At 43.6% G+C, this 260,313-nt stretch overlaps 8 protein-coding genes across 8 annotated transcripts; all 8 read left to right on the forward strand.

Moving 5' to 3' along the window:
- Positions 1-3,371: 3,371 nt before the first annotated feature.
- On the forward strand, positions 3,372-21,001 carry MED6 (mediator complex subunit 6). Its single transcript, XM_056851319.1, has 8 exons — positions 3,372-3,402; positions 9,988-10,147; positions 13,522-13,613; positions 17,989-18,071; positions 18,596-18,704; positions 19,292-19,407; positions 20,311-20,338; positions 20,855-21,001. The coding sequence occupies exons 1-8, from the start codon at positions 3,381-3,383 to the stop codon at positions 20,983-20,985; spliced, it is 741 nt and encodes a 246-aa protein (XP_056707297.1). The 5' UTR covers positions 3,372-3,380; the 3' UTR covers positions 20,986-21,001.
- A 7,370-nt stretch (positions 21,002-28,371) lies between these two features.
- LOC130479247 (disintegrin and metalloproteinase domain-containing protein 20-like) lies at positions 28,372-30,486 on the forward strand. The gene has a single exon (XM_056851614.1). The coding sequence runs from the start codon at positions 28,372-28,374 to the stop codon at positions 30,484-30,486; it is 2,115 nt and encodes a 704-aa protein (XP_056707592.1).
- A 6,307-nt stretch (positions 30,487-36,793) lies between these two features.
- Positions 36,794-38,971, forward strand: LOC130479503 (disintegrin and metalloproteinase domain-containing protein 20-like). Its single transcript, XM_056851902.1, has one exon. The coding sequence runs from the start codon at positions 36,809-36,811 to the stop codon at positions 38,969-38,971; it is 2,163 nt and encodes a 720-aa protein (XP_056707880.1). The 5' UTR covers positions 36,794-36,808.
- Positions 38,972-45,058: 6,087 nt separating this feature from the next.
- On the forward strand, positions 45,059-47,212 carry LOC130479504 (disintegrin and metalloproteinase domain-containing protein 20-like). Its single transcript, XM_056851903.1, has one exon. It carries the CDS (start codon positions 45,059-45,061, stop codon positions 47,210-47,212), a length of 2,154 nt encoding a protein of 717 aa, XP_056707881.1.
- A 4,131-nt stretch (positions 47,213-51,343) lies between these two features.
- LOC130479505 (disintegrin and metalloproteinase domain-containing protein 20-like) lies at positions 51,344-53,518 on the forward strand. The gene has a single exon (XM_056851904.1). The coding sequence runs from the start codon at positions 51,344-51,346 to the stop codon at positions 53,516-53,518; it is 2,175 nt and encodes a 724-aa protein (XP_056707882.1).
- Positions 53,519-57,102: 3,584 nt separating this feature from the next.
- SYNJ2BP (synaptojanin 2 binding protein) lies at positions 57,103-67,613 on the forward strand. The gene is made up of 4 exons (XM_056850919.1): positions 57,103-57,183; positions 64,771-64,907; positions 65,195-65,290; positions 67,185-67,613. Exons 1-4 carry the CDS (start codon positions 57,120-57,122, stop codon positions 67,323-67,325), a joined length of 438 nt encoding a protein of 145 aa, XP_056706897.1. The 5' UTR covers positions 57,103-57,119; the 3' UTR covers positions 67,326-67,613.
- Positions 67,614-91,040: 23,427 nt separating this feature from the next.
- LOC130478729 (deubiquitinase DESI2-like) lies at positions 91,041-144,900 on the forward strand. The gene is made up of 5 exons (XM_056850918.1): positions 91,041-91,157; positions 126,393-126,465; positions 129,830-129,923; positions 133,608-133,749; positions 144,664-144,900. The coding sequence occupies exons 1-5, from the start codon at positions 91,119-91,121 to the stop codon at positions 144,898-144,900; spliced, it is 585 nt and encodes a 194-aa protein (XP_056706896.1). The 5' UTR covers positions 91,041-91,118.
- Positions 144,901-154,854: 9,954 nt separating this feature from the next.
- Positions 154,855-209,691, forward strand: LOC130478731 (cytochrome c oxidase assembly protein COX16 homolog, mitochondrial). Its single transcript, XM_056850920.1, has 4 exons — positions 154,855-154,924; positions 178,017-178,094; positions 198,370-198,432; positions 209,564-209,691. The coding sequence occupies exons 1-4, from the start codon at positions 154,865-154,867 to the stop codon at positions 209,654-209,656; spliced, it is 294 nt and encodes a 97-aa protein (XP_056706898.1). The 5' UTR covers positions 154,855-154,864; the 3' UTR covers positions 209,657-209,691.
- Positions 209,692-260,313: the final 50,622 nt, after the last annotated feature.

Raw genomic sequence — 260,313 nt, forward strand, 5'->3', positions numbered from 1 at the left:
TCGAACTGCATTAAAAGGACAGAAGAAGGGCAGACTTTTTTTCTAATTGGTCAGCAACACTAATTTTGTCCTAAACAGTATCCAGGCTAGAACCATGTGTTTCCAGCTGGGGCAGAAGCATTTCAGGAACAAACCAAGCCCCCACTGGTTTCTGCCAGGTTCCTCTCCTGCCTTGAAAATCGGAGAGATGAGCACAGCACAGTCTAAGATGTCTCCAGATTTAATTCTGTGCCAGCTACCATGCACAGAACTGCCTACTTAAGTGATTCATGAGCCCACTGGGGATTTTTAAATGTTACATACTGATGGCACACCCCCGTACTGTCTCACACTGCTGTGAGTTTCAAAAGTAATTTGTGGTGGGCTGCTGTTCAAGGAGTGCTATTCCAAAGTTAATGCTATATGAGCAGAATGAAACACAAAGATGTCTGAACTGTGGTCTCATGCACCAGTCCTGCAACATTTGCACAAATGTGTCCATTATAATTTAAGTACTTCCCCTAGTTGCCTGTGATGTATATTTTATGTTGGCTGAAATGCTGTGACTATCACATGCTTCTTGGCAGCAAAGGATTATGAAGGATGCTGCATTTGAAAAGTATTACTCCACCCAACTACGCGTGTTCATAAAGACAAGTGCTTTCACACATGCAGAATAATGCATTTTCAATCCACTTTCAGTACACTTTGCAGATAGATTTTACTGTGTGAAACGGCAAAATCCACTTACAGATGATTGTTAAAGTGGATTATTCAGGATGTGTGAAAGCAAAGTCAGTTATTATCATTCCCAGAACTTTCATTTCCCTTCTGTTGGGTTCCTTGCCATGCTGGTAACTACGGCTGCAATCCTGTATGCACCTATTTGACAGTAACTCAGTGGAGCTTATTTACTCTTGAACATGAATAGAATTGTGTGTAAATATTATCTTCCTGCCACTTAATGTCTTTTGATTAAGTATGGATGTAACTATTCCTGGGGATAATTCCAGCTGCTATGTAGATAGCCCAATGACTAGCTGATAATACAGTCCATAGTTAATATTCCCATACAACAGAAGCTGACAGAGAATAGCTTGTAATGCAGCCAAGTGTTAGCCGGGGGGGGGGGGGGGGAGAAGGGCAGGCTGGGATAGAGGCCGAACGACAATCCTGCTTCAACAACTTGTTTGCAGAACTCTTGTGGTTATTACCATGCGAATGAGTTCTCATTCAGTAAGGGGGGGGGTCTGTGGCTTCATGGCAGAGCATCTGCTTGGCACACAGAAGGAGCCAGTTTCAGACCCTGACATCTCCAGTTAAAAGGCTCCGGTAGTAGGTGATGTGAAAGATGCTGGAGAGCTGCTGCTGGTAGATAATACTGACCTTGATGGACCAATGGTATGACAGCATAAGGCAGCTTAATGTGAACATATGACAAAGGAACAAGAAGCATGTGTTAGTATTTTCTCTGAAGAAGAGTTGGTTTTTATACGCTTTTCTGTCTTTAAGGAAACACAAAGCAGCTGACAATTGCCTTCCCTTCCACTCCCCACAACAGACACCTTGTGAGGTAGGTGAGGCTGAGAGAGTCCTCAGAGAACTGTGACTAGCCCAAGGTCACACAGCAGGCTTCATGTGGAGGAGTAGGGAGTCAAACCCGGTTCTCCAAATTAGAGTCCACTGCTTTTAACCACTATGCCACACTAGCTCTCTCTGCCATTGTAACTGGTTAAGAAGTCTATGGGATGTAGATATGGCTCGTTCCTGACATTTTTTCTTTCCACTTCCTATCAGTGTTAGCAGGTGCTAGAGAAATTCACCCAAAACTGTGGGTAAATATTATGTAAGACATAAAAAGTATTGTTGCCCATGATGATGATGCATGATTGCTATTTTCTCATGCTGCAACTGGTACTTTTGTGGCTTTCTAAACCTGTAATTTAAAGTTTGTTAGCACAGCACTTTGAAAGCATAAACAGCAACATGGGGATTAAATAGGATTTATCTGTATCCACCCAAAATATGTACTGCAAAATATAATTGCAGTTCTGAGGAGGAAAAAATATGTTTCGATCCTTGGATCAAAGGCATGCACAGTTTCATCATTAACTTAGTCTAGTGACTAACAGCCCATTTTGTTTTCCTACGGACACAAACCAGAATAAGATTATTTGATATTCTGCTTTTAAGGACAGGTGTATGTCAGAAAAAATACTTTTAAAATACATTTTTTCATGGAAATGCTTTAAAAAATCCTTCATGATTTCCTTCTTTATTGACAAAAATTTTGTGGGTGTGTTTGTGTGTGTGTGGGGGAGGTTATATTATTTCTTTCCTAAACACCTTTAAAGGACACAGTCCTAAACATACTTCAGATTAGAACACCTGAAACTGTGTCATGAGAGAACTACTAAAGTGCTAGAATAGCCACTTGCGGAGGAAGCTGCCCTTTGTATCTCCGCATAATGAAGGGCTTTGCTTTCAATCAGCCTTCACTGGGAGTAGGCAGTCCTCCTTGTCTCTGCATCGGGTGTAATTGAAGCACTGAATCCTCCTGAGCGAGCCCAGGAACAACATTTCCTGCTTCAGAGGAAGTTGCTGTCGCATCTCTGCATGATACGGATTTTGTCCTTTCAGTCAGAAGGCACATCTAAAATAGTGATTCATGTAAAAAAAAAGAGGGGGGCTCCTCTAAAGGCAGTAAATTTTTTATTCTTTCATAACCCAAAAGTAATATTTTGAAGTGTAAATAGAGGGTGTCTTCAGTTTTAATTCAGAATTTTAAAAAATGTTCCTGTTCTTAAGAGAGATGAGAATTTTTTGGAATTGGGGTTACCGAGATTTTCGTTTACTGTTCCCTGCTCCATCTGCCTTTAAAAGCAGCTTGAGCTGTTGATTTAAAACATTTATGTCCTAAACACTCCACCACCTGATTTCGGCAGCTCAGAGCTGGAAAAACGACAAGAGTACTTTCTTGTTCTTTGTTCATTGGCAGCCCTATTCACAACCCCATACGAATTTAGGGAAATCTATTGGTTTTGCATTGTCGATATTTCTCACGTTATTATTTGAATTCCTTAGATCTGTCCAGATCTGTATAGCTCTAAATCCCATCGCATGCACCCCTATTATTTAGTTTCCCTCCCTTTCCCCCCGCTGATTTCCCAGGATGTGTATAGTAAAGCTCTGTACAGTTAGAAGCAATTGGAGTTTCTATAGCAACCAAGAATCGGGCCAACAAACCAGCCGCAGATTGCAGGGACACCCGAAGAAGCAACTGCGCATGCCCTATGTCGCTTCTTTCGCAGCTGTGGTTATTGTCGCTCTAGCCGTCGCCTTCTCCGTGTTCTTATGAGGTCATAGCTTCGCGACGGGAGCGACGTTTCGTCTTGAAGATCATGGCGGCGGTGGATATACGAGGTATTTGAAAAGGGGTGTATGCGTCGTTGCTTAGATTTGAAGGTTTGGTATATAGCAGCATGGGTTAGAAAGGGACTAGCGGACACAGCTTCGTCCACCCTACCATGATATTTTTGTTTTAATGCTAAAATTCCTCAGGAGCCCCGAGGTAGAGCCAGGAGCAGGGAAATGTGGTGCCCTCCGGCTTGACGGGGTGGTTGTGGAGAGCAGGAACACGGTCATGGTCCTCAAAACATCTCTACTTCTAAAACGCAGCGGAACAAGTAGAACGCGTTCACCGGAGCAGGGACAGGTTGGCTGTTATGGCCACTGGGAAAAATCCCAGCAGGCAGATAGCCTGCCTTTTTTTTTAAAATTTTTTAATTGTTTTTTCATGCATTCGATACAATCAATTAACATTGCCTTTCAATCTTTTCTAATTCTCAATTAAAACTAACATATATATAACAATTATCTTCCCCTACTTTGACTTCCCCCCTTTCTTCTTCTATCTCTAACTTATCTTCGTAATCCTCTTAGCAATTATTTTCTAATTTTTTATAAAAACAATTTTTTATAAAACCTTCTACAGTTATTAAAAAAGAAAGGAAAGTAGAAACAAGAAAATTAACCTAGTCTAAGTTATAACCTTTAACATTTTGCACATTAAGTTCATTTTTGCAATAAACAATCCACGCCTCCCACTCCTTAACAAATTCATCATTATCTTTTTGATTTACTAACTCAGTCAATTTTGCCATTTCTGCTAGTTCAAACATTTTATAAATCCAATCAGTTTTGTCCGGTATTTCAGTCATTTTCCATTTAGCTGTATAGACCATTCTCGCAGCTGTGGTGGCATGAAAAGGTCCGTTGTGTTATAATATAGTCTGGTATAATGCTTAACAACATCATCTCTGAAGTTTTAGGGATATTTTGTTGTAGAATTAACCTTAGCTATTTGTATATCGTATCCCAAAAGTTTTTAGCTTTATCACAAAGCCACCAAACATAATGAAAAGAGCCAACTTTATCCTGACATTTCCAGCAGTTTGGTGACATTGTACTGTACATTGCAGACAATTTTTTCAGTGTCAGGTACCATCTGTAAATCATTTTGTAGATATTTTCTCTTATCGATTGGGAAATAATCTTTTTCATGTCTCTTGACCAAAGTCTTTCCCAACTTTTCAAGGAAATAGAATGACCAATTGTTTGTGCCCAGGTAATCATTGCTGGCAGATAGCCTGCCTTTTTTGACGCTCTCCCGCCTGGCCCGGGAGGCAAGCAGGCCGGTTTGGCTGGGTTGGTGGTGAGGGTGCTGTCACTGGACACAGGTGGAGGCAAGGTGCCAGCCCTCACTACTCTCTACCATATCACTCCTGGGCCAGATGGGTGGTGAGTGGAGGCAGGAGCCTGGCCTCACTGCCCCCTGTCTGGATCTGCTGCTCTTGGCTCATCCTTGCCTGACTGTCCCTGATTGGCTATGCTGCTCGAGGATGATTGCCCATGGAGCGAGTTGGGCAAAGATGAGCTGAGGAAAGTAGGCAGATGCACCTTTGCATGATTAGTCCCAGTCTTGATGTTATCCTGGCGTGGATTCAGATGGCCAGATTGTCCGTATCAAGGTAGGGGACCATCTTCCAGGTTAGGCTGAGTTGGAAGAAAGATTTTTTCACAGCTACATTGATTTATTTCTCTAGCAGTAATGTTGGATCCAGTATAACCCCAAGGCTCTTAACTGAATCAGCAAGGTTTAGCTGAACCCCATTGAAAGGGTGGAGCACAGTGTCCTTCAAGATCTCTGTCTTACCAAACAGCATTACCTCTGTCTTTCCAGGGTTTAGTGTCAATTTATTCACTCTTAGCCATTTAACCAGAGCAGCCAGCAGTAATTCAGAACCTCTACCACATCACCAGGAGATTTGGATAAGGATATGTGTAGCCCTCTCCAAAACTATGGAAGATTTGGTCATAGAGATTGAAGGGTGTGAGGGATAGGATTGTGTCCTGTGAAATCCCACAGGATAGGTCCCATGCTGATGATAACAAATCTCCAATGGCATTTCTTTGAGTCTGGTCTGTGAAGAATGATTTGAACCAGTTCAATGCACAACCCCTGATGCCTACTTATGCCTTCAAGCACCTTAACAAGATGGCATGGTCCACTGTATCAAAGGCTGCAGATAAATCCAGTAGGAGCACCGCGGAGGCCTGACCTTTGTTTACATTTAGACAGATGTCATCAACTAAAGGATGTTTCTTTTTTTAGTGGCAAATGGATGAGAGCCTGAGGGAAGGTGCCCTGAGTTAGTGATTGATTTCTAATAGATACTAAAGATTCCTTGATGTGGTCTTTACATGATTTTAGAAGCTAGTTTGAGCAAGGATCCAGGGCACATGTAGTGGCATTCACGGATCCCAGGAGCTTGTCACGATCCGTTACGGAAACTGGGTCAAAGTAGTTGACAAATAGAACAACCAGTATATTAGGCACTTTTGCCAGTGGACCTGTGTTACAATTGGCATCTAAATCAGAGTGTGTTCTTGATATTTTATCAGTGAAAAACTTTGCAAAAGTATTACAGCCAATTGTCTGTTCCTGATACAATGAAGGCTCAACTTTAGGAGTCAGCCGATGCTGTGCAACCTTGAACAACTGGGATGGTCATGAACTAGCTGATGCAATAGTAGCAGAGAAGTAACAATTCTTTGCCACCATCACTGCAGCTTAATAATCGCATATTTAATCACAACAAGATCAGATATTCCATCTTTACATCACCTTGCCCTTGTATTTTGGCATTTTAAGGCCAAGTACATTTGGATCTTTCTGTCACAGCCAATTCATTTTACTGTGATAATTTTGCCTGCTGAGTAACTTCTTGTATTCCAAAAGTTATGCCAAGTAGTTTAACATGAGTTAAACTAAGTTGGACTCAGAACTTGGGGTGTAGAACTATCTTATTTTTATCCTATCCTGCCTCAAAGAAAACTACGATACTGTACATTGTTCTCCCACCCCATATTCTCTTCACAGCAATCCTGTGAGGGAGAGTAGGCTGAGAGAGAGAGAGTGACTGACCCAATCTTACCCAGAAATCTGAATGAGCAAGTGGTAGGTGTGAATCAGGACCTCCTCTAATCTCTATCCACTAGATCTCACTGACTCACTTTTAGCCTGATCCATTTATACCAATCAATTCAACTGCCCTTACCAAGTAGTCAGTCCAGACAAGTATACTTAATTGGTATTTGGCAGCTCTTGTGACTTAAAGAGTGTGAATGTTTGTCCCTGATGGGTTGTCATCATTGGCCTGGTCATCAAGACTTACAAATGTGTGCTGTGCTTCTCCAAGCATAACAGTGGTGGTTTGGAGGGCTTTGTATCATCACCAGGTTTCCTCTTATTTGAAATGGCCACCTTCAAATGAGCTCTTCCAAATTATATAGCTTGAATGCTTCTCTTGAAGATAGTTCAACATTATATATGTTCAGAATGTGGCTCACAACCTTTTAGGTCATGGTTAGTGGGGCCATGTTATACTGGTTCTCAGAGGCTCTATTAATAACTTGCAAGTTTTATTAATACAGCTTAGGGTGCTACAGTTTTGACCTATGAAGACCGGAGTAGCTTGAGCCACTTTCTCGTGTTCTCTTGGAACCATTTGTAAATCGAGCAATGCCCTCTTAACTATGCCATCCACGCACCATGATGAGATAACAAAGACAACTATAAAGGTATTATCAGTGAGCATGCTCTACAGCTATTAAACTTCCTTTCTCTAGCATAGAGACTCATCAAAACCTAGACCTCTTCTGTTAGCACTGGGGTCAACTTTAAATGGGTTGTTTGCCATGAGCCTTTGGGGAAGTATGAGGTATAAGTAAACTGTGGAACCTTTCTTAAATCTTGACTTCAGCGAGTATGAAAAGAAAGCAGTGAAGAAGTAAGCAGGTGTTTAAAATACTTTTCAATCAGCATGGGTTCAGAATGCTGCATGTTTGCTGCTGCCCAGTGTTAAGCTGAATTGGATTTAGATTGCAGCTAACTGAAAATACTTGGGATTGTTTGCAAGTGCTAGTAGATGAGACCGTTCAAGTTAAAACACTCTGAAGAAGGGCAAGTTTTGCTGCTGCTGGAGAGTTCAAAATCCAATGTGGATCAAAATCCAGAACTATACTGTACTGCTTGCCTATAAGCATTGCCACATGGTGACTTGAGTTAGTCTGTCTTTCTGTTTTCCTTCCTGCTACTTTAGTTTATTCTGATGAGCACAAAAGGCGGGCAGCTGATCAAGTGAGCCATTTGGCACTTGGTTTGGGCTTTTGGGTTTGCTTTTGTTCTCACAAAATTATATAAGAGGTTGTGTGTGTTCCATTGCTTCTGTGTATTGGAAACACTATGTTCTGTGTTTCTTCATGAAGTTAAAAATTATTTTGAATGGGAAAATCTTTGAAAGCAGCAGAGAAGCACAACTGTTCCACTGAGAGCAACAGCAGAACACCATATTCACAAAGTCTGGGCAGGTATTTTAGACGTTGGCATATCCTATAACAAGCACAGATATTTATATTATTTATTTAAATGTTAAACATGGGCTTGGCTTCTAATCTGTTTTTAGTAAGATTTTTTGGTCATATTGCCCATAGCTACTCATGAAAATAGTGACCAGAATTAATAGTCACAAGAAATTATACTGACATTGGTCTCTGTTACTGTGCGTATATCCATTCCTTGCTGAAACAGCCTATGGCAATGTTCTATGTTGCTTGCTGTACATGTGGATATTTCCCACTGCTTCAGATCCCATGTGTTGTTTTGCTTTATGCATATGCCTTTTCACCGGGCTTCCTTATATATATAAAACACTAAACTGTGTGTATACGCTTATTGAGCCTGTGCTCTTTATATGTTCTTGTTTCAACAACACACATTTTTGTTCTAGCCAATAGTAAAAAATGATTGGTAAACTGCTACATTGAACAAAACTAGCTTTAACAGAGGAAGAACATAACAGAAGTATTTGCATAATAATTTGAATAGCTCTTTGCCTGCTTCTATTTTATGCAAGAGTTAGACCAGCATATTAGAGACTGGTGCGGTATATACATTATTCATAGACCTATTTATGCTGCATTAATCATGGCTTCCCAAGCATCTAGGTATGCTTTCTAAAAGATTTCTGAAACAGCATATTCATATTTTATGCAGCTGTATATATTGTGGCTGAGCTTGCATTATTTGTTTGCTCAAAACTTCCTCTCAGACATCCATCTTAGAATACTTACAATGTGATTTCTGGGTTTGTAAGTAATGTTCATGCAAATTCATTATGGTTCTGTATTCTTTTTCACACTTGTGCGATATCCTTTTACCCTGTAAGGCAGATGTTTTATTTCCTTTGTTGGAGGACTTTGGAGAGTTGTATGATTTCTACTGTGGTATATAATGGCCCTTTAATTTTGCTGGGAGTATTGCTGCAGTTTGCTTTGCTTCATGTCCTTTATGATTTGTGCTCTCTGGATGTAGAGTATGTTCTATGTATGAGATAATTCAGTGATTTTATGACTTACCTGCTACACAATTCTGTTTATAAATATTCTGTTATTTGAAGCATCCATGAAGCCTGATGGAACTTGAATAGAAAATTCTCATAACAAAGATTTGCGGGAGAGCAAGAGACTCTGCTTATTAATGATATAATCCCTGAGCCCATCTGAAACTGATTAGATAGCTCTAATCAAACCACTTCATCTTTTACTGTTCATACATACACAGTTTCCCCTATAATTGGTTAGCCATCACTCTAGGTTTAGGAACATAAGAAAAGCCATGCTGGATCAGACCAAGGCCAATCAAGTCCAGCAGTCTGTTCACACAGTGGCCAACCAGGTGCCTCTAGGAAGCTCGCAAACAACACAACTGCAGCAGCATGATCCTGCCTGTGTTCCACAGCACCAAATTTAATAGGCGTGCTCCTCTGATACTGGAAAGAAAAGGTTTGCATCAAGACTAATATTTATTTTTGACTAGTAGCCATGGATGGTCAGCCCTGGTTAGTATTTGGATGGGAGACCACCAAGGAATACCAGGGTTGCTGTGCAGAGGAAGGCACTGGCAAACCACCTCTGTTAGTCTCTTGCCATGAAAACCCCAAAAGGGGTCACCATAAGTCGGCTGCGACTTGATGGCACTTTACACACACATACAGCCATGGATAGCCCTATCCTCCATGAACATGTCCACTCTCCTCTTAAAGCCTTCCAAGTTGGCAGCCATCATCACATTCTGGGGCAGGGAGTTCTATAATTTAACTATGCATTGTGTGAAGAAATACTTCCTTTTATCTGTTTTGAATCTCTCACCCTCCAGCTTCAGCAGTATCATTCAGGGTGGTCAGGCCTGATGTATTGTTAAGATGTATTTATATGTGATTGTCATATTTTAGGCTGGTAGAATCTTAACGAAGTGACCTAGCAGCAGTTAGTTTTTAAATCCCAATAGATATTGTATGGACATGGAAAAGCCTTTTAATTTGTGGGAATATGTCACCATTGTACTCTACTTGTATTAACTCTGGGTTTTTCTTTCCTTCTGCCCAGATAATCTCCTGGGAATTTCCTGGGTTGATAGCGCCTGGATTCCGATATTAAACAGTGGAAGTGTATTGGACTACTTCTCAGAACGTAGTAACCCATTTTACGATAGAACATGCAACAACGAAATGGTCAAAATGCAACGGGTAACCTTGGACCATTTGAAGTGAGTTACTTTAAGGCATGTATAATAGTGATCTATTACACTGTTTTCAGGATGGTGGGTGTTGGCTTCTGTGAAGAGTGCACACCTCCAGTAACTACAACAGAGATATTTGGGTCTTTTCCTTTTGTCATTAGCAATGTCAAATAATGAAGCTATGCTATGCTTTTTAAAATTATTCATCATTTTCCAAATAAACAATAAACCAAGACATTTCTTGGAAAATAATATACTAATGAGGCTAGAGAAATATTATGACTTTTTGCATTGAAAAGGATACTCTCCAGAGAGTAATTTCAGTGATCTCATTAGTAAGCAGTTACCCAGAAACTTCCCAGGGGCTTTATTTCTGCTTATTCTCGCTCTGGATAGGAGGGCATCTTCATCACGTTATTTCCGTTCACATGACAAGGGATGCAGGAACAAAAATAGATTGACACTTCCTTTCCCTCAGGGGAAATGACCCCTCCTTCTCCTTTATTGCCATTCTGTTTCCTGCCTTGATAGGGTGAGCAGTGTTTTTTCTTGCAGCTCTCTGCTGCCTTAGACCCTTAGGAGAAATTTATTAGAAGAACTAATTGTCTTTGTCTTGTTTAATACCTTCCCCCCCACCCCTCCTGTTCGTCTTCCCCGGTGTTTTTTGTGGGCTCCTCGCCTCAAGCTTAGGCTAGGCGCATTTTCCCGCCAAAACAAAATGGCAGCGATCCGAAAAGACGAGTACATCTCTAATGAGGACCTAGACCCAGGCTTACTGGTCGCAACCGTCCAAAGCCAGGAAGAACCCTCTTTCTGCCGCAGCGGCGGCAAGTCACAAACCAAGGAGTCGGGGGGGGGGAGAGAAAAAAGACTGCGGTGCCCGATTCAGACGCGAGCCTGGTGGGCTGGGGAGCGACCTTTCAGGGGCAGCCGGCCCAGGGTCTCTGGGACTCCTCCGAAAAGAGGATGAACATCAACGCCCTGGAAATCAGGGCCATCTACAAGGCCCTCCTCCACTTCGAGCCCCAACTCCTGAACAGACACCTATTGATTCAAACGGACAATGTGGCAGCAAAAGCTCACATCAGCAAACAGGGCGGCTCCCATTCATCCATCCTTCACAGGGAGGCCATGTTGATACTTACCTGGGCAGAGAAAAACCTGGCCTCCATCGCAGCAGAGCACTTTCAGGGGATCTTAAATGTGCAAGCAGATTGGCTGAGTTGCCAACACCTAGACGAAGCGGAGTGGCAACTCAATCCAGACATTTTTTGTCAGATGACACAGGTCCTTGGCTCCCCGGAGGTGGACCTCTTTGCCTTGTCGGGAAACCAGCAAGTCGAGAGGTTCTTCTCCCGTTACATTCAACACAACGCAGAGAAGACAGACGCGCTCCTGGCCCCTTGGCCACCCGGATTACTATATGCCTTCCCGCCTCTTCCGCTACTCCCGAGGGTGATTCGACGCATTCGGCTCCAAAAAGCCACAGTCCTGCTGATAGCTCTGGACTGGCCCAGGAGGCCATAGTACTCGGCCCTCCTTCAGATGTCCTTCCGGGACCCCTGGAAACTACCAAAAAGACAAGATCTTCTGCTCCAGGGGCCTATTTGCCACCTGGGCTGGTACAGACTGACCGTATGGTCATTGAGAGGGGAAGGCTACTAGCCTTGGGCTACCAATCAGATGTCGCTGAGACTATCATAGCTTTGCGAAGACCATCTACTCACCTACTGTCCACTAGTTCCCTTCTTGGAAGCTCCAGACGGTCCTGAAGGCACTTACTAAATCCCCCTTTGAGCCTTTGCGGGTAGTGGACCTAAAGTGGCTCAGGATGAAGGTTCTCTTCCTGTCGGCCATCGCTTCGGCGCGCAGAGTGTCCGAACTAGGGGCTCTCTCAATCCGACCAGGCTTGTGCGTGATCTATAGGGACAAAGTTGTTCTTAGGACGGACCCTACATTTATCCCTAAGATAAACTCTTCTTTCCACCGACAACAGGAGATCGTCCTCCCTACCTTCTCTCCCAACTCCAGCTCAGAGCGGGAGTTGAGGTGGCGTACATTGGATCTCAAAAGCCATCCGCATCTACATTAGACGCACTCAGCCTTTGCGCTTGTCACTCCCTATTAATCACCCTGACGGCGCCCAATAAAGGAAAACCCTTTCTCAGGTCACTGAAAGCGAATAGGCTCTGGGAAGGAGATATTCCAGATACAGGGGTTTCTTAAGGGATTACTGCCACAAAAGTGGAATAGATCTATAGAGAGAACTGGAAGAGAAATTTGAGGAACAATCTCCATACAATCTCCATGGTCTGTGGGGGAGAGAGATTGTATAATCTCCATACTTCCCTGTTATATATGCAGTAGAGTCTGAATAGGAACATCTGTAAGTTATGTGAACTGAAATTGGGTTCTTAATTTAAGAATTGTAATTCTATACTAACTAAGCCATCTAAGATCTATACCTTCTCTGTAGAAAAACGTATAAACTAGCTCTGGTTCTATGCCTTACCTACCTACTGTTTTCCCTCCAAGTCAATCCTTTGTACAGTGTTTAATAAATCTCTGTTACTTGGTTGTTAACTTGAAAGAGCCTCCGGTGTCTCATTTTTACTGAGGTAAAATAAGTAAAGGAGCCCCGTGGCGCAGAGTGTTAAGCTGCAGTACTGCAGTCAAAAGCTCTGCTCACTACCTGAGTTCGATCCTGATGGAAGTCGGTTTCAGGTAGCCGGCTCAAGGTTGACTCAGCCTTCCATCCTTCCGAGGTCGGTCAAATGAGTACCCAGCTTGCTGGGGTAAAGGGAAGATGACTGGGGAAGGCACTGGCAAACCACCCCGCAAAGTCTGCCTAGAAAACGTCGGGATGTGACGTCTCCCCATGGGTCAGGAATGACCCGGTGCTTGCACAGGGGACCTTTATCTTTTTTTAAATAAGTAAAAGGGGCTAAGGAGAAAAATTAAAGCCCCAATCAAACATTTTGGAAAGCAGTCTCTCTCTCTAAATATTGTCGAAGGCTTTCACGGTCAGAGTTCATTGGTTCTTGTAGGTTATCCGGGCTGTGTGACCGTGGTCTTGGTATTTTCTTTCCTGACGTTTCGCCAGCAGCTGAGTCTCTCTCTCGCTCGGTACGCACAGATCATGATAGTGTGACTTGCCCAAAGTCATCCAGCAGGCTTCCATGGCAGAGTTGCGTTTTTGAACCTGGTTCTTCCAGAGCCTATTCTGACACTCTTAACAGCTATGCCACACTTAAACTAATTAAACCTTTGTTAAAGCGACAGGACATTTTTCTCAAGGCCTGTTGTCAGTGCCAGTGACAGGTCTTAGTTGGTTTCTCTGTTGCCTGTAATAAGATTGTAATCCTTGGCTCTTCTGAGTTAATCTTTTTTTCTCCTTTCAGCCAAATGGTTGGCATAGAATATATCCTTCTCCATGCACAAGAGCCTATTTTGTTCATCATTCGTAAGCAGCAAAGACAATCCCCAACTCAAGGTAAGGATTTCCACCATGTTCCTTCTAATATTCCTATCTTTTAAAAATAAGGTACAGTCCTGTGCGTAAGTATATTGTCATACAAGAGGGATCACCATAGCATTTAACACAGCTCTTTATCCCTCCCAACCACCTGAACACAGGAAGGGCATATTCCTGGTGGACTTCAACATCCACGCTGAGGCTTCTTGTGTGATTAAGCTCAGGATTTCATGGCTGTCTTAACAACCATGACTGTGTCCCACTTTGTATCTAGAGCATTGACCAGATGGGTAGGGTTGCCAACAGGCCTGGAGAAAAATGCCTTGTTCCTTTAATAGAGGATTAATATAGTAAATACCATCCCATTAAGCCTCTATTAAAAGGATGGGACACTTTTCCTCCAAGCAGTTGGCAACCCTACAGGTGATGGTTTCATTTGGGCTTTCTACTTTGGTTCAAAGGAGGTTCTCCGAATGGCGGAACCTGCTGTAATTACTTTGCCCTGGTAGATCATTTCTTGAATGGGTTTAGACTTGCTGTTCCTTATAGCCTCTGCAGGCTTAGGGGCCTGTTAGAAATATCTGCCCTGTTGATTGCTGGATCGAAATAGTTTCCTGTTAACTTTTAGGAATTTTTCAGTGGATGTGACTGGCAATCCTGTTGAAGGAGTAGATCTCTGGAATGGAATAATAACCTTTGTCTAATGTTTGGGCTTCTCTTCAGCAGAATAGAACCCAGTCATCTCTGTTGTTTACTAAGAAGCTTGGGGAAAATAAATTGCTTGAATTGTGGCCAGAGTGTTGGTGGCAAAAGACCTACAACTAGTGTGCTTTACACTTCTCCTTCTTGGGTCTTTTCTATATATATATATACACACCTATATATATATACCTATACATATATATATATATATACACACACACACACACACACAAACACATACACACACACACACACACACACATATATACACCTATATATATATACACACACACACACATATATATTGTTTTTCAGAAATTACTATACATCTCATTTGACAATACATCCTATATATCAATCTTTGAATCAATAAACAATTAAAAAGTTATTAGGTGTATGCCATATTAAATACAATTAGTTATAATTGACTTCCCCAGTGACTTCCTCCCTCCCTACATTAATCTGGTATCTACTTTGTATTAATATTTTCTAATCCTAATAGGTTATTATTTTAATGTTATATTTTCCCCTTATTTAATACATTTTGATAAGTAATATTAATAATATAAGGAGAAAAAAGAAGAAATTATTAAAGAAATAAAAAACAGAGACAGAACAAAACACATTGACATAATTTTCTCCAGTCACTCATCTCTGCCAAATTATAATGGATTAGATCTTAAGGAACGTTATTTACCCCAAAATTAAAAATTAGTTTAATATTGTTATTCCTCTACTCCCCCCCCCTTTCCCATATTAAGAGTCAAATTGGTATTCTTCCGGCTTTCCTAGCCCTTCTTTTTGAACTTTTTCTTCTGTCTGGAGTTTCTGTTGCCATCTGTATGCTTTCTTGAAGTGGCCTCTTGTCTGTAACAATCTTCACCCATTGCTCCTTGGGCTGTTGATACTTCTTTTTGTATTCCTGTAGTAGGGTCTGTCAGCTCATTATTTGACAAAAAGTTTTTAATATCTTCCAAGAAGCTGACAGCATGTTTAACCTGTTGTAGGTGAAGGTAAGTCCTTGTGGTAGTAACCAGCTGTATTTTATTCCCTTGTTTCTTAATATCTCAGTAAGGTCTTTATAGATGTTTCTCTTTGCAATCAAGTGACGAGGGATGTCTTTGAGAATTATTAACGGTGTATCATCTACACTTAGATGGTTCTCCAAGTGTATTTTCATAATGATGTTTTTCATCCTGATGTAAAAGAAGGAGATCAAGATCTCTCTGGCTGTTGTTTTCTGTACTCGAGTTGGCAAGGGGATTCTGTATATTTTATTTATTGCATGGTTTAATTCTTGTTCATTTAAATGAAATATATCAGCAAGTGATTTTATGATGGTCTGTCTGGTGTCCCCTAGTCTTTCAGGCAGATTACGTATACGCAGGTTGGATTCTCTCAGTTTCAGATCCAAAACAGCTAGTTGGTCCTTTACTCGTTCTTCCTGAAGTCGTATTGCTTCAGTTTGTTGTGCTTGAGATTTCATGTCCATTTTAACTTCTTTCAATTCTCCAGTGATGTTTTTAACTGAGTTCCAACTTGTTCATGCCATTTTTTATTACTGTAATTTGATCTTTTATTTCCTTGATCTTGTTTATTATGCCATCAGATTTTTGAGTGATAACTAAAGTCATTTGTATAGCTGATTGTTCTTGTTGTATAGAAACCTGTTCAAACTTCTTCTTTAATAATTCCGTTTGCGTGGCCAACATTTCTTGTATCTTTTGATGATTACTTTCCATGATTGTCTGTGGCTTTTGTATTTTCCAGACTAGTAAGTTTAATATAAGCAGGCAGCTCCGTGCAAGAAAGCTACTAAGTTGTTAAAAGGCTCTGGCTCGGCTTTAAAACTTATTCCAGGAAGTGTACAAGGAGTTGTAAGGCAGTGGACTTTCCGTTGCTCCCACTCTATGGTTAAAGAGGTTAGGATTTATTTTGCTGCTACACTGAGTGGGGCATATCCGGCCCCACTATGATTTCCTGTCTTCTTAGAAAGACCACTTCCTTAATGAAAATGTGGCTGGAGGACTCTCCTAAGGTAAAGGAATGGAGTATCGAAAGTGAAGGATTTCTCCTCCCCCCTTCTACGCCGCAGCTGCCGATTGGTAGCTATTTATGCCACTCAGTTCTTTCCGATTGTTTTGTTTGCCTGCTAGTTCAGTTTATAGTTTAATTAAGTAGCCTTTTTAGTCGGAAGGTCACTTAAAATCCTGGGCGAAGGGGTATAGAGTCTTTAGCTGATTTTGAGAAATTCCAGTCGTTCAAAATCGGATTAGTAGACAAAGGGTGTTCATGTAATTTACTCGGATGTTGGAAGTCGGGGTTCTCTGTTGTTAGATTGTTCAATGTTCAGTTAAAGATAGAGGAGATTGGAGCCTATTTCCATGAGACGTTTGTGGCGATGGAATTCCTCCTCAGCCGGCGGGACTTCGTCCGACCCTCCTCCGCAACAAGTTGCTCTTGTGGGAGGGGGGTGGGAGTCATACCGCTCTTCTTTGGCAGCAGGGGGTTGCCTGCTTTCCGATCCACCATTTAGGATCGGAATCGGGGCTTTTAAAGGGCCCCCCGGCTCAGAACGCCTCTTGGTTCCCTCGAGAGATCTCGGGGGACATGGCACTCGGATCAGCTCACTACCGGAAGTCTTCCTTCTTGGGTCTTGATAGTGGGGAGTGGGTGCGCTGGCCAACTTGAGGACAAAGGTAGCAAATGCCTTTGTAGGGAGGGCATGGTCCCTATCCCACTTCAAGATGCTATAAAACAGCTACTGCTGAAAAAAATTCCCCTTTGATTCCTCTGATCTAACAACTATCAGCCAGTGTTAAAAATTCTGTTCTTGGACAAGGTGACATTTGGTGGCTTCTCATCTCCCAGGTTTTTTGTTTTTGGAGTGAAAGATTTATCTATATCCTTTTTCAGTTCAGTTGCAGACTTGGTTTGGGTATTGGGTATTGAAGCAGTCTTGGTCACCTTAGTTGATGACTGCATCAGCGAATAAACATGGGTAGCTCTCTTGAATGACTTGGCAGCTTACGGTACCATTACTCTGGGGTCCTTCTGCACTGCTACTCCTCGTCTTTTGCAGCTTGGCCAGGGAAAGACTGCCGGGGGAGGGAAGGAAGGAAATTAGAGTCAGCGTGGTGTTGTGGTTAGAGAGTTGGCCTAGGATCTGGGAGACCCAGGTTCAAATCCCTACTCTGGCATGGAAGCTTGCTGGGTGACCTTGAGCCACTCTCTCTCTCTCAGCCTACTTCACAGTGTTGTTGTGAGGATAAAAGGGAGTAGAGGAGAATGATGTTGCTTTGGGTACCCATTGGGAAGAGGGCAGGATATAAATCTAATCAATAAATCCATGAAAGAAATAATAAATTAAGCTGAAGAGTGAGGGGGACAGGTAGAAGAAAGTTTGGTTGGTGAGTGGGAAGATAGAAGCAGAGAAAGAGGGAGGGTATATGTGTGCTTCCAGGAGGAAAGGGGATACTGGGGAAATGAAATGGCCCTCATGAGTTCTTGTGGTTTTCCGCTTGTCTATATACAAAACATAAAGAGAACACATTGTCTGTATTTTGCTCTGTTTGGAAGATGGACTTGAAAACACCATGAAAGATGAATAAACTTGCAGCTACTGATCTTTGAATTGTAAGTTTAACCACCACCCATTTTATATCCAGTGCTCTGGGCTTCTCTTTTACAGTTATTCCATTGGCTGATTATTACATTATTGCTGGAGTGATTTATCAGGCACCTGACTTGGGATCAGTTGTAAACTCTAGAGTGGTGAGTTTCTGTCATCTTTTTAATGATATTAAGAGTTGTCTGAGCAGTACTTGGTTTGTTCCCTGGTTGCTTAATCCCCCCTCAAGGCTATCCTTCTTTAATCTTTTCTGGAAAATGTACAAGCACCAGTGAGCAAGAGAGAAAAAGGAGATTAAGCTGATCTTTGAATTATTAACTGTTACATAGTATATTATTTTTATATTAAAGGTGAGATTGACCTGAATGGTGCTTAATATTTGCCAAGACTCAGTCCTAGCACGCCTAAAATGCAGCATTTAAATATGTGTACTAACAAGTAGTATTTCCCTCATCTTTTATGTCTCCATCCCTTTTGCTTCATTGATTGGCAGGGCTTCTGGCATAGTTTTGGTATAAGAAGCCAAAGGAAGATTCTACAATCTGAACTAGCCCAACATATTGTGCTGAATATATGTGGGATTTTATGTTGTGTGCTTTATTTTGTATGGCTAACATATGGTAGTGCAAGTGAGATGATACATTTTTTTACCTATATTTTATAAAAGCTCACTGCAGTACATGGAATCCAGTCAGCTTTTGAGGAAGCCTTGTCCTACTGTCGCTATCACCCGTCCAAAGGCTATTGGTGGCATTTCAAAGATCAAGAAGAAAGAGGTAGGGTTTCTAAGGAGTTTGGGCTTTAAAATCACTCTCCCCTTTTTCATCAGCATGCATTCTAAGGTAAGGCTTGGTTTGTGCTGAAATGTGTTTATTCTGTTGTTTTTTTAAACAGCCAAGAAGAGGTAAAGTATTCCGTACGTGTTCTGAGTCAACATAGAGTTGGAGTGGGCTCCTGGTTTTGATTAGTGGGATTGTTTTCAGACCTTAAGCTTGTGGGTAGGGACAGCAAGGGCAAAACAATCTTTCTTCATTCCACACTATGAAATGGGTTGATACCAAAGAGAAGCCAAATGATGGTTTTGATTTAGCATCCCTGTATGTTTAATCAGTGGGAAGTTGGGAGTATATTTGAATGGGGGGGGTCTTATCTCCATAGAAAACCTAAAGTTATTAGTGGAAAATTGGTAGAAAAATGTGAAAATAAAAGCTAACTACTGTAAAAAATATTAAGGAAAAACACTGCACAGTTAAAAGTGGGGAATATGAGAAGCTGAATCCATGAGTGAGTTAAGGATGGATGAAAGAAAAAAAAAGTATGATTTGATGGGATGCTTCATTATTACCTCAGTTTCCATTTTCAGATAAAACCAAACCCAAAGCCAAGAAGAAAGAAGAACCAAGCTCTATTTTCCAGAAGCAACGTGTGGATGCATTACTTCTTGATCTAAGACAAAAGTTTCCTCCTAAATTTGTGCAGGTATTAGGTTAAATTGTATTCATTTTCAGGTGGGTGTGCGGGGGGGGGGTCTTAATAAAGGTGGTAGAGCTTAATAAAGGTAGCCTCACAGTTCACCCCTGCTTCCCTCCTTCCTGCCGTGGAGGGAAGACTCATCAAGGCATGGGCCAGAAGTACCCATGTTCTAAAGGGTAGAACATTCAGCTAAGATTACACTTGTTCTCTAAGAATATATTTTAACCTTGGTAAATTATGATGGTAAATCACTTAGTTGCGATTTTTTTTATTGTGAATATGGACAATGGATTAACTTTCCACTATTAAAAAATGGGAAGCCTTACTGGAAACATCTCCTATGTGAGTTCAGTGGAAGTGAAAACATTTGCATAAGCCTATAGCTATGCAGTAGCTTTTCCCATTCATCTTTCTGAGTGTCGTGATGCAGACCTGTGAATTATACTGTATCTTCAATCCTGGCCTTAACATGCTACTGTTGGTCTGTGCTGTGGTTGATTTATGACAGAACCCTCAACTCCTTTGTGGGAGAGAAAGACTATGTGATCATGAAGACACTGGCATTAATCAAGTAGCAGTTCCTACCTATGCATTCATTAATGGCTTCATTTAATATCGTATATGTAAAGGGAAAGAGAATTTTGCCTAACAAGGATGCAGTGGCTAGTTTCTTCTCAGCTGTGATGGAACAGTAGGAAGCTTTTCTGTCTGTGACTACAATGGTATTCCTGTTTGAGTAGTTATTAGAGAGGTGGCACACATCACAGAGGTGTGAGAGCCCATTCCCAGTTTTGTCCGGGTTCTCTGTACAGGGCATTTGTAAATATAAAGATCGGTTTACAAAGAGTATGTCAAAGCCAGGTCATGTTGTTCTGATTCATGACTCCCCCCCCCCATTTTTTCCCACAGCAAAAGCCTGGAGAAAAACCCGTCCCAGGTGAGAATTTGGTCGTGTTTTTTTTTTTTTTAAGGGGCCAGATCCAGAGATCGTGTTTTTGCTGGGAAGGTTGCCACTACTAGCATCAAGCTCACGCCTAACCAAAGTCTTTCTATGTACATATTCCCTAAAGTAGGATTTCAAAGAATTCCCAAAGGGAAAACAAAAAACAACAACCCAGAATTGTGAATTCTTACAAATGTCCTGGTTGCAAGAAGTCATGATTCATTGGTAGGGCAACTGAATAATAGCAGTTCATGGGACTTTTGAGTCATGGAAGTCTTGTATTGTTTCACTGACCTTTCGAGTGACGCCAGGGTGCATGCAAATTTGGGAAACTCAGAGTTGCTTTCCCTGGGGTAGGGGCATCCCTTGTAGTGTTTGATTGGGTAATTGTCCTGTTCCTGCAAAAGTGGAACAAGAAGCAATGTGGTCCTGGGAGCTTCCTGCTGCAGTTCAACGTCGTTCTTTCATTTAAGTGTTTTGGATTAAATTGTGCATATTTTATTTCACCAGTGGATCAGATCAAAAAGGAGCCTGAGCCAGCCCCTGAGGCTGTCAAGCAAGAGGAGAAAGAGACTGCCAAGATCACTCAGCAGAGCACCAGCACCAAAGGTCCGCCGGAGAAAAGGATGAGGTTGCAATGAGGGGTGGTACAGTGACACTCCAACGTACAAGGAAGAAACAAGTAAACGATATTTCTTCCCTCTGCAGTCTGAACACTGCCTTGAGGACTGCAACATTTAAAGGTTTAAACATGTGAAACTGTGTTTTCTCTTTTGAATGAAAGTGTTTACCCTGAACTAAATATTCAGAAAACTGATATCAAACAGTTTGCAGCATACAGGAGTAAAGGGCACATCCTCTTGCAATTTTTAATGTTCAGAGCTAATTATTTACCTTTTCCATTTTCAAAGTCCATTATTTTCTAAGCCAGGGATAGGTGGCTTTTCTTTGACTAAAAAATTCTCCTTTTTCATAAAGCATAGATCTTGGTATAAGATGAAGAAGAAAAAATGCTTCTACTAGATGTGCCATTAAAACGAGAAGAGCAACCTTACCTGTTGCGCTTATATGGAGAAAGGTGCAAACTGTATTTTGATACTGAAGGAAGATGTCATCTGTAGATAAGAAAGTTTTCATAACTGCTTTGTAAAATCACTATATTTGGATTTCAAACTCAGGCTAAAATTTCATATTCCCATTTACCTTTCTGTAATATGCAATATATATACCTTGAACATTCACTCTTCTTTCTAATAATACTGGGTTATGAGTCCATGATGTCAAATAAAAAGCTTTGTATTCATTTTTTAATAACGAGGGGTGGCTGAAGCAACCTGAGTACATTTTTCTGAACTTGAAATTTTGTTTTCTTCCTGATTTTGCCACCCCCCTCAAATTAGACTCATAAAAGAGGCAAAATTAGGAAGGAGGAGGTATTATGCTACTCTTATTGTTCATCTAATGGATAGTATTTATATTGGTGAATAGAAGTCAGTAACCAGTGGATGAACTCAGTTGGGTTGCTGTAGTATTCTGGGGACTTCAGATATTTTCTGTTTATCAGCAAAATATTATGTTTCAGGTATGGAAGAGATTGTGTCCAGAACATAGTTTAAATTTAACTGCTTTCAGCAGCCATTAACTATTTAGCTGCGGTGCCTGGTAATAAAAAGTAAACCATCTGCCATCATTTTATAAATGTTGTGCTGTTTGGAGCTCTTTCTGTTTTTCCCCTTCTGAAATGCTGTATAACTGAGGAATCAACATGTCATATCATAGCTCTAGTGGCAACTGCCAGCCCTGAAAACATTCACTTTGTACAGTATCTCCAGTTTGTAAATGGTATCTTGTTTAATTGTTAGAAGGAGCGGGAATAAATTATTTTTGTGAAAATGTATTTCCTGCCTTGTCCTTTTGCCTACCTGTTTAGCTGTACTAAATACCTAGATTTATTTTTGGTGGCAGGGGTATCATCAAGGGTTGGCATGGCTGGGCATCTGATGAGTCCCATGCCCACCCACAGAAGTCTCACGGTTGGGAACAGACTTCTCATCTGCTCCCTCCAGGAATGGGAAATTGCCATAAAAGACCCCTGAAATGTCTCTAAAATTTCCCACAGACAAAAGTTTTTGGAGGCAACAGAATGTAGCTGTCGTGTCAGAGCAATGATCCACTGCCTTCTGTGGTGCTTCTCTGACCAGGAAATGAAAAATTTCCCAGACTCCTATGATATTACAGAGGCCTCTAGAGTGAGTGCCTGTCCTTGTGGGAAGGGATCCAAGAAAGGCAGCCAGGCACAGCTCTTTTGCACCGCCAGCAGGACTTAAAGGAGAGCAAAACTGTCTGTGTCTTAGTGGACCATGCCCAGCTAGTTACCCTGTATCGACTTATTTCCTAAAAACAAGCTTAATTAACCCCCTAAGTATCAGTGGTTGGGGAAGGCACTGGCAAACCACCCAGCAAACAAAGTCTGCCTTGGAAATGTCAGGATGTGACGTCACCCAATGGGTCAGGAATGACTCGGTGCTTGCACAGGGGACCTTTACCTTTTTAAGTATCAGTGGATAAGGTATCTTTAGCAGAAGCCAGTTTGCAATTTCCATTTAATAGTTATCAGTTAGATTCTTTGTGAAAAGACATCTCAGAAGAGCACGGACTCTTGAGAGTTTAAAACAAAATGTCTTAAACGAGATTCCAGTGTCTTTTGCCATCTGTGCACTATGAAATCTGTATTGTACAAGTTCGAAATGAAATAATTGCAATCATTTTTTTTTACCAGTAGCCAGTTTTTAATCCAAGCTCAATAAGAATTTTATTATAGAGATTTATATATTTTTTTAAAAATGATACTTGGTTTCCTACTTGGATATTTCAGAATTGCCCAGTGTCATCTTTCTGTGCCTACAGCAACATGAGTCATTTTTTCCAAATAAGCTACAAAGGCATTTGAAGAAACTTTTGCGTTATTCTTACCTCTAACATTTGAGAACATCAAATTGTTAGCTGAAATAGAAAATTCTCAACTCATTCTAGCATTCATACTCAAGTGTAATGGGATAAGAGGACTGAGATGAAGTAGTTACATTGCAATTTCAGAAATATAATCCATAAAACAGTGGCGCCTGTTCTGTTTCTCAGATGGCTGTACATTTTGTGAATTGCTGTTACAGAATGGAGATCATTTTTCTTCATTACACAAATTTTCATTGCCAAACCTACACCACATGCCCCCAGTTCTGTTTTATAGTTACCCTTCAGTTCCGTTTTATAGTTACTCTTGTATTGTACTGGGAGTTCTCTCTAGATGCTGACACAGTTGCCCTGCCCTGTTTGGCTGGGCTAGGGGGTGACGCCATGTCATTTAATTACTAAAAGTGCGGTCTGAAGTCAAATAAATACTGTCTGTCTTTTAAAAGTAAATGCTGCCTGATGTGAAATAATTTGCTGCATGGTATCTATGGTCCTATGCATGTGATCAGCAGATAATCATGCATGGAAGAAAGGCTTTGCGTACATGGGGCATGAAAAGTATGATGTGCCTAGTTTTGCAGGAAACAAAGAAGTCTGACTTCTGTAAAAGAGACAGCAGAACCTTTCTGCCTCCCTGAGGAAAAAAGATTACATATTCATTAATAGCTTACCTATTAAGCAGAGGCTGGACAAGTGCTCGTCGGGGATGCTTTAGGCTGATCCTGCATTAAACAGGGGGTTTGACTAGATGGCCTGTATGGCCCTTTCCAACTCTGATTCTATGATTTTTCTATTGTGATCAACACTAGAACAATATTTTAAATAAAATGTAATAATCATTTTTACAATTGATTACAATGGAATATTTAATCATGTTTTAAAATCTCATTGAAACAGAGATTACTTACAGTGCAATCCTGTGCCGACTTACTCTAGTCTAAGCCTATTGATTTCAGTGGGCATAGACTGGAGTAACTCGGTATAGGATTGCACTGTAAATGTTTAACTATATAGCTGGTTCATGACTGTGATGTTTGTATTTTCAAACAATTTTTTAGTGCCGATTAATTTTAATATTCAGGAACTTTGGGGTTTCTCTTCCCCCACCCATTCTCGCTTGTCCTGCCCTCATCCAAGAGAAGCCATTTTTGCCAGTGGTGTAAAGATCTCAGGAAAGGAGCCGGCTTCCCTCCCACTCCCCAATAGCCAGCCTCTCTGGTCAGTTTCAGCACCAGGAATGATCAAATGAAAGAATCCCGCTGGTGGGTGGTGGGAGAGGGCTGGTAACATATGGGCAGGCTGGTGAGGCAGCGGCCATGGGGCAGGAAGTCTCCAGCGGGGAGCCGCAGCGGGTTTTTTTGTTTTATCATTCTATTTTAATTGTATAACGTTTGATTTATTAATATTTAGTGATAAAACGCCACCACTGTCTCATAGGCAACCTCTCTGATGTTTATGGGGCAGACAAGGGGCACTGAGCTCACAAACTGCCGGCAGTCAGCGCCTCTTGGCACGGTCTCTGACGGTCCACATTTTTGCTAGGTTTCTTCATTGATGTAATTTACTCCTCCTACACCTGGGATTTCTTTGGGGCAATAAGCCCCCACACATGGGGTTTTTAAGATTTGGATCAGAAAACTGCATTTGCAGAGCGGCAAACCCTTCAAAGCATAAATGGCCCATGGGGCTACTTATTTGGTCAGGTTCACAGCGAATGTGGGTCAGTTTCAGTCCTTGGCAGGATGGAACAGAGCTGGCAGGATGGAACAGATATGAAAACCTTTTGTGTGTGTGAGTGTAAGACTAGATGGGATGGTGAATATCACATATGGCCTTGCAGTGAATTGAGTTACACAGAAACTGGGTTGTCCAGACCTTTCTCTGTTTGGCTGTAAAATGGCCACTCAGTTCAGATCAAACAAAAGAATCTTGCAGGGTTGGTGACATATTTTTAAATACCCAACAGCCAATTACAAAACCTACTGGGGGCTGGGGGCCTGGTGACGAATTTAAAAAACAACAACACTACAGCCAATTACAAAGCAGTGTTTTCAGAGGGGAGGGACTCACGTGTGCTTCAAAAGTTCTGCATTTTCACTGTGGATGCATAATTGATGACCAGGTACTCCTGGAATTTCTTCAGGGCAAAAAGCCCCTGTCCATAGTGTTTTGAGAATTCGACTGCAAATACTGTGCAGTTATAGAGCATTAAATCTAGCAGAGACAAACCGTGCATAAAAGGCCCATGTTTTCTAAAATTCAGGAAAATTGATATTAATTCCAAACTTACATAAATCTAAATTCAATTAGTCTCTGTCCTATTGCTCAAAAACATAATGACCCTCTAAGCTTGGTTATTCCTTGCATGTTTGTCCATGCTGTGTGATATCCTGGTCGGACTGGTTTTTTTATTTAAACATCTTTGAACATATTGTCCAAGGAGGGAGGATCCGGGACCGTTGCACGTTTTTCAGTAGGCTAGCTAACAGGATTGAAAGTCACTGCCAAAGCCAATGAATTTATTCATTACAGCGCAGAAAAGTCTTTGGAGAGCAGCCACTTAAGATAAATCCGCCTTTTGTCTTCTCATGGGACCAATCTCCCATCCATTGAAATTGCCATGGCTTTCCCACCAGTTCTAGCCTTCGGCGTGCCACGTAGTCCTGATAGGACTGCTGGGCGCTGGAGAAGGAGGCCACTTCGGATCTGTAGGAACTGCACCATACAAGTGGTGTCACTGAAGCCGCACCTGCTAAATTTCCCACTGGGGTGGGCATTCCGAATGGCAAACAAAAGCAGACATAGGTAATTTATGCAGGGGTACAGTCCCTGCTGAACTGCGTCGAGGCTTCCTTTGCATTATTCGTGATTTTACCGACCTTCAGACATGACTTCGCTATGGCCTCATTCTTCCCTCGCAGGATCCTGTTTTAGAATGAATTTAAATTCTGCTTCGAGGCAAGAGCAACGCAAATTCATCCCATTTCCATGCATATCGTTTCTCTCCCCACGCCCATTTCGGCTTCTCTCTCACACGTGTCTGTCCCTGCCATCCAACCCCTTCCCTCAAAGCAAAGCACAAAAGAGGGAGTTAAACCGTCATGAAATGTGCAGGAAGACACCGAAGAGAGGCTGCAAAGGTTGGAAGGCAGCTCCCGGCAGGGAGCTGTTGAAGAAAGGTGGGTAGGAATACCCAGCAAAAGCATACGTAGTCCCTTTAAGAGCTGACCCACCCCCTCCAAGTAATGTGCAACAAGGCTGCATTTTCAGGGGGACGGAATCAGAAGCTCCATGATTCACTGGGGATGCCTAATTAATCACAAGGTACTCCTGGAATTGGGGGGATCCCTCATGCATATGTTTGAGAATTCTGAGTAGAAAACTGTGCAGCAAACCAAACACAAATTTCCCCTGCATAAATGACTATAGTGTTTGAGTGAGAGATGGAGCAAAGGAGAGCTCTAGGTATGCACGCAGGGGTGGAGGGTTAAATGTGCATCCTTTTTGTTCTGTGGGGTCCCTGTGCCTCTAAAATAAGTTTGCCACTTTAACTTCCTCTTTTATCTGCCTATCTCAATCCTGCGCTGGGTTGGGAGTGCCTCCTATCCACTGCGATTGAACTGATTGCTGTTTGGGGACGGGCTGTGGCTCAGTGGTAGAGCATCTGCTTGGCATGCAGAAGGTCCCAAGTTCAACCCCCGGCATCTCCAGTTAAAGGAACCAGGCAAGTAGGTGAGGGGAAGGACCCCAGCCTGAGAACCTGGAGAGCCGCTGCCCGTCTGAGTAGACAATACTGACTTCGATGGACCAAAGGGTCTGATTCAGTATGAGGCAGCTTCATGTGTTCAAGTGTTTGAACGGGACCTCGCTTTGTAGTGTCCCCCCCACAAAACACACACACACACTTTCTATTGTAAATACACATTCAGGGCCGGTGCCAGTCTTTTTTGCGCCCTAGGCAAGGCTAACTACTTGTGCCCCGCCCATAGCTAACCCATTTCCAAAAACAGATGTCTTGTATAAAATAAAATAAAATCCTGATGCATTCCTACAAAACTCTTTATAAGATGTTATAATTATTTATATTCCATAGCACTGTTGTGGTACTTACCTTAAAATCTATCTATCTATCTATCTATCTATCTATTGATAAAGAGATCTATCTATCTATCTATCTATCTATCTATCTATTGATAAAGAGATCTATCTATCTATCTATCTATCTATCTATCTATCTATCTATTGATAAATAGAGATCTATCTATCTATCTATCTATCTATTGATAAATAGAGATCTATCTATCTATCTATTGATAAATAGAGATAGATAGATAGATAGATAGATAGATATAAAAATGGTCAGTTTATATTTATATATTTAGTTTAATTTATAATTTATATATATAATTTATATATAAATAGATATAAATAGATTTTTTATATATATAAGATAGATAGATAGATAGATAGATAGATAGATAGATAGATAGATAGATAGATATAAATGGTCAGTTGAAATATTTTCAAGAAACTAATCTGTTTAAAGCTGTGCCAGTTCTTCGCCCCTCTGAGGCCTGCGCCCTAGGCGGCCGCCTCGTTCGCCTAATGGCAGCGCCGGCCCTGTCTACATGGGTCTGACGGATTTACACTTCAGCGCATCTCATGAGGTAGGAAAATTTATGCTGCAGTGACTTTTGCTAGTCGTCAAGGTGCCCCTGGACGGATGGGGCATAACGGTCGGCGTCTCCGCTCCGTTTCAAACCCGCCGCCCTCCTCCTCCCCCCCCCCCGACTACTCCCAGCGCAGCTCAGCGCGCCCAGCTCTTCGCCCCTTCTCGCCTGGGGGAGGGGGCGGGTTTCCAGTCCCTCTAAGCCCCGCCCCCGCGGCTTTCCCGCGTCGCTCCGTTGCCCCCCCCCCCCGTTCCACGGGAGAAAAGCCGGTTATTGGCGGCGCGAGCGGGCACCGCCCCGTCCTGGTCGGCGGCTGGCGTGGCGGCTGCTGTGGCCGCCTCCCGCCGTGAGGCGGCGCCCTTGTGCCCCTGGGCCCCTGGGGGAGCCATGGGGGCGGAGGGGGCGGGCGGAGGCTGGCCGTGGCTGGCGCTGGCTTGGGGGCTCTTCCTGAGCCAGGCCGCTTGCCAGACGCCTCTGCAGGGCTTCCGGTTGGTCTCCTACGAAGTGGTGGTCCCCAAGAGGGTGGCGCTGCGGCGGGGGCGGGCGGCCCAGGACCTGACCTACCTGCTGGAGCTCGAGGGGAAGAGCCTGCTGGTGCACCTCCGGCAGAAGAGGGGCTTCATCCCTAAGCACTTCCCGGTCTTCACCTACAGCCAGGAGGGGGGCCTGCAGGTGGACTACCCTTTCGTCCGGGCGGACTGCTTCTACCATGGCCTGGTCCAAGGCAGGCCTTCCTCGCTGGTCGCCCTCAGCTCTTGCTCCGGGGGACTGCGGGGTCTCCTGCAGGTGGGCAGGGAGATCTACGAAATTGAACCTGTCCCGGCGTCGTCCACCTTTCAGCACGTGGTGTATCGCTGGGAAGAAAAGGAGAGCGCCCTGCTCATGGGGTGCGGGCTGACGGAAGAAGAGCAAAATCGCCCCGTGTCTGGGACCCAAAACACAGAGGCGGTCGCAGCTAAAATCTCTCCTGGAGGAGTCTGGTGGTCGCACACCAGGTATGCCAAAGTGGCAGTTGTGGTGGAACATGAACGATACGTCCAGTTTGGCAGGAATGAAACGGTGGTTGTTACGCAGGTGCTGGATGCCGTTCATATTGCAGATTCATTATACAAGGCCCTCGGTGTTCGTGTGGCCGTGGTTGGACTGGAGATTTGGTCTCAAAGGAACCTCATAGAAATTCCTGAAAGTTTAGATGAATTGCTTGACGTTTTCAATACTTGGAGGAAAATGACACTCATTCAACATCTAAGGCATGATGTTGGCCACTTATTTGTATATAAGCATTTTGGAGTTGAACTCGGGTTATCGTTTGTAGGAACAGTGTGTGATCCCCTTTGGGCATCTGCTGTTGAGGCATTTATTACTCCTAGTTTGTTCTCATTCTCTATAACTTTTGCTCATCAGTTGGGCCATAATCTGGGTATGCAACACGATGAGAAATACTGTACTTGTAAGCAGCGTTCTTGCATTATGACTACATCACAGAGCATCACAAGTAAGTTTAGCAATTGCAGTTACAACAGTTATTCTCTTCTGATGAATAGTGGAAGGAAACAATGTCTGCTAATTCCACCGGAACATGAGAAACTGTTTGAACTCACAAACTGTGGGAACAAAGTGGTAGACAGTGGAGAACAATGCGACTGTGGCTCACCGCATCATTGTAAATCGGATGTGTGTTGCCAACCCAATTGCATGTTGCATTCAGGAGCCATTTGTGCTGTCGGAGCATGCTGTGCGAACTGTCAGTTTCTCCCAACTGGAACAGTCTGTAGGAAAAGGAGTAGCATCTGTGATCTTCCGGAGTACTGCACTGGAATTTCTGAGTGGTGTCCTGAAGATGTTTACTTACAGGATGGTGCTCCATGCCAGGACGATGCTTTCTGCTATCAGGGGGAATGCTCCACTCACAACAACCTGTGCAAAATGATCTTTGGCAAGCAAGCGACAGTTGCCCCATTAGGTTGCTTCAGAGAAGTCAATACTCGAGGCGACCGCTTTGGCAATTGTGGAATTGTTCGTTCTAATGTTTATAAGAAATGTGAAAATAGTAATATTTTGTGTGGCAAAATTCAGTGTATTAACATTAATGAAGTTCCTGATTTGAATGAGCGCAGCAGTGTAATTCAGACGCATCTGAATTCAAACGTGTGCTGGGGTACAGCTTACCACAGTGGCACGGCTGATATTGGAGCAGTGAAAGATGGCACACATTGCGGCAGTGACATGATATGTATTAACAGGGAATGTATCAAGGTGTCCCTCCTGAACTATGATTGTAATCAAACAAAATGCCACAACAGAGGAGTATGTAACTCTCTTAAAAACTGTCATTGTAACTATGGCTGGGCCCCTCCATATTGTCTAACTGAAGGCTATGGCGGCAGCATTGACAGCGGACCCCCTCCACCAAACAGTGGCGATGTAGGAATGACAAGTGCTGTAATAATCCTTTCTGTTTCTGCTGCTGCTGTTCTTGGTACTGGGACTGGTATCTTATGAGATACTTCACTGATGCAATTATTTAAATTACTTACTATAGTTTGCTTGTCAAAGTGGCACATGACAAACTCTCAGTCAGTGTTCACATAAGGACAACTCTTAAAGTGACATGCCTGACATAATGAAAGAGGAGATAATGAGCATGTAGAGAAGTTGTTCATTCAGTGTTAACTGTAACACAGATAATGCAAAGTTTTTGTACAGTAGATTGGTTTTCAGGCCTGTCAGTTTATGAAAAGGCTTGAGACACCCAGAAGGAAATGTATGAGGATTCTTTCATACAGCGCCTGTACTGCCACTACACAATCACTGTGGAGTGTCACACATACACACAGCAGTGCTCCTCTTTTATAACTTTTGGCTGACAGATTATTTACAGATCATTTGAAAGCAGCACAAACAGGTTCCATGGGTTACAAATGCGTATTCTAATTGGCTCCTGTATCTTTTTTTTAAAAGTTCTGTTCTCCGAAAGGAGAAACCCGAGTGACTTGTTCCTGATGCTGGCCAAGCATAGTGGCAGTTAACAAACAGTCTTTTTGGGCCTGATATTTTCAGTCCACGAGATAGCTCTTGAAATGAATCCCATTCATATACCTATTTCACTGCACGTTGTTGTAACTGGACATTTACAAGTTTGTTGGGTCAGATTCTTGGGTAGATTTGATTCTGTTTCATCTTCAAGCAAATTATGTTTATAACTCATTCTGATAAAATATTTTCACATGTTCACATCCACAAGAATCTTTCTACATTAATTTATGGGGGCAATGTTTTACATGAACCAACATTTTTTGACTGTAAGTGAAAAGGCCTGAAAAAGTTAAAGCAGTTAGGAAATTTTGTGGCAAACCTTAGAGGATGCATTTACACAGAATAATGAACAATTTTACTAACCACAATAATGACAATAACGTTGGACTCCTTGTGTACATAAAATTTCTTTAGAAAGGAGGTAAAACAGCTCAAAATTGCACATTCAGTACCCACATTCAAGATTTGTGTATGTACAATCAGCAGTTGGTTTTGTCAGAGGTTTTGATTCACAAAAGCAAATACTGCACAGAAACAATGCATAAATAATCCAGTGTACATCAGTCCTGGTAGATAGATTGCTAGGTTGTGTCTTTAATTAATCTGTGCAAATAGATTCCATCTAGTGGGGCTTTATATGTTTCTATGTACAGTATCATGTCTATGTGTTTTGGGAACTGCAGCCTTTATTGGTGGAACGACTGACAGACTGCTGCTCTGTACAAAACTTCAGTATGGCACATATATCCACAAACAGTTCTGCGACCAAGAGTAAACCCATAACTGGGACTTGAAATAGCACACTTATTCCAGTTCTGTCACATTTCTTGTATTTGTTTTGTTTTTTGCAGGACGCAGAAGTGCAAACCAAGGTGTTTTTGTGGTGTGAATGCTATAGTAGTTATGATCCTTGAACAACCAAAGCTCAGTGTAGTGTAAGAGAATTGCTCCAATGAAATTGGTTTAATGAAATAGCGCCATCTATAACAAAAATTGACTTTCTGTCCCACACAGTCTAATGTATTCTAATATAACCCAAAACTTTCACCTTTGAATTCCCTCTCAGAATCTGTACACTTGGGCTGCACTGTTTAGCACATGGACACGGTTTACTGTATTTTTAATTGTCTATTTTATTATTATCACCTTGTACAATATTGTAGCTACTTTAGAATGTGCTTTTGGTGATGTATAACCATGAAAACTATTTAGAAATGATTTTAGATTAGTTATTAAAAATAATCGTATTTACAAATAATTTTAGGTTGTTCCAGCCAGGGTTCTTATTCTGTGTTGGTAACAGCCATAGGAAAAAGGTGTATATTTCTATAAATAATTTGTGAGTGTCTCCTCTTTTGATATTTTCCAAATTAGTGTGAGGTTCCTTTTATCTAGATACCACACAGGATTTAAATATTGCTGGGAGCAAACTAGAGAGGCAATATATAAAAAAGGTGTTCTGAGGAGTGGGTAATACAGTCACTATTTGAATTGTTATATTTTTCTCCTACCAGTTCAGTTTTATGTGAGAATCCTCTTATTCAAAGCCTCTGTATGAAAACCATACCTCATCTCAAATTGTATAACCTCATAGAGGAGACTTATCAATTTGAGCTCTGTATCAGCTCAAGGAGTGAATGAATATTCTGTCTCTTCCTTACAGAGGAAGAGGAGAAAATTCTATAATTTGTGCTAAAATATTTTTTAAATCTTCTCCAAAGTACTTCAAATTTTGAACCTAGAATAGTTGAATTATTTGACCAATTGCTGCATAAATTTTGTAATGGAACCAATGATTATAAGAACTGCAGTCTCAGCAGCTACTTAGCTCCGGTACTTTCCAAGATGAAGCAGTCCAGCATTGTCAGCAGCTTCTCCTGCCTTTCTCTTCAATGGAGAAGGTAGAAAAGGGGATCAATGTTATATATTAGATCCGTCTTTATGTATTTCTTCCTTCTTGAATCCCCTGGCCTCCCTTCAACCCTCCTCTTGGTGTGTGTGTGTGTGTGTGTGTAAGTTAAAAGGAATCATATTGCCCTTGCAATACAGTAAGGAGTGATCAGAGGTACATTGTGGTCTCCCATGGCATCCCTGTTGCTGGTGGCCAGAACACTCAGTATTGGTTATTTCCTCCCACTTTCAGATTGTCCCAAAGCATAACGTTTTCTTTCCTTAACTGTTCACTGATACGGAAAAAGTAAAGACATGAACTAATAGAAACAATTGCGATAAGGGGCTAAATCTGCCCAATATGATATTAGTTTTTAGAAATTTTGCTTCTTAAATGTGTCCCCAATTGCAGCCCATTTACTTTCAGTGAAATCCTAAGACACTTTCCTGGGAGTAAGTCCCATTGAGTAGACTTGAGTAGGACTCTGAGTGGAGCTGTTTAGGATTACACTGCTAGTGCCATAGAATACACTGGGAATGTGCAAGAACCAAGTTACCCTAGTCCTGGGATGGTGGGTATTCTCTCAAGTTGAGATACCCTACTCTCCCCACTCCTATCTCTCGCAAATGCTCACCAAAGATCAGTAAGAGTGTGAAGGAGATTTCTTAGTGACTTATGGGAGAGATGTTAGCAGCAGGAATAGGGAAGAAAATGGCATTGTGGAAAGTAAAAGAAGACAGGCAACTATTTAAAACTCCCCCCCTATAGAATGAAAGCCTTCAGTCAAGAGCTTTGGGCAGTCATTTAAAGAAAAGAGGTCATGTGTGCCAGCAAGGACCTAGTCTCATCTCAGTGCTGGCCTTTTCAGACATTCTGAGAACTAGAATGAATGAAGAATTACTCTGTCCTTGACCTATTTGTGTTCTTTGGATTGCATGGACAGAGCCTGCATGGACACACAGGTGCATGACTTTCTGCACAACTGGGAATCCATGAATGTGCATAGGTTCTACATATGTATTCTAATGCATGCCTGTAGGTTGGGGTGGAGCTTGCTGTCATAATCCTGCTCCTTGCAGGTTAAATGTTGAACGGGCTGTCACCTGGTGCCACTTTTTGGGGAGAATACTGATGAGAGCCACCAGATTCACTACAAGACTAGGTTCCTAGGTCTACACGTTCTTCTATAATAGGTGAAGTCGCAAGAAAAGAGGAAACTTCAAGAATTATTTTCTCCTCTCAGGGCCAAATTAGCATTTTTTATTGGTAGATGTTAGGGGCATTCAGATTGGAACAATGGCAAAACCCTTTCCCTCTGTGCTGTTGATTCTGACTAGATAGACCCCCTTCCTGGAGCTGATATTTACTCTATTGGAGAAAACATTGATTAATCTCCTAGTGTCTCTAGTTTGACTCTAGCAATGAACATCGCTGCCACTTCAGTCTGGATGCATTTTCCTCCTTCGCAAGCTTGTAGGTTGGGGGTGGAGACTGCTGTCACTCCATCCCATTAATCTAGTGTAATAGAGGGCATTCATCCCCTCGCTCAGTTTAGAAACCTTCGGTGAGAATGATGGATGGAATTGTGGATTAGTTCTGTGAGTATACACAAATGAAACCAAAAGCATCATGGAATATGATTGTAAACCCAGCTTGCACAGATGCAGATCCCAACTGAATTAAAAATAGGATTTTTCTGCATTCAGAACAGTTAAAATAATTTACGCACGTGCACAAATATTACATCAGAGGCTGAAAAGCTCTTTTAGTGAGATGTTTGTGAAGGTTCTATGAGGTTAAAGTTTTCTTTGGCATTTTTCTTCCAACCCTTGAAAATGCGGGTGTTATTATTTAACTATTGTCTGTCAGGCATCATACGGAAGAGGATAATATGGACCAGAAATAAAAGTGGAACAGAGTAAACCAGAATAAATTAGGATCAAATCTAATATTTTACTGAGTATAATTTAAAAACCACTAAACACTGATGAATGAATCATCCACACATTCAGAGTTAATTGGAGAGAGAAAATAAAACAATGCAAAGTTTAATTCCAGTCCGAAATTGCATTTTAATTAGTTATTCTTTTTAATTAAACAGTATTTTGTATCTTATGTTACTTTTATATTACTTTATATTACTTTTGTGCGTGCGTGCATGAGTGTGCGTGAAGCTAAGCACCTCCTTTAGTCCAGTGATTTGGATCATGCTGGCATGTGTGAATTTGTGAATGCTGAAGATACTCATAGATATAACTACAGTGAGGCTGTCAGAGGAAGCCTCAACCACTAGGCCAATGCAATAAAACTGAACCAGTAAGAAACTAAGAATTAGCAATCTGAGCTGTACTTTGTTGATGGAAACTTCCAGATAGAGTTGTATTGCAAGTCCTGTGTCCTCTGAATAGCCTACTGGTAGGATTATAGCCACTGGAGATCCAATGAGGAGAGCCAGGTAGTCTTTTATTTTCTAAATTGTTAACTTTCTTTTATGCAAAAAGTCTTTGGATATGCTGAAACATCACAGAGACCGCCTTCCGTTATACATAGACTCAACTCCAACAGAGATTGCCCTCCCTCCATCATCTTTCAATGAGGCCTTTAGTGGGAAGGGTAGTGTCAACCTGACACCCTTTCATTATATCTGGACCCAGCTCTAGCTGAGGACTCCTTGTGAGATAGGTATGAGGACTCCTTGAGAGCCAGTGTGGTGTAGTGGTTAAGAGCAGCGGACTGTACTCTGGAGAACAGGGTTTGATTCCCCACTCCTCCACATGAGCGGGGGACTCTAATCTGGTGAATTGGGTTTGTTTCCCCACTCTTCCACATGATGCTTGCTGGGTGACTTTGGGCTAGTCACAGTTCGCTTAGAGCTCTCTCAGCCCCACCTACCTCACAGGGGGTCTGTTGTGGGGAGGGGAAGGGAAGGTGATTGTAAGCCAGTCTGATTCTTCCTTAAGTGGTACAGAAAGTCGGCATATAAAAAAACAACTCTTCTTCATGTGGCAATACTTATAGGCAAGCAGTACAGTAAAGTTCTGGATTTTGATCCACATCTGATTTTGAGCTCTCCAGCAGCAGCAAAATTTGTTTTAATTTAACAAAAGTGTTTTAATTTGAACAGTCTCATCTACTAGCACTTGCAAACAATCCCAAGTATTTTCAGTTAGCTGCAATCTAAATCCAATTCACCTCAACAATGGCTACAGCTCAACACTGGAAACAGAAATATCTGTCCTGAGCTGGATAACCCAGGATAACCTGATTTTGTCATTTCGCAGAAGTTAAGCAGGGTCAGCCTTGGTTAGCATTTGGATGGGAGACCACCAAGGAATGCCGGGGTTGCTACACAGAGACAGTCAATGACAAACCACCTCTGACCATATCCTGCCTTGAAAACCTTTGCAACTTGATGGAAAAAACAACAACAACAAAAAAGAACAACAACTACCTGCCTTGTGCTCAAAGGGGAAAACTTGATGTGTACCTCTTAGCACAACCAGGGTTGCCACTAGGACATTAATAATGAGCTTACAGTTGTTGCCTCTGAACTCCTTTCCCTCACTTCCTTTACCCACCTCCTCATTCTTGGGTTGTTTTCAATTTATCAGCCCTTCACTTCTTTCATTACTTTGGCAACCATCCCTTTCCCCAGCCCCTCCAAGCTTCCTCTGCCATTCTCCATCCCTTCTATTCTGTTCCTGATTCCAAGCTCCACCCCCATTCCAAGGCTAATCTCACTGGCAGTTACGATGGTCAGAATCCTCTTCTGCTGCGCCATATGGAGCTTTCTTCCCACTTTGGTTCTGGTCTACCAGCAGTTTCAGGGGAATTCTTTGTCCTGGATGAGAAGCAGGGTCAGGGTGTCCTACAGGATTCTTTCCCCCAGTCAGGAAAATGACTAGTGACCTAGCCTGGTTGCTGATGCTGGTCCTGAGAAACATCCTGATTGCTGATCAAATACCACCTCAAGGATACAGATATGCCTCTTATGAAGTGATCATCCCCTGGAGACAGACCTTCAGGTACAGAGAAGAAGATCCCCAGGAAGTCACCTATATGCTGAAGATTGAGGGGGAAAGCTACAAGGTGCAGCTCAGACAAAAGAGAGACTTGGTCTCTAAACACTTCCCTGTTTTCACTTACAGTAAGGAGGGGGACATCCTGGTGGACTATCCTTTCATCAGGGATGATTGTTTCTATGAGGGTTTAATACATGGTAGGCCTCTCTCTTTGGTTGTCCTCAGTACTTGCTCAATGGGCCTCAGAGGTCTGTTGCGAGTAGAAAATAAGACCTATGAAATTAAACCTGTCCAGGCATCTTCTACCTTTCAACATGTGGTGTACAGACTGGAAGAAGAAAAAGAGGCTACCCACATGAGGTGTGGGTTAACAATGGAAAAGCAACACCAAATGGCCATGATCAGAAATGTAGAAAATGTAGTAGCGAAAAGTTCCCTGAGAGGACCCTGGTGGGCACACACCAGATATGCAAAAATTGCAGTTGTAGTAGAACATGAACGATATGTCCAGTTTGGCAGAAATGAAACTGTTGTTGCTATGCAACTGTTGGATATCATCCATATTGCAAATACAGTTTATGCTCCACTTGGTGTGCAGGTGTCCCTGGTTGGGATGGAAATATGGTCGGAAAAAAACCTCATCCCAATTGCTGAAAAGTTGGCTACTGTCCTTAATGATTTCAATCTGTGGAGACAAGAGGTGCTTGCACCTCGCCTGGAGCATGATGCAAGTCATTTATTTATATATAAAAAGTTTGAGACCGATCTTGGATTAGCATATGTTGCAGGTATGTGTTCGACTGATTCTGCATCTGCTGTTGAATCATATGTCACTTCTATTTTGGCCTCATTTGCTACTATTTTTATCCATGAGTTGGGTCATAACCTTGGCATGAGGCATGATGAAACGGACTGTATTTGTGATCTACCAGACTGTATTATGGCCAGACGTCATACCCTCGCTTATAAATTTAGCAACTGCAGTTATAATGATTATTACACAGAAATAACATGGGGTAGAAAAGAATGTATGAAAATACCTCCAGATCCCGATAAACTGTATAAGCTCAAATACTGTGGAAATGGAATAGTGGAACATGGAGAACAATGTGACTGCGGCTCAAAATTTAAATGTGAATCAGATCTGTGCTGCCAGTCAAACTGCAAGTTGCATTCCGGTGTCACTTGTGCTTTTGGAGAGTGCTGCTCCAGATGCCAGTATCTTCCAGCTGGAACTGTTTGCAGGAAAAGTGCTAGTGTCTGTGACCTTCCAGAGTACTGCAATGGGTCTTCAGCATGGTGTCCTGAAGATGTTTACGTACAAGATGGTGCCCTATGCCATGAAGGTGCCTACTGTTATCATGGGGATTGCTCTACTCATGAAGAACAGTGCAAGGTGATCTTTGGCTCACAAGCAGAAGTTGCTGAAAAGAGCTGCTTCAGAGAACTGAACACTCGACGTGATCGTTTTGGCAACTGTGGCATTACTGCAGGCTCAGATTTTAAGGAGTGTAAAGCTCAAGACATCTTTTGTGGCAGGATCCAGTGTGAAAACATTCATTATTTACCTTCGATGGAGGAGCACCACACCATAATTCAAACTCGTGTTAAGAATAGGCTGTGCTGGGGAACAGATTACCATAATGGAATGGAGATAGCTGATATTGGAGCCGTTCAAGATGGAACACCTTGTGGCAAGGACATGATATGTATTAACAGGGAATGTGCCAGTGTTTCCCTCTTGAAGTATGATTGTAATATAACAAAGTGCCATAATCGGGGAATATGCAACAGCCAGAAACATTGCCATTGTGATTATGGCTCTGCTCCTCCATACTGTGTAAATGAAGGTTATGGTGGCAGTATTGACAGTGGTCCCCCTCCACCCCATAAGGCTATCAGTGCAGGAGCTACAGTAGGAATTAGTGTTGCAGTAGTCCTTTGTGTTACTACAATTATAGGACTGGGTATATATTCCAGGTCTATACTGATGCCATGGTTTAGAAGACAAAGTGGAAGACTTCATCCAATGGTGTGAAGAAAAGAAAGAAGCCCGCAATGTATCACCAAAACAACACATACCAGGACAACCTTACACAGGAAATAATGGACACTTGTTATTTTAAATTAGTATGTATACATATACACAGATATATGTATATGCATTTCAGGTAATATATTTGTAATGTTATGCAAAATATATTTAGACTGTGTCTTTAGACGCTTAAAAACTGGTTGGGATGGAATTTATCTCCTAGGAACATCAATATGAAAATGTTGGGGGCATATATGGAGGAGTAATCCCCCCCCACACACACACACAGAATGTTTACTAAATCCACAGCCATCACGGTACAGGCCAGTGTCACAGGAAGGGGTGAGGCTGTGCAGGGTTTTGTTTTGGACAGGGGATCTCTTCCAAGGATCCCTCCAGTCCATCACATCCCCGCCTTCCCTCCAGCCCCCTTCAGCTTTGGGGCAGGGAAGGCCTTAACTGGCTGCCACCACTCTAGTTTAGGGCTTGACTGGGGAGGGCCTGGAGCTCCCTCATCAGCAGAGACAGAATCTACTGTGAAACTAATGAAGCTGAAGCTTCAGGGCCCCTAATCCCGGAGGGGGGGGCCTGAAGCAACTTTTTTTTAATGAGTGAATTTCTCAACAAAATCGATGGAGTTTTTTAGTGATAGAATCATAAGCTAATGGGTTGCAGTACTTAATATTGACCTTAGAATATGCTCTAATACCCATTTCATATGGCTTCAAAATGTCCCTGTAATTGGTCAAATTTCAAAAACATTTTGGGGGCTTGCAGAGCCCGAACCCTCAGCTGTAAGGGCTGTCTGAGCTCAACAGAATCTATTCATAGCCTACATTTTGGCAGCTGGATCCTGAAATCTTTCGCTGGTGCACAGCTTAATAGTCCTATAGTTTTATTTCATCACTGTATGGCCCATTTTCAAGGATTCCACCCCACCACCCTGTTCTCCGCCATTTGGGCCTCGAGGTCCTTGCAAGGGCAGCAAGGCCCTTTGGACCTTGTTGGATGTTGCCCTGTTGTTGGTGGTTGTGAAGGGGCCCCCATAACAGTTCAAGCTTCAGGGCCCCAAAAATGTAGGTCCGCCACCTCTCATCGGTCAGAGCATGTCCTATTGTGTGCTGAAATATGAAGAATGGAGGACCCAGGCTAAGTAAATGGAAAAGTAATTTCTTAACCAAATTCTGTCAGAGTAAATTAAGTAAGAGAACAGTTATAAAAATGGAGCAGAATATGGGTTACACTACAAAGGAGGAGGAGGAAGAAGAAGAAGAGGAAGAGGACTTGGTTTTTATATGCCAACTTTCTCTACCACTTAAGGCAGAATCAAACCGGCTTACAATCACCTCCCCTTCCCCTCCCCACAACAGACACCCTGTGAGGTAGGTGGGGCTGAGAGAGCTCTAAGAGAACTGTGACTAGCCCAAAGTCACCCAGCAGGCTTCATGTGGAAGAGTGGGGAATCAAACCCAGTTCTCCAGATTAGAGTCCACCACTCCAAACCACCGCTCTTAACCACTACAACTCACACAGAAGAGAAGCCTGCTGGCAAACAATAAAGTTCCCTAACGCAACTGTCTTACTTGATCCCTAAATCTATCTCGGGGTCCTCAACGGTGGCCACTGACAACTTTTCTGGCACCTGCCAGGTGTTTTTAGAAAGTCAGTGGGACCAGGTGAGACTTTTGCCCAGCCAGGCTTCTAATCGGCCACTGGAGACTTGATTGGCTGTGCAGATTTTTTAAAAAGTTGCTTCAGCAGCAGCTGTCAACACAGCACAAGGATCTTCACTGGGTGACTGAAGGTAAGCAGGGGCAACCATTCTGTAGCTGACTCCACCTCATGCGGCAGCCGTTTTATGGCAGTCATTTTGTGGCTGCGCCCTCCAAGTTGGGCCAGAATTACAAAGATGCCCGCGGGGTCAAAAAGGTTGGGAGCCTCTTCTCTATATCAACACCTGATCCCGTTCACCCACATCTTGAGGTGAGAGATCAGCTCCTTTTAAAAGCAACACAGTTGCACAGCTTTAGGGAGTGAACACCCTCCCTCTATGTGCAGAATCCTATATGCTCTCCGTCAAAGCTCTCCCTCTTCAATAGTGGTTGGTTTCTTTCTGCATTTCCCTCCATTTCCCCCAATCCCATCTTGAGGCTTGGAGGGTGCCTGGGAAACCAGGCCTGCAGGATAAATGGCAGCAAGCCCGGAGGCTTCTGTGTGAGGAAAAAGGGAAGTCGTTGAGGCCTACAGGCTGCTCCATTCATCAGCCTCAGGCTAGGATAGGGCGGCCAGCTCTGGGTTGGGATATACCTGGAGGTTTTGGGGGTGGAGCCTGAGGAGGGTGGGATTTGGGAAGGACTTCAGTGGGGTAAAATGCCATAGAGCCCACCTTCCAAAGTGGCTATTTTCTCCAGGCAAACTGATCTCTGGCACTTGGAGATCAGTTGCAATCCCAGGAGATCTCCAGCCACCACCTGGAGGTTGGCAACCCTACGCTAGGATCATTACAGCAGATCAGAATAAGCTGACAAATTATGGTTAGCAAAAATGAATGCTTTTCTAGGAGAAAACTGGAGGGGGGGGGAGAATGGCTCTTGTAGAGTATAGCTAAATTCTAATGTGAACCAAGTTAGAAGCCCCCCAGCCAGCTCGCAGTCACACGTGCCATTCACCTGCCAAAATGTCCATTGCTTCCAGATGCTCATAAACGCTGCAAGAGGGGAGGAAGGGCTTCAGACTTCTCTCCTGCACTGTTTTCTTGAGCAGAAATACCAGTGGGAGGTGCTTTGCCCCTTTGGGGCCCACATTTCCTCAGACACATGATCTCAGGAGAAATCTAGGGCAGATGGAAAAGAGGGAAGGTCCAAATAATAGATTCTCTGGAGTCAGTAGCTAAAAAGATATATTTTTTAGCTTTGCCTCCCCACCCCACAGTTACCAGCCTGTGTCTGGCACCCAGCAAGAGACTAGTGGGCAGAACATGGTTGGGGGGCACCGTTGTGTCAATGGCATGATGTCATTTATGGGACGAACCTGGAAGTGACATGATTCTGCTCTAGGATTCAGCCATTGGGGCAATGGTGATTTGTTGTCTTATTTTTTTTCACCCACCAGCCTATCGAGTGGCAGCAGGGGTCGGGGGCTCAAAGCAGGGGATCTTCCACTGGGAGCAGGAAAATGGCAACCATTCCCCCAATTTCTCCTCCATGCCTATCTGTGGGCATGTGCCTGGTAGGGATGCCAGCCCCCAGTTGGCACTGGGAGGTCCTCCGGAATTATAGCTCATCTCCAAGCTACAGAGATCAGACCCCCTGGAGAAAATGGATGCTCTGAAGGGTGGACGCTATGGCATTGTACTCCACTGAGGTCCCTGGCCTTCATATGCTCCATCTCCAGATCTCCAGGAGTTTCTCAAACTGGATCTGGCAACCCTACCCTCCACATCCCCCACCGGTGGCCAGGGGGGAACTGGCAACCCTACTGCCTGGCTAAGGAGGGCAGTCCAGTGTGCAGCTCTGCACTACTTGCACTTCTATCCAGATCCATCCAGTTTATCTCTCTTCAGTCAGCTGCCTTCTTCCCTGTCTCTTTCTACCCACCGCTGGTGCTAGTTCAGGGAAGAAGAAGAGATGGTTTTTATATGCCGACTTTCTCTGCCACTTAAAGAAGAATCAAACCGGCTTACAATCACCACCTTCCCTTCCCCTCCCCACAACAGACACCCTGTGAAGTAGGTGGGGCCAAGAGAGCTCTAAGAGAGCTGTGACTAGCTCCCAAGGTCACCCAGCTGGCTTCATGTGGAGGAGCGGGGAATCAAATCAGGTTCTCCAGATCAGAGTCCAGCGCTCCAAACCACCGCTCTTAACCACTACACCACACTGGGGTGTCAAACTCATTTGTTACGAGGGCTGGAAATGACATAAATAAACTATTGGCCATTTTACAGACAAAGCAGAGAAGGGTCTGGACATCTTCACCCCCGACCAATTTGTTTCTGGCTATCTCAATGCAAGGGTCATAAGAACATGAAAACACTCGCACTGTGACTTGTGACATTCATTGTTCCATTGGTAGTCTTGCACTCACAAACAACAACAACAAAAGGCTTTCATGCCTGCAAGAGGATGCGTATAAGGGAAGGGAGGTAAATCAGCCTGGCTCTGTTCCATCATGCCGAGAATTGAAACTGACCTACACTCACTGTGAAATGGTCCAAATATGCAGCCACATAGGTGGTTTCTGATTATTTCAGCATTCTCTCAACTGTTCAATCTGAAACTGACCCACACTCACTGTGAAAATGAGCAGCCTCATGGTATCCCAGCATTATTCTCTTGCTAGTGCACTCAATAATGGCTTCAAGGGGAGGGGTTGGATGAGGGAGACAGACATGTGGGAGGGAGAAGTGAGAATGGACATGGGGAGAAAAACCCAAAGTGACAAGTATGCATAGGACCGGCTTTTGATTTGGGATTGAGACAGACTTTCAACTCGTGGTAAAACAGCATCCTGTAAACGCGGGGAAAATGTGAGAGGAGAGCGATGTAACTTCTGAAGGTTGGAAAATGCATGCATAATTAAAATGAAGCCCCAAAGTAGTCAGGGAACATGCAGGAACAACCCCTGCATAAAAGGCCACTAAGTTGGTCTCTTTGCTTAAGATCACAAATGGGAAATTAAAGCATGAGCAAATTTTGAAATTCCCTTCTAGAAGTGGAAGAAGAAGCCCAAAACAATATGAGGCCACTGTGTCAGTGTGCAGAGGAGACAGACTGGTGCAGAGATTTCACTGCAAAGGATATGTGAAAGCAACAATCCATTATGCATTATTGCCATGATGTGTCATCTGTCCTGTATTTAGGTAGATAGCCTTACTTTGCTGGACCATCTGAACTGTATTGAGACTCCAGTAAGTAGGATAGCTAGTCAGCTTTGTTATTTATTGCATTCTACTGCCACTGAACTGTGTGACTGTTTTAATACCTTCTTTTAAAAAACATTATTTAATAAAGCTTTATTTTGCTTTATTGTGTGAGTTACTCAAGGAGGTGAACTTAGTCATGTTACTTTCCCAAGACAAGCTTTGTCTTGACACACTCCCTGAGAAATTTCTCAGCATTCAGAGAAGTGAGGTGCACATAATAATGCTTATTTAAACATATAGCTGAAATTTTAAAAAGTAGAGATTTCCTTGGAGAGGTCATGTCAACATCATACCCACATCATCGCTTTCCTATTGCAAATTTGCTTCCAGATGACTCACCCATCAGCTCAGTGTTGTCATCTTTGACCTTGTTCTCATCGTGTAAAGTTTCCTATTAGTATTCCATTCCCTTGTCAAAGTGATCCCATCCCACTCCATTGCAAAAGCTGATTCCCCATCCTACAGACACCAATACAGAAGTGTTCTGTACAGGGAAGCATGAGGGGTTCTCCCTGGCAGCCTGCTTGAGCATCCAGTATGGTCAAAGGTAAAGAATGGATTCAGTGATGTCATCTTGATGTTCCTGTTATTCAGAAGTGTTGATTGGTGCCTAACATGCATGGCAAATGTGGGGATGTCATAAGTGAAACTCCACCACAGGCATTCTTCCTCCCAATCATGAACCCCCCCCAATATATTGGTTATTTGACAAGAGTTTACTGATCCTGACTCACACTCAATGTTGCCCAAGCCCCTGTTGCTGCCCAAAATAAATAGTACAATCATGGTTCTGAAGGCTCCATTATGTTGGAAATAATTTTGTTTGGATTTAGCAGATTCCCAATATTTGGGCTGAATCCTTCACTAGTAAATGTCTAATTGCACATTCTTATAAGCCAGCCAGGCCCCAACCACTCGTTTCTTCCAGCGTTTCTTCATCCATTCCTAAAATAGTCTGTTGACCTTTGACACACAAAGCTCCGCCCTCATTCCAAAGGTTTCCCTGTTGACTGTTGCTATGGTCAGAACCTTCCTTCTCACCCTCTGAATCAAATGGAGACTCCATCCAGTCTTGCTTCTCTCCTCCTGCTAGTGACCACGAAGACTTCCTTTTTTGGATCCCAAGCAAAGGTCAGGTAGCCTAGAAAATTCTTACTCCCAGCTTGAAAATGGCTAATAATCTTGCCTGGTTGTTAGTGCTGGTCTTGAGGAGTGTCCTGAAAGAGACTGCTGCCCAAACGCCCCCTCCAGGGTTCAGATATGCTTCTTATGAGGTGATCATCCCAAGGAAACTGACCCCCAGGCATGGGCTAAAAGAACCTCAGCATGTGAACTACCTGCTGAAGATTGAAGGGAAGAGCCACCTGGTATACCTCAGGCAGAAGAGAGACTTTGTCCCCAAACACTTCCCTGTTTTCACCTACAGCAAGGAGGGGGATCTCCAGGTGGAATATCCATTCATCAGGGATGACTGTTTCTATGATGGCTTCGTACGGGGCAGGCCACTGTCTGTGGTTGCTTTTAGCACTTGTTCAGGAGGTCTCAGGGGTGTTTTGCAAGTAGAAAATAAGTCCTATGAAATTGAACCTGTCCTGGCTTCTGCTACCTTTCAACATGTGGTGTATCACCTGGAAGAAGAGAAAGGGGCCATCCACATGAGGTGTGGGCTGACAAAAGAAGAGGAACTTCGTCAGGCAGCCATGATCCAAAACACAAGGACTATAGCAACTGGAAGATCTCAGGACAGACCCTGGTGGACACATACAACATATGCAAAGGTTGTCATTGTGGTGGATCATGAGCGCTATGTTCAGTTCGGGAGAAATGAAACTGTTGTTGCTCTGAACGTGTTGAATGTCATCCATCTTTCAAATTCCTGGTATGCGCCACTTGGCGTTCAGATAATCCTTCTTGGATTGGAAATATGGTCTGAAAGAAATCTCATAAATATCGCTGACACCATAAATGTTCTCCTTGACAATTTTAATACTTGGAGAAAAAACACACTTTATTCACGTCTACCACATGATGCAGGCCACCTTTTTGTATATAAACGTTTTGGAGATGCGCTGGGATTAGCGTTCATTGGAACAGTGTGTTGGAATGCCTATTCAAGTGCTGTTAATGCTTATGTAAGTTCCAGTTTGTTCCATTTTACTAACACTTTTACCCATGAACAAGGGCATATTCTTGGCATGTACCATGATGTAGCACACTGTAAATGTGAACGAGGTAGCTGCATTATGTCTGCCTATCACTCAAACAGTGATAAATTCAGCAACTGCAGTTATAAAGCGTTTTACAACTTAATGAAATCTGGCGGGGCACGGTGCTTGTTTTCTGCTGGACACCCTGATAAACGGTATAAACTCCCATACTGTGGGAACAGAGTAGTGGAACATGGAGAGCAATGTGACTGTGGTTCAAGACAGAGCTGTCAACGGGATCCTTGTTGCCAGTCTGATTGCAAGTTGCGTTCGGGCATCGCATGTGCTTTTGGAGAGTGCTGCTCCGGATGCCAGTATCTTCCAGCTGGAACTGTTTGCAGGAAAAGTGCTAGTGTCTGTGACTTTCCAGAGTACTGCAACGGGACTTCAGAATGGTGTCCTGAAGATGTTTATGTACAAGATGGTGCCCCATGTCAAGATGGTACCTACTGTTATCATGGGAAATGCTCTACTCACGAAGAACAGTGCAAGATGATCTTTGGCTCAAGCGCAACAGTGGCTTCTGAGGTCTGCTTCAGAGAACTGAATACTCAAGGCGACCGCTTTGGCAACTGTGGGGTTCGTGGTGCTTATATAAAATGTACTTCTGGGAATGTCCTGTGTGGCCGAATCCAGTGTAAAGACGTTGTTGAATTCCTTCCTTTGGAAGGACACAGCACCATAATTCAAACACGAGTTAACAACAGTTTATGCTGGGGCACAGACTACCATTATGGATCGAGAATACCTGATATTGGAGCTGTGAACGATGGCACTTCCTGTGGCAAAGATATGATGTGTATTAATAAGCAATGTGTTAATATATCTCGCTTGAACTATGATTGTAATATGACAAAGTGCCACAATTGGGGAATCTGTAACAGCCACAAAAATTGTCACTGTGATTATGGCTGGGCCCCTCCATACTGTCTAAGCGAAGGTTATGGTGGCAGTATTGACAGCGGACCCCCTCCATCACAGCGGCTCACTGCGCCATTTATTAGAGGGCTCCTAATTCCCCCTGCTGTTCTCGTTGTTGTTAGTGTTGCTGGTCTTGGTGCATATTACAGAGTCAATCTGATGCAGTGGGGTAGAACATTTTGGGAACAAAATTGACAAAGAAAGACAGCTCAGAATACTACAAAGTGTATAACATACAATGTGTCACAAAACAAACTGAAAGGAAGTTGCAGCCATTTGTATAGTATATTATTCAATATAAATTCCTGTACCATGTGGTGGTATTATGTATAAAGATGTTTGAATGTACACGCGTCTGACTTATTTTAACTGGTGTTTTATGGAATTTTTCTCATAGGTACGTAACAGATCATAAGCTCTGATGTTATTTAAGTTAACTAATCAGGTTCTCTGAATGTACTCTCTCTCCCCTCAGATTCACAGCACCTCCACCATCTGGACCTCAGGAGAAAAAAGGAAAATCATAAATAACCATGAGCAAATCTTGTTCCCAAACAGGACTTACCCACAGAAATGTATATTACGTCCAGTGCTATTTGAATAAGTGAACTACCCCCAGTTTACACAGGCTAAACTGAGATCTCAACCAAACCCATGTAACCAGTGAAATATAAACTATGGAAGCATTTAAATTCATACAGTCATACTGAAGTCATTGTACTAGAGCAAGCCTCCGACAACAGAAGTACTGAAAGGGAGGAAAGATGGTCATAAATTGGGAACATAAGGAGGGAGAATTTGAAGAGCTGCTTGTATAGACAAAACCCTATTTTCTAGGGATCATTTACAACATAATAAGCAAAACACACCCCTTTTATATTTGTATTTGAGTCATTTAGTTTATAGCAGCCTGAATATCCCAGACTAGCCTGAACTTGTCAGACTCTGGAAGTTAAGCAGGGTTGGCCATAGTTAGTTCTTGGATGGGAGACCACCAAGGAAGACAAGAGAAAGCAATGGTAAACCACCTCTGCTCACCTCTTGCCTTGAAAAACCCATGGGGACAATGGTATGAACACATGAACACACATGAAACTGTCTTATACTGAATCAGTCCCTTGGTCCATCAAAGTCAGTATTGTCTACTCAGACTGGCAGCGGCTCTCCAGGGTCTCAGGCAGAGGTCTTTCACATCACCTACCTGCCTAGTCCCTTTAACTGGAGATGCCAGGCATTGAACCTGGGACCTTCTGCATGCCAAGCAGATGCTCTACCAGTAAGCCACTGGTTGTGACTTGATGGCACTTTATTATTATGAGTTTTGCTTGGGTTGTTAATTATTTGATGTCTTGCTTTGTTAATTATTTGATGTCTTATTACCTCCTGTGAGGTAAATATGATTTTACTTACCTGCATCTGTCTCTCTCATCCACACAGGAAGAGGGCTGCTGTGGCTTCTTCACCCTCTCAGTTGGGCAGTGGTGGCTAGCAGGGGATGTGCCATGTCAAAAATGCATTGGGAGTATCCCCCAGCCTCCCATGAGAGGGAGATAGGGTTGCCAACTTCCAGGTAGTAGCTGGAGATCTCCTGCTATTACATCTGATCTCCAGCCAATAGAGATCAGTTCACCTGGAGAAAATGGCTGCTTTGGCAATTCTATAGCATTGGAGTCCCTCCCCTCCCCAAGCCCTGCCCTCCTCAGGCTCCACCCCCAAAACCTCCCACCGGTGGTGAAGAGGGACCTGGCAACCTTACTCCAAGCATTGGTTAATGGTTTCTACAGTTTCCCTGGGATCTGCTGGAAGCACGAGATGGAGCTGAGTGTCATCTGCGTATTGGTGGCAACTCAGTCCCAATCTCCAGATGACCTCTTCCAGCATGCTTGTTGAGACCACCTTGCCATGCTGGTCATGCTGTCCAATCTTCTATGCATTGTTACACTTTTCCCCTTGAACGAGGATTGGATTTGAATCACCATGAATAACTGTGTCCTTCAGGCTTGGCCAACAGTGGCATGCATGGGGGGAAATAGAGCCCATGGCCAATGGAATAGTATTGCCTGTTAATGAATAACTATATCTCCTTGGTGGGTCTTAATTGTTAGGAAATTGTTTTGTCCAAGCACCAATCGGGACTTGAAAGAGGTAGCAACTGTATTGGTGTGAAAAGAAAGGACTGTTTTAGGTTCTGGTAGGGACAGAGAGCGGCAGACAGACTCTGTGGTGAGTTGGCTGAAGTACCCTGGAGGGCAGAGTTTCTCTGTCTCTCACTATGGGGATGTTGTGGTATAGTGGACCTGCTATCTGTACGGGTGCTGCACTGCCTCCACTTGTGCTTTTCCTGTGTATTTGTAAATAATAATGCAAAAATGCCATAAGTCTCCAGAGCTTTCTACTCCAAAGGAAACGCGTCCAGGTAATCACTACCCCAGAAACTTTTCACCATTCAAAAAGGTGAGGCATACATAACAATGTTTATGTATAGTGCAAAATTCAAAAGATAGACTTTACATTGGAGAGGTCATGTCACATTTCCTGGTTCCTATCGGAGCTTTGCTTCTCGATGACTCACTAGTCAGCTCAATGTTGCCTACTTTCGCCTTGTTCTTAAAGGCCTTTTATGCATGGGTAGTTTCCACTGGATACAGTGCTCTCTTGAAGCACAGTATTTGAACTTGAATTCTGAAATCACTATGCACAGGGGTTTTTCCCCTCAAAGAAATACCCGGAGTACTTGGGGTTAAATTTATGCATCACTAGGGAAAATTCGGAGTTTCAGAAATGATTATTCCCTTCTCTCTTTATATACTGCGGTGGGAATCTTTCATTTTAACTGAACCAAGTATCCGCAATTCACTACAAACCCTCTCCCACCCTTGACTTTTCCCTCTGTTTTCTTTTAGTGGCCACTTTTTATTGTTTGAATCCCTCCCCCGCCCTTGTTGCCCTTTTGACCAAGTGCTTCCCTTCTTGCGTACATCTGTGTGTGTCTCTCTGTGTGTAGGTTCTCTGTGTGTCTCCACACGTCAGCGGAGCTGGGTAAGCCATTTTCTCACACTTGTCCATCCAGTGGAGGTCTGGAACTGACACACTCACTGTGAAACTGACCAAATAAGCAGCTGTGTAGGTTGTGATTATTTCAGCTTCTTGCTAATTGCAAACAAAAAAACCTGTTCAATCAGACTGAGGTCTGAAACTGACCAACACTCGCTGTGAAACTGACAAATATGCACCCTCATAGTATTCCAGCTTCGAGGGGAGGGGCTGGATGTTAGGGAAAGACGAGTGAGAGGGAGAATGGGTGTGGGGAGAAAACCCTGAACTGACAAGTATACACAGGGCCAGCTTTCGATTTGGGAGCAAGGCAGACATTAAACTCCAGGTATATCAGCATCCGCAAAACATGGGGAAAATGTGATGGGAAAGCGAGGCGACTTCTAAAGGTTAGAAAATACATGCATGAGGAAAACAAAGCCCCAAAGTACTTCAGGCTTGATGGAGACGGAAACAACCTGTGCATAAAAGGCCCAAGTCTCCTGTTTCCTAGTAGAATCTTATTTCCTTGTCCAAGTGATCCCATCTGGTCCCATTGCAAAAGTTAATTCCCCATTATAAAGACACCAATTCAGATCTGTTCTGCGCAGGAAAGCATGAGGGGTTCTCCCTCACAAGCTGCTTGAGCATCCAGTGTGGCCAAAGATAAAGAATGAATTAAGTGATTATATTCCTGTTATTCAGCATTGTTGATTTCTTTCTTCTATATATGGCAAATCAGAGGATGTCAATAGTGAAACTCCACTACAGGCATTCTTCCTCGCAGTCATTTTTAAAGAACCACAGCATATGGGGTTATCAGTCAAAAACCTGAGTCCCTCTTTCCTGCGGTTGCTTAGGTCCCACTGCTGTCCAAAATAGATGGTGTGATCAGTGTTCTGCAGGCTCTAGAATGTGGCAAATAATTTGTTTGGATTTATAAAATTTCCAGTATTTACATCTGGACATTATTTGGGCTGAATATTCATTAGGAAATTTCTGATGGTGCACACTTATTAGCCAATCGTCCTTCAGCTGCTTGTTCTTCCCAACTGTCTTCAGCGAATCCTAAAGCAGTCTGTTGATCTTTAACACACAAAGCTCCGCCCTCATTCCAAAGGTTTCCCTATTGACTGTTGCTATGGTCAGAACCTTCCTTCTCACCCTCTGTATCAAATGGAGACTCCATCCAGTCTTGCTTCTCTCCTCCTGCTAGTGACCACGAAGATTTCCTTTTTTTGGATCCCAAGCAAAGGTCGGGTAGCCTAGAAAATTCTTACTCCCAGCTTGAAAATGGCTAATAATCTTGCCTGGTTGTTAGTGCTGGTCTTGAGGAGTGTCCTGAAAGAGACTGCTGCCCAAACGCCCCCTCCAGGGTTTAGATATGCCTCTCATGAGGTGTTCATCCCAAGGAAACAGACCCCCAGGCATGGGCTAAAAGAACCTCAGCATGTGAACTACCTGCTGAAGATTGAAGGGAAGAGCCATGTGGTATGCCTCAGGCAGAAGAGAACCTTTGTCCCCAAACACTTCCCTGTTTTCACCTACAGCAAGGAGGGGGATCTCCAGGTGGACTATCCATTCATCAGGGATGACTGTTTCTATGATGGCTTCGTACGGGGCAGGCCTGTCTCTTTGATCATCCTCAGCACTTGCTCAGGGGGTCTTAGAGGAGTGTTGCGAATAGAAAATAAGACCTATGAAATTGAACCTGTCCAGGCATCTGCTACCTTTCAACATGTGGTGTATCGTTTGGAGGAAGATGAAGGTGTGGAGTGGTGTGGGGTGACACAGGAAGACCAACATCGACAAGCAGCCACAGCCCAAAACGCAGAGAATTTAGCAACTGAAAAGGATCAATATATACCTTGGCAGACCCAGAGAATGTATGCAAAGCTTGCTGTTGTGGTGGAACATGAGCGTTATGTCCAGTTTGGCAGAAATGAAACTGTTGTTGTTTTGCAAGTGCTAGATATCATCCATTTTATAGACTCACTGTATGTGTCCCTTGGTATTCATGTGGTCTTGGTTGGTCTGGAAATATGGTCTAAAAGTAATCCCATTAATATTTCTGACAGTCTAGAGTCTGTACTTGTCAATTTCAATAACTGGAGAAAAAACACCTTTGTTCAACGTTTAGAACATGATGCAGGCCACTTATTTGTATATAAGAATTTTGGACGTATGGTTGGATTTGCATATGTAGGAACAATGTGTAACCCCCTTTGGGCAAGTGGTGCCGAATCATATACTAGTACCAGCTTATTCTTTATTTCTAGTACAGTTGCCCACGAACAGGGGCATATTCTTGGTATGAAGCATGATGACAAGTTCTGTACTTGTGAAAAGAAAACCTGCGTTATGTCTGCCTCTCATACAGACAGCGATCAGTTCAGCAATTGTAGTCATAAGCAATATCTCACCCTAATGAAATCTCATGGAGCAAAATGCTTGTTAATTGCCTCAGACCCCAACAAAATATATAAACCCACGTACTGTGGGAACAAAGTAGTAGACAGTGGAGAGCAATGTGACTGTGGTTCAAAATTAAATTGTGAATCAGACTTATGTTGCCAGTCTGACTGCAAGTTGCGTTCGGGTGTCACTTGTGCTTTTGGAGGGTGCTGCTCCAAATGCCAGTATCTTCCAGCTGGAACTGTTTGCAGGAAAAGTGCTAGTGTCTGTGACCTTCCAGAGTACTGCAACGGGACTTCAGAATGGTGTCCTGAAGATGTTTATGTACAAGATGGTGCCCCATGTCAAGATGGTACCTACTGTTATCATGGGAAATGCTCTACTCATGAAGAACAGTGCAAGGTGATCTTTGGCTCAAGAGCAACAGTGGCTTCTGAGGTCTGCTTCAGAGAATTGAATGCTCGAGGTGACCGCTTTGGCAACTGTGGAGTTGATGGTATTACTTATTACAGATGCAGTGCTAGGGATATCCTGTGTGGACGAATCCAGTGTGAAAGCATTGACCAGTTATCTTCTGTGGAAGAACACAGCACCATAATCCAAACACACATTAGCCACAGTCTGTGCTGGGGCACGGATTACCATAGAGGAACAAAAATTACTGACATTGGAGCCGTGAAAGATGGCACTCCTTGTGGCCCAGATATGATATGTATTAATAGGAAATGCACCAATGTGTCCCTCTTAAAATATGACTGTAAAGTGACAAAGTGCCAAAATCGGGGCATATGTAACAGCCGCAAAAATTGTCACTGTGATTCTGGCTGGGCTCCCCCACACTGTCTAAGTAAAGGCTATGGTGGCAGCGTCGACAGCGGACCCCCTCCCCTGCACAAAGTCAGTACAATATATATCACAGGGCTCCTAATCCTCCTTAGCATTGCTGTCATTGCTGCTGTCCTGGTTGTATATCATAGGGCAGAACTTTTCCCGTGGTCTAGAGCAGTGATCTCAGGATTCCTTTCAACAAAGAGATACCATGTCAGCTATTGAACACCAAAGTGAACAATGAATGAAGTGTCAAAAAATCAAGTGTCAGGAAATAGTGGGTTCTCTTATGGTATATTATTACATATACATTCTTGTGGTATATGGTGCTATTCTGCAATAAAATACATTTGAGTTACAAGGTTTAGATTATATTATAACTGTTTTTGATGAAATTTTTCTAATTGGTACATTGGGTTCATAAGTGAGAGAGAAAACTTTTATTATATCTGGATGTTGTGTCTGTCCTCTGACCTGCAGAAACTTCTTTTATACTACCACAGAGAAAACCCTACCTCCTGAGCAAAATATTTCAAGCTAAATTCAAGATACTGGTGAGGTGAAGCCTTCTTTGACATTGGTCCGAGAGATCTGAGGAAGCGCCTTCTGCCATAGAAGATAATTTTCTGTTGGTTCAATTTGACATCAGACTTGTGACCTCTTCTAAGCAGGACTTCTTTGTTGCAACCCCCTAGACTATGGAGCCAATGCCTATTGGGACTTATGGGATACAGGATCTTACCGCTTTTAAGAAGGTCTGGAAAAACCGTCTAATTATTTGGGTCTTGTTGTTTACAGATGCTTTGTTGGTTGATTATGGTTTGCTGTATATACATATATTTCCTTCTTAAACAGTAAATTGTGTTATTGCCTTTGTTTTGTTGTGTTTTACTGTGGTTTTATTATGCTTTGAAACGTACGTAGGAAGCCTATTGTTGAAAAGTGAAACAGAAATCTCATCAACAGATGGATAAAATACCTGAGGGGTAAGAAAAGTCTGATCCTGACTTGTTTCTGAATGCATACAACCAAAAACTGCTGATAAAATCTAACTCAGCTACTTCACATGAATGTGTTCCTTTGTAAAACACATCCTTTTGCTGAGGAATGGTGACTGTCAATGTCCATGTCCTCAGAGAAAGAAATGTTCTCCATTGATTTCTGAATGTTGCCATTTTTAATGACAGGATTGGGCCCACTTACTTTTTGCCTAGAGGCTGACCTGTTTGACTTACCCAAAGTGACCTTGGGGTGTAGTGCTTAAGTGGTCATCTATGACTGGAAATACTTGGCCTCAGATCCCCACCTAGGAGGAACCTTTTGCTTTGAGCCTGAGATGGATAGACAGAGGAGCAGCGTGTGGGCTTCCTTGCGTGTTCTAACATCTTTGACCAGCCCATCTCCATTCTCTCATATGTTGAGTCTTTCTGGAAATTTCTATATTTGTGTCTCTTGAGAGAGTAAATTAAATCAAAAGAGTTTCCATCTAGACAAGAATTTTCTAACAGAGCGGTTCCTCAGTGGAACAGGCTTCCTCAGGAGGTGGTAAGCTCTCCTTTCCTGGAGGTTTTTAAGCAAAGGCTAGATGGTCATCTGTCAGCAATGCTGATTCTATGACCTTAGGCAGATCATGAGAGGAAGGGCATCTTGGCCATCTTCTGGGCATGGGGGCGTGGGGGGTAGTTTGGAATTTCCTGCATTAAGCAGGGGGTTGGACTAGATGATCCTGGTGGTCCCTTCCAACTCTATGAATCTATCTCCTCTTCCAAACCATTTAGTCCTGCTTACTGCTCCCTGTAGTTGATTGTGTCAACTGTTTTGTTTCAGTTCTTAGTGCTGCCCCAGTTACTTCACAGCACTTCATGTTTTCATTGTTGCTGCCCTTTCCTAGTTTTCCTAGATACTTGAGATATCACATTTGGAAAAAAACCCACAAAACATTTCCCCAATTATCTTTAATAATAATACTAATAATAGTAATAATAATAATACCAATAATGATAATAATGATAATAATGAGTTGGTTTTTATACCCTACTTTTCTCTACCTTTCAGGAGTCTCAAAGTGGCTTACAATCACCTTCCCTCCCCCTTCTCACAAAAAAACTCCTTGTGAGGTAGGTGGGGCTGAAAGAGCTCTGAAAGAATAGTGACAAGCCCAAGGTTACCCAGCAGGTTTCATTTGAGGAGAGGGGAATCAAACCTGGTTCTCCATTTTTGTTAAATACTTTATTGATATAACATATCATACAATACAATTCAATACATACTGCCCTAAACCCGGTTCTCCATATTAGAGTCTGCTGTTCTTAACCACTACGCCATGCTGGCTTTCCCCATATCTAATTCCTTCTGCAGAACAGAGGCAGCCTGGGTGGGAACAGGAGACACAGTTTTAATCTGCTTCAATCTTTTATTTTAATCTGTAGTGTTGTATTTTATATGTGTTTTTGGTTATGCTTTTTAATTGGCTTTTTTCAAATTATGTTTAATTGTTAGCTGCATTGGTGACCCGGACTGGGCAGAAAGATGAGATATCATTGTTGTAAAAAAAGCTATTACTTGCTGGGTAACCTCGTGGTGCAGAGTGGTAAGCTGCAGTACTGCAGTCCAAGCTCTGCTCACAACCTGAGTTCGATCCCGACGGAAGTCGGTTTCAGGTAGCTGGCTCGAGTCAACTCAGCCTTCCATGCTTCCGAGGTCGGTAAAATGAATACACAGCTTGCTGGGGGTAAAGGGAAGATGACTGGGGAAGGCACTGGCAAACCACCCCATAAACAAAGTCTGCCTAGTAAATTTTGGGATGTGATGTCACCCCATGGGTCAGGAATGACCCGGTGCTTGCACAGGGGACCTTTACTTTTTTAACCCTGGGTCAGTCACTGTTTCTAATACTAACCTAGTTCACAGGGTTGTTGTGAGGATAAAATGGAGAAGTAAATAAACACTTTGCATCGTATTTCCAAATGTTTGGATTAGGGTTGCCAGCTCTGGGTTGTGAAACTCCTGGAGATTGGGGGGTGGCGTTTAGGGTTGGCAACCCTATCCAGGTATTAGCTGGAGATCTCCTGTTATAACAACATCTCCAGCTGATAGAGATCAGTTCACCTGGAGAAAATGGCCACTTTGGCAATTGGACTCTATGGCATTGAGGTCCCTCCCCAAACCCCGCCCTCTTCACCCCAAACACCTCCCGCCAGTGTTGTCACATCACCGGGGCAAAGAGGGACCTGGCAACCTTAGTGGAGTCTGAGGACCGCATAATATATTTTTTTGGGGGGGGAAGCTCAGCAGCAGTGCATTGGGTGGGAACAGAAGCTGCATCGTCTCCAGATGAATTGATCCCTGTCACCTGGAGATCAGTTGTAACACCAGATTTCCAAGCCCCACCTGGAGGCTGGCAACGTTAACTGTAAGCATCCTCCGTTTTTTTGGGACATCTGGAAACCTTCCCAGAAACTCAGTTTCAATCATGAAATCTAATGAAAAATCCAACTGACCAGGAAGTTTTGAAGCGTGCTCTACGCCAGAGAGAGAGAGAGAGAGAGCCATCTTTTGACTCCTTGGCGCCGCCTTTTCTGTAGGCAAACTAAACGTTTCCCTGCAAAGGAGGAGCGGCGACGGCAGAGGCACAGCGGGCAAGAGTGACTCCCGAGAAGAACTACAACTCCCAGAATCCTCAGGGGCGCTTCCTGTCGCGGGGCTGATGAAACCGAAAGTATTGCGGCCCGCCGCTGCTGTGGTGGTTCACCTTCAAACGCGTATGGGGGGAGGAGGAGGAGGAGGAGGAGGAGGCGGGGAGCAGAGCCGTGCCAAAGAGCAAAGCATGAATGGAAGGGCGGACTATCTCCTCTCTGAGGAAGTGATCGACCTCACCAGAGGGCCAGCAGGTACAAGGGCGAGGGAGGGGGCGGCGAGGAGGCGGCTTCCCGAGACCCCAGAGTGAGCTGGGGGTCGGGGCTGGAGGAAGACGGCTGCAGAGCGGCGGCCGCCGCTCTGCAGCCGTCTTCCTCCAGCCCCGACCCCCAGCTCACTCTGGGGTCTCGGGAGGCGGCAGGGAAGCCCCGGGCCCAGGCCTGCGTCACGGGGCGCCTCGCTCTGAGCCGCCAAGCCCTCGCTGGAGCCTTTCGGCGCGTGGGAGAGGGGGGGGGGAAGAAGCCTCTGCGCGAGCGTGTTCGTTAGAGACCCGCGTTGCACTCTGGTTGGCGTCGCGTGCCTTTGAACTCATTCCATTCAGCTGGGTGGCTTTGAAGGCGGGTGTGTGTGTGTTTAAATGTAGCTTTTCCCTCCGAAGAGAAAGTTTGTGGAAACCGGCCCCCCGCCCCATAAGGGAAGAATATTTTTTTTCCTAAAAGAGGAGGCGTAATTGTGTACGAGTGGCCGTTTCGCCTTGGGTTTGCCGCTCTCTAGATGCACATTTTTCCAGACAAAGTTCTCAGAAATAAGCCCCCCCCCCCTGCAGAGTTTTGAGAATTCAGATGCGGGAAAGGTGCATCTAGAGAGCGGCAAACCCAAGGCGAAACTTCCCGTGCATAAGTGGCCGATGTTAAGTAAGCGGCGCTCGAACTTTCTGCTCCCCGAAATATTGTCGCAGGCTTTCACGGTCAGAGTTCATTGGTTCTTGTAGGTTATCCGGGCTGTGTAAAATACCAAGACCACGGTTACACAGCCCGGATAACCTACAAGAACCAAATTCTGCTCCCCGGCTGTTTTATGGAAGGGTACAAAGCGCCGCAGTGGAAGAGCTCGGCGCTTTAATGTGAGTGGTTCGACGAGGCGCGGGTTCGAGAAGCCTGCTTTCTCCTGGTGGTTTTTTTTTCCTCGCTGCGCGTCGCCTGCATCTAATGATTGTCGTCCGCACTGGAGTTTCTGCTCCGAATGGCCGTGGTGGACCCGGCAGGAATGAAATGCCCACAAGGTCAACAAAAAAGAAAGAAGCTTTCAAGGCCCAAAGTTAAGCAGGTAAAAGTAAAACGACTAAAAGGTTATGTCAGTGCCCAATGTCTATATAAATTTATTACAGGTTAAAATCTAATAACACATATACAGCCCTGAATTGCATCTAATAACACATATTGCATATATGCAGGGCTGTATATGTGTCATTAGATTTTAACCTGTAATAAATGTATATAGACATGGTGCACTGTTTTATTTTTAATTGCATAACTTTTGGCCTTGAAAGTTTTTTCTTTTTTGTTGACCTTTTGGGTACTTAATTCTGTTTTTTAGGGTTAAGTTTCCCCTACCCTTTTTTTGGGTACCCGGCAGGGAAACCTGGATACAAATCCTTGGGTTTAAGTAGGCAGGATAATGCTGCTGCAGTCGTCTTGTTTGGGGGCTTCTTAGAGGCACCTGGTTGGCCACTGTGTGAACAGACTGCTGGACTTGATGGGCCTTGGTCTGATCCAGCATGGCTTTTCTTATGTTCTTAAGCAGGCTTAAAGGTGTTTATAAGGCCTGCATGAAAAAAAGATATGTTTTGGGCATGAGGGAAGTGTTTTGAGGTAGACACTTAAAATCTTTGTGAGATGCCAGCGGCATTACATAGTTCACCACTATATTCCCAAAGGAGACCAACCTTGCTGAATGGTGGAGAAGATCTTGGCTACCATCTTCACTGGCATAGACCTGATCTGCACAGCTCCCCAGGGAGGGGGTGTGGCTAAGGGGTGGAGCACCAGCTTTGCATGCAGAAAGTCCCGGGTTCAGTTCAGGGGCCTTGCCTTTTCTTTAATTTAGTGAAACAAGCATCATTTGAACCCCAAAACCATTAAGTGTAGGCCAACATTGAATGCTTCAGAGTGCAATAATTGCTTGAGAGCAGCATCATTGCTGGTTTCTTATCATGCAGTCTTGATGGTTTCATTTTAACGTTAATAGAAGCATCCCAAGGCTAATGTGTATTATTACCTCTTAATAACATTCTCCAGTTAAATGTCAGTATCCAATACCACATCAGCCTTCTCCACTCAAAACAAAACCTATTAACATCACAAAATGCTTTTCTGATGTTGCTAACGATAAAAAGTCAAAATGCTCCTCTCGGTGTATCTGCACTGGCATCGACCTGATCTGCACAGCTCTTCAGGGAAGGGCTGTGGCTAAGTGGTAAAGCACATGCTCTGTGTGCAGAAGGTCCCAGGTTCCATTCCCTGGCAACTCCAGTTAAAATGGTTAGGTGGTAAGTGATATGAAAGATCTTTACCTAAGACCGTAGAGAGCCTCTGCCAGTAAGAGTAGATGATACTGGTGTGTGTGAATGAGAGAGAGACCACAGTTCCCTCATAGACAGTGTTTTTCAAATCTTGGTTAAGAGGGGAAATATTGTTATTACTGGTACAAATGTAAACCTGGCCAATGGTAATGGTTGATGTTGAAAATCAGGTGACGCATGAGGCCACTGCTAATCTCTTAATTGTGGTTATGTATACCAGCATTTCAACCGCACCAGGCCCTCATGGCATGAAATGGAACCCTGCTAATGGGAAGTCCTGTTCAAGAGCCTACATGGTATAGTGGTTAGAGTGTCAAATTAGGATCTGGAAGATCCAGATTCGAGTTTCCACTCTGCAATGAAAGCTTGCTGGGTAACCTTGGGCCAGTCATGCACACACAGCCTAATCTACCTCCCAGGGTTGTTGTGACAATAAAATGGAGAAGGGGATAATGTAAACCACTTTGGGTCTCATTGTGGACCCAAATGAAGTAAGTAAGTAAATGTGTTATTACCGGTCCCATTTTTAGTTGTGTAGTTGGTATTTTACGTTACGTCATGTCGCAGGATGCTTCAATTAAGTTGAAATACGCATGATAATGGCTGCTTATCACATGCTCATGCCCCTTCTTTCTCACCTTCTAGTGTGATTAAGAATTCCTGGTTTAAAACCAACTCTGTTCCCCCATGATGTTTGAATGTAGGCACCTGCTGAATTGGATTCTGTTTTCTCTCCCTACAAGTTGGGATTTTGCTAGAAAGATTTCCCAGAAGATCTAACAAAATTAGACTTGAATGTCTTCTGTCAGATAAGAACCACCAAACAACATGACTGGTTGCCCAGTTTTGCACCCAGGTCTGTAATCACAGAAAAATTGAGAAGGGCCTTTAATCCTGAAGAGTGGCAGAGATTTTAGTTCCTGAAATGACTTAATCTCTAGTATCTGCCCAGGAGATTGTCGAAGTGTTAAATTGCTGACAGATATATATAGTTTTAGTTGGTATCTATTAGGACTATCCTGTGTTTATCAAGATCATTTGTATATAAATTTTATTATTTCTGTAATTAATGTTTCCTTTATATACCTACTGGTCGTGGACTGTAATAATAAAGAACAAGCTGGGATTCTGTACCTGGATTAAGCTGCAGTTTAGAATCCCAGTTTGGGAGGTTGAGTGAGCAATTTTGGCTTAGTCGGGTTTGCCTGTGATTAACCTGAGAACAGATTGAATTCCGAAGAGAATGAAGGGACAACTGAAACTAGTGTAGCATTCATGATTTCCAGAGAACAAAGTGCAGGCAAACTGAAGGGATGTAAATGGTGAACTTTGCACACTTCTTCGTAGGCTCTAATGCATGAAATAATTACAAGAACTCCAGATAATATTGTTCTCCAGTCTGGTGAAACTCCTGGCCTTCAGCAGGTATCTCTTGGATCCTATTTTTGATGTCTTACTCCGCTTGGATATTCATTCCCTGGTGTGCACTCTTTCTCACACACATACCTTGGTTAAACAACCAATGTAAGGTATTTAAAAAAGAAAAGTAACAATTTAACCTGACAACTAATCTCTTGGTCCAGGGAAGGTACTTTTGGAAAAGACTCTAGTGCAGTGAGAATGGGAAAATTAATAAGACAAGTATTTTAGTGCTGTTATTTCCAAGTGTCTTTCTGGGGATAACTAGCTAGCTGTCTGCTGGTACTGGTCCCTCACCCCCAAGATTGGAATCAAATCTGACATTTGAAGAAAAGACGGCAGTGATTGGGATGAGAAGTCACAGCAAGGTGACTGGAGGCAAGAATAAGATGAGCTTGACACACCGTGCTCTTGTGAAAAGAATTCTTGGCAGATTTCCAGACACGTGTTCTAATGGAGGTGGGGGGGGGCAATCCTGAAAAAAGTCAGCACTGGATTCAAAATCTCCATCTCGTTGTGGATATGTTCTTGGACAAATGCTTAATTTAGGCTCGGACTGGTTTCATCGCGATTTCTTCCAGCAATTCTAATAATTTCATGAAGATTGCTGTATGTTCCATGGGTTATCTAAAAAAATATCTCCATTGCAAAGTGTAGCTATGAGGTTGCTACAGAACACAGCTGTCTGTCTCTGCTTTTTTTTCTTGCACTGTTCACCTTCAACTTGAACTCTTGGTGACTTTCTTTTAGTAGTGAAAAAAAGGAATCTGTGATCAAATGCCAGAGGAGCAGAGATCTTAGTCTGTTGTATTGAAACTGCAGTGTCTTGTTGGCACTGTGAAGACGTAACACATTTATCGAGGCTTAAACTTGTTTCGAGAACCAGCATGGTGTAGTGGTTAGGGTGTCGAACGAAGACCTGGGAAGCCCGCTCGTGCCATGGAAACTTGCTGGGTGACCTTGGGCCAGTCACACACTCTCAATCTCGACCCTGGCTAGTATTTGGTTGGGAGACCGCCAAGGAATACCTCTGCATGACGCAGAGGCAGGCAATGACAAACAACCTGTGAACGTCTCATGCCTTGAAAACCCTATGGGGTCGCCATCAGTGGCGGACCTACATTTTTGGGGCCCTGAAGCTTGAACTGTTATGGGGGGCCCTTTGCAACCAGCATCAATAGGGCAACATCCAACAAGGTCCAAAGGGCCTTGCTGCCCTTGCAAGGACCTCAAGGCCCAAATGGCGGAGAACAGGGTGGTGGGGTGGAGTCCTTGAAAATGGGCCAAACAGTGAGCCCCTTCCCACCAGCAATGAGGTCTGGGTAACCACTGTTACCTTCTTCAGTGGGGTTGTTCTATGGCAGATGTATTGGTTCATTCTTTAATAGAGGGAGAAGGTCATCAGAAGGGGCTCGTTAGGATAAAGAGGTGAAAATCTGATTTTTGGTGTTAAAATGCACAAGCTAGACTACTGCAGCCTGAATTGAGAATTCAGGTGTCTTTTTATGGTTCTAGTTGGCTCTAGCCTAAGGGCTGAGCTATAGAACTATTAAGCCATGCACCAACAAAGGATTTGAGGATCCAGCTGCCAAAATGTAGGCTATGAATAGATTCTGATGAGCTCAGTGAGCCCATACAGCTGGGGGTTTGAGTGCTGCAAGCCCCTGAGAAAATTTTGAAATTTTACCAATTACAGGGACATCTTGAGACCATATGAAATAGGTATTAGAGAATATTCTAAGGCCAATATGAAGTACTTCAACCCATTGGCTTATGATTCTATCACTCATTAAAAGAAAGTTGCTTCAGGGGGCCCCTCCACTATTAGGGGCCCTGAAGCTTCATTACTTTCACAGTAGATCCGCCTCTGGTCGCCATAAGTCAGCGGTGACTTGATGGCAAAAAAACAACAACCCTTGTTTCATGGGGTGGGGCCCACTGACTCAGAAGCTTCTGCCAAGGTGAGCTTTGTCCCTTGAATACTTATGTCCCAAATTTGTTCGTCTTCACAGTACCATGAGAGTATGTGTTCTGCAATCAAATGGTCATGTTTGAGCTACATGTTTATGGGGTTGGGCCTTGTCGTACTCACCGGCAGTGATTCATAGCTGACACGAGAATCATGGAATGGGACGGAAAGGCCATCTAATGCAAGCCCCATTCACAGGTCAGGATTATCCATCCTCCTTAAAAAACCAGGTCCGTGTGGGGCAACAAATATAGAGGAGAGAACATTCTAATAAATTTCCTTTATAGCCCCTTGTGCCCCCGCAAAGCCAGTGCTGAAGAAGAGGAGTTGGTTTTTATACCCCACTTTTCTCTACCTTAAGAAGTCTCAAAGCAGCTTACAATCACCTTCCCTTCCTCTCCTCACAACAGGCACCTTGTGAGGTAGGGCTGAGAGAATCCTGAGAGGACTGACTAACCCAAGGTCACCCAGCAGGCTTCATGTGGAGGAGGGGTGAATCAAACCCAGTTCTCCAGATTAGAGCCCGCTGTTCTTAACCACTACCTCACGCTGGCTCTCTGAAGCTCAGAGGATTTTCCAGAACAATATGCCATATACCACGAGAGGGGAATGGGGGAATAGGCCAAAATCTTATGTTTTCATAATCTTATGTTTTCCTTTTGCTACACCTCTTCTTAAATATCCTGATTCATAGTGCAAGTATATAAATGATAATGGGCAAATTGTTTTGTACGTGGTATGTAATATGAGTTTCTTTGGCCCAGAATCTAGACATTGGTTGGTGCCGAGTACAAATAGCTGTGGAACATCATATAAGTTGGTAGGCATGAAGACACAGAAATTAAATGATGCAAATGTTGTATAAATTCCACATCAATCTCTGTATATCAGTTCTCTATCCATAAAATGCTATGCCTTTGCTAATGTATTGCAGTGCTTCATTGTAAGAGATTATAAGAGAATTTAAAACATTTCTTGCTATGTTTGGGATGATACAATAATTGATAATGTAGCAGTTCAGCTTCATGTAAGGTCATATATACCTCGCATCACTCTAAGAACTTAACATAAGAAGAACCCTGCTGGATGAGACCAGTGGTCCATCTAGTCTAGCATCCTGTCTTACACAGTGGCCAACTGGTTCCTCTGGAGGTCCAACAGGGCATAGAGGCTGAGGCCTTCTCCTGGTGTTTTCTCCTGGCCCTGGTATGCAGAGGTTTATTGCCTCTGAATGTGGAGGTTCCCTTTAGTCACCAAGACTGGTAGCCACTGATGTACTCTGATGTGAGAATGATCCTCTTATTTTGAAAATGTGTTTTATATTCTCGATAACAGATTTGCCTGAAGTGGTTTAGAGCAACTAGCAGTAGGTACCATGAAAAGCAATAAAATCACAAAATAGTAAAATCATAAGGCAGAAATCACTAAAAGCAGCATGGTCCAATGAAATAGCTTGGGTAAAGGAAACATCAGCATGAAACAGCTGTAATCATTAATATGAAGAGCAGCACATCATAGATAAAACCAAAGGATGGATTAAAGCCATCATTAAAATGCTTGGAAAAATATTGAGGAGTTGTGCCCAAATGTTTGGTGCTAGTTGGGCAGATATTCCCCAGCTGAAGCACCACCAGTGAAAAGGCCCCATCTCCTGTAGGGCCACCCACCTTGCCTCCAAGGTAGGGAGATGTAGCCGTGATGAAGATTGTAAAGGTTAGTCGAGATATGATTATAGCCTTGTCACTGGGCTTAGTTTGGGGCATTGATTGACCTGAGATAGAGAGGAATGACCCTGTTAGGTGTTCGGAGTTCCTGACTTGTTTCTTGTTTCCTGCAGGCTTATAATAGTGTCTGTTTTGTTCTCATTCTTAGGCTTGGGGTTTAACATAGTTGGAGGGACAGACCAGCAGTACATTACCAATGACAGCAGCATCTATGTTAGTCGGATTAAGGAAGATGGAGCTGCTGCCCTTGATGGACGCCTGCAAGAGGGAGACAGAATTTTAGCAGTAAGTGCTTTAAGTTGTCCGCAGAAATTGTTATGGGGTTGAAGAATAATTCTTTAAAAAGTAAGGTCAGAAAAAACACTATAGTTCCTGTTGTTGCAAGTACATGAATCATATTGAAAAATTAAAATACATATATAATATATGCATTTTTTTAATTTATGAAAACAAACAAGCAAAATTATTCTTAGTAGATACAATGCTTTGACTTCTGTGAACATCCTCTGTTCAGTCTGGCTTGTCTTCTTGTGTGTAAAGTGTTCCTTTAAAAAAAAAATGTCTTTTCCTAGGTTAATGGCACGGATCTGAAAAACATGCTGCACCAGGCGGCTGTGGATCTGTTCCGAACTGCTGGGGACAGCGTATCACTCAAGGTCCAACACAGGGTGTGTATTCTTTGTTCCTCCAAATTGCTCTTTAAGACCTGACCCATTGTTTGGAACAATAGGTGCCACCATCATCTCATGATAAGTTATTTTGATGGAAAAGACCCAGAGAAGGGGAATCTGAATTTATCTTACCTCATTTGCTCTACAAGGAGGCAGCTGTTGCATTTTATCATTACACTTTTGACAATGCAATAGATGGGCACAGTTCTCTCCTGTATGGGGGAGGGAGGGGAGGCAGATCCCTGCCTCAAGTAGCTTGCTGAAGAGAATCAGATAACACCATACAAGGATGAAGAATGAGAATGGAATGTGAGTGAATTCATTGCATCTACTTAAACTCTGATTGGGTTAGGAATTAAGATAGTAAGGTCTTAATGAGAAAAGGGGGCACCGAGGAAGGAATGTTTAACCTAGCAGTAAGCAAGGGGCAAAGGCATCATTCACTGAAGGGATGGATAATTCACTAGAGGAAAACTGAAATCTACCACTTCTCTCAGATGTAACATGGGGTGGGGGTGGGGTAGTTTATGGCAACTAGATCATAACAAATAAACAAAACGGTGGATAAAAATCAATTTTTTAAAATAAAATTGGATTTTTAAAATTTAAATAGGATTTTTAAAATGCTTTTTGAGGAAAGATCTATCTAAAGATAGTTTTCTGCTTAAGATACATTGTAGTCCGAAGGTTATTTATTTATCATGAAATAAGGATTAATTTTTAGTTATGTAGCATGAGGCTGTATATCGATGTAATGTTTACATGTTTTGGTAAACGAATTCCATTAATCTATTCACAATGTCCTACTCTTCCAGAGATTTCTGTAAGATTATTTTGGGCAATTTTTCTACCTAGAAGATATTATCGCAGATGCTTGGTTTTGCAGTTCTCAAAACTGTGAATTAGTGTCTGCAGAGATTAACATGACTCTTCTTCACAGCAAAAATGTTATCAATAAATATACAGTTGAGAAAAAGACATTAATCCCATTACTCCTTTGCAAATCAATGCACATAGAATCAACCCCATACCTCTTAAGTGCTAAGTTTCAAGAAGTTCAATGAATAGAAGATCGTTTGGAGTGGAATAGATCTGCACAAAAAGCTAGGTGTGAGGAGGGAGGGGCCAGCAGTAAAAATGATAGTGAAACCTTTTGAGCAGAATTCTCCACAGGTCTTGGGATCTTTGTGTGTATAGCCTGAGGTTTTTTATATTATTCTCTCCCTGGAGGAGAAAACCTATAATGGCAGCAGGCTGTAAAAGAGACCCAGTTTGGGAATATTTTAATGAAGTTCCTCTACCTATGGGTAAGGCAGGCATGTATGCAAAATACAAATACTGCAACAAAGAAATGCAAGGCCTGGTGGCCCGAATGAAACAACATCATGAGAGGTGCTGTTTATGTAGAAAAACATGATTTAAATATAGTCTTACTGACTAGTGATTTAAATTGTTCTAATTTAAATCAAATCTACCCTGAAACAAAATAAATAAATTGTGCAAATGGAGGAGAAGAGATAATAATTAATCCAGTTCACTTCTGTGGGATGTGCTCTGTGTTCATTTCTTCAGGAGTTAATGAACACTGCCTGTTATTATTTTTTTAGCATATGTTTTAGCATATGTTGGAGCAGGATACTCCAGTTTTCCTACACACTTGACACTGAGAGACACTGTCCTTCAGTGTTACTACTCTGAAGATGCCTGCCACAGCTGCTGGCGAAACGTCAGGAAAGAAAATTCCAAGACCACGGTTACACAGCCCGGATAACCTACAAGAACCAATGAACTCTGACTGTGAAAGCCTTCGACAATATTTAGTACAATGAAGTGTTTGGTCATGTTTGCTAACCAGTTGTCTCTAAGGCTGTCACTCTTCTTCCCATTACAGTTGTTGCCTCAGAATGGTCCCTCGAGCCACCGAGGGGATGGAGAGCCAGGAGGTATACCTTTGGCTGTCATTTTGGTGCCTGGGCTGGCGATCGCAGTGGCCGCCGTGTGGGCCTTCCTGAGATACCGACAGCGAGTGTGACCGATGCCTTCACCTGTAGAAATACCTAGAGAAACCTACAGATCTATGGAGTAATTTAAAGAGAGCCAATCAACACTTTTATTTTTGGACTGATGTTAGGCAGTGGGGAGAGGAGAACATCTTTGCCTACTGTAAAGTTGTTGCTGCTGTTCGTACTGTCATGAATTTCATGTATTGGGAGATGGAGATAGGAAGTACGATGATTGTTGATGAACAGGGATGCCCCATTTCATTGATCTTCCATTCAGTCGTTCAGTTCCCTTCTCTTCTTTCCTGTGCCCCTTGAATTTTCACATTCTTGTCATTTTAAAAGATGGACTGTGATACGAAGGCTCTTCCTGTTCAAAAATAGCCCTTCCATTTGAGGCCAGACAAGCTGCATCTGAATCTTGGAAGGAACATCTGAAGCAATTGCCAGTGCAGCATGAGGAGCTGGCCTTGGTGTGGTGGCTGAAACATCCTGGAGCATGCAGAGAATTGCTTTTGCCTGCCAAAAGAAGCTTCTTTAGAGCCCAGGCCTAGTATCTAAGGAAAATGCAACAGGCATTTTGTGATTTAAGCCTTATTTGAGAATATGCTCTTTCTCTCAAATTGTCTTACAACCCATGGGTACTCCCATTGGTAGTGATAAGTGTCTGATTCTTTTCCTTATTTGGGGGGGTCGTTTTAATGATATGCCTTAAAGAAATACATTCGGCTTAATCCTGTGGTTTTCTAAATGATGATCCCACTACTGGTGAGCAACTGACATAAAATAAGCAGCGAATGTTGAGGTATTGGGGGAAAGGGTGTAGGTTGGCATAGTCGGGGAGGGAGATGAGAGGAGTCAACTAGTTGAGGACCAGCACCATAAATACATACTGTTATTTGGAAGTAAGCTGCATGGAAATCAGTGAAGTTGGCTTCCCAGTAAATAGGTAAAGAATTGGGGTACAAGAAGGACGTCCCTAAGAAATGTAATAGGAAGCTTTTAACCAAGTGCTGGTAAGTATTCTGGTGCCAGTGGGTTTATAAATATTCATACTTCTGCATGAGCTGAACTGCAGAAAGGAGTGGATTCTAAAGGCAAAATAATCTGTTGGGCTACTAGGTGTGTAGCTTTTAGGGAATGGAAAGCTATAGTGGGATAAAATATTACTTTCCCCCATATAGTCTTTGCCGCAAGTAGTTTGCTATCCTCAGAGCCTCTAGCATAAAGTTGTTGCTAGTACAGTGTTGTTCTATCCACGTCTACTGGTTTCATGTTAAAGAGTTGGGTGATGTGGCTGCTGGGAGTACTCCTGTGGCTGGTATATACTTTAGAGGATCAATACGGTAACGAGCTTTAGTGGTAGAAAAAAAAAAACTTGCCTGTTGCCACCCTCGTGCATCTACGCTAGAAGTGCCTGTGCCGCCCTTTTGATACATTAGGGCCAGACTAGAAGTATAGGGAGGGCGGGGATTTTGCTGCAAGTTACTATATTGGCATGGTGCAGCTGGTCAGGCAGAATATGCAGTTCTTGCTACTGTGTCTTGCAATGCAGTTAGGCAGAGGGAATCAGCTTGAGTTAAAGATCAATAAGTGCTGACTGTTGGGTGTGCATCCATGCTGTTTGGACCAGATGTGCATCAGTTGTGGTACAGGCATGCCCTTTAATGTCTTCCAAAGAGTAGGAAAACCTTGTGTTCGCCACCAGCTTTGCACTAAAGCAGTTGATTGGGGTTGGAACCCAAGTTACCTTCTGCCACCTGGATTGGATTCAGATGAAATGCTACTCCTGGGCAATGAGGGACGCTGAGGAATGACAGTGAGGGGAGTCTGCAGTGTGAATAGGGAATCGGTGGAAATTGCCAATTTAGTCTGGGTCAACCCACTGATTCTTCCCACCCCATATCATAACCCATATTATTCCTGAGGGTTTTCTAACCCCAAGGAGCAACATTTCTGATAGGGAAGGGGGAAATAGGAAATATCTGTTCTGTGAGTGGAGCTCTATTCAAGATCCTTGGGAGCCTACTGAACATCGAATAACATGTTCTGCATATTTGCCAAGAGTGGTTTGTCTCTTTGCCACAGGGCTGATGGCTGCGATCCGAAATTCCTTGACTTGGTAAATAAGTCCAGTGGAACTCAGTGGAGGTTACTTCCAAGTAAACATGTTTAAGATTTATTAATCTTGCTTTTATTTAAACTATTGTGCTAAATGATGGATACCCTGTCTTCATGCTGTTGCTTGGAAAACCTGAATTGGAGCCTATAAATACATAGTACAGTCTTTGTGCCTTACTGGCAGGAAACAGTACTATATGGGAGCAAATCTATAAAATGGGGTAGAGACAGAACTTGAAAGAAAGCTGCAACACTTTCAGGATGGTGACCCTCCCATGCAGCTCGTATTGTTAAGTGACCTGAAATCACTGAGGTCATATCAGTTTCACTTTCCTCAGAGCAGATATGCTTTTGTATATTACAAAAAAAAATGTGTGTGGTCAGTATAATGCCAAAAAAAAATCACATATGCAATATATGTACTGAGTAAATTATAGTCTCACATCTCTTTAGTTTCCTAATCCAACTTTCTCTTAAAGATTTCCAAAAACAACATTTTCCTGGAATATTTTCATGACTGGAAGGTTGCATGCTACAGTTTGCCCCACCCCATCTAACAGGAGTTTGTTTTGCCTTCAGCATGAAGGAAGCACAATCTTTTCGGCATCCCAGACACTAGAGTGATCAGGCGTTCATTTTGCCTTCAACATGAAGGAAGCACAATCTTTTCCACATCCCAGACACTGGGGTGATCGTGTTTTTAGTTTAAAATGGACCTTAGGAAGCAGGTGATGCCTGCAGCCCTGAAGAGCCATTGCTATTCACAGGAGGCAGTCAGCTAGAAGGACCGATACTTTGATTTGCTGCAAAGGAATTTCATGCAGCATCTTTTTGCTGCCACAGGAATAACATTTCCTTACAAAGATCACACAGTCTTCCCACTCTTGACGGAAGACGCCACTCCTCCGGTCCGTTCCACGCCCTTGCTTCAATTACCTCTGCGCAGAGTAGACATCACTCCCACTTATGAGGTCCTCGGCGATGACTGAAAATTACCTCACTGCCAGGGGTGAAAATCCGGGTTGTTAAACTCCTGGGCTGAGGTCTCCGAAGATGGACAAGACACTGCTCTATCCATCATGAGGTGACTCATTCTCAGCTGGGCTGTTGTCCTCTGAATCAGTACCTCCTGCCGGCGCTCCTCGTCTTCCAGGATTTTGCCGGTAACGTAATCACACGTAAGCTGCTCCACAGCCATGCGTTCCAGAGAGGCCACCAATACATCATAGCTTGCATCCAAGGAACCCAGCATGATGCATACTTTATCCTCGTCTGAGACATTCTTTCCTCTCAACTCTAGCTGCCGAAACAATTCTGCCAGAGTTCTCAAATGCTCCGAGGCAGGCATGTGAGGTGATTTATTAGTCCTGTACAGCCTCATTAGTGCTAGTATAGTTCCAGCCGAGTCTCTGCGATAAACGGCTTGCAAAGACGCTCACGCATCCTTTGCGAAAGTTTTGCTGGCAACATATACAAGCTGGCCATCCCCCACAGTCAAAATTATATTGGCAAGCGCCTTCTTATCTTTCTTTTGCCCATCATCATCATCAGCGGGGGTTTGCAGCAGAACATCCCATAAACCTTCTCTTAAGGTAATGCTCAATTCTCACCAACCAAATGCTGTAGTTGTCAGCGTTGAGCTTCTCCACCGGGATTGCAGATTGAGCCATCTCTCCACTCAATCACTCACTGTTCCAAAAGCCTCTGGATGTCCTGGAAACTGAATTGTGCTACCACTACACGTAACCTGTGTAGTGTAGCGACTCCGGGCCCATAGCCCTGACATGGAAGTGAGTGGATTAGCAGTTATCCAGGACACACCACCAGAACTACTTGCTTTATAGAAAACAGTGTTGTTTAATTTACAGTGCACAGATAAAAGACAAACCGTCACATACACTTCTCTCCACCAAACTTCCCAACACAGAGTTATAGTTACATAGGCTTATATACAAAACTCCACCTGAAACCAATAAGGCCACCTGTAGACCTGGCCACAGTATTACATCATCCTACTGCTTCAAACCGGTTAGTTGCAGTTCACCCTAGAACCTGCAAGGCTATTGCTGCCTCTTGCATCATCCTAATGCCTCTGATCTGACAGCTACCTGTCAGCTGTCTCTGTCAGATTATTATGGGCAACTTGTTACTCTGACAGAAGGTGTCCTCCAGTTACTCTCTGCCTTCTGGCAGTTTGGTTCTGGCTTTTATTCCCTCAGACCAGTGGTCATCTGAGCTGAGAGACCAGAAGCTTCTGCCCTGGGTTGCTACTCTAATACCTATATCTCTGCAATTGGCCACACATGGTGGTGTGCCATTGTCACTTGGTCTGTGAAGAAAGCATTACCATGTTCTTGGTATTGAGTCATAAGGTTCACAAGTGCAAGGTTACCATCTGTTATACTGTTTGAAGACTAGGTCTGAATCATTAATTAGCATTATTGGTAGCATTATTCCCGCCTCGCACGGCAGCTATCAGAGGGGCTAAACTCCCAGGCAGAAATGACCTCCTTGTTAGTGTCAAGAAGAGGCGAAGCACCTCGGATAAGTGATGCTGATACTCTTCCAGACACAACCATCAAGCAGGCAACATTGCATATCATAACCTTGTAGTTTATTTATCTCAGAATACTGAGAATAGTCTTAGCCAGTAACTCAATAACATCATGACCTTTATTCTACTTTATTTACTACATCAACAATTCTGTTCAGAGAAATAAGTCTCTATAAACCTTTTTGTAAACCTTTACTTTTATGCTTTACTCATGAGATTCATAGGTAAACCACAGGTACAGGCTCCCTATCACTCAGTCTGGCAACAATAGTTTCCATAAAGTTGGAGGCTTAACAGAAGAAAAAATTAAACCATTAAGCAAGGAACGCCTGTGAAGAAAGACGTATACCAAACTTCCAGGCCATTTATGCTTGGTGAATTAGCAGCCTGTTCCAGGCTGAAGTGCCATACATATTTGTTTTTAGTTTTTCCGGCTGAACCATCATTCAAGAAGTGATTGTGAAGCGGGCGCATACCTGCTTCGCATTTCTGAAGAGCCCCTTTAACACGACCGTTTGTATCGGCTCCTCCCCGCACTGAAGCATTTACTGAAAGAACCATGAAAACTCAAACGTGGTTTAGCTATGCAAACGACCATTGTCAATGGCTATGCAAAGAGAGGAGCGAAGGAGCAGGCGAGTGTGTGTGGGGGTGGAATTTCTCCTTTTGCATCGGGACAGTGAATAAGTATTTTAAAGGCTGCATTTTAAAAAAGAGCTTTGAGGGCGCATCTAAACGGACCCTGCATAAATGGCCCCAGTCGTGTGAATAGCTTTGTGAAGATGTTATAGCCTCTGGTTCCAGTAACATTGGCTTTGAAAAATGAAAAAGTCAAAGAAAATCACCATGGATTAATTATTGAGGATCACCTGATGGTGGTGGGGGAAATAATCTGTTCTGCTGTACTGAGAACTTCTTTGTTTGGAATGGGTATGAAACAACAGTTGTCTTACATCTTTAATCTGAAGGGGTGTGTGTATTACCTTTTTAACGGAGCTTGACAGAAGAATCTGAAGCACAGATTATATTCGAATGAAGGTGCTATTATCAACAACTTGGTTATTGCTTCTATGTGTACAATTTTGTGTGACTATGTGGGTGCTTCTGGTTACATGTACAAAGAGTTATAACTTCTCATGCCCATTTCTTATTCTTTTTTTAAAGCATTATTGCTTGTTAAATGTATCCTTGTTCACAAACACTGCTGCAAAAATACAGGAAAACACACACAGAGAAAATAGGAAATTATGCACATGCATCATGCATGTGTAATTTGTATTGACGCGAGGCAAGGTTAAGTTTTCACATTTCATTCTGACATCACTGCTGGAGAGTTTAAGAACAAGCGACGGCACAGGAGGCATGTCCCCCAATCCAGAAACAAATGGGGAACACAGGTGGTTATTGCTAGGTAACTGCCAAGGGCTGGGATTAGTCACTATCACCTCTCTGCCCAGCAAGCCAAGCCCTGAGTCAATTTCACAGCTCATCTCTCCCTGCAGGCTCCTAAAAGAATGATGAGCAGCATAATTGTCTAAGGGTTTAGACTGCAAGGTTAAATTGAAACATTTGTTAATATGGCTTCTTTCCCTTGCAAGCCAAGTCAATTTCAGACAGCTCTTCCAGCCCCCTGCAAACCCTGAGCCATGGGACTAAGCTAAGCTCTCTTCCTCCAAGTAGCTGCCAAGGACACTGGGCTACAGGGGGTGTGGAGAGGCAGGACAAAAATAAGCGCCCCTATGTTTGCTTGCACAGACTACTCATAATTCAAGTGCTGGACATTTACTGGCGAGGACTAATTTCATTAGGAAATTTCAGAAAGGGGCAGGCAAAAGCCTTTTGAGGCCATGACTCTGTTTGTGCCTACCTGATGGGTTTTGATTTTTTGGCACAAGTTGGAGGCAGCAAGGTCAGAACGTGGCTTGGCATAGAGGCAGACTGGCCATTTAGTTTACAGGGAAATTTCCTAGGGGGCCGCTGCCATGGAGCACCTCTGATGGTCAGGAGCAAGCAGAGCTCATCTTCAGCAAGTCTGCCTGTGCTCCAGGACCACTTGGTTCAGCCCCTTCTTTAGCTAAGAGGAAGCAATGGGTGTGCCCGCCCATATGTAGCACTGGCCGGTGCCACCACAGGGGTTCCTTGGCTTGTTCCAGGGCCATTTCCACTTCCCAGTCCTCTCCTTGCTCAGCATCAGCAAATATATGTTAAGACTGCAGCATCAATTCACTGGAAGAGTTCCCACTAACTGGGATCAATATCACATGTTGTACACATGCTAGGCTGGGCAGAAATAGAAAACACTTTGTATGTATCTACTGGCAGACAGGCATAGCAGATGAAGGTGGGAGAAGGCAAGATGAAAGAGATCACTGATGGGAGCAGTAATATTTCTAATTACATATAAGAGCACTAAACAGCCACACCTTTCCCTTGATGCAAATCCTGCCCCCTGCTGCTGGCTCTTACAGGGGAAAAAGACAGGTAACTCTTATCATTCACATGTAAAGAAACCTGCAGAAAGGCTTATTTTTAAGCAAAGCCAGGCAGCCTGATCTCTTCAGGTCTCAAAAGCTAAGCAGGGTCAGCCCTAGTTAGTATTTGGATGGGACAGCTCCAAGGAATACCAGGGTCTTTATGCAGAGGAAGGCCATGGCACACCACCTCTGCTAGTCTCTTGCCTTGAAAACCCTACTGGGTCACCATAAGTTGGCTGTGACTTGACTGCACTTTACACACACAAACTTTGTCCTGCAACTAACTCCTGTCATCAATGCATATTTTCTCTTGAACAAGCTCCTATGGAGGAAGTCAGCTGGACTGGGGGAAAATATGCTGAAAGAAATGGAGGACAGCGAGGCAAGGTATGGGGGGCAGTTTAGGACCTCTTCCCCATATGGTCCATTTTTGTGAAAAAGTGGACAGCACTCCCCATCAGCCACTTTGTGGTCCTTGGAAAGGCATCTCACATGCTGCTGGATACCTGCCTATAAGTGATAAATATGATCGCCTGGAATGGGAATGCCCCCTCCCTTCTGCTGAAATTTGGATGAAGGGATCTCTTGGGTGAGGGGCACAACTGAGGATTTCTTCCAGTGGGGGGCATGTTACACCTGGAAAGCGGTTTCTCACTGAAAGCAATCACCATAGCTGCTGCACTGCTTCCCCGATGCAACCAGCTGTATTTTCAATATTAAACAATCCGACAGAAGTTTTTAAGATAACATGACAAACCCGTTCCAAATCTGACACCCTCCTATCCCTACTTCTTACTTGCTGTAAGTGGAAACTTACTCTGGGCTCACTACTGCTCAGGATGAACGTGGCAGAACAGTTCAGACTACAGCCGCCAGATAACAATGACCTCATTAGGTCTATCTATAGCGACTTAAGGGCATTCTGGAAGGGGCACCATGCTTAGAATTGAGAGCTGCTTCTCAAGTTACATTTTAAGAGTTGATCATTACTCTGGGGTTGGCAGGAAGGGATACTGCTCTGAGTAGCTCCCAGGCAGACTCATTAAACACAGTTATCTCTGGATGTAGTTCACCAATTTATAGGTCTGGTGGGAAATCACTGTATGGTTTATTCGTACCGGTAATATATTTGCATATCATTCCATATATTGGAGTGGTTTACAGTAAGTTGTCCCAATATCATTCAGCATGAAAGACCATCCTGAAACTTTTGCTAGCTTCACTGGTCTTGCCACAAATGGCACTAAGAACACTTTTGTGTCTGGAATATGAAGCCTGAGGACATTGTTAATGTGTCCAGTCAGCACCCTAAATAACCTTAGCTAAAGGGGAGTCTACAACAGACTACAGCTTTTGTTTAATCTGACATTTGTTCTCTATTTATTGAATGGTAGTTGACAAATGACTTGTGGTTTAAGCTTCTTGTGACAAGTCCCTTCAAGGTTGAAAGTAAATTTCTGATAGCGTGTGCTAGAGCAAGATACACGTACTGGCTTTTGTTGAACTCAAGAGCCAAACAATGGGTATTGGCTTCCTGTAATATGTAGGGATATGCATTTTTTTAAAATGGTGGTTTTTTTGGATTTGGATATATTGGAACTGAAAAAAATACCATTCCTGATATCCCCCAATTCCAATGTGTGTGTGTAAAGTGCCGTCAAGTCGCAGCCAACTTATGGCAACCCCTTTTTTGAGTTTTCATGGCAAGAGAGTAACAGAGGTGGTTTGCCAGTGCCTTCCTCTGCACAGCAACCCTGGTATTCCTTGGTGGTCTCCCATCCAAATACTAGCCAGGGGTGACCCTGCTTAGCTTCTGAGATCTGACGAGATCAGGCTAGCCTGGGCCATCCAGGTCAGGGCCCCAATTCCACTACTGGTATGGTATTCAGATTTGAGTTTTATTCGGGAATCTGAATATTATTTGGCTCCATTATAGCCTATGAGGAAGTTACCTGGGGGGTCTGGGGGGCTGTTTTTAAGCTAGAGTCACCAAATTTGCAGCAGAGCTGCTGTTGAATCTCCACAGAAGAACCCCTATGTTTCAAGAAGATTGGCTCAGTGGGTCCATTTCTATGGGCCCCCAAAGAATGTGGCCCCATCAATCCTCCATAGTTCCTAATGGGGGGGGGAACAGTCTTTTTGCCTCCAGGGCAAAAGTGAAGAGGCATGACTGCAGCAACCACAGGTTAATGCCTCCCATGCAAAGAACCAACACAAGCCCAACAGAACCAAAGCAGAGCCCAGGAATCCAAGCAGAACCACAAGCCAATGTGGCAAGCCCAAACAACACAGCAGCAGTACTAAACTTCCAATGGAAAAGACCCCCCCCCCAATGGAAGAGAACATAAGTCTTTATTTTTTGTTTATTAATTTTTAAAGGTACTGGAATACAGAAAGAAGAGAGTGGGAAAGGGGAGATTCAGAATAAAAACCATCATGAAATACAGCATATCTGTGCCCAAGCAAGCCAACTTTAGTTTTCCATTTGCCATGACGCCCCTAAGATTCCAACACCTGCCCGTTAATGTAATATACTTTCAACATAGACACTAAGTATAATAAAAACTATTAAATAGCACTCAGAGATCAAATATTAGGTACTAAATTCTATGGCTACTGTACTGTTTTTGTCTATTAATAGTTTTGTATCGTGTATAGTGAAATAATACCTCTCCTGTAATAATATGTTTCAATATTGATTAATCACTCATCAGCTATTAGTTTAATTATCATATGAACAGTATTTCTACTAACAGTATTTCTACTAATGGTATTTTAACAAATAAAACCAGGAGAAAGCGAAGCCAAAGAGGGAAAAGGAAAAAACAATCGGTGAAAGCAAGCTAAGCAACAAAGCCCCACACTCCAGGACTCAAGAAAGAAAGACAGCAAAGGATAGGAATAGTAAGGGGGAAATATAATATAATTATTTACTGTCAGGGTAAATATATAAATACAGTAAATAAATATATTAACTTGGATCTGGTTACCCCACCTCTCAATCAAAGGTTTAATGAAAATCTAAACACAGGCTGTATTTTGAAACAAGAACCTTCCTTTAGGATGAATTGAACTAAATTCAAATTCCCTTCTTCTTTGCAGGTGGGCTTTTTCTTTGTGTTCTTATACCCCCATCCAAGGTTTGAAATGTGTGTCAGAAATCTGGTTTGAACACTTTCCTTGTAGCAAAACAAAATCCTTACTTGCTTCATTTTTTAAACCAGGAGTCGCCAACCTTTTTGAACCTGTGGACACCTTTGAATTCTGACATAGTGCAGTGGGCAAAACCACAAAATGGCCAAAATGTCTGCAGGAGATGGAGCCAACCACAAAATAGCCACCATGGGAAGTGGAGCCAACCGCCAAATGTCAGGGAGTGAGGTTATGCATAACGAATAGTAAATCTTCAACATTTCAGGCAGATGCTCTGTTGAACAGAATGCCTTTTAAAACGAACATACTGTTTTAAAATATTTTCATGAGTGTACACACAGTCACTCTGTGAAGATCCTTGTGCTGGGGTGGCAGCTTCTCCCAAAGCAACATTTTTTAAAAAATCTGCTCAGCCAACCAGTGACCAATCAGAAGCCCTCATGGGCAAAAGCCCATCTGGTCCCGCCCACTTTCCAAAAGCATTTGTCAAGCACCAGGAAAGTTGTCAGCGGGCATCATGGTGCCCATGGTACCACGTTGGGGACCCCTGCTTTAAACCATCTTAAGCAAGAAAAGCACTTTTAACTTTAATGAAAACCCTCCAAAATAAGTAATTTGAATACTACTAGATCCGGTGATGCTGGATACTTTTTTAAAAAATTGCAGCTTGAGGATGCTGAGATAAATTTAAGTTTTTGGAGTCTATTGTACATCCCATGTGACTTTAGAGTATGTTTATGCTGCCTCTCCAGAGCTGCTTGAGATTTTACCCCTCAACACCATGGGAAACCCTTTCTTCCCTTCATCCCATCCTCTAAACTTCCACTGAATAAATCTCAGCTTTTTTACACTTGATGACATCAATACATCTACATTAGGTACAGCTCAGCTGATCTGGCACGGGCATTCCAGTGTAAACGCTGCCTTATCATTGAGCACCAAACATTTTCTTTTAGTGTATACACAGAGGCATTAATTGCATACTTCATTGTTGTTCACTTAAAGGGGTGTGTCTCAACAACCACTAATGATATATCATCAGTAGCTGTAGACCAAGATTTCTTGACAATACTAAAGCAACCTTTTCCTTACTTGCCTCTGGTTTAAACATACCAGCTGGCTTCAATTATAGTGAAGTCTCTGGATATTTATTTTATTTACCCAACTAAGAGATTATATGTCCAGCTCTGTGTTCCGATCAGCCTGCCAGTAAAGATCTGCCTCCTGACGTTTTCTGTCTGTGCCATAGCCTGCAGAGGTGAGACAGATGGCAACTAGAAACAGGACTTTTTCAGTGATGGCACCTCCCCTTTGGAATGACCTCTCTTGAGGCTCACCTAGCACCTGTCTTACTATGTTTTAGGTGCTAGTCCAAAATATTTCTCACTTCCCATGTTTTTAACTAACTGGTTTTATCTTTTTAAAGCTATTTTATGGCCCAGTTCTAGCCTGAGGACTGTCCTATGATGATAATTTTAGAAATTCAATATACTGGTTTTATACCCCTGTTGTTTTTTATGATTTTAGGGCATTGTTGTTATTTGTGAGCTGTTGCTGGAGAGGTGCTATAGAAATTCTCTAAATAAATAAATAAATACCTTTATATCAACTAAGAATCTTAAGTCATCTGGGTGCCAATTCAGGGCATACTTTGGAATTTGTTTCATCTGGAGATCTCCCAAAGCCAAGACATTTTTTATTCAGACAGTCTTTAGGCCAGGGGTGGGGAACCTTTTTCCTGCCAAGGGTCATTTGTACATTTATAACATCTTTCGGTGGCCATACCAGGTGTAGATCTCCCGGTGGGAGGGTGAGGCTAGGGTTGCCAGGTCTCCAGGCACCACCTGGAGGTTGGCAACCCCAGGGGAGGCCACACAGAGAAGGCCTGCAGGGCGCCCCCACTCCTCCCTCCCAGGCGGGAGGGCAGCCAGCGGTGGGCCCCAACAAACGAGGCGCCTGGGGGGTGCAGCCCGCAGTCGATCGGTAAGGGAGGAAGGGAAACAGAGAAAGAGGAAAAGGGAGGGAGGGAGAAAGAGAGAGAAAGGGAGAAAGAAATGGAGAGAGGGAGAGAAAGAAAGAAGGACGGAGGGAGACAAAGAAAGAGACAGAAAAAGAGGGAGAAAGAGATGGAGAGAAAGAAGAGTGACAGAAAAAGAGGAAGAAAAGAGTGAAAAGCTTCCCCCCCACACACATACACGCACGCTGGCCCGTGCCACCGGGCCCCAGCCTCCCCACCTCCCCCGCCCACACACACACAGCAGCACATGGAGCCCCAAGCAACCGGGCCCCGTCTCCATGCCCTCCCCCCCCGAGTCCATAAAAGCCCCCCCAAAGCCCGATCGGCTCCCGCGTGCATGCTCTGCCGCGAGAGCTGCCAGCCTCCCCCCCCCCGCTGCTCAACAGTCGACAGGCAGTGAGAGGGGCTTACAATGTGCCGCAGCGTTCCTGCACGCCGCGGCTGTAGGGGGCAGCCTTGGGGGAAGCATCCCTCCCCCTCCCCTCTTGCCGACCAACAACCGACAGTCGGTGAGAGGAGGTTCAAAGGGTGCTATAGCGCCCCTGTAAGCCGTGGCCCCAGGAACACCCTCGGGGAGGGCCGCCCTGCGCCCCGCCTCCGTGGCAGGGTTCCCGGAGCTCCCGAGGGCCACAAAAAATGTCCTCGGGGGCCGCATACGCCCCCTGGGCCTGAGGTTCCCCATCCCTGCTTTAGGCAATCAAAGATAAGGAATAGAGAGCAGAATAGTTCATACCTTACTACCTGCCTCAAGCCCATGGAATGGGATGGGTATAAGTCCAACAGAAAAACAATTTGATGGTATTTTTCACATTCCCCTTATTTACAGAAGCGACTGTCAGAACACATGAGCTGCCTTACATTGAGTCTGACCACTGTTTCATCAAGGTACATATTGTCTACCCTAACAGGCAGCAGCTCTCCAGGGTCTCAGGTAGAAGTCTTTCACATCACCTACTATCTCATCCTTTTTAATTGAAGATGCTTTGGATTAAACCTGGGAGCTTCTGCATGCAAAACAGATGCTCTACCATTGCTCCAAAATTGGGCAGTAGAATCGACAGAGTACCAAGAGATGGTAATGGTCAATGAAAGGAATGAGTAAACTTTTAGCTAATGGGATGGGTGGTGACTCAGTGGTAGAGCATCTTCTTGCATGCAGAAGCTCCCAGGTTCAGTCCCCACCATCTCCAGCTAAAAGGTTCAAGTTGTAGGTGATACTAATGACCTCTATCTGAGATCCTGGGGAGTCCCTGACATTCAAAGCCATCAGTACTGACTTTGATTTTAAAAGCCAACAGCAAATTAGGAAGAAGGTTCTGGGAGGGCTGTTAGAGCATGAAGATGGGTAGAAGGACAGAATAATAACAGAACACTATAGTTGTTCAGGCCAGTTTCCTGTTGTCCTGAAAGCACTTAGAATTCCAGATCAACAGTGAGCATGAACAGTGTCGGTGTCAAGGAGTTCCAGCCCTCAATGCCTAGCACCGAGGAGTGGGAGGCTCCTATCTGGGTCAGAATGCAGACAACCTTGCCAGCCTCCGCCAGGCAATGGGGCCCAAATTGGTAAATAGACAAAAGTTGCTGCTCACACAAGACGCTTCACTCAGAGAGCTTCCCCTCTGAGTTTAGCGGGTAGATCTGCCACCAGCCCTTCAAAAGGATTACACTTAGCAGAGCCTAAGGGCAAAGCTTCTGCCAGCTATTTAGCACCACAATAGCAAACTGGCCCTGTAAGGTAGAGATCCAGCAGGGGGAGGCTTTACCTTCAAAAGAGATTACAAAATGCGGTAGCAAGCTGAAGGCTTCAGACACTCAGATTTAGCTTGGAACCACCAAAAGCAAAAGTCACTAACGCCAATTTAAAGGCTAACAAGTTTATTAAGAAGAGTGCAGCTTCACAGCAAAGGTTCAGAAAAGCAAGCAAGCAAAAATAATAAAGCTTATTCTAACTACACATTTCAGCTTAGACAAGTTTGACAAGGCATTCAAAAGTATACGATACCAGTTCCACAAGAGGTTTCAAGCCAGCATAAGTTGGTTGTTTCGAGTTCCAAATCATTCCATCATAGGTTCCCCCTCAGAGGACAAAAAAACCAAGTGTTGGTGAGCTCAGGGAATGGTCCAGCCATATCCCAAAAGACACACATTCTACAAGGCACCATGGTCTACTTTTATTATAGAACTTCAAAGCCTGGCCAGTAACAATTGAAGATCAAACCATAATTATAAACCATTGGTTGATTGGATTGCAAATCACGTTCAGCTGGCCATGTCAAGAGTGCAGTTTGACTCTGCAGTATCAAAGGCACCTGTGACATGTCAGCCGAGATAAGAGTGATTTGTTGCTAGGGAGACAAATGTCCAGATGTCTCCAGGATGAGGCACGAAGGGAGTTGGTGATCTTTCACAGCTGGGTGTAATCTCCCCTCCCTAACTATCTCTCTCAAAAGTGAAACCTTTCCCACGGTTGTAAAAAGCTGTAAAGCGTAAATTAGTCGAGGCCTGGTTTCCTGGCCTCCCAACATTTTATATCGAATCATAGCAGGTCACAAGCCTGAACCAATGTTTTCAGGACACAAAGGAATCATGGGAGCCATGTTCCTTTACAGTCTGAACATCTGCCATATGGCATATTCTGCAATTCATGTTCTGAACCAGATTTAACAAACATAGTTGCATTTGGCAACACAGCCAGTTAGGTCTCCTTTGTTCCTATAAACTGGTTGTTCTATTGAAATAAATATTGCTCTCATTTGAGCAGTAAGGTGTGCCACCATTGTAGCCATGTTCTTTGATCACCAGAAACCATTTTAATTGATCCAAACTCAGTAAACTGCTTTAGCCAAGAGTGATTAGAGTGCCGAATTTGCACTGTGTGGTGCCAGACGTTCTTCAGCTCCAAGTTGGGCAAAGATTAGGTTTTCCTTATTCTCTTGGGATTTCTGATGGCCTTGGTGAGCTGAGCCATGGACTGCTCGCAAGGTAAGGAAGGTAGAAGGCTAAGGGTTAGGTACTGTAGACCATACCACTGTGTATATTCATACTGTCTGTTGCTCTAAGTAGGTTACTACTATGACTTCCCCCCCCCCATTTGTTTAATATGTCTTGTTAAATACTTCTGCGTTGCTTTACCACTGGTTGGCTCCAGATTTCTACAAGTTAACTCCTATTGCATTGTCTATTGGATGTCCCATTCTGCTGACAGTATTGACTTACTTTGTGTAATCTGCCTTGAGCCCCAGCAAGAAAGGCAGACTATAAATAAAATAAATAAATAAAATGAAATTTTAATTTTTCTGATGTATAAAAACATTTGCAGTAAGGAATGAATACCAAGATATTACAATGATGGATAGATATGTTCTTGATATTAAGAAACACATGATACTGTGACACTTTTGTCTGGTATAAAGCAATATTTGTATCCTTATAATGCAAGGAGTCCTTCTTCCCAGCCTTTTCCCCACCATCCTGTTGCTTGGTAAATTTAATGCAAGATCAGGGGATTCAAGGCTGAAGATTCACTTCTCATGAACTACTTCTCATGCTTATCTGGATCTGTTCCACAAAGTAATCTTTTCATTGAATAATAAACTTCCCATTAAAAAAAGTATGTTGTTTAGTAACTCATTGTCTGAAATTGCTGTCCTTGAATAAGCCTATGGAGATCCGTTTTTGCATATGTGAGGAATTGCTTTTTTTGGAAATATTTTTATGCGTGTAGGTAAACAGATGGTGAGACAGACAGACAAGTTTTTTTTAAAAAAATTAGAAGTGAATAATGCACACTTTAAAATTAAGCCCTTCACTGACCTTTTCCCACCTCATCCAGGTGGAACAACAAAGGCCAATAGATGACATAGGTTTACCAGCAGGTGGGGATGGAGTGCAGGTCTATAGCATGGCTTGGCCTGTAAGGACTAAAAAGAATGCCACCATATTTATGGCAAGAAAGATGCTATTTAGTATGTGGATTCCTTGTACAATTGACATTAATTGTATCTGATTTGGTGGGCGGGGGGGGGGAGGATCTTTTCATGACCAAGGGTAAAAATAAAATCTAGCTATGAAAGATCATGTAATGCCAAAGAAAGCATTTGATGCCCCCCAAGATTGATGATTATACTTTACAGATGGATGGAGCATTTCATAGGACTAAAACCATGGCTCTTGGTGAATAAGGGACTGTGTAATCCTATATGATTTTCTTTTGGTCACCTCTATTGAGGCAAGTTAAAACATTTTTATTTTGCTGTGACCTAAGCAGTTGTGTTTTTAAAAATTATCCTTGGATGCTTCTGTTTTTAGTGTATATTACCTGGTTTTAAAAGTGTTCCAAGATATTTAATGGTGCTTTATGATTTCATTTTTTTTTTAGTTTTATAGTGCATGTTGCTTTGAAAGGTGGCATGAGAATTCTGTAAAACAAACAAGAAAACACTAGGGCATAGCCACATACCTGGTTTCTGTGTTGCTTGTTCAACACAAAAGCACATGAAATCTCTTAGGAAAAGACCTTTCTATCATGTCCTCCTGGTGCCATCTCAATGCTCAATGTATGGATCATGCACCTTCTGCTGCCACTGCTGTTCTTCTGACCCCAGCAGGAGATCGGAACTGTCTATTAAATATCTTGTGTATGAGGACAGTAAAGCCCTGTGGTGCAGAGTGGTAAGCTGCAGCTCTGCAGTCAAAGCTCTGGTCACGACCTGAGTTTGATCCTGATGGGAGTCGGTTTCAGGTAGCCGGCTCAAGGTTGACTCAGCCTTCCATCCTTCCGAGGTCGGTAAAATGAGTACCCAGCTTGCTGGAGGTAAAGTGTAGATGACTGGGGAAGGCAATGGCAAACCACCCTGTAAACATAGTCTGCCAGTAAACGTTGTGATGTGATGTCACCCCATGGATCAGTAATGACTTGGTGCTTGCACAGGGGACTACTTTTACCTTTTTATATGAGGACAGTAAAGATTTACTGATGTCATTTACACCCACCTTTCTCCTGAATGAGGACCCAACATATATTGAAACAGTGCATCTGATCCTCTGAATTAGAGCCATGATGGATTAGCGCTGTGAGTGTAGATAGATGAAATTATATTTTGTGACAAAAATGCATTCCGTTTCCATGAATAAAGCCACAAAGTGCTTCTCTGGTAGTTTCAAGATAGCACGTCATAAATACAGTTATATCAGAGTGATATGTATGAAATCTTAGAAGGCAGTGGCTGGTTGCTCTTTCCAGGTCATGTAGTTTAGTTTGTGTATCTGAGTGTGATTTTAGTACTTAAATCACTTTTTACTTCTCCATCTTTAATTCCACAAAGCTAAAGGACAAGAAAAAAGTGGACCAACCTGCTAAGAGACAGGTTTGGACATTTTTTGTCCCAAGAAGTACAATGAATATTGGAATATTAATCTTGACAATGCATCCAGTAATCGTTTTGAAAGACAGAAAGATCTGTAAAATTAAAAGTGACATCAGCTTGAGAAGTTTCAACCAGAGAGAAAGAGAAAAAGAAATAGAGAGCAGTGGAAAATTGACAAGGAGTATCTCACTCCATTTTGTAGAATAAGATGGTTGCAAAGATGGGGGAAGAAAGACTTTTGCCACACAGTCTTTCAAGGCTGCGTGGAAATAGCAAAGATTGAAACAGCAGCTGAACTACCAATTATATATTATATATTTCTGTTCCATATTCACGCAGCAGTCTGAGGGAAGTTTCAATAGCAATTTTTGTTATAGCATGGGGGAGGGAGGGGTTCTTTCTTTTGTTCCTTTTTAAAAATGCAATTCTGATGCAAGATGTTAAAAACATATGGTGGCACAACTGCACCATATATTCCTGAATGATTATTTAGGCCCATTCCAAACTGGTTTCCATCCAGAAAATGGAACAGAAACTGATCTAGTCGCCTTAGTGGATAACTTATAGACATAAGGAAAAAAGAAGAGCCCTTGTTGGATCAGACCAATTGGATCAGTCTTCGCCACCAGTGGGAGATTTTTGGGGTGGAGCTGGAGCCTAAGGAGAACAGGGTTAGGGGAGGGGAGGGACTTGAATGTCATAGAGTTCAATTGCCAAAGCGGCCATTTTCTCCAGGTGAACCGATCTCAAACCAGCTTACGATCACCTTCCCTCCCCCTCCCCCCAACAGACACCCTGTGAGGTAGGTGGGGCTGAGACAGCTCTAAGATAACTGTGACTAGCCTAAGGTCACCCAGCTGGCTTCAGACAAGCCAAAGAGATAAAATTTTTAGACATCCTAAATGACTGTGCCCTCGAACAGTTAGGCATAGACCCACCAGAGGGGAAGCGATCCTGGATTTAATACTCTGTGGTGCTGCCGGTGACTTAGTGCGGGATGTAGATGTAGTTGAGCCAATTGGCAATAGTGATCACAATGGCATCAAATTTAATTTAGATGTAAGTGGGAAAGTGACTGGGAAATCTCATACAATTACCTTTGACTTTAAAAGAGGGAACTTCTCCAAAATGAGAAAACTGGTAAAGAGGAAGTTGAAAGGAACAGTTAAGAGGGTTAAATCTCTTGAAAAGGCTTGGGGGTTACTCAAGTTTACATTACTAGAGGCTCAGCTAGCTTGTATACCGCAGGTCAGGAAAGGTAGTAATAAGTCCAAGAGGTCACCACCATGGCTAATGGGTAAGGTGAAGGAAGCAATTAGAGAAAAAAAGTCTTCCTTCAGAGACTGGAAGGTTTGCCCAAACGAGGCGAACAGAAGCATACACAAACTTGCACAAAGGAAATGCAAGCAGATAATTAGAGATGCAAAAAAAGATTTTGAGGGGCTTATTGCTAAACACATCAAAACAGACAATAAGAAATTCTTTAAGTATATTAGGAGTAGGAAACCAGCTAGGGAAGCGGTTGGACCATTGGATGACAATGGGAGTAAGGGAACTCTAAGGGAGGATAAAGCAATTGCTGAAAAACTAAATGAATTCTTCTCATCTGTCTTCACTGTTGAAGATACAGGGCAGATTCCTTCTCCTGAACAGAGATTTTGGAGAGGGGAAAATGAGGAACTGAGGCAAATAGTGGTAACAAGGCAGGAAGTCCTAGAACGTCTAGACAAACTGCAAACTAACAAGTCACAAGGACCAGACAGTATTCATCCCAGAGTTCTTCAAGAACTCAGATGGGAAATTGCTGAACTTCTAACAAATATATGTAATATGTCCCTTCGATCAGCCTCTGTACCAGAGGACTGGAGAATGGCCAATGTAACACCAATTTATAAAAAAGGTTCCAGGGGGGACCCAGGAAATTACAGGTCAGTTAGCTTAATGTCTGTTCCGGGTAAATTAGTGGAAAGCATTATTAAAGATAGAATTGTCAAGCATATAGAAGGGCAAGGTCTGCTGGGCAAAACCCAACATGGCTTCTGTAAGGGTAGGTCCTGTCTCACTAACCTATTAGAGTTTTTTGATAGTGTCAATAAGCATGTGGACAGGAATGAGCCTGTGGATATTGTGTATTTGGATTTCCAAAAAGCTTTTGACAAAGTCCCCCACCAAAGACTGCTAAGCAAACTTCATAGTCATGGGATAAGAGGACAAGTTCTCTTATGGATTGAGAGCTGGCTGAAAAATAGGAAGAAGAGAGTAGGAATCAATGGTCAGTTCTCACAATGGCGGGATGTGAGCAGTGGGGTGCCTCAGGGATCTGTGTTGGGACCGGTGCTTTTCAACCTGTTCATCAATGACCTGGAGTTGGGGTTAAACAGTGAAGTAGCCAAGTTTGCAGATGACACCAAATTATTTAGGGTGGTTAAAACAAAATCGGACTGTGAAGAGCTCCAGAAAGATCTCTGTGTACTGGAAGAATGGGTATTAAAATGGCAAATGAGATTCAATGTGAGTAAGTGTAAAGTGATGCATATTGGGGCAAAAAATCCCAACTTCACATATACACTGATGGGATCTGTGCTGGCAGCGACAGACCAAGAAAGGGATCTTGGGGTGGAAGTGGATAGCTCAATGAAGATGTCAACCCAGTGTGAGGCTGCTGCAAAAAAAAGGCAAATTCCATGCTGGCCATAATTAGACGAGGAATAGAGAATAAAATTGCTGATATCATACTGCCCTTGTACAAATCTATGGTGAGACCACACTTGGAATACTGTGTACAGTTCTGGTCACCACAACTAAAAAAGGGTATTACAGAGCTTGAGAAGGTGCAGAAAAGAGCAACCAAAATGATTCAGGGACTAGAGCAACTGTCCTATGGGGAGCGGTTAGGACGCTTAGGGCTGTTTAGCTTGGAAAGAAGGCGGCTGAGGGGAGACATGATAGAGGTCTATAAAATTATGCATGGTTTGGAGAGAGTGGACAGGGAGAAGTTTTTCTCCCTCTCCCATAATACTAGAACACAGGGTCATCTGCTAAAGCTGGAGAGCAAGAGATTCAAAACAAATAAAAGGAAATATTTTTTCACACAAAGCATAGTTAAATTGTGGAACTCCCTGCCTCAGGATGTGGTGATGGCTGCCAGCTTGGAGGGCTTTAAGAGGGGAGTGGACATATTCATGGAGGAGAGGTGTATTCGTGGTTATTAGTTAGAATGGATACTGGTCATGCTGCATACCTATTCTCTCTAGTATCAGAGGACCATGCCTATTATTTTGGGTGCGGTGGAACACAGGCAGGATGGTGCTGCTGCACTCGTCTTGTTTGTGGCTTCCTAAAGGCACCTGGTTGGCCACTGTGTGAACAGACTGCTGGACTTGATGGGCCTTGGTCTGATCCAGCAGGGCCTTTCTTATGTTCTTATGTTCATGTGTAGGAGTGGGGAAACAATCCAGTTCACCAGATTAGTGTCTGCCACTCATGTGGAGTGGGGAATCAAACCTGGTTCTCCAGAGCAGAGTCCACCACTCCAAACGGCAGCTCTTAACTACTATACCACACTGGCTCTCTTTACACTCCTACAGTTCCCCCAAATTGCACCCAGTGTTGTTTGTTGCTACCTGCTTTGTCCCTAAATAGCTACAAAGAAAGTGTCTGTGTGTGCTGAGTGGACCGCAGTGGATTAGCTGAGCACTTCCTCTGCAATCTCAAGGGGGCAGGATGGCTGGCTGCAGGGGCCACATTCCCCAGATCTGCCAGTTATTTTCAGTCTTGAATGGCGCTGAGTTTCCATACCATCACCATAAAGATGACATTTAACAAAACAATCTTTGCTGTAGTTGTGAAAAGAGATGGAAGTAGGAAGCAAATGTTACCCAAGCACAAATTATTCAGTCCAGAAGGAAGTAATGGAATGTTGTGTCAATCAAAATGTTAGCAACTGGGGCTGTACTCCACTATTGCAATTTGTAGAGATTTTGCCAAGGAATTCAGCAGGCAATAGATTGCATGTGTATCATTCATTTTACAGAATTACCCAACAGATGGAATACATGCTAAACATCCATACTCACAACTACACCCAGCACACACACTTCTACTATGTCTTTTGATGCATGTCCTGGCAGTGAATATATACTGAGGCATACATTTAGGCTCCTATCAGTCCCATATTCTAAATTTTAAAATATCCTGGTCTCTCTCTTGTTTAAAAATCCTGGCGTATAAAATCACCCATATCACTAAATTCCATAAAAATAGGCAAGCATTTTCTCCCTGGAAGAAACAATCCTCCACTGCGCCAAATCTTCACAGAAAGGTACACACAGTTTGTACTTCTCCAGAGCAAAATGCGTGCTGAATTCTGCCATTCCCAAATGGGAGCAAGCAACGTTTTCTGGTCTGTTGAATGGTCTGCATGCAGCGGGGAAAGCATTCAGCTGTTGCCTGAGAGAGAGAGAGAGACCGGGGAATGCTGGGCTATGCTGATGTAACAGGCTCTCTGCAATTTTCATTCAGATGTGGTTGGCTGCAAGCTGGCAGAGAGCCTCAGCTACGCCTCCAACTCCGATGAGGTAATCCCAGCTCCCCTTTTTTGGCTACTCCAGCGGAATCTGCGCTTCCCCCAGCTTTCAGGTCAGCTTTCTCCCCTCCCTGAAATCCACCTGTCACAGAAAGACCCCCCCTCCCCCTCCCTAGACTGCTATCTCTGGAAGGCATATCCCAGTATGTTTTTTTGGGGAGGTGGGGGGAGGAGCAAAGACAGGAAGAAATAGACTGCCACGGATTTCACGATTTGCTCTGGCCTCCAGGTCCGATCTGAATGGGATTTCAGCAAGGAGGCCCGGTGCTGCCAGACCTCCCGTTCCTAACTGACAGCGGGGCAGGAGAAAGTGCAGAACACCAGCCCCTGCGAGAAGGAACAGCTGCTGCCCTCAGTGGCTCGCTCCTGGCCGGTTAAGCGTCTCCCTTCGGAGATGTATCCTCTCCGGAAAAGATGGAGCGGTACTCTTCAGCTCCTTGCAGCCAGAGGGAGATGCTTCTGCTGGGACGAACTCGCCACGCAGTAAGGGGTTTCGCCCTCCGGGGCCAAGCCCTTGGCCCTTCGCGCCCCGCACCGCCCGCGTCGTCCAGCAGCCGGAGAGCCCTTTGCGCGCCCTTCTCCCCGCCGGGGACCCAGAGCGCCGCGCCGCGGGATGGACGCGCGAGCCGCTCCAGCACCCCGGACAGCTCCTCTCCGCCCACCCCGCCGCGCCGACCCTTGAACCGACCCGTCCGGCGCGCCTCGCGTTTCCCCTCCGGGCGGCTCGCTCCTCTGGCCGGGACTCCAGCCCGAGAGCCTGGTTCGAATCCCGACGTTCCCCCCTGCGGTGTCAAATGATCCCCCAGGGCTACAGATCTCAGAGAGAGAAACTTCAGAGCCCTGACAGCTTCATCCAACGAGGAGGTTTTGGGAGCAGCAAAACGATGGAACCAAAGAAGCGTTAGGAAACCCTGGGTTTCCTGCTTAGCTGAGTTGAGAGTCTCTGTATACGAGGAGGAGTACAGTGTGTGTAGGTAGGATATGGTTCTGCTGTAGTAGAGAGAGGTGGTGTTAATTTCCATTTTAAACTGGCTTTTTAGAGCCCCCCCCCCCCATTTTGAAGCTCAGTTTAAGTATTTATAATTTGGATGAAAGTCTGCTCTGGGTCCCACCTACCCTCCCCCCCCCCATTAATCCCCTCACCCCCCCTTCTATGTTTCCCCATTTGGGAGATTTAAAAGAAGGGTTGATCTCTAAGCAAAGGAGCCTGGCTTTTGTATCAGCTGGGATTTGCACTTAGGAGACAGGACGGGGACTGGCTTGAACATGCTGTACAAACACCGCCGCCACTTCAGTGAGCTGCAATATTTGAGAGACTGACCATTTTGTTGTGTGGTGGTGGTGGTGGTGGGGAAAGCATCTTCCCAAGAAACTTTGGCACCAAAGAGAGGGGGAAGCCCTCCCCAGAAATCCCCCTTGCATTTGACTCTCCTGAGCTGATTGTAACACAAGAGATTTCTTTTCCTGTGTGGCCGAAAGCAAACCAGCCAGCCCCAGCATTGCCACATCTGGCCAGGATTTAAGGGCTTAGCTACAGCCATCACTGCAGTCCACAATGGCAAATGAACCGGTGATTCTGAATGTTTATGACATGGTGAGTAAGAAACAATCCGACGCCTCTGTTCAGGGCGGGAGGTGAGGGAGACAATTCCGGTATGTGATTGGACAAGCAATTTTGTTATGATAAGCCTAGCTGCACACACAGCCCTGGTCAGGCTGAATTACCACAGCCATTTGTGACAGAGATGCTGCCGACAGGAGGTTTTCTTCTTCTTTGCAGCCCTACCAGAGCAGGGGAAAGGTAAAATACAGCAGGATTGTCAGGAGATTACTGAGAATCCCCCCCCCCCATATTGACAAAAGCTTAATGAGAGGGCAGGGAGAGACTGCAGAGATGCAATAGTTCAGCTTATTCTCAGAGCTGGATGCCCTTGACTTTCAAGGCAATTAAATGTGCTAGACTAGAGAGGGTGATAATGGGAGCACTCCTAAACCGGTCTACTCAGAAGTAAGTCTCATTTCATCCAGTAGGGCTTACTCCCGTGACAGTGTTCTTAGGATTGCAACCAATGGGTTCCACTATACCCAGGAGAGCCGTATGCAGCCCTTTTAAAGTCCACCAAAGTCAAATGGTGCTTATTCCCAAGTAAGTATGTAGGATTGCAGCCATATTCAGGACTCAGGTGTATGGGGGAAATGTCAAGTAGAAAGCGGAAATATTTTAAGATGAATAGTATCACTAGAAGAATTGCTACTCTGCTACTGTGTCATAAGAGGTAAGGCCCTCTTTTCTATCAGTGGGAAACAGCTCTTTAATGTTTCCATGTCCATTTAGTATCTTTCCCCCCATTATAAGAATTAGCTTAGAAAAAAAAGTATAATCAGGGCCTGATCATCAGGCATGTCTTTTATAACCCAAGAATCAAAAGATGAGCCGAGCCCCAAACTTTTGACTAACGGTAATTTTATTGTCAAATTAGACCCAGCAGACAACTTTTTCATAAATGCTACCACCTCTAAAAAATATGTTGACATCATAAATACTGATATTGTATCAGAAAAGACATCAGTTGCAGAGCCTTAGCATATCAAAAGAGTTGTGGTGGAAGCTTTTGTGAGGAATTTCGACAAGAGTAATGATAAGCACACAAAACAATTGCTTCCTGTTTGAATAAAATGAAACTATTGCCTATCAGTTGAGATTGCCTCAAGCAAAGAAATGACAAAGGCAACTAAGGGGAGGTAGATAAGCACTGAACTGCATAGAAATTTCCTAACCTCACAGTCTCCCAGTAAATAGAGGATCCGGCTGCTAAACCCGGCAATTTAGCAATCTCTAGCAAAGATTAGTTAATAACAGGAGATTCAGAAGCAGGTGACCTTAACTGTGAAAAAACCCCTCCTCTCAAAGTTTGCTTGAGGGAAAGATATCAAAGATATCCCCTTAATTAAAAAGTATAATATGACTGTATTGAAACAAATCATACCTCTAGGTTGTTTCCAAAATGGTAATACTGTTTTGACCCTTTGATAATTTAAAAAAGAAACACTTCGAAGCTGTATGGCTTCTAATGCGTCTGTTGATTTAATGATGTCTAGAAAGCAAGCTGTAAGATTTTGTTTATTGCTTATGTGTTTCAAACACACTCTTTAGAGGTTCAGCATGGGTAAAGTTATAAGTAAACAGAGGGGTTTTTTCCCCCTTTAACTATGAGGGGATTTTAAATTGCTGAAACCTTTAGAAGTGTTTACCTACCCAATTGTAGAACACTTGCATTTTGTAAACATGTTGCAGATATGGGAAAATGTTTTGAAAAAAGCATGTCTTATTTAATTCCTACTTCTTTAAAGGTAGAAATGCAAACCTGAGAAACATTTCAGTATAATTCTGGGGTGAAGCTGTTTCACTTTGGGCCTTCTACCAGGCTGTGCTCTGTGTTGAGTTCTAGCTGCCTTTCTGCCCCTGTCATTTTTGAATTTTCCCTTTACAAACATTCTCTCACATGTGTCTAGGTTCAACCAACGCTAAACTACAAATTCCAAGTGTAGCTTGTTTCTTAAGAACACAGAAGAATCAGTCATTCAAGCAAATCAATCCCTCCCGCACCAAATTAAAAAAAACAACAGCAAAAAACCTCAGACCACAAAAGCATCTTCCTCAGGAGAATTTCATTTAAAGCTGCAACAAATGCTCTTCAGACATGCTTCTTTTTTGCAACTCAATTTTGAACATTCAAAGGTGGCTTTGGATCCTTGCTGTGAATCCTGCCTCCCCTTACTGAGATCTTCCCAGTTCTAAATCTGGTCTCACAGAAAAGTCAGCTGCTATAGAATTGAGCTTCTCAGCTATTAATTTCAGCTCTAGCAATTGTTTCCTCATTTTTGAAATCTATTTGTTCCATCAGAAAAAGGAAATATGTTAGATTGGCAGTACTAGATGCTGAAGCCTGATTATTTTTTTCCCTCCAGACTGTTCCAGACGAAGTAGCAGGCTAAACTCCCCCATAATCCACATGTCTTCAAATAGAATTGAAAGGATTTCTTCTGAAGATGAGAGTAATACATTTGCAGTGACCTGTTGGCTCTTGACTTTTCATCTATAAAACTGGCAGCAGAGTACATACAGGAGAATTTTCTGTCTCTGCAGATCTGGGGTTTCTGATGGAGATCCTGGCTACTGGGAACTGACCCAAGCTATGTTATGCCTAGACACACCCACTTTAGTACACACAACTTCTAAAGGCCTTGCAATGACCCTACTGTTTGTCTGTTTCTCTCCCAGCTTAATCACTTTAAATGTAGAATGTGTTTTGCCTCATCCCCCTCTTTTCCCACTAAAGCAGTCATAATTGTGGAGTGGATTCAGATTACCAAGGATTTCCTAGGCAGTGACTGCTAAAAGAATCCTGTCTCTAATTCCACTATATTATTATGGTTTGTCAAGTATGTTATGGGCAACATAGAAGCTACATTCTGATTTGCTTAGTTCAGATGGGGGGGAACCCCATGTATGTCCTTTGATTAAGACCAACTGAAATAACACAATACAATGTGCAAGCTTTTGAGTTCTCTAGAATGCTTTATTGGGCTGCATATTAAAACCAAAAGGGTGTGGGAGAGAAGAGGTTTCAGGCCCTGATCTGGTGGCCACTCTCCCTTTTTCTTTCCAGAAAACCAAAGGAGCTATGTGATACCAGCTCCATCCTGCCCCACCTTATACATTCAGATCTGGCTGGCAGTCTATGCAGGATGCAGACAAGAGGCCTTGATCAAGCTCTGAAACATCTCCCTTCCCTTTTTGGAATATCCAGCCTGATGAAGAATTCTAGAGTACTCAAAAGGATTGCACACTATTGTGAGCCAGCATGGTATAGTGGTTAAGAGCGGTGGTTTGGAGCGGTGGCCTCTGATCTGGAGAACCGGGTTTGATTTCCCACTCCTCCAAATGAGCAGCGGATGCTAATCTGGTAAACTGGATTTGCTTCCCCACTCCTACAGATGAAGCCATCTGGGTGACCTTGGGCTAGTCACACACTCAGCCCCACCTACCTCACAGGGTGTCTGTTGTGGGGAGGGGAAGCGAAGGTGATAGTAAGCTGGTTTGGTTTTCCTTAAATGGTGGAGAAAGTCGGCATATAAAAACCAACTCTTCTCCTCCTCCTCCTCTTCCTCCAGTTGTTCCTACCAAAGGCTAACATGGCTTTTGGTTTTGATTGATCGAACCAGTGTGGCTCCCCACACCCTGGAGAAAAAACAATTTAGCAAAATTATAGACTAGAATCCAATTAACAAATCTGGTCACATACACATGGACCATCGACCCCAATTTGGCTGCTATTGGGAAGAGGTTAGTTTCCCCACTTCTCCATAGCATTGTGGTGTTTCTATGCATTTCTCAGGGTTTTTGTGTCTTTCCCAAACCTGCTTCACTGCAATGTTTTGGGAAAGATTCCAGTAAAGCTGGGGTGGCACCTAGTTGAATGGCAAAGCCTGGATCCTTTCAGTCCCACCCACATCAACACTATTTTGCCTGTCCCAGTCCCCTGTAGTAGCCACCCCCTCCCCAGTGAGCTTTTTTTAAAAGCAGCAATTGACATATTGTTATAATGTTATCATTTTAGAACAATCTGTCAATCAGGTTCTCTGAATTCCCAGCTGCCATTAAAAAACAGTAACTTTCCTTAAAGCGGCACAATGAAAGAGGCTAGACACTTATTGGAACAAAAAATGAAATCTGGGAATTCAGAGAACCTGACATACAGATTGTGATAATATTATAATCTTGTAATGACATGTTAGTTGCCTATTTTAAAATATTCAAAAGCACAGCACTGGCCCTGGGGCCACAGCTGCCTTGGGAGACTGGGGCAGGGAAAATACAGGGTAACTGGAAGCCCTCTGGCGGCTGCCCTGTATCAGCAGCCTCAGCAGCAACAGGGGAACCACACATGCCTGCCCCTGTGTGGAAAACACCGTGGTCCATTATATCTCTTCCTTTTGAAATGATCTCTCTTTGATAGATCTTTGACAAATATTAATGGTTCCTCCTGGCTAGAATAGTCTCTGCTCTGCCCAGATCAATGGCCAGTCTAATTCAGAATGTTTCCTGTGATGTATGAAGAATCATAATTTCTTCTGCCAACCTTAAATTATAAACACTTAGGCATGATCCAGCCACAGTCAAGCACTTCAAACTCCCACTGACTTCAGGGTGAGAGCTAAGCATCAATTTAAATCTTTTCCACAATAGGCTTTGAACATATTTTTAACCTTGGTTTGAACATGCCATTTGAGTTCAGTGTTTTTGTAGGGTATGAAACAACACTCAATTAACAGCCTTTGAAAGCAGTTTGGTTAACACTCCTTTACTAATCACTTTAAAGAACAAGGCTGAAATGCAGGTGCACTTACTTTGCAGTGAAATTGATGAACAGGGGTGTGCATTCAGAGATGCTGAACTGAAAAAAAGCCAAAAAAAGAGGCACAGTTTTCATGGAGCTGAAAAGGCAAAGCCGGAAAAAAGCTGATTTTTCCAGATTGTTCCGGTTTTTTCAGGTCAGTAATCTTTTTTTTGGGGGGAGGAGCTGTTTTCTGAGATTGATCTACCAAACTTGCATTGTAGCTGCAGGTGCCTCTCCTTACAAGAACTCCCAAGTTTGTGAAGATTAGGTCAGGGGTCTAATTTTATGCCCCCCCCATTTTCCTCCATTGTTTCCAATAGGGGGATGGATGGGGCACTATCTTTGGGGGCCCATAAAATTGGACCCCCCTGAACTAATCTTCACCAAACTTGGGGATTCTTGTAAGGAAAGTCACCAGCAGCTACGCTGCAAATTTGGTGCCTCTGCCTTAAAAAGAGCCCCCCCCCCGAGCCCTGCAAAGATTTCCCATAGGGTTTAATGGAACTGAAATTTCAAATATTCAAAAAAAGCTGGGGGGTGGGGGTTAAAGGACCATATTGGTATGGGAATTCTGCTTTTTTCAGATTTTCCTATAATTTCCGGGTCAATTAAACCTGAATCTGAAAAATACCGAAAAAATGGTTCACACCCCTACTGATGAATCATAAACCCCTACATACTCAAGGCCCACTGAGTTTAACAGGGTATAAAAAAGAGTAAGTGCAATTGTTGGTTTTGATGGAACTCAGATCAAATGAGTTCTAAGAATGTGTTCATTTATTTATTTTTAAATTTATTTTAAACATTTTAATCTTGCATGCTTCACAATCTAATACCCAGGCCTGCTCACAATATCAATTTAAAACAATAAATCAGTAAAGAATAATAACTATTAACTATGCAAACTATCATAAGAAACAACAACAAGGAATTAGCAATAAAAGAGACTAATTACTAAAACCTATATTTAGGGCAATCAACATAAAAAAAGAAAAACAGTTGTTGGTTATTATAACAAAAACAAATAGGGAAATCAATGGCTTTAGTTAATGCTAGTTATGAAGCATTATGATTTTCCTAGGATGTCCTGTTCAGAGAATTCAAGCTGAGGTCTGACTCAGAGTAAGGAAGTAAGAAACAAACTAACAAGGAACCTTTCCAATCAGCAGAGTAAAACAGATTTTGAAACAAAAGTTTTTTTTTTTGCTGATAGATCTTCTTTCCATATTGTCTCCACCACTCATTACTAACTTGGAGAAGGCTTTCTTGATTTTATTAGCAGCAGCTCTCCTTACTCTGCTCATGCTAGTACTGTTCTCACTGAAGTGTTCCTTTCATAGATTCAGTTGCATAGCACATTGCACAGCTGCAATCTGATGGATTTGTGTGCAAGACAGTGTGATTTATTACTTTTGCTAGTGCATGAGAGTATTGCTAGTGTGAGGTATTCCTCAAATCCCTTTCCCTTTAATATAAATTCTAGTAGAAGTTTATCTGTTAATTCTATATTCTGCCTATAAGTGTGTGAGTGATTCTATTTTGTGTGTTATTGTAAATATTTGCAGGGCATCAAAACTCTAAGTTCTTGTATGCTATTTCCATTACCAGTCTCTCTCCCACATGGTGTAGTAGTTAAGAGCAGCAGTCTGTAATATGGAGACTCGGATTTGATTCCCCATTCTTCCACATGAGTGGTGGACTCTAATCTGGTGAACTGGGATTGTTACCCCTCTCCTCCACATGCAGCCTGCTGGGTGACCTTGGGTTACTCACAATTCTCTCAGAACTCTCTCAGCCCCACCTACATCACAAGGTGTCTGTTGTGGGAGGGGAAGGGAAGGTGATTGTAAGCCATTTTGAGACCCCTTAAAGGTAGAGAAAAGCAGGGTATAAAAACCATATATTCTTCCTCCTCTTCTTCTTCCTCTTCTTCTTCCTCCCACTCTCTCTTTCATTGCAATCCCATGCAAATTTACACCAATTTAAGTCCATTGAAATCAATTGATTAGAATGGGTTAACTCTGCATAGAATTGCACTGTTACAGCAGTGATTTCTATCAACTGCTGTTACCCTATTGTTTGTTTGTCATTAAGAACTCAGACAATACCTCAGCAGGGAGCAAGAGACAAGAATTTGGGTATGCCCAAGATCAAGATCTCAGTCCTGAAAAGACAGATTGCAGTTTACAAGGACACAGTCTTGCTGGCCCCCTTGGCTCCCATGACTAAATGCGCAGCATTTTTTTTTGGGGGGGGGGGATGCAACATGCTTCCCTTTGCCCCTTCTATAACTCTGCCATTTCTATGGGGTACAAAATGTAAGCTCTGTGCCTGCTGTTTAACTTTACCTACCAAATCACTCCCTGTGCTCACTCTGTAAAGTTATTTCCCTTCTGAGGGTGCTGCTCCCTCTTCTACAAGTAAAAATTGTAACTGTCTATACAACTGGTAACCTTTTTCCTATTTGCATGAAATCGGGAAGGAAGAATATCTTGGAAGATGAGTACAAACACTGAGAATTCCATTTCAGTGGGATGGAAACCAATGATATTACAGTTGGGTATATGTTTGGATTTAATTTCCTATAGCTTGGAATACTTCCTCCTATCTGCCTGAAATTTGGCAAGCATGAGAGTTACAATATCCAAAGTGAATGGAAAAGAAAGATATTGCTGGAAATGCATTTCCCCTTGAGACCGATAATAAAAATAAAATGAATTCATGCAAGAGAAAAAAAATCAAATGAAAATTGTTGACATTTTAGAAACAAAAATTAAGCAGAAACAAAAGCACATTTGCACAAATCCAATAACTTCTAGTCTGCCCCTAAATCCTAGAGTGGATTGTGAAATCCAGTCTGTATCAAACTCTGGAATGAGCACCATTGTGTCTTCAATTTGTTGTAGGCACCCTCAGAGGATGCATACTAGGCTTTGCATTATCTGGGAGTATGCAAATGTCTTACACAGCTCTGTCAGGCCTCATCTTACATGGAATTTTGGACCAGGCCTAGAATTTACCAGAAATTAGCAAATGTCATGTCAAGATATTGATCTGCCCTAACTGGAATCTAATAATCAAGCCTAAAATCAGTTCTGGAGAGAATTTGAAAGCACTTCTAGACTTTTGCATGTCCAACTTTCTGTGAATTGTACAACTGTTCTGTTAAATTAATAGGACTCACATCACATTTAGGATTGGGTGTTTAGAATACAAGAAAATTCACTGTTAAAAAAAGTTCTTGTTAGACAGGATTCATTCCATGCCATGCTTGTAAATTTACCAGAGACATCTAGCTGGTGGCTACTAAAGGAAACTGAATGTTGCACCTTGGTTTGGTCCAGTCACATAGTTCATATATTTTTAGTAGGACAAGGTCCTTCTGATGATGAGTCTTCCAGGGGAACAAATTCATATGAGTTGGCCCATTAACATCAGGGTATGATCGAGTTGAAAAGATGGAAAATGAAAATGGGGGTTCTTATTTCCCATGTAGTCACAGGGTCAAACTATTATCTGAACACATAGTCTGTTTCTTCACAACCTTGAGGGCTAGTACCATCATGAAAAAGAAAACAGAGATTTCTGGATGTTAACAAATGTAGCATTTCTCAAGTTACATGATGTCCAGAGCTGCAACGAAGTTTTGAATATAGCTGTCTCATATTGGCAATTCATCAATTGTCAAAGGAAGGGGAATGAGTCAAGAAATAATTGATACAAAAAGGTTTTTTTTCCAGTAGAATGGTGGCAGTTGGGAGGGGGTGACATCTGGGGATAACAATTAATATGAATTTAAAGTTCTGTCATGTCTGACAAAAAACGTGACCCTCATGTGGCACTTGGGAGCACTTTAGCCACAGGAAAGCTTAGCCTGAGGACAAAACTTCAATTAAGGGCTCTGCACAGATTTGAAATAACCACTTCATGAAGCCTTGATGCCTTATGTATTCAGTGATTGGAGCCATTTATCTTCACCCTGCTGGACACATAGTAGAAAAAAAATGCCTTGCATTTAATGAAATGTTAATAGCTAGAGTGGAGAACTACATGTACAAGATTTATTTTCTGCAACATAAAATAAGGGCTTCCAACTTCCAAAGGCTTAATTTACCCTAAATCGAAAGAAACCCATCACCCTGGATGTAGATGGAGATTTTAAACTATTTTTTCTCCCTCACTTAAATGAACACAGTATAGGAGAATAGGTTTTGGTTCACATTAGAAACCTGTGAAACAATGGGTCTGTTGAACACCCAACTGAAAGAGCACTGAAGGGGTAAATCACCCAATCTTGTTCTCCTACAAATGAACCTTAATCTAAAATTCCCAGGGGATTAAAAAAAAAAAAGTTAACAGGTGGCTGATGGGTCAACAGAAATATCAAAAGAAATTCCAAAGGGTGCTGCGTCCAAAGGTCTGCATGGTAGTTGCTCCCAGAAAACTTGGAAAATAATTTCTCTGCAAGTGAGAATAATTTCTGTTTTTTTAAAATGAATTCTAAGTAATAGAGGATTATTAGTAAAGCCCAAATATATAGAACAGCATTTAGTTTGCTTTTCTTTTTAGTTTGAAAATGTATAAGCTGTCTCACCAGAGAACCTGATTAGGCTAATATACTTAGGAGTTGTTCATTGCCTGACCCTGGCAATGCACTTCATGCTTAGACCAGCCATGGAGCCTGCTCCTGTTGCCTCTGGCAGCCAGGATTGGATCTACATTGTTTTGAAGGGGGGCAAAAGTACAAATTGACAACCCCCATATATTATATACTTTTCTTTATATAATCTGCTGCTGCCCCTGCTCCCCACCCCGTGGACTGCCCGGGATAGGCACCCCCCTTGGCCACTCTAGATCCTCCCCTGCTGGCAGCCAAGGCCCATGATCCCCAACTTCCTAGACTCACCAACGCCAATCTTTCCCTGGCCCCTGGTGAGAGGCAGGTGGCACAACCAGCCAAAGCTCAGGATGCAGACCAGGAGCTGGGTGCCAACTAGCCACAGAGGGAGGAACATGGGGCTGGAGTGGCCTTTTGGAGGGGGAGCTCAGGGAGAAGTGGCATGTGTTTAGAGGGGACCATAAGCAGGATTTCCAGGGGGTGGAGTTTCTGCTGGCCACAAGATTTTTTTTCAGGGCTCTTTAACATAGGAGTACTCACAACTCCCTGTTGATTACCAGGGCCCCCTTTCCCACCATTGAGTAGTGGGCCTCTAGAGGAAGTTATTACCAGCTGATGGAAAGTACAGGGTGTTAAGATAAAGGTAGTCCCCTGTGCAAGAACCGTGTCATTACTGACCTATGGGGTGATGTCATTTCACGATATTTGCTAGGCAGACTATGTTTTAAAGGGTGGTTTGCCAGTGCCTTCCCCAGTCATCTACACTTTACCTCCAGCAAGCTGGGTATTCATTTTACCAGCCTCAGAAGGATGGAAGGCTGAGTCAACCTTGAACCAACTACCTGAAACCGACTTCTGTTGGGATTGAACTCAGGTCACGAGCAGAACTTTGACTGCAGCTTACTACTCTGTGCCATAGCCTTTACTGGGTGTTACCCCCTTGCCGAACTATTTCCTCCAACCCTGTGTTAGAGGCATCAGTGTACAGCACAAATGGTTGGTCGAAGTCTGGGTTTCCTGAGACCTGCCCCTGAACTGAGGCCACTTTCAAGAGCTAAAACACTTTGCTCACTCACGGGTCCAGCAGAGCAAATTAGGTTGCCTCTTATTGAGGCAGTTGGAGAGGGAACTGGCTTGCACTGTGAAAGGTGGGATGAACTGATTGTAATATTCCACCAGGCCAAGGATGTGTTTCATTTGCTTGTTGGTCTGGGTGGAGTTGTTGTATTCCCAAAATGCCTCCTTTTAGGGAAGGGGTTGTAATCAGCCATTGCCAACAAGGAATCCCACATATTTTAGCTCTTTGAAGCCCACCTCACTCTTGAGAGGATTTACTTGTAACTTTGAAGCTCCCAGCACACAGAGGACTGCTCGAAGATGTGCTAAATTCAAAGCTTGTTTCAGAATAGTCCTCCATGTGCTTGGAGCTACCAGGTTACATACTAGACCATATTACCGTGCTTCCAAGGAAGGTCAGATCAGGAGAAATTAGTCATATTATTGAAAGGCAGAGACAAATTCATTACTTTTCAAATGGCAAGATTTGCTGCCACCATCATGAAGCATAAAAAGATGATGGGGCATGCTGACCATAATATCTCTGACCCATAATTGCTGTACTCTGGGTCACTTGTCATCTTTAATTTGTCTCTGGGTTGTATGATCTTTCCTTCCTATTATTATTATTATGTGTGTGTGTGTGTGTGTATATAATGATGAATTTGTATTTGAATTTTAATATTTTATGGGAAATATTTAATTCTTTAACTTATGTTACTATTTTTAATGTTATTGATTTTATTTTGGTGGAATTTCCACCTTATTCTATATTATTGCTATGACTTCCCCCCTACTGCAATAAAGACTTGATGATGATGATGATGATGATGAATTCAAAGCCCCAACCAAGCTGAAGATAGTTATGCCAATATAAGCAAGGGCAAAAATGTGGCAGTTATGTAGGAGGCAGCCACCAGCCACTGAAATGTGGTGGTTGCCCCAAGAAGCCTGAAGGGCATTTGAATAGGCCTTGGGAGATAGTGAAGGCTGTCTTCTATTGATCTTCTAACCAAAATAGTATCTGCCAGTGCCCTTTGGTTAGGTCCACACCTGGCAGGTACTGGGCTGCTCCTAGATGGCTGATGAGAAGGTCAGCTTTGGGCACCATGTATGAATCAAACTGGCAACCTTGTTTACCTCCCAGTAATTAACCCAGAGCTTTATCAACTCATTGGATTAAGAAATGAGCACAATAGGATATTCAGGTGCTTTGGGAAGACACCGGGTGCCATGTACACCATTCCACTTGCACTGGCTCAATGGGGATCATGGGTTGAGCCACTGTGGTGTGTCCTAGGCACTGTGAGAACACTCCTAGTACTGTGGCTACCACATGCTGGATTTGAGCCTTCGATCTGACCATCAGTCCATTGTGCAATTGCAAGGGCTCACACTTTGAGGTGACCTTCCGCCCGGGAGTCCTTAGTGAGAGTCAGGGCCCACCCTGCCCCTTGTCAGAGCTGTACTACTGTTAAAGATTGTTGGCTTCTGGGCAATCTGATCTTAATGCTGGGGTATCTGTTTATCTGGTAGGGCAGCAGTTCCCCATCACCTTCAAAACCTGTGCAGCGGTGCAAACTTCAAAACCTGTGCAGCGATGCAAACTATGAGTACAGTGGGCTGGCATCATGTTTGCATTTGCCTTCATAAATGCACAAGTTGTAAAGCACGAGAAAATCAGGCCCATTTATCACAAAACCTTTAAATGACATGGCCTTCCCTGACAGCAGAAGCATGGCTTTCATTTAGGCAGTGCCAGTCACTTCTCTACATTTTCCAGCTGTCCTTCAATCAGTTATCTTCTGTCACCCAAGTGGCTGGCTGCCAATGCCTGGTATCAGGGGCTGTCTCTGAAATGCTAGGCACGTTGTTTGATTCCTAGATAATAAGCATCATCTTCTACTTGGCCAAGTAGCATTTATCACAGTAAGTTATAGACCTCATAGAAGTTCTGTTGAATCTGTTATTTATTTATTTATTTATTTATTTATTTATAGGCCACTCTTCCCCAATGGGCCCCCCAAATGGCTCCCAACATCATTCTCCTCTCCTGCATTTTATCCTCACAACAACCCTGTGGGATTGGTTAGACTGATTATGACTGGCCCAAGGTCACCCAGTGAGCTTTCATGGCAGAGTTGGGATTCCAACCTGGTTCTCCCAGATCCTAGTCTGACACTCTAACCATTACACCAGTGTGGATCTGAAATTCAATAAAAAAATTCCTCTTCTAATATTGCATAGCAAAACCCTTGCTCTCCAAATAATGGTCTTCATCACCCCTTTGCTACCCCAAATAAGTGTTTCCAGTGCCTTCAGAGCACATGAAGCTGCCTTGTACTGAATCAGACCCTTGGTCCATCAAAGTCAGTATTGTCTACTTTGACCGGCAGCAGTTCTCCAGGGTCTCAGGCAGAGGTCTTTCACATCACCTACTTGCTTAGTCCCTTTAACTGGAGATGCTGGGGTTTGAACCAGAGTAATTGCCATGAGAAAACAGCAATGGCAAGTCACTGCATTGGCGATGCTTAGTGTGTGGGCCAAGTTAGCAACAGGTAAGGTAGTACACCTGTGTTTGCACTGTATATCTCTTCAAGTTGCAAGATGGAGCTTTCTGTTTAGCTAGACTGAATGCTAACCCCTCTAAGGTTATGCAAGGCAGAATTTTAAGCATACCATACCCAGAAAGGACCTGTCCTGTTCTTCTGGCTCTGTTGCTTCATTAGCTCATGCCCTCTTGGAATGCCGCTTTTATGAGGAACTTAGATCACGTTATATCTCTCCCCTTTTAATATATAAATATAATGCCTCTGTGTTTGACATAATGCATTTTTTAAATTAAGTGACAGGGATCGTAAGGCTATCTTGTCAGTGGCAAGATTTATTTCAGTCCTTATATCCCTCAAACATTAGATTTAAAATTACGCTGCTCAAGATCAATGGATCAAGGAGCTTCCAAGGGATAAAGGAAAGTTGCAAGATGGGATTCACAAAACTGAATGGTTCCAGATGAGAAGAATCTCTGGATGTTAAAAAGAAACAAAAAAAACTAGCTGTAAGGGAATAGGGCCATAGCCTCACATGACAGTTTTCATGCACAGGATATATTTTTATTTTTTGCATGGAGGAGACTCCACTCATGACCTGAAGTTTGAAGTGGTCCAGCCCAGCCATAGACTTAACTGCAGCCTCTTTGAAAGGACCTATCCTGTTGGCACTAGACAACCACTATTTGAGGATGTAGATGTGATAACTGTCATGGATTCACCCAAGGAAATCCTGGGGAGTATAATTCGATGAGGAGATTAGGTTTATCTCTTCATACCTGCACTGCCGCATTACCAAGTACTACTCTGGATGCAGTGTGAAGCTATTTAAACTACCTGAAAATCCAAATGTATGGTCGTTAAAGTGACAGAATCAGGAATGTTTGAGTTTTCCTGAATCTTTAACAGCCCTTGTAGACCTAAGAAGGTGATAAGGCTGTGAACAGCCTTCATCTGGTAGTTTGTGCTGCTTCAGGCACGAAGAGGGCAGGCTGATTTTCAGCATTAGTGGGGAATGCCGGAAAGCTGCTTTCCGTCTTTTGTGAGGAGTGTCCTCATCTAGGCCAGGGGTCGCCAAACTCATTAGTCAAGAGAGCCAAATATCAACAGTACAACTATTGAGATTTCTTTTGAGAGCCAAATTTTTTAAACTCAAACTATATAGGTAGGTACACTGTTTATTGACTTAATAAACTTTAATTAAAGTTTTAAGTCTTAATTAAACTATAGGTACACTGAATAAAACTTGACATCAAACTTAATAATGATCTTATTTATTGATAAAAATTAACTTGTAAGTAAGGTATCCATAACATTAAATCATGACAATGACTGCAGCAGCAGTACTGTCCTGCCTGTGCCCCAAAGAACCTAACAGGCCTGCTCCTCTGATCCTGGACTAAATGACCCCAAATGACTATTGAGGGCAGCCGACCTAGAAAAGAGAGCGGGCTCTCCAGGGCTGGGTGGGAAGGCATAGTTTGCAAGGGACATGATTCACAGCAGCTCCCACGTGAGAGAAAAAACAAACGCATTTGGCGCTTCTCAGATCAGAGTAAAGGTGGCTTAGAGGGGGACGCAACATAAATATATTAAATCCCCCCCCCGAGGGGGGGGAGAAGAAAGCAGCAGGAGCAGGCATTTCATCTGAATGGAGAGAGGTGTCCAGTGGGGGGGGGGGCACAGGGATCAGTTCTGGGCCTGGTACTTTTCATTATTTTTTATTAATGATCTGGAAGAGGGCAAGAGAGGTACTACTCCAGATGACACCAAATTGGGAGGAGCAGCGAACACACCAGGTAACCAGAAGATAGAGAAAGCATTCAATGAGATCTGAACACACTGGAAAAGTGGGCAGATGTGAACAGGATGCAATTCAACAAGGATAAGTGCCGAGTTTTCCATCTGGGTAACAGAAAAGAAAAGAAGCAGGAGTAGAAACCAGTAGAGCACCTACTGCAAAGTGGGGTGCTGAATGGCTGTGGGGAGAGTGTAACCCCCCCCCCGTTCCTTTTGAAAGAGGCACAAAGTAGCAGGAAGAGGGGAAACCTGTAGTAATAGGCCAGGGGAGGGCTAACAATTGCCAGACAAAAAGGCCCACTGTTTTCTCCCCCCCCCCCCACCATCACCCAGCGAGGGTCCAGACGTCCAGGGATCCCAGGCACAGAGGAAGAGGCCAGCAGGTCCCCGGTCTGTGTGTGTTCCATGCAAACAAACAAGGGGGAGATGCACAGTCCATCCATCCTCCCCCCCCCCACCCAAGGACACGCCAGTTCCCTCCTGGCCAGAGGGAGGGGCAGGTGCTCACCCCCCCTACCATACTGGGACTGACGGGCTCCAGATTCAGGGCAGGCAGATGCCCGAGCAAGGTGGCTTGGCTGGAGGAGCCCCCCCAACCCTCGGCTGGAGGGGCAGGCAGGCAGGCAGGCCTGCGTGTCCAGGCTGCTTCCACGGGGGGAGGGGGAGAAAGGAGAGTCCCCCAACGGCCCCTTCCTCCCTCCCTGGAGAGAGGGAGATGCACAGTCCATCCATCCTCCCCCCCACCACAGACATGCCAGTTCCCTCCTGGCCAGAGGGAGGGGCAGGTGCTCACCCTCCCTACCATACTGGGACCTACAGGCTCCAGATTCAGGGCAGGCAGACGCCCGAGCAAAGTAGCTTGGCTGGAGGAGCACCCCCCCTCGGCTGGGGGGGCAGGCAGGCAGGGCGGCGCGCCCAGGCAGCTTCCACGGGGGGGGGGGAGAAAGGAGAGTCCCCCAACTGCCCCTCCCTCCCTCCCTCGAGGCCATGGCGCCAGCCCCCTCCCCCCTCCCAGGGGCAGCCTGAGCACGGTCTTGGGCTCGCTCTGCAGCCCTGGGGGTGAGGGGACGAGAGCGGCCGTACCGAAAGAGAGGCCTGCGTGGCAGGGAGGGAAGAGGTGGCAGCCGCCGGGGCAGCTCGCTCTCTGCCTCCCCCTCCCGTCCGGGCTGCGGGCGGCCTCAAGTGAGAAAGGCGCCGCACGGGGCTTCCTCTTCCGGGCGAAGCGCGTCCAAAGCAATGAGAATTTCTCTCGAGCCTTTCTGAAGAGGGACTCGAGGAGCCAACAGCAGAAGCCAAGAGGCAGCGGGTGGGCTTACCGTGCAAATATCGAAACGGCGGCTGCTCCCTCGGCTGCTTAAGAAACCCCCAATCCCCACAGCAGGCCCGCCAGCAGCAGCGGCACGTGGTCGCTCCGACGTAACCCAAGCACCTCCTGCGCAGACTCTCTCCCGGCCCCCCCTTTCGCTACTCAGCCTGGCCCGCACATGGAAAGAGCCGCACTCAAGGGCTCAAAGAGCCGCCTGCGGCTCGGAAGCCGCACTTTTGCAACCCATGATCTAGGCTATTGCCTGTGAGCATGCATAATAATTTGGGGGAACTTTGGTTGAGCCCCTGACTGGCCTACTCTTGACCATGAAAATACCCCATCTTGAGAAGGTGCAGCATCAGGGGTTCCTCTCCTCTTGGTAGTCTTGACTGTAGCATCACCTGCTAATTTGTCATGAAATGTACTTGTTATGGACATCTATTGGCCAAGGCAGCTGCCAGGTTTCTCTGTGGTTGCCACTTGGAGATTCAGATGAAGCTATGCTGGGTGTCAGCAGCGGACATTGCAATAGCCAGAGTGCAGCTCCAGTCACTTGAAGCTGAACAAGGGCAATGCCCAACATTTTGGAAGCCTCGATTGATCTTTACCTTTAGTTAGTTAGCAAGTCACTATTTGGATGTTGACAAAACATCCTGACACTATTTTTTTTCATGAAAAATGGATTAATAAATACAGAAAGAGGAGAACTTCTCAGTGAAGATGATACTGGTGGCTGTAATGTGTTTCTAGGGGTGGGAGGCACCCCATTTATATATGTAAAGATATAGCATAATAAATTCCTGGATCCTCTCTGGCTTGATTGAGCGGGATGGCGTAGGTGGCTGCGCAATACCATTCAGTGGCTCCTCTAGCACTGACGGCAAGACCATGCTTAGCAACATTGCTTGGCAACCAATCACCAGCTCCTTGTGTTGTAGAAATATCACAGCTGCTTTAAAGAATTAGATACTACAGTCATTTGTGCAGTTGTGGTCAGTGGCTCTTTTGCATACATGGCCCCAGGCCAGCTGTCACAGACTATACGTGCATGAATTACTTGCGCATGCTTGGGTGGCAATCAGACCAATTTATATGTAAGAAGATAAAGGATCATCCATTGGGTGGATGTGTGTAGCTCTGTGATCGTTTGCCCTCTTCTAAGCAATGGAGCCTTTTTGCATGTGTACCACCACCAACATGAAATGAACTTTAAATGTACCATGAATTTAAATCAGTTTAAACTGATGGCAGTTGGACTTCAGTGCACATGTTAGGCCATGTTTGTATTGTTCATCATCTCACCTCATGCTGGTGCCCTGTCTCTTCAGCTAGGGCAGCATTTGCATCCCTGTGCAAATTTCCAGTTTCAACTTCTTCGTTTATTTAAACACACCAATGAGGATTGCAAAAAAGAATCACCCACCTGTTTTCTTCTAAACGTAATGATGTTTTCCCTAAGATTGTGCAAATGCACAAATAAAAAAGATACTTTACTGTTAGAAAATATGAAGGGCCCTGCCTGATGGCTTATGGTCCAAAGCAGGGGTCCCCAGCCTTTTTCAGCCTCTGGGCACCTTTGGAATTCTGACACAGGGTGGTGGGCAATATGACAAAATGGAGGCAGAACCAACCACAAAGTGACTGCTGCACGAGGCGGAGCTAGGGTTGCCAGGTCCCTCTTCGCCAAGGGCAGGAGGTGTTTGGGGCGGAGCCTGAGGAGGGGAGGGGCTTCAATGCCATAGAGTCCAATTGCTTAAGTGGCCATTTTCTCCAAGTGAACTGATCTCTATCGGCTGGAGATCAGTTGTAATGGCAGGAGACCTCCAGCCACTACCTGGAGGTTGGCAACCCTAGGTGGAGCCAAATACCTCGAGGAAGAGGGATGATTAAAAATACATTGGAAAGATGTGAGAGAATAAAATAAGCACTGTGGTGGCAGGCTGCTGCCAACAAAACATAGCCAATCAGATGTTCAGTGGCAAATCGGAAGCCCTGCTGGGCAAGAGCCCCACCTGGTCTCACCTCCTTTCTAAAAACACTTGGTGGGCACCTAGAAAGGTGTCAGTAGGTGTCATGGTGCCCACAAACACCATGTTGGGGACCCTGGTCTAAAGGAAATGTGGGAAAGTTTAGTGAAAATGGACTTCCCACAAGGCTGTAATCATGCATATGTTTAGGCTACTTACGAGAGAACCTGTGTAGAATCTGCATAGGACTGCACTTTCTAGTGTATTGATGACAACGTGACTTAAGTCACCTGCCTATGGCATTGCCTACTACAACATCACTGTGTCATCTTTCTTTCGTTTCTAACTTACAGCCAGGTAATTAGATCCCGCAGCACTTTGCTAGTGGTATCCCAGATACAAGACTGATATGGTCCCTGCAGCTTCCTGCATTTTGAGCCTCCCTATGTCACTGGGAAAATCAAGAAGATCTTAGTCTGAGGAAGCTGAATGGGCACTGCTATCTGTTTCAATCCTCCCAGTAAAAAGGACATATTCTGGTGCTCTGAAGGTAGAAAGGAGGGAATCAGGTCTCTGCACTCACTGCCTTTCCACTTTAGAAAGCAGTGGTAAACAACTGGGAATGGAGTAATCCATAAATGCACCATGAACTTTGCCGCCTTCTTTGTTGCACTGATTGCTGTAGCCATGCTAAGCTATCCATGCCAGCCAGTATGGCTGTTCTTATGTTTCTTTTGCAATGTGATTCAAGGCTCAGTTTTCATCAATTAAATTATAATTGTCCCATTAGGTACTGAATGCATACCCAATTTGCTTGCATCTATTCTTGTCCAGTGGAAAGAAATCCAAATCCTTCTTGCTATGGATTTGCTTTTCCAATTCATTAGGATTAATCCACCCCCTGCACCAGGCACAGACACACCAGCATCCAGGCCCAGTCTTTCTTTTCACCCTATTACCTCCTGTCAAGGATGTAAAGATCAGGGTATTTTTTGCAGCAGCACTTTCACGACACAGCAAACCTTCCTATTGATGATTCTGTTTGTTTTCTTGCTTTCTTCCCCAAGCAGTGCAATAGGCTGATCTTTTCCCAAGAGAGAAAAGAAGGATTTATGTCATCTGTGCACATGGATCTATGAGCAATGATGCTTAGATCACGTAAGGCGCTGCACACTGGCAGAACAGGAAAGGCTCACACTGTAAACTCATAATAAAATTATACTCCTTTCATTAGCAAGGCGTTCTTGAAATGACAGCCTCTTCATTAGTTACAAACAATATCTCCGGTGAAGGGTGTGCAGACTTGATTTTGTACAATAAAAACCCTATTATTTAAACTCTTAATTATTTCTTTACATAGGATTTATGAAGCCCTTTAATGAGTTTCCAAGCACTCCACGTACATTAGCTCAGTAATCCTGAGCACAGCCCTTGTAAGAGTGGTATCCGGCACAATCAAAATCCAAGCAGTTTGAGACTAGCACAGTCTAAACAAAGCCAACAAGCCTACTTAAGCCCCTGGGGACTAGGGTTGCCAGCTCCCAGTTGGGAAATACCTGGAGATTTTTTTTGGGGGGGGGAGCCTGGGGAGGGTGGGGTTTGGGGAGGGGAGAGACTTCAATGGGTTAAAATGCCATAGAACCAGGGTTGCAAGGTCCCTCTTTGCCACTGGCAGGAGGTTTTTGGGGAGGAGCCTAAGCAGGGCGGGGTTTGGGGAGGGGAGGGTCTTCAATGCCATAGAGTCCAATTGCCAAAGTGGCCATTTTCTCCAGGTGAACTGATCTCTAGTGGCTGGTGATCAGTTGTAACAGCAGGAGATCTTCAGCTACTACCTGGAGATTGGCAACCCTATATAAAGCCCACCTTCCAAAGTGGCCCTTTTCTCCAGGTGAACTGATCTCTGTCACCTGGAGATCAGTTGTAATAGCAGGAGATCTCCAGCCACCACCTGGAGGTGGGCAACCCTACTGGGGACCCAAATTAGAGTCAGCAGCTTTGAAAGCTCCTATGGACTCCCCACTGCCCTGAATGTCACAGTACAGCCCCTGGCCTGCTGCAGTGGTGGCCCTGTCATGCCCCAGGCTTTGCTTGTCAGCTCTCCTGGGGGTGCAAGGAGTGGGGTGACTTAACTCTACCACCACAGTCCCCAGGATGAGATGCTGTCCATTCTCTACATCTGTAACAACAAACAGATAAAAATGGCTAAAAACACTAGCTAAGGAGGCATTCCTTGCCACAGGGGGAGGTACTGCAGTGGTAAGAGTTACACTCTTTGGTGAGAGTTGGGGAGTAGAAGGCTCAGGCTAGTCTTTTTGTTTGCCCTCTGATGGCTGTTATCTAGATTCCCCCCCCCCCCACAAAACACACCAAAAGAAAATGTTGCACCCATTGTTGGGAATTTTTCTGCAGCCCAACATGACCAGCTATAATATCTGATTCACTGAGGAAGGAATCCTTTCTGCCCTGCTGGTTTTGTACCATTGCGAACTTGGCAAGGCAGCCACTAATACAAATTAATGCAAGTTTTGGACCATATGATCCTCTCCTGGGGAAATGACATGCTACGACTAAGCCTCTGTAGCCACCCTGAGGGCTAGGCAAGAAGACAATTCAAGAGGCATCTCTGGCCACTTCCTTGTGGTTTTGCCTAGCGGAAGTCCAACACAGCACAGGCTGGATATCCAGCATGGTGTAGTGGTTAAGAGCGTTGGTTTGGAGCAGTGGACTCTGATCTGGAGAACCGGGTTTGATTCTCCGCTCCTTCACATGAGCTGCGGATGCTAATCTGGTGAACTGGATTAGTTTCCTCATTCCTACACATGAAGCCAGCTGGGTGACCTTGGCCTAGTCACAACTCTCTTAGAGCTCTCTCAGCCCCACCTACCTCACAGGGTGTTGTGCGGAGGGTATGGTATGATTCTTCCTTTAAGAAAAGGCGGAGTGGCGTATAAAGATGCCTTATGTAAATTCGTATTTGAATAAGATGTATATTGGTAGTATGTAAGCTATTTTACTTATGGATTAATTGTTCTTATTTATATTCTGGTCTATGACTGTTTTAAATAAACTTGACTTGACTTCCTTAAGTGGCTGAGAAAGTCAGCATATAAAAAACAACTCTTCATGTTTCTTATTGGCATTAGTGTTTTGTCTTAATTCCCCTTGGCTAGAGCTGTCTTGAAAGAGGTTAGGTTCCCTTCTATTCATATGAAATCAGCAATTCTAGGAACTAGCCCACGCACCTGTTCCTGCCTTTTGTTTCTGCCGGTCTTTGCCACATGCGGCACACAAAGTATGTAGCCGCAACTCCCCCCCCCTTTCATTAGCAGAGTGATTCCCTGGGGTAGAACTGCTGGCTTTGTGACAAGTACAATATGATTGCAGAGAAAGTGTTTTCCTCCCCCTCCCAACTGCACTTCATGCAAATGCACGTTCCTAAATAGGCCTTTGGCTCGCTTCCTGTTCTTTGCTTCAAGCAAACCTAACTACCTATACAAACGGAAGGGGAAAGCATAATCTCAGTTTGCAGGACACAAATGTTGTAAGCAAGCCTCTGAAGCTGTATAAAGCTTTCCAGTGAGAGCATCTGAGTGTCATTTGTTGTCTGTCTCTCTGGTATTTTTTTGTAATCCCAGGCCATTTATTCATGGGAGGTTTTGCCTTGGATTTGCCGCTCTCTAGATGCACATTTCCCCCATCCAAATTCTCAGAATTCTACATGGGGGCTTATTTTTGAGTTTTGAGAATTTGGATGGGGAAAATGTGCATCTAAAGAGTGGCAAATCCAAGGCAAAACCTCCCATGCACAAATGGCTCCATTCTCTCCAAGGCTTTCACGGAAGCAGTCATGGTTTTCCCCTCTTACATTTTATCCCTGTATCACCTTTATGAGGTAGATTAGGCACGGTGGGGGGGGGAGGGGGAACGGAGAGAAAGTGACTGGCTCTGTGAGCTCCAGGGCTCAGTAAGGATTTGAACCCAAATCACCTAAAACCTAGACTGACACTCTAACCACTATACTACCCTGGTTTTCTAGAGTTGCTGTCTTTATTTGATCTATTTGTGCTACATAGGTTTGTACTCTTTGTCTCTATGGACTCTGAACTGTATTCCTAAGAGTCCGGTCCCATGCAAGTTTACCTGGAGGCAAATCCAATGAGTTCAGTAGGACTTAATCCCAAGTAAGTATGCATAGTACTGGGAGCAGGCAAGGAACAACATTTATTCAACCCACCAACCCTGAAATATGTCACATAGATTAAAATTTCAGAAAACCAGCAAGTGGACAAAATGGCCTTATTTACTTGGTCCCACCATCTTCTACCCCAGCAGCAGGCAGAAGCTTTTACTGCTCAAACCATGCCAGGCTAACCCTCTCCTGGCTCAATGGATCTAGAATGGGGGCAGAGAAGTCTGTGCATCCATCTATCCATGTACAGGGAGTGCACTGATCTTTTTTCAGTCCCTCCTGTCACACAGTCTTAGGACCTAAAGTTCTCCCAGAATTCTAACTCATCTCCAAATAATAGAGATCAGTTTCCTGGAGGAAATGGCAGCTTCAGATAATAGACTGCATGATATACAATAGAGTTTAGGAGAAACAGAAGTCCTAGAGTGACATTACATCCCCACTGAGCTTCCTCTTTTATCAAGAATTTGCCTTCCACAGGGACCACCTCCAAGAGAGGGTTGACAACCCTAAGAGGAAGAGGAAATTAGGTCATGGAGTAGTATGGCCAGCTCTGTACTGGCAACCCCCAGAAGAACATAGGGTGAGGTGGAATCCTGGTGAAATGGTATCCTGAGACACTGCGGTGCTGTTTTGTACTGTATTCTTGGAAGGTATGTCACCGTGTCACGTGGCACTCTAGAATTTCCCCAAAACTCTGAGTTAAAACCCTTAGAGATTGGGGAAATTCCTAGACAGCTGTGTGACATGGTGATGTCACTTGCGGGTGTGCATCAAGTGCCTGAGGGGTACACCCCTCCAGGAAGGAGGGTGGCTGCCACAGTCAGCAACCTGGCCACACTACTGGGGAGACCAAATGGAAAACAGGGGCCTAATCCTAGAACATAACAGTATATATAAGGCACCTCTCTCTGTTCCTATGAAGAAGAGTTAAATGCATATTTGCTATAATAAAATGTAATGCAGACAATCAGTGATAATTTCAGAGTATTTTAGGAAACAAACAAAAGCAAATAGTCTGTCAGAATGGCCCTCCACTTGCCTAGACAGAGGCCTGTGTTGTCTCTGAACCAGTCTGTACCTCTAGAGAACAATGAAGAAGATTAGTGTTGTGGGTTTGCTGTTCAGTTACTGTGAACTGGACCACACAGCTGGTGAGAGCTATAACCTATGGAAAAATAATGTTAATATTCCTTACCAGTGGGCACTAATGGTTGAGAGATGGTCCCCTGACAACTCTTTCCGGAGGTGATTCACCCCAGCTGAGCGTGTGAAATGAGAAACAGCAGCTTTCTATGGAACAGAGGATAGACAGTAACTGCTTTGTCAGGTTTGGTGTGCATGGTTTCTCATACTGGCGACTTGACGACACTTTACACACACACACATAGATCGTGCACAATTTTAATAAGTAAAATAATTGTAATGATCATCATACAATTATATAACTCAATGTGGGTGCATTTTAAAACACTGGCTGTTTCTGGAATTCTATCAAATACAAAACATCTTAAAGTCCTTTGGCACTTTAAACACTAACCAATTGTGACATGAACTTTTTGTACACCAAAGTTTATTAGCGGATGCATAAAGTGTTGTATAACAAGTTTCCAGGTCCTATCATGTATCTAATGAAGGTTTTAGAGTGTAAGGTACTCATGCTGCAACAAATTCCTTAGTTTGAAGTTGCCACTGGACTTTTAGTTTTGCTTAGGGTTGTGCAAAAAATTAGGTAAATTTCAGGTTCAGGTTTATTGGGGCAGATTTTTTCCAGTAAACCTGGAATAAGCCAAATACCCATGCCGGTAAAGAGGTATTTCAGCTTTATTTCTGGGTTTACCCAAAAAATTGGGTCCACTGTAGTCTATGGGGATTTCTTTGAAGCTCCTGTGGGGGCATTTTTGGAGGTTGAGTCACCAAATTTGCAGCATGGCTGCAAGGGACTCTTCTTAGATGGTCATCAAAGTTTGGTGAACTTTGGGACAGGGGGTCTAATTTTATGAGCCAGCAAAGGGGTTGCCCCCATCCTGAGCTGAGCTGTCCATCAGTTTTCAGGTTCAGAAGTTCAGCGTTGCTGACGACTGGCAGAAAGAGCCGATTGGCAGGCTGGCACCTCAAAATCTGGGGGCTCCCTTCATATCTGGGGGGTGATATTGGAGCCAGCTGAAGTCATGACCAAGGCAGCTCTTGTGAAGGAGATTGCTCATCCAAGCAGGTGAAGACTCTTCTTCAGAAGCCCAATAAGCAGCTGAAGAAGCTGGCGTTTTTTAGTTGGAAGGTATATCCCTCCAGATGGGACTGGGTGAGCCCTGTCTTAAAAAAAAAAAACCTTATGCTTTATCCAGATTAACCCACTGAATGGTTGGTCAAACCAAGTTGGCTCTGATTACATGACTCCTACCTCAAAAGCAGTACACCAGTCAAAAAACCAGTAAAACAATAAAAAAAACCCAGAAAAAATATAAAAATGGGAAAAAGCACAGAGCTGTGCATCTGAGCAAAGGCGAATAGCCGAACCCGAAAAACTTTTTCAGGAATCGCCTATTCGGCTTCAGGCAGATTCCTAGGTTTGGGTATTTGGTAAAACCAAAACCCGAATATTGCAGAAACAGCGAATTTCGGGTTTATTTTCCATTCAGGTATATTGACATACATAACCCTAGTTTTGCTATTGCAAACTACCATGGCCATTTGTCTCTCATTCAAAGCAAGTAATCTTTTTGTTATAGTGGATGTCAGGATGCAGAAAGGCTGGTTTGTACGTTCATGTACATAATCTGATTTCTTTTTGGGTTTCTCAGCAGCTAGCAGCTCACAAATGAATATTCAGAATGACTCTATTGAAAAGGATTGTGTCTGGATGTTGTCAAACTTGTGGTTTGTGATAGTTTAGTCACCATCACAATTGCCTCATGCTAATTGCCTCATGAATAATCAAGTGATAAGCATACATGCGTGAACCAGATTTATGTTCCTGAGAGATTTCTGGTGCAATCCTATTCAGAGTTACTACAGCCTAAGCCAATTGATTTCAAGGGGCTTAGACTGGATCAACTCTGCATGTGATACCACTGCTACAGACTCCACACATAAGCAACAGGGTCACAGTACTTAAAATCCATATGTTGAACCATTCTAAATACAGTCACCCAGGAGTCTATTTCCCTTGGAGTCCTTTCGGTCAGCAGGCAAGTTTGCTTAGGATCACAGTCATGACTAAATAAAGGCTGTTCATTTCAGCCATGCCACTGGATTTACATGAGCCTTTAGAAATTATTAGGACGAGTCTAAGCCCTCAACAGGAATAATGGAGGCAGGTGGAATTGTATTTTGAATTCCATTGAGCAAAAGGCAAGGAAGGGGTGAAGATGGGAGATTTTTTTAAGTGTTTGATTTGCTGGAAGGCATGCAATTGGTCTCAACTTTTAAAAATTTCCATATGCATTTTTTCCCCAAGCGGTAATGGCTTTGAAGACCCTGGAAAGGTATATTTAAATTCTAAGTGTAGAAGAATATGCTGCAAAGTAATTGCATGTCACAGAGGGAGGCCTTGGAGAGGCTTATTCATACACTGTACAAGTACAGACCTGTGGCATTTTTTTATGGTTGATGTATTTTGCTCCTACCTCCCACCCCCTTCTTACCTCCCACTCCAGAAGAAGAGGAGAAAGATTAATTCCACCCCTCCTTTTACTTTCCCTCTTTCTTCATCCTCAACCTATGCTTCCTTTCTTGATCCACCTGAAGACATTCATGTATGGTCTTCCATGTGCAAATGTAGGACCAGAAACATGTGTTGTAGGGTTAAACAGTAAACAAGATAGCTTTGGATTAAAGTGTCTGAATTTGTTTTCCTCTACTAAATTTCTATACCAATTTAGTGCTAGTGAAAGATAAAAAGATTGGAGTGATGTTCTCAGCCACAACAGTGGTACAAGGAAATCAAGAGTCTGTGTGGTACAGAGGTTGGTGTGTCAGACACATTGGTGTGGGGAAGAGCTGCAGCATAGGCTCCTCCCACAAAGATCAGGGGTTCTTACATTATCCCAGATGCCAGAGAAGGAGCTATGCTACAGTTGCTTCCATTACAAAAAGTTAATATAAGAAAGGGATCTATGATCTATGTCGGCATACCCCTGTTAGCTGTCTGGACAAGAGATTGGCTTGGAAGTGTATGTAACCCGCTGTTGAGTCTATCAAGTCTCCATGGCCTGTGCTTTGTATACCAATTTATTTCCTTAGTGAGTCCTGAGAACTCACTGGCTTGAAGCCCTGTAAGGAGCAACATTTACATGCAGATGATTGTCTCAAACCAAAAAGATGGACAGACAGAACAAGTTGGGCGGTGGTAAGGAAACCAAAGACCCCAATGGTTTCCCAAGCTGAAATGGCATGGGGCTTAATTTGCTCCATTGTGGGGCTGCACATGCAGCCCTACAGTGGGGCAAAATGTCCCACTAGGGGCATTTTGGCTCGGAAAATTGTGGGGGTGGGGGAGGCTGGAGTCCCTCCTCCCTCAGCACCATGGTCCCATTCCTAATCATTCCTTGTGGCACTTGGGTAAGTAACTTCCTTGCAGCTGCTATGTGGCTGCAGGGAAAGCGAGCCCAGGTACTGGAACCCTGACCCAACGTGTTGATAAAGGTATCATGTACTTTGGTTCTAAGACACAAATGCAACAGAACAAAAATCATGCGCAGCGTAGAGACACTTTGTGAAAGCACATGTTCAGCAGCTGAACATACTATGTTCAATAGTCATGATCACTGCGCTGATCCTTAGTTTGGGGCAGATAGCAAACAGGACAGCTTTGCAGCTGAGCAGTAGCTATGGTGATGGAGTTTAATTTCCTTCTGTCTTGCAAGTTGCTTTTGTATCTGTTCTACCTGAGCAGGAGGTGAAATCTGTGCTCCCCCAGGGTCAGGTCATCGAATGGTGTGGTGATAGAGATAATATGACTAGGGTGTGCCAAAATGTGTATGTGTGAAATAATCTCAAAGATAACACAGGTTTAAATGAACACCAATTTACAAGGTTCCCCCTCCTCAAAAATATGGGGTCTATTTATAACCACTGGCTGAGTGATGAACTTATACATTTGCTTGCTCAGCTTATTTATTTGATTTTTATCTTGCCTTTCCTCTAAGGAGCTCAGGATGGTATTCATGAGCCCTTCCATTGTTTTGCCCTCACAATCACCCTCAGGTTTAGGTTAGGCTGAGAGTGAGAGAGTGCGACTGCCCCCTAACCATTTATTGAGCTTCACAGTTAAGTGGGGATTGGAAACCACAGTTTCCTAGCCCTAGTCCAATGCTCTAACCACTTTGCCACACTGGCAGTTCAGCTTATTCTCTTGTTTACAAGTGTTTGTTTAGCTCTTGATTTCAACTCACCTTATTCAACTTCCCTCTTCATGGCACCTGGCTGAATGTGTGAAGCAGTTCCGTTGAGAAGTAGCATGCTCAAGTGACACCAAGAGCTGATATAGAAGCTCTGTCTGTTGCATTAGACCATTGGTGATGCATTCACACATGCAGACTATCTAGGGATGCCAGGTCCCTCTTCGCGACCCGCAGGAGGTTTTTGGAGTGGAGCCTGAGGGGAGCAGGGTTTGTGGAGGGAAGGGACTTCAATGCCTAGAGTCCAATTGCCAAAGTGGCCATTTTCTCCAGGTGACCTGAACTCTATCGGCTGGAGATCAGTTGTAATAGCAGGAAATCTCCAGCAACCACCTGGAGGTTGGCAACCCCAAGTCTATCATGATATTGCAGACACTGAGTAAGGAAAAGATGTGAATCAGCCCTTAGAAAGAATGCTAAGCTGAGCTGAATCTAGTTTTCAGAATTTGTATTTCTGTATTTTTAAAAGAAAACTTCACCAGCCACCATTCCACAGTAGCTGGAGGCATCACATCTGAGCTTGGTTGGAGCTGGCCAGGAGCAACTGGGTTTCCAACTGGACTCCAGCCCACAGCTTGGGATCTGGCATGACTTCCTGACATGGACAGAAAACAGTTCTGTAGATATTAGAACCCCAGCATATCAAGACCGAAGTGGATTTGGTAAAGATTAGTTTTGAGCTTGCCTCTCCCCAAGCAATCTACTTTTAGCTATAATAATCCTGCCTCATGTCTGGAAGCCCAGAGGATAAAGTATATTATTGTGTTTGTGGTTTTTCTCCCTCTTTGTTTACTTCTTAAGAGCCCCAAGTAGGGATTAGAGTTTTCTTTAAAGCCAGTTAGAAACATCCACAGCTTTCCTAACATCGCAGTTCCTCTTTCCTCCTGCACAATCTCATTTTTTCACGTCAGGATCGAAGAACATAAAGCCGAGGCTGCCCTGCTCTCCCCCTCCCTCACCTCCCTGCCCCAAGCTGGCCCACGCAATCAATGCGGTTCTGGCTCAAAGAATGATTTTTGCTGCTTTCATGGCCCAAATGGCTTTCCCCATGCTTGACATGAATGATGCATCTTTGTGGCTACTTATGCAGCTTGGGACATAGCTGTGTGTAAATAACTCTGTCCAGAAACCCAAGACTGGGTCAAAAGCACTTTCCTTCAGTCCCTTGCTCAAATGCCAAATTTTGATCCAGGGAAATGAACAGGCATTCTACACCAACAGCAAATCAAGGAGTAACACGGTTTCTCAGCTGTATCATTTCAGATGTATGAATGCTCCCCCAGATTTTATTTTTAAAAAACTCACCTCTATATTGTATGCATGGGAAATTGTGTCCAGGGGTATTTGGATGTGACCCTTTCAGGCTTGCAGTCTGAAGCAGTCCTCGCGGAGCAATGGTTGAATCACATAGTAGGCTTAGAATAATAGAATCATAGAGTTGGAAGGGACCACCAGGGTCATGTAGTCCAACCCCCTGCACAATGCAGGAAATTCACAACTACCTCCCCCCGACACCCCCAGTGACTCCTACTCCATGCCCATAAGATGGCCAAGATGCCCACCCTCTAGGGTTGCCAACCTCCAGGTAACAGCAGAAGATCTCCTGCTATTAATACTGATCTCCAGACGATAGAGATCAGCTCACCTGGAGAAAATGGCTGCTTTGGCAATTGGACTCTATGGCATTGAAGTCCCTCCCCTCCCCAAATCTCTTCCTTCTTAGGCTCTGCCCCAAAAAACCTCCCGCTGGTGGTGAAGAGGGACCTGGCAACCCTCCCTCCCATGAACTTATTGTACAGACCTCTATGTGATGTTCCCTTTTGCTTGCAAATCAGGAATAGGGTACTCGCTCGGGTTCCTACTCTGTGTTCACACAGCAGAGACATGTGTGTTCAAAACATCCATTTATCAACAAGAAGTTACAGGTGTTGGAGCAACTGGTTCAGGGCCAAGGAGCTCATGCAGTCCTTATTTCTAACTAACAAACAGAAGGAAGAAGCAGGGACTCCACCCCATGAGGCTAAACCAACACATCAATATGGGGTGGGGGGGGGGCAATACTGTTCCATTTAATGTGTACAATAAATACACCACACTCCAGGCCCTAGTTTTAAAAGGTGCAAAAATGTTCATATTGCCCATTTCTACAGCTGTATGCACTTTAAATGTGAAAGGGTGTCTCTCAAGTCACATCTCTTTCCACACTTCTGAGGAGCAAACTGCATGTGAACATGTAAAGACCCCCTAATAGTGATTTAAAATGAAAAGCAGTCTTAATTAGTTAATTAATTAAAACATATATCCCGCCTGGCCGCATAGCTCAAGTCACTTTAGAAATCATGATTAGAAGCATTGCAATTTAAAACCAACAAAATAAGACTTCAATGATCCCTCCTCACTTTTCCACTGAAAAATTTCCTCCCCCAGCATCTTTTCCTCCAGTAGGACAAAAAAGAGACCTAGCTGTCTCTGTGAGCGACCCTCTTCCCCACTGCTTCTCCACTCAGAAGTCTGGCCTCCCAAGACCGCTTTTCATTTATGTGCAAAAGGGGAAAATACTGCCGCTCTCCCATGGAGTAGATGCATGTACTCCCAGTGTAGACACGGCTTCTGCATTTCCCCATGGACAGGAGGAGTTTCCCCCATGTACATGAGCCTCAGAAACATGTGGCACACTCTTGCCATGAATGTGGCTTTAACTATCAGCACAGGGAGTACATCCAGAAGCAATTTGACTAGTAACAGGATGATTCATTCAGTTCGATAAGGCTGCTTTGGAAAGCAAACTATGTGGCAGCTGCCAGTAACACTCGTGTTAGCTTGGCCCTGAGCCTGTTGAAGTGGAATGCAAATGAAGCGTTTTTAGGAAAATAATAACAATCCTCTTGGATCGTGAGCCTCATATAAGCCTTTTGGACCAGAATAGAACTCACAGAGATAATTGGAATACAAAAGTAAATCAATTGCACACTTCGTGCTTTTATTTCATTGGTGGGTAGAATCAAGATCCTGAACATCCCCAGAATGTTTGATCGAGTTCCAGTTCCATAACTGCTTCTAAACGTTCTGTGATTTTGAATGGCTTTTAAAGGAATTGTCTCTACATGCTAGGGGTTGCATATTTTCATGCTGTCCAGAAGAGATAAACTGGAGACAGGATGGATGCTCAAGCTACAGTTATTCTCAGAGTTGGCCTAAACCCTGCTTATCCCCACAATGGGGCTAGAGAAGGGGTATACAGGTGACACTGATTTAGGGCAAAGAGCCAGGGGCCACTATGCCTATACTCCTGATTGTCTAGGCTAGCGAAGAGGAGCATGGGCACAGTGGCACCTATAGGGTTGCCAACTGCCAGATACTAGCTGGAGATCTCCTGCTATTACAACCAATTTCCAGCCAATAGAGATCAGTTCATCTGGAGAAAATGGCCGCTTTGGCAATTGGACTCTATGGCATTGAAGTCCCTCCCCAAACCCCATCGTCCTCAGGCTCCGCCCTGAAAACCTCCCACTGGTGGCGAAGAGGGACCTGGCAACCCTATCTTCCTGCCATTCTCCCCACTCAAAATCCCACCTTCCCGAGCTGCTTTTCCTCTATCAATATCTTTTATTTTTCAGGTAGGAAAGTAGCTGGGAAGGGAGTATGAGTTTGAGCTGGAAAACAGCAGGAGGGTCAAAGGTTAAACAGACATAGTTGCCAACTACAGGGAAATGCCTGGAAATTTGGGGGCGGAGCTTAGGGAGGACTGAGTTTGGGGAGGGGAGGGACCTTAGCAGGGATATGATGCCACAGAGGCCGCCCTCCAGAGTTCTGTAGTCTGGAGATCAATTGTAATCCTGGGAGATCTCCAGGTCCCACCTAGAAGTTGGCAACTAGGGCTCTTCCCACTGTCACTTACACATCTCCAAGGTTGCTTTCCATTAACAGAAACAAACCATTCTGTTGTGTCAGCTGTAAATGTCAAAATGCAGTTCACACCATCTCAGGCCACGTTGCACATTAATTGGGCTGTGCGTGAAATTTACTTGTATGATTTATTTTGATCTGGGTTTTCACAAATAGGTGGGTGGTGAAGGGCAAGGCAAAGGTCACAATAAAGTAGGAAAGAGTCATAGGAACTAGACAGAAGGTGAATAAACTGTACAAGAAACCCTCATAGTCCTGGTAGCCCTCCACAACCCTTTCTGCAGTTTCCAAACTTTCAGCCCATATTTGCAGACTTCTGTCTGAAACTGTAATGGCTAGAAACACATGCTTTAGAAAATAAGCAAGCTAAAATGGCTAGTAGGAGGCCAGGATTTTGTGCAGGAGTTCAAACGATGGACTATCCATTCTTTTTCCTGCTCACCTACAGGCTGTGTTGTAGGGTTGCCAGATCGCTCTTTGCCACCGGCGGGAGGTTTTTGGGGCAGAGGAGGGTGGGGTTTGGGGAAAGGGGGGGGGACTTCAATGCCATAGAGTCCATTTTCCTGGAGGTGAGATGAAGGAAAAACAAAATGGAGGCCTTGCTTTGCCTGCTCTGCTTCCTTGCTTGGCTGCTGAACTTCCAAGGGAATTTCTTGCTGTTGTGATTTACATCTCCCTGTTTGCACTCTTCTTCCTGACAGCTGTGTCCCTGCAAGCCAGGGTCTGGACGCTGATGCTTCCCTCCACCTAGGCAGCCAGTGCCCATTGCTCTCTCTCCCCCCCCCCCCCCGCCAGCTTGTCCTTGCATCATCCTTCACCCCACTAACTGCCCCACCACCCCTTCTCTCACTGACTGGAGTACTTAACCTTTGGGGATTTTAAAAACAACAACACTCTCTTCTGTGTCACCTTAATTGCTCCGTTTTTCGAGCAGAACGGTGACTCACAAATTCTTTTAATACAATAAAACGCATCCACTGACTTGTGCTGAAGTTAGGAAAGCTGTGTGAATGCGTTGGCTCACAATCACCAAGGCCATCAACCCCGGCTATGTGCTGGCCACCTTAACCTGTTATAACACCTGGGCTTGGCCACAGGAGCCCTCTACATTGCCTTACAGTTTTTAAAATTTTGCTGCCTTTACAGAGATGGGGCAGAAGAATGGTCCTGCTCTGTCCACAAAACAGAGAAATCAAAGGGTGGCTGTGGAAATAAATATATGGGGAATAGCAGCTCTTTCTCTCAGTGTGTGTGTGGGGGGGGGAGAAGAGGGCTGAAAGCAGGGCCCTCTTACCCCATGGTGAAGAATAATATTTGTAGGGCAAAGAAAATTCCAAGGGGATGAATATCTTGAAATGGACAAAAAAACAACGTGCGTAAAGGAACCCTCTTTGCTCAGCAGCTGTCTCTTTGTGCTGTGGTCTGCACTGAAAACAGGCTCTCCCAAGGCAGGCTTGAGGGAATTAGGTAGCAGTAATTCTTTGGGACAAGCACTTGCCCACCCCACCCCGTCTCCAGTGCTACTTCTGTTACCACAGAACCACTTATTTTAATATTTTGTGTGAATGCCCTTGAGAGAGTGAGAGAGAGCGCGCAAGAGAGAGAGAGAACAGTCACAATATGGGATTAACGCCATCGTGTAAGAGGTGACAGATGGGTTTAGGAACTGCAGAGGCTCCTGTCACATGCCAGCCGTTTTCCTAAAATGGGAGCATTCATTTTCCAGCCAGAGACCCAAGGAGCATTAAGGGGCTTTCTGGCCAGAGAGTCAATTTGTAAATGGCTGGCAAGGCATTTTGGAATTAGGGATTTATGCTATTTGGGTTGAGCCTGCATCATTCTCTCAACATCTTTGGGATTCCTGTATTGAGTAATAAGGCAGCTCTGTTTTTTACATGGAACTGTAGCATTCATTCAAAATGCATCTCCAGATACTAAGGGAGCTAATAGGGCTGGCAGAATCATCAATAATGCAAGTAAAAAGGCAAGGGAAGTGGATTAAGAATATCCACTAGGAATATCCACTGGTGGTATGACTATATATCAGGACCACCCAGAGACCAGGTGGGGGTACAATCCAGATGGTGAAACTCCCCACTGAAGACAATGAAGCATAGGGGAATTGGGGAAGGCAATTCAGCAGATTAACTGAGAGAAAGGAAATTTATGCGCTGCTGAGCCATTTGTTATAGTTAGGGGTGTATGAATTCCTTATCGCCACCAAACAAATACAGAAATTGGTTGTGGAAGTAGAATTCAGTATCCTGAAACTCTGTTTTAAAAGTAAGTGTTTAGGCTGCAAAGATAGTCTTCAAAGTGAGTGAATAACGCCTGATGAAATATCACAAACCAGAGAAGGGACTGATGGGGATTCCCAGGGGTCCCGAGGTGGGAGGGTGAATCTGTGGTCCATATGGCTTCTTGCCTTTCCACATTAATAACAAAAGTGCACACAATTACTTACTAGTATATGCAACACAGAATCCATCATTGCATAATGCAGACTTTTGATTTTTAGAGCACTGCATAGACATCCCTGGATTACTGGTGGAGCGAATAATGTAAGCCCCATTGGGTCCCCATTGGGAAGAATGGTGGGGTATGAATGAAATAAATGAAAATAGATAAATAAAATAATTATTGGATCATTTGTCCATTGACCAAGGATGGAAAGGCAATGAAGAATCAGACCCAGTTTGTGTGCAGCTTAGGCAAAGGCTGTAGCTGTGAGGCATCAAGCAGGTCTCGGGGGGCGGGCAGCACACACATTGTTTAAATAAGAGCAGGTCTTCGGTGAAACAAACCTGGCTTAAAAATTGTGTGCAGGGCACACCCCAGCTCTGATCTATTGGTGCAAGGAGGTATGTCCGTGCCACCTTTCCTTCTTTTGGCTAGAGGTGGCGCTGTAGTGGTTTAGCTCAGGGCTTCTTAAACTTTTTTCACTCGCAACCCCTTTTTGCCCAAGAAATATTTATGTGACCCCAGGTACATAGGTATATAAAATAGGTATACAAATCAAACATTTACTGATAATAAATCATAAAGAAATTTATTTTAAATCAATTCTTTTGTATACGTATAATTTTACCATTTACTGTTGCCACATTTTTCACAACCCCCACATTCAGTTACGCAAGCCCATGTGGGGTCACGTCCCACAGTTTAAGAAGCATTGGTTTAGCCTGCAGGCGAAATCCTTGCCTCTGATATCACCTGTTTAAGACCTATTGCAAGCTTGAATCCTGACCCCAGTGTGACAATTTTTTTCAGGACAAAGCCCCCAAGTGGGAGACCCCTTTTGCTCTGACGTGCTTTATAACTTCTTGTTGCCCTGACTCGGCCAAGTGTGCACCAAAGAATGTGTGCGGGCATTCAAATGCTGGGTGGGTGATTTCTAGAAGCATTTGAGCAGCTTCTTAAAGGGTGGCTGCCATGGAGTTATTTTAATTTTGTTTAGGCTTTTGCAATTTTATTCTGATATTTTATAGGTTGTATTTTGGAAGCTTGCTTTAATGCTCTTGCAACCCATCCACAGCCTTCAGGATAAGGTGAGGTGCAATATCTATCTAAAGTCATCTAAGAATGCAGAATTCTGCTCCATTAATGTTTTCAAATCTCTTCCCCTCCCACTTCTCTAGTACTGGATAAATGAGTACACCTCCACACTGGGTATTGGAGTCTTCCATTCTGGCATTGAAATCTACGGCAGAGGTATGGTGCTTTCTGTTAATTATGTCTGAAAATGATAGGATCTTCAATAGATTCTTCTAATGGGTGTGGGAGTAGAGTGAGATCTCTGTGTTACTCTTTGTCCAGGGCAGTAGCTTGTTCTTAAGAAGACCAAGGTCTTCAGACTTACTGTTTCTGTGATTCTGTTCTGCCTCACAGGTTGCAATTGCATACCCTCCCCGTATTACAAATGAAAATAAGGACACATAGATGTCAGATGTCAGTATTCTCACATCAGTGATCCCCACCTTACATATCACTGAAGGCTTCTCGATGCCTTCTAAATGAGGTCTTAATTTATTCTGCAGTAACCTATCCTGTTCAGGTCTTCTGAAGCAATGGTGTCCCTAAAACAATCTTTGCACTTTTCCACCTTAACATCTCACAGCTGTTATTGTAATTCCTGTAAAAGAACGGCAACACATCAGTCCCACTTGACGTCTTGATAAGCGGCTGTAGTGGAATGGGCGTTTCTGTTTTTTTTGCTGCCTATAGAAAACCAAGAAGAATTAACTGGCATGATTTAAAAGCTAACAGGGCATTAGAGCCAAAATACAGCATGTTCCTGTATGGCAGGGAGCCACATGATGCTTGGCTCTTTATGTTCTTACATTAGTGTTGGTTACCCCCAACTCAGGCTTTAGAGGGAGGGTGCCTCAGGAATAGCCCCTCCAGTGCATGTGTGCACTCCCTTAAATGGTTCCTAAGGGAATGTCTAAAAAGGCAAAATAGAGACAGGGATTTACCAGGGAAACCCTATTGTTGCTATAAATTATGCCTGGTGGTATCAGGTATTGACACAGATGACCTACAATTGCCAGCCTTTGGCAGAAAACATTTTGAAGCCTCTGTGGGGCCATCAGAAGAGCTTTTAGAGAGCAGAGCCAACAGTGGGTCAAGGTGCATCACAGGGGAGCAGTGTCTGGTGCCTCTGGTCAGGTCCAAGCCCAGCACAACGGCTCTGTCTGCTTACTTAAGGTGTAAAAATCAGCTGTGGAATGGAACAGCCTAGCCCCTTCCTTTTTTGACAACTACTGGTAGATAAACTGCATATCATCTGGCAGGCCTTGTTTCTGGTTCATTGGTTTAACAACGTATTGCATATTATGGAATGCTTATTAGGCAGCAATATAAATATTATCACTATTATTGTTACTCATTACATGAAGATAGAGGGGCATGTATAGCATTGCTGTTTAACATGGCATTTAAGTTCAGCTCCACGCTGGGAATATAAAGGTCAGGAGGGATTTGGAGAGACTTGCCACCAGCAATAACAGTACATGGCAGACCACAAAGCATCGCAGCGTTAATAAATGGCATCGCAAGGATGGCTTTAGCTGATGCTAACTGCTCAGTTTCAGTGTGAAAGAGCTGGCCAGGAAAGGGTCAATGATATCCAAATGTTCAGCCTGGTTGCTCAACGGCACTCCACTGTTAGGTAGGGTTGCCAGCCTCCAGGTACTAGGTGGAGATCTCCTGATATTACAACTGATCTCCAGCCGATAAGAGATCAGATCACCTGGAGAAAATGGCCACTTTGGCAATTGGACTCTATGGCATTGAAATCCCTCCCCTCCCCAAACCCTGCCCTCTTCAGGCTCTGCCCAAAAGTTTCCAGGTGTTTCCCAACCTGGAGCTGGCAACCCTATTGCTAGGGATGCAGCAAACATTCCAAACCCTTTCTCCGCACAGTTTGTGAAAGGCAGTGGGGGTTGTGCTGCTAATGCAGGGTCATTGGCAGATTCTTTCTCCTACCCTCCCCTGCCTCTCCTTTCCTGCTCTCAGTAGTCTCACTCTTTTTTTCTTTCTGGGCCACAAATTATGCTGTCCTCATGTATTGTCAAAGAAAACATCCCCCACACAAAACTTTTTGGATAGGAGAATTTTATGCTTGGAGAAAATACTTCAGCAGCACCTTCTCAGATAACTGAGTTAAATTTGCACTAGGCAGATCCTTGGGGATGCTGAGAGATACTAATGGAATCCAGTTTTAAAATGGTTTGAATTTGGCCCAGAAAGTATACAAAAATATTTTGAGACTTTGCTTTTTAGTTGGTGGGTCACATATCATAGAAGGACTTGCAATAGCAATGCCCAGAACCATTAAAAAATCTTTTGAGAGAAGAAAAAAACCTGAAGGAATGAGAGAGTGGAAGATGGAGCAAGCGGGGGTGGGGGGAGAGGGGGAGAGAGAGATGCAGATAGAAGAAAAACAGAGTGGGGGGAGGCATGTCAATGGTAACAATTTAATGGTGGATGAAGTGTTGTAGGATGAAGTTCAAGTGGGACCTCAGGTTTGAAAGACTGGATCTCACTGATTTTGGAAGATGCTGGTCTCTGCTGCCTGTTGAATGGACAGAACTGGACACTAGAAGTTTGTAGTTCAAGAATGAGGGCCAATCTGTATAAATAGTAGTTCACATGCAAAAGGGGTTTGCATGTTTAAGTGCTCTTAACACTAGTAACAACGAAAGGTACTCTGAAAACGAGCACTGTGGGAAATTGTAGATTAGTCCCTGATATCTTGTGTTCGATGTGCAGGGAGATATTTTTAAACATCAGGGATCATTTAATCATGCAGTCCCCCAACGCATGGTCTGCTGCTTTGCAGACTGGGTAGCACCTTGTCCAGGAAGTGTTTTATCCCATGCCCAGCTGTTTGTGTGGACTGTTCACAACTAGTCTAGCAAAGAGACAAAGACTGGCTCCACCTGGCATCTGGAGTGCTGTAGTTAAAAAGGGAGCATTGACAGAAATATAATTAACCTTTTTACCTGTGGCTTTTCTGGGATGTATTTGGCCATTTTCAAGGGTCAGGCTACAGAAGTAATTCATCTGGAGTCGAATGTTCTTTGCAGCAGATGTGATATTGACTATTCAAGTTATAGGTCTTCTGGTCTCTTTAGGTTCAAACCTGACCTCGACTTCAGAAAGTCTTATAAAATACAAATGAAACACAAACCACAGATGTTCTGTTCCTTGGATGTAAAGCGCTGGCTTACTAAATGCTTTGTTGATGAAACTGAGATGACTCTAACCAAGCGTCTCTGCTTTTGTGCTGTTCACTCTCATTGATGTAATGCATTCACTGCCTCGGTGGTCGTCAAAGGCAAACAGGTCCAATCCAGGATTGACTGGAACAGGCAGAGGTGACATCTGCTGAAGAACTTTGGTTGTGAGGCTGTCCTTTGTTTAGTAAAGCCAGAGCTGAGGCCCAAATGAAACCAACTCTGGTGAGGCAGCTGGCTTTAATGCTAACAATCAGCCACACAGACAGCTGTTGTGGCCTTTCCCAGGGACTGTCTTTGTGTTTTTTCTTACCGTCTCTTTCTTTCCTTGGCAGAATTTGCCTATGGAGGGCATCCTTACCCTTTCAGTGGGATTTTTGAGATCACACCAGGCAGTGCTGTAGAGCTTGGCGAGACATTTAAGTTCAAGTAAGGGCCTTTCTTTCTCCTCCCACATTCAGCATTACCTCCTAGGCATCCTGCAGCCCATGTGTTCTCAACAGGACAACCCATTTTAATTCTTCCTTTCTGTCCTTTCTCCTTTCCCAAGTATTTTCCAATGACTTTGTGGCTGTTTCTGTAAAGTATGTGGTAGTGTAAACATACACTAGTGAGGTGATGGCTAGGGTTGCCAGGCAACTAGCAGGAGACTGGGGTGGGGGAGTGGGGTCAAGGGGAAAGCACCCTCATCAATGTCATGACATCCCTTCTGGCAGAAACCCAGAAGTGACATCATGCCTCTCTAAGAATTTCCAGAATCACAGTGTTTTTACCATAGAGTTTCTGGTGATTCCTAGAAAGAACTGATGTTACTTCCAGGTTTTCCCTAGAAGAGACATCACACTGTAGCCCAACTGCCATTTTTTAGATTAATTTTCTCCTGCCAGCAGCAGCAGTGATGGTGGGAAATAGGAACTGGGGATGGGGGATTCCCTGCTCCCAGCAGAGTTTGACAACCCTAGTTTGGAGGTTGTGCTGGGAACAACTCTGTTGTCCATTTCTTGCATTTAAAAGCATTATTTTTTTTAAAAAATACAGGGTTTAAAATGCATCCCAGAATTTGCTTTATGTTATTGTGAGTAGAGAGCTGAACTTGAAGCAGGGACTGTGCAGCAGACTGCACCCCAGAACAGTTTGTTACAACTCCACACAGGTCCTACAATTCCAGGAATACAGTGGTAAAAAAATGACTTCTAGGTGGAGGAGAAAGCTAGGAAGACCAGCAGAAGGTGCAGATAGATCATATCTAACCTAATAACTGAATTAATGCCTCTGAACATATGCTGATTTTCTCTCTCCCCCATTGAGTAGCCATACCTCTTCTTTGATGAGGGTTCTAGACTCCTAGACTTCTGAAGGAAAGCCAGTTATGGTGATACATAATGTCATGTGGATGGGACAGGTTTTTCCAGGCCACTGCAAACCTCTTGGGAAAATGATGGTGTGGAGAAAATCACATACCCTGTGAATTGAGTGTTTTCTATAGTCAGTCCCCACAGGAAGCACTTTTAATTGGTCTCTGTATGACATCCAGTTTGTGTGTAGCTACTTCATGGTTCCACAATAAGGTGCCCATGACTAGTATGGTTCCCACCAGTACTTTCCCTGGTGCCCACCAAGCTGCTTGGAAGATGAGAGGGGCCTTTGTAAGGCAGGGTGTCTGGATGCGAGCCCACACCTGTACTCAACCCACCCCACCAAAGCCCCAGAGCCAGGATAGTTACCTGGTCTGCAGCAATTGGAGGGAGGGAAGGGTGGCAAGGAAGAGGCTGCTTGCCTAAGGTTGATAAGCTACAGGAGCCAGCCAGCAGATGATTGAAGAGGAACACCTGGATCAGGGAAACAGGTGGACCCAACCAGACCCAGGTGTAGGGGCTATTGGGTGAATGGGGAGGGGTGGATGATTGGCTCCTCAAGGACAAAGGAGGCAGGAGTAAGACCAGAAAGGGAAATAAAAGGCAGGCTTCACAGACAGGCCAGGGAGAAAGGAAACACCTCAATACTGGAGAGGGAGATAGAGTGCTGTTTTGGGGAGTAAAGGCAGGACCTGTGGTGCTTAGCCAGGTTCTGACGTTCCCCAGTTCTGAGGCCCAAGGAGCTCCAACATGGAGAAAATGACAGCAGAAAAGGGGGAAGGTGACCCCACAGCAGGGGGCACTCGCAAAGAGATTGTTAGTGATTGCCCTCATTCATGAAAGGGTTTTCTATGGATGAAGTAGCAGCAGCAGCAGCTACTGGAGGATCAGCATGACTAGTAAGCATCCAGGCTTGAGGGTCCACCCTCCCTTCAGGCTTTCCTTCATTTTATTCCCTCTTCTTTTTCTCCCTTCCTTCCACCTAGCTTTCCTTAATTTCTTTCATTCTGCTTCTGTGAGGCAGGAGGTATTGTGCTTGTCTCTGCCTCCTGAGGCAGCTATTCTGGGTTTGGTTCTGCCTCATGTGACAACCATTTTGAGGTGGTGCTTATCTTCCCCTCTCAAAATTCCAATGGTTCCTGCAGGCTCAAAAAGTCTGGGAATGCCGGAGCTGGATGTATCCTCCTTTCCCTTATCCCTTAGAAACTTATTGATCTTGAGCAGCGTAAATCTAATGTTTGAGGGATATAAGGCTGAAATAAATCTTGCCACTGACAATGTAGCCTTGGGATCCCTGTCACTTAATAAAAAAGCATTGTGTCAGACACAGAAACATTAGATTTATATGTTAAAAGGGGAGAGATATAACGTGATCGAAGTTCCTCATAAAAGCGGCATTCCAAGAGGGCGTGAGCTAATGAATCAATAGAGCCAGAAGAGCAAGGACAGGCCCAGTCTGGGTATGATATATTCAAAATTCTGCCCTGCATAACCATAGAGGGGTTAGTATTCTGTCTAGCTAAACAGAAGGCTCTAGAAAGACGAGTTGTCAAATAATAAGTATAAGCGGGCAAACCGTGTGGTAGTGGTATTCTGAAAAACTGAGATGAACAAACACGGCAAGAGCTGGATGTATCATCTCACCTGACCAGGTTCGGATTGGGCTATCACGATGGCCTTTGATGACTGGCTTCTGGCTATAGGAGTGGATACAGGAAAGAGATTTTGGATGGATGGGAGAATTAATATGACATGTTAAACAATGGATTGTAACAGCAACAGAGAGTAGATTAGTCCAGTCCCTATACCTTTATCAAGGCATCTTTCTGACAGCTTTTGTTACAGTACAGTCCTAATTACCTAGCACCTTAAAGTCTAATACATAGGGTTGCCAACCTCCAGGTACTAGCTGAAGATCTCCTGCTATTACAATTGATCTCTAGCCAATAGAGATCAGTTCGCCTGGAGAAAATGGCCACTATGGCAATTGGAATCTATGGCATTGAAGTCCCTCCCCAAACCCTGCCCTCCTCAGGTTCCGCCCCCAAACCTTCCCGTCGGTAGTGAAGAGGGACCTGGCAACCCTACTAATACATTTGTTTTGACATGTGCTTCATAAATGAGCGACTTTTACCAAATGCGTCAGCAATACCTGAGGTAGCTCATGCCGCAATCACTATGTTAGTCATTAAGCTTCCACAGGATATTTTGACAATAATAGTCTAACCAAGCTCCATGTCAGACACAGCAGACAGGCAAAGAATACGGATGGGTAATGACTTGTGTATAAATCACAGAGGTGCTGCCTTCAGTTTTGGTCCAGCCATGTGAGAGGAAACTTGTGTTGCTTCTGACTGTGCTCAGGTTTGTTTTCCTCTCATATTTTTACAGTTTAGTCAATTATCAAGGTGTGTCCATGCTAGGCTTACCAAGCCCTCACTGGTGGTGGGGGATCCCCCTCTGCCAGCGGGCACTTCCCACCAACACTCAGCAGGGTGACGGGGGAAAAAATTGCAGGAAGCGGGGGGGGGGGGCAGGACATCAGCAGCAGCCCGGTGCACTTATATCACTCCCCTTTCTCCTGGGAAGTTTCCCTTAAATTCTAGTGTTCTGGCTTTCTGTCATCACTGTTTCCCAATAAAACCAGTCAGCTAAATGAAGGCTATGTCTCTCTCTTTAGCTGGCATTGCCTCAACCTCTTCCATGATCTCTTACTGCATATGCCTGTTCTTGATTTCTTCTTCTTCTTTTTAACCAGAGAATCCATTGCCCTGGGCACGACAGACTTCACAGAAGAAGATGTGGATAAAATTATGGAAGAGCTGGGCAAGGAATACAAGGGCAATGCCTACCACCTTATGCACAAGAATTGCAATCACTTCTCCACTGCCTTGGCAGAGGTTGGCTTTCTTTGTGTGTAATGCTTTGGGACCTTCACAATGGCTAGGAAACAATGTGGGCCAGCAGTCTGTTCACACAGTGGCCAACTAGGTGCCTCTAGGATCCAGCCACGAGCCAGTTTCTCATCAAAGCATCATGTATCAGCTGCAGATGTTGGGGTGTATGTAGGAACATAAGAAAGACCATGCTGGATCAGAACTAGTTCCATCAAGCCCAGCAGTCTGTTTACACAGTGGCCAAGCAGGTGCCTCTAGGGAGCCCACAAACAAGACCACTGCAATAGCATTATTCCAACTGAGAATATTGGGATTATCTCAGCCCCCACCAATGAGCGCTGCTGAAGCAGGAGGGGAAGGCTGCACCCTTACCAGCTGTCCTCAGGAGGCAGCAGAACAGTTGCAGTGGCCGTGGTTGCAGCTGCACATTTGTTGAGTTGCTAGCAGAACGTGGCACCACCATTGGTGTCATCGGGCTGCACATGGGCCAAGTTCCACTCCCCACTCAGTCGCTGAACACCTTCACAGTGCTGCAGCTACAGCAGCTCTGCCACCCCCTTCTGATGTCTGTGGGTAAGGACATTCTTTTCCCTCCCCTTTAAGTGCAGTGGTGCAGGCTGGGATATTCCTTACATCCCACTCCAGAAGCTGCCACTGCCATTCATAATAGCCTGACAGGCACCTTCGTTTAGGAACACAGTCCTGAGATGGTGGTTGGCCCTATAATGTGAAGGGCAGGTGGAGGCCTCCCATCATGGATCTCTAATGGAATCGAGAGGACAGAACTGAAAGGGACCTGGTGGGCACAAAGAAACAGTTTATGGTGGTGTCATGGCAGTGCTCCAAGAGGCAGTGTCTGCCAATGGTTGGTGCTCTGCATTTGGAGAACCTGAACTCTTTCCACCTCTGCCGCTGAGTAGCTATGAACCGTAGTCAAGTTAATTTCATTGATGGGGCAGCTGCTTCTGCTCCTGCTCACTGTCAGTTTCACCTGTCTTTGTTGCAAGTTCTTACTGGGCATGAGCCTGCCTTTCATTGGTTATCTGATCAGTGAATACAGGGGCGCCGCTGGATTTGTAATAAGTAGAGCATTGATAGTTTTGGGTAGTTTCCTTTCCCAATTCTGGCATGAGAGAATATTCCCAAATCCTTTTACAATTTTGCCTCTGGACCATTTCTAGATTCTGCTTGTTATCATTCTCCTCTTATTCCCTTCCTGTTCTACCAACAGCAACCTTTGTATGGTCCCTCCTGTCAGCTGCATCTCTTTTGCAGCTCTGCCTCAGAGCCTCTTGCCCTTTCCCTCCTTTCTCCTGTGCTCTCTTCTCTGTTCTCACCTTGAACTAATTGCCCTTCAGTCTCTGTCCTCCAAGCCTGCCAACTTACTGGAAGCACATCCTGCCTCCTGCTCCCTATAAAAAATTTTAAAATCTCAACCAAGATACAGATTTATTTCACTGAAGCTGGAGTGTTTAACAGCATCCCATTGCTGACTGCCTCTCATTCCTCAGACAAATATTTGTAAATGTGTAATGGCATTGCAGCATTTCACTGAATGGCTAGAAAAAAGGCACAGAAAGGTTATTTGTTTCGCAGATAGCCTTTCTAACATAGCTTGTAAGACAAATCTCTTCCCCTGTTCCCTTTTGCAGCCGTACCATTTCACAACCTTGATTCCCCATCCATCCTTTATTGCCTCTCCCAGCTGACCTCTTTCATGATGCATCCTCAAATGAAGCCTCTATAATTAGGAAATTGATTAGAAGCCACAAAACTGCTTTATTTGAAAGGCATCCATATGGAAAGTATGGAGCAAGCCTTCTTTGACTAAAAGAGCTGGCCTGTTCACTTGCGCCTTTCCTTCTCCTGGGATATCTTTCAGATTTGTAGGGGCCATCTAAGCAAAGTGTCATAGAAAAGGTCATATGCTGCTGTTACCTAATGTTATCCCGAGTTATTTATAAGTTCTGTGGCTTCTGTGAAGCAGATCTGCCATCCACCCCCAACCCCCTATAAAAGGGAGAAAATGACCTGAACAGTCATTTTGATGCTCAGCAGTCTCTAGCGCTATAGGTGCAAGAATCATAGTACTTTGACAGTTGGAGCAAACCACACATAACCCTGCAGCCACGTGTAATGACTCCCCAATGGCCCCTTATCTACTGCCAAACTCCCCCAGGAAGGGACAATATACAGGACAGGAGGGAAGAGAGTGATTCCACCTTCTGCTCACAGCTACTCCCCATTCCCCAATGGGTTCTACTTACATAATTTCAAAGTAAACACAGCTGACATAGAAGAAAAAACAGCTTGCAGTTGGAAGTTTCAGGTGGGGGGAAGTGACTGGAAGGAGAAGGCATAAGCATTCCTTTCCCTTGTCTGATACATACTGCCCTTCCCCGAGGGCACTTTGCAATGTAGAAGATGCTCTGCAGGCTTTGTTATATCCATGGCTGCTGTGTAAGGTGTATTTTAATAGGTCAGGCTGCTCAGGCAAAAGCGATGTGTCTCCTCTGAAATCTTTGAGAGTTAGATTGAGATGTGTAGGTGGGAGATGTATTATTTTTCTGAAAGGACTCTGTAGGATTCTGAGACTTAAACATCTCAAGGCATTTTCTAAATTGCCCCATGTTCCATATTTCTCTCCAGAGAATCCAGTTGATGCATTTTATTACACTTCAGTACAGAATTAAAGGACAATTATTTTGAAGGTTCCTTACTCCTACGTGTGTCTTTTGGGGACTTGACTGACAAAGTCATTTGCAAAAGTATTAGCTTCTTTGTGACAAGATCCTCTTCTCTGTCTAGGGCACTGTCACAGTGATTGTGATGCTAATATTTTGCATGGAATAACTCATCCAGAATAATTATCACACCCTGATACTAATCTGATACAGTGCAGACTAGAACCATTGCTAAACATGGAAATATTAAGTGTGGGAATGAAATTCTGCATGGATTTGGAAATCTGGCAATATTTAGGTCCTTGAATCTGGAACTTTTCCAAATGTTGGGCAAATCAGCTTGCACACAAACGGCATGGAAAATATGTGATGGCACTATACATGGATCTTGTGGTGAAGCTTCTCACACGCATCCATTACTGTGATGCAACTCCCAATTTTTGATTTGGTATGAAATGCGCCTGTAAGGGCATTTCATACCAAATCAAAAGTTGGGAGTTGCATCACAGTAATGGATTTTGTTAATCTTTTGCAGTTATTATGTATGTTCTAATGTATCTTTGAACATTTTAAAACATTCCATCTGTAGGAGCAGGGTTATATCACTATGACGATTTGTTCAAGGTCACATTTCCCATAAAACGTGATCATTCTTGTGGCCACAGAATGATAAGAGAATGGTAATTATGTTACACTCCATTCTAAAGTTTAGAACAAAGCCATCTGTGTCCCATTGGGGTTCCAGTCTTTGGTATAATGTTACTCACATTTTTTCACATAATGCATTTGTTCATGGATGAGTATTTTGATGAATGTGTTGAAAGCAAAGGTGATGTCCCAGATAATAATTGCACAGATATCTCCACAGGATTTGTCCTTATAGTCCTTTTAAGATTGTACTAGAATTTTGTAGGGCAGTTGAAAAATCTGAGTATTTGAAGCTTGATTACATCATTAAGGAACACTGCAGACATGGGCCTTTTATGGAAGGCTGTTTTCCTCACAGTCACCCCCCTCACTGCTTTGGGGCTTTGCTTTGCTTTTGCATGCCTTTTCCGTCCATCAGAGGTCACCTCGCTCTCCCTGCATGTTTCCGCAAGTTTTGCTTGTGTCTTCTGGATGCTGTTTCAGCCAGCATCTAGAAAATGTGGGTAAAACGTGCCGAAACACATGGGGCGAGCCAGGTGACCTCTAACAGTTGGAAAAGGCATACATAATCAAAGCAAAGCCCCGAAGCAGTCAGGGAGGTGACTATGAGGGAAACAGCCTTGCATAAAAGGCCATGATCTAGACAAAAAAGATGAGATGGTGTGGAAACCATGGTACCAGCAGACCCACTGGAGAACAGATGGAGACTATCAGGGCAACTGAAGCAGTAATGGAGTTGGAAAGGGTCAGTGGTACATCCCTTCTGGAGATGTTGCTATAAAAGCCAGCCCAACAGATGACCATCAAAACAGACATTGCTGGGTTAGATTACTTTTCAAGGATGCAATTTTATGCATATGCTGCTGTAAATCCCATTTAAGTCATTCGGCCTCCAAGTGAACATGCATGGCTGTGGTCTGCTAGACTTATTTGGCAGGAAGGAATTTCTGTTTCCTACAGATCTAACTCCCTTTCTAAATTCCTCTAGCAGGTTTGATGATTCATCATAGAACTGTGGGCCAAACCCTTTCTTGTTTCTTCAGCATCTCTTAGAAAAGCTTCCAAAGGATACTTGCTTTTTTTCTTCTAGTCAAGTCACATTATTGTCCGGTTATTCTTACAATGATAAAGTTTCTCCTGACTTTTAGCTGTTGCCAGGAAACCCCCCCCCCTTATTAGTAAGAAAGCTTAAGGGTTTTTATCTTGTGCAGTTATCTGCTTTATTGCCGGCCCCCTCCCCCCAACTGGAGCTGCTATACATAGAATCATGAAGTTGCTTCATGTACCCAGGATATTTTAATTTTTTGAACTGTAGCCACGGCATTGCATGAAAGCTATTCCCATGGAGACTGGCTAAAGCACTGGGATGCCTCCAGCTTGGGATGTTAATGGAGATTTGGGGGCAATGCCTGGGGAAGGTGGAATTTGGGCAGAAGAGGGAGCTCGGTGGGGGTGTGATGCCACAGAGTCCACACTCTAAAGCTGCCATTTCCTTCAGGGGAACTGATTTCTTTTATCTGAAGATCAGTTGTAATTCTGGGAGAACCAACTGGAAGTTAGTAGCACCGCTAAGGCACTGTGTGCCTTCCACTTCAGCATAAGAGTTCCTGTACAACTCCCCATACGGGGGAGAATTTGCTAGTTTAGGGGCATCTAGGCTATGACTCGCAGGCCAACACATGAACATATGAAGCTGCCTTATTCTGAATCAGACCTTTGGTCCATCAAAGTCAGTATTGTCTACTCAGACCAGCAGCAGCTCTCCAGGATCTCAGGCAGTTCACCTACGTGCCTAGCCTATTAACTGGAGATGCCAGGGATTGAACCTGGGACCTTCTGCATGCCAAGCAGATGCTCTACCACTGAGCCACAGCCCCTCTCCATAACAACACTGTCCCATGGATCCTTTTCATCCACTCTAGAGCCATTAAGTGCCCAAGATAGCTCCTTGCCTCTGATGGTGTGTCCAGAAGCAAACAGGGGCATGCATCTGAAGTGACAGAGTCAGTCTATGCATGCCCCAGATGCCTAGCTATAAAAGGGAGACTTCTGTGTTTAGAGGTCCTAGTGCAACTGGGGCATGTGTAGCATGGAAATGGAGCAGAGCCAACCCTGGTCCTAGCCCAGCCCACCAAAATGGTTATCTCAGTGTGACCCTTAGGAAATTCTCTACCAACATAGCCTGGATTATCCCACAAGGACCCAAGTTGCAGAAATATTGGATTATTTGGAATTTGGCCAAGGAAGTTTACTGGATGACCCCCAGATTCCCTGTACCTTCCAGCCTACAACTGGAAGATTAATAAACACAATCAATACTTTAGAGCCCTTTCTGATGGTAATTCCATGGTTAAAAATCTAAACAGTTACAGCTACCCATTCATCTCTCAGCTGGAATAAGCAATCCTAATTACAAATATCCTCTAGCGGTTTGATGATTCAGAACCATAAACACTTCTTTGGTTCCAGACTGGAGGATGACCTAGTTTTTGAAGGGTCAATTTACACCCTGGGCAATTGCAGATACATGGTTGTTTGCAGTAGAAAGCACTGTAAGGAATGAAGCAGACATACAACATCTTAAACTTGTACCGCTTTAAACATGTAACAGGGAGTCATAGACAACTGGGATATCCTGGCATGTGTCCACATTTATTTACAAGCATGCATTTATTTCTTTAATGCACCTTACTGTTTTTGCTACTATGAATTTCTATATCATATAGCTTTGAGATATACCATTTCTTGAGAAAAAAAAAACTTCTTAAAATAGGAAGAGGAAGGAACTTGGACCCCAACAAAGTATCCAGTCAATCCCGAAGATTTTCCCAAAGGTTTAAAAGCTCAATTATTCATGTAGATTTCAAGCCCAATCAAATCAGAGTATCCTCTTGGGGCCTGCTTTATCCACAGAGCTGAAATTAATCTGCAGAAATTCCCAGAAATTGAAGTTGTCCAGTTTCATCGTCAAAACAGAAAAGGATATATTTTAAATACAAACCTTTTCACTGCTCTTCATTCTTATCTCTAGGATGTTTACCAACTTTAAGAAGGGCTATCATTGACAGACAGAAATAACTAGTGATGCACAAGTTTTCCCAGGTTCACTTCAGAGTGGGCTTGGCTAAGAAAAGCTCATTTGAGCTTAATGCAGATCAGTCCCTATTTAAGTCTTGATCCTAACGCAAGGGCTCAGGAGCCTTGTGTGTGTATTAAGTGTCAAGTTGCTTCCGACTCATGGCGACCCTATGAATCAATTTCCTCCAGAACACCCTATCTTTAACAGCCTTGCTCAGGTCTTGCAAATTGAGGGTCGTGGCTTCCTTTATAGAGTCAATCCATCTCATGTTGGGCCTTCCTCTTTTCCTGCTGATGTCAACTTTTCCTAGCATGATTGTCTTTTCCAGTGACTCGTCTCTTCTCATAATGTGACCAAAGTATGATAGCCTCAGTTTAGTCATTTTAGCTTCTAGAGTCAGTTCAGGCTTGATTTGATCTATAACCCAGTGATTTTTTTTTTTTTTTGGTGGTCCATGGTATCTGTAACAATCTCCTCCAACACCACACTTCAAAGGAATCTACTTTCTTCCTATCAGCTTTCTTCATTGCCTAGCTTTTACACCCATACACAGTAATAGGGAATACTATGGCATGAATTAACTTGATCTTGGTTGCCAGTGACACATTTTTACACTTCAGAATCTTTTCTAGCTCCTTCATATCTTCCCTTCCCAGTCTCAGTCTCTTTCTGATTTCTTGGCTTGCAGTCTCCCTTTTAGTTGATGATGGAGCCAAGGAGTAGAAAGTCTTGAACAATTTCAGAAGCCTTGGGAAACTACGATTCCCATGTGTCCTTGTGCTACTGATACTGGTGAGCATTCTTGCAAGAAACATCCTGTGCCCCAAGATTCCTATAAATTATAGTTTCCAAGGGTTTTTTAACTCCAGTCGTGGCACCTACAGTGGTCGTGCTGTTCAAGTGAAGCCCACAAGAGCAGCCCTTCTCATTGCCGTCACCACTAACAGGCACATTTCAGCATGAAAGGGAAGGCTAAGGAAACATTCCAAACTAAGGAGAGATTGGGCTCAGCTTGTAATCAGCCTGGAAGTTTCAAAGTGGGGAGGTTTACATTCTGAACTTTGCAGTTCTGAGATTTGATGGCACAACTAGAAGCTCCCATGGGTATTAATCCAGTTTGGAGAATTTGCATATACTTTCATAAACATGAGACCAGTAGGTGCCAAGTCAACTTTATCACACCATTGTGCTTTTCTTCAAGGACAATGCAATGCTACAATGTAGCTAATCATATATCTAGTGCAGCCTGGCCATGCCCTTTTGCCATTAAGTGTGGCTGCTCGAAGATACTGGCTTTATGGCAACACCTATGATGTAGACAAAATTTCATTTTGTGCCATTACAGAGCTTGGATGACTTACAGTGCTTCACTCATTCATTGTGAAGCCCATTACTCACCAACAATCTCAGTCAATTACAACCAATCCAGCCCCCAGAGTCCCACTGGTTAACCTTCCCTGACATCCTGCAGCTGCTCCCTTCCTCTCAAGGATGTTTGTGCATTTAAAAAGCATGATTGTGTAGCAAGCCTGGTTTCTACTTTAAACCAAAGAAGGAAGCTGTTGGAAAGCCTAGAGTTCTTGGGGCTGGTAGGTGTTGTTCATTGGGATGCAATGGGGGTCACACTGGCTTCTTTGAGGCCTCTGTAGTGGGGTGTTTAATGGAAATTAATAACAGGTTATTTATTCCTGTGGAAACCTACTGCTCCAGTGAGAGGCAAACCAATGGTTTCTGAAGTCCTGAGCCTGGACTGCTAGCTCACTGCACCACACTCATTGTGCCCTAGTCCAGGGAGAGATTAAAGGTGTTAGACAGGGGCTTGGGCACAGTGAGAAGCAGACATGCAAAACTGGCAGAGTTGCCAAGTGTCCGCTGAAGGTGAGGGAATTCCTACCCCCATCCTCCATTGCTGGTCCTCGCTCTAGTGAGAGGTGGGAAAAAATGGAGGGGCTGGAACAGCTTCCTGCAACACTACAACATAATTTCTGGCTGCATAACTGGAAGTGATGTCATTGCATTGTGGGAAGTTCAAGGATTCCCCAGAACACTATGGTCACTGCTGTGATGTCACTGCCGGTTATACAGCTGGAAAGTACGTCGCTGTGTCTCAGGATGCTTTTTCTGTGACTCTCTCTCCCACTCTCCTGGGGTTTGCCAGCCAAGGATTAGCAATGCTAAAAACCAATTGCCCACCAAGCCCACTGAGCTGCTCAACTGTCAAGCACTGGGCAGACCACAGTACACATCTAATGGGCTGTTTTAGGCTGGCTGTTTAAGCTACCAGAAAAGTTACCCATAGGCCACTGCCCGGGGGGTGGGGGGGCTCTGGTGGTCAGAAGCAAGCTGAGCTGAGTGGCCCCTGCAGCACTTGCAGCATGACAAGGCTCACTCCTCTGGGACCCCTGGGCCATGACAACAGTGACCATTACACCCATTGTCATTATCACTGAGGCTCAAGCTGAGCAGTCTCTGCCGTTGGGGCAGACCTATAGCACTAGTGATTGCTGAACTTTATATTAGTTCTATAATATGAGAGGCATCGAGTCAGCATGGATATGGTCTTCTTTCCATCATCTTTTGTGGCAAAGCAGAAAGCCACAGAAGTGCAGAGATCTTCAGCTCGCTGCTCTTGGACTGGTTTCAGAATCTATAGAATCCTCCCCCCCCCCCCGTGAATGTCATTGTGCAGCAGGTAGGGTTGCCAAACTCCAGGTGGGGCCTGGATATCTCCCAAAATTATAACTGGTCTCCAGACTATAGAGATTCATTCTCCTGGAGAAAACAGCTGTTTTGGAAGGTGGACTCTTATGACATTACACCCTGCTGTGGTCCCTCCCCTTTCCAAACACCACCCTCCCCAGACTCCTTCCCCCAAATCTCCAGGAATTTCCCAACCTAGAGTGGGCATTTCTTGGAGCAGGTAACACAAAGACTGTGTCCAAGCAGGCTCATCTGCCCTTCTCAGTCATGTTGTCTCAGCACTGCATGGTAAAGGTTATACAGTGCCTTGAGCATTCATGTGGAGCACATTTGACGGCATCTTGCCATTCGTCCAGATTGTTTTGTTGATCCCCATAGGTTTCTACTTTTACCTACATTGCCTCTCCCTCCTTGCCCTCACTGAACAACAGTGAAGTTGCAGATAGAGTTACCAAGGGTTGCCAGATGGTTACAACAAAAATGCTGGATATATTTAGAATAATGTCCTGTCCCTTCGATAGAGACTAAGCAAAAGATAATGCAAGGCAGACACCCTGCCCACATACCTCCCTCCAAGGGACTCTGTGCCTCCAAACGCTTCAGCCTTTTCCCCCACCTTGACCACCAAAAATCTTTTTTTTCACTTTTCCTTAGAAGATTCAATCTTGCCACCATCTACCCCCCCACAGTCAGCAGGAACCAACACGGGAAGCCGACTGGTTCACTAGGAAAGCCTCTCCAGCCTTCCAGCTTTCTGCAGCTGAACCAATAGGGCTTCCCCTGGAGCCTCTTTCCTAGCTGCTGTATGGTGAATCTGGTTCTTTTCAAACCTGGCTGGCTGAGATGGAGAACAAGAGGGCAAGGGTGTCACCACTTTACCAAGCCTCGGGGGAAAGAAAGAGTGCATACATGGAGCTTTGCCACATTGGTTGTAGGTTTAATTAGAAAATACTGAAATGTACATGTCCAGTATTTTCTCAGTTTATTTACTGGACAGGAAGTGAAAATACTAGACTGTCCAGTTCAAAACTGGACACCTGGCAACCCTATTACCATCCTGCTGGTGGGGCTGGAGTTCTTCTGGAATTAAAACTGACTTCTAGACAACATAGATCTGTTCCTCTGGAGGAAATGGCAGCTTTGGAGAATGCACTTTATGAGATCAAATCACTGCTGAGCGCCCTCCCCTTCCCACATTCCACCCTCCCCAGGCACTGCCCCCAAGTCTCCAGGAATTTCCCAAGCCACACTTGGCAACTCTAGTTACAGAACAAATCCAGCATAAGAACTTTATCCACTAAATTCCGTTATCTTTATCCACTAAATTCATATTTTAAATGACACAAACACATTTTGTTGCCCTAGACTGTTCAACAAAGAAACTGCAAGTAGGATTGCCAGGCCCTTCGCCACCGGCGGGAGATTTTTGGGGTGGAGCCTGAGGAGGGCGGGGTTTGGGGAAAGGGAGGGACTTCAATGCCATAGAGTCCAATTGTCAAAGTGGCCATTTTTTCCAGGTGAACTGATCTCTATCGGCTGGCGATCAGTTGTAATAGCAGATCTCCAGCTAGTACCTGGAGGTTGGCAACCCTAACTTCAAGGTGTCCAAAAGGTTAAAATGCCATCCATTTGTTTTTACATTTTATTTTATGCTCTTGGTGTCTGTGTGCTTCATTGTCAACACTTTGTATCCCTCCCCCCCCCCCCCCATAACAGAAGGAATAATGAGAAGGTTTTGGCGGGTGAATAACCCTCTCCATATGCCCTCTCCATAACTGTGGTTTTCTTTTTCGGCCAACTCCACAGATTCTATGTGGGAAGGAAATCCCACGTTGGGTGAACCGCCTGGCCTACTTCAGCTCCTGCATCCCCTTCCTCCAAAGCTGTCTCCCCAAGGAATGGCTGACTCCGGCAGCACTGCAGAGCCACATCAGCCTTGGGCTCCACAAGGAAGAGCAGGGAGACACCACCGATGAGGAATCCCCATCCACTTCTGCAGCTGCCTCAGGCCCTTCGCGAACCTGCAGACACACAAGGGTCTGAACTGTGCCCGTTTCCCATGCTCTCGGCGATCTCTCCTCCCACCCCTGGCCCCATTTCTTGCTCATTTCTATATCTCTCCTCCAAGAACTCTGGGGAATATCGTTTCAAGACAGAGATGAAACTGTTGCCTCTTTTTCCAAGTACTGCTACTATTCAACAAAGCAACTTCTCACTCTAGAACTACCTTTAAGAGGGTAGAGTTTTAAACTTCTGGGAACAGTATGTACTCCTTGGTTCACAGAAAAATGCTGAAATCTCTGGGATGTCACAAAGTGGACCTGGAGGGAAGCCATATTGAGATGTTCCTTGGCTGGAACTCTTTTAATCCTCTGCCTTCTCCTGACCCCCCTCCCCAAAAGCCTTCTCTCCAGTTTCTCCAAGATTGCATCTCACCCAGGGTACACCTCCTACAAGTACCAAAATAATGAACTAGAATCAGAGTTTCATTTTCTCACCCTGAAGACCAGCGGCAGCTTCTGTTCACTTTCTTCTCTTGTTCTCTTTCATTTTGTAATCACTAGTTTCTAAGTCATCTGAAAGATAAATGAAAGGTGCTGCTATTCTACCATTCTACCACCATAGGGCTGTTGGTTGGTTTTTTTAGAGAATTAAAATCCTGTGTACCAGACTGAAGGCCTCTTCACCCTTCAAGTATAATGGCAAAAATAATCTAGAAATGAATGTAGTTCTGACAGGGAGTGATACGGACAGTTAGAGTCACTAGCTTCTTTTGGACAGAGGTTCCTATGCCTCTAACATCTTCATGACATGGGAAAATTAAAAGGGTGGAATGTTTTCACCATCACTGGAGCTCCCCCATTGGAAAAGCTGAACCTGCTGAATTTCTCCATGTCATGTAAAAGAAGCCATGGGAACCTCAGTCTAGAATGGAATTAGCAAACATAGCTGGGGTGGCGTTGGCCTAAAGTGGTGGAGCTTTCCTGGGTGCTACCCACTGGCAATCTTTGTTTTGAAAACTGTACTAGAACACAAGTGTGCTGTAACTACCGGTGGTTGCATAAAACATACAATGTTTAAAACAGAGAGGTTAACTTCTTTGACAGAAGGTCCTCTATGGACATTTTTGCCATTCCGTATTCAACCTGACCAGTGCTGCGCCCAGCAGTTCCTGTGCCCTGAGCCAACTTTAAGAACTGCCTGGCTGGAGCAGATCAAAGTTTCATTGAAGCCAACTTTCTGGCAATAGTAACCAGCCAAATATCATGGGGATGCTCACAAGCCAGCTGTAATAGTGACAGCCAACTCCTGCTCGTTCCCAGCATCTGGTACTCAGAGGCACACAGTCTCTGAACATGCAAGTTCCATTTACCTATTATGACTAAAAACTGTTGATAAAGCTATCCTCCAAGAATTGGTCTAATCCTGTTTAAATACCACCTAAACTAATGGCAAACACCACATGTTGTAGCAATGAATTCTGTAGTTTTATACAGTGCAATGAAACACTTCCTTCAGTTAGTCCTGCTCCTGCACCTGTATCATTGGGTGACCCTGAGCTTTTATTTATGGAAGGTACAATTCTTTTTATCTGATCTCACCAGTTTTAAAAATCCCAATCAGGTTGCCCCAGCCTTGGTAATTTTTCTTCTGAACTAGAAACACCCAACTTTTAAAGGAAAGCCTTAAATGTTCTCAACTTCCTAACCTTCTAAGCAAACATTTCTGTACCTTCTCCAGCTCTGGAATAGACAGATGGAGCAACAAGAAATTTAGGCAGCACTTAAAATGGGATTGCCCCAACAACTGAGGAGAAAATTGTGATACCTGCAATTTGTAGTCCCTTTCCTAATAATGCCTAACATGGAATTTGCCTTTTTGGTGCCCTAGCATGCTACACTGATATTTTCATTGAGCTTTGCACTACTTGCACTAAGGCTCCACAGTTGCGTTCATTCCTAAAGGACCATTTTCCAGATTTTTAATGGCAGGCAGTGTCATTTCTTGTTGCAGTCTGGATAATGTCTCATGCTTCCCAATCCCATTTAGGCCACTGAACCTTCTGTTTGCAAGCATGAAGGCTAGGCTATCCATTTCTCCTTTAATGAAATATTGGGATTTGAACAAGAGCCCATAGGTTGGGGAATGGTAGAGCAAATGCCTTGCACATGAAAGATTCCATCCCTGGCATTGGTGATGAAAAAGTTCTCCAGGAGCAGGGCTAGGAAAGGCCCTGGAGAGTCGCTCCCAGAGTAGACCACACTGGGCAATCTAGAGCAGTATACAACACATATGTCTCTATGTTGCAAAATGAACCTTCAACGATCCAGACAGAAGCTCTGTGCCTTTAACAGCTATGGGATGGACAAACATTCAAGAGGTTCAGCTTTTCTCAACATGGAGATGCAGTAGTGGGTGTTTACTCAGTTTATATGTAATTAACTAATCCAGCATATTTTTATAGCTGATCCAGAAAGTCCAAATGTTCACCCAATAAAAGACTGATTTCCATGTTCTGTTTTACTACTATGAGTACTTCTTGGCATCAAACGGATATAGCAAAGTTCTTTACACTCATTAGAAATATCTCTATTTCCATCATTGTACCTTCCTTTCACAGCATGTCCTTTAATAGTGAACGACACAGTTGTCAATTTAGCTGGAAGTTCATGTTGAAAATGTTGCATTTCACCATCCTGGACATCCACGGAAAGTATTATGGGAGTATTTATGGATTATTGCTCACGTACTGCTGAATTATAATGTTTGTTCTGATCGTATGTAAAACCACAAAAAGAGACTGATTAATTGTGATGATGGGTTGGGACTACGGTAAGAAAACAGTTCCAGAGCTTTTTCAACTGAAAAGATCTTAGAACTGGCAGATGGAAATTCCCTTCTTCAAAGAGAGCCTGAAACTCCCTTTATCTGATCTTGGCAGTGATAGAGAATGTATATGGTGAAATGCTTATATCATGTGCCTGATCACTGTTGGGGAAACAGAGCTCTGTGTTCTCCTTTAAATATATCATTGACCTTTTCCCTGCTGCAAAGGTTCTCAAGCAGGCTCTGGGCAACAAAAATGCAGAAACACAAACATAAAAAACACAGAGGAGAGCTTTGGCCACATCCACCCATTCCATCCTCTCCCATCCTTGAACTATTATGTGATTCTGGATTCTGTTCCTCATCTTTACAATATTCCCATCATCTCCACATTTTCCTGGGAATGGGACTGTGGCCACTGCGGACTTGTCCATTCACACATGAAGTAATCACTTTGTTCTAAGCTAAAGAAGCCTGGGAATAGGAAGCACGGCCTTAGTGGAAGTCTCCTGGTTGATTTGAAGCTAAACATGTCCTTCTCCATAGCTTAGGACCTCTTCTGAAAACCAGCCAGAATACAGGATTGAGGTGCCAGCTACAAAAGTGTGTTTTGGAGGGAAAGCAGCTGTGTAGAAGTGCTCCTATATTTGAGACAGACTTTTTCTCCTCATTTGACTGAATGTTACACCTGCAAAAACAGCTTAGCATGTGGACATCTCAAGTCATCTGATTTCCAGGTGTTGGCTGAGATGTCTAAAGAGTATCCAAGCCAGGTAGCCAGCCAGCCAGCCATCAAAAGCCACTGAAGAAACTTCTTCTAACCCTCTAAGGAAACTTCTTGAGCGATCAGCTGAAAAAAGTCTAGAGATGCTTATTTCTTTTACTTGGAACAGCACAATAGCCTTTCCATCACAACGACACTTGTTTGTGCACTTCTTTCGCTTAGCAACACACTCCAGCACAATTTTTGTTCTGTCCCTTTGTGTTCTGCTGTGCAATTTATTCTCTGGCTCTGCTATTGTGTTTGATATTTCAGATCACTTCAGTGACCCATTTGACTCAGATCAGTTTGTGGGATGATTTGATGGTTTTTGATTCTGAACTAAAGTGACTTCATTTTTCAGCTGCTGCTTTGTACAGAAAAAAAGGAAGAAACACACTAAACCGCACTACAAAAGCTGTTAAAAAACAAGTGATACCTCAGAATGTTACTCCTTTGTTCAAACCCAATGTGTATTTTTCTAGTAGGCCTCTCACGCATATAGAACCATACCACTAGTTCAGAGAGGGTTTTTTGAAAACACAAGGAAAGGAAATTTGAGAAGCAGTTCAAAGGGGGGTGAAAGAGAGAAAGCTGCTGCTCAGCAGAAGTGCATGCAGTTGTAATAGAGTTTAATTTTCTGGTACAACCCTGACCTAATTCCTTTCCACTTGCATTTCTGTACTTCACTGGGAACTGACTTAGCATGTAGACCTGGGATGATGGCTCCCACTGCCATTGTGAGGCCGTTCCTGGTGCCATTCTGCCAATGCAGATGATACTAAATTGGGAGGGGTAGCAAATACAGTAGAAGACAGAGCCAGGATACAGGATGATCTTGGCAGGCTGGAGAATTGGGCTAAAACTAATAAAATGCACTTCCACACAGATAACTGTAAAGTTCTACATTTAGGTAGGAAAAATCAAATGCATAATTATAGGATGGGGGAGACTTGTCTGAGCAGTAGTGTGTGCGAAAAGGATATTGGGGTCTTAGTAGACCAAACACTGAACATGAGTCAGCAGTGTGATGCAGTAGCTAAAAAGGCAAATGAGATCTTGGGCTGTATCAACAGAAGGATAGTGTCCAGATTACGCCAAGTGCTGATATCGCTTTACTCTGCTCTGGTTAGACCTCACCTAGAGTACTGTGTTCAGTTTTGGGCACCACAATGAAAGATGTAGACAAGCTGGAACATGTCCAGAGGAGGGCAACAAAGATGGTGAGGGGTCTGGAGACCAAGTCCTATGAGGAAAGATTGAAGGAGCTGGGCATGTTTAGCCTGAAGAGGAGACTGAGAGGGGATATGATAACGATCTTCAATTACTTGAAGGGCTGTCACATAGAGGAGGGTGCCGAGTTGTTTTCTGTTACCCCAGAAGGTTGGACCAGAAACGGGTTGAAATTAAATCAAAATAGTTTCCATCTAGACATTAGGAAGAATTTTCTAACAGTTAGAGCAGTTCCTCAGTGGAATAGGCTTCCTTGGGAGGTGGTAAACCTTCCCTGGAGGTTTTTAAGCAGAGGTTAGATGGCCATCTGTCAGCAATGCTGATTCTATGACCTTAAGCAGATGATGAGGGAACACATCTTGGCCATTTTCTGGGCATGTAGTGGGGGTCACTGGGGGTGTGTGGGGAAGGTTGTTGTGAATTTCCTGCATTGTGCAGGGGGTTGGACTAGATTACCCTGGTGGTGCCTTCCAACTCTATGATTCTATGTTCTCCCATCCCCCCTGTAAGCTATGTGGCACAAGGTGTTTGTGTGGTGCTGGGGGCATGGTAAGCCCCATGTGTGGATGACCTTGGCTGAAGCATTGACCAACTTCTGTTAATGAATTACATCATGACGTTGGAAGGATGGAGCTAATACCTTCTTGGAATATTTGGAAGACTGTGTTTATAGAGAGCTATCAAATTACACAGGGATGCATTTGCCCATCCACTCCATGATAATGCAGACCTGGGTAAAGCGAAGTAAAGTAAAATTTAAGGCCTCGGATTATGAAGGGCCACTGAATTTTTTTAAAATTATACATTACTAAATTATTTTTTTTGTAATGCTATGAGGGCTCTTAAACTTGACATAGCTTAGAGTCGTGAGGGTGGGGGATTGGGAGGGGGTCTCACAAGCAGAATAGCCTAGGGCCTCTCTTCATCTAAATCCAGCACTACGTAAAAAACTCTAATAGGTTAATCCCATTATTGTGGGTCCTATCTTCTGCTGCCAACAGGAAAAGCACCAGTATCCCATGAACCTGCCCTCTGGAAGTCTTCCCTACAAAGAATCCATTATTTTAATCCAGCATGTACATTTTCTGTTGTACACTGGAATGAGTCACTCAAGCCTTTGTCATTTCTGGACATCTGGCTGATTTAGATGTTGCTTCCTGAAGTAATGAATAAAAAAAATCCTACTTTCCCCCGTACTTCAAAAGAGAACATGTAACTAGACAACTTCCTTTAACTGTCACAATAAACAGCAACCTGGCTGTTAGTTTCATCTAGGTTATCAGGCTCCTGCTATGGTGGGAGGCCTCCTGCCAGTATCCCTCATTGCCTGCTGGCACTCCAAACAGCAGCAGGAGAATGAAAAAAACATTGGCAATGCATGCATTGTGATGTCACTTCAGGGGGAAACTTAAAGTGAGACAGGTAGCTCTAGGAATTGCCAGAAACTGTATGGTAAAACTATAGTTTCCAGTGATTCCTAGAGCTACCCACCATCGCTTCCAGGTTTTTCCCAGAAGTGACATCATAGTGCATACAATGCCATGTGCCCCCGTGTCGACCCCCCAGCCCAGATCCCACCGGTTGCCCAGGCATGGCCTGGCAACCCTAGTTTCAGCTGTTTCCTCCAGTGACCCCCACTAACAGGCTTAGTTGTGGTTACATCCTGATTCTTCTGTGTATTAATACAATGTCTAGGAGGAGAAACCTTTCAAGACAAGGTATTTGCATTACCTCTTTTTACCTGGTTTACAGTGGTATAGGCCATCTGCTCTTTGTGGAGCATCCAGAACAGTAGGGGTGTATCCAAGGAGACTTTGCAAGGGTAAGAGCTTAGTGGCTGTATTTACAAATCCTCCCCCTACCATCTCCATTAGCCTGATGTCATCTATGACTGATGGATACAGAGATCTGTTCCATCTGTCCCTGGGTAGATACCTTTAGATCCAAGGTATGTAGGGTTGCCAGCCTCCAGGTATTAGCTGGAGATCTCCTGCTATTACAACTGATCTCCAGCCTAAAGAGATCAGTTCACCTGGAGAAAATGGCCGCTTTGGCTATTGAACTCTATGGCATTGAAGTCCCTCCCCTCCCCAAACCCTGTCCTCCTCAGGCTCTGCCCCCAAAAACTCCTGCCAATGGCGAAGAGGGACATGGCAACCCTAAAGGGATGTGACTAGTGATGCATTCACTGTCTTGGCCTGATTTGGTATATGATGAGGGCCTGTAGCCTATTAGAGCTACTTGCGGGCAGACTGGTAGCCTTAATAGTCTGACAGCTCTTAAGAGTGCTCACTCTACATTCATCCAGGTACTCAATCTTTGGTTTCATTTGTAAAGTGAAAGTGCGCTGGCTATTTCTTAGCAACAAGCATGCACATACATGCAAGCTGTCACTGTAATATGAACAGGGCTACTGTTCTTCAGATGATAAAAAATGAAACTGCCTTGTGTGGCCCTTGTGAGGGCAAAAAGGTGGGATAGAAATTTTGTAAACAAATAATAAAATAAAAATGCAACTTAAATTCATGTCAAGCAGAACAACAAAAAAGAACAAAGTCTGAGCACATGAAGCTTTCTTATACTGAGCCAAATCATTGGTCTATCAAGGTCAGTATTTAGGGCTGCCAGGCCTCCCTCTATGGCAGGAGGTCTCCTGCTGGCAGCCTTCTATTCCAACCAGTGACATTACTGATATTGCTTTGACACTTCCAGGAAAAACCATAGATTTTCCTGTGATTCCTAGAGCTACCCTATATAAGTTCTGGGTATTAACTGGAAGTGATGTAATGATGTCAAAGATGTCAAATGCTCCCCATGTTCCACCCTAACCCTCCTGCCAGTTGCCAGGCTCAGCCTGGCATCCTTATTCAGGTAGAGGTCATACATACCACCTACTGTCTGATCCTTTTAACTGGAGGGCCCATTGGAGTTCCCCTTTCCCACATCATTTCAGTTTGAGAAAATGATGTGGGGTGGAGAGGTTGAAGCCCCTTTGCAGAAATTGAAGAGAACTTGCCACTCATGTCGGACTGCTTCAGAGGGGAATAAATCCTAGGAACGCTTATCAAGAAGTCAATCCCATCTATCCTCCCAGGAAACAAGCCAAGGATCAGGATGATAGTCATCCCCAACTTTGTCCAGATTTTGCCCAGCTCAGCTCTGCCTTGTCCTTAGGGGAAAGTTAATCTCCACCACCACTCCTCTCCATTGTTTGGCAGTTATGACTTCTTGGCTCCCCATCCCTAGTACTGAAGTGCACATCCTGTATTGTCTAAAAACCCCACCAGCAAACAGATTATCCTTCTGCTGCAAGGCTTTCTCCTCAGCTTACAAAGTTCTCTCTCCTCTACTTGTTTACATGCTGACTTGATATACCAGCCTTGGCACTGGATGTAGGCAAGCCGTTTTGTCTTTCTCCCCTCTCCCCGCCCTAGCATACAGAGAAGAATGTACACACATTGGGTGGAAAGCGAGCAGGGGAGAAGCTGCAGATCACCTCTGCAATATGACACTTCTGAACTATGGCTTTCTTCAGTGATCTTATCTATATATGCATGCATTCATCCACATATTTTCCTTAAATAGCAGTGGAATCCATCATTATGAGATATAGAAGTGGCTACAACAGACCTGTGCTTGATTACCCCTGCCAAGGTTTTGAATGCATTATATGCTCAAAAGATTAAATAAAATGAAAAAGGTACAGAATACAAAAAAATGTTGGCGATGTAATGGGCCTAATGCAATTTAGTTCACATAGGAACGTCAGCTCTTACAGCACTTCGGAATCAAAATGACTGAAACTTGAGCCAGGTTAGAGGTGTTCAGCTAAATGGACTGAACCCTTCATTGTGAGCGCGAGGAAATTCCAGGTCAATTTCCTTGAAAGGAGAGCACTGCAGACCCAATTGACCCAATCCAACACTACTTGCATTTCAGAATGGTGTGTCTCTGGAAATATGCATTCAAGTATATAATTTGGTGAATTTGCAAATCAAGCAAAGCACAAGGAAAAACAACCTGTTCAGTCTCTTTTGTGGCTCAATATTAAAAGTAGTATGAAAACACCGTGGTGTGATGCTCTTTTTATTCTGCTTTGAGAAGAGCGCTTTCAAACCCAATGCTTGCTTTTTAACATAACAGAAGATCATCACATAAAAGGTATGATTTTATCTGATTCATCTCCTTGGATTCTCTGGGGCTCTGAAAACGACAAGAAAAGCAATTGCATTAACATTTGATACCATTCTCTTGCCACATTATTTGATATAAAGAGTGTGCCATCTAATGGGCAAACACCAGTACAACAGCCAAATTTACTTTGCCAAACTAGGTTATTCGAAATTTTCAAATGAGCGTGGCATATATGCAGCATTTTGGCTAACTGATCATAACTGCTCCCCGCTACAAACAAACAAAAAATCATATCCGATCTGGAATTCAGATCTAAAGTTGCCACCCGGTATTAGCCTGCCATTTATCAATTGTTAAAGCCCATCATCACAGGTACTAGGTAGCAGCACCCTGTTTTATGTCCGTGGCCTGTTTAGTCCTATGTGTCCCTTGCTCCATCTTGAGAACATGGAGCAATACTATACTATGCATATTTTAACTTTTATTGCTGGCTCTGCTGTGTGGTAAGAGAGATTTATGGTTGAGAACACGTTACACATTTAAAGAAGGAAATACGGTAGGATATTGCTAGGTGCTGTCGGGCTGAAGCAGGCAAAGGCAAAAGGATGAAACAGATTCAGTGAAATCAAGGGCGCCGGGTAGCCTCACCGGAAGAACTGTGAGCGCACCATTCATTCCCACACCACTCTATTCATTATTATTTCACATGGAGCTCGCTGCTATTAGTCACAATTTTTGCAGCCCTTCTAGAATGCCTTTGTCTCTAAGGTGGGGCAACCGCACCGGTCGTATTTCCGCCTGCCACGCTAGTTGCAGGCCGTCGGGCTGAAAAGGCAGGGATCTGCATTCCGATGCGAGGGTTAACGGCGCTCAGGTTACTCACGAGCGCACAGGCCTGCGCGCGCGCACCCATGTTGCACGTCCACGGGCGGAACTTTGCTACTTCGGGCTACGGGATCCAGGGGGACCGGGCTGTTTGTTTGGTTCTTCAGAACAGGAAGTGCTCTGGGAGCGGCCTGTCTCTGTGCCCTACCCGGCCAAGCTGCACGAGTCATGGGCCTCCCGCGAGCGCTGGCCAAAAACAAGACGCTGCTCTATGGAGTCCCGATGATGGTGAGCGGCCGGGGAGCGGCGGCGAAGCCCTTCAAGGGACGGGCTTAGTTTGCCGCGGGGGGAGGCTGCAGCGCATCAGGTTTGCCGCCAGGGGGAGAGGCTGCCGTGGCTTCGAGACCCTTTGCTGTCCTTTTTGGAGGAAGCGGGCTCACGTGGCGTCGCGCGCGCGCACGAGTTTAACGGCTCCAACGGCCGTTGAACGGTAATCGCGAGCCGTCGTGCGGCGCCTAATGGTGTTTCATGTGACTTGTGAGGGGTGGGGGGGAAGCACTTGAGTAGCCAATCAAGGTCCGGCACTAAAGGGGTGGGGCAAGAGCGGAAAGGCAAGCGCAAGTCCGACTTTCCGGTTCCTCAGTGCAGCACCGGCCGTATGCGGGGCCAGAGGCGTGCAACGCCGCTGCCTTATTATGTCACTCCGCGCCATTTTGCTAGGCCTTGGATAAACTCAGTCCAGCGTGGGGCAATTGGTGGCCGGCTACGGCAACCGGAACCCCACTGTCTCTTGTCTCTCCGGCACAGTCTCGGCCTGCTTGTTGCCTCTTGGCCTTGTCCGAGTGTTCCCTAGACCCGGAGGCAAAAGGTTGGCCAGTGCTGGAAACAGCATTCCGAGGGACGAGATGTTGGTTCCGCCTGATGCAGCAGAGCTCATGACTGGGGAAAGAACCGCCCGAGCGCCCTGTGCGGAAACCTTTGCAAAAGTTGCCAGGAAAAGCAGGCAGTATGGTGGAGCCGCTGAGTCTGATCTGGCTATCCCTCTGCCTAGCCCTTTTAAAAGAAAAATCAGGCTCAGGTTTCCCCTTCCCCGTTTTATCCTCGCAACAGTCTTATTGGTTAAGGGAGTCTGAGAGAGAACAACTGCCCCAAATTCTCCCAGGGAGTGTCATAGCTGAACTGGGATTTGATTCCCGAGTCTCTTCATAACATATTCTGCAAAGCTGCTGATTCACCAGGCTGAGTCCACCCTAACAGTGATGCTCTCAGCCCCCCCCCCCCCCGGTGCCCTTCGGGCCAGGGGATTTGGTAAACTTCTTGTTTTTGTTTCTGAATGGTGAAGCAGTCGGGTACATGACAGGCTGAAATGACACAGATGGCTTCTATCAGAGGTCCCCCAGCCTTTGTGAGCCTCCGGGCATTTTTGCAATTTTGAGTAGGAGTGGTCCTGCAGGGGGCGGAGCCAAACAAAAATGGCTGCCTCAGGAGGCAGAGCCAAACACAACTCCTTCCTTCTTGTCTTGCACAAGAATAGCAGAAGGGATGAAAAAGAAATGAAGGAAACCCCAAGGGGGGGTTTGTGAAAGAGATTTGGGAACAAAGAGAAACAAAGGAGAGCCCAGAGGGGAGGAAGGGAGAAAGAAAAAGAAGGCAAGAAATGCAAGAAGAAATGCAATCACAGTCCTGGCTGCTTCTTCTGATCCTCTAGTACAGGGGTGGGGAACCTTTTTCCTGCCAAGGGCCATTTGCACATTTATGACATCTTTCAGGGGCCATACCAGGTATAGATCTCCCGGTGGGGGGGAGAGGCTAGGGTTGCCAGGTCTCCAGCTACCACCTGGAGGTTGGCAACCCCAGGGGAGGCCACACAGAGAAGGCCTGCAGGGTGCCCCCGCTCCCCCCTCCCAGGTGGAAGGGCAGCCAGCAGTGGGCACGAGCAAACGAGGTGCCAGGGGGGCGCAGCCCACAGTCGATTGGCAAGGGAGGAAGGAAAACAGAGAAAGGAAAGGGGAGGAAGGGAGAAAAAGGAGAGGGAGGGAGAAAGAAAGGGACGGAGGAAGACAAAGAAAGAGACAGAAAAAGAGGGAGAAAGAGGGAGAGAAAGGAGAAAGTGACAGAAAAAAAGAAAAGACAAAAGGCTTCCCCCCTCCCCACACACACACACCTGCACATGCTGGCCCTGTGCGACCGGGCCCCAGCCTCCCCTGCCCACACACACACGGCGGTGCACAGAGCCCTGCTCGACCGGGCCCCAGTCTCCATGACCTCTCCTCCCCAGAGTCCACAAAAGGGCCCCCCCGAAGCCCGATCGGCTCCTGCATGAATGCTCTGCTGCAGGGAGCCACCAGCCTCTTTCCCCCTCCCTCTTGCTGCTCAACAGCCGACAGTCGGCAAGAGGAGGTCCAAAGGGCGCCGCAGCGCCGCTGTAAGCCAGGAACTCCCTCTGGGAGGGCCGCCCTGTGCCCCGCCTCTGCAGCAGGGCCCCGGAGCTCCCGAGGGCAAAAAAAAATGTCATCGGGGGCCACATACGGCCCCTGGGCCTGAGGTTCCCCACCCCTGCTCTAGTATCTGCCACTGCTATCTCAGTAGGGTTGCCAGGTCCCTCTTCTTAACCAGTGGGAAATTTTGGGGGTGGAGCCTGAAGAGGGAGGAGTTTGGGGAGGGGAGGGACTTCAATGCCATAGAGTTCAATTGCCAAAGTGGCCATTTTTCTCCAGGTGATCTGATCTCTATTGGCTGGAGTTCAGTTGTAATGGCAGGAGATCTACTACTACTACCTGGCAGTTGGGAACCTTGTATTGCAGCCATGGAAAACCCTTTCATTGGAATAAGAACAGCAACTTAACTGCACTTTACACACACACACAATAACATTGGCTCCACCCCCTTTCTGAAAAGTTTGGCACGCGCCATGGAAAGTACTGGCAGGTGTCATGGCGTCTATAGGTGTGACATTGTTAGTTTTCAGGAGTCTGGTCACTTTAATAGTTCCAATTGTACATGCTTCTGCAGAAAATGAACAGCAGCAAGTGCAACTTAGTAAAGATTTTAGAATTATATGTGAATTCTTTGTCTTTATTGCTATCAAGTTCTTTCTCTAAGAGCTGCTCAAAACCTGCCCACATAATTAACAGTTTTTTTAGAAAAAGGTTACACACACACACACAAAGATCAGTATAAAGTGTTCATTAGAAGCGCACAAAAATGAACTGGACAAGAATTGATGTAATGTAGCAGGCGCACTGGACAGTGTAATACAATGCATCAAACACAGCACAATCTAGGGAAGTGGTGGCATCACACTGGGTGCTATTGGATTTTATTTTATCTTTCAGATATGCTATTGGGAATTTTTATGTACAACCATTAATTGTGGAAGGCACAATCAAAATCTCCTAGCTGCAGCTGTGTTAGATCAGTTTTTACTCATTTATCAGGTATATATAGATAATATGTCCAATCTTAAGAGTTACACCTTTCTAATCCTATTCACTTCAATGGATTTAGAAGGGTATAACTCTGTTTAGGATTGCACTGGTAGAGTGGAATCATTTTTCTTGTGTTCCAATTAGGAGGCCAAGATTAATTAATTTTTTAAATGAAAGTCTTCAGTGGCTAGACATAGGAAGGGTACAATCTTTTCCTGCAATTGCCTAAAGCTGTTAACTGACTCTTGAAGAGTTTTCAGATATTATGTTGATTATATATATATTGGTTACCCCTTTGTTTCCAAGCCCAGTTGTGATTGCTGGTGTTGACCCTAAAAATCCTAAATGATTTGGAATCAGGATACCTTCTTCAAAACAAGCCTGCCTGGATACTGAAGTTACCTTGAGAGACTTTGTGTGTAAGTGTATGAGAGGGTCTTTTCACGGGCAATGCCCAGACTGTGGAATTCCCTCCCCTGTATTATACAACTGCACCCTCCCTCTCAATTTTTAGGAAACAGTGAACACCTTTCTATTTAAATAGAGATCAGTGTGAGCTGGCTTTGTTAGTGGGTTGATTTTGAATATGATGCTGTTAAATGCTTGACCTGTGATGTGACAGCTTTGATCATTTGAACAAAGCCTTCTAAAGGTGCCACTAAGATTGGTAGTTGCCTGTTCATTTACATTCTCTGTGGTAGCCCCCATCTTGTGGAATGACCTGCCTGAGGTGGTCAGGAAGGTTCCCACACTTCTTCAGAATGTGCAAAAGGGCATTTTCAAAAAGAGATTAGAAGAAGAAGAGTTGGTTTTTATACCCTGCTTTTTCTCTGCCTATTGAAGGAGACTCAAAGCGGCTTAAATTGCCTTCCATTCCCTACAACAGACACCTTGGGATGTAGGTGGGGCTGAGAGAGTTCGGAGAGAACTGTGACTAGCCCAAGTTCACCCAGCTGGCTTCATGTGTAGGAGTGGGAAACCAACTGGGTTCACCAGATTAGAGTCTGCTGCTCTTGTGTAGGAATGAGGAATCAAACCCGGTTCTCCAGATTAGAGTCTTCCGCTCTTGAACACTTGACAATGCAGGTGTAGTGAACAATAGTAGATTGAACAGCCCAGGCGGGCACCTTTATAATGGAATAGTCGAGTGTAATGATTATTGTAGGTATCATCTGCTTTTACTGCATTGCCTTTACCTGGTAATCCACAATCTACATTATTTATAGTTTATGTACCTTAGTTGTTTGCATTATTCCTTAATTCTGTAATCCTTGTCCAGTTACATTGTTTGTTGGTTGTTTTGTGCTGCCAGATTGCGCTGTTTATATCCTGTAAAACACCCTAAGTCTCATTGAGAAAGGCAGACTATAAATAAAGTAAATAAATAGTAAATTTGTATCTGCCTGTTAGCTGCTTTGGGAACTCTCACACTAAAAAATGGGATAAAATGTTTTAATAAAATAAATATCCTTGCTTCAGCGAATGATTCTCATTTGGGATGTGTGTGCACAGGACATCCTTTCCAGTCAGCAGGAGAGTAACAAGGCAGAGATTTTGATGAACACTGTACTCCCCATTTTTGATGGAGTTCAGCTGACGCTCACTGACTCAGTTGACAGCCTTGGAGTTATACTGGACCCACAGTTATTACTGGACAAGCAAGTTAATGCAATTGCAAAAACGGCTTTCTTCCAACTCAGGCTAGCTTGAAAGATGGCCCCTTACCTTGATATGACTGATCTGGCCACCTGGATCCATGCCACAGTAACATCAAGACTAGACTACTGCACTGCACTGTAATTGGTCTCCCCTCAAAATCAATCTGGAAATCAATCTGCAGAATGCTGCAACTCGGCTATTATTAGGGTTGCCAACATCCAGGTACTAGCTTTTACAACTGATCTCCTGCTTTTACAACTGATCTCCAGCTAATAGAGATCAGTTCAGCCAAAGAAAATGGCTGCTTTGGCAATTGTACTCTATGACATTGAAGAGGTGAAGAGGGACCTGCAACCCTAGCTGTTATTGGGAGCTAGATGGAGCATGCATATTACTCCCATCCTGCAGGTACTCCACTGGCTGCCTTGGAGTTACCAGGATCAATTTAAACTATTAACTTTCACTTACAAAGCCCTTCATATCTGCGAGACTGCCTATCCCCGTACATTCAGCCATGACAGCTCCACTCATCAGAGCAGGGTTTTCCGCAACCTGCAAATGGGCAAAATCAACTGCCCGTACACATTCTCCTTGTGGAATGGTCTGCCTGAGGAGGTCAGGAAGGCTCCCACTCTCCTGGTTTTCCTCAAACTAAGCAAAACTGAATTATTCAAAAGGGCTTTTCTACACAGGCAATAGCATTGCACTGTACTAAATAATGCACAGTTACTTGGACAAATTATTAAGGGACTGTGGTCTATACTATTGTGTATAGCTTGCTGAAACTAGGATCCTACTATGGAATTTTGCATCATTTAATGCTTTTAATGTATTTAATGCTTTGCTTCAGTTCTGTTTTTAGACTTCTGGTTGGTTCTACAACCATAATCCTATTGTATTGTTTATTGAATATCCTATTCTGTCAATTATATTGACTTACACTGTGTAATCCACCGTGAGTCCAGTGAGAAAGACAGGCTATAGAAAGCATAACTAAATAAATAAAAAAACTTATCAGCATCACTGATAAGAACCCTTTTGAAAGAACCCTTTTGAAAAAGTTTGACAGAAATGTTAACTTTATTTTCTTGCATGGGAAGACTGTTGTAGAGAGAAATACTGAAGTCCTTTTTAGCCAAAACCAATCTTTTATTTATTTTTAAGGAAAAGGAGATAGAAATACCAGAAGAGCTTCCTCACAGTAGAAAGATGGCGTTGGTGTTGGGATGGTGGTTTTCAGTTTAAATGGGGTTGCCTCTTCATCCCCCACCCCCGTTGTCATCCTTAATCTTTTAATGTAAGACAGGAAGTCATATCCCTGCATCAGTCTTTAAGTGTGATTTGTCAGTGATGTGGGTGTCTCAGAAGGTTCTCCTAGTTATAGGAAAAACTCAGAGGAAGACCATGAACCTTAAACAGCTTTAATAATGCATTCAGAGCAGACAGCAAGGCAGCAAGTCAGTTTGCAATCATAAGTGAAAGTACAGTGGCTTAGACAATATAGACAAATCATAACCTTAGACAGGACAGCTTCTGCGCAGAAGGGGGAGGACACAAGGTCAAGAGCCTCCGCTCAGAGTCTGTCTCCTCTCAACTTATTGCTGTGCGCATGGCTTCTTTATAGGCTAGGGCAGTGATGGCGAACCTTTTAGAGACAAAGTGCCCAAACTGCAACCCAAAACCCATGTATTTATTGCAAAGTGCCAACACAGCTAGAGGTCCACATGGAGCTTGGGGTTGCCAGGTCCCTCTTTGCCACCTGAGAGAGGTTTTTGGGGCAGAGCCTGAGGGACTTCAATGCCATAGAGTCCAATTGCCAAAGCGGCCATTTTCTCCAGGTGAACTGAAATAGCAGATCTCCTGCTACTACCTGGAGGTTGGCAACCTTTCATGGGCGGCCGAGCGGGGGAAGGAAAGCAGCTGGAGCATAGCCTCCACCCCTTCAGTTTGGTTCTTTTTCCAACTGTTATCTTCATACGAATTTAAGAAGACTGTTATGCGGGGGGGGGGGGGTGTGATGGTGGGGACAGCCCTCTGCACGCGCTGAGGCACCTTCGGTTGCATGAACGAGCAGAGTGGAAACCTGAGCTAAGCGAAGGGCTTGGCTCCAGCACAAACGCCAGGAGGGCCCCCATTCGGCCCTTACCGCCAATCCCCCGCGCTGCAGTCACCAACCAGCCTGCCGCAGACGGCCGCCCAGGTGTCCCACTCCCAGTCCAGCTCTGTCCCGGCTCTGCCTCTTCCAGTCCTCGGCAGAAGGCTCGTCGTTGTCTTCACTTCCGGAGCGCGCAGCCAGCGACTTCGGAGAAGTCACTGGGAAGGAGCCTGGCGCTTCCCGGAGGAGCCGGGAAGGCACCATTGGTCCCCAGCCTCCTCAGCTGGGGAAACTAACTCAGGCAAACTCTGTGCTGGGGCAACGGCACGTGTGCCCACAGAGAGGGCTTTGAGTGCCACCTCTGGAACGCGTGCCATAGGTTCGCCACCACTGGCCTAGGGCAAGAGTTTCCAGCATTTTCAGATCTTCAGGCCACTTTTAATCCTTACCTGCAGCTATGGTTGCCAGGTCCCTCTTCGACACCAGTGGGAAGTTTTTGGGGTGGAGTCTGAGGAGGGTGGGGTTTAGGGAGGGGAGGGACTTCAATGCCATAGAGTCCAATTACCAAAGCGGCCATTTTCTCCAGGTGAACTGATCTCTATTGGCTGGAGATCAGTTGTAATAGCAGGAGGTCTCCAGCTACTATCTGGAGGTTGGCAACCCTTCCTGCAACGTGGGACCTACCCACTGTAATTTTTTTATTTTTAACCATATATGCCATCTTTCTCTCCCAGTGTTTCATTTTTCCTCACGTTATTTTTTTCCTCTTAAAAAAAGTCCTTCAAAAATGGTTATGACGCGGTGGTATGCCCCCCCACCCCGAGGTTGAATCACTTCCCAGTTATGGGTACTGGGTTACCAGCCAAAGGCCAATGTATTAGGAGTACATTTCATCATCTATTAAATGTCTTTTGCTTATTTTAAAGGGCAATTTTTTTATCCTTTCTTTAGCCTTCAAGGCTGGGAGGGTTAGAATTGTGGATAAATATCAAAATAAACTTTTGAACCAGATTTAAAGTGATGGATATGGGGCTATTTGGATGTGGAGTGGTTGGTTATTCTAATCAACACAGTGAAGTGAACAAGAAACAGCAGTTCTTCCATGGAACTGGCCAATCTGCTTTTCCCCAGCTATCAACCTGAGTACACTTGTGATCATACCAGTGCCTAGCATATACCAGTGTGGGCCTAGGAGAGTGATGTAAGCTGGCATTAAACACTGTCTAACAGCTTGTGTGCTGCAGGCTGTCAAGTCCTGCAGTACGGGTTGTCAACATCTGCCCAGATGTTGAGACAGACACTTATGGCCTTATGGATATGTCTTGCTTGTCTCGCAAGAGGCTATGCTATTTCCCTGCATTTTAGCATTTCCTTGCCTCTAGCTTCTCTTTACTGTTCCCATTTCAAAGGGCAGAGGGAGCTATTTCATCTCTTTACGGCTTCTAGAAGTAGCCGTGGCGCAGAGTGGTAAGCTGCAGTACTGCAGTCCAAGCTCTGCTCATGACCTGAGTTCGATCCCAACAGAAATTGGTTTCAGGTAGCCGGCTCAAGATTGACTCAGCCTTCCATCCTTCCGAGGTCGGTAAAATGAGTACCCAGCTTGCTGGGGGTAAAGGGAAGATGACTGGGGAAGGCACTGTGAAACCACTCCGTAAACAAAGTCTGCCTAGAAAACGTCGGGATGTGACGTCACCCCATGGGTCAGGAATGACCCGGTGCTTGCACAGGGGACCTTTACCTTACCTTTATAGAAGTAGCACATCTGGCTCCAGTAGAAAGACCTCGTTTGTAAAGAATGACTAAAAAATTCATAATTGATTTTACATTTCTGATACAATGGAAGCATTTGGCAGCCATTCTTCACATGATGCTTTTATGCTGTTCCAAGACAGCAAGTTTCTTTGAAAAACTATGCTAATAAAGTGATCTCTGATTCCTATCTGAACATGAAGACCTCATAGGTCTGGCCTTGCTCCACAGACAAAATTCAGAACCAAAAGTCTCATGATGACTTTTATTGGGACCAACTAAATACCACAAAATAGTGCTGCTTTGATTCTCAAGCTCTGTGCATCAGGCTGGATGTTCAGTACAACAAAGAAATGGAGGAGGGAAGAGAGCATGTCTAAGGCAGAGCCCTATCAAGTGTAGCCTTCAGTTGAATTCCTGCAGATTAAACTGGACTAGTTTGTTTGGAAGAATCTCAGATAAACAGAAGGTAAGTTTTAGAAATATTAAATTCTTGAATTCCAGTTCCTGGTTTCTGGTCATACAGCACTTCTGGTGTGTTACTCCTCCTGGCCTGTGGAGGGTGCTCAAACACTGCTTCTTTATTCTTTCTCACAGAAGTGAATGGAAGCTACTATGTGGAAAAGAAAACAACTGTACTTAGGGTAGGGGGTCCTCTTCACAATGTCAGATTCTGTATGTTTTTTGCTTCACATCTATTATACTGAATGAATGACGTTTCCAGAGCTGAATGAATTGAATTCAGCTCTGGAAAGCCAAAATCCAATCTCTCTATTTTCAAAAGCCTCCCTTAGTGAGTTTTTTGTTTGTTTGTTTGCAGTTTTACTGACTGCTGACACACTGGTAGGAGGGCAGGGGATCTATAATGGATGGTAACTCACTCTGTGAAGTGCCTTTTTGTGTTGACAGAAGAAAGATTAAAGCCTGAGATCAAGTAGGTTGTCAGCTTGAAAGCAAAACTCATCAATCAGGTTAAGTTCAGGGTGGTTACTATTGGCAAAATGGAAAAGTAGTAGTCTGCTATGTTGAAACAACAGCCTTGTGGCACTTTAAAGACCAGCAAAGTTATTGTAGTATTAGCTAGCATGGTGTAATGGGTAGAACAGGGGTAGTCAACATTTTTGATCCAAATCCTGGGGGAAAAAACAGCGTCTTCCTGTTTAGATGCTGGTGTTCTGGCAAACAAAATGGGGGTGGGGGTGAGAGGAGAATTGTGCTTGGCCAGACATGATTGTAGCAAGTCAAGCCCAGTGCTGCCAGCATCTGAAAGATTTGCCTTGGTCCCAGCTGGTAGCTGTGCAGCTCTGGGAGGGGATGATGGGTCTAAGCCAAGTCAGTTCCTTTCTCCTGCGCTGCTGGTGCTTCGGTTGCCTGGGCAAACATCTGGCCCCAGATGACAAGCAAAATGGCCTGATGTGCTGGTGTGCATGCCAGGTACCTGGAGATTTTGGGGGTGGAGCCTGAGGAGGGCAGAGTTTTGGGAGGGACTTCAATGACGTATAATGCCGTAGAGTTCACCTTCCAAACCTGCCATTTGCTCCAGGTGGACTGATCTCTGTCACCTGGCGATCAGTTGTAATCCCAGGAGATCTCCAGCCACCACCTGGAGGTTGGCAACACTAGGGTTGCCTGCCCCTTTATTAGAGTGTCAGAATAGGATCCAGGATATCCAGGTTGAAATATCCACCCTTCCATGGCTTTTGCTGGGTGACCTTGGGGCAGTGTCTCTCAGCCTAAGCTAACTCACAGGGTGGTTGTGAGGACAAAATACAAATAGAGTTCCTTGGAGGAAGGCTGGGATAAAAACATACTAGTTCAATTTATAGCTTGCATGAGGCATAGTTCACTTTTGCAAACACATGAAGTGTTACACAATTGTTATGAAACAGGACCAGCAGTCTAAAACATGGGTGTGTTACCTAACATTGTAGAGATGAAACATAAATGAAAACAACATCCAGTTAAAAGAGGAAAGGTGGAGGACTAGGTAGAGTTAAAATCAGTGGGCTCAAAAGGATGTAAATGTTGAGGATTTTTATTACAACTGGTTCAATGAGAGATAGGTTTGGGCCACTCCCCAATTGTTCGTGAATTGACAAAGAGGAATAGAGTGACAATTAGTTTTGTAGTGAGCCATCCACTTCCAGTCCCTATCGAGCCCAAGCTCTATTGAGCCCACATGTGCATATGGATGTCAACTCAGTTTAGCATTTGAGGCTCCCTTTGAAAGCTGTTTTTCTTATTCAAGTATGGTGATTTTTAATTTTGTTATTGAATATCCAGGGAGCTTAAAATGTTCCCCTACTTAACGTTTCTGTTTTAAATGTTTGATTAGTTCCCATTTATTTTCATCTGCTGAGAGAGTCAGGTTTGGCTAAAGTAAATGGTAAAGGTTGATGGCGCAGCAATACATACTGGCTATCCCAAACCACAACATTTCTACCTCCAGAAAATACTCTTGAAAAGGTAATTTTTTTTCTTTGCCAGTTCATCAGTAGTTAGGAATGGGGGTGTTTGATTAATTCTTTGTTTTATTCATTTTTTTTTTGCAACTTTCAAACAGGACCACAAACTTTTAACAAGTTTGCTTTTTCAGGAGTTCAAAATTGGATTGAAAATGTTCTGTGCATGCACATTGTAACACTGCTGTCCCCATCCACTTTCCTCATCAATCAATCATTCATTTATATATTTTATTTTGAAAAAAAGTTGTTAAATAAAGCCTAGCATTAAAAAAAATCTTTATAAAAACATTATTTCAGTTCTGCTTGCTATGAAGGAGGGGGCAGCTGCATGGTTTCCCTCTCTGTAGTGTTCCAGCCTGGTCCTTTTGCCTCCCTGCATGACTCCCAAAGTCAAAGTGTGTCTGGGTTTGTTTGTATTCATCGGATTGATGTGTTTTCACACTGCTGTTTGGGACTGGTAGTCCAGTAAGTTCTGAGCATAAGCCAGCATGATGAATGCTACCAACCTTAGAAACCTAGGTGCAGGTGCAAAAGTAGTGTATGCAGTGGATTTTAAATGGTGCCCACAGTGACCTTGAGGTGAATGTAATCCAAGCAAGCCCATAAGCTGTGAGCATGGCATGCACCAGTATTGGCTACCTGAACAGCCACCATGCTGACTGCCAACCCCTATGCAGATGCCCAAAACTGGAAATTGTGTTTGGTTCTGAACCGTGAGCAAATCATCAACACAATTATATTGGAAGTGTTCGAGTTGACACATTATAAGCAAGGTACATTCCGAATTCGGTGACCCACTCTAACTGGAAAGGAGCTAAGTGTTCCATACTTGTGAGAGGGAACAGCCTGATTGCTCTTGAAATTCAAATGTAGTTGGGGTGCTTAGAGGCCTTGTCAGTTTTAGTTAGCCATGGGCCATTCAAAGGAAGCAGCCTCTAAGGTGAATCAGGGATATTGCTAAGCAGTTTGCAGCCCTAGGGGCTTCTCCATCTTGCTCTTGTGTTCAGGCCCCCAAGATATCTTTGCTGTTATCTGTCCCAGGGCCTTGTAGGACTCTCTCTTGTCTTCCCATTCTTTCAACTTTGCTTCCCTATCAACCTTTATCTCCTTTCTTTCTTTCTTTCTTTCTTTCTTTCTTTCTTTCTTTCTTTCTTTCTTTCTTTCTTTCTTTCTTTCTTTCTTTCTTTCTTTCTTTCTTTCTTTCTTTCTTTCTTTCTTTCTTTCTTTCTTTCTTTCTTTCTTTCTTTCTTTCTTTCTTTCTTTCTTTCTTTCTTTCTGCTTCTCTTTTCTCCTGCCACCAATTAACTGGCCAGGAAACTCATTGTCCACCATCTGTCATCTCAGCAAGCTCCTGAATTAATGAATCCTTTGTTCCTATCCTGTTTTTCTTCAATCACAGAACACTGGTTGGCAAAAACGAATCTTCCCTTCCAGGGGAGTGTGTGGTGCTTCCCCTTGCCTGCTTTGTGGAGGCAACTGTAGGACTGATACCAGTTTTCCAACAGTGTATTTGAAGTTGAGATAAAGAGAGTGAAGCCTTTCTTGACCCACCACAACAAACTTCTTCAAGCTGCTGCCGCTGTTAGAATTCCCTTGTTATCAGACTTGGCCAGACATTGTGTGTAATGCAAAATGACAACAGTCTGGTTGACGGAGCCATTTTTGCTCTTGCTTGCACTGTGGAACATATGGTCTGCCTTCCCATTTGAGCATGGTTTTTGCAAAATACCTTCTCTGCATTTATTTTACCCATGCCTTCTAATCAAGAATGGTTTGATCTTTGCAAATAAGGCATTTGAAAACTGAACTTGCCTTGTTCACAATGCCCATTTCTGGAGTTCAGTATCTCCTGTTGATAATTTCTAAACAGAAGTGTTTGGAGTTGCTGTGCATACATTCTGTGGTGGCATTCAGCAGTGCAGTTTGCCAGGTACCTGCTGGTGGTCACAGTTTATTGGCTTGTTTGGATTACATGAGTCCGAGGGTAATCGTAGGGGGATTGGCCAGGATAGGGCAGGATGTAAATCCAATAAAAGTTATTTAAAAAATCAAGCCATATTTAAAATCAACTGCATTTTACACCTATGCAGTTGGTGGCATTAATCATTTGGCAGCATTTATCACGTTGGCATGTGCATGTTCAGAGCTTACTAGAGCAAACTACAGTTCCTAGGTAACAGTATGAAGGACACAAAGTATTTGTGATCCAATGAAGAAGCTTCTGCCAACACAAGCATCCTCTGCTTTGAGAGTGAGGTAGGCAAAGTAGGAAAGGCTGGAATACTAGAAACTATGCATCTTCCCACCCCCAGTGAGTTCTAGGAACCCATAAAAGCACTGATTTTTGTGGGATAATACTTGACTAGGTATGTGGGGGGAAATTGCAAGAAAGCATCACAAGAATATCCTTGTACAGGTGTTTATTATGCAGTTTAGAACAATTTGGGGCATTAAAACATTTTTCAAGTATTTGAGGATGCTCCTCACAATTTACCGCTTAATTTTGATTCAAATAAAGGAATGCTTACCCATCTCTACTTCTAGTTGGCCAAAGGAAACATTTTAAATTATGAACTTTTCATAGAGTTTTTTGCATCCCCAATATCTATTTCTATGAGAGCTGTTGTGGTGCAGTAGTTAGATAATTGGACTAGGATTTGGAGGACCTGTGTTCAGATCCACAGCCTTCCATAAAACGTTATGTGTGACCTTTGACCAGTCGTGCTCTCTCAGCTTAACCCACACAGGGTTGTGAGGACAGAATCAGGAATTATGCTGATAAAAAATACACTTATGTGAGCTCCTTGAAGAACACATGGGATAAAAATAAAGCGTATATGCACAAACCTGGTTGTAACCGTCTAGTGACTGCAGGTCCTGGACACTGGTTTTGCAGTACTGTTCTCCACTTGGGTTTAAATAGTCAGGACACTTGGTTCAAGATAGTCCTTTGTGCAGCAATGTGGCATTGCACCTCTCCATTTAAAATGGTTTTTGGTACAAAGGTTACATTCTCCTGCTTACTATAAAAACTGCTCTAGGATTGGTAGCTTCTGGACAGAGAGCTTGGAATCAAGGTCATCGTATCTAACTTTGGTTCTTGCGAAGCCAGAGAAGCATGAGTCCAGCAAGTGCCACATATAATACCACACATTTGTTACTCTCAGAACGGCTCTTAAGACTCATAAAGTAGGCTAGGCGTTCTTTCTACAACATCAACGGGTTTCCAGAGAGAAAATGGACATGTCAGTCTACATTTTTCTTATTTAACTCAGGTAGCTTTCCAATCTACTGGTTACCTCTATATTGTATCAAAAGTGATGTTTTCTGACAGTGCTAAGTTTTGGTAAAGGACCACCTACTCCCATATGAACTTACTCAGTCACTTTGGTCATCTTTAGAGGTTCTTTGGGGTGCCTTCACTGTCTGAGGCTAGATGGGTGGCAACCTGAGAAAGGGTCTTCTTGGTCTTGGCACCAAAATTATGGAATTTCCTCCCCAAGAGATCCGTCTGTTGCCCTCTATCATTTTATTCTGCCAGTGGGTAAAGATTTACCTGTTTCATCTGCTGCTCCCTCACTGACCCTCCTTCCTGACTGTGCATTTTAATTGTTTTTATATTATGTATTTTTAAAAGCTTGTTTTCATGTTTTTGAGTGTTTGCTGCCTTGGGGACCCTAAGCCAGGGCTGGATTAACCATTAAGCAAAATACGCATGTGCTTAGGGCATCAAGGGAAACAAAAAAAAACTGAAAATCACAATTTTTACTCTTATCCTTTTAAAAAGCATAAGGATGAAGAAAAATTGGGAACTGAGAATAATCACACTGATCACACTAGGCTCAATATATTTTAAAATAATTATTAAATAATTTAATATTAATTGTTGTTTTTTATATATATGGGGGCACCAAAATCTTTTAAGTGCTTAGGGCCTCTAAAGGTCTTAATCCGGCCCTGCCCTAAACTGAAAGTTGAGATAAAAATGTTTTAAATAAAATCACACAAAACTTAAAAGAACCCAAGGGCAATTTAAAAGTTGGATATGTTCAGGAAACAGAACATTTCAAATGCAAAAGGAATAAAGGGTTTGTAGGTCTTATATAGAAAATTTTGGAAAATAACATATGTCTTCTCTGTGTGGGCTGATATGCAGGTACAGCATGTTGAAGTTGCTAATTCAAGGCCAAGAAAAAAGACTTGATGATTACTGTTAAAAAACTTACTTCTTGGTTTAAAACAAATAAAGGGCAGAAGCAAAATTACTTCTTACAAAGATGAGCTCAAGATGACACCTTCAGCATCAGTATGAAGTTTTATTCTGTGGACCAATCAATATGTGTAAGAGGGTCCAAGAAGAGAAGTGACTGGTTTATAGTGTAATTTAAAGAGACACAGTGCTGATACCCATACATTATATCATTCTTGGCTTCATGGAATATTTGACCACAAATAATTGGTGGTCAATTGACAGTATTTTTATGGTCAATTGACTTGCATCCCATCCTTAAAATATGCATGACCCTGTGTGCAACTGCACATTTCCAGGCATTTCACACTTTTTTAGTGGGAGCTTTTCCATATATACAGGACTGTGTATACATGGTAATGCTTCCACATAAGATGAAGGCAGGCAGGACTATCTGGTGTGGTTCCTGAAGCTACTCAAGGGCTGCCTGCAACTAGGCTACCAACTGGCAGGAGACTAACCTGTTGAGAGGGGAGGCTCACCAGTGATGTAACAATGGGGGTTACCGAATTATGTATTCCCAGCGATGTATTAAGAGTTTGAAAATGTTATTAAAAATACTGTTCGCACTTTCTAAGTATTCCCACCGATGTATTAAGAGTCTGAAAACGTTATAAAAAATACTGTTCGCACTTTGTTTGGCCCCTTTAGCTGTGAAGACGTCTTCCAACCATTTTTTAGCTGTGGCATCCAAAAACCCTTTTAAAGCGATGTTTTTTATAACATTTTCAAACTCCTAATACATCGCTGGGAATACATAATGCGGTAACCCCCAATGTCACCAGCAATGCTCTAGCATTTGGTGTAGATTTTTGACCGAACGCTAGAGTGTCACTGGCAATGTAGTGATGCCACCTCAGGCTGGAAATAACATTTTCATTCCAGGACACTGCCAACTCCCCATTCTCCCCATTTTTCTTCTGCTACCCAACTGAGTTGAGCCAAGTTACACTGTGACCACAGGGTTTCTGGGGTCAGTGTTGGCAGGTGAGGTTTGTGGTTGGCGTCTGTTCTGTGAGGAAAAGAAGAGAACAGTGTTAAGAAAGTTGTAGATGGGAATACAATCTTCTCTGTATAGGCTTTATGGCAACAAGTATCTCTAGCCTACTGGGGCATTGAATATATTGTGGCCTTATGAATACTGAATTTGGCCATCCTTGACCAAAAAGATGGTTACATTTCCCAGGTCTCATCTTGTGCCCACGTTTTGGAAGCTTCCTCAAGGCTATTATGGTTGTAGAGCGAGACATATTGGAAAATTTTTGTTGTTGTTTCAGATTATTATTATATGTGTGGGTATGTGTGTGTGTGTATATACACACACATCTTCTGTTCCATCAGACAAAGATGATCTTAATCTTAAAGCTTAAGGGGACAGATTGGTGTATCTCTTCTTCAGGTTGGGATTGAGAAATATTAGTAAACCAGAATATTTTAATGCTGCTGTTCTTGACTAGCAAACTCTTTGGATAGGGCTCCAGTTTCCAGAGCTATTGAAATGAGACCTTTCCCCAGCTCTGAACTGTGTACACTGCACGCATTTTTTAAAAAATACCCCCTGCCCCAAATCTCTTCCATTTCCATCAGAGTAAAATCAAAAGAGAATATTTAATTTGATCTAGTTTGGCGGCTGCACAAATGCATAGCTGGAGGCTTCGGCAGTAACCGATTTAAAGAACGAGGCCTGAAAATTATCATATTCCTTCTTCCAGTTAAAATACTTCATAACATTGTTGCTGCTTTTTTTTTCACTAGTGCGTGATCTGTGTTGCCAGCAGTGAATATTGTGATGTGATTAATTTAGGGATTTATGACAAAGGAGCTATAATTTTGTAATCTGGCTTTCAAAGTCAGTGCTGCAGCATGGAAGGAGTTTCTCTAGCAACAGAGGTGATCTAACATAGCAAACTGCTAGGCAGTGCCAGAAAAATTGCCTCTTGTTATTTTGCTAACCCAGGGGTTGGCTGCTTTGAATTTTGCTGAATAATTTCAGGATGTAAAGAATCTGCAGTTGGACAGCAGATTCTTAGATTAGCAGATGCCCGATTGAATGCATCAGTTGTACGTGGTGATGAGCACTAATATCCTTCACCTACAATGCAGCTTTAGTGGTCAGCTGTGGATTCCATCTGCACATGTTTGTGTTAACATACTTTTTCAGTGAAGGGATTGAAAGTGTCTTTTCAAAATGTCAATTTCTGTATGAAACACTTACTGAGGTTGCTGAGCATATGCGACAGATGGCGTTCTGTGTTACATCCCATGTTTCATTCTACCTTGCATTCAGTGCATGTGTAATTTCATTAAAATGCTGCTTTTGGTGTGCATGCAAGAACTCAGCGACACACTTATCTTGATAAGATAGCAGCTCTGTTGACCTGTATCCAGCACAGTGTGTAAAATCCTGTCTGAGCGATAAGTACAACTGTTGTGTGTTTGTTAAAGGTGACCTTCAAATGGAAAAATCTAGCATTATATCTTTGTATCCTTTGCTGTACAATAACCAGAATTAAGCAGATATAATTCTCCATTGTTTGTGAATCAGGCAGACTGCAAAACATTAAGAGATCCCACCTCTCACATGTAAAAAACCTCTCTGACGGTTTGGTCCAGGGCATAAATGCCTCACATGGAGATTGCCTACAGCTATACCAACTCACTGTTACAAAGCATGTTTCCCCTGGATGAGGGATTGTGGACTGTGTGAAAATGATTTTCTAAGGAAAGCAAGATCATAGCAGAGAGATCCTTGTTCTGGGGGTTATAGCTGATTGGTAAATGGGGTGTGTGTGATGCTGCATGCATGCAGATACATTCTTCAGTTTACAGTCATGATATATAAAGTGGCTAGGTTTTAAGCCACTGGTTCCCAATACTTCATTTCTCAGGGAAGGCCCCACTTGAATGCCTACTAGTTCCACCAAGAGAAAATTGTTGGTTCATCTTCCGTCTTCAGTGCAACCCCACAACAGGACTGTCCATGCGCAGGCCAGCCATGGAATAGACATTTCCAACCTCTCTAGGAACTGAGGGGGCGCCCCTCCCCTCCAGAGCAATCACAGTGGTTTTTCGCACCCAAACTGTCATGTGCTCTGGAGGACCGGCAAACACCCGTCCCCCAGTTCCTTTCTTGCTGTTGCTTGGATAGGAAGTTCACTTACCTCTGTGTGTTTGAACTATTTTTTCTCCATTGTCTCTTACCTGAGGTACTAGAATATTTACTCTCCCTTGCCCATAAAGGTCTGGCTGCTTCTTCAGTCAAGGTTCACCTTGTGGCTATTTCCACAAATCATGATTTAATTGAAGGTTCTTTATTCTCACATAGGTTGGCTCAACGTTTCCTTAAGGGATTGGTTAATGTCCCCCCCACCCCGCACACACACCTAGGCTTGTACCCCAATGGTTGCTCTCATTAGTCCTGTCACAACTTATGGGAGAACCTTTCGAACCATTGGCTTGATGTCCACTGGCTCTTCTGACCAGGAAGGTAGTGTTCCTGGTTGCAGTCACGTCTACCAAGTGAGTCAGCGAGTTGGCTGCACTAAGGGCTGACCCTCCTTTCCTTAAAATCTTTAATGAAAGAGTTATCCTTCACCCCAGTTTAGATTTCTTGCCCTAGGAGATCTCCAAATTTCACCTGGCCTTTATTCCCTGTCCCCCCCTATAAAGCTGAAAAGGCCCTTCGTTCATTGGATGTTAGAAGGGCCCTGCTATATTACATTCACAGATCAATATTCTTTTGTTATTTGGGCCCAAAGAAGGGGACAACTGCATCTCCACAATCACTTTCTAGGTGGGTTGTGGCAGCAATCCGATTAGGGTTGCCAGGTCCCCCTTTGCCACTGGCAGGAGGTTTTTGGGGCGGAGCCTGAGGAGGGTGGGGTTTGGGGAGGGACTTTAATGCCATAGAGCCCAATTGCCAAAGCGGCCATTTTCTCCAAGGGAACTGATCTTTATCGGCTGGAGATCAGTTGTAACAGCAGGAGATCTCCAGCTAGTACCTGGAATTTGTAGAAAACTACTCACTATACTGTTAACAAACAATTGTAGGAAGGAAACAGTAAAGACTCAATTTATATCAAACATTGTATTCAGTGTGACTAAATATGAAACAAAGTGCAACAAAGACAATACAAGTGATACATATAATGTACAAATATATACAAGTTAGTCAAAATTGACAAACAATGAAGTTTTTAGCATAATAGCTCTCTCCAAAGGAAATGAAGACCAAAGAATCCAAATAAAAGGCGTAGGTAAATCGCAAAGGCGAAAGGAAGGAGGAAACGCTATTCCGGATGGTGAAAGCGCTGCGAATATCCGGAATAGCTTTTCCTCCTTCCTTTTGCCTTTGCGATTTACCTATGTCTTTTATTTGGACTCTTTGGTCTTCGTTTCCTTTGGAGAGAGCTATTATGCTAAAAACGTCATTGCTTGTCAATTTTGACTAACTTGTATATATTTGTACATTATATGTATCACTTGTGTTGTATTTGTTGCACTTTGTTTCATATTTAGTCACACTGAATACAATGTTTGATATAAATTGAGTCTTTACTGTTTCCTTCCTACAATTTGGCAACCCTAAATCTGATCCTGCTATGAAGCTGTGGGCAAGCCCTGCCCATGAGATGTCTGTGTCCACTCCGCCGGGGCACACAAGGCTCTTCAGCTGCTTTTCATCAGAGAGTTCTGCTTGTTAACCTCTAGAAGGTGGCAACCTGGGCGGCTGAAGAGATTTTTGTGAAACGTTACATGCTAGACTTGCAATCGAGAAAAGATGTGGAAGTAGGAAAGGCAGTCTCCAGTCTTGTCTCAATGACAGCATCACCCCAACTCCTTTCAGTGAATAGCTTGCTCAAAACCCAATGTGGGGCCGCACTGAAGACAGAAGATGAAAACAGGGTTGTGCTCACCTGTAACTGCTGTTCATTGATGTCTTTTGTGCAGACACACATTCCCTCCTACCCGCTGTGAACTATCCTGTCTGGTTTGTCAAGTTTCATAGTTATTCTTCTAAGAGTTCACAGCTGACAAGCAAGAACTGAGGGGTGGGGGCACTGCTCCTCCAGAGCACATGACGATTTGGGCCAGAAAAACCATTGTGCTTGCTCTGGAGGAGAGCCCCCCCCCCCCGGTTCCTAGGGAAGCTAGAAACTCTTATTCCATGGCTGGCCTGTGAGTGTGCAATCCCAATGTGTGTCTGCAAAGAATACATTGATGAATAACAGTTACAGGTAAGCACAACCCTGTTCTTGTCATTTGCAGTCTGATCAGCATAAGCACACTTTTGCCACTTGGACAGATTACTTTTAAATTAATCTTTATATAATCAGTGAGTCCTCTAAAATTATGCATATTTGTGTGAAATACAAATTGAGCAAAATGCAGATCCCCTCCTGTCTAACTCTCCTAAAGGTGCATCAGTCCTTGCCAGGGAAAGAGGGATATATTATCGAGTGACTAGATGTTTAGAGTGGTTAATCTCCACGAGGGGCCTGGAGATCTCCCAGAATTACAGCTGATCTCCATACTACAGAGATCACTTCCCCTGGAGAGAATGGCTGCTTTGGAGAGTGGACTGTATGGGATTATACCCTGCTGAGGCGGGACGTTTTTGGGGTGGAGCCTGAGGAGGGTGGGGTTTGGGGAGGGACTTTAATGCCATAGAGTCCAATTGCCACAGCTGCCATTTTCTCCAAGGGAACTGATCCCTCCCCTCCTCAAGCCCTGCCTTCCCAGGCCCCACCCCAAATCTCCAGGAATTTCCCAACAAAGAGCTGGCAAACCTGTAAGAAGTTGCATTTCTTGTCATGAAAAAAATGTGGCATGATACATTTCTGTGACTCAGTGGAATGAAATCGCACTCAAACAAACAGTAGGCACATATAAGTCCCATTGGTATTTACCTGGTGGATTGTGACTGTGTCACAACCTTACCTGAGCTATGTCAAACCAACGGCAGCACTGCCATTTTGGACAGCAAAGGAAAGATGTGGAGAGAAAAAGGAAGAGGCCAAATCTACATAGTTAAAAGTAATATATAAAAAGTTATAAATGTACACCCTGTTGTAGCTTGGGATTGATACTTGGTCCTGGGTCTCGAAAGGTAGAAAGCCAGTTTTATATTCAATGGGACATAAATCCCTTTGGTTTCACTGAGACAACTTCCTTGGGAGCGCACACACACAGTGCTTCATTTAGTCTTTGAAAGTGACAAAAGAGACAAACTTACAGTTTGATTAGGTGTGCTTTGGAAATCCTAGTCGATTGGGGTTGATATTTATCATGTGATGGTTACAATGCCAGTAAAAAAAGGTAAAGGTCCCCTGTGCAAGCACCGGGTCATTCCTGACCCATGGGGCGACGTCACATCCCGACGTTTTCTAGGCAGACTTTGTTTTGCGGGGTGGTTTTGCCAGTGCCTTCCCCAGTAGCCAATGCCAGTAGCCAATCAGATTTCCACTAGAAAATAGATTTCAAAAAATAGTGAAGGCTATACAACCCCACCTACTGTGGTAAAACAAACAGTAGCAGTTGCTGTTGCTTCGAAGACTTCCTGTGTAACTGAATCAGAATCCACAAGGAGAGTCAGTGGCTGTTTTCCTCTTTGTCAAATGTGTGTTGACAGTCAACAGGTGTGGTAAAATTTAGAACTTCTCAATTACTAGGACAGTCTTTATGGTGTATTAACATATTTGTTTTTCAGGTTTGTCAGGTAGTAGGGCTCGCTATGGGTTAGAAGCTAGAAATAGACGCTTGCGTTTTATGACATGTCTCTGCCATAAAAAAAGTCATTTTGCTATTTTCTTCATGCTGATGTGCCCATTCCTCCCTTTTCATTGCTCCTATTCATGAGTCTCAGTGGCTTGGAGCAAGTGGCAGCAGAACTAATGAAGATGTAGGTGCAGCAGGGATTGATTTCTCCAGCTACATAACAACACGCCGTAGGATTGTGGTTCCAATCTGCTGGCTGTTCCAGAAGCTTAATTGGGTCCTTTTCACCTTGGAACCAGAATGAGCCTACTGAGAATTGTTGTTTCACTTGTTAAAGTTTGAAAACAGTGAGAAGAAGTCTCAGGGCTATGATGTGAAAGCTCCCCTGATGCTGATTTAAGGAGAAGGCATGTGGAGAGGGAGAGATTTGAGCAAGGGAATGTGCAGTGGTAGGAATGCTGAAAGGCACTGGAGGTATAGAAAACATTGGTCTTCCAAAAGCCTTCTGTGCACAAGTGAGACACTGCTACATTTTTGAGTGTGAGATAGGTGCCCCACCCACCTAACACAGTTGGTCGTATCAGATAGTCATGGCAGCCAAAGTAAACTTCTTCCCTGGTGCAGGATCCTTTCACACATCTCTGTTTCTCCCACCCACTCAAAACACACACCTTGTTTAATCAGACATGTTAAGCTCTGACATTAGCATCTTTGCCTTTGAAGGCAATTGTGGGACTGACATGCTGTCTTAATATGGTGCCTTTCAATTGTATCAACTTTTTGCACATACCAGGAATCCTTCCAATACAGTGTAAGGTGGGTCATTGTATTGTCCCCATGTTGCTGCTGAGGATAGGGGTTCAGCACAGCTTTCCCAAGGACTTCCAGTAAGTGAACTTGAACTTGGCTTCACTCGTAGCCGTTTCTCTAAGATAGCTTCTCAGCATCGTATATAAAGTTATGTGTTCTACTTTGCCATTCTGATTATTTTTGTTGTTATTCTCCATAAATATTTCAGCTGCTTATCATTGGAGGTTCTTTTGGACTCCGTGAGTTTGCCCAGATTCGCTATGATGCTTACAAGCTACACAGCAAGGTAAGCAGGTGCTTCTCCTTCTCCTTTCGAAAAGCACAAGTCCCAGGGGAAAACTGTATATGTTGGATTATGGGGAATAATGTGCATATACTTGGACTTTGCCTGCTCATGTGTTTATGCTAGGGTTGCCAGGTCCCTCTTCACCACCAGCGGGAGGTTTTTGGGGTGGAGTCTGAAGAGGGCAGGATTTGGGGAGGGGAGGGACTTAGATGCCATAGAGTCCAGTTGCCAAAGCGGCCATTTTCTCCAGGTGAATTGATCTCTATCGGCTGGAAATCAGTTGTAATAGCAGGAGCTCTCCAGCTAGTACTTGGAGGTTGGCAACCCTAGCTTACTCTAAGGTGTGTTTATGTCAAAATATTTAAAAGTACTCCCCCCACCCCACAGCAGCTGTGATGTCGATATGCTCATATGCACGATGCCGGGGAAAAAGTCTGCCTATGTCAGTTGGAACATAAAGTCTGCCTCATAGCAGTGCCTAGCATTCTAGCCCATTTTGAGCAAAGAAACAGCTTCAGAGCAGTGAGATAGAAGAGCTGTCCGAGTCTCAGTGGTGTCTTCTCCAGTGACATTTCTTGATGTGCCCTGTTCCCAGAAATTATGAGGTTACGCTTGTTATTGCCTGCTCTGAGACGATCCTGCCTTGCAAATCTGGGAACCTCCAGCTTTTCTTATGCTCATTCACTGGAATGCACATTTTTTTTGGTTTTGACTTTTAAAAGCTCTGTAGGTTCTTCAAATGCCCCAGTGTTTTAGTGGTATGTGCAGTGGGTCAGTATGGTATGATGTGGCTTTTCTCTCCGCTTGGTTGGCAAAGGGACCAACTTTAGCAAAACTGGTGAGAATGCATACAAAGGGAAGGTTGGTTGGTACAGAATGCTTTCAAGAATTTATTTATTTAAAACCCTTCTATGCTGCCTTTCTCCTCATGAGAAGGACCAAAGAATAAATATTTTGGAATTCTTTCAAGCTGAAATTACAATTTATGGTTGCAAAACCCAAGTAATAGGGTAACAGGGCTAATAAGAAGGGTGTCTGCAAAGTACCGTGCAAAAAACTATTCATTGTCTTCTAATATACAATAATTTAATAGGGCTGTGTGAGATTTACTGGAGGGCATTTTCCCTTCTCTGCATGCACACACACACACACACGTGTACCTGAAGTCTATTGCAGAATTGGCTTTCCTGACTATTTGAATTTTTATTTAAAAGGAAGTTTCTAATCCTTATGATTGTGGCATTAGGTTTGAAATATATAGGTAGTATCTGTTGAGGCTTCAAAAAACAGTCTTTGTAATTAGAATGAAGTATGAAGATTTTGTTCATGCCAATTTGTATTATTTGGTCTGAGCACTAAAATCAGATTTACTTGACATTTCTTGGATTTTTTTTTTAGGGCACCCTATATTCTAATTCCTGAATATAAAACTAAGCAAAGTTACGTTTCCCATACCACAAATTCAGAATGTTTACATTTTGCTGAGCTCTACAATGAAACTTCATTGTGGCTTGGTTTAGATGTTGTGTGAAGCCTTGGTTTAATTAAATGACTATGGTTAGTGTGATTGTCTGAATGCAAGATGTGCTTGTAACTGTGGTTGATTAGGGTCAGGGAAATCAGTTGGAAACCATGGCCCAAAGTTGATATGTTAGCCACAGTACTTTTAACTATGGCTTCATGTGATGTACAGATGTGAACATCCCGGCTTGTTCCCTGGTGCTGCCCTGCCAGCCAGGAAACCAGTTGGGCCTCAGGGAGGGGAATAGTGAAGGCAATGGAGCCAGCATTTGTTGTGGGAAACCAGAATCTGAACATGGGACAGATCCTGGCTTTACAATGCTTTCTTGTTATGTGTGGCCTGAGCCAAATGTTGAGGAGCAAGGCTGCAGTTTACTCCCAGAGTGGCAGGCTCTTGGTTCTGCATGTTTGTTTCCACATAGGCCCCTCTGGATTAAAACATATTTTGCCTTTGTATGGCATTCAGAAGGAAAAGTCCAAAGGAATCCTAATAAACAATGGGGGGAAAACATGACCAGTTCTTTCAAGACTTAGGTTGCAATCCTAAGAATATTTTCCTGGAAGGAAGCCTCACTAAATAAATGGGATTTACTACTGAGTAGATCTGTTTAAGATTGCTCTCTTTGCCTTGACAGACCAATTTTCAAAAGGTTACAGAAGAGCACAATCATTTCCCCCCCCCTTTGTGACTGCATAGTGCCAAAGATGTAGAAAAGGATCTGTTTGTAACCTAACTTAGAGGTAAGGATCCGTTTAACACTTTGTGCTCAAAACAGATTGCTTTAAATTTTTTGCTGCTCCTCAGAAATTGACCAGATAGGTTACCTTGGTGAGGCATCTCTAAATTAAATTATTCACTTTTTGGGCTTAGAAAAATGTGGGGATATTAGCTCCTCGTCCTTAAAGAAAAAACAGATCGCCATTTGGTAGTGAACAGAATTTCCTGGTGGGTTACACAATTAAGAGAAGCAGAAGAAGAGGAGGAGGAGGAGGAGAAGCATGTCTAATTAGATGGTACTTGGGCACTGGTGATAAGAGAGGGAGCCTTATGACCTGTTCTGTGACACAAATTGTTAGTGAAACTAGCCTTGTCCTTGGACCCGAACAGCCAAGGAAGCGTTTCTGACGTTTACAGGACAGTCGTTGTGTGTTAAAACTTCCAATAAGGGAATGGCGAAGCATCCCCACCTCTGTTGTTGGACTTCACAGAATAATTAGGTTGTCTTGTCTAGCTAGACTTTTTACATTTAATAGGCTTTCAGTAAACTAATTGCAGTGTCTTCATGTGGCTGAAAATTGATGGTGATCCCTGCTCATTTTTTTCTCCTCTTCTTATTAAGCAGGTCAGATAGGCCTGGACTCTGAGTGTAATGAAGATAAACCTTTGCTAATTTCTTTGTGTAAGTTGATTTTCAGAGACTAAATTCATCAGTGAGTCAACTTAGTTACAAGTCCTGATTTTTTGTGTGTGTAAAGAATCCCTGTGAAGCATCATTTAGCACGTTCAAGGTTTGTGAGTGGTAAACATTTGTAAGCACTATTTTTAAAAAGCCCTTACTGTTATTCATCAGGGTATACTAACAAAAGAACAATTTCTTTAATTTAAACAGATTTTGCTTTCAGAGAAGTTCATTACTGCATGGCCCAGTTGGTGGAAGGTTTGATGCAGTGGCATAATTAATACAGCAATTCTAGTTTTTCCACTGGTGCAGAATTGGATGATGATATAAATAGCTTTGCTCCTGGCAAATAATCCTGCAGTCTATTTGAGCCTTGGTTTTGAACCGTGCTGGAACACAGCAGAAAGAGGACTGAAGGGGTATGTGAGCTTTTAAAAAACCACGCAGTTGCTATCGCTGCTGTTTGCCCTTTTGGGGGCTCTGGGAGTACTGATGGGGTGCACGTCTGTTTCTCCAACAGGGCAAATAGCACCTCCCTGGGACTATTTCAGATTGGGCAAATGACACAGGGGAAAGCTTAAGCCTCTTGTCCTTATGCACCTGGTTCACTTGGTCAGTCTCTTTTGCACAGACGCCAGCGCAGTACCACCATCTCAGCAACACATGGAAATGTTCTGGAATGGTTTTCCATAGTTACATCTTCATAAGAACATAAGAAAGGCCATGCTGGATCAGACCAAGGCCCATCAAGTCCAGCAGTTTGTTCACATGTTGGCCAACCAGGTGCCTCTAGGAAGCCCACAAACAAGATGACTGCTGCAGAATTGTCCTGCCTGTGTACCAAAGCACCTAATAAAACAGGCATGCTCCTCTGATCCTGGAGAGAATAGGTATGCATCATGACTAGTATCCATTTTTACTAGTAGCCATGGATAGACCTCTCCTCCATGAATATGTTCACTCCCCTCTTAAAGCCTTCCAAGTTGGCAGCCATCACCACATCCTGGGGCAGGGAGTTCAACTATTTAACTATGAGTAGTGTGAAGAAATACTTCCTTCAGCAGTTCCCATGACGGAGTTGAAGAAAGTGCTGCCATAATCATGAAAATTACTGTAGGCTATTTTTGGTTTTGTTGATTATAACCTATTGGAATAGGTTCCCTGGGCTACTTAGTGTTTCCAGCAAGAGCTTGTCTTCTGGTTTCATTGCCTGGACCCCTTTGTGGGTCATGAACTCACGAGCTGTGACCCAAGCTTGGATCTTACGCCATCTGAATGCAATGACACTTGTGGAAGGGAACTTTTAGACTCCTTCCCTCCTGCCGTTCCCCTGGAATCCTGCCCCCTGGGAGTTGGTGGACCTTCAGGAACAGCATAGTAGGCAAAAGTGGGGGGTCTGCAATGGCAGAGGGGAATCAGCTCAAATGGCTCCTCCCCTCTTACAACAGTGGAAGTGGCATCCAACGAGACCCAGCGTAGTGTAGTGGTTAGGAGTGGTGGACTCCTGGGTTTGATTTCTCACTCCTCCACATGAGCAGCGGACTCTAATCTGGTGAACTGAGTTTATTTCCCCACTCCTACACATGAAGCCAGCTGGGTGACCTTGGGCTAGTCACAGTTCTCTCTGAACTCTCTCAGTCCCACCTACCTTGCAAGGTGTCTGCTGTGGGGAGAGGAAGGTGAATGTAAGCCGGTTTGATTCTCCTTAAAAAGAGGAAATCCGCATATAAAAGCCAACTCTTCTTCATCCACATGCAGAAAACACTCTTAGGAAGGGCCAGTCCTGATCCAAAGTGTGGAGCCTGCATTGGCTGCCCACACCTCTATTCTTTATGATTTTTTTTGAGAGGTGAAGTAGAAAACACTTTTGTTAGACATTTTGCCCACGCAAAATGAGCACCCCCTCCCTCTGATAGTCCTTGAGGAAACATCTGCTCAAAGACATCTTGACCTCTTGGATCTTTACGCAGAATTCATTTTGAGGGCAGCGAAAGAGCATTTAACCTTTTATGGGGAAAGCTTAATGAAGGACAGGGATGCACTCGTGACGAGGTCTTATGCGGAGAGACTGAAATAATTTCAGGCAACAAAATGAAGTCGCCTCCAAGCACTCAGTGATGTCATCCATTTATTTGAGGCAGTTACTCAGACTTGCTTTTATACGGCAGAGGCTTTAGAGCAAGGGCCTTTCTGTCCACAGAAGAATGTGAAAAGGATCGTGGTGATGCAGCTGCAGAAAAGGTTAGAGCAGTTTGGGCTGCTCTAACAGAAGCAGGGAACTCAAGTGACAAAAAGTAATAGTTCCACTCCACCCCCTGCAAGACACATCCTCATCCATAGTACAGTGTTGGGTTCAGGGTGTCAAACTTTAAGGAAGATGTAGCCAAATTTGAACAGGTTTACAAGAAGGTCGTTCCCTAGCTAGGGGGTTGTGGGGCCTGGGACAAGTTCATCCCAATCCCAAGCCATTTCCAATCGCCTGCGCAAGATCCCGCATAGCCCCCGCCACCCCAATTTAGGACTGCAAGTGCATTGTGACACAATGCTTTCAGCCCCATGCCACTGCCGATCATCTGGACAGCTGGCTCCACATAGACCCTACTGCCCAGGTGATTGGGGGTTTCTCTCCCTGCCCCTTTCCCCAAGCACAGGGTCTAGGGTGGTTACTCTGATTTGCTCCACTAAAGGGACATCTCCGTTTGGGAGTCGGGAAAACATGTGTGATGAGGAAAGATTGAAGGAATTAGGCACATTTAGCCTGGAGAAGAGGAGAGATATGATACCTGGAGGGTTGTCCCATGGAAGACGACAAAGACTTGTTCTTTGTTGCTCCAGAGGCCAAGATAAGATTTAAAGGGCTTAGGTTACTGCAAGGTAGATTTTTATTGAGCAATGTCCTAATGGTAAGAGCAGTCTGGTAATGAAACCAATTACCTGAGAGGGCTTTCCTTTCCTGGAGGGTTTCATTCAGAGATTGGACAGCCATTTGTCAGATGCTCTTGTTTCAGATTTCCTGCACTGAACAGGGAGTTGGACTAGATGGCCTACAAGACTCTTCCTGTTCTAGGACTCTTTGAAATCCAGGTGATATTTTATGATTCACTGTGAGTTCTCAGTGACCGCTGAGGTCACCAAACAGTTTGCAAGCAACAACACTCTTGGCAAGTTTATTCACGTTATCACCGGATCAGTTCGACTGGTGGAAATAAAGTACATGAATGCGTGACAGTGGTATGAAGAGCAATTGTTTGCAGATGCAACTTTTTCACTCTTGAGAGGCTGTGCTTTCAAAAATGGCCTCTTTGTTTATTTAAAGAATTTATATCCCGCCTTTCTGCCCTCACAAAGGCCACCAAGGCAGCTAACAATTTAAAACATGCATGATAAAATCATATTTTAAAACCATCAAATCAACCCTCCCCACATACATCATTAAAGCAAATTGAAACACACACGCACACACACAACTTTTAGAGCCCTCTCCTCCTTTTTGTCTGGCAACTCTAAGCATCTCTGATTTCTCCCTGCCCCAGCAAGGCAATTGATGATACTATAGCCATCCGAATCATTATCTGGCATCATGGCTGGCTGTTACTTGTTCCCAGTGATGCATTTCATTCTTAGAGCAGGGAGAAGATGTGTGTGTCCTATTGAAACCCTGCATGCAGCAGCAACACTGTAAGCACCATGCTCCTGCATTTGTTGGAACTGTGCTCCTCTACCCAACAGGTGACAGGTGCTTCCAGCCTCTGATTGTGTTGATCCATCTGTCAGGTGGGGGGCAGTAGGATGGGGATGCCCGGTGCTGTGGTCATGAACACAGCAAAAGATACTTGGCCTGCTGACCGGCTTGCAATACTCTAGACCAGGGGTCGCCAAACTCATTAGTCAAGAGAGCCAAATATCAACAGTACAACGATTGAGATTTCTTTTGAGAGCCAATTTTTTTAAACTCAAACTATATAGGTAGGTACACTGTTTATTAACTTAATAAACTTTAATTAAAATTTAGCAGAAGTGGAAACCAGTAGAGCACCTACTGCACAGTGGGGTGGTGAATGGCTGTGGGAAGAGTGTAAACCCATCCCCCCGGTTCCTTTTGAAAGAGGCACAAAGTAGCAGGAAGAGGGGAAACCTGTAGTAATAGGCCAGGGGAGGGCTAATAATTGCCAGACAAAAAGGCCCACTGTTTTCTCCCCACCACCACCATCACCCAGTGAGGGTCCAGATGTCCAGGGATCCCAGGCACAGAGGAAGAGGCCAGCAGGTCCCCGGTCTGTGTGTGTTCCATGCAAACAAACAAGGGGGAGATGCACAGTCCATCCTTCCTTCCCCCCGCCACGGACATGCCAGTTCCCTCCTGGCCAGAGGGAGGGGCAGGTGCTCACCCCCCCCCCACTATTCTGGGACCGACGGGCTCCAGATTCAGGGCAGGCAGGCGGGTGCCCGGGCAAGGTGGCTTGGCTGGAGGAGCCCCCCCCCCCCAGCTGGGGGGCAGGCAGGCAGGGCTGCGCGCCCAGGCGGCTTCCACGGGGGGGGGGGAAAGGAGAGTCCCCCAACTGCCCCTTCCTCCCTCCCTCCCTCCCTCCCTCCCTCGAGGCCACGGCGCCAGCCCCCTCCCCCCTCCCAGGCGCGGCCTGAGCACGGCCTTGGGCCCCCTCTGCAGCCCTGGGGGCGAGAGCGGCCGTACCGAAAGAGAGGCCCGCGCGGCAGGGAGGGGGGAGGTGGCGGCCGCCGGGGCAGCTCGCTCTCTGCCTCCCCCTCCCCTCCGGGCTGCAGGCGGCCTCAAGCGAGAAAGGCGCTGCGCGGGGCTTCCTCGTCTGGGCGAAGCGCGTCCAAAGCAATGAGAATTTCTCTCGAGCCTTTCTGAAGAGGGACTCGAGGAGCCAACAGCAGAAGCCAAGAGGCAGCAGGTGGGCTTACCGTGCAAATATCGAAACGGCGGCTGCTCCCTCCGCTGCTAAACAGACAATGCAATTTAATCAGTAGATTTACAGAAAAGCATATAAAAATGTAAACTTTTGAACACAAATTGTATTTTGTCCATCTGTCATATTTTTATACTACCTGTCATCTGAGAAATTTTGGAGATCAGTGGTTTGTCCCTAAAGGTAAAGGTCCCCTGTGGCCTTCCCCAGTCATCTTTCCTTTACCCCCAGCAAGCTGGGTACTCATTTGACCGACCTCGAAAGGATGGAAGGCTGAGTCAAGCTTGAGCCGGCTACCTGAAACCGACTTCCATCGGGATCAAACTCAGGTCATGAACAGAGCTTTTGACTGCAGTACTGCAGCTTAACACTCTTCGCCACGGGGTTTGTCCCTACTCCTCCATTTTTTCCTCACAACTATCCTGTGAGGCAGGCTAGGTTGAGAAAATGGCACTAGCCCATAAAGTTTTATTGCTGAAAGAGGATATGAGTCCGGGTCTCCCCAGCCCTAGTCTAACTGCTGTACCATCTCAGCACTGACTGCAAAACATAGGGGCGTTCAAAAGACGTTTCCATTGCTGCCAAGGCAATATGCTTTAATTTCACAAAACAAAAGCCAAGCAATGCAAATGCAGAAATTCTCATTTTACCCATTTTATGAAGGATTTGGGAGGGATTTGAAAGTGAGAGTGTATAAAGTCCCTTGAGCACAAAAGCACTGTGTAAATATTTAAATTAGTTGAATTTATTCTTGTAACTACTGCAGTTCACTAGGTGTCAGTATACAAGCTACTTTGATGTGTACTGTTTAGCGAATCTTGATGTGAGACCTGATTTTATTTTCTAAAAAGCTTTGAGGAAAAATGAATCCATTTGGTTAAGAATCTGATACCTCTAAGGAAAAGATGAGCAGCTGTTCATTAAGCGTGTTATGCATCTAAGGGTTATATCTAACTTCCACAATTCATTTCCATACATGTAACATTACACATGCTGTACTTCCTCATCACATAAAGCACCATCTGCAAACTAATAAAGGTTGCACAGCAGGTGAGCTTGGTAGATTGAAGTCATTACTTATGTACTGATAATGCAATTACTAAACTTTGATTAAAAATGTGCATTCTTTGAACTCTCACAAGGAGAACCTGGTAATTGGGAATGCATACTTTGAACCTGGTTCTTGTTTCTTGGGGCTCAAGAGGCATATTCTGAAAAGACTGTAAAATGCCAACAGTGCAATCTTCAGCAGAGCTACAGAAGTCATAAGAAAAGCCATTCTGGATAAGACCAAGGCCATCAAGTCCAGCAGCTTGTTCACGCAGTGGCCAGCCAAGTAGCTCTAGGAAGCCCACAAACAAGACCACTGCAGCAGCATCCTGCCTGTGTTCCACAGCTCCTAATATAATAGGCATGTTCTTCTGATACTGTAGAGAATAGGTATGCATCATGACTAGTATTCATTGTGACTAGTATCCATGGATAGCCCTATCTTCCATGAACCCGTCCACTCCCCTCTTAAAGGATTCAACCAGGATTGAACACATGTGTTTCGCCTAATGTGTGTTCGATCCTGGCTAAAACAGGGATTAAAGGAGGATAAAGCGACCATGCGTTTTCGCCCCATCACTACATCCTGGGGCAGGGAGTTCCACATTTTACTGCAAGGGATTTACAAGGGTGTAACTCTGTTTAGGATTGCACTGTACCTGACTGAGTGATGGGGGAAAATCAGAAGTGCTTGTCTAGTACATTTCTATTCCACTCTTCCTCCAAAGATCACAGGGTTCTCCCCTCCTCCTGTGAGTAGCTTGACTTCTCCAGTGAGCTTCATGGCATGGAATCCGAACTCTTGTCTCCCAGGTCTCAATCCAACATTTTAACTATTATTCCACTCTATCCTCATAAAGCCTTCAATGGCCTTGGCCCCTCATATCTGTGGGACTGCCACGACAGCTTCACTCATCTGAGCAAGGCCTTCTGCAGGTGCCATACTGCAAATGAGCAAAATCAACAACTGCCCTTAACACATGCATTCTTTGTTGTGGCTCCCACCATATGGAATGGCCTGCTGGATGAGGTCAGAAAGGCTCCCATGTTGTTGTTTTTTGGCTTTCTGCAAGCTATGCAAAACTGAATTATCCAGGGTTTCTTTTACACAGGCAGTAGGGCTGTACTGTAACAAGATGTTTCAGAAAGTTACATATAGGGCTTGTGGCCTGTGCTACTGTGCATAGTATGTACTGCCTGTTGCTGTAAGTACAATCCTACTACTTAATTCCTGCCTTGTTTAACGTGTCACCATAATGTTTAAACTTTGCTTCAGCTCCATTTTCAGATTGCTGCTTGTTTTCAGTTTTCCAATCCAAACCTTATGACTTTGTTTATAAGATGTCCTGTCCTGTCGATGGTGTTTGAATCACTCTGTGTAATCCGCATTGAGCCCCAGCGAGAAAAGGTGGACTATAAATAAGACTAATACGTTAAATAAATAATCAATACATACATTTAAATCTACTTTTAATACTGACTTCTTAAAAAAGTTAAGAGCTCATGCTATAAAAATAATTGTGATCATCCGGCAGACTTCTTTATAAAAACACTATGCAGTAGATGAGACTCAGGTAGCATATTCAGTGTTTATGGGCGTCAACTCCTAGCAGAAAAGTTCTCTCTCTCTCTCTCTCTCTCTCTCTCTCTCTCTCTCTCTCTCTCGTGCAAAGTCCTGAGGGCATTTCATTTTAAATCCTGCACTTCAGGCTGTTTAAGTGGTTTGTAAAAGAACAGGTACAGCATATTAAAGAGGCATTACAAAGGCACCTTGAGGAATTGTCTTTTAATATTTTAAACAGAGGTGCCTTCCTTTTCTCACTCCCCTGCCCCATCTACCTCCATTACATACTAGATGAGTCAGCCAGCTATTCAGCAGTAGAACTCCAGTTCAAACAAGATAATCTGTATACCACCTGGCTGTGATTTTATAATATCAGCATTAGTCCAGCCTTTTTTACCGACAACAGAGTATATGTATGGTTGCCACTTCCTGGAAAGTCAGGGAAATGGAAACTGGTCAAGGAAATGGGTTAGAAGTCAGGAGAAATGTGATTAAGACATGCTTTTGAAATGCTGCCGCACCATGACTGCCTGCATTTGTGGAAGCTGAAGTAGAGAGGCAGAAGGGAAGGGCAGGCCACGAGGGCGACGCGCTGGAGCTTGCAGGTGAGGAAGGCGGGGGAGGGTGGGTGTGTGATGGATCGGGGCCTCCCTCCCCCTCCCCGGTGCTCAGGCCAACACGTTGCAAAGATCCACCCCCCCAGGCGTGGCGGCGACGGCGGCTCTGGGCTGGAGGAAAGGCGGAGAACTTTTGCGGGACTTATGCGTGCGTGCAGAGCCCGGCCAGGGTAGGGAAGGAATGCCAGGCTCTCCTCCGCCGTGACGTGCAGCCCCAATCCTCTGCCGAAAGAAGCCAGCACACCCTCCGCGCCCAGGGAAGGTGGCTTCTCTCGGGTAGGCTGCCGCGATCCTGCAGCCCAGAGCCGCACTCAAGGGGCCAAAGAGCTGCATGCGGCTCTCGAGCCGCAGTTTGCCTACCCCTGCACTATGCAAAGTAAAGTTTGCAAATGGGCTTTGTCTGCTCCTGCTGAAACTTACAGAGAACAAGCTCTTGCTCCCCTGACCCCTCCCAAACATAAAGCTTGCACATGGGTCTGCCTGCTTCTGCTAGATTGTAGAAATGGTCTGCAAGCATTTAATCTCCACCTCCTTCCTTGCTGCTGATGTTCTGATGATACATTCTGGAACAGGGGCATAGATTTTCAAATTTCTAGATGGAGGGAGGCTGGGGTGTTGCTATGACATAATAGGGAGGAGCCAGTGACATCATAGGGAGAGGCCTTCATTGCCACTATCTATGGAGGCAGGGCTATGGAGGATTTAGGGAGGGGCTCCCCAGAAATTTAGGGGGGCCTGGGCATCCCCTCTAACAACAACCCTGGCTAGGATACGATGGTAGTTGGCCAGTGGTTATTAACTTTTAGGATAGCCGCTTTAAGATCTACAAATATACATACCGTGTGCATAGGACAAACAAATGGTCACAAATTTGACACTAAGAAAGGCAACACAGAAAAACCTGTAGGGGAACATTTTTTAAGTTTTGCTGGATGTTCATTTACAGTAGTCTTGTTTCTACCTTATTCATAACAGACTTACTAGCAAATAGGAACAAAGCCCCAAAGAATCGTGGAAATTGTAATATGATACAACAGGAAGGTAGGACAGTCCTATACTTCAGCTGCCATTGTAACTGAGTCCCTCATGTGAGTTTGACAATATAGTCTGTCACTGGTTGCCCGTGGGACACTTAGAGCGCATTCCTAAGAATTGTAGCCAATTGGGCTTAGGAAGTGGCGTGATCTCGCCACCAGCATAAGTGCCTCTTGTTCCGTGTTAAGAGGCACGCTGGTGGCAAGGGCAGCTCCGTCGGCGCCTGAGTGCCGCTCCTCCGCTGGCGCAGTCTCCCTGTGGCACAGATCACTGCGGAGACTTGCAGCACCAGCGTGGGGGGGCGTTCCTGGGGCATTCCCAGGGCGGGGCGGGGGGAGGATCCGTCGTTAGGCGTCTTCCTGTCCCCTTTTGCCCCGTAATGCTGGCACCGAGAACAGCGTTGCTGCTCCTGCTTTTTAGCAGGTGCAGCCTCGCTGTTCTCTATGGGGCGAAAAGGCCCAGTTTAACAAAAAAAAAAAAAAAAAAGCCACGAAAAGGCTTTTTGTTTTTTTGGCGTAGGTGGAACGGTTTTATTAGGCGGCGCCACTGCGCCTTCTCCCTGCTGTTCCCCTACGCCGATTCTCAGGAATGCGCTGTTAGTCCCTCCCCTGGCCAAATCGAGCCCCTAAGCCCCCTAAGGTTTGCACCTGTGTTCTGGAACCCAGAAAGTTCCAGCTCCAGAAAGCTCCTACTTGCCAAACAGGCAGGTGAGTGCTTCTGTGGAAGGCTACATTGGGAGCTAATTTTGAAGATGGCTTTTAAGAGGAAAGTTTTTAATATGCATGGGCTGGATGTCCAACTTCATGCTGAGTTCATTCCATGGGTACTGGAGACAAATACAAATATAAAATATGCTATAAAACCTTTGAACTAAGTAGCGTGGGAATCAGAGCTGTGCTGTCTCATGCACAAGGACCATTACACCAGAGGAAACTGAAAATTAAATCAAGTGAACGGTCCATTGCACTTTGTTTTGGTCCAAGTGCAAACAACAAAAAAGGAAGCTCTGAAAACACTTAAAAGCATGTTTAGGGTGATGAACAATGCAAAGAACTATTTATTACATAAACCAGTATGGCTGCCTATGGAATCAGACTGTGTTATGGCCGAGTGCCTGTGGACTTTGCAGCTAGTGATGAAGAAGATGTTGTTGAACTCTTGCAACAATATCAATGAATTACTCGAGCGAATGTTTTCAATGAATTACTCGAGCGAATGTTTTCAGATAGCCCAACAGCCCAACAGTTTCATCTTGGAAAAACAAAAACAATGTATATTGTAAGTTTTGGCTTGGCACCATGTTTCTCTGACCTTCTACTGAAACAGTGCCAGACTGTTTTGATGAAGCTGGCTCTCATTGTCATTATACACAAAGCAAATCTTAGAATCACCCGAGAAGGGATTGTACTTGAGGTTCTACATGCAGCAAATCAATGACATAAAAGCTGAAAAATCAAAGCAACAATACACAGCTTTAACCACAGCAGCTCACAATGGATTCAAGGCTCAGTTTCAAGCATCCATGGTAAAACAAGATTATGAAATTGGATTGGACACATTTTACAATAGTATTTTGATGGCCAACAAGAATTTCTCAGAGCTGTAGAATATTGTCCTGTGTTATGGTAATGCTTCAGCTAAAAGTGGATTTTCAGTTAATAAGTCAATGTTAATAGAGCATTTGCATGAAGAAACTGTCAATGCCGGGTTTATGATGTCTTCCTGAGTTCTGGAGGACTTGAACCTATTATAATTAATAGGAGTGTGCTGCGGTTGGTCAGGCATGCTCACACATGATACATAGAGTACTTAGAGGTTAAATGCAGTAAGCAACAAGAAAAAACTGAAAAAAGAAGAAACTTGAGGGAGAATTTAAACACCTTAAAATGCTAAAAAAAAGACCGACTGAGAAAAGAAGGCAAAATGGAAGAAGAAACAATTGATCAGAAACTAAGGGAGCTGCAAAACAAAGGGAACACTGTAGAAGTGATAGCTCTATACTGTTATTTAATCTTTTAAAACAAATTCTTTTTTAAAACTTGATTTTTAATTGCAATTTAACAACTGTTTCATATTGTGGCTTCAGACAAGCCATTTTTAAAATATTCATTGACATTTTATATAATATTTAGTGTAGTTTAAAAACAAGAATAAAAAGGTTGTGTCATTTGTTAATCTTTAGAGATTACATGTTTTGAAGTCCCACCTTTGTTTAATTTTAGTGCATTTTTGAAGCTGATATGTTCAGTTAACAATCAGTGTTCAAAGCAGTTCATATTTACAAATATTTTTGCATTTAAGTACTTGTATAATTTTAAACCATTTAATAAAACGTTTAATGTAACATATGCATTTTTTACCTGGGGGTATTTTTGAGTGGTGGTCAGAGATGCTTGTGCTGCTCAGGTCCTTTAGGAACCTGAGGAAAGAGTGAGAAAGGTAGCAGTGTGGGTTCTCATGGCTCTCTTGTGCTTCAATCTGAAGATTGGCCTTTGACAACAGCTGCCTTGTATAAGCCTCCTGTGTCTTGTTTAGGGCAGTGCTTTCTCATCTTCTCCTGTCACTTTGACTTATTCAGGCTCATATTCCTGCCATTCCACTTCAAAACCAACTTCTCTGGCCAGAGAGAAGACCCATGCTAGTGCTAGCTGCCTGTTGAAGCATTTGTAAGAAGAGCTCTACATGATCAGACCAACAGGCAATCCAGTCAAACTTTCTGTCTTCGGCAAGGGCCAACTCATGCCTTCGTAAAGATCACAAACAAGTCTTGAAGGCAGCCAGCATCTGCCTTGTCCCCAACATCTGGTCTCTCCATCCTGGCAGTTCCATTTACTTATCATGACTTGTAGCCATAGACACAACTATCCTCCTTGAATTTATCTAATCTAGATCTCGTCTATTTTTCTTGGCTTTATGAGCAACCTCCAAAATTTAGGAGCCAGATTTATTTTTCAGTCTTCGTGGTTATATATTTTAATGACCATATTTTCTAATTATGGTTACCACATTTGATCTAATTATTGTTTTGATTTAATTATTGTTTTGATTTAATTACTGCTCCCAGGTTTTCAAGCTGGATTCAGAAAAGGAAGAGGCACTAGAGATCATATTGCAAATTTATGTTGAATACTGGAGCATATGCGAGAATTTCAGAAGAAAATCAGCTTTTGGTTCATAGATTTCAGCAAAGCTTTTGACTGTGTAGATCATGAAAAGCTGTGGGTGGTTTAAAAAGAAACAGGTGTGTCACAACATCTGATTGTTGTGATGTGCAACCTGTACTCTTGAAGAGGCTACTGTTGGGGCAAAATATGGAGAAACAATGGTTTCTAATTGGGAAAGGTGACAGACAAGGATGTATTTTACTACTCTATCTGTTCAGTCTTTATGCAGAACATGTCATAAGTAAAGCCAGATTAGAGTTAGATGAAGGTGGAGTGAAAATTGGTGGGAGGAACATGAACAATTTAAGATATGCAGATGGCACCACGTTACTGGCAGAAAATAGTGACTATTGAAATTACTCCTGATGGGAGTTAAAGACAAAAATGCCAAAGCAGGATTACAGTTGAACATCAAGAAGATAATAGTAATGACTATTTTTTTTCGGGGGGAGAGTTACACAACTTTAAGGTTGACGATGAAGAAACTGAAATTATTCAAGGTTTTCTATTCCTTGGCTCCATCATCAACCAAAAGGGAAACTGCAACCATGAAATCAGAAGGAGATTGAGACTGGGAAGAGCAGCTATGAAGGAAGAAAAGATCCTTAAATGTGACAATGTGTAATGATGTGACCAAGTTCAAGATAATCCATGCCAAAGAAATGTATGGGTGTGAAAATTGCACAATAAAGAAAGTTGATTTATTTGAAAGGTGGTATTGGAGGAGAGTTTTGCGGATATCATGGACCTCCAAGAAAGACAAATAAATGGGTTCTATGTCAAATCAAGCCTGAACTCCCCCTAAAAGCTAAAATGACCAAACTCAGCCTATCATACTTAGGTCACATTATGAAAAGGTAGGTCACATTATGAAAAGGCAGGAGTCACTAGAAAAGACAGTCATACTAGGAAAAGCTGAAGGCAGCAGGAAAAAGGTAGATCCAACATGAGGCAGACTGACTCATTCAAGGAAGCCACGGCCCTCAGTTTGCAAGACCTGAGCAATGTAGGACGTTTTGGACAGTAGGACATTTGGAGGTCATTAATTCACAGGGTCACCATAAACCAGACGCAACTTGACAGCACTTAAACACACACATACAACAAAAGTGTTAAGCACATAAATAGATATGTTTGTCATCACAACTAAAAGCTAATCTCTGTCCCTCACCTTAATAAGCTCTGTACTTCTGCTGTGAGCCACCAAGAGGCACTTCGAATAAATGACTACTGAAAATACTAGGCGTCACAATGAAATTTATAGGTGTCCTGGTGCCTGGGATTTGTCAAGACCTAATCTAAGCTGTTTAAAGCCCCCTGAATTAGGTTTTTGTGGACCCCTGGGCAAGGAGCCATCATTATTCCCTAATTCCATCCTTATTGCACTAGCTCCCCCACCCTCCCCCACAGCTGATCTACTTGGTAAGAATTATCACAGTAACACTCACTTCCTGGCTGTGGTGAAAGAAGAACCAACATCTTGCAGGAGCTGTTGTGCTCAGAGTTTCCTTCTTTAGACAAAGTGATGACCATGATAGTCACAACTGAACATTCATGTGGCGGTAAGAAAAATGTATTGTTTGAAAAATGAGAAGCCTGTAGCAAACCTTTCTGAGGCTGTGCAGTACATAATGTCAGTATTTGTTAGCAAATGCTGTATGATGGCTATGACACTGGACAATATTTGGACAGTTGTCTTCATGGTGATATAAAGGCAGAACATCTGTGCAGCTTTAATTTTTGACTTGTCTTCTGGTGATTTCCATGATTATGCAAGCCAAAAATAAAGTTATGTAAGGCCGCTCCATCGAATGACAATAATGTGTTTAAATTCAGATAAAACCAAACAATGATTTCCGTTCACAGGTGGGAGAACTATTTTTGCTCATTTCCCCCCTCCTGCTGCAGACCTCCAGGTTGCCCCCCAGGCTGTTTTTGGGGATCCCGTTCCCCAGGGTAGCATTTTGGAAAGATCAGCCGGCTGCAGCAGGACAAGGGAGGCAGGCAAATTCTGTTCTGCTAACAGGAAACCCCGTTGTGAGAGGAAAGTATTGTCAGGATTCAACCCACTGTGTGTGAAATGACTGTGAAAAATTAGTGTTGGTTTAATTTTTATATTAAAAATTTGTGGGCATTAGTCGAGATCTCCCATCCTTTTATAGGGAGGACATGGAATCCATACCTACAAAGAACAGGAAACCAGGAAAGGGGATGATAGTGGGTGAAGGGGGAAAAACAGAAAAGGTTTCTGTCACATGAAATATCCTTCTCATCCCCCATCTATGTTCTGTACCTTCATTCTGGTCAATCGAACACAGAGTTCCATTTTGCTCCTGGGGTTGCCAACCTCGAGGTGGGGCCTGGAACTCTTCCGGAACTAAGAGTGATCACCCGACTAGTGATTCCATTTTCCTTGGTGGAAATGGCAGCCAGGGGTGGTCTGAGGCATGGGGGCACCTGGGGCAGCTGCTCTGGCTGCTCCCATGACCCCAGAGGTTTCACTGAGGGCAGCCACGGTGGCAGGTTTGCAGTAGCAATGCAGAGAGGGGTAGGATGCTTGGGGATTCCCTGATGTGGCAGAGCTGCAGCCTGAGCCAACGAGGTGGGCGTGGGCCCAGTGAGCATGCCTCCTTCTCCAGCTACACTGAGCCTGTGCCTCTGGTGGGAGGCCTGGTGGGGGGAGGAAACAGCCATGAAGACTGCCTCTGCCTCTTTGCCATGTAGGGTTGCCAGGTCCCTCTTCCCCACTGGCGGGAGGTTTTTGGGATGGAGCCTAAGGAGGGCGGGGTTTGGGAGGGGAGTGACTTCAGTGCCATAGAGTCCAATGGCCAAAGTGGCCATTTTCTCCAGGGGAACTGATCTCTATCAGCTGGAGATCAGTTGTAATATCAGGAGATCTCCAGCTAGTGCCTGGAGGCTGGCAACTCCATTGTCATGGCTTCCACCATATCCAATGGTACCCTGAAGCAGGGGAACTGTAGCCCAAGCAGAGGAGTTGGGGAGTGGAGCCAGCAAGCATGCCTCCCTCTGCAGCCACACCAAGTCCATGGTGTTGTTCAGGGGGTTGGGGGAAGGAAGAGGAAGAAGCAGCCCTCCCAAGCATGCAGCCCACTTGTGGCTCTCCTCATAGGGGCAGTGGTTTCAGCTGTGTGGCAGTGAGGGGGGGACATGCCCCCCTCCCATGATTGTGGGGCCCATCCTTGAATTTTGCCCAGGGACCAGAATCACTAGGCTGCCAGTGATGGTAGTTCAGTACTCTGCTGTACCAGGTACAGGATTTTATTCACACTTTGGTTGGGGTGAGGGGAAAAAAAATCTTACTTCCCTTCCGATCAGATTTCAATTCATTTTAAGCTCATTTTTATATTTGCAGGTTATAGCAAGAAAGGAAGCTGCATGTTTAAATAACATAATTGTACACATTTTTTTTCTGGGTTTAAACAACTGTTCTTAATGTTCTGGAAATGTCCAGCAGTGCAGATTAGTTTTACAGCCCAAAGACTTCTGAAGGACAAATATTTGATCAGGTTTTGCCAACCTGTGGTTAGATGGTTGCCTGCTACCTGACAAGAATCCAGTGTCCGCTAAAACAACTTAGGTTGAGAGCTCGGCTTAGGAACTTGCGGCCCAGCTGACCACGTTGGCTGTGTTTTTTCTTCTAATATAGTCCAGAATAAATATTAGGCCTACAGCACATCAGGCTAGCTTTGATGTGAACATCGATCCGTTGGTCCCAAAAAGTGTGTGCACGCCTAGTATCTATAAATATATTACAGCTGTGAAATGTTCCTAGAACACCGGACTGAATTCAGTGCAGCTGCTGGCAAAATTCTGCCTTTAAAGAAAAACTCAGAGAAACAGTTTCCTTTCTTTCTGGTTGTTAAATGAAACTGCATTGTCAGTCTGCTCTGGAGTTCTGAACTCCTTGCCAGTATTTTTCTGCTCTCTTTTTCTGGAAGCTGTCTTGTCTGCCTGAGGACAGAGAAATGCATCCTTATAGGTAAACTTTGGCTTTGCATATAGCTCATTTTTGGACCAAGAAGAATCTATCATAGAAGTTCAGCCATATAACTAGAATATACTTATTTCCTTGTTGTTTCCTTGTGTCCCAAAGTGACTTTGAAAACCAAAATGCACTCCATTTTAATATCCCCCCCATGAGAGAGACAGTGGATGCATGAGCATGGTGAAGGGGACAGTTAATAAAGGAAATGGCAGCAGCAACAGGGAGAGGCATGGAGAAGCAGAAGTAACAGCAGGGTAGATGGAAGAGGTGGGAGTGCAACCTCTTCTGCAAGCATGATTGAGAGTATAAAGCTCTATTCCTTCTCTTGACTAGGTCTCAAAGCTAGTGGACAGAAGTTCTTCCTTCTTGCATTCCTCTCCTTCTCCCCACTACAACTAAGGGCCTGCGCTCTGTCCTTATGCTCACACCCAAGCCCTTTCAAGCAATGTCAAAGCAGTGGTAAAACCAATAAAAGTAGCAAAGCAGTAAAAACAGCAAAGGGGGAGTACAGGGTAATAACTTGTAACTTAACCATATGGTAGCAGAGTATCTCATGTGACACTGAGCCATGAGCATCTAAGTTGCCTAAAAAAACTGCTGTCCTGTCCCAGATTTCCACGTTGTGCTTCAATTAGGGTTGGCAACCTACCGGTACTAGTTGGAGATCTCCTGCTATTACAACTGATCTCCAGCCGATAGAGATCAGTTCACCTGGAGAAAATGGCCACTTTGACAATTGGACTCTATGACATTGAAGTCCCTCCCCTCTCTAAACCCCACCCTCCTCAGGCTCTAACTCCCAAAAAACTCCAGGTATTTTCTAACCCAGAACTGGCTCCCCTAGTCAGGTCTCCTTAGATTTGTAATACTACTAAAGTGGATTGGAGAGAGCATTTCTTATTGGGAAAGCCGTCAGAAGGGTTCTAAGTTCTTTCAGACTAAAGTGCAGTTCATACTTATATATTCTTGGTGTCTTTGTTTACTTGGCAGATGGATCCAGCTCTGGAAGAAAGAGTCAAAAAGAATAAAGTGACACTGGAATCTGAATATGAGGTACGGTTCACTGTAAGCTGTGTTACTGAAACCCTTTATTTTATTTTTTACCCTGCCGTAGCGATTATATGGTATTTCTGACTGTAACTAAAATTAAACCCTGGCGTTGATTCACCACCATCCAGTTAAAGCAGGCTTTTCCCTGTGGAAGAAGCATTATTTGAGTGTTCAGAACCTTGTAGGGCACGCCCCTTCTTTGATGTCAGCCTGCCAAATACAGCAACACAAATGGTTTCGCTATTTCTATGGTTAGTCTGTGAAAGAAATGCGTGTCCTGAGTGGAACAAGTATGTGTCTTCATTTATACTGCAGACTGACTTTATGATGGGATCCATGTGGCAATTGCAAAACTACCTGATCGCCTTTAGTGACTCTGGTGATTAGTTTATGAAGGGAGCTTTGACTCTCAAAGCTTATACCCTGAAAATCTTGTTGGTCTCTAAGGTGCTACTGAAATCAAACCCAACTAACTGTTCTACTGCAAACCAACACAGCTACCCTCTGAAGCTACCACTATTTAGTCCACTTCAGGATTTTCTAAATCCATTACACGTTCACAGTTTAAATCTATACCCTTTGCAAAGAAATACATTTAATTTACTTGGAGAGCTTCTGTGAATGAGAGGATTGTGAAGTACTTGTAAACATCTAGGCCTAGAAATTAGTTTCTTCCATCAGGAGAAGTCTCCATAATCCTTGTTGTACTTTAACAGGAGTCTTGTATTTCTCTGTCTGCCCCTTCCCTCGTTTGGCTAGATCCCGTTCCTAGGAAAGACACAGATGACAGGCAGCAGAAACAAGGTACAGAGCAAGGCAGACCCAATACTTTTCTGGCCTTGAATGCATTTTCTGTACTACAGCCTTTCACTTTGATTTTTAGCATTCATGTTCTTAGATGAGCCAAAGATACGGTTAGAAATAGCTAGATCTGGGGCATAACCATGCTTCAAGACACATTCATTCTGTATTATTTTTTTATGAGCGAAACCATCTTTAATTGTAAGAGAAATGGAAATGCCTGTCCCAAACTCACAAATCTGGGCTGGATCCTGTGCAAAATCTCTGCTGATATAACAAATATTCATCAGTGGAGGAGGAATTATTTGTTATCCCCTTCCTACTGCAGCCTAAAATGCTCCCAAACTGTTGCTTCTGGGCGACGCAGCCTGCGAGAACAGCATGACAGGAGAGTTTGAGGGCTGCTGTGAGAAGTGGTGAAAACTGCCCCCTCTCCAACAGTGGAAACTTTCTGTTGGATCCAACCTTATTTTAACTCCGGAAAGTCTTTTGTGGTTAGTGTTCTCCGGTAAATATTGCAATACTGCTCTGATTTATTTATGTGAAGGAACTATCGTGTAATGAAAAGTCTCCCTTCTTTAAACTTGACACAGCTTCATCTCAGAACTGTGTGTTTACTTAGATCTCCCCATCTGGCTTAAATAGCTTTAAAGACCATATTTGAATTGCTAGAATTGTGTTGATTGTTGTAGAAGAATCAATAGTTCAGGACACAAAAATGGCATGGCAAAATATTAAATGTCCATCACCTCATCAGCTGTTCTTGCAAAGATTATATTTGATGGCTGGAAGTGGCTAAAAGATTATTGTGCTTTGCCTTGGCTCACAGAGGGCATAACAAAAAATCTTTCTGACTAACGGGGAATGAATTCCGATCTGGCATTTCAGATTGTTCCAGTTTTGAAAGTGCCTCACAATCAACAGTGTTCAGACATACTTATACTTAAATAGCGATGTTGGTTATATTTAATTATGTGCACCCAAATAAAGATGAACATCTAGGAAAAGCACCAGATCAGAGTCTACTTTTCCAACGCATTACCTGCTACCGGATTGGATCCAGCAATCATGGTTGTAAGGGCAGGGAATATTTCCCATGCCCCCACTTCCTCAGCAGTGATTTCCAGCCCCAGGAAAGTTTATTCAGGTTGTGGGTCCTCCATGGAATAATAACCATGCAGATGAAGATGCTGAAGATGTGGCAGGAGGTGAAATCATTGTTGATATTGAGTGAGAAGGATATGTGTACCTTTGCATAGTAGTCCTTGTTAAGGACAGTTGCAATTAATTCCCAACAGATGTGTGAAGGATACCCAAAGATATTGTGAATCATAACAGAGGAAGGGATTTTGCAGTCCTGGCATTGGTAACCACCCAGTTTATATGGTGGACCTCTTGAATTTTTCAATGCTATTTCTGCAGAGGGTTTTTTTTCCTGACTGAGACTGGAAGCATTGGGACATGTTTATATGCAAAAACAAAGCTTGGCCAACTGTTATGGTTTCTTGAACTGATGAAAATATCTGCAGCAGTCTTACCACAATGACAACAAAGCAACAGTTTCCAGGTTGCTTAAAGGTTTAAAGTTTAGGGCTTCTAATGCCGGGGGCAATGTCAGGATACTTTGAAGATGATCCTCAGTTAAGTGTCTGCTTAGACAGAGTTTTTAACATTAAACAGGATTTCATATTGGCCCAACAGGGACTTCAGCAGAGATTTAAAAAAAAATTGGCTCATGAGAAAAGTCCTGCCTCAGTGAATCATCCTATTAGATGAAATTGGCTTGAGAGACCTCTTTGCTATCTCTGACACCCTACCTCAAAATCAGGGACCTAACATGATGACATTTGGAAAATAATACATGTTGAGCTTAGGAAAAGCTAAGGCAGTAATTCATCAGCCAAAAAAAAAAAAAAAAAAAAAAAGGTTAACTTGAGCTCTTTTCTCCTCAACTTTCCATTTCTGTGCTCTTCTCACTACAATATCTGAATACACAATTAAAGAAAAATCCCTGTTTCAATGGTCACAGTAGTCAGTCAGATTCCTTCTCAATTTCGAAAGGTCTCAACTCTTTACTACCTTCTGTTGCTGCACAGAGTGAGTGTTGTTGTGCTGGCTGTGGAGGGCAAGAATTCTTCCATAATTCATTTCTTGCCCTTTGGCGTTCAGATTGTCTGGATACACTTCCAGGTGAAGCAGCCTGCTAACTGATCAGGACAACCAAGTGAGGCATTATTTTCTCTTTGTTCCTTACCAAAAGATTGTCTCCCCCCTCGCCATTTTCTCCTGGGCTGATCTCACTGTGCTCTAACTGATGACCATATAGTTGCCATTTATAAGAAATGATCATCAATTAAAGGTTCTACTATCCATTCCTACGTCCAAGTCACAGTCGTGGCATTTACAGACCCTCTTACCTAAGTGGCAGCATGGTAATAGGATTGGGTCTGTCTGAACAGAATGTTGTCTCTTCAAACCCCAATTTGTGAATTGAGAAGATGGAGCACATACTTCAAGCAATGTATACAGATTAACAAGAGCTTCGAATTAGTACCTATAAAAAGAGCTTCAAATTAGTACCTATAGAAGCAGGGAGCTTGCAAGGAATTGTGGGAGAATAATTTGGAAATCTCACCTCAATCCTCAACACCTCCCCTTCAGTGATTCAATAATCATGCAGTTGCTTGAGCAGGCTGATTTCTCTTTCCTCTCTCTCTGTGCTGGCCTGGATGGCACAAGCTAGTCGGAACTTAGAAGCTAAGCGGGGTCATCCCTGGTTAGAACATGGATGGGAGGCCATCAAGGAAGTCCAGGGATGCTATGCAGAGGCAGGCAATGGCATGCCACCTCTGTTAGTCTCTTGCCTTGAAAACCCTATGGGGTTGCCACAAATCGGCTGCAGTGTGATGGCACTTTCCTCCTCCTCTCCCATTGGCTCTCAACATTTTGTCCCTTGTGGAGAATTTTCAGGCCTCATCAGCCCATTTTCTAAAGGTTTTTTAAATTTAAAAAAGTGATATTTTCCTGTACACATGGGGAGTTCTCTGACTATGTAAAGTCCTTACCTTATATGTGGGTGGCCCCATTGTGGTCCCTTTATGATTACTAAAGGGACTGCCTGGTTTACTGTTGGCTAGAGTGTTGTTTCAAAAAGAAGCTGGTGGTGCTGAATAATTGCTAACCTGTACAGGATGAGATGTGTAGAGTTCTGATCATCCATATAGCAGTGCCTCCAATATTGACGTTATTTCAAGGTCTCAAGCAAGAGCTGTAATCGGTGAGTGTATTTATCTACCAAGTGACTACCTTTTCAAGTCTATCATGAGTTCTCTCCATCTGGGGTTCTGAGGGTAATCTCCTTCCCCAGATCCCTTCCATTGCTTAAGCATTCTGCTCACACATTTGTGTTCTCATGCAGCCGGCTAGGCCTTCCTCTCCCGTTTCCCTAATAAATCACTGCACTTTCAGCAACTGCCACCAATGCTAATGGGAATACAGTTCCACTTCTGGGATGCACCTTGTAAAGCAGGTTGTAAAAATGCAAAGCATATGATTTCCTGCTAGGACACCATGGTCTATGTTATTTGAGGCAGTGGGGGAGGGATAGGAAAAATCCAAAAATAAAGCTTAAGCGGGCGTAAGAGGCAAATTTATCAGTGTCAAATAGCCTACATTAAAAAGTAAAGAATTCTTGTTGTTTTTCAAACTAAGTCTTTTCCTGAGAGATGCATACTTTTTTTTAAATGGAAAAGTGGACTATAAATGCTGTAGATAAATAAGTAGACATATTTATGTTACATTTGTATCCTGTCCTTCTTATGAGGTGGGTGAAATAGACTTTTAGGCCTAGTTCTTGTTGAGATGGTACACTTGTACTGGGGGCGGGGCATGAAAAACGTTCTCTCCATGTAGAAAAATTAATGTGTTGGGGAGAAGGCTAGAACCCTTCTCTCCAGCATCCTTCTTTTCTTCGTGGGAGGAATTTCTGGTATGGAGGAGCATTTGGTCATGAGAGCTACCACCTGAAGTCTGAAATGGTACAGGTTTGCTGTGTTTGTGAGCAATACAGTATGGCCAATAATTCTTTACTGTGAGGCACTCGGTTTATGCTCTTCCTCTCTTCTGGTAACAGCTAGTAGTACAAAACATGACAAAATGTCAGTGTTATAAGTGTCCCTGTCCCTGCAACTGGAATAGGGGCAGGAAAATTCAGTGTGGTGACAGGAAGACAGTAGAGTAGGATTGCCAACCTCCAGGTACTAGTTGGAGATCTATTACAACTGATCTCCAGCCAATAGAAATCAGTTCACCTGGAGAAAATGGCCGCTTTGGCAATTGGACTCTATGGCATTGAAGTCTCTCCCCTCCCCAAACCTCACCCTCCTCAGGCTTTGCCCCAAAAATCTCCAGGTATTTCCCAACCCATAGCTGGCAACCCTACAGTAGAGGTTTGGTAAGTGCCCCCAGCATGGTATTTATATGACATTGTGGATACTGATAAGTACCTCTCTTCCTCTTCTCTTGCTCTGTGTTCACTTTTCCCCATTACAAAGCATAATGAGTAAATTGTTATCTTTCATTCTTATCATAGAATGCTTTAAGAGGGGCTTTTGCATGCTAATTACTTGCTTTTAGTACCAACCTTTTACTTTCTGAGTGGAAATCTTTCCCCTTTCTTTTTTCTTCATTCAGTTTCTTACAAGATTCAGTTTAGAATCTTCTCATGAGTGCTGAATAATAGGTCTGTATGGAAAGTTTATTTCCATACAGACCTGTTAAACTGATTAAATAAATTTGTATAAAGCAAAAATAAATAAAACAAAACAAAGAGCACAAAACCCCAAACCCAACAACAGTGATGGGATTCTGAACTAGAGCTAAATGTGAAAACATCTGATGTAGATTAGGGAGTGAAGGGACATCCAGTTAGTCTCCAATGTTTCCAGCGTTTTGTTTTGACATAAATGAGGAAAATATATATTGAATGAACTACAATGTGATTAAACAAATCATAACTGATTGATTATGAGTATTAAGCAATGAAATAAATTAAATTTGTATAAATCTGCATGTAAATTAAAAGCATAATTTCTCTGTCTTTCGATGATGTGCTTGTGTGTCACAACAAGATCCACCCCACTCCAGCCATTTCTCTCCTGTGTAAGACACCCCATGTGTGAGATGCCCCATCTGCTCCTTGAGGTTTCTCTAAGGATTTGCTCGAAAACAATTTGTTTATTTCAAGTCTTCCAGATAAATTGTGACCATCTTTTGAATCAGTTATTTTAACTGATCATTTGACTAAACTTTGCATCCTTGTTTTTGAGGGAGCAGCTTTGTGCTTTTGTTAAAGCAAAGAAAAAAAAGTCAGACCCCGTTTTAGACAGTTTCTGTTCTTAAGTCATGGGATAGGTAACACAATTATAGGAGAAAGAGCAGCTGCTGAATTTCTCTCTCACCTTATCTTTTAATGGGGCCCTGGATTATAAGAAGCCTAAAAACCATTTGTAGGTTCAAAGAAATAAAAGTTTCTCAGGCAAGAAACATCATGTCTTTGGATTAAAAAAAAACTTTAAGATGAAAATTTGACTTGGCAATGGAGACAACCAAAGCTTTCTGTTGTAGGAGTATAAACTGACAGAACCAGACAAGGCAGTAGAGCACTGCTCTGGGTGCTCTACTGTCTCCCCCCCCCCAACTGCCACTGGCAGGCCACTGGCCTTTCCATCTCCGCTGCACTCTCACTGCTACTCTAAAAAATGAGGGACAGAGTGGAGGCTGAGGGTTTGCTCAGCCTCAGCTGCTCCTCCCTGTTCCTGCGGTGGCCCCTTCCTCAACCAACAATGGCCGCTGCTGGCCGCTGTCCTTGCTAGTGTGCTGGCATGGCAACTCCATGCAGCCCAGGATGAAGGCTGGCTGGGGGTTGGCTCGGCTGCTGCTGCTGCCCCCCGCCCCACAGCCCAGTTGGTCCCTCACAGAGGAGAGAAAGGAAGCAGTGAGTATGGGATGGTGGGTGGGGAAGCCAGGGTTGTACAGTCACCCTTTGCTCACTTTGTTGCTTGCTCACCACTGCTGCTCCAGCTGGGCATGTGCCAGCTGCTGCCATGGCCCAGGCTGGAGGGGAGGTCGCCCATCAACTGCAGGCCCCTTATGGGGCTGAGCAAACCAAACTTGCCCACTGGCCAAGCCATGTACAGCTCGGGGCTGGCCCAGCAGGTGCTTTCTCCCTCCCTCCTTTGGGTGTTGGTCCAGGCTGGTGGTGGGGCCCCATCCTGGGTGTTTGCTTGGGGCTACAAAATCACTAAGACCACCCCTCATGTATTTCTTTTAAAACCCTCTGTTATTTAAATGTGCAGGCCAACCGTTATGAGTGGTAGATTAATGAGGACCCCTTTTGTCGGAGCGTTTGTGTGACTATTCTTTGGGGAAGATTGGTACAATGATGCATATTTTATTGGAATGCCCCTTGCATGTGACTCTTAAGAATTGATTTTTAACATATGTGTGTGTGTGTTAAGTGCCATCAAGTCGTTTCCGACTCATGGCGACCCTATGAATGAAAGTCCTCCAGAATGTCCTATCTTTGACAGCCTTGTTCAGATCTTGCAAATTGAAGGCTGTGGCTTCCTTTATTGAGTCAATCCATCTCTTGTTGGGTCTTCCTCTTTTCCTGCTGCCCTCAACTTTTCCTAGCAGGACTGTCTTTTCCAGTGACTCTTGTTGTCTCATGACATGACCAAAATACGATAGCCTCAGTTTAGTTTAGCCTCAGTTTAGCCTCAGATTTTTAACATACTATTTGGATAACGTTTCCTTTTTTACCTCACTATAATATAATCTCACTCCTTTTATCTGATAGATCTCCTAATATTGCCCTCGCTGCCGCTATTTTTTTTTTTAATTATTGTTTGGGCATAAATTCTTGAAGATGATATTTATCAGAGGAAGATACATGACTGCTCAAGATATGTGATCAAAAGAGCTTTGAGGAGAGGAAAACCTTCTGTTATGTACATCTAGGTTTTGTGTGGAATTTTGAATCCTCCTCTTACATATTCCTGCTTTCAAATATTTGATGGCTTTTAAAAATTGTAGCAGTACATGAGATATAAAGGGGTGTCATCTTATGCTTAAAAAATACGTATTAGGCTTCTTTCAGTGTTGCAACTTCTTGCAATGTCTGGAGACATCAGTCAGTATCTCAGACCTTGCTATGGTGGCAGACCCTAAGCATATTGGGGAAAATATGCAGCAAGGGAGCGTTAAACTGTAATCCTTGTTGCGCTTCATTTCTGACAACCTCTCTTCACTTCACTGGATTTTTTACTAGAGTCCTACTTTTGAGTAGCAGGCAGCTACAAGGTAAGTTAAAAGCAATTTCCTCAGTGGTCTGCTTAGTTCTGTATGTTCTTTGAGTTAGCGAGTAAGACAGCTGGGAGAAACACTTTCCTATGTTCACTGTGATAAAACAGTCCCTGCAAATCCTTTTGCTGATTCCTGTCAGACCTTATACCTGGTGAAAATGCCCAGGTGGTCACAGTCTTATATTAATAGCTCTCAATGAGTTCACTTTTCCATCTCAGTGGAAATGAAGGCTTCTACCACTTGCCACCATCACAGGCTTACATAGCTACACCAGTTTAGTCCTTTACTGGCTTTTAAAAAACCCTACCTGCTTCCTTTTTCACTGATAGTGGGGCCAAATCTTACAAGCCAAGCCTGTCTTGTAATTAAAGTCCAGGTAGGGCTTTCCCCACCTCCTTTTTGTTCCTTGGTTAGTGAGTACCTTTTAGATTTTTATGTGGAACAGAATGATGACTGTACCTCACCATACTCCTAAAAAGAAAAACAATAAGTTATCATTAATGCTCTGATTACAAGAGAGAAGAAACAATTATCTAGCTGAGCAAGTGAACATGGATAATAAGCACATTTCCCTTTTCCTAAATCTAAAAACTGCCCCTAATGTTGGTAAAGTAAGAGAGAGACAAAGTAATCTTAAAGTTACCAAATTTTAATTTCTGGTAGTGTCCTGGTTAGAAGGTAAGTCAGTTCTTGAAACTTTGTCTGTTCTAGCAGGTCTGCATTTTTGCTCCCACCCAAGGATTTGCAATCTCTGAGGATTCACCCCAAACAAAGAAATCCTTCTTTCCTTTATCCTAGGGTTGCCAACTCTGGGTTGGAAAAATCCTGTATATTTGGGGGCGGAGCCTGGGGATGGTGGGTTTGGGGGGAGGACTTCAGTGGGGTATAATGCCATAGGGTCCACCCTCCAAAGCAGCCATTTTCTCCAGGGTAACTGATCTTTGTAGGTTGGAAATGAGTTGTAATTCCAGGAAATCTCCAGGCCACACCTGGAAGTTGTCAACCATACATCAGACCTTCTCCTTGGATGTCAGAGTAAATCAGAGCTTGCTCAAAATGGGAAAGTTGGCATCAAATGCATGAAGGGAGGTGGGCAGAATAAGGGGAGCAAGGAAACCTGTCCATGAGTTATGTTTGTGCCTGACTGCAATTTCATTGCACCTTGTTGCTTTGCTGTCAAAATCAAGGGTTTTTTGCAGATTTTTTATGTGTTTCTTCATATGTCTATTACTATTCTAACAAGTGGGCCTCATACAGAGTTTTTTCATGGTTAGCAAATTATTTCAGATTGCTACAAGACAGTACATTTTAGGTAAGTGCCTTGTATAAAGCAAAATAAGTATTTTCAGATCTGGAGACCTAAGATTTCTTTTTTCTTTAATCATCTGGGATTTTTCTGATCTTTAGCTTTTAGATTTTTTTAGTCCTCACTTTTTCTTATTTTCTCAGATGACATTTTCTTTGCAAATGAAGATGACTCCAGGCCTTAGTTCCATGATGTTTGTAGTTGTGAAAGGAAAGACCAGAGGGCATGCCATAGTTGGGGGATTTCACTCTTAAACCACCAATACTTGTCTTGCATGCATGTGTCTTGAGGAGACAAGAATAGACACAGTTAGAAAGTCAGCCGTAGGAAATAAATATCAGTTGAAAATGAAAAATAGTCATGGTCTTATCGGAGCTGGTGCAATAAAGGTGTCAGTTAATAACTGGTGTTTAGTGTGTGTGGTTTTTGTATAATCATCTCCTGGGAAAAATATATGCAGGGGTGCAGTCTGTGCAGGACATTGGTTTTTGCTCCAGAAGGTTTTGCCAGAGCCAGGAACAGATGGTCCATGCTGGCCATGCATGCCAAAGTAGCCTAGGGAATGTTATATCTCTGAAGCGGCATGTAGTTGATGGCATTATTGACCCTCAACTGTGCCAGATGTCTTCAGGCATGGGGAAATACCTAACCTGTGCCTGTATAAATCATTCCATCCCAATCAGAACTCCAGGTTCCACCCCAGATCACAGTTGGGATAGCATTCACTCCTGCATCTGTGAACTGCTACCTCTCTGCTCTTTACAGTCTGAAGATTATTATGTTGAGGAGGTTGTCTTTACTTAGTATTATGCCTTTCTACTTTCACAATTCTGTGCCAAGAATAAATTGTTCGATTTGATGTTGTTTTGTAGTTCTACTAATGCTGCCTACCCTCTTGTTTTGGAGAGAAGGGAAAAGAGAAAAGCAGACTTTGGTATGCCATGATAATCTGGATTGGGTTGATGGGTTAGGGCTGTGACTGAAAAGTTTAAAAAGTCTTGCATTCTCAACACTATAGTATACTGAAAAGTATGGAACATGGGTAATAAAACATTCAGCAGGCTCCTTATTTTTCAGGAACTTATTTAGTAAGGAACTCTCTAGATTTGGGGTAGGGATTTGTTTTTTTGTCTGACAGCTGCACTAACCATTTTGAATAGGTTTGCTCATAACACATTTGAAGCTAGTACTCTCTTACATGTGCGCACATACAGTCCCCTCCACTCCCAAGCATACTAACTGTTGGTATCTATTGCAAGCTACCGCAAAGGGGAACCTATTGTTTGGAATAGGAAGAGTGGTGCTCCTTCTTGTTTCCTATGTAAATTCTACCTTTCCCAGATTGCAGTGGGATGAATTCCAAGTAGCAGTCCTGAGGGGACCTGCAAAGGGCCAGATTGACAGGAGAGGTTTCTACCTTACCATCTGACTTGAGGTGCCTCACTTATTCCTTTGCTATGGAGACATAAATGTGGGCATGCTTCTGCTGACTTGTGGCTTCCTTTGGGCTTACCTACGGATATTTTCTTTATGTCTTCTGAAAAAAATTATAGCAGGCCCTGGGTTCTAAAGGTGGTGCTGCAATTTATGCACAGGAGTCAAGAATGTTTGGCAGAAGTTTGATGTTTACCAACCTATTTTATGTTGTTTGTATTCCTACAGAAATTGAAAGACTCTAATTTTGATGACTGGAAGAACATCAGAGGACCCCGTCCATGGGAAGAGTCTAAGCCGCTCCAAGAACAACAGCGGTAGCAGCAGTAAAGACTTGGCTGGAAGTCAGCCTGACTTAATTCACTTGGTCTGCTCATAACAGCTACAGAACTGTGTGATCCTCCCCCTCCCCGCCAGTAAATGAGATAGTTAACTCCAGCAAGGAAATAACTGTTTCAAACTGATATCATGCCTAAGCAGAAGCCTTCTGAATAAAGATCACTCGCCATTCTGAGGTGTGTTTTCTGGTGATAATAATAAAAACAAACTTTTATTTATAATAGTCATGTCATTTTTAGCCAAGAGTGCCGGAGATTATTTTCTTGGTGTTTATCCAATTTTCTTCAAGTTAAAACTTTGACATTAAAAGGTAGGATATCTAGAAACATGCCTACTTCTGATCCATTTATGAAGTGCATCTAATGGCTGTTTAAGGTGGCAAGAGGCAGCAAGGGGGTCTAAGGGAAAACGAGTCCAAGGAAGGCGGAGTGAGTGAGCTTCAGGGTAGTGAAAATAGGTTAAGCAGAGTGGAAGAGAGGGAGGGAGCAGAAGGTTTCAACACATGCCAAGGAGGGACATTGGAGTAGGTCATGGGCTTGAGGTGTGGCCTGTGGTTGTGGTTTAACCTGCTGTGTATTCTCCTTTCAAAAAATCCTGGGCACTATACATTTGTGAATAAATGTTGTTTTTCTTTTTAAAAAAGCACTTTTGGGTCTACAGAACAAATGAAGCAGCTGTGTGCTGAGGGCACAGGCCTACTCAGGTTGGTGGTGGCTCTCCAGGGCCTCAGGCAAAATTGTTCCCTAGCTTTGTTACCAGAGCTTTTTTAAAAAAAAGATTGGAAATGCTGGGGATTGAACCTGAGACCTTCTGCATGTCAAACATGTGCTTTGCCTCTATGACACAGATAAAATTGTTAGAATGGTTCTGAGACTATTTCAGACAACTTAGATAAGAACAGGAAAATGTCTGAGGCAAAAAAATCCCAAATTTTCTGTTTATGTGTGAAGACTTGCCATGGCCACACCGCAGTCCCTTAGGGCTCAGAGCTACAGCTCTTCCTAGGTGGCCTTCTCTTACACAGTCTTCTGTTGGGGTCTGGGGCTAAATACAAACTCATAATTCCGCAACAGCTCCTCTGGGCCAAAAAATCGAGTATTCTGCTTACCACATACAGTTATTTATCTCTGGTCTGATTCAGTTTGCTGTAGCTCTTCCCTGTGCAATATCTTTAAAAGCCTTCACACACATCATGTCATCCAGGACAGCCAGGGTTTTTTTTTTTTAACCCAGCATTGTGAGGTTCAGCACTTCGTGGCAGTATTTGATTATGCCATGAGTGTGCATGTGTCTTTGAATTTAGGAAGTCTAGCATCAGCAACCTTTCAGAAGTGGACTTCAGTCTAGCCCTTGTGTGAGCCCGTGTTTTTGTGTATTAATATTTGGAAGTTATATTTATTTAAAAACACTTATATCCTGCTTCGCATTTATATAGTTCAAAGTGTCCTACCTTAAATTTTAAAAGTGTGGTGCTTTGAGTATTTCAGTTCAAGGAGAAGAGCAGAGTATGTGTGTGTGTTAAGTGCCATCAAGTCGCTTCCGACTTATGGCGACCCTATGACTTAATGTCCTCCAAAACGTCCTATCCTTTAATAGCTTTGCTTAGATCTTGCAAATTGAGGACTGTGGCTTCCTTTATAGAGTCGATCCATCTCTTGTTGGGTCTTCCTTTCCTGCTGCCTTCAACTTTTTCTAGCATGATTGTCTTTTCCGGAGACTCTTGTCTTCTCAGAATGTGACCAAAGTACGACAGCCTCAGTTTAGTCATTTTAGCTTCTGGAAGAGCAGAAACTACCTTGGAATTCTGGAGACAGGCTTTAGCTTCATCTCAGGTGGAGAAGCAGAGGCAGCTCCTTCCAGATCCAAATGCAGTTGCCAGGCCAGGCCAGGGCACAAATAGCAGGACTGTGATTTTGGTTGGTTGGTTTTAAACATGATATGTGTGCATCACTTCTCTGGGGGCATAAACCCTCTCACAATTTGATACTTGGGGTTTTTTCTGCTGATGTGGGGGTTCCCACAGGTTTGCAGAAACATCTCCCTTTTCTCATTTGGGCCCAACTGTATAGATAACTTTTTTTAAAATTCACACTATGTGGCCAAGGTCAGGATTAGATTTATGATGTTAGCTCATGCCTTGTTGAAACGACTGAGGTTTGCACCTCATTCGATTGGAGAACCTACTTGAAAAGTTATGCTTTATATTTTATGTATTTATAGTTGATTTATAGGCCACCTTTCTGCCTCTCAGAAACCAATAATATAAACGTTTAATCAATCCTTAAGTCGATCTAATCAATTTTGTGTTACCTGAGGTTTTCGTGGCATCAGTATTTGATACTATTTTAAAAGACTAAAATAATATCAAACCTGATGCCATTAATATGTCAGGTAAAACAAAGATGTCATCATATAATTATCCACATAATTCAAGGCCATCTTGAATTAAAATGTCTTCAACAGACACTGGAAAATCTGTAACAATAGTACCAATCTTACCTCCTGGAGTAGTGTCACAGTTTATGGACAGCAACTGAAAAGCCTCTGCCTTGAATCCTCAGCAGCTGAATCTCAGATGATGTGTGCTCCTGCAGCAAGTCTATACACTCAGATCTCAAAACTCAGGCATGTTGGCCTAGATGGAGACAGTCCTTCAGGTGCTTTCGACCCAACCCATTTAGAGCTTTAAAGGTCAAAAACATTTGGGCCCAGAAACAGACTACAAACCAGTGCATTTTATAAAGTACTGGCTACTTGAGTTTATTACAGTGAACCCCAATTAAAAGCCGAACTGCTGCAATTTATGCTGCAGTTGAAATTTCTGTTGCATCTTCAAGGGCAGCCCTGCATAGGGTTTTGCAGTAGTCTAATCTGAATGTTGGAGGTGAGTTTTACGGATACCGTGGACAGCCAAAAAGACAAATCAGTGGGTTCTAGATCAAATCAAGCCTGAACTGAAAAATGACTAAACTGAGGCTATCGTAATTTGGTGGCATTATGAGAAGATGAGTCAACTAGAAAAGACAGCAATGCTAGGAAAAGTTGAAGGCAGCAGGAAAGGAGGAAGCCCAACATGAGATGTATTGACTCAATGAAGGAAGCCACAGCCCTCAGTTTGCAAGACCTGAGCAAGGCTGTTAAGGACAGGACGTCTTGGAGGTCATTAATTCATAGGGTCACCATAAATCAGAAGTGACTCGATGGCACCTCACACACACAACATGAATGTTACCAAGGCATGTATGGCAATGGCCAGATCAGGGTCCCCCTTCCAGACATGGCTGCAAGTGATAAACCAGCCTAAACTGATAAAAGACACTCTTAGCCACTTCTATGGAGCCTGTCTATGAGTCAATAAGAGTACCCTCGGAAAATGGTATCCTCAGATGGTGGAAGTGCCGTCGAGTCATGGCTGACTTGTGGTGACCCTGTAGGGTTTTTAAGACAAGACAAACAGAGGTGGTTTGCCAGTTTCTGCCTCTGTGTAGCAATCCTGGCCTTCCTTCATGGCCTCCCTTCCAAGTACTAACCTTGGCGGACCCTGCTTCTGAATTCTGACAAGGGCCACCCAGCTCTGGGCACCCTCAGATTACTTTATCGATATTTCAGGGGAAGTGTAACCCCATTCAGAACAAGTTGTATATCTATTCTTGTGTAAACTTTATTCCCAATTCACAGCACTTCCATCATGTATAGATTAATACGTTTCAGTTTGTTCAGCATTATCCAGTCTTGTAGTGCCCTCGAGCTCTGATTTAATATATTTACTGTTCCCCTTTTGCATGTGCTTTAATCTTACCTCCACCAGGTGATGACCTGACTGTGGCAGTGGAGTTACCTTCTTTATTGCCAGTTTGAAGGCGTCATTCCAAATCTCACACCCCACACAGAACATCAGTTTGAGTGTATGACCAGCCCTGTGCCTTCAAACATGAATGTATCTTTCTACAGCATAGTATAATTTATTTGTAATGGACCTCAACTGAAATTTTGTTTGGTGTCTCCATTAGTAGGATTATTTTATGCCTAATCTATAACATGGATCCATCCAGTCTTTTAAAAACCCATCCGATCAGGACAAAGAACCACAGGAACCTATCTAATTACTGTCATCCATATTTACCTCAGTGAGACTAACAGTGCATTCCTAAGAAGAGTTACTCCAATGTAAGCCCATTCATTTCAGTGGGTTTAGACTGGAGTAACTCTCCTTAGGAATGCAATGTTAGTCTGCAATCCTATGCATACTTGGAAGTAGGTGCTCTTGAATTTACTGAGTTTTAACTTTTGATGTAGATATGGTGTAAGTTCTGCACATGTAGTTGGAAGTAGGGCTATTGATAACAGTGGGATTTACTCCTGAGTAAACATGCTTAGGATTTGCCTGGACTAGGCTAGGTATGGAATCATTCCAGTTATTTTCGTAACTTTTATGCTTTCAGAGACACAGTTATGCTTTATAAAGTGCGTATGTCCTCAGGCCCAGAGAGGATGCTTCCTTCGGTGTTTCATTAGACATTCATATGGATCATTGCTTGGAAGCTTACATGCCAATTTGAGTAAATTCATCCTATGCATGGAGCATTTGCTGGGAACAATATTTTAATTACAAATGCAATCTGAAATGTAAAGGTTTAAAACTCTGTTGGCTGCTTTGCCCTGGGCTTTTGAGTACTCGAACTTGGCAGACCATAACATATAATTACTGTGAGGGAGTAAAAACGCCCATCTTAAAAGGAGAGGGAAATCTTGAGAGAGTAAATGGAAGCTTTCCTTTGAGGACAATTTCTGAAGACTGCCTCCGTTGATGAGGCTCTCTACTCACAGGAAGTATTCTTAGTACTCTAGAGATCTCTCTTAGCTTTTGGGTGATGGAAAATCCCCAGGGACCTTTAACTACTGAACTATGCATTTTGGTACTGTTCAGACTCTGACTGTGGAAGGCCCTTTGTTTTATTTCTACCATGGTAGAATCCATTGGTATATCCAACCCACATAGTAGCACCTAAAAAGAGGACTATTATGTGATAAACTTGCAGGCGGCTTTGTTTGGAAAGATTAATATAGTGTGACATGAGGATCTAGTTAGCTCCAGGATCTTGTCTGAAGCAGACAAGCTGTGAACGTAAACACAGATAACCTAGATTTTGAGGATAATAATAATAAAAAAAATAGACTTGTAAGGGCAAGAACTGAGTGAGACATTTCTCCTGAGAGGTGCAGGATGGCTGCAGTCCTTCATTTAGAGGCCGGTCTCCCATGATGGTTTCCTAACGACAGCATATTCTTTAGTGAGGAATCCTATGTAGGGCACATGCACCATGTAGGAATGCCAAATTTGAGTGTCACCTCCTCACTAGATGGAAATATGGATGCCCCATGCAAATGTAATGGGGAGGAACAGATTTTACACAGTTCTCTTACAATATGGGAAATTGTGATTTCCTATTTGCGAGTATAGTAATGTAATGCAAGAACCACTTTAACATGTACGCTTTAGCTAGGTGACCATTTATTCAATCTTCTGTCATCTCTACTAGATGACCAGGTAGATTCAGCCCTCAACTCAGCCAAGTTTGAAGGTGCCTTCCAGCCTAAGGCACCTTCTTCTACCTTAAGTGGCTATGTTGGAGGAAGGCTTCAAACATTGCTGAGCAGAGCGGCTGGATCCATCCAATTCTTTAGAAATTTCAACTTGATACATTTTGCTTCCTTTCCAGGTGGTTCACTCAGCAGACCTAAAAGCAGACATCAGGAAGTGGGTCACAGGCTCCCGCAGTGAAATCAGCGCTTGAGATATGCTGGAGTTTCATTTTGCATTGAGCGGTTTTCTTACTCAGCTCCTGTGGTATTCTGTCCCATATCCCGTTGGAGTGGTAGAAACATGACTTCTTCATTTAAATACAGCAACAGTCAATGGCATCCCAGGGGAAGGAAACACCCTCAGTGTAGCCGGGGATAGTATCGTTGAAGCAGCTGTAATAATAGCAATAGGCTTCTCAGAACATATCCCAGCAATTCATTTTGACCATTTTGTGCCTCTGGTGATAACATAGGTGCTTGATGGTTTCTAATAGGGATGTGCTCTCAGATATATACTCTCCGAATATATACCCCCCAAAAAAACCTTATTGGTGTTTCCAGGCAAATTCAGGTATTCAGAGTGGTATTTGGGATTCTCGGGAATACAGGTATCCAAGTCCTGCATATTTCCTTAAATATTTGGGAATATCAAGGGCCGGCATTTTAAGAATCCTGGGCCTGTCCCCCTCCTCCTTTAACAGGTTTCAAGTAATTCCAGAATCCTGAAAAAACTTGAACCCAAATCCCAAAACAGTACCAGGGGACCCAAATGCCATTGAATACTGGTATGTATGCCCCTCCTGAAACCAGAAAATGCTGGGGGTGGGGGGGTGGGGGGTTCAGATGCGCATCCCTAGTTTCAAACTGTCTGCAACTGCAAATATCTACACTTGTCCAGGTGCAATAGAGGCAAAGACTTTAGTACCATTTAATAGTTGGATATAACAGCTAATTTGAGGAGGCACCTCTTGCACTGTTGCAGGGCTGTGAGAAAAGGTGTTTCTGTCAGTCCTCTGCACAACTATTAAACATACAGGCATCCTGTACTTTAATACATTTGTTCACCTGCAGGCATCATAGTACCGATCATTTTAAATGTATTAGGACTGAAAGCTACATTTGCCCACAGAAAGCCAATGAAAATGGAAAAGAATTCAGAATTATTGGAAGATACTCAAAGAGTCTTGGGGAAGAGGGAAGTTGGAAATATGCTTTGAGTACAAAAAAATGAAATTAAAATTAAAAACCCAAATGCATCCCTCCTCCTGCCCATCTCTAGTAGAGCAGATTTTTCACCCTCATGTTTAGGTGGAACAGCTTCATAGGAAATCACAGTACATTTGTTGGGATATTAATCCATTCCTAGTTAACCTAGAACAACTGAAAGATCCATTTACCATAAATACTTAAAACCCCATTCTTTTTAATGTATATACATCTGAAATCATATCATAGCAAGATTTTTTTAATGTGGGTTTTTAATTTTTGAAGCCTTTGTGGATGCATAAAATAATTTCTAAACTCCCCTCATTTCAAATAATGTTGGTTTAGCCCTCTCTTCTTATTTCCAAAGTTCTGTCCAAAAGACTGATAATCTAGATCATACTGTTAATTTGGATCAAGGTTTTAGAGAGAGGATACCTTTTCTTAAGCCTAAAATCTGTGCAAAAACCAACAGAAGCCCCTTTTTGTCCTTCAACAAATATTTTCAATAAATCAAACTATGTCACCAAATTTATCAAATCCCGTTAGTTATTATCCCAGGCTATTTCCTTTCTGTGTATCCTCTGTGCCTATTCTAAATTAATTCAGCTCCACATTTTCCTGAAGTCAGCTGAGAAGGGAATAGCTTCTCAAGTTCTGCATTGCTGATTGCTCTGTTTGAGCTTTTGTTTGCAGCAAAGTAACATACTGAGAAAGTATCATTTTAGCATTTGGGTGTATTTGGAAGAGAGAAGACACACGGTCTCCTGTGGTCTTTCTTATATAGCTTGTGCGGTCCTTTTCTATAGAGGATGGCCACATAACCAGGGAGATTATACAAGGGCTCTCTCTTTTTAAGGGCTTGGAGGAAAAGGGACATTGCACAGGGGCATGTTTTTCTCCATCCCAGCATTGAAATGACATTTCTCTGCTACAGGGCTTTTGAAGAGAGAGAGAAACTTGGTTCCTTTGTGATAAAGGGTTTAAGGCTTTGGAAATATGCTTGTGTATGCCCTAATTTCTACTCTACTTTATGGCCTCACATTCATAATTAATAGGATGTGGTGAGTTGCCCCAAACCCTCAAGATTAGTGCCAAAATTTGCATCCCCAAAGGATAATTCTTGGGCTCGCACTCTGCATAGGCTCCAAGTTTATAACATGCTTTTGCTGGCTACCCCCCAAGCACACAGCTGTTCAGTGTCATGAAAATGCAGATGACCCTGTCCAAAGAAGGACAATGGACAGTCAGAGTTCCATCTAAGGCAGGGATGTTGAACTCAGTTGTTACGAGGGCCAGATATGACATAACTGTCACTTGGTCAGGTCAGGCCATGCCTCGCCAGCCCAGATTGCAAGTGGGGGAGGGGCTGGCTTGTGGCCTGGATAAGAGCTCTCAAGGGGCCGGATCTGGCCCTCTGGCCTTATTTTTGACACTCCTGATCTAAGGCTTAGTCATGCTTAAGCTATAGAACTCACGAAGGCAAAGTCATGCTGACAGGGAAAGAGAGTCTGCTAGGGGAGAGGGCAAGGGAAGAGAATAATACGGCTGAATTTGCTGAAAAAGCAGCTGCATTTTACACCAGGAGGAAGGCGGCATCCAGAAAGTAGCTATAAGCACATGACCCAGGGGAGGAGGGGGCCTGCATACCAAAACCAAGGTAGTGGATGATTTCTAACTCCAAGAGTTATTCAACTCCAAGAATTGTTCAGCCGATTCCTTATTACCCTCTGTAGGAGTATATATAAAGTTAGGAATTTAAGGACTGCATTTTACTACTTTTTCTTTTATCTTTGCTCAGCCTTCAAGTGGCAGAGCAGCAGAGGGACCTGAGCTCAATCCCTCTGGTGAGGTGCAATTGGTTGGATGGTGGCAGCGCCTGAGAGAGAGGGAGGGAGGGAGGGACAGGGAGAAACAGAGAGTGAAGGAAGAGGAGCCTGGCTGGGCTGGAGACCTGGGATGGCTGGACGACATTCTCACTAAAGAGGACTTGCTAGCCCTGTTTCTTATTAGGCTTTAACTTTGAACACTTTACTGTGAGAGAACATTGGCATGAAGGCTATTTTATGCTGAGTTTGACCTCTTCGTAATATTTTATTACATTTTATAATTTTGGCAGTAGCTTTTGTAACAGCCCAGTTGGGGGAGGGGTTTCTCCAAGCAAGTCCGAGCATTGTAAATACCAGGAGCTATAAGTCATAGTTCACATGGCAATGTTGACGTAGGGAAGCTGCCATTGGCTTCATAATGGTCAGTGTCCTGAAAACAGCCCAGATTGTAGACTGAATCAGATGCTGGGAGCTAACTCAATACATGTAGGAGTGCTCACGGGACCTGTCACAACATTAAAGATGGCAAACTGTGGTAGCTTCACCATCTTGTCAACATGTTTGGATGAATCAGTTCTCATATGACCAACAATACAGTCAAATGAACATTTATTCAGAAATTGCTCATTTTATTCAATAGGGTTACTTCCCCAATAAGTGCGCACAGGATTGTAGTCCTAGATTTGTTTGGCTTTGGGTAGGTTTGTTATACAACAGGACATTCATAGTAAAGTGTTTGAAATGTGTCTGAAATGAGGGTTTCCATCACACATTGAAGGTTCCTAAGGAGAACTAATTGCTTAAGTCTCTTTCCCAAGATAGATTATTACAGGGAAAATTCAGCTTCTACAACACCACAATTTAGCGTTTAGTTATAAACAAAATCAAATATGCCTGCTTTAAAATGAATGAAAAATCTGAGTAAAGAGACATGATCTGGTGGTATTAAAGTGAAGAAACCAACCAAGGCAGAGTAGATGATTAGTTCTGAACAGACTCAACAGACTGAAATGCCAAACGACAGTGAGTTACATGATACATTGATGAGCATGTTCTTATTAACTAGGATCATTTTAGGAATTTGTATAAAGCAAGCCTTGGCCAGTGAAGTGTAAAATGTAATGTGTGTTACATAGTGTGGTATAGACAGCTTTCAGAACAATTTATCCAATTAGCACTGGAAACAGGAGAGCATTGAATAAACTGAAGCCTGTTTAAAATTCAGTTCCATTAACCGTTTGTTTGCATCTTGCTGGTGGTTAGCAATGCATAACAATTGTGGTTTCAAAAAGAAATATGGTTGACCTGGAAAAAGGATTGGCATAAGGCACAGATATTTTCTTATTTTTTACTATGAAAAATCTACAAAATATTTGAAAAATACCGCAGCTAATTTGGAATAGGAGCCCCGTGGCGCAGAGTGGTAAAGCTGCAGTACTGCAGTCGAAGCTCTGCTCACGCCCTGAGTTCGATCCCAACGGAAGTTGGTTTCAGGTAGCCGGCTCAAGGTTGACTCAGCCTTCCATCCTTCCGAGGTCGGTCAAATGAGTACCCAGCTTGCTTGGGGGTAAAGGGAAGATGACTGGGGAAGGCACTGGCAAACCACCCCGCAAACAAAGTCTACCTAGAAAACGTCGGGATGTGACGTCGCCCCATGGGTCAGGAATGACCCGGTGCTTGCACGGGGAGCTTTACCTTTTTAATTTGGAATGCGGGCAACTCTTTTATTTGTTGCACGTGGTTTGGGGAAACTACTCAATAGTGTGTAATAATATTCAGTAGTATAATTTGTTGCTAAAAATAAATGGAAGAAATATGTACATATATTATCAAATACTTAGAGGTCTGCATTGGTTTCCTATGCAAGATGTTGGTTTTCACCTTTAAGGCCAGAAATGGGGTGAGCCTGCTCTACTCAAATGAATTACTTCTCCCATATTACCCTCCCTGCTGCCTTTGATCTTGTGCTACATTCTTCTGAAGCAAGATTGGTGCGTACAAAGCATAGGACCTACTTAGTGGTGGAACCCGAAGTATAGAATTCCCTTAGATGTGGCTAAGTCAGTTGGGGGTGGGGGAAGAGTACCGGTAAGAGGACTGTGAAAAACTTTCTCTTTAGGAAAACACTTGGACTTGGTCAGTAATGGCTGTGAACTATTTTATGCTGGTTTCAGGCTAGTGTTGTTTTACATTCATTTGTTTTAAACATCTTAACAAATCCAATGAAAAACAAATGCCTACCTTTATCCTTAAGGGAAACAGGTTAAGAAACTGAATGAATGGGTTAAATAAATAAATAGATGCATTTGTTTTTAACTCAAGATTTTTCTTTCCTGCCTAGAAGGAACACTTGGAGCCCTTTCGTGGAAAGGGGGGGGGGATAGATCTGCGGCGGCCAGGAGCAGTGCAGTCACCCCACCTCAGAGGCTTCCCGTCTGCTGCAAAGACAAAAAAAGAATTAAAAAAATAAAAACCAAAAAAGGGGGGGGAATGTCCCATTGCACAAAGCAAGGCTGCATCATCAAAAAAAGTGGGGCAGCCACACCAAAATTAAGGGGGCATTCCTGGGGTTAACGAGGTTAGGAAACTGCCCCAAGGCAGCTCTGCCCCCGGGAATACCCCAGTAACAACCCCCATGCAGCAGCGGGCTTTCCCTTCTGGGAAATCCCTGCCAACATGGCTACATTGGCAGCTGGGGCTGGTGGCTCGCTGACCGCCAGTGTGTTTGCTCCTGCACCAGCGTAGGTGCCACCTTATTCTGTGATAAGGTGGCACCTAAACCGGCGTGGGGTCATGCCAGCTCCTAAGGAGCCCCCCCCCCCCAGGAATGGGCTGTTGGTCTCCACCAGGAAGTCAAATACTGTGCTCAGTTGAGAACAAATCCCAGCTATCTTTTGATCCAAACATAAATTAATATGAGCAATGGTCTTTATATAAAATAAATCCTTGCCTCCTGAGAGATTTAATTTAATTTGAAGACATCATTTACAATCTAAGCAGTATTCTCAGAAACACCGGAGTAGTATTCCTAAAACTAGCCCAAATGTGATCCTTGTTATCTTTTTGTCTATATAGTTTTGTGGTGTATGAACAAAAGGAAAACAAACCTACTTTCTTCTTAAATGATGAGACCATGGGCTTTTCCATACAAGGGCCCTTGGCCTGTGTTCTCTTAGCTATCAGCCTGATAGCAGCAATATTGTACCAAACGCTGACTTTCCACATGTCTTCCCTCCCTCCATGGTTTTCCAGCTCCCACATTGGTTTATTTTCTTAAGGACATGCTTCAATTCAATCAGGTTTTCTTAGCAGGCTGCTGTCCTTGCCAGTGGTGGCACAGCACAGCACCGTTCCTTTTTTCTTTTTTTAATGTGCATGTGATGTATTGATATCAACCTACCGCTAGAAAATGGCCAACCCCCTGCCCCCCTCTCCCCTGCACATGAGAATCACCCTATTGTCCCTGTGGAAAAATGCCTCCCACCCTGTGGTTCATCCCAATATTTGGATGTTTGGGGCTGCAAACCATTTCATTTTTTTTAAAAAAAAAATCCTGTCAACAATCAGCAGGCAAACAGAGAGGAGTAAACTGCCAATTGTTTTCAAGTGACAGGTACTTAATATTTAGTAAAAAATAAAACAAAAACCCTGGAAAAATGGGAGGCAAAGACTACTGTCTGAAGAGAACCTGGGGAAGCCAGGAGATAAACTAAAACAGTTTGGGGCCAGAACCAATGCGATAACGCCATGTGGAAATGCCCCATAATCCAGCACCAGTTACTAGCAGATAATAATGGTTTGGAAAAATGCTCCTTCATTAATGGGTGAATTGGCCAACTATTTTGAACAAAAGCCAGTGGAATACAATGCAATGCAGCTTTCTAAAGAAAACTAAATTTGCTTAGTTGAATTCAAGCACAAAGTAGCGCAGTGCAATTCAGTTATCTCCCCAGCAAATAGGGTTGCCAGGTCCCTCTTTGCCACCGGTGGGAGGATTTTGGGACAGAGTTTGAGGGGGTGGGTGGGAAGGGGGGGACTTCAATGCCATAGAGTCCAATTGCCAAAGCGGCCATTTTCTCTAGGTGAACTGATCTCTATTGGCTGGAGATCAGTTGTAACAGCAGGAGATCTCCAGCCACCACCTGGAGGTTGGCACCCTTACCTGCAAAGGGTGAGGGCAAGGGGGGTGTTGGTCCATGGAAAGGAGCCAGTGGTTGTTGGCATGCCCAGGCAGGGGCACACAAAGCATGGGGGGGGGCATAAGAGGAGGCAGCACTGCATCATTCTCTGCTTCTTTGACCCACCCAAAGACAAGGCAGGAGAACTTTGTACAAGGGCCTTGAGGCGGTTAGCTAGGCCCAGATAAGAAACCCTGCCCAGGGAGTGGCAGAACCTCTTGGCTGCATCACTTCCATCTTGGAAGGCAATTGATCTCCCAGCATGCAGAAAGTGGAAATAGATCCTTGTCTCCTGAAAGAAGGAAAATGAAATCCTCAAACTAATTTGAAGACATCTTTTATAATCGAAGCAATTTCCCCAGAAGCATAGGATTAGCATTCCTAAAATCAGCCCAGACCAGATCCTCTCTTATCTTTTTATGCATAGTGTAGTTCTCTGTGCTGTAGGAACAAAAGGAAAACAAATGTATTTTCTTCTTAAATTATGAGACCATAATCTGGCACCAGTTACCAGTTGATAACAGTGCTTTGAAAAGGCAGTCCTTCTATAGTAAATCAATGGCTGTTTTTTTTTTTTTTAAAGGACAGTAAAATATAAGGCAACTTTGTAAAGAAAAAAGTTCACTTAGCAAAACTCAAGTGAAAAGTGGAAGAAAGTAGCACAATGTCAACTTCTCAAGCAATATTAACACCTGCCTTAGGGTTGCCAACCTCCAGGTGGTGGCTGGAGATCTCCTGCTATTACAACTGATCTCCAGGCGACAGAAACCAATTCCCCTGGAGAAAATGGCCGCTTTGGCAATTGGACTCTATGGCATTGAAGCCCCTCCCCTCTCCAAACTCTACCGTTCTCAGACTCCACCCCAAAATCTCCCAACCCGGAGCTTGTAACCCTAACCTGCCTTTTCCAGGAACCCACATCTGTCCAGAGACTTTTTTCTTTTCTTTTCTTTTCTTTTTTTTCCTTTTCTTAGCACTTATCTTTCTTAGCAGCTTCTTTGCACTGCAAAGAAAGGCTTATAAAAATATAGAGGTGGCTGAGAGATGGGATGTAAATTGGGTTTGATTTGTTCCAAGACCTTTTTTCCTAATCATTGACCTGCTGATGCAGACAATAGAAATGCTTTGCAACACATCTTGGCTTTACACTAAAGCATGTGCATGTCCCAGCTTACAGTATACTGCAAAAGTACAAGCCAAGGCTTCAGGGCAGTGCCTCATGGAAGTTTTGTTTATTACTCTTTAACTTTTGAACTCCCACTAGGCATTGGTCACTAGGCTGGGCACCCTTTCCCGGTATTTTTCAGGTTTGGGTTTAATATTCAAAAAAGCCGAATCCCTTGTATTCAGCTTTTTTAAAAAAAATGTTTGGGTTTAATAAACCCAAACATTTTTTTAAAAAAGCTGAATACAAGGGATTCGGCTTTTTTGAATAATAGAAAATTTTTGGGGTTTAGTAAACATGAACCTGAAAAATACATAGCACAGAGTTTTGCACCGCCTGCCCCCTCAGAGGTCCATGTGGACTTCGGAGACAGTACACAATGGGGATCTGACTCAGCCAGCAGGTAAGTAAGGGGAGAGGGAGGAGAGGAGGTAGGGGGGAAATGGTGGTGGGGCCAAAGTGGCTCCAAATAATGCCAAAAAAATTTGGCATTGTTTAGAATACGCTTTTTCAGCTCCCTTCTATTGCCGCGATTTTTTTTACCAGTTTAAAAAAAAAATACTGAAATTTTTTTTGGTGGGTTTTTGGTTCGGCTTTAGCTGAATGCACACCCCTATTATCCACACTTGTCCTCCTCACCCATCCGATATTAGATTTCATATTTGTTTGTGGACTTCATTGAAAAGATCAAAATGATCAAGCACAAACACATTTCCTCTTTTTTATTACATATTTCTTTTAAATGGCTGCTGATTCATTTTTATTACATATTTCTTTTAAATGGCTGCTGATTCATTCAAATTAATTTATTCTCCCTTTCATCCCCCACTCCTTAATATCTTCATCACAGTCATTCAAGATGCAAAGCTGAGCTGCTAAATGGGCTTCATAATGATTGTCAGCTATGGCATCCAGGAGGTACCAGTCTTTGGAATCCAGCCATGCACATTGCAGCACCTCAGACTTGACCTGTGCCTCGATCTACGCATTTCATATCATGCACCAGGATCCCACTTATTTATCCTCCAGGCAGCGGTGGCTACTGCTGTGTTGTCTTTCTGCCAGTAGTAGAAGGACACACAAAGGAGTCTCATCAGCTGCCTAAGGTTAACATTTTCATCATTCGTCCCCTTAGAAATAGATATTTTTCTCTGTCTTTTAAAAAGTACCACTTCCTGCAATTAAACCCCTCTGTTAATCAACTTTCCTTTTCCCCTGTTTGTTCCCTTTCTGTTTGTCAAGTGTTGTGAGATCATAGTAGTCTTTGTGGAGGGCTCTACCCCTATCTCCACTAGCCCAAGATGGATTTTATCAGTACTCTTAAGGGACACTAATATATCATTACACAGGAGGACTAAGTGTGAGAAGAAGAACTCTGTTCTACCATGTAGTGACTGCTGGACAACACCCCCATTCCAAAGGCACTGGCAGGCTCTCTTCTCCCATCTCTTTAGACACCACCAAGAGACCTTTGACAGCGCCTTAGATCACTTCAGCCTGCTTTTTGGTGGCAGAGCTGAGCTGACACTTTCATCTGGTACTTGTCAAGTACAGAGTAATCATGTGCTGTCCATGTATGAGTGGACCAATTCTTTGTCTCACACCGCATGGTCACATCCAGCTCAACTGGTTATGAATGTGGACATAATCCTTTGAATTAGATAGGCTTTATCATTCCCTTGTTTACCCATAGATGAAGGCTTGCTTTAAAACAGGAAATGGTTTAAAATGCACTTAGGCCCTAACACCAGTGATAAAATCAAGAACAGAGATAAGATTTCTTGCTATGTCTTTTCCTTTAATCAGATGTCATTTCCTCCTTACCTCAGTGACAGAAGAGCACTTTATGATAGAGAACCTGGAATGAAATAGGTAGGGTTCATTTGTCGCAAAGAAATATTGTATTGTTGCAAGAAAGGAGGGACTAAACAAAATACTGACCTAAGGGTAAGGCAGCTATTTTTAGGAAGACCTACTAAAATGATGAGGGTTCTGCTCAGAGAGCATCCCTTCAGCAAGATCTCAGACTGCGTGAGCAATGGAGAGCAAACCCACAGGTTTCCCGAACACATTCAAGTCAACAGAATGACCAATGCTCACATATTTACCATTAACAATTAAACAACGTATTGCATAGGCGAGAGGGTCGATAAGCAGGCTGGCAACAGAATGCTAGTTTATGGATTCTAGCTTTTTTCAGTTTCCTTGTACTGCAAGTGGGCGTATTAGACTGTCTAAAGTACAGAATATTATGGATCCATTCCATATAGCTCTGAAACTGAATAGTCTTTTTTCCCTATATATTTTTCCCATGTGATTACACCTGATTTCATTAATGCCACGTGAGTTAAGTCTTGGGAGGCTGTGTTGGATTTTAGATATATAAAAGTATTCTTTAATAATTTCTTGGTCTGACTGAAATAGCCTGTGCTCAGATGTGGAATTACTGTGTGATAGAGCAATCCAGGATTCATGGATCAGGAACTCAGATCATCATATGGGACGGCAAGTTGTTAGTTAATTTATTCCATAAATAGCATAATCTATGTACAAAATGTATGAAAAATGTCATCCTTCTGTTTAGTCCTCTGAGGCTTAATTATCAGGACTTGTTTTCAGTTTTTTTCTAACTATTCTTCCAAATGCCAACAAGCACTTCCTTTGTTTAATTCAAACCAAACCTTTATTTATGAAATATTACTAAACAGGTCTTTTGAAGAAAAGGAAACCTGGCTTCTGGCTACAGCTCTACTGCCAGTCTGAGTTGGGGGAGATTATTCAAACTGCAGTCCTGGAAATATAGAATCATCCCACTGGCTTTATTAAGATGACATTTTAAGAAGCCATTTTATACTTGAACTGAAAAGTCCACTTAGAGGGTTTTCTCCAATGAATCAAAAGGGAACCTGAAGTCGAACCAGCATGGTATCCCTAAATACAAAACGTGGCAACCAGTTCAACAGAAGCGGTTCAAATTCAGAATTTTGAGAAAATACATCAACCCTAGAGAGGCAGGTGAGAAGAACCATCAGGACCCAGGTCCAGTTAGGGCAGGGGTTTGCATGTGCATGCTTGTGTCTGACAAGGCATTTCCCAGTTCCTGCCCGTGTCTTTGGTTCTGCTGCCACCAAACTGAACTCAGCCTCTCTCTTTTACTAGAATTTCGGGCACCAGTAAAGGCTCTCTACGCATGTGCAGAGTACAGAGTCCCTCAGATCCTTCTCTCCCCCCCCCCCCCGAATGCATGCATGAGCAGTTAGGTACATGGGAGGCAGTATGAACAATCTGCTTTCTCAAACAGGAAAAGGTGTTTTATTTACTACTGCTTAACAATCTAGAGCACAGGGGGGAATGAATATCATATACAAAAGGACTATAGCAGATCTAGGGAAATAAAAGACATTCGCTAGTCTAACTTTATGGTTACAGTCATTACCTCAGCATCCCTCCCTTGGATGCCCAGGTGGAACAAACACGTGACCCGGCATCTGAACAGTGTTAACAGGTTGCTCAGATCTTTTAACCATTCCTGCCCTAGTTGGCTGGAAGTGCCCTGCCCCGTCCTCAGTCTGGAAGCTTATCCCACCATGGGACCCTAGCTCTCCTACCCCAGTCACCCTGGAGTGCACATCTTACATGTTTTATTGCCTAGCTCATGTTTTGGCAATTACCATCCATTTTGCCCCTTCCTGGTAGTTTAGGCAAATGGTTATCTCTGTGTAGAAACACATCTCTGTGTTTTTTATTACCGGGCTTGACCCAAACTGGACAGAACATTCTATATGTAGCCATTCCACATAATGTCATTATGCTTTCAGCTCAGAGAGACAAAAAAAAAAAAGTCCAAAATGGGCTAAAATATATTTTCTGCTTCTGCTGTGCAAGTCAATAAAGAAATTCATTCTTTTTCTCAGTGGGCACATATGATTGACAGCTCTGGAGAATGTGGTATTAGTACATGCAAATAGCCTCGAGAACTAAAATTTAACTTTTCTCAGGTTACATATTCATCATCATATGAATAAGGAGAAAAAATTACACTGCAGTTGTAAAAGTTTATGATATTCATTCCAGTCTGCTCAACTTTTCTAAGAATGTAGCCCTCCAGTCATTCAATAACCCTCCTGTTTTCCTGCCTGCTGGGAGCTGCAGAAACCAGGCTCATTGCAGGCAGGCCCCCATTCATTAGCTGGTGGCATGTCTTCAGCTTGGTAGCATACCAATTGTACACGCTTGCATTAATCTATATGAAACATATCTGAACCAGTTCACAACCAGGTCAAAGTTGCTGAACTGGTTAAATAACCATATTTTTAAAGCTCATGTTTTAACTGGAAACCAATCAGAGAGAAAATGCAAATGAACCTGATCTGGAACTTAACCCACATTTATAATGGTTCAGCTCTTGGGTTCAGAGTTTCTGTGCTGCTCTGAATTTCTCCAAAAGTCCAGCACTTAAAGTAGGATCATTAGAATTTATGTAACCCAGTCTGTTGGTTTTGCACACACATACATGTGTAATTGGTGCGACTGGGAATCCATCAGCACTGTAATGGTGGGTGTTTGCTCTACCTCTGAAGTGAGTTGACCTTTGGACGAGACTATATTTTGACTCCTCAGTAAGTGAACAGCAAAGGCACTTTCCTATTAGAACAGTGGTTCCCAACCTTTTTTTGACCAGGGACCACTAGGACTTTTTTGTTCGGTGCAGAGACCCCAAGGTTCAAAATAAAAATTTCGAGAATTTGAAAATAAACTTTAATCATAACTGTTAGTTAAACATTAAACTTAGAATAATATTTGAATATATATATTTTTATAATAGAGAACTTTTAATTGAAAATATTGATTTATTATGGGTTTATAACTTTGTTTCGTGGACCTTAATTTAGTTCTCGTGGACCCCTGGGGGTCCACGGACCCCTGGTTGGGAACCAGTGTATTAGAAGGAGGGATGCAGAATGAAAATTGAAGGTCCCTTTGCCTCATGGATCTGAACTTCCCTTTGGCTACATTACCTTTGGCAGAAGAACTCTGGCTTTACCTGCAGGAATAATACCAGGTTTTGTAATTCCCCTTTGCACAGCTAGTTACTCTTGATGGCTTCTTGATGGCGAATAAGCCATTGTAACAAAGGGGTAAAGGACTGTATCTTCAGGGATGAGCCACAGCTCAGTGGTAGAGCACATGCTTTGAAAGCAATCCTTGGTTCAGTGCTTGGCATCTCAAGTAGTAGGGGTTGCCCGAGACCTCAGAGTTGGAGTTGATCATCCTGAGTTAACTCGATGGGCTGACTCAGTCTAAGGCAGTTTCCTGTGTTCTGTGATGTTCTCATTCAATGCGCTGGGCATATTTCCAGTCAAGAGGAGCCACACTGCACGGGCATCTGTCACTTGCTGCCTTCACCTGAGATCAGGCTTGGTTATCATGCAGTGTGAGAATGAAAATGCAGTCGGGGTATGACAGATGTGTCCAGTCGGTGCCTTGACTAATTAAACAGGCCCTTTTATGCACTGCTTTGGTGATGATGCCTTTGACAAAGAAGCAACTCCTCCCAGTCAGATGGATCCTTTGTCTTCTGTCCTCCCTCTGATTGCCACCGTCTCTGAACAGCATGCTTTGTCGGACTGGCAGAGGCTGATCTCGTCTCTCTGTTCCAAACCTTCATTTTCCTGTTTACTCCACCTCCTGCTGCACAGCAATGACACAAGTCAGCCATGGTCTTACAGGGTACCTTTTGATCGCCTTGGCAGATCTGGTGAGGAAGCAAAAACTGTTCTGTATACCGCAATGAAGCAGAAGTACAATGTCTGGTAAACAGGGAGACTCATCTGTCCCCTTCTGTTGCCGTCTTCCACTGTCTTCTTGCCAACATTTTTGTTTCATTTGACATTCCTTCAGCGATTCCCCCCTTCCTGACTGAAGTTTTAATCACTGTTTTTATGTCTTTGTATGTATTTTAGCTCTGTTTTTAATTGTTTTAATGGTTTGTGTTTGTTGGGGGTTCTGTCCCCTATATGCGCCAACATTATTTTAAGGCTCTAGGCTTCATGGGAGCTCTTTTACTTTTCAGAGCAATCAGAAGTTTTATTTATATTTCATTGCATAGCACAGTAATCGTTTCAAAATTCTTTTTGCATGTATACTACAGTTGGTGCTATTATTTACCTAAGACATAATTGAGATTAATAAACGAAGACATTTCTTTGAGGTTGTTTTAGGTTGCTTCTGTCTGAGCTCTAACGACGTTAACAAACAATTTCAGCACAAGCACTGGCTCCACTCAACAGAATACTAATTTTTGCTTTTAAAGATGGCCATTGTAGAAATCTGTCACAAAGCCTTGTCATCTCTGATAAACCTGGGGAAATTATTGGAGCAAACATGCAAAGCTGCTTTATACCAAGCCTGGCCATTAATCCAGTATTGTTGACCATGACGGATGATATTTCTCCAAGCAAAAGTCCCCCTCCCTGGCCCATCACTGACATCCTTTACCTGGAGATATCAGGAATTAGATCTAGGATCTTGTACATGCAAAGTGTGTATTCAGCCATTCAGCTACAGACCACTCCCACAGTTAGCCTCATATCTTGCCTGTACTTTATCTCTTGGCTAGGACAAGGGTGGAATGCAACAGTCGCCATGTATCCTGGAAAAAAATTCTGATCGTACCAGCAAAGAAAGCTTAGAGCAGGGGTCCCCAACCTTTTCGAGACTTTGGGCACATTTGGAACTCTGACACAGTGTGATGGGCACAGCCACAAAATGGCTGCCGCAAGAGGGGGAGCCAGCCACAAAATGGATGCAGTAGCTCACCTGCAGTCTCACCATGAAGATCCTTGTGCTGTGGTGACAGCTGCCACCAAAGCAATGTTTTAAAAATCTATACAGCCAATCAAAACTCCTACGACCAATCAGAAACCTTGCTGGGCAAAAGCCCCACCTAGCCTCTCCCACTTTCTAAAGACACTTTGTGGGCACCAGGAGAGGTGTTGGCAGACACCATGACGCTCACGGGCACCACGCTGGGCCCCCTGGCTTAGACCAAAGGCCAGTTTTTCTCAAAATTTTGAAGCAGCACCAGACCTCCTCCAAAACAGTACCTACCGGCAAAGTAACTCCATGCTATTTTCCTCCTCTTCAAAATAAAATGCAGGAATCTCACATCAACTAAAACAGAACAAGTTTGTATTTTATTTGTCAAGTTGAATGTGTATAAATAGCATTGCTGAGCAACAGGCTGCATTTCACAGTTATTTTGCACATTACGCAGTGGCAAACCCAAATTGCCCATTCAGCTTCCTCAAATTTTGTCTCCCAGGTCACCCTGTGCCTCCTCTTCCCTGCTGGCCTGATGACTCACCTTCAAGAAAGGCCTGATCCACTTTTGGTCTGACCCACAGTCTTAGAACCACCAGATTATGCAATTTCAGTTTTTTACCTTTGTGCTCAATGTAGGAGCTGAGCCAGGAGCTTGTACACCCAAATCAGCACACATGTTTATTGGTGTTACACTGGCCCCACCTCAATGGCTTTCTGTCTTGCTCTAATACCTATTTTGGGCAGTGACCCCCCCTTCATCTGTCACAGGCCCCTGCTGTGTCCAAGAAGGGTTCAGGAACCCACTTCCCAGGACTGGTCCTACTACTCCTTGCTCCTTACTTGCTCTTTCCAGTTCAGCCCTGTGCTCTCCTTGCCCTCTACCTCTTCCTTGCCCTCCTCCATGTCCCTAGTTTTTTGTTGCTTCCTCCTGTTTCCAGTTTCTCCTTTTTTTTCTCCTTGCCCTTTCCTGTAAGCTTCTCCTCCCCAGATCCTCCTTTCTGTCCCCTGCATGAATCTAGCAAAGGAGGTGAGGATGGCTGTCCAGACACTGGGCAATGCTGTCTCAGTGCTAGCCTCTCCCTCCCACCCCCTCACTGGCATGAACATAGGGTTGCCAGGTCCCTCTTCGCCACTGGCAGAAAGTTTTGGGGGCAGAGCTTGAGGAGGGCGGGGTTTGGGGTGGGGAGGGACTTCAACGCCACAGAGTCCAATTGCCAAAGTGGCCATTTTCTCCAGGTGAACTGATCTCTATCAGCTGTAGATAGGAATGCCAACCTCCAGGAACTAGCTGGAGATCTCCTGCTATTACAACTGATCTCCAGCCGATAGAGATCAGTTCACCTGGAGAAAATGGATGCCTTGGCAATTGGACTCTATGGCATTGACGTCCCTCCCCTCCCCAAACCCTGCCCTCCTCAGGCGCTGCCCAAAAAACCTCCCGCCGATGGCGAAGAGGGACCTGGCAACCCCAGCTGGAGATCAGTTGTAATAGCAGGAGATCTCCAGCTAGTATCTGGAGGTTGGCAACCCGACATGAGCAATTTCTGTGTTTCATACCACTTTCAGCCAGCCAGCCATAGCTTTACTGTGTGACTGCTGGCTCTGTTTTCTCCTGGCAGCTACATGTCACGGTGATATTGAAGTGCTCTCCCCACCCCCACCCCAAGTGCTTAGCTTGGGGTAGTTGCTACCCAAGGGATGGCTCTGTTCAGAATCAGGGCCTATTGCTCCGCTCCAGGGTCTCTGTATGAATATAAAGGCTGTACATGAATATAAAGGCTATAGAATGTACTGCAATGTCAAATAAGGCTCCTCTTTAACATGATTGTTGTATGCAAAGGACTGTTCCGATATTGAAGTGAGTGGAGAAGTAAATTATGCACATTGAAAGATCTATAGGATTTTGGGCCAGGATGTAAGAGTAGGACATACCAAATTGGCAATGCTCTATTTTAATAACCACCAAATTTTACCCTTATGTTTTCAGACAAAGTGCTTTGAATTCCACGCACAACAAAATATTCATTCTCCGTACGGTTTGTGTATAGAGAATGACAGAATGGGCAGATCTGGAAGAGGGGGAATCTGAGTACCTGGAATGGAAAAAAAACATGTTACCCACCTGAAGAGCTTCACAAAATCTGGTAAAGTTTGACTGGTCCCCAAATATAGTCTAAGAGACTTACTGAAATTCTGTATTAGTGGGAGACACAAGCCCTGAATGGTTTCCAAGGTACAGTTTTCATGAAATATGTTTTTTACCCTACATTTGTGTCCATCTCGGAGTTCTCTATCAAATTATCAGATATGGAGGTACTAATCCAGCTGCAGGAAGACAACTGGCCAAGCCACCGACAAAAGACCTGCAGCTGCAAAAAGGTGCCTTCCTTGGCAATCTCAGTAGTAGACTAATTGTGAAGCTTCCCTTAGTGTTATGTGAGCTTCCTGAAAAAGCATATCTTTACCAATAAGAAAAGTGAAGATTTATGCTTGTTTGCTCCAGCTGGACAATACCTATGACCAGTCCTTCACACACATACACTCAAAATAATACCAACAGCCAGATCAACAATAAACAAAAAAAGGACACTTAGGCATAACCATGAATCTAGGGACTTTTTGCTGTCATCAGGCAGTTCCCATCTTTTTCACTCTAATTATCTCAATAATGAGTTTGATCTAACATTAATATTCTCCTGATGGTTTAGCCCATCTTGTTTAATGAAAAAGCATTTCAATTTCCCACAGAATGTAACTATTGTCTCTGTAGTGTGACGACAGCATAATCCCAAATCTTCTCATAGGCAGTACCTAAGGGCTGCCAATGCTGCAGCAGCTGGCTGCCAGGTTAATCATGGCACTGCTGGTTTGCTCCCTAAAGGATTCCAGATGAGACCAGGAGGCAGGAAAAAGACCAAGAAGCAGGGTCGCAGAGACCACAACAGTGCATGAGTTATGCATGAGTTTCCTCTCCATTAAAGATGACCTCGCTGCTAGCCCTCACAACTCCTGGGACTTCCCATCCCTCTATTAACCTGATTCTTCTCTCTCCCCTGAGCTCAGCCCTCTTGAAACCCCCATGCATAAGGCAAAGTGTGGGACACAGAAGCTTGGTTTCTCTCACAGCAAGCACACAGCTAATTACAAAGCAGCATGTCAAGGGGCGGGGATTCAAATGCTTCCTGCTTCCTTGTTCTTTCTTTCAAAAACGAGGCTTGGGTTTCTCCCCCTCTCCCCCCATCCTTTCAGATTGCTCCGTTTTTTGTTTTGGTTCCTAAAATGCTCTTAACATGCTGTTTTATGTGGCAATTGGTTTTTTTTGGGGGGGGGACTTTTCTCTCACTACAGCCAATTACAAAGCAGCATTTCAAGGGGTGGGTATTCAAATACTTCCTGATTTGAGCTTGGAGACTGTTGGTGCATAAACTCCCAATAGGAAAGTGTGGGTCCAGAGAGCAACGAACCTCAGGTAAAACTCCCGTGCATAAACAACCTATTAATGTATAAGATAGCAGAGTGTGTTTATATAATAAACTTATAGGTGCTTTCTCCTTCAGGCCCTAGTGATAAATAATAAGGACTTGACAAAAACTGAAGACTTTAAAGCATACTTAGAAGCTGAGTTTGGTAGATTCATCCATCTATGTGAACAGGAAAATGGAATTATGGGATCATTTACAACAAAGGGTCAGATCTGCAACAATTACAACTGCAATATTTTCAGGTTAGGAATTCTATTAATAAAATAGGTGGATAACAAGATCTTACCATAACTTTTACGGTTATGGAAACCAAATAGATTACTTTCAAAATTGTATAATTTGTTCCAAGACAGTGAAAAAATCAGTTATGTGCATCAAAAAGTTGGGTTTCGGATTTAGAGCAGGAACTGCTGGCAAAAATATAGAAAAATATATTTTAAAATTTGTTTCTGCTATCTAAAAATGTGGAAATTAGAGTAATCTATAGGTGGTACTATATCCCTCATAAATTATGAAGGATGTCTGTATATGTATCAAATATGTGTTGGAGATGCCAGAAGCAAATTGGTACCTATTATTCGATGTGGTAGTAGGGTTGCCAGCCAATTACTGGCACCCAGCAGGAGATGGGTGTGTGTGCCACCATTGCAACAGCATGCCATCACTTCTGGAGAAAACCGGAAGTGACATCACATCACTTTAGGTACTGCTGGGAATTCAATAGTAGAGCCATAGAGTTTCTGAGATATTGCTTACAGGAAATGACATCATGTCATGCACAATGCAGGTGATGCTTTAATTTTTTTTCTGCCGCTGCCCAAAGGAGTGGCAACAGGTAAAGAGGACTGCCACCAGCAGGAGGGCTGCTATAACAGGAGACCTGGTAACCCTATGTGGTAGGAATGTGATGTTGTTAAAGAGTTCTAGAAAAGTACACCATGTGTGGCTGTGGGGAACCTGAGTTGGGTCCAAGGAATCAGGGCCCAACTCATTAAACATCCAAAAGTGTGGCTTGGTCCTTAGTTTACAAAAGGTGAGTAGGCAGGGAGACAATGTAAAACAATGAAAAGTTCTGAGGGACAGCGGAAAGAGACAAAACATTCCCTCTTGAAACAACAGAACTAGAAAAGTTATTCCTTGAAACGGAAGCCTTTTCTTTATCCAGTGCATGCCAGTCATGATCACCAGGTGTGATGATGAGGAAAGATCATGTAAGAGTGATCAATCAACAGCGCTGTGATAATTATAGCAAAACAGAAGCTCCATGTTCATAGGCACAATAATGCTGAGTGCTGGAGGCAAAGGAAAGATGATGCCCATCAGCCTTCTGCCCTATTTGTGAGCTTGTAGACTACTTTTACCTTTTAGATGCATGACATCCCGTGCTGGAGAAAAATGGCTGCTGGGACCAGACAGACATATGGGTCTGGTTCAGCAAGGCAAAACCATTTCCAGCTACATTTGGCCTCTGCTGGCTCTTGAATGCCTTTTCCACATTTTCTGCTGTAAAAGTGCTGCCCTGTCTTTTATTTTTCCCCTCTGGTAGGCCAGAGCTCAATTTCCCCTCCAGAGGGGAGATAATGAGACTGGTGTGATCAATGTGCTCCCTGCATTCGGGCAACTATAAGGGAAAAAGGAGAATTTTCAAAGCACTCGGGTCTTTGTGGAGTTAAGAGGAAGATGGTGAAGGGCACGAGGAAAGGACAGACCCTGCTTGATCTCATGACCACTTCTTACTCAAAAGCCAAACTGACAGGCAAAGAACTGATGGACCAGAACAGACATCAGTCATCTCAACCAGCACTTAATATTTTTCCCTCAGCACATAAGGACATAAGAGCTGTAGCCATGCTGGACAAGACCAGGGATACATCTCTTCCAACATCCTGTTTCATACATTGCTCAACCGGATGCCCTGCTGCTAAACTTGCTTCCTATACCCTTGCTGAGTTGCTTGCTGGGGCTTACTTGCTTGCACAGCAGCACTGGTTCTGGGAAGTTCTGACTTGACAAAAAGAAAGCAGTGTTTGTTTCCCATTCATTTTGCACGCAAGCTAGCATTTGATTCATGGAAATCTGTAAATCAGCTTGTCTTGATACTTCTGTTTTTGGCTGAGCAACAAATACAACGGCTGGTGGCAGGAAGCTGAATGAACAACTGCATGTCAACAGCTAAGGAGGGATGGAATGGCATTTCCAACCTGACCAAATACTTTTTCTGATGATTTCATGATCTCCTGAACACCCGTATAAAGTCTTGTATCCAATTTCCTGTTATTTTACTTCTATGCGCCTGTCAGCCAAAACCACTGCCTGTCATTATCAGACAATCCATCGTATTAAAACAAGGAGGTTGGGGAAATTAATGCCTTGTAGTCTTTCAAAAGGCATCCTATTTCATCTCAGACCATGAAACTGTAATTCAGTTTTGCATCCAGGCACGAGTTCTGGCTGCCATGAAATAGTTTTCAAAAGGGCACCTGAAACTTAAAAGTGTTATGGAGGCTGGGACCCAACAGAATCTAAGGATCATTGTGACCTGAGACAAGAAAGTGGGTGACCTTTTATTCCTGGCTGCTAGAGGGTTGCCATGTCGGAGAAGCAGGATGAGCTCTATAAATTGCATAATGATAAATGCGAAATATTTCCTTAGTAGTGTTAGTGAGGGCCCTGACCTGGATGGCCCAGGCTAGCCTGATCTCGTCAGATCTCAGAAGCTAAGCAGGGTCAGCCCTGGTTAGTATTTGGATGGGAGACCACTAAGGAATACCAGGGTTGCTGTGCAGAGGAAGGCACTGGCAAACTACCTCTGTTAGTCTCTTGCCATGAAAACCCCAAAAGGGGTCACCATAAGTCGGCTGCGACTTGATGGCACTTCGCACACACACAGTGTTAGTGAGACTTATGTTTCTCAGACTCCAACAAACTGTGTAAGTGGAACTGAAATCCAGACCATAAGAGGTGAAGTACAACTCAGTTTTATTAGTCACAAATACCAAAGACTACAAAGAACAGTTATCAATAAAGGTTGTTCTCTACCCATGGGTACCCAAGGCTGATCTTCTCTCTTTTCAGGTGGGTTTGGACCTTTTCTAGATAGTCCCAGATGAGGCTTCAGTGTTGGATTAGGAAGACTACTGGTACACACTGGAAATAGTTAACACCCTTTGCGAAATGACGTTGTCTCAGTAAAAACACTGATGCATGCACAGGTTGTCTTTCACTTAACTCTTTTGCTCTGTGGAAACAGCCTATCAGTTACTTGCTTCCAGACTGCTCCCACATCCTTTATACTTTGACATAAAATATATCAAAGATACATTGTCCTACATGTAATACATACAATGTAATGCATGTTGTCTACATTTCTGTCCTGCACAAAGCATTTTGAGAAACCCCCTTAAAAAACCTTAACATGTCTGTACTATGGAAACCATGGGGCAGGTGTCAAAATGATTGGCATCCTCCAGATGGGACCTGGGGTTCTCCTGGAATCACAGCTGATCCCTAGACTAGAGAGATCAGTTCTCCTGGAAAAAAGGGCTGCTGTGGAGGGTGGACTGCATGGCATTATACCCCACTGAGGTTCCTCCCCTCCCCAAACCCCACCCTCCCAAGGCTCCACTCTTGAATCTCCAAGAATTTCCCAATTCAGGGTTGGCAACCATAAAAGTGACCATATCTGGTGTTGATATCTATCCACTTGGCTGGTCACATTTGTGAATCTGCTAACAATGGACTGCTCCCCTGTGCCAGCCGTTTCCTACCAAAGATTAACTGTACAAGAAGATAAATTATCCTTGTCAGGCTTAGTGGGTGAGATCCTAGACTGCTGGTGAGACTAGACTTCTGGTCGGGGCCATCTATCGGGAGCATGTGTCCCTATTGTTTCAGCAATAACACTAGCTACTAATCCACTCCTGAGATCAATTTAAGGTCTTGGTTTTGATGTTTAAAGCTCTACATGGCTTGGAACCAGGGTATCTGAAAGACCATCTTCTTCCATATGTTCCTGCTTGGGAATTAAGATCACAAGGAGAGGCCCTCCTGTCTGCCCCATCAATCAAATAAGCTTGTTTGGTGGGTACACGAGAGAGGGGCTTTTCAGTGGATTATGGAATAACCTCCCCAGGGAACTGTGCCTGGCGTTTTCCCATTTAATCTTTGGGAGGCAGTTGAAGATACTTTTATTTAGGACTGCAGTTAGTGAAGTTTATTGGCAGTCCTAAATTTGATTTAAATCTTGGCTTTTATGCTTTTAATGTATTTAATTTTATGTGTTTTATCTATGCTGTAAGCCACCTTGAGCCCCATAAGGAAGAAAGTCAGCTAATAAATGTTTTAAATAAATAAAATAAATAAAAATTTCTCCCAGGAATCTGTTGATTCCCCTGAAGAAGCCACTTGGATGAAACGCGTAGGGAATTTTTATCTGATTAATTATATATATATATTTACCTATTTTGCACCATTGGTCTTGACCTTATTTATTTTTTTTAATCTCCTGTGACTTGTGTGGCCTTTTTATTTCTCCTCACTGTGCAACTGGGCCATAGTTTTTCTGGGTAGAAGTTGCTAGGGGGAGGGATGGAGGGGAAACCAAAGGCAGGGGGCAGTTAATAGTAGGCAGGCTGGTGGGTGGGAAGGAGAGAAGGAAGCAGGAAAAAGGAGAGGCTATGGGGCTTTTCAGGAAAGAGAATGAGCAAATAGTGGGGCAGGGTAAAATGGGATCTCTCCACTCCCTGCAATTCCTTACATGTTCCCTGCTTGTAAAATCCTCATTTTCTTTCTTTGACTCATGAGTCTGTATTACAGAACTGGTGAGAGCTGGTGTGACAGGTTTGTACTAAGCCTTTGACATTTGAGCCCTGACTAAGGGCTTGTGTGTATCCAGTAGGATTATTTTACTGTCTCTTTTTAAACGGCAGTCCTCTTGCTATAAGGGGCAATATGAAAGTAGGCTTTGGGAGCAGCATCTCTGTAGGCTTGAAGCTGTCAAATGGGAAAGACCATAATTTAGGAGTAGCACCTGTTTGTATGTATAGGCGGGCTCCAGGGCCCATGACTATTACACTGGACCCAATACAAAGTTGTAACACAATAACTCCCCGCCATGATCCCACCCATAATATATGGTAATCTCATGAGTCATGAAAGAAAAATGTCTATTTCTTTCTGAAATGTCATAAATAAACCATATAATAGTAATGGGTTTGCAGCCTAAATCACACCCCCTAGGACTCGTGCACAAAGTGTACCCCTTCACTGAAAAGTGCTAGGAAAGGGATTCCCTCATGAGACCTGTGTGAGCCACTGTCAGACCGCACCAGGCAACACGGATGAAGGGTATGACGGTATAAGGCAGCTCCCAGAACTTGTTCCACTGAAGATGTACACTGAACAGGATCACTCTTGCCTTTTCCTAAGCAAATCCTTAAATCGTGGTTTATACCAGAGGGTCAGTAGTTAATCTGGATGTTTTATCACTATGTATGGCTTTTTTATCCAGCTCTGACCTGGATAGCCCAAGCTAGCCTCATCTTGTCAGATCCCGAAACCTAAGCAGAGTTGGCCCTAGTTCATACTTGGATGGGAGACCACCAAGGACTATCAGGGTTGCTACTTGCCTTGAACACCCTACAGGGTCACCATAAATTGGCTGACTTGTCAGCAAAAAAAGAAAGAAAAGTATTTTAATTTCAGTCAATAGGCTCCCCTCCTGACTTCTAATAGCAATGATTTCTAATAGCAATGCTTCACATTTTCCTGTGAAGGAAAATCTCACCCCACTTTGCTGAGCACCCCACAGGGTAAGATACATAAAACTCTTTGCATGTGTTCATAATGGAGGTTAGGGAGAGACTTGACAAAGCGAGAACAAATTTGCAGCTGTGATTGCATTGACGACACAGGGGTTTTAGGTCTCCACCTTTCATGGTGAAAATTGGACTTATAAAATTAAACGGCAATTTCACACATCTTGATACACTATGAAAATGATTAGCCACGGCAGCAGCTGAGGAGGGAGAGGGAACGGTTAGGTTCCTTGGAATAATTTGGTTTTTTTTTTAAAAAAAGAATTCATCAAGTATGGCCAGCCTTGCAGACTGACGGTCTATGTTTGCTCACCGGCAGGGTCACTGAGGATGGTAGAGCCATCATTAGTGGTAAAGCTGCTTGCCACAGCTCAGCTGACACTCCTGTCCCAACAAATGTAGATGCTGCAGAGAAATGTTTCTTTGTAGGACAAACCAAATGAGGAATAGTATATATTTCATTTTTTTTTTAAAGCCAAGTCCAATTAAAAGACTCTCCTTTCTTCCAAATGCTGTGTGGCAGTCCTGGGACTCTAGAATTGCTGTCTACGTATTACTCCAGAACAACCAACTAACTTCATGTCATGATCATTAACAAATTTCAAATGTGGCTGAAACAAGAGTTTTGCACCGTTTCAGTTGGTTTCATTCACTTGCATACATTGCATATAAAGAAAGAAAGAGAGGATTCCTATCCAGTCACTAGAAGGTATGACAGACCACCAACCAATTAAAGGAAGATCTAGTCTGCATATGTAGTGGATGCATTTAAGTTAGAGAGGCGCAGATTCCCTCAGCTCCACCCTAAGAGTGATTCCTTCACTCTTTACTCCCAGGCTTTCACTCTGTTGGGTTGTCAGGTTTTGTCCAAACCTCAAGGAGCAAGAGGGACCCAAGGAACCACAAGAGAGCTCCTTGTCCCCTCCCCTTACAAAATTAGCATTTTGTGTGCCAGAAAGTTAAAATAAAATGTTTTTGGCATGCAAAGGGTTAGTTTTTGGCATGCAGCAACTTAATTTTGCAAGCGTTCTTATTTTGTTTGTCAAACAGAGAAGTTTGATCACACTGTCCTGTAGCACAGAAATGAACAAACAAACATAGAAGAGGAACCCTTTCAAAATTTAGCATTGAGTGCCAAAAAAAGTACAAAAAGACGTGTTTTCAGCACACAAGGAGCTTCTTTAAAGGAGCTGCTATCTGTAGCAACACATGGATATACTTTTTCTGTGATCCCTGAATCTTAATTTTTTTAAAGCACAGCTGTATCCCACTGTTCCTCCAAGGCGTTCAGGGTGACATAGGGGTTCCAAACTCCAGGTGGGGTCTGCAGATCTCCCAGAATTTCAACTGATTTCCAGATTACAGAAATCTGTTCTGGAGAAAATGAAAGTTCTGGAGAGTGGATTGTGCAGCATCACATCCCTGCTGAGCTCTGTCTCCTCCCCACACTCTGCCTTCTCCAGGTTCCATCCCCAAAGCTCTAGGAATTTCTTAACCCCGGAGGTGACAACCGTAGGCATACATGGCTCTTTCCTCCTCCATTTTATTCTCATAGCAAACCTGTGAGATAGATTAGGTAGTGGGACAATGACTGGCCCAAGGTCACTCAGCAAGTTCTATGACAAGCAGGTGTTTGAACCTTGGACTTCTTGGTCCTAGTCCAACACTCTTATCAACTACAGTACACTGGCTGCCACACAGAAATGTACATCTTTGGGATTCTTAAGACAACCACCAGGGTTCTCAGTGTAAACCTGATAATCAGATCTCCCATTGATCAAGTTTGGATCCAAAAAGGAGTTAAGTGTGGTGTTGGTGGACAGGACCAACATTTGCTTGCCTATTCATTATCTCCCACTTTAAACATTAGGAGTTCTGGAGGACTCAAATTCTTGCACATGATTTTATTTTATTTTGGTTGTTCTTAATAAAAGGTATTACATGTATCTTGTTTTTGGGTGCTGTGGACCAACATGATTTTTTTTGTATTTTGGGAATACCAGATTTCAGCTAATAAAGAATAGAAGTAAAAGAACCTTGGATGTTTGACTAGGTGGTAACTATTACTATTACTATTTGGCTTCAATCGGTGCTTTACTTAGTGAATCAACTAAAATTAACTACTATGAATGATTTTATTATTACAGCGATAGCCAGACAAGTTTAACCTTATCAGTTAAAATCGATTACATTATTAGATAATTAAATTAAAATCTCTCTATACAAAATACAGATAAAGTTGTATCAATTAAAAATCACCATATTCACAAGGCATATAATGATTAAATCAATTAAAAAATTAACTACTATTAACTCCAGTACTATTATCATAAGGACATTTTCCCTTTGCTCTTGGATTTTTAAGAGACCCATGTGTTCTGTTTGATATCAGATAGGAACTCGTTCAACTACTGGTTGTTATGTTTACAGTCAGATGGGTTTTCAACTTTTGCTTTGTGTCCCCAGCATACCATGGGTACAATACCATGTGCCCACTGACCTCAGCAAGCACTCTGAACAAGATGCTGCCTCTGATGCTTCATGAACATGGTTGGGGAGATCTTCTGGAGAACTCAAAACCTTGTACACTGTGCTGCCCTATTTTGATTAGCCTTAACAAAAACATTACTTAGCTTTGGGTTTTGAAATTTTTATGGACCAACATTGCTACCTGTATCTTTTGTCTAATATTTGCTTGTAGAATCCTTCCTAACAGGATTTCATGATCACTCCTAATTTAAATGTGTAAGGGTGTACATGCCCTGACCTGGGTGGCACAGGCTAGACCTATCTTGTCAGAGCTCAGAAGATAAGCAGGGTCAGCCCTGGTTAGTACTTGGGTGGGAGAGCATCAAGGAAGTATAGGGTCACTATGCAGAGGCAGGCAATAGCAAACCACCTCTGAATGTCTCTTGCCTTGAAAACCCTACAGGGTTGCCATAAGTCAGCTACAAATTGATGGCAGTTTACACACACACAGTGTACATTAAATGTTTACACAGGAAAGTGCTTCATCCATGGCCTATGTCACATATAAATCAGGCCTTAAGAATCACTTCTTGTATGATGTAACTGTAAAACTACCATCTTAGACTTGCAAACTCTATGGTAAAACCCTGGAGTTTCTAGTGATTCCTGGATTCACTTCTCTGTTTTCCCTGGATGTGAATGTCCATCACACCTCTCTAGGAATTGCTGGTTTTACCACAGAATTTCTCACAATTCCTAAGGAAGATGTGGCATCATTTCCTGGGAAAACCTGTAAATGATGTCTTCACCATTGTAGATTGTGTTTTGTTTTTTAAAAAAATTCTTTCTCCCACCAGCTACTGGAGTATCAGTGGGCAAGGCCCACTGGGGGTGGCAGATCTACCCAGAGCTGGCATATGGCAACCCTAGGTAGGTCTCTGTATTGGTGACAGATAATTCCTCCAGTTGAGCTCAGATTCCAGCTGAAGAAGAATTTCCAGTTGAAGAGGAATTTGGTGGAACCACCTATTTTATCCTACTTTACTCTGTCTTGTACTTTTGGTATGGTAACAGAAAATTAGGTGATCCCAGTCCCATTGACAGCTGGGTCTGCCACCCCCCAGAAAGACATAACAAGCCAATGAAATGTTGTGGTTAGTATGTTGGGTTAGGATCTGGGAGACTTGGGTTCAAATCCCCACTCTGCCACGGAGGTTTGCTGTGTGACCTTGGGCCACTTACACACCTTCAGCCTAACCTACTTCACAGGGTTGTTGTGAGGTAAAGTGAAGGAGAGCGGAACAATGTAAGACTCTTTGGGTTCTCACTGGAGAGAAAGACAAGGTATAAATGAAGTAAAGGACAAAGACAAATTCATCAGGTAAAGCCTGGCAAGGTACGCCAGGGGGAAAAAAAGTCAGCAGCCATATCTTTCCCATCTTTTTTGTCTCCAGTTGAGTAACAGCAAGGCCAGGAACTATTGTATTGCTATGAAAATTCACTAATGGCATTAGGGCTGCCTTCACAGCAGCTGCAGAAAATAATATTAAAAGACAGTGGAGTCGCACAGGCATCTCGAAGTGTCCAGTGCACTGTAAGAATCTTTATTAATAATCTAGCCTTGCATTCAGTGGGAATTACTCCTTCACTGCATGGTAGTGCTAGCTAGTGCCAGCTGGAAAAACAAACAAAGAGAAGTGACATAATCACATGGAGCTGTTAAACTCAGCTGGAGAGGGAGCTCAGAAGCAGAGGAGGAAGAGAAACTGCTCATCTTTTTATGGCTTACTTTCTAAAGATGATTTTTTTAAAAAAAATTAAGCAAATGATATAGCAGCTACCATATTATCAGAGTTGCCTCCATTAATAATAGGCACATGGAAATTGCTAAAAGAAAAAGAAAACTATATATATACACACACACTCCATAACACCAATCCATCGACTCTGATATTACAAATATTTGTCACCCAAATCTTTATGTCTCAACATCCAAAAAAATCCATGAATCCCAGGTACTATTTCATGACTTATCTGTGCAGTGGTTTTTAGAAGAAACCCAAAAGGAAAGAAAGCTGTAAGAAGCATAGAGAAGGGTGAGAAATAGGAGATAAGGAAATATCAGACTGGTGATGAGCAAGAAGCTGCAGAAGCTGCCCAATACCATACCTGACATCTCCAGTCCAAAGGATCTCAGATATCAAGGCTGAGCTTGGTCTTGATCTGAGGCCTTGGGGAGCAGCTGCCAGTCAGAGTAACCAATACGGCACTAGAGAGATCAAGGGCCTTAGGAAGCATCATACATTGATATTCAAAGGATGATTTTAGCATAAGCTGCTGCACTTGACTAAGAGCAAATGAGACCCTTCTGGTTTTCATGAAAAGTGATAAGAAAGTACATGCATAAGGTGTCAATATTCAGGTTCTCTCAAGATCAATCATATCAGGACAAGATAATGTAATGACTGTTCTACAAACCTATTGTCATCTTGTCTCCCCTCCCATAGCCTTACTAAACATATCAACATTGTCAGGGATGTGACATTCCTGACCCTGTAAAGCTGCTCTGTCAGCGATGGTGGTTGGCTTATCCAATGCTCAGCTGATGTCCCTCTGACAGCTGTTAACTACTAACTACTCAAGAATTTCCTTACACAATCTTTTCTAGCACCCCAGCAAAATAAACTTAGGTTGCCAAGATTTTTTAGATACATATGCTGTGCAAAATGTTAATAAAATCTGTGGTTCCCTGTTTGAACATTTAAGTTAATGTCTCTGGAATTTAAGGCAGTAATTGTTGCATATATTATGCTGTTTCCCCTACATTATTCTCTAATTTTGTAATCCAGCTTTATTACGTTGTTTACTGTATGTAGTATAATGTTTCACTGCATTGTTCTGCAATTTTGTAATCCTTCTGTTTTGTCTGTATTATATGCGTTGTTCTTTAATTTTGTTGGCTGTATGTCTTATACTGTCTTATACTGTTCTTACTGCATTATTTTGAACCGTAAAGGGCCTTGAGTCTAGGGTTGCCTGCTGCTGTGATGTCATTTCCAGGTTCACTCCCCCCCCCCAAGCTCCTGAGATTGCCAGGGATAGGCGTGGAAACCCTACTTGAGTTTCAGCAAGAAAGGTGGATGATAAATGATGTAACACTGACATGCAGAATTGTTTTTTAATGGCATTTGCAACACGTCCATGACACAAAGACCATTTCCAGGCAGGTTATTTCCCCTGGGTTCAATACTGTTAGGAAACAAGTTTCCCCCCTGCTTCCACACAGCATCATGGTGCATTTGTGCACCTCCTGGAGTTTCCCCAGCTTTCATCAGATTTTTCTCAACCTACTTTGTACCCTTGTTTTTTAGCTTGGCGCGTGGGGTAGTATTGTTAAGGAGTACCCTCTGATGATAACAGATTGTTGCTGTGCATAGAGTACAGAACAATCACTTTAGGCTTAGTTGGCATAGTATGCAAAGACTGTCATAAATAATCAATCAGAATGTGACCTGATCCTTGCAGGACAAATTTTCTTTAAAAAAAACCCCAAACACTTAAATTTGGGTTTCTCAGATGCAGAGATTTTTTACCCACATGAAAGGTTGGAACTGGGGAATCAGTAGATGGAAAACGCCGAGCCAGCAGGAATTGGATAGTTCTGTAGCCATATGGGATGGGAGAAAGGAAATGGTTTGCTGTACAGGGTTGCAACTGAAGTGAAACATCTGCGTACCTTGAAGAGCTGCGTCTGTCTTAACACTGTCAGCTGTAAAAGCATCTGTAGTTTTGCTCTTGCACCAAACAAGATGTATCTTTATGCCTCAACCTGCTTTCGACTCTGGTTAAGAATTAAATATGACGAATGTTTACAAAACACTGAAAATAAAGATGCACAGAATGAAAGAGGTTCTTTGTTTGACAACCGAGGCAGTAAAGAAAGATGGCTGTGCTCTTGCACAGTTCCCGTTTGTTTCAAATGGGGTTTATGCAGGAGAATTTTCAGGGCACAGTGTCCCATGGTTTGGTTGCTCTATAATATAGCCTTTAAAGAAAAGACAGTCCATGCCAAGTAGCATGTCTCTTCAGGCACACTTAACCATGCTGGTTCTTGACAAATATAGAGGCAATTATAGGGAGTGAAACATCTGGGCCTGGCCTTGATTTCAAAACTCAAAAGCTATAATTCTCCCCCAGACTGGTGGAACCCAGAGTTCTCAGCCTGGTCATTTGTCACTAAAGCCAAACAGCAATTTGTGAGGTAGCCGGTCATATTTTTAGCTTCCAAAGGGCTCCTACTGCCTCCCAAGTTGTTATTTGCCTTTGGTTTAAAGAGATGACAGGGCAGGCTCTCTCTGCCATGGTTCCACTACCCAGTTGAGCCGGGCGCTTCCAAGCAAGTCCCTGGGCACGAAAGCCCACACTCATTTTGCCTACGCAATTTTCAGGGCTATATATAACATCCCTCCCAGATGTCCTTGGCAGAAACTTCAAACAGGACCCCAAATCTTGGTTTTGTTTTGTACTGCCTGGCGGTGAGAGATGTTCTCCACCCTGCCTTTGCAGCCCCCATTAGAAGGCAGGAGGCCATACAGCTAGCAGGAGAATCCCGGGTGATCCCGGCTCAGCTCTCGGGTTGTCAGTCAGCCAGCGTGAAGGGGTGTCTTCTCTTCATCCGCGGCTCTGTTTTGCACGGGGCTTGCCTGCGGTTTGTGATTTGCATCAAAGTCCACAACGTGGAAAAAACCCTCTCCCCCCCCCTCCCCGTGCAGTTTGTGCGAAGGATAAATATGCATGGCTTGTAATTCGGCTGCAGCTCTTGCTCCCAGCTGATAGGGTGACGTGGAGTTTGGAGAGGCTGGGAGATGGGCTTCATGATTTGACTTCTTCTCTGCTGCAGTCGTGCAAAGGCGAGCGGGGTGTGTGTGTGCGCGTCTCTCTCCCCCTCTCCCAGAAACCAACCAGGCTCCAAGGCTCGCCTGCTCGCTCTGTGATGCTGGGATGTCTGTCCGCTGAACCAGGGGTGGTGTGACTGTCACACACACAGACTGCAAGGGAAGGGGGAAGCCCATCCTCTCCTCTTGCAACCTGGGGGTGCAGTCGTCATTTCCCACTCAGCACCCCCCTCCCCTTCATCTTCATCCTCCCGCTCTTCGGCTTCCCTCTTCCCTCCCCGTTGAAATCCCTCTGCACACGACTGGAAAAGGCGAAGCCGGTGGCATTGCCCACGGTTGAAGCCTCCCCCCTCGCTGCCCCCACCCCCTTGCCAGATGCGCTTGCTTGCTCGCAGCGGCGAAGGAAGACCTGGCTTTTCCAGCGAGCAGCGCAACTTGGCTTGACATGCGAAGGAGGACCCCCCCCCTCCCCGCCCGTCCTGGCAGCGATTCACCAAGCGATGGAATGAGATCCCTTTAGAGGAGCAGGAGGATCTGCAACCGGGGGAGCCACGAGGACAGCCCTCCCCGAAGAAAAGGACCGGGAAGGGTACGTTCAGCCCCACTTGGGGGGGTTACCAGAGAGGCAAAGCGTCGCGATTTGCAGCTTGGGTTCGAATCCCCATGCAGTTGGACGGGGGGGGGGGCGATGGGATGGCTTCGCAAGACGGATGGATATCGTGTTGCAGATTCAAGGGCGGGGGGAGATCTGCTTCGGTGGAGCGGCAGTCCTGTGCGTGTGCACGCGTGTTTGCGCGCGCACACACACACACACACACACACACACACGGAGATAAGCCGTGTGCTGCAGCCTCACCTCCGACGCGGCACTCAGACCGTCTGAGGCCACTTACGCACGGGAGGTTTTGCCGTGGATTCGCCGCGCTCGAGATGCCCGTTTCCCCCGTCCGGATTCCCGAAACTCTGCAGGGGGGCTGCTGGTGGAGTTTGGAGAATTGGGAGGGGGGGAAACGGGCATCTCGAGAGCGGCGCATCCACGGCAAAACCTCCCCTGCGTAAATGGCCTGAGGAGCAGGAGGCAATGGCAGGGGAAGAGGGGAGCCGCCGGCTCCGGCTCTGCCTGCCCAAGGCGCAGTCGTGAGGTCGCCTTGCCTGCTTTTTGTGGCCGCTCCGAAACTCTCCTCCCACCGGAGGGGATTTACACGGGGATCCAAAGGTAGACTGGGTTTTTTGTTTTTTTTAAAATATATATATATATATATATATATATATATATATATAATAACATGCCGGCAGTGGCTGGGAAGGGAAACGTGGAGGCAGCGCAGTTCCACAGCCAAACCCCGGGGTCCCTCGATTCCTGCCGAACTTGCTGACAGCCCTTTGGCTCCAATGCAGGGGGAAAGGGAAGGGCGAAAGAGGTGGTTTATTTGGGGGGGGGGGAGAAGCGAGTTCGGGGGCGGGAGCCATAGGCAGAATAAATGCCTCGAATGCAGTGCTATAAATTTCTTTTCCATCCCAAACGCCCTGCTTCCAGGTGTACAGGCGACCAGAGCGGGGCTGGTTTGGATTGAGAGCTGGGAGGCGGGAGGGGAAACGTGCGATTTGGTTAAAAAAAAAAAATTTTAAAGTCCCCGAAACTGGCCAGATGGCTGTTGCCCCCTTTACACACGTTGGAAACCCAGATCGCCACGGATCATCTAAAAATGTTTAAATAGAAGGGGGGTGGAGCGAGAAGGATGTTTGGGCGGAGAAGAAACGGCGGTGGTTAAAGCCAGGGAATTTCCAGCCAGGGTTGCTTACGATGCTGCTGCTGCTGCTTGCAAAATGAAACGGAGGAAACCTCTGGCAGCCCCCGGCGTGTGTCGGCCGGGCTCTTGTCTCCCTGCCTCAACGTGTGCGATTAGTCTTGCGCAGCTGTTGTGCTCCATCCGCTCCTGCTGAGAGCTTGTTTACCTCGCTTTTCAGATAGAGCTCCTGCGCCAGGCGCCCTTCTTAAATAGGACAAGAGGAGCCCTTGACTTGGTGACTAGCAGGAGACAGCTTGGGGGTGAGGTGGGGATGGCAGAAGGATGCCTTCCTAGCTGAGATCCGGTGGGAGCCAGGCACCACCGGTAACAGCCATTCGGATGTATTTGCCAATAAAGACAGTCCCGGTCCCTAGGGCTCCCAGGGACTGTGCCTGCCTACAGGCATCCAAGCTTTTTAAAATACATTTCAGCTTGGTCACAAAATGTAGCAGAGATTAGCGCATGTATACACTTGGTCACAGGTGCGAGTCTCGGGGTTTCCAAAGGCACGCAGAGTTCACCATATGTTGTCGGCATTTAGTAAGACAACCGCCAGCTCCGCTGGCTCACCCCAAACAACTTTTTAGAAAAAATCCCCAAATGTTTTCAGAGTCACTTCCTCTCCCTTGTTTCATCCTGCTCTGCAAGCCATTCCTTGGTAGAGACTGGAACTGCTTTTAGAAGTCTTTCTCACAGCTGTCCTGTAAAATGGCTGCAGTTGTGCTAAGTTATACTAATAATGACGGGCCCCTGAGGCTGGCATTTCTAGCTCAGGATCATGGCTGCTCCTACAGAAGGAGTTGACCTTTCTTCGCCCCTTCTTGCCTTCTAAGGCCTACCTAACCCACAGTACAATCCTATGCAGAGTTTCTCCAGTATAGATCAGGTGAAATCAATGGGCTTATAATGGAGTAACTCTGCATAGGACTGTAGTCCTCCTTCTGAAAAATCTGAGAGGCCAAGCTGGCTAGCCAAATAGCCTGAAGCTTAGAAGGAAAAATCACATGTTGGTCTTACCCTTCCATGACAAGGGTTTAATTTATCAGGTCAGAGTTGCAATATAAGGGCTACTTGTAGATCTGATCCTATTCTTTTGCTCTGCAGGGCTATCCTGAAGTGAAATAATGTACAGATGAGGTTAATTTGGGGACCAACTGGCAAATGATATTTGCTCGTATTTACAAGCCACGTACACTGTTTATTTGTGTTAACTGCTCTGAAAAGTTGCTTTCCATTTCCTCTGCTTTTCCACTGATAATTCACAAGCAGATTCTGAAAACATGTTTCTCCAAGCCTGACTAGAAAAAAAATTATTCCTGTTGAAGGGTGTTATGAGAATGTGGTTTTGATTTTGTCTGTATTGTCAGATTTTTCTAAAGAAAACGTCACTTCATGAAAAATGACAGGAAAGGAGGTATTTGGAGGAGGATTTCTGGTGAAACCAAGGTTGTCTTATTTAATGTATCTTTTCAGTTGACTAATTTACATGGCCATTTTTAGAGCCTGTGGTTCTGTGAGTTTACTTGAGTAGGGTGGTCTTGTGAATGCTCCTTCATAGTGTACTGAGATTTAAAATCCCCATGTTTAAGATGAGGTGTGTTTTCACTGTGCACTGTTTATTGACCCTAACTTCCACACTACTGCATTTTATTTCGAAAGAACACTTTCCCAAATCAGTGGGAACCAAACCAGCTTCTCTGTCCTCAGTATACATCTCCTGCTCTGCTCACTTAGGGGCTAGATGACACTTTCTGATTTCATCCCTCTTCATAACAGAACTGTAGAGAAAGTCACTTCTTCTCAGTTTACGTAGCAGAAATAAAGAAAACATAAAAGCCACATAGTGGGATCAATACCAAAATCCTTATAGCCCCTGTCCAGCCCTCTGGTCACTGGGGCCATTTATGCATGGGAGGTTTTGCCTTGGGTTTGCCACTCTCTAGATGCACATTTTCCCCATTCGAATTCTCAAAAATCTGCATGGGGGCTTACTGTTGAGTTTTGAGAATTTGGATAGGGAAAATGCATCTAAAGAGTGGCAAATCCAAGGCAAAACCTCCCGTGTATAAATTGACTGGGTTTCATTTCCATCTCTCATTGGTTGCCTCTTGCTACTGCATTAAGCACTGTTGAATGGATCAAGACAGAAAGTAAGAGGCCAAAATACTATGTTACCTATAAGATTAAGGCAAATACAACAGGAGAAGGATGACTGAAACAGTATTCTTAGTCAGAAAACATTGGGGTTCTGGCTCGTTTGCAAATATTCATTTCCCTTTCTTCAGTTTGACTCAAGAAAGTAACTTTTTTCCTAGGTAGAATGCTATGATTTCTGCAGCACTGATGTTACTTCCACAAGTTAGCTGTTAGAGCCCCACAGTTATGGGACTTCACACAGTTTTTCTGTGGAAATGCTCTGTCTGCAGTTGGACAATGCTTGACTATGTGGACATTGTGGGTTGAATTCAAACTTCTACAAAAGGAACAGAGCTCAAGGAACGGATCTTTGCTGCCTTCCCCTTCTTACTCCAGGCCTGTATGCCCCTGAAAACCACCCCTAAAAGTCAGAAAACCCTCAGGATCAGAGTGGGAAGTGTTGTGGGAGTGTGAAGGTAGAATTTCCCCTCTCACTCCTGTACAGATTCTAACATAAATAGATCTGGAATTCACACAAGTCTAGGATGTGAGTGATTTCCATCAGTTCCCCTAATGCACCACAAGTCCCCTGGACTTCAAAGAAAAGGGTGAAGAAAGAAGGGAAAGGGAGCAAAGACCCTTTCTACAAGTTATGCTTCTGCTTTCCCCTTGGGGGCAAAGGTGAGATACAAATGAACATGGATCCAGTAACATCTGTTTATTGTGCGGTTGTAGTAAAGAACAAAATCTAAACTAAAGTAGAATCCTCATCTAGCCAGAGAGGTGAGAATAGGGAAGTAGGAGTTCTGGATAGCTCTACTTTATACTGCCATCATAGGATAAGTCACTTACACTTCTTTGAGAACCTTCACATTTGTTATTACTTAAGTGACCAAAAAGGAACCCTAAATAAACGTATCAAATATGTCCTTGTTAGGAAAATAAGGTATAATAATAATTTTTAGAGAGACAAAAGGCCTTGCTCATATATCCCAACACTAGCAAGCCATGGAAAAAAAAGATAGATCTGATAATGGAGGTTTAAGGCAGTGATTAAATTGGCATCATGGGCAGAACATACGACTTGGACCACAGAGGCCTGTCTCAGATATTTCTATCACCAATTTCTTTATTAGTGTTGGGTAAATTTAATTTTATTATGAATCATGGATCCTTTTTATAAGCTGCCTTAAGGCCATTTGGGAAAGGCAAGATATTAAATAAATAAATAATAGGAACATACACTTATTTATAAAATGTGAAGATTGTTCTGCCTGTTCCCTACATTTTAGAGGACAAATATATTAAGAGTTGTGTAGTAAATGGGAATCTTAATTAATTTAGTAAAATTGCATGATCAGTAAAACTTTGTGTAGCCCCACATTACTAATCCCACTAGACTGGTAATCATTCTACATCTGGATAAATTATTATTTCTATTATTATTATTTCTGCATTGTTCTTAAAATAGTGGAATTTGCGGCCACTGGATGTAGTAATGGCCATGAGCATATGTGTGTGTGTTCAGTGTTGTCAGGTAACTTATGACTTATGGTAACCCTATGAATTAATGTCCTCCAGAATGTCTTGTCATTAACAGCTTTGCTGAGGTCTTGCAAACTGAGGGCCATTTATTGAGTCAATCCATCTCATGTTGGGTGGGTCCTCCTCTTTTCCTGCTGTCTTCAACTTTTCCTAGTATTGTTGTCTTTTCCAGTGAGTCTTGTCTTCTCATAATGTGACCAAAGTATGATAGCCTCAGTTTGGTCATTTTAGCTTCTAGGGAGAGTTCTGGATTGATTTGATCTAGAACACACTGATTTGTCTTTTTGGTGGTTCATAGTATCCATAAAACTCTCCTCCAACACCACATTTCAAATGAATCATATTTCTTCCTGTTTGCTTTCTTCATTGTCCAACTTTCCCACCCATACATAGTAATGAGGAATACTTTGGCATGAGATAACGTAATCTTGGTGGCCAGTGACACATCCTTATACTTCAGAATCTTTTCTAGCTCCTTCATGGCTACCCTTCCCAGTCTCAATCTCCTTTTGATTTCTTGGTTGCAGTCTCCCTTTTGGTTGATGATGGAGCCAAGGAATAGAAAACTTTGACCAATTTCAATTTCCTCATTGTCAACCTTAAAGTTGTGTAATTCGCCAGTAGTCATTACTTTTGTATTCTTGATGATCAGCTGTAATCCTACTTTGACACTTTCTGCTTTAACCTCCATCAGGAGTCATTTCAATAGTCACTGTTTTCTTCCAGTAACATGGTATCATCTGCATAGCTTAAATTCTTAATGTTCCTTCCACTAATTTTTAACCCACCTTCATCTAAATCTAATCCAGTTTTCTTTATGATATATTCTGCATATAGACTGAACAGAGAGAGTGGTAAAATACATTCTTGTCTGGCACTTTTGTCAGTTGGAAACCATTCTGTTTCTCCATATTCTGTCCTGACAGTAGCTTTTTATCCAGAGTACAGGTTGCACATCAAAACAATCAGATGTTGTGGCACACCCATTTCTTTTAAAACCACCCATAACTTTTCATGATCCACATAGTCAAAAGCTTTGCTGTAATCTATAAAACACAAGATGAGTTTCTTCTGAAATTCTCTCATATGTTTCAGTGACCAACATAAATTTGCAGTATGGTCTATTGTTCTTTCTCCTTTTCTGAATCCAGCTTGAACATCTGGTGTTTCTCGTTTCATATATGGTAATAGTATTTGTTGTAAGATTTTTAACATCATTTTACTCATGTGAGAAATTTATGTGATAGTCCAATAGCTGCTGCAATCTTTGGGGTCTCTTGTTTTTGGCATAGGAATATGAATTGATCGTTTCCAGTTTGTGGGCCATTGTTTTGTTTTCCATATTTGTTGGCATATTCTTATTAAGATGTTGATGGACTCTGTTTCTGTGGCTTGAAATAGCTCTGTTGCTATCTCATCTACTCCTGGTGAATTGTTTCTCCCAATTGCTCTCAGTGCAGCATTCACTTCACTTTCTAAAACTGGAGGTTCTTTTTCAAAAGATTCTCCTTGGAAGCAATCTGTCATCCTTTTATCTCTTCTGTATAGTTCTCCAGTGCATTGTTCCCATCTTTTCCTTATAGGCCTTTTATGCATGAGTGTTCTTTGTTTTAATGATGCATGTATTTTCTGACCTTCAAATGTCTCCTCACTCTCCCCTCACATTTCCCCCGCATTTTCAAGATGCAGTTTTACCCTGAGTTTAAAGTCTGCCTCGATCCCAAATCGAAAGCTGATTGTGTGCATACTTGTCACTTCGGGGTTTTTTCTCCTCACGCCCATTTTCACTTCTCCCTCCCATGTGTTGTCCCCCTTATCCAATCCCTCTCCTTGAAGCCATTTGCGAGTGTACTAGCGAGAGAATAATGCTGGAATACCATGAGGCTGCTTATTTGGTCAGTTTCACAGTGAGTGTGGGTCAGTTTCAGTTCTCAGCAGGATGGAACAAAGCTGAGCTGATATGCTGCCCTCCCCTTATCTGCATATAGGCATGAAAGCCTTTTTTTTGTTTGCAAGTGCAAGACTGCTGATGAAATAATGAAATGGTCATAAATGACTGTACAAGTTTTTTATGTTTGTATGACCCCTGCATTGAGATAGCCAGAAACAAATTGGTTGGGGGAGGAGTGACCAGACCCTTCTCTGCTTTAGCTGTAAAATGGCCACTCAGTTCAGATCAAATGAAAGAATCCCGCTGTGGGTCTGGTGGGGACTGGTGACGTATTTAAAAAAAACCTTTACAAAGGTTTCAGGGGGCAGGGACTCACACGTGGTTCAGAAGCACTGCATTTTCACTGGGGATGCATAATTTATCACAAGGTACTCCTGGAATTTCTTTTGGGGGGGGAAGCCCCTGTACATAGTGTAAATGCTGTGCAGTTAGAGAGCAGTAGATCCAGCGTAAACAGACCATGCATAAAAGGTCATTGTGTCTTGTTCTGTTAATGTATTTCCATGTTGATCTTTCAGCATGCCTAAGTATGCTTTAAATTTCCCTTTGATTTCTTGGGTCTTGTCAAACAAATCTCTTGTTCTTCCTTTATTGTTATTCTCTTCTATTTCTTTACACTGGTCATTATAAAAGTTCTCTTTGTCTCTACACTGAAGTTACTGGAACTCTGCATTTAGACTTGATTCTGTTTCTGTCACATTTTAATTTTGCTTCTCATCTCTATACAGCAATTTTAAGAGTTTCATCAGTCGTCCACCATGGCTTTTCATTTCTTTTGGCTACAGGAAGTCTTTGCACATTCTGGACTGATAATATCTCTGGTTTCAGCCCATAGTTCTTGTGGCTCACATTTACTTGGACTTAGTAATGAAAATCTGTTCTTTACATGGCCTTGAAACTCTTCAGGAATGTTGCTTAAATTGTATTTTGGCACTTTTTTGGTATTTTAAAAATATTATTCAAATTTTTAGCAATTCATGCTCTGGACCACAATGGGCTCTTGGTCTTGTTTTAGCAAAAAATAATAGAGCTTCTCCATCTTCTGCTTCCAATTATGTGATCTGTTTGATTTCTATATTGTCAATCCAGTGATGTCCACATATACAATTGTCTGTTTGGTTGCCTGAAACATGTTGGCTTTAAAAGGGAATTAGGCAGATTTATAGAGGAAAGGTCTGCCAATGGCTATTAGCCGTAGTAAATAAAAGGAACCTCCATATTCAGATGCAGCAAACCTCCAAATACCAGTGCTAGGAGGTAACATCAATGCTAACAGGCAACATCAGTGCTAGAAGGTAATGTTAGCAAACCTCTGAATACTACTAGTGCCAAGAGGCAAAATCAGGGGAAAGCTTTGTCTTCTACGACTTGTTTGTTGGCCCTCCAGGGCAACTGTTTGGCCACTGTGTGAAACAGGATACTGGACTAGATAGACCACTGATCTGATCCGGCAGGGTTGTTCCTCTGTTCTTATGTTCTTTCATCAGGGAAGCATATGACTTTCCCATCCACCCAGCATTATGTTTGCATTTTAAAGACTGGCAGCATGCTCTGATAATTAAAAATTTGTATTTGTCTGTTCACTCTTCAGTGGGGATATGCTTCCAAGACTTAGGATCCCTTTGAACACTTCAAAGTATTAGTATGTATATTCTGTATATAAGGGGAAACAGCGATTTCACAACTTGAATTAAGATAGCATGTTAAAAATCTGCTTGGTTTGCTCAGCATTAGTTTCAGGGGAGCTAGACAACTCAGCTATTATGTTCCTTTTACATCTAGCAAAGCATAAGGAAGTCAAGCTAGTTAGGCCTGTTCTGAGATATGTGGCATTCTGTTTATAGGGTACCAAATTGCTAAAACTGAATATTAGTTACTTATGAGTTTAATCTGATGACTGGCTGTATAGATTGGCCATTTCTGAAGCCACTTGCATTAACGATCTTCTGTTCCAGGGACTAAGAGCATTATAGTATAGTGTACTAATGCTTTTGATTAGATACTAAGTTGAAGCTGAAGCCTTTAGTGAAAAATAATTTATAGCTGAAGTTAATGCTGAAGTTTATAAAACATTTTAGCCATTAAAGATCTTGAGCCTAGAGACTGAAATTTCCCCCGCTGTCACCACCAGAAATATACTCTGACTAGGCATTGTGCAAGTCTTGAGACATTCTAATGGGTTTGAATGGTTCATGCCTATCTGGTTGTTTCAGAAACAACAAAGAGTCTTGTAGTACCTTGAAAGACCAAAATAGTTTATTGTGGCATAAGATTTTGTGGGCCAAAATCAACTTCCTCAGATGCATCTAATGAAGTGGGCTCTAGTACATGTTACAAAGTATCTGTTGGTCTTTAAGCTACCACAACAAGGCTCTTCGTTAGGGTTGCCAGGTCCCTCTTCGCCACTGGCAGGAGTTTTTGGGGGCGGAGCCTGAGGTTGCCAGGGTTTGGGGAGGGGAGGGACTTCAATGGGGTACAATGCCATAGAGTCCACCTTCCAAAGTGGCCATTTTTTCCAAGTGAACTGATTTCTATCTGTTGGAGATCAGTTGTAATAGCAGGAGATCTCCAGCTACTACCTGGAGGTTGGCAACCCTACTCTTCATTCTTTTTCTGTACTGCAGATTAACAGAGATTCTAGAGGAGTAGCTTTCCATGTCTCTGTGGAGATGAGAGATTATATATATATATATATATATATATATATATATATATATATATATATATATATATATATATATATATATATATATTTTTTTTTTTTAACCAGTCGAGGGGGGTACATTTTATGGACTTTGAATATGTATCATTTCCTCTGATCCCATCAACCAGCGTTAGAGTCTCATGTACACCAAATGCTCTGCTGTTATTATGAAAATTTCTTTTCCCCAGTGAGAACAGATCTTGGGGGAAGGCATTAGGAATACCTCTGACCACATCTACTCAAGCTTAAAGCTTCCTTGAGAGCCATTGGGAGCACTCCTAAGCAGGTCTACTGGGAAGTAATTCCCATGTTATTCAGTGGCACTTCCTCTCTCGAAAGTGTCCTTTAGGATTGCAACAATGGCGGTGTAGTGTGGACTGAGATTGGGGAGACCCAGATCTCCACTTGGCCATGAAGTGGGTGGTTTAGGGCCAGTTTTCTTTCTCATCCTGGAGTTGGGGCATTAAAACAAAGGAGAGGGAAATGATGTCTGTTGCCCTGAGTTCCTTGAGTCAGGGCAGATACAAATGTAATAATAAATAATACTGGGCCCAGCTAAAAGTGATTTCCCAGTTAAGTGGTCAGTTCCCTCCCTTTTGTCGTAAATGGGATTGGAACTGGGACAGGAAAACCAGGGCAAGTCTTGCAGCAGAAGTGGGTTGGACCCACAGGCAGGAGACAACCATGCATTATGATAACTGAGATTCGCTACATTCGCGGGAGACTCACAAGACAAAACAGCCATGCGTTTTCAACCTCTGTGTATTTGTGGCAAGAGTTTTTCACCCCACAAGTGTTAGAGTGCTCCTTGGCTTGCCATCCAGTTTCAGATTATTATTTTTCTCTTCCCCTATGCACCGCCATGACAGCTTTACTCATCTGAGCAGGGCCTTCTGCAAGTACCAGCCTACAAATGGGCAAAATCAATAATTGCCCATACATGTGCCTTCTGCGTTGTGTCCCCCACCTTTTGGAATGGCCTGCCTGAGGAGGTCAGGAAGGCTCTCCTGGCTTACTGCAAACTATGCAAAACTGAATTATTCAAGAGGGCTTTTCTATGTAGGCAATAGGATAGCGCTGTACAAAATGATTCACAAAGTTCCTTGGACAAATTATTAGAGACTGTGGTCTATACAACTTTGTATAGTTTACTGTAAATTGGATCCTACTATGTAATCATGGAATATTGTATGTGTCATGATAACACCTAAGCTTTGCTTCAATTCTGTTTTTTAGATTCCTGGTTGGTTCTACAACCCAAATCCTATTTCATTGTTTATTGAATGTCCCATTCTCTTGATTGATTCACTCTGTGTAATCCGCCTTGAGTCCCAGTGAGAAAAGCAGACTACAAATAGTGTAAATAAATAAATACATTGGTTCTTGTAAGTTATCCGGGCTGTGTGACCGTGGTCTTGGTATTTTCTTTCCTGACGTTTCGCCAGCAGCTGTGGCAGGCATCTTCAGAGGAGTAACACTGAAGGACAGTGTCTCCTTAATAAATACAATTAATTAAGGAATGGTAGGAAGCATTATAAGGGATCCACAGCCAGGATCATGTAGTAAAGATAGTTAATACTCGAATACACAACACAGTTTTCTGTTCTTTATTAGTTGGTATAACCAAAGAACAGTTGTCACAGTTAGAGAAAGAATATTGACATGAATGGGGGTGGGGGCTGTCTGTAGTTGGAAAGGTGGTGAAGGGATTTCTTATGCAAACCCCCCCCCTTCTGGCTAGGTAGTCTATGTGTGTATGTTAAGTGCCGTCAAATCACTTTCGACTCATGGTGACCCTATGAATCAAAGTCCTCCAAAATGTCCTATCTTTGACAGCCTTGCTCAGATCTTGCAAATTGAGGGCTGTGGCTTTCTTTATTGAGTCAATCTGGTAGGTAGTCTATACCAGAAAGTATATCAGTGACTGTTAAGATCCACATGTCCACATGTGTTTTTAAAGCACTGGATAAAATGCATTATGTAGGTCAGTGGTAGATTAGATGTGTTTCCGTGTGCAACTAGGTTCTGTACCTTATTCAAATATGATTGAAATTTGTCATTTGAGTCAGGCCTCTAGTGGAGTCAAGTGATTTTATGCTTTACAGTACTTTGTTTTAGAGATCCCAGTGTACCCTGTGCCTCTGGGAGGATGGAGCAGTAGAAGATACCGATGCAGCCTAAGAAATTAGTTGTCAGTTTTTGAGTGCTGGGAGGGGGGTTGTCTTGGGGAACGCACACAGGGTAGTCCCAGAATTCTGCCTAAACTGTACTCCACTGGTTTCCTTTTGTATTGATTTGGGCTTAAGGTTTAGAAGTTATTGAATGTATAATTTAACACCTTCCTCTAAAATAAGTGGCTGTTTCTATAAGAGTCACTGTGGGGCTATCAGTTTACCACCCTGACCCTAAACTTTTTGAAGTGAGGGAGCACCTAGACTGTGGAATGCCTGCCAGTTGGCACTCACATTAGTAACAATTAGGCACCAGCTAAGAACTTCTGAATTTACCAAAGAGTTTGGCCACAGATATTTGATAAGTTGTCCTTCTTGTTTTTCATATTCTCTGTTGTAGTTAAGTATTGTTAGTTGTTTTATTGTTGTGGATTGTGTAAGCCAACCTAGAGGCCTACTTAGGCAGAAAGGCAAGATTTAATTTTTAATAAATAAATAAATATACATTTTTGGGAAGTCAGTCCCACTGATTTTGATGCAGCTGCCTTGAAACTAATAATGCTTAGGTTTGCAACCTTTGTTGATCATTAGAAAGCAAAATTAGGCCAAAGCAGAGAGATATTTAATTATTTAATTGGACTGTTATGATAAAATTATTTAAAACTATAAGAGGACACACTGGAAGGAGGCAGAATTTTTTTGTAATTAGATATTTAGGATTGCACTGCTGCTCAGTTAAGTTGAAGATCTACGAATCAAACAGATTTAGTCCCACAAAAGACAAATAAGTACCGTGTAATTTTAGATGAGCAAAATTACTTTAGTTAACTGTTCGTACTGAAATATACAATCCCTTGAATTCGCAAGGAAAAACAAGGCCATCTGGTTCTTGAAAAT

This window comes from Euleptes europaea, chromosome 6 (assembly GCF_029931775.1).
Source record: "Euleptes europaea isolate rEulEur1 chromosome 6, rEulEur1.hap1, whole genome shotgun sequence".
Lineage (NCBI taxonomy): Eukaryota > Metazoa > Chordata > Lepidosauria > Squamata > Sphaerodactylidae > Euleptes > Euleptes europaea.

What these genes read in the sequence shown, in the direction of transcription:
- MED6 (XM_056851319.1), top strand. Translation starts at nt 3,381, where the DNA reads ATGGCGGCGGTGGATATACGAG. An exon ending in GTAACCTTGGACCATTTGAA is followed by an intron (nt 10,148 to 13,521) that starts GTGAGTTACTTT and finishes TTCTCCTTTCAG; the next exon opens with CCAAATGGTTGGCATAGAAT. An exon ending in CAGTTGTAAACTCTAGAGTG is followed by an intron (nt 18,072 to 18,595) that starts GTGAGTTTCTGT and finishes ATTTTATAAAAG; the next exon opens with CTCACTGCAGTACATGGAAT.
- LOC130479247 (XM_056851614.1), top strand. Translation starts at nt 28,372, where the DNA reads ATGGGGGCGGAGGGGGCGGGCGGAGGCTGGCCGTGGCTGGCGCTGGCT.
- LOC130479503 (XM_056851902.1), top strand. Translation starts at nt 36,809, where the DNA reads ATGACTAGTGACCTAGCCTGGTTGCTGATGCTGGTCCTGAGAAACATC.
- LOC130479504 (XM_056851903.1), top strand. Translation starts at nt 45,059, where the DNA reads ATGGCTAATAATCTTGCCTGGTTGTTAGTGCTGGTCTTGAGGAGTGTC.
- LOC130479505 (XM_056851904.1), top strand. Translation starts at nt 51,344, where the DNA reads ATGGCTAATAATCTTGCCTGGTTGTTAGTGCTGGTCTTGAGGAGTGTC.
- SYNJ2BP (XM_056850919.1), top strand. Translation starts at nt 57,120, where the DNA reads ATGAATGGAAGGGCGGACTATCTCCTCTCTGAGGAAGTGATCGACCTC. An exon ending in AGGGAGACAGAATTTTAGCA is followed by an intron (nt 64,908 to 65,194) that starts GTAAGTGCTTTA and finishes GTCTTTTCCTAG; the next exon opens with GTTAATGGCACGGATCTGAA. An exon ending in CACTCAAGGTCCAACACAGG is followed by an intron (nt 65,291 to 67,184) that starts GTGTGTATTCTT and finishes TTCCCATTACAG; the next exon opens with TTGTTGCCTCAGAATGGTCC.
- LOC130478729 (XM_056850918.1), top strand. Translation starts at nt 91,119, where the DNA reads ATGGCAAATGAACCGGTGATTCTGAATGTTTATGACATG. An exon ending in TTCTGAATGTTTATGACATG is followed by an intron (nt 91,158 to 126,392) that starts GTGAGTAAGAAA and finishes CCACTTCTCTAG; the next exon opens with TACTGGATAAATGAGTACAC. An exon ending in TCTCCACTGCCTTGGCAGAG is followed by an intron (nt 133,750 to 144,663) that starts GTTGGCTTTCTT and finishes CCAACTCCACAG; the next exon opens with ATTCTATGTGGGAAGGAAAT.
- LOC130478731 (XM_056850920.1), top strand. Translation starts at nt 154,865, where the DNA reads ATGGGCCTCCCGCGAGCGCTGGCCAAAAACAAGACGCTGCTCTATGGA. An exon ending in CTTACAAGCTACACAGCAAG is followed by an intron (nt 178,095 to 198,369) that starts GTAAGCAGGTGC and finishes TTTACTTGGCAG; the next exon opens with ATGGATCCAGCTCTGGAAGA. An exon ending in CACTGGAATCTGAATATGAG is followed by an intron (nt 198,433 to 209,563) that starts GTACGGTTCACT and finishes GTATTCCTACAG; the next exon opens with AAATTGAAAGACTCTAATTT.